This window comes from Phyllostomus discolor, chromosome 9 (genome assembly GCF_004126475.2).
Source record: "Phyllostomus discolor isolate MPI-MPIP mPhyDis1 chromosome 9, mPhyDis1.pri.v3, whole genome shotgun sequence".
Lineage (NCBI taxonomy): Eukaryota > Metazoa > Chordata > Mammalia > Chiroptera > Phyllostomidae > Phyllostomus > Phyllostomus discolor.
This window is the reverse complement of record NC_040911.2, coordinates 104,300,363-104,571,515: the sequence shown is the minus strand read 5'-3', so window position 1 is coordinate 104,571,515 and position 271,153 is coordinate 104,300,363. Positions and strand designations below refer to the sequence as shown.

General features: G+C 67.0%; 7 protein-coding genes across 11 annotated transcripts in view; 3 read left to right on the top strand and 4 right to left on the bottom strand.

Annotated features, from left to right (window-relative positions):
* MTG2 (mitochondrial ribosome associated GTPase 2) overlaps positions 1–6,294 on the bottom strand; it is a 6,745-nt gene extending 451 nt beyond the window's left edge. The window contains exons 1-6 of the mRNA XM_028524768.2: positions 5,961–6,294; positions 3,261–3,456; positions 2,306–2,453; positions 1,562–1,677; positions 850–1,068; positions 517–655 (exon numbers count right to left, since the gene is read on the bottom strand). Of these exons, the coding sequence (XP_028380569.1) occupies positions 517–655; positions 850–1,068; positions 1,562–1,677; positions 2,306–2,453; positions 3,261–3,452 (814 nt within the window). The 5' untranslated portion in view covers positions 3,453–3,456; positions 5,961–6,294. The remainder of the gene's footprint in view (positions 1–516; positions 656–849; positions 1,069–1,561; positions 1,678–2,305; positions 2,454–3,260; positions 3,457–5,960) is intronic.
* Positions 6,295–7,496: 1,202 nt separating this feature from the next.
* SS18L1 (SS18L1 subunit of BAF chromatin remodeling complex) lies at positions 7,497–22,181 on the bottom strand. The gene is made up of 11 exons (XM_028524111.2): positions 21,920–22,181; positions 15,605–15,681; positions 14,942–15,026; positions 14,597–14,741; positions 14,299–14,496; positions 13,390–13,554; positions 13,018–13,122; positions 12,130–12,222; positions 11,549–11,668; positions 10,650–10,777; positions 7,497–10,226 (listed from the first exon to the last, which is right to left on the bottom strand). Exons 1-11 carry the CDS (start codon positions 21,986–21,988, stop codon positions 10,200–10,202), a joined length of 1,212 nt encoding a protein of 403 aa, XP_028379912.1. The 5' UTR covers positions 21,989–22,181; the 3' UTR covers positions 7,497–10,199.
* Positions 22,182–22,355: 174 nt separating this feature from the next.
* PSMA7 (proteasome 20S subunit alpha 7) lies at positions 22,356–27,083 on the top strand. Its single transcript, XM_028524314.2, has 7 exons — positions 22,356–22,568; positions 24,541–24,667; positions 25,159–25,283; positions 25,680–25,802; positions 26,132–26,251; positions 26,671–26,733; positions 26,989–27,083. Exons 1-7 carry the CDS (start codon positions 22,473–22,475, stop codon positions 27,079–27,081), a joined length of 747 nt encoding a protein of 248 aa, XP_028380115.1. The 5' UTR covers positions 22,356–22,472; the 3' UTR covers positions 27,082–27,083.
* Positions 27,084–29,209: 2,126 nt separating this feature from the next.
* Positions 29,210–38,105, bottom strand: LSM14B (LSM family member 14B). 4 transcript variants are annotated; one of them, XM_036010001.1, is made up of 10 exons: positions 37,781–38,105; positions 35,911–36,074; positions 34,929–35,058; positions 34,072–34,188; positions 31,963–32,157; positions 31,784–31,861; positions 31,540–31,701; positions 31,132–31,306; positions 29,616–29,801; positions 29,210–29,457 (listed from the first exon to the last, which is right to left on the bottom strand). In XM_036010001.1, exons 1-9 carry the CDS (start codon positions 38,088–38,090, stop codon positions 29,630–29,632), a joined length of 1,503 nt encoding a protein of 500 aa, XP_035865894.1. In that variant the 5' UTR covers positions 38,091–38,105; the 3' UTR covers positions 29,210–29,457; positions 29,616–29,629. The 4 variants fall into 4 exon arrangements, with proteins under 4 accessions (XP_035865894.1, XP_028380216.1, XP_035865895.1 ...); XM_028524415.2 differs by having other exon boundaries at positions 31,132–31,282; positions 37,781–38,104; XM_036010002.1 differs by lacking the exon at positions 34,072–34,188 and having other exon boundaries at positions 37,781–38,104.
* A 12,914-nt stretch (positions 38,106–51,019) lies between these two features.
* On the top strand, positions 51,020–52,840 carry LOC118496765. Its single transcript, XM_036009469.1, has 3 exons — positions 51,020–51,041; positions 51,810–52,150; positions 52,301–52,840. The coding sequence occupies exons 1-3, from the start codon at positions 51,020–51,022 to the stop codon at positions 52,811–52,813; spliced, it is 876 nt and encodes a 291-aa protein (XP_035865362.1). The 3' UTR covers positions 52,814–52,840.
* An 885-nt stretch (positions 52,841–53,725) lies between these two features.
* On the top strand, positions 53,726–87,564 carry TAF4 (TATA-box binding protein associated factor 4). Of its 2 annotated transcripts, none has more exons than XM_036010000.1 (16): positions 53,726–54,021; positions 54,099–55,046; positions 65,734–65,900; positions 67,047–67,166; positions 67,482–67,601; positions 68,204–68,326; positions 68,746–68,835; positions 69,174–69,383; positions 71,459–71,606; positions 71,967–72,084; positions 73,063–73,232; positions 73,413–73,543; positions 74,222–74,347; positions 74,772–74,828; positions 75,425–75,544; positions 86,621–87,564. In XM_036010000.1, the coding sequence occupies exons 1-16, from the start codon at positions 53,799–53,801 to the stop codon at positions 86,786–86,788; spliced, it is 3,039 nt and encodes a 1,012-aa protein (XP_035865893.1). In that variant the 5' UTR covers positions 53,726–53,798; the 3' UTR covers positions 86,789–87,564. The 2 variants fall into 2 exon arrangements, with proteins under 2 accessions (XP_035865893.1, XP_028379987.1); XM_028524186.2 differs by having other exon boundaries at positions 69,174–69,419.
* Positions 87,565–96,246: 8,682 nt separating this feature from the next.
* Positions 96,247–247,726, bottom strand: CDH4 (cadherin 4). The gene is made up of 16 exons (XM_036009999.1): positions 247,568–247,726; positions 245,345–245,456; positions 137,370–137,587; positions 128,965–129,147; positions 123,563–123,718; positions 121,651–121,795; positions 114,073–114,245; positions 107,038–107,175; positions 102,918–103,103; positions 101,848–102,101; positions 101,204–101,346; positions 99,601–99,834; positions 98,818–99,051; positions 98,288–98,427; positions 97,080–97,244; positions 96,247–96,565 (listed from the first exon to the last, which is right to left on the bottom strand). Exons 1-16 carry the CDS (start codon positions 247,622–247,624, stop codon positions 96,362–96,364), a joined length of 2,742 nt encoding a protein of 913 aa, XP_035865892.1. The 5' UTR covers positions 247,625–247,726; the 3' UTR covers positions 96,247–96,361.
* Between the last annotated feature and the right edge of the window lie 23,427 nt (positions 247,727–271,153).

Genomic DNA, 271,153 nt, shown 5'->3' with positions numbered 1-271,153 from the left:
GACCCCTGGAGCCTCGGCTCTGAGTTTCACAGAGAGCGGAGGACTGCTTGGGTGACGGGCCCTTCTGACGAGGAGCGTTTACCGGCTGGAACGGCACGCTCCAGTCCTCCCGGCTTCAAACGTGGTCGTCGTAGGGGACCTGCCCCCCCCAGCCCATGGCCCTTCGACACCCCGGCTCCCAGCAGACACTGTGGAGCGCGGGGTGAACAGGGAGTGCCGAGGGGGCGCGCGGCCCCCCAGCAGGCCCGCCCTTTCCCAGACATGCACCCCCCGCCCCGCCAAAGAGGCTCCTCCTCGCAGGGCAGGGCAGGGGCGGGAGCCTGCAGGGGCCAAGCCGCCTCCTCGGGTTGGAGACTCGAGCACAGACGCGGGGCGGGGGGAGGGCAGCACGAACCTGGGGGTGGATGCAGACCCTCGGCCCCCTGCCGAGAAAGACCGGCCGGGTCCCCGGGTCCCAGGGTCCGGGCGGCCCACCTCGTCCAGCCCCCACCGCCCCGGAGAGTCCTGGAAGCCCACCTGCCACCTGCTGGTGGTCCTCGTAGTGCACAATGCCGACGTGGGGGTTCAGGGTCGTGAACGGGTAGGCGGCCACGGCGGGCTTCGCGTTCGAAATGGCCCGCAGGAGCGAGGACTTGCCCGCGTTGGGGAACCCGACCTGCCAGACAGGGGGACGCGCTGCCACCTCCTCCATCTGGGCCGGACCAGGCACCGCCCGGACACGGCTCCCGGCCGAGGGCACAGGCCGGCCGGGGAGAGGGGGCTGCTGCTCTCCTGCAGGCCGGTGGCCGTCCCACCCCCGGACACCAGTCTCCCGCGGCCCGCCCCCCACCCCACCCCCGGGACACCCACCATGCCGGCGTGGGCCACCGTCTTGAGCTCCAGCGAGAGGACCCGCTCCTGCCCGGGCTCCCCGGGGGTGCAGGTGAGGGGCGCGCGGTTGTCGTTGGCCAGGAAGAAGCGGTTGCCCTTGCCCCCGGCCCCGCCCAGGGCGGCGAGGTACTCGTCCCCCGGGTGGGACAGGTCGGCCACCACCTCGCTCCCCTCCTTCACCAGCGTGCCCACGGGGACCTGGGGAGAGAGGCGGTGACCGTCAGGCGGGACCAGGTGTGTTTGCTCAGGACGGGGAGGGGACGCGGTCGGGCGGGGGCGGGGCAGCCGCAGCCGGGGGTTCCGGGAAGAGGTCCCCGCCCCCGCCCCCGCCCAGGGTAGGAAGCACAGGTGGCTTCTCACACAGTGCCTCTGCCACTCGATGGGAGCCGAGGGGAGCCGGCGCATCGGGGACCCCTCCCTCGGAGGGCCCCTGGGGTGGGGACCGGGGCGACTCCTGGACCCAGGTGAGAGGGACAGGGGCCCCCCAGGGCCCCCTCTCTGTACATGCGGTGGCTCTGTGGCTCCCGGGACGGCCCCACGCACACCTGTGTGGAGTCCGCACGACGCCCGGGCTGGGGCTGGGCCGTGGGGGACGGAGCTGGGCTGGGACCGCGGCTCGGGGGCCACAGCCGGACCTGGGAGCCTGGGAGGGCCAGACCGGAGCCGGGCGGGCCCTGCGGCCGGGGCTCACCGGGACGTAGAGGACGGCGCCGCCTCGCCCGGAGCAGTTCTTGCTGCCGCCGTCTTCTCCGTCAGCGCCCTGGTACCGGGACAGGACCGAGGACAGGGACTTCACCTGCCGATCGACTGCAATCAGAGGGAGAGCCGCCCTGTTCCTCTGCGGCCCGCCCCCCCCCCCCCCCCCCCCGCGCACTCCGGGGCCACCCAGGACGCGTGCATGGAGGTGGGGGGGGGGGCGAGGCTGCAGCGGAAGTTCCCAGGGCGGCGGCGGCTACACGCTCGCCCTCCTTCAGAAAAGGCGATTTCTGAAAACTTCCAAACCAGCTGTGCCGTCGACTTAAAAATAGCCACACTCTATTACGTTGCGAGTGTTTACGATGTGAACACGGCTCCGTCTCCCTGGAGCGACGTTTACCGAGTTTACCGAGTCTCCAGCTCACTCGGCGCCGGTGCCCAGAGGGCGCTGAGCGAGGACACCACCCCAGCACCCACGCCTGCCCTGCGCCTTGCTGGAGCTCGGGGCTCCTGACAGGGGGGCTCCCCTGTGCGCCTGAGGTTAAATGAAACAACAAAATGACCACCCCACTATCAAACTTGGGCTCTGGTGCATTATTTAAATGCTGGCATCACATAATTTAACAAAAATGATGCCACCCACCAACTTTTGACTCAAGCTGCCGTCAGGATAAGGTCGACACTTCCTGCCCCTGGGCATACACCCCGGCCCGCGCCCCCCCCCCCCCCCGGCACCTGCCTCTCAGGACAACGTGGCCACCGCTGCCGCCGTCGCCGCCGTCGGGGCCCCCGAACTCCTTCCGGGGCTCGCTGTGGAAGCAGCTCACTCCGTTGCCTCCGCGGCCGCCCCGGACCAGCACCCGGCGGTGGTCCACGAAGTGTCTTTTCTGCGGAGAGCACAGCACAGGGCGCTTGTCACTCACGCCGCCCCGACGCCCCTGCCGCCCGCCTCTGCTGCCTGCAGCGGGGCTTCCCAACGGGAGGGGTCTCTGTGGGTCCCGGGGGGGGGGGGGCGCTCAGTCTCCCTCAGGAGCCGACACGAAGCAGGTTCCTCTTCAACAACCGTCCGCTCCCACAGCGACACGGAGGCCACCCAGGCACCCGTCCCGCCTGTGTGTGTGCACGGACTGACCCCCACCTGGGCACTCCCCCAGGCCCAGGGCACCGGCCCCTCTGCCCACTACTTCACCCCCAGATCTTTTTTTTTTTTAAGAAAACACACATATTTAAAGATTCTTTGGCGCCACCACATGGAAAAACCATGAATTACTATTTTAAAAACCCTAACTTTGCTGTCTGCCAACATCTCCAAAATCACCCTGATGAGCCCTGGCGGGGGCGGGGTTCGGCCAGGCCTGACGTCCCACACTGTGGGGGTGCGTGCAGCGCCCCGGATGCTGCTCTGAGCGCCCCTGCACAGGGGGCTGCTGCCCGGGGCCCACTTCGGGGCAGGCGAGTGGGGCCAGGAGGAAGCGCAGCTCTGCCCGCGTTCCAGGCACGCACCCCCACATCCTCGGGCTCCTCCCCACGCCGGGCAGCCTCTGCGGGAGCTCCTCTCTGAGGCCTGCCTGTGCCCTCGGTCGCGCCACCGTCAGGGCAAATGAAGATGCCACAGACAGAAGGGAGAATGGCACCCCTGGGGGGTGGGGGGTCCCCCGCTGCTGACAGGCCCCGCCCCGCCCGGACAGGCTCACCAGTCTTTTCTCCGAGAGCGGCTTCTTCCCGGGGGGTGCCTTGGCCGGGTCCGCGCAGCTGAGCGACAGCGGCTGGGGGGTGCTGGGCCCCGGGAGGGGCGGGCGGAGGACGGCCCCAGGGCACCGAGTCCAGCGCCCCAGGCCCTCCAACGCGCCCCGCCATCCTGCGGAGAGCAGCCTCGAGGGCATCATGGTCCTGAGGGGAAAAGTCAGACGGGTGGAGTAAGGGGTCTGAGCATCAAGCACGCCACAACCTCCGAGTGTGTCTCTGAGACAGAGAAGTGAGCGGAGGCCGTGACGCCGGCCCGTCGCTCGGCACACGGGAGCCCGAGTCGTGGGGGCCGCGGGCCCCTGCCAGCCTGTGTGCTTCTGAGGGGCAGGACGGCCGTGTGAGCGCACAGGGGTCCCCAGGGCCCTCCCGCGCCTGGAGACTCTCCCCGTGGGTGTCCGACACCCGCTGAGCAAGAACCTCAGAGGGAGCGCGAGCCTCGGATCCAAACCCCTGGAGAGTGTCCGTCTCCTCACACGAGCTGCTGTCACCTCGTGCGGTTTACACGTCAGCCCGGAGACGAATCGACCCCTCCGGACCACCCAGGAGGCGGAGGAGGAAATCCGAAGAGGAGCCAGAGGATGCCTGCAGCCGCGCAGCCCCGACAGTAGAAGGCGCTAGAGCGCACGGCATGCGGACGACCCGCACTTCGCCGTGTCCAGGTGCGCCCAGCAGACGCACCCCAGGACCACGCAGGATGACCCCTGGGGCACGAGAGTCACCGGCGGTCAGACCCCACAAGGGCCGCCACACGCGTCGGGCAGATGTCACACCCACTCGTGAGCAGAGAATCTAACTGGGGGTGGAGGGGACACGGTCACCCTGAGAGAGGCCCACAGCCCACGCCACGCTGACTGCCCAGCGTCCACCGCTGCTTCTGCGCCCGCTGTCTTGAAGCTTTTTTTTAGAAAAGGAGGGACAAGCTGCGGAAGGCCTGTTTCCTTGGAAATCCACAAAGCTTGACCAGGACACGTGAACCGAACCAGGTCGCGGGTCACAAGGGCAGCACACACCCCAGCTGTACTCTCCCAAACGGGCGGAACACAGTCGCACTGGCGGGCGGTAACACCAGTCACAAAGCAGTCCCTGCAGACGAGTCCGGTGACAGACATCCGGAACCTCTGCCTCGCTGCCGGCAGGGCCCAGGCCCGGCTGCCTCCCGGGGGTGAGGTCGTCGAGTCCTCCCCGCAGCTCGGTGAAGAAAGTGAGGGAGCTGAGGCAAGACAGCGCCAGGGACCTGCCCCTGGACCGTGGGACTGGACGGGCAGGGGCGGAGCACGAGAACAGGTCCTTGGAGGAAAGAGAAACCAGCCCACCAACTAGCAACACCGCCACGCAGCCCGCTGGAAGCCGCAGTGTCGGGCACCAGGCCCCCGGCCCTGAGGACACGGGACCTGGAGGAGGAGGGCACAGCAGGTGGGAACCTGGTCCACCGCAAGGCCAGCCAGAGGCCCCCCTCCCACCCTCTCCGTGTCCTGACATGCCTACGCCTGCGCCTGTGCAGCGCGGCGCCCCCTTGCCAGCTGAACACTCTCAGCTGGGCCTCACGCTGCGGCGTGGGCTTCGTGGTCCTTCTCATGCTGCACCTGTGCTGCCCAGTTAGGTGCCCACCAGCCCCCCGGGGCCACTCAGGTGAAGTCAGGGGTGCCGGGCTCATTCTCACCGGGGCCACATCAGCCTTGCAGTTGCCTTCATGGGGCCGCATGTAACTTCAACTCCTTAGCAGTGAAGGAGTAGTCACGTTTATACAGTCCTAAAATTACTCCGGCCCTGTGAAGGCAACTGTGAGGCTGATGTGGCCCCCGGTGACGACTTTGAGACCCGTGGCTTAAGTCAATTAAAAACTTAAAAAGCAAAATCTCACTCCCTCATTCCAAGCGCCCACAGGCGCGTGTGGCCGACGGGCACCCACCCGGGCAGCCCCGATGGGAAGGTGTCTGCTGCCAAAGGAAGCCCCGAGGGGCCGTGCCAGTCCACACCGCCTGCCCGCACCGCCACACAGTGTGGACCCAGAGCGGTGAACTTGAACTCCTCTGCGGCCAGCCGCTTCCCGGCTGGGGGAGCTGAGCCTGTGCAGAAGCCCAGGCCGGAGTCGGCCGCCCCTCGCAGGCAGGATGGGGCTTCAGAAAGGCTGCCGGCAGCGACTGGACACGGGCGTGGGCTGCACGTCGGGGTCACTGCTGTGTGCCCTGAAGCAGGACGCTCGGCTCCGCTGGACCACGGCAGCCACCACCTGCCAGGAGCCCCTGCTGAACCTCGTGGGGAAACTCGCAGGCTCACTCCTCAGGGCAACGGCAAGAGGGGCAGCAGCCCACGCGGGGCCCCTCGTCTGCTTCTTCTGACCCACTTTTGCTGCTGCCCCGAGGCCCTGCCCCGCGTGACTCCCCTTGCCTCCCCTGCCTGCGGGCGGAGGGGTACTTCTCTGCCCCTGCCCCGCGGTGCCCAGACTGAAGGGGGGCCCTGTCCGAGCTGCGGTCTTCTGTGACTGCCCCTCCCCTCAGGCTCCAGCATCTAGGGGTGCACACAACTCCACCATCACCCCAGCAGACTGAAACACCACCTCCGTTTCCCCACACTCTCCCTTTCAAAACCCTCCTTGAGTTATTCTGTGCGGCGGGGTCGTGACTGCTGACCTAGGCACGTTTTCATACCCATTTCAAAGCTGGGGAGGCTGAGACTCGGGTGAAGCAGCCGGCCCCAGGCCCTCTGGCCTCGCCGGCAGGGTGCTGGGCTGAATCTCACGGCAGGAATCTTCAAAATGAGCTTGTGCACGCACAGCCACCTCGGGAGGACAAGTTCAGAAAGATCAGACGGCTCTGGCTGGAACCTGCGTGGGAAAGAATCGCGTTGGGCTTCCCCTTCCTCCTCCCCAAGGCACAGGCGGATCCCCACCGGCTGACCAGTGTGAACGCGAGACCTCTGTCCGCTGCTACGTAGATTATGGAGTGAGACTGCGGGCCCCGCGTGGCCAGTGAGCTCCCCGGAGAACCGCCCACCCATGGAGAGCTGCATTGGCAATAAAACTTTATTTTTGTTTAATGAAATGTTTATCAAAACTCGGTGCACGCTTGCTGACGTTGCTGTGTGCCACTGACTATAAAGAAACACGCAGCCCTGGCCGGTGCGGCTCATTGGACTGAGCCCCCGACCTGCGAGGGGTCAACGGTTCGATTCCCGGTCAGGGCACGTGCCTGGGGAGCGGGCAGTCCCGCTGGGGGGGGGGGGGGGCAGACAGAGGCGACCCGTCGTTGTACCACTCACACACTGATGTTTTTCTCCCTCCAGTTCTCCCTTTCCCTCTCTCTAAAAAATAAATACAATCTTAAAAAAAAACCCCGGAAGAAAGGTTCAGGACCGTGGGCCAAAGGAAACGCGCGCGCTCGTTCAGCTTGGGTGCGCGCGCCAGGGGCGGAAGGAGCTGCGACCCGGCGCCTGGAACCCACGGACCGGTCGCTGGCGCGCACCGCCGGAAGCCCGGGCCGGCTCACGCCCGCGGCGACCGTCCCTCCACACGCAGGACGGAGATGGCGAGCCATCCGGTCGGCGCCGCTGGCCCCTCCTTTGGGTTCTTCCGTCCTCCCGGCGCGCCCCCTCACCCCCACTCGAGCCCCCAGAGGCCACGGACCCCTCGCTCGCACTCACCCACGCGGAAGGTCACATCACTTCCGGGGTTTCGGCTGTCGCCTCCGCGGTTACTTCCGGGTCTGGCCGGGGCTGCGCCTGCGCAGGGCGTCCCCGGCGCGCCGAGTCTGCGCCGAGCGGGGTCTCGGGATGCAAAGCTCGGGGGCCGTGCGGGCGCGAGGCCGGGGGCCGATTCCAGACGGCGGGGGACCGGGCCTGGCCGTCCAGCGCCGCTCCCCCAGCCCCAGTCCGCCTTCTCAGCGCCCTCCGCCTCGGCCAGCGGTCCGCGAGCCGCGTCCCCGTCCTGGATCAGGTGTGGTCTCGGGCTACCTCCCCGGCCCCTCCCCGTCGCGCAGCGCTGTGCACGCAGGCCCGGGGGCAGCTCCCCGCCGCCGCGGGCTGTCAGGTGCACCGGACGGCCTGCCCTCCAGCCGCCGGTGGCCCGCTGGACACTGCCCGGGTAGCAGGTTCCCCTGGAAGGCGACTCTCCGTGGAGACAGCCCCCTGGGCCCAGGTGCAAAGGGCGCACCTGCCCTTTTGACGTCGCGAAAACTCACTCTTTAGGATGACTTTTGAAGAACCAGTTTATTAATTACACCAAAAGCATAAACAATTTATACTCCAAATTCTGGCTGGGGGGGGGGGGAATGAAATAAAGATGATCTTCAAAAAAAATGTGCTGTGCTCACAAATAAAACGAATCCCGACCTGTTCAATAAATAGAGGTGAAGCAATGGCTGAGCAACTGAAAACGGCAACAGAAACGGCCTTCCACCCCGCACGATTCTGAGCGGGCGCCCAACACCGGCAGCTGCATCAGTGAGAGCCGGTGCAACCCGAGGCCGGCGCAGGCTCCCGCTGGAGGAGCGGCGGGGCTTTGCTGGAAGTCTGGGGCCAGCCCGTGGGTGCCGAGCTTCCGCATACCGATACGAAGCTGTCGGCACGGCTGAAAACGGGTCACTTTTAAAATCTGTGACCTGCTCGGTGTCGAGGACAACGGGGTCGAGGACTGCGTCAATTCCCGAGTCTTCCTCTGCATCTCCACGGGCCTTCTGCGGAAGTAGTCATGACGACGAGGCACCACCCCCCACCCTGCGTGGACAGTTCCTCTCAGCCTAAAGCTTTTGCAAACATTCGGGTCACGCAGGAGAAAACAATACAGCTAATGACACCGCTGCTGCCGTCACTTTCCCCACAAAAATATTACTTAAAAAATGGACTACACGTTAAATAAATATTCTGTTATTAATCCTTAAATATATTAACACCAAAAAAATCATGTATAAATTAAGGAAATAAATGTACAAACTATCTCACAAAGTGCTTTTTAAAATATATACACAACATTCAAGAAATTCTTAATGTAAGACATTTCAGATTGAAGTTTCTGGGTAACTTTTCAGTGCCCTTTTAAAAAAAGTATTCAGACAGCACTTAAACAAACAAACAAAACACACACACACACACACAGACAAGGCGTACGCCCAGGATGGCAAGGAATAAAAACAGACTAGTTTCACAGTTTTCTAAAATGTTGAACCTTTTCAGTGGGAAATTTTAGTCCTTGATTGAGTTTGCAACTTTGTTCTACGAAACCTGCCAGGAAAGAAACAGAACAAGGCGGCCACTGCCCACGCCTGTGGTTCAGCAGTTCGGGACTCCCGCCCGGAGATCTCACCGAGACGGTGGACTTCTGAGCCCTTGCCGGTGTGCAGGGTTTCCACACCCATATGCCCACAAAGTAAACACTTCTATCCCAGGAGACCCGGTGTACACGGAATTAGCTCTTTTTTGTGTATTTTTTGGTTGTTCTTGGAAATACATCAGCACTATCCAAGGATGTTTATAAAAGATTCCAGGAAAAGTGGGCATTATCATCCACGTAAAAATTGATAAAATGTCAGTATTACTTAGGGAAATGTAGGGTTTTTCCTGACCAGACTTTTTTTTCCCAGTGAGCTGTCTTCCATGTTTGCACAGAATTTAAATGAGATTTAACATCCTGGGAATGTAAAACTTATTCAAATTTCTCTCTATAAAACCTTTCCTTTTCACTAGGAAGAACACAGTAAACTCAGTGAAGCTCTTTCTAAAAAAGAGATGTGGCCCTGGCTGGGGTGGCTCAGTGGACTGTATGCCACCGGCCTGCAAACCCAAGGGTTGTCAGTTCGATTCCCAGTCAGGGCACACGCCTGGGCTGCAGACCAGGTCCCCAGTAGGGGGGCGTGTGAGAAACAACCACACGTTGATGTTTCTCTCTTTCTCCTTCCCTTCCTCTCTCTAAAAAATAAATAAATAAAACTTTTTTTAAAAAATAAGAGATGCAAATTCAGATATCCCTCAAAAAGCAAAACAAACGAACAAAAAAACCCCCACCTGCTTAGGGATCTAAACAAGCAGGTCCTGGAAGAAATAAAAGGAACAACTCCACTGTGTGGAAAATCCGGGTCACTATTTTAAGCTACAAGTTTAGAATGGGGCATGTCACATATTCAAACCCCCAAAATGACCATCAGATCAACAAGGACAGGAGCCCGGGCGACGCCAGACAGCTCCCCTCGCTGCCGGTGTCGCCCCGCAGCCCCCTGGTCAGGCTCGATCTCGGCCTATCCTTGATCCCTTGTTACCTTGGCAGCACGCACAGGTGACCCTCCAGGTAAATGGAATGGGCTGGAGACACAGGCGACGGGCGAGTGCCAGAAACCGCAGGGCGGTGTGCAGGCACGGCCTCCCCGGGGAAGCAGACGTGGCCTTCGACAGAAGCAGACCCACCCGGACGGAGCCCCCGCCCCACCTGAGGCCCAGGGGGAGGCAAGCCCGGGGCTGCGGCAGCAGGTCGAAGGACGCGCCTGCGACCCACGTCACAGCTGCGTGGGGAGATCTGGACCCAAGGTCTGTCTACGTGGAAACACTGACAATGGCATCTTGTAGGTAGGTGTCTGTCCCATCGCTGGGCGCAGAGCGCTCCGATGACGAGAGGACCCCTAAAGCTAGCTAGACACATGGGGGGGGACAGAAAGGGACAGCCCCCCGTCACTGGAGGGACACAGGACACTATACACAGCACCAGGCACGCCACACCACCGGAGCGCGGTCCCGCGCCTCGGCGCACGCTCGGCGTCATGCCCAGCATGAAATGTGCACGCTTCACATGCGACACGCGTGGGGCGAAGGGGCAACCGACAGGCCACGGGTCATCAGAGCTGCCACGGGCCCAGCCGTGCCGGGCGGACACGCCAGCGCAAGGCTCCACCAAGGACGCTTGCCCCTCACTGCTGGTAGTTTCCATACTGGCCCTGGAAGAGACCGGACAGGAGTTCTACGCCCCAGTCGAGGGTTCAAGGAGCCCGCCCCCGCCTCCGCCCTGCCCCCGCCTCCGCCCTGCCCCCGCCCCCGCCCTGCCCCCGCCCATGTGTGGGACCAGACAGGGAGGAGGCCTCTGGCCCACATCTGCAAACTGGGCTGCCTGTGTGCTGTCCCCGCGTGTCCCCGGCGTGCAGCAGAGGGCGCCAGGGCCGGAGAGAATGCTGGGGTCTGCGTGGGCCCAGGACACAAACAGCCAGCGCTCTGGCCAGAGTGCGCTCCACGTGCAGATCACCAGCACCCTCACAGGGCCGGAGAGCCGCGCTCCGCACGGGCCCTCCTCGGGAGCCCAGAGGAGCCGGGCTCCGTGCCGGCAGGCTCTCGGGCCTGCAGCGGGGAACCTCCGGCACGCTTGCCTGCTCGTAGCCGTACGGCCGCTGCTGCTGCGCGGACGGGCCGGTCTGCGACGCCCTGTAGCTCCCGTACTGCTGGCCTTGGCCTTGCTGGTAGCTGGAGTACTGCGAGGGGGCTCCCTGGGCCGGGCCTGGGGACAGAGCCGCCGCCGTGAGGCCTCCGTGGCAGAGTCGCACGGCGAGAGCACACACACCCACCAGAGCCGGCCGCCGCCCCGCACCCCCGCCGGGTGTTCTGAGTGCCTCCCGTCACTCCCGGCGGTCACGGCCACCGCGTGAGGGCACAGCGACCAGGGAACACACGTGTGCAAGACAGACAGCGATCCCGCCTCGGGGGGCTGAGCGGGAGGCCCTGGGGAGGACCCGGGGAGGCCGGGGAAGTTTGCAGAAGACACGACTCAGCCAGCCACGGCGGCAACAGGCTGAGCCGGAGCCCCGGCCCGTCTTCCCGGCTCGCTGCATCGGCCGCACCTGAGGGCCTAACCAGAATGCTCACGGGCGGGGCCGCCAGGACACCAGAGCGCCCCGGAGGAGGCGTCAGCGGCAGGGAAGGGGGAGACCCAGAGGCCTCGGCAGGCCCCCCAGGGGCGCTGCCACACGCGTGCGGTGCGCAGAGGGGACAGCTGGCTCTGGCTGGGTGAGCGCGGCGGGGTCCGCTTTAAGCCAAACTAAGGTGCTGCAGGTGTGCACGGAGGGGTTTTAGGGACACTCCCTGACCTCACTTTTCACGAACTCATCACCTACTCCTCGGGGCCACGCCTGTCGGATGAGGGCAACGACAGGACCCTACGGCCCTCGCAGCTGTTCCGCCGCACACGTGACACTGTCCCCGAGGAAGCGTGTCCTGGGCGTGTGCCTGAGGACAGCGCTGCGTGCCGTCCGCGTGGGCGGCGCCCCCTTACCGTAGCCTGGCTGCTGGCCCGGGTAGCTCTGCTGGTTGGGGTACTGCTGCTGGTAGCCCGCCTGCTGCTGGGCCGCCCCCTGCTGGTACCCCGCCTGCTGCTGGCTGTACTGCGAGTTCCCTGGTGGGGGGGGGGCGGGGAGAGGCTGGGCGTCAGTGACCGCACCACAAACCGGGCCCAGGCAGCAGACGAGGGACCGACCGCTGGCTGAAGTCTTCCATAAAACCACCCCTCCGCGAGCCGGGGTGCAGCTCAGGGGCCCCGCGCGGGCCGTCTCCGGGAGGAGCTATCCTCGCTGCTCCCGGCGCCCACCCACAGGCAGGGGCGCCGGCCCCCAGGGGCAGGGCCCTGAGAAGAGCCCAGGTTGCCGGCTCTGCAGCCGCGGGACTCGGGGGCGGGGTCTGGGCCCTTCGGTCTCAGGGACAGCACCGTGGGCAGCACTTCCAGCTTCAGGTTCAGCTTTAACTTCCGGGGGTTCGGAAACACGAAAACAGCACCAGGCGCCCCGCAGGGCCAGGGCCCTCTCTGGCCTCCCGAAGCTCTGCCCCACCCGGAGCCCGCCCCGCCCCGGCGCTCCGTACCGCCCTCGTAGTAGTGCTGCGTGGACTCCTCGAAGGACCGGTCGTAGCTCTGCTCTGAGTAGGACGCCTGCTGGTAGGCGTAGTCCCCGTGCCCTGCAAGCAGGCGGCGGCCGGCGGTCAGGGGCCCGACCGCCAGGCCGGCGGGGACGGCCGTGAGCCGGCCGGCAGCTCTGTGGGGTCGGGCGGGGGCCAGCGCTGGGCACGCGGCGGCCCCCAGAGGCCGCGCCCACGGCCGGTCCACTTCAGTGAGACGCAGACAGCCATGCTGCCCTCGGGCTTCCATGGGCACGACCGACTGCGCTCGGTGCCCGACCACGGGGCACGTGCCAGCAGCGGCGGCTGGCGGCGTTGCTGCACGGTTCCCACCGTGCCGCCCGCTCGGGGGGTGGCCCCCAGAGGCCCTGCGCTGGTCTCAGCCCACCCCAGTCACGCTGGGTCCCCCCCATCTGGGGGCCCCCCCCCCCCCCCAGCCATCCCCTCTGACGGCCGTAAAAGCCTCCTCCGAGAACCCTGGGCGACCAGAAGCGACTGCGAGGCTGTGACAGTGAAGGGGACGTCTTGGCAGGAGCCACGCCAGGCAGCGGGTGCCACGTGCGACCAGCCCCGAGCGGCCAACCGGGTCTGCCACTGTCCTCAGGGCATCCGCCTGACCGCTGTGTCCCTCCCTTCAAGAGTCCACAGCCGCCTGGTCAGAGGGCTGCGGCCGGCCCCCGCCCGGGGCTCGGCTACCTCTCGGGGAGAGCGAGGAGCAGCCCCAGGGGGCGAGTGGCTGCGGCCAGCACCAGCAGTGTCTCCGGGCGGGGACGGGACTCCGGCCCAGGCCCACTCAGGCCTGGGGACTCTGGTTGCCGCTGCGCGGGCGGGCGGGTGGGTGGCCCGGAGCCTCACCGTCGGCGTAGTACTGCTGGCCGAGCGGCTCCGAGGCGGCCTGGCTGTGGCCGTACTGCTCGCCCCCGTAGTACTCCTCCTGGCCCAGGTACTGCTGCGAGGAGCCTGCGGGGGGGCGGGCGGCGTGAGCTCGGGGCTCCTGTCCCCAACACCTCCCCAACGGGCCCACCGTGCCACCCCGGGGACACCAGGCAGGGCACTGTCCCCACACCCAGCCCTCGGCACCCTGAACTATCCGTCCACCGAGACACAGCGGCCCACCCCCTCCACAGCCGTGCGCCTGCCCCAGACCCCATGGCAGGCTCCAGCCCCCACGTCCTCCTCGCAGGTGACCACGGACGCGCACAGTGCCGCCCCCGCGCCCCGCGGTACCTTGCTGGGAGGGCCGGTAGGGCGCCAGGGGCCGCTGCCCCATCATGCCGCTGCCCTGCCCGCTCTGGCCCATCATGGCGATGGACGGCTGGCCCTGGTAGTGCTGGCTCCCGCCCTGCGCCGAGGGGTAGTGGGACGAGGCGGCCTGCTGGTGCATCATGGACACTGGGCGACAGGACAGACCGCGTCACCCCGAGAGGCTCCCGGGGCGCGTCCCCACAACCCTGCCCAGGCCCGGGACGGCCCCCTCTCGTCTCCAGCACACCCCCCTGCTAGGGGACCTCCGAGCCAACCCTCACCAGGGGCGGCATTCAGACAACGCCACCTCGACCCCCCGCCGCCTGGCCTGTCCACTCCTGTCCCCTCCCAGAACCCCTCAGTGTGGCGACGCCCAGCCCAGCGGTACGGGAGCCTCGCCGGGGAGCGGGCGAGGTGGAGGACACCCGGCGCGGTGACGCGCTTCATCCGACTCGGCACGTGCAGAGCGTGGCCCTTTCCAGCGCCTCGCCGCCCGTCACTCGTGGGCCGTCACCGCTGGGGCCCGGGACCCCCCTCCAGTGCTCAGCCCAGGCTGCTCGGCCGGCCCCCGCCTCCCCACTCCTGCGCTCCACCCTGCCGTCCCCCCACCTGCGTGACCCCAAGCCCGTCCTCCCAGCAGGCGCCGGATGCCCTCCTCAGAGCCTTCCCTGAGCCGCCCTGGGGAGTGGTCTCAGCCCCCCAGAGCTGGGCCCCACCTGAGCTATACCCCCAACCCCCAGCCCCAGGGAAGGTCCCGGAGGGCAGCCCTCTGCCCCCCACAGCCTCGGCCTGGCGTCTGGCAGGAGGACAGCCCGCACGTGGCCGGCACGCTTTGGGGGCCCCGGGGACATGCGGGTGCGAGTGGGGGCCCAGGGCCGGGCGGGGCGTCACCTGGGTTGGACTGAATGTTGATGTTGGCCCGCGACACGTAGCTGCCGATGGCGCCCTGGCCCTGCAGGGGCACGCTCTGCGAGCCGGGTCCCGAGTGGCTGTAGCCGGGCCCCGACCCGTGGCCGCTGCCCGACATGCTCATGGAGGTTGTGGGCAGCGTGCTCTGTGCCGTCTGCTGCATGGACACGTGGTTCGGACCTGCCAGGGGCGGGGTCGGGGGGCACGAGGAGGCATGAGGGCACCCGTGCGCAGCCCTGCAGGGCCCCCGGGAGCCCGAGCCGCACCCCGGGGGGCTCACCGTTGCCGATCTGGCCCTGCATGAGGGAGGCCGGGGGCAGGCCGGTGCCGATGGCGTCGCTGAGGCTGCCCTGCGAGTGCAGGCCCTGGCTGGAGCCGCTCTGGGACAGCGCGCCGGGGCCCAGGTTCATGTTCTGGGTGGGCGGCTGCGGCGACGGGAGCGAGCGGGAGAGTGGTTAGCTGGGGAACCTCCGCCAACCAGCAACCACCACTCCCGGACTCGTCCACCCGACCTCCCTGGAGACAGGGGACCCGCCCTGTGCCACGCCCTGTCGGACCCCCAGCCTGGGCTCCCTGGCCAGCAGCCTGGGGCAGGGCCCCGGCCCCCCCCGCCCCCAGCACTCACAGCAGGGAGCAGGGACTGCATGTTCTGGTTGGAGTCCGCGATGGTGGCCAGGTACACGAGGTTCCGGTGCAGGATCTGCTGGTACCTGTGGGACGGGGCGTGTGCTGGGCTGGGGAGCTGGCCCACCGGTCCCCTGGGTGAAAGCCAAGTTCACCCAGGACAGCCTTGTCCTGCAGCCAGCGCCGGGACGCCGGCTGCAGAGGACCCCGGGGCCAGGCCAGGCGGCAGAGCGCTCCTCCGTCCAGGATGGGCCCCTGGGGGGTGCGCTCCGGTCCCGCGACAAAGTGCTGCAAAGACTCCGAGACCGTGGCCCAAGGGCAGGTGTCACCCGGTCCCTTCAGACAGGGGGTGCAGACAAGCCCTCCTCCGGGCGACCCCCGCTAACCCGGCCCCACCCCCACCCTGAAGAGGTGCTGGGAGGGGACGAAGCGGCTCAGTTCGCCCAGAGGACACCTCAGGTGGCTGTGACGGCCACTCACACGGCCACCCTCCAGGGGGCTCTGATGCCCACTTCCTGCACCTGCTGTTTCCGGTCCTGGAGGACGGAGCTCGCTGTCCCCAGGGTGTCCAACCACACCCCACAGAGCTGCCCGCGGTGTCCAGCCTGGGCACCCCCAAACCAGAGCCCGGCCGGCGGCGGCCGGGCGGGGGGGGGGCACTCACTGGGCGCACTCGGCCGTCTTGCCCTTGCTCTGGTGCTCCAGGATGCACTGGATCAGGTGGTGGTTCTCGTCCAGCATCTGCGGGCGAAGCGGGCGTGAGCGCGGAGCGCGGGGCGCGGGTGCATCCACGGGCCTGCTGGGGCCGGGGCACGCGCCCCGTCGGCCGCTCGGGGGCGTGACAACCCCTGCCCTCGGTGTGTGGGCATCCGTGTCCCCGCTGTCGCTCTGCGCGGAGCCTCGGCCGGCAGCACAGGGCCCTCTCCACGCCTCATCCCCCAGGGCGGGGCCCAGGACCCCTCACCTGCAGACGGGACCCCACCGCCCCAGGCCCCCTCAACTAGGGCCCCGGACACGGTGCATCCGCCCCCCGAGGGTGGGCGAGGAACCCGCAGCGTGGACTCGGGACCCTGAGGCCCCGTCCGGAGGGTACAAGGTCCGAGAACGCCAGCACGTGCATGGGCCTCGGCTCGCGTCCCCACCGCGCATCGCATCTCAAAGACAAACCAGAGCCAGCTCTTCCGGACCCACACCCGGGGGAGGGGAGGGGCTGCACCCGGGACGGCCAGCTGGGGGCAGGGGTGGTGGGCCAGGGACACCCGGACTCGACAGGTGATGAAGCAGCACAGCATGCCGCATATCCACAGCCTGTCCCTGCGGCCGCCCACCCCCACCGGGGGCAGCAGCAGAACCAAGCCCCCGGCAAACGCTGTTCCTGACCAAAGGCCTCAGCCTGGGAACGGCCCCCGAAGGGGGGGGTCTGTGCTGTTTGTCTCCACCAGGCAGCGCCCCGTCACCCGGCCCCAAGGGCAGGCTCGGCTCCAGGGGGGCCATCTACCTGCCACCACCCTGGCACCCCCGGCACGCTGCCCCAGGGCCACCCCTCCCTGCTGCCAGTCGGGCAACACGGCCCCCTGACTGGGCTCCGATGGTGGCCTCTGCTCCCACGGAGACCTGGGCCCACACCTGCCCACCAAGGAGAGACGGGCGGGGGTGGGGGGCGCACGGGGGGCCTGGCCTCACCACACCGCAGGGCCTGGCCAGCCGCCCCCGAGCCCTGGCCTCCAAGTCCTCCCGCTCCCCTTGCTCTGGTTTGTATTTCCATCCCCACTCCCTCCTGCCCGCGCTGTCCCACGCTGTCCCCACCTCAGAAACGGTGCCCGAAGTCCAGCGATCCCCGCCTGGGCTAGGAAAAGGGGTGCCACCAGGGGGCGCTGTGAGCCCGGAGCTGCCTGCCTCGCTCACCTGGGGGCAGGTGAAGGGCGCTCACACGTGCCAGGGAACGGGCACTGCAGGCGCCCGCGCCTTGTGACTCTTTCCTCCAGACCGGTGGGCGGAGGAGAACCACTGTGACAGGAGCTCCCACTCCGGGAACGCTGCCCCTAAAGGCGTCACGGCGCCGGAGTCCCCTCCAAGGCCGCAGAGACGGCTCCGGACTCCGCACAGAGTGTTCGCTGGGGACGGGGGGAGGGGCCCAGAGGAGCAGCACCCCGGGGTGGGGGGCCACTGGGTGGCACCAGATCAGGATGTGAACCCTCTTTGTAAGCCTTCCGAGGTCTTTATCAACGTGGGAAACTGTTACAAAATTTATCAGTGTGAGGAACTGTTACGAAGTTTATCAGCATGAGAAAATGTTACAAAATCTGTCAGCATGAGAAAATGTTACAAAATGTTGTGACCAAAAAAAAAAAAAAAAAAAAAAAGAAAGAAAGAAGGAAAGGAGCAGGGCGCAGAGGACCCGCCCAGCTGAGTTCAGGAAAAGCGGCAGGACTGGGGGTCAAGGAGGCGAGTGGACCTGCCCCCGCAGTGAGGAAGGGAGGAATAAGGCAAACGCCCCCAGGGGTGGAGGGACCAGGGCTGAGCCGGCCGGCCGCACCACCAGCAGGGCGCTAGCAGCACTCAGACAAGGGACAGCAGGACTGGCAGACCCTAGGGTGTCGCTGGGCGAGACCCTGAGCCACACGGGGGAAGCCGCCGGCTGGAGGCGGCTGACACGCCTGGGCCCTCCCCACCCCCACCTGGCAGGAAACGGGGACTGTGGGCTGGGGAGTGGTGAAGGCGTCTCCAGGGAGGAGGAGAGTCTGGGGGAAAAGACAGGAGGACACGGAGGGCCAGGGAGCGGGGGTGGGGACGGCGGGAGGAGCCAGAGCCCAGAGCCCAGGGCCGAACCTGCGGCTCTGGGGTCTTGGGCTTCAAGCCTCCCCGTCTACGGGAAAGGACCGTGTGCCGGTCAAGCGCCCCACCAGCAGAGGGGGCCGACGAGGACAGCACACGGCCCCCGGGGCGAGAAACACGAAGCAGCAGCCGCTGGGCTTAGCGACGAGGGGGCAGGAGGGTGCTGCTGGGGGTGGGGGGGCAGGAGGGCGCGCCCGACCTTTCACACCCGCGGCACGGTCGGCGAGCCACATGCTTTTGGTGAAAGGAGAGAAGTGGCAGGAGGGGAGCCGGGCTGTCTCCGGGCCACCGGCAGCCCACGCTCCCCAGGGCTGCCCCACGGGCTGGGGTGAGGAGACGGCGCCCCCTCTCGCCCCTGGAGAGCACGCGATTCCGGCGACAACTGTCGGACGCGACCTGTTAGCCAAGTGGAGGGAGTCCCCGGGCCCCAGGCCCCGAGTCGACGCTCAAATGGGAGGCGGGGCAGCTGGGGTTTTTGCAGTGCCCGATGCTGCTTCCTTGCCCAGTCAGCCCTCGCTCCTGAGCTCGGCCTTCCAGCTCTCAGAGCCCAGGGCGCCCCCGCCCCCAGCCCAGACGCCCTCCTCTGCCCCTGCGCCCCCCACCCCGGCCCCGGGCATGGGCAGTGGGGCGGGGCTGGCCGGGCTCCTGGCGCCCCCGGACCCTGGCCGCGGCGCCTGCCCTCACTGGTGTCACTGTCCCGTTCCAGACCCAGGGGGCACACGCCCCGGATGCCCACCGGCCTGTCCGCTCCGTCCTGTTCCCGGGGAGCGTGTCTCTCCCCACAGGAGGTGCTGGTGCGGAAGGGCCAGACACCCTCCCACCCTCCCGCAGAGAAAACGGATCGAGAGCCCCAAAGCACACGGGAACCATGAGATTCACACTAAGCACCTGCCTGTGCTAAGCGGCAAGGAGGCGCCTACGTGCCAGCCCCGGGGGCCCCTCCAAGGAGCCCAGGCCCGGCCTCTCGGTGCGTGGGGACGGCCACAACCCCACCCCAGCGGCGCTGGGGGCACAGCCCCGGACGGCAGGGGCTCCCTGGCCCCAAACCACGGAGAGCTGCAGGGGCGGGTGCTGGCCCGCAGGCCAGCCAGCCAGGTCCGAGGGCCACAGGACTTTGCCAGGACACTGCCACCTCCACCCCAGGGGCCCCTGTGGCTGTCACCAAAGCACAGTCGCACCTGCACCTCACCCTGCACCACAACCCTGCTAGGTCACTGCCAGCTGAACCACCTCAGTCCCCAGATCAGCCAGCACCCCCGGCCCTCCACTCTGCGACTCACGCCTGCCCCTTGCAGACCACGGGCAGGACCACGCACAACTCCCTGGATCGTCCAGGCCCTTCCTTCCCCTGCTCCGCGGCGCTCCCGGTCTGGCCCCCCCACACACATGGTCTCTATGCTGGGCTGAAATGCATCCCTCAGAATACGCTCAAGCCAAACAAGCCCCAGCTCCTGGGACAGGGGCCCCACTTGGAGGCAGGTCTTCGCAGATGCAGTGACGTTGACGTGAGGCCAGGCCGGGGTCAGGCGGGCCCTAGTCCCCGTGACTGGTGTCCCCAGGAGAAGAGGGGGACGTAGGCCCAGAGGTGCAGATGGGGGCGGCGCGGCTGTAAGCCGAGGGGCGCCAGGCCGGCCAGGACCCCCCACCGCTCAGAGAAAGGGAGGGCCCAGGTCCTCCCTCAGAGCCCCCCCCCCCCCCGGAAAGGGGCCAGCCCCGATGACAACCTGATGTCGGACTTGCAGCCCCCAGAACTGAGAACATCGGCTTCTTCCGTTTTAAGCCGCCCGGTCTGGGGTAACTGTCACGGCAGCGAAGGGAACGAACACGCCACCTCCCCCACGCCTCCTCCGACACACGCCAGGACCACCGGTGCCCCAGGAGGCACGGGCGCTGGGGGGCCGGGCCGGGCACGGCAGCAGAGCCACCGACGGGCAGACGCGGGAGCCCACTCGATGTGTCAGGAGGCTGCACCCGGCACGTGGCCGCCGAGGGAACGGGCGGGAGGGGCCGTGGGAGCGGGGCAGGGGGGCAGGCTGAGGGGGAGTTGGCCTGGCAGGGTCCCCCCCCCCCATGCCCAGCAGGGGGAGCCGTGCGCTTCCTGCCCCCTCCCTGCCCGGCGGCTCCCGGGAGACCCCGGCGTCCCTCGGTGCACGCGCCGTGGACACGGCCCACGAGTGCGGGGGACGCGTGCCTCGCACGCCCCTCTCGGTCCCCCGGTCAACGAGCCCTGGGTGTGCGCGTTCACAGCCGAGACACCAGGGCGGGCGGGCACACGGACCCCCAGCGCGCCCAGGTCAGACCAGACGGCCGTCTGCACTGCAGACCCTCTTTCCGCGGGGAGCGGGCCGCCTTCCTGCCCCAGGGGCGGGGCGCTCCGTGGGGCTCCCCGTTTCCGACCCGATTTTCGGGGCAGTGCTTCCGCCCAGAAAACGTGGGGGGCTGTAACAAGGGGAGGGTGCAAAGCGCAAACAACCAGGTGAGTGTGCAAGGCAAGCGTGGCTCTCGGAAGAGCGACTCTGCCCGTCACACTGAAGCACCAAAAGCCAGGCCCTGGGGACAGGCGCCTGGCCTTCCGCCTCGCCAAGTGTCCCCACGCCGGGGGTCACTGGTGGGCAGGCCCTGCAGCCACCGTCGGGGTCCCACCCCTGGTCAGCAGGCACTTAGCTTCCCTCTGCCTCAGTTTCCTCACCTGCAAAACGAGGACGGCTGCAACTGCCAAGAGGAATTACAGGAGTTTAATGACGAACGTGAACCCACAGGCCCTTAGAACAGTGCCTGGCATGCAGTAAGCACCACATAAGCGCTTAATAAACAGATTTTAAAAATGCCCCGTTTTTAAGTCTGTATTTCTGCTGCTTCTCAAGCGGAGTTCACTGAGCAGAGTTTCCGAGGCTTCTCATTGGTCACACCAGCCGCGGCAAAGGTCGTCTCCACTTGCATGGACGGGGCCCACCGGGTCCCGGCATCATCAAGGAAAACTTCTCCCGGGGAAGTGAGAGGCCCGTGGGAACCACGGGATTCTGCTGTTAACCCCACGAACTCCGGGCTTAGAAACCACCAAAGCTACCAAAGACGCTGAGAAAACCCAATCGGAAAGACTAACATTGTTCCTTTTTCCTTCTGGACTTCTCTTCTAAAGAAAACTGCAGAAAATGTAAACTCCTCAACTTAAACACTCCAGGGTCTCGCTAAAGGCGCCCCCCCCCCCCCACTCCCTGTGAACGTGGTTCCCGGAAAACCCCGAGGCCGCGCGCAGAGACGCCGGGACAGGCTGTAAAGCAGGTCTGGAAAGTCTCTGTTAGGTGAGGAGCCTGGCCCGGGTGTCACGTTGGAAAACAATTTGACAGGCGCGGAAGGGCGGCGAGGCTGGGCCAGCAGGTAGACCCCGCGGCGTCGCGCGCTCCCCAAAGGGCGCCGGACACGCTGGAACGGCGTCGCACACTCGGGTCGCGCCCCTTTGTGCCTCGGAGTGCGAACACCTTACGGAGAGGGACCGTGGCCCGCTGCCCGGCCCGGTCCCCGTCGCCCCCAGCTCCCTGTCCACTCGCCAAGCTGTGCGCTGAGGCCGGGGCCACCCGCCGGGTTGCGCCAATGATTTGGCCAGCCAGGAGGGTCCCCCCTGAGCCTGGCGTGGCCAGGCTCTTTTCGGTTGAGCCAAGACCCCCACCCCGCAGTCACCACCCCAAGGGCACCATCTCGAGGGCGCCCGGTCACGCGTATTGCGCCCCTGTCCGTGGCGCAGGGTTCCCGATCGCGGCGGGTCCCAACTGCGCCCAGCTTGGCCCGCGGACACGACCCCTCGGACACCAACCCGAGGGCGCGCAGCCTCGCCGTCCTGCGCTGTGGCCCACGATCCCCGCGCACCCCGACCCCGAAGGCGGCAGATCCGCTGTGCGCAGCCTGGCTGCGGACACGACCCCTTGGACACCATCCCGAAGGCGCCCGGCGCCGGTGCCCCTGCCCGCTGCCCCCGCCGAACTTGGCGCAGGCTGGCGGCAATGCGCTCTCGGGGCCCCGCGGGGTCACGGTCGTCGGCTGCGCCCCGGCTTTGTTCGCGCCCCGCGCCCGCCGGCTGCCCGCGCCCCGGCCCCGCGCGCGCCCGCCCGCACCCCGTACCGCCCCCCGCCCGAGGGCCCCCGCCCACCTTCTGGATGGTTTGCTGCGTGACCTCCCCTTTGCCTCTCGGCCGGGCGGACGCGAAGGCCACAGACATGGTCCCGGCGCGGGCTCAGCCCGAGATCATCGGGGTTTCTTCTCCCGCTGCGCTCCGCCGCCTGAGGTGTTCATTCTCCGCAGTCGCTGGGGGGCGGGGGCGCGGGGGGTTCCGCCTTGGGCTCGTCCGCCCCGCCGCTGCCACCGCGCCGCCCTCCCGCCCGCCGCCGCGTCGCCACGCGCGCCGCCTGTTCCCGAGGCCCCGCCCTGCGCGTCGCCCCTCGGCGGCCGCTCTGCGCCCGGCGCGGGGCCCGACGCCGCCGCGGTGTCCCCCGCGGCTGGCGGTGGATGGTTCGCCCCGGCCCCGCCCCGGCGCGCGCGCGTCCGCCCGACGCCGCAGACGCTGCCCGAACGCTGCCCGACGCCGCCTGACGCCCGGCAGCGCAGTGGGCGGTGCCGGGGGCGGGCGCCGCCGCGTCGGGAGTCGTGGGCCGTGCGGCGGTGAGTGTGCGCTTTTACCCGGCCTGACCGCGCTGCTCGCCGGGATGAGTTACGACCGCGCCATCACCGTCTTCTCGCCCGACGGCCACCTCTTCCAAGTGGAGTACGCACAGGAGGCCGTGAAGAAGGGCTCGACCGCGGTGAGCGCGGAACCCCGGGCCGGGCGGGGGCGGCCGGATGCGGGCGGGCCTAGGGGCGCTGCTGGGGCGCGGGAGGCGAGGGAGGCCCCGCGACATGTAGGGCGCCCAGGAGCCTGTGAGGCCGGGCCGCGCTGTTGAGGCGCGGAGAGGCCCCGAATGGGGGGCAGCCGGAGCGCTCGTGGCCCCGGCGCGGCTCTAGACAGCAGGGGGGTCCGGAGGAACCGCGTCCCTCTCGGTCCCGGACGCCTGGAGCGCGGCGTCTGCATCGGCCGGGTGGGGCCGGGACGCGCTCCCCGCCCTGAGCTTCAGCCAGGTGCCGGTGCTGGCAGCCTCCCCTTTGTCGTCGGGTGCTCTTTATCCGACCGACCTTTCGGAATTAGCTCCGCGGCGTTAGATGGACGCAGAGGAGCCGTGGCGCTGGCGTTGATGAAGGAAGTGGACAGGGGCGCGTTGCACGCTGTGGGCGCCCGGGTCGGGGAGCCGGCGGGACGGGCCAGTCGGATGGACCTGCCCCTCCAACACTGGATTGTCGCCAAGGGCATTCGAGGTGGGGGTTTGCTGGTGACCGACGGGTGCTGTGCGGACCAGCGAATTGGGTGTGGATGGTGAGCTTCCAAGGGCCACTTTCCTTTTCCCTCTCACTGGCGCGGAGCGGGTAGGCGCGCCTGGGTGGGACGCCATCTTGGCGGCCGCCTGGGCCCGGGCAGCGGGAGCCGGGCCTGGTCGCGGTGTGGCTGCGCGGAGGCCCCGCGGCGAGCGGAGGCGCGCGCTCCGAGGATGTTAAGCAAGCGGGTGACTTGCGACTTAGTGAAGTGTGTCCGGCCTGGTCCACGTTAGGGGCTTTCCGCACGAGGGACAGCGGTTGTCCTGGGGGTGCAGGTGGGCTTCCACAGCCAAGGGGGGCGGGGTGGGTCTTGCTCTGGGCTGTGTGGTTCTGCTGACAACTCCCCCCCCCCCCCACTGCCCCGCGCAAGGAGCCCCGCGGGGCGGGCAGCGCGCTGACCGACCCACTGTCTCCCCGGGGCGTCTGAGCAGGTACCTCTCGTCCTGACTGCCCTTTGAAGCGTGAGACACCTGTGGGTTTGCCTGTGCGTCAGTTTTTCTTTTAATACCCGGCGCGTCCGAGGTTTGAGCCGGCAGACAGAGCGCACACAACTCGGAGAATTTTGGGGTTCTCCTTCCCTGAGCATCTTTGCACCTGAGTGTCCAGAACCCGTTTCACGGCCTCACTCAGCTTCAAGAGTACCAGGGTGGAGGCCGCGGGCTCCTCCCCCATGCCACCTCAGGCCCATGGGGTGGGTGGCTCTGCTGGACCTGCCCCCAACCCCGCGGGCTCCGGAGAACCACGAACACTGAGGGGGGGGACCGAAGGGGAGACAGCGCCTGGAAGTCGGACTCTGCACACCCAGCTCCCACCCCCATGGTCTGTGCCCAGGGGGCGTTTGTGCAGGTGGAGCCCCTTGTGCAGCCATGGACGGCGCTCCTGGTGTGTGTTGGGGGAACACGGGCGGCCCCCACCTCAAAGAATCGGTCAGCCCAGGACCCTCGGAGCCCTGCTTTTCCCAGGGGTTGCCCCCTGGGTCTGCGCCTGGCTGCCGGCGGTGCCGCCCTCCAGGGAGTAGGGGAGACAGGCGTCCTTCCCCAAGGGGGTGGTGTGGGTCGCAGCCGCAGAACCCCGGCTTTCCGGAGGCCCCGTGTGATCGCCAGGTCTCGGGCTGCAGGCCGCGAGTGGGGTCTGACTCAGTGGGTTGAAGGGACAGGTGCCCTCGGTGGTGTCGTCCCTGAGGCCGCACGTTGGCATCGTAAGGGCAGGGAACTAGGCGGCTGGCCGGTCGGGTCAGCACACCTGGGGGACTGGGCCACGGGCCGGTCAGGGCCGTGGTTGGCGGGTGTGGAGCCCACGGCCGGGGCCGGGACTCGCAGCTCCGCAGCCACGGCGAGCCCCTGAGTGCCGTGTGGGTGTTTCCCGCAGGTCGGCGTCCGAGGCAAAGACATCGTGGTCCTGGGCGTGGAGAAGAAGTCGGTGGCCAAACTGCAGGACGAGAGGACGGTGCGGAAGATCTGTGCCCTGGACGACAACGTCTGCATGGCCTTCGCGGGTGCGCCGGCGGCTGTGGGGCGTGTGGGCCGGTGCGCCCCAGTCCTCCGGGGCGGGGGCTCGGGCCTTTAAGTCAAGGGGTGCAGGAATCACGGCCCCGGGACGCAGGCGCTGCGGCTGCCTCCGTGGGTGTCAGCGCGTCCCCGGTCACTGTCACGGTCTGTAGAGAGAGCTCAGGCTCCCCACAGCTACCGCGCCTGTGAGGCGGGGGCCACGGGCGCGGGGTCTCGGCAGTCTCCTCTCTCAGGGTCCAGTCTGGGGACGTCCGAGGCTCCTGCACGGACCTGGGGTTGCCCTGCCCGGCTCCGCGTGGCCCGCATGCATGGGTCTCAGGAGGGTCACGGGGGCTAACCGGTCCTCCCGGTCCACTGGGGGTCGGTGCCTCGGGCGGCCCCAGTGCTGGGCCGCAGGGAACCGGTGCTCTCTGCTCGTGTGACCCGTGTCTACTCGTGAGCGTGACCAGCACGGCGATGCTGTCTGCTGTCCCCACAGGCCTCACTGCCGACGCCAGGATCGTCATCAACAGGGCCCGGGTGGAGTGCCAGAGCCACCGGCTGACGGTGGAGGACCCGGTCACCGTGGAGTACATCACCCGCTACATCGCCAGCCTGAAGCAGGTGCGCCCCCCGCGGCTCGGCTCTGGGCACGGGCGGTCCCTCCTGCGTCCTGGAGTGTGTCCCACCGTGTGCTGCGAGGGTGCCGGCATGCACCGGGGCGGGGAAGCTGAGGCCTGGGCAGCCCCACACCCAGCCCTGCTCTTCCTCCCTCGCCCGTCACCTGCCCATGTGGCTGGCATGGTGCTCGTCGACTGGCACCACGGGGCCGTCCCCAAGTGCCGTCAACGACAGTCGCCTCGGGAGGGGGAGGGGGAGGGCGGGCCGGCACGGGCGCAGCGGCGTGAGAGTGAGCGTGGGGAGGGGCGGGTGCTGGCGGCGGGCTCCGGGCCCGTCGTGCGGAGACGACTCGCGGGCCCTGACCCGTCCCCCCGTCCCCCCCCCCCCCCCCCCCGCCAGCGCTACACCCAGAGCAACGGGCGCAGGCCGTTCGGCATCTCGGCGCTCATCGTGGGCTTCGACTTCGACGGCACCCCCAGGCTGTACCAGACCGACCCGTCGGGCACCTACCACGCCTGGAAGGTGAGGCTCGGGCGTGTGCACTCGCACTGCCGGTCCCGGACACTGCCCCTCCCGGGGGAGTGGGGGGTGTGTGGGGGCCCGTCCGGGAGACACGGGCAGCGAGCTGGAGGGACGCAGCCTCGCGGCGAAAGGCCGCAGGTGTGTGGACCGGGAAGTGCCACCTGTCACCGGCGAGGGTCGGGGGCTCCAGGCATCCTCCGCCTGGAGGCGGGTCCGGGGCCCAGACTGCCTCCCGGCCCAGCGCAGGGTAGCGGGCCCACGTGGAGGCGCCTTGTCGGACTGGCTCTGGATTGTCCCGTCCGGTGCCACGGAACACGCGTGTCTTTCAGGCCAACGCGATCGGCCGGGGAGCCAAGTCCGTGCGCGAGTTCCTAGAGAAGAATTACACCGACGAGGCCATCGAGACCGACGGGCTGACCATCAAGCTGGTCATCAAGGCCCTCCTGGAAGTAAGTCTGCTTCTGAGGCCAGGGAGGCCAGCGAGACATGCACGCCGTGGCAGCGTCCCTCTGGCTGGGTGGCCGGGATGGAGGCCGCAGGAGCTCCCTCGCTTGCACCAGCCCCCGTGCACACCCGCACACAGCTGGTGCAGGCCAGGCTGGGCGAGCTGGCTGGTAGCTGGGGGCTCTGGACCTTGGAGGTGCTGGAGGGAGGAGCCAGAGGCAGAGGGGCTGGTGGGAGGGCTGGCAGGTGGGGCAAGGAGGGTCTGCTGTGCCTGAAGCTGTCAGCAGGAGGGGGACAGAGGCTGCGGGGGCTGGGACTTCGGTGTGTCGGGGCTGGGTGTGGGTGTGGGTGTACGGGCGCCTGTTTAGGGAGCTGTGGTCCTGGGGTGGGTGAGGCTGGCTGAAGCACTTTTCCCGCCCCCTAGGTGGTGCAGTCCGGGGGCAAGAACATCGAGCTGGCCGTCATGCGGCGTGACCAGCCACTCAAGGTAAAGGCCGGGTGTTGCTGTGTGTGCGGTGGCCCACTCCCAAGAGTGGGCCCTGGGGGAGCTCCCCACGACCCGGTGGGAAGTGAGTGCCGACCCGTGGTCCCGGGCCCTCGGACAAGCTGGTGGCAGGCGTGCAGGCTGCTCTTGCTGCTCCCTCGTCCCCCACCGGCACCTGGCCAGTCTCCTCAGGGGCGCAGCTGTGGGGGTCCCGGAGCCCCTCCCCCAGGGGCTCACCAGAAACACTCTCTTTGGCAGATTTTGAATCCTGAAGAAATTGAGAAGTATGTTGCTGAAATTGAGAAAGAGAAGGAAGAAAACGAGAAGAAGAAGCAGAAGAAAGCGTCGTGATGGACAGAGGGCTCTGGCTGGGAGTGATTTTTAAATTCCGATCATGGGTGACCCGGGGGTACGCGTCGGCGGCGTCTCCATGCCGCCCGAGCGTCTGCAATAAACTCGCGTTTTTTAGCCTCGTCTTCCTCGTAGATCGTGTGCCCTGGGGCGGGGGCGGGGGATTGTGACCGTGAGCGGTCGGTCAGCGTGCTCCTGAGTGGGGTCCGCCCGCCCCTGGGGGCCATGGAAGGGCTTTCGGGAGTTGTCCAGCAGCTCGGGGCCATGCACAGCTGCTGTTGGTGGGGGGCCTGGCACTTCTGGAGGGGGTGGGAGTGCGTTCCTCCTCAGGGCTCCCCAACAGGCTGACCCTGTTCCCCGGACCTTGTTCAGGCTAATCAGCATCAGGTCGTGGCCGGGAGCCCAAGAGCACTCGGCGTCAAGTGTCAACCCCGACTTTCCTGGTGGGGCAGCTCTGTTCTGATGCAGCCTCGGACCTCTGGTTCTGGTGGACCGTCTCGGGGTCACTGCTGTCTCCCTGTAGCGTGCGGGGCCTGCCAGGAGCCTGCCCCTCGGGGCCCCAGGCCAGCAGCAGCGGGTCCCCTGCAGCACCCAGCAGACCAGCCACTGTGCCTGCGCGGCAATGCGGCTCCACTCCACCTGAGGCCCTGCCAGTCCAGGTGACGGTGGGTGGCCCGCTGTCCGCTGGGCCTGCAGCCCAACTGCGTGCACCTTCTGAGGATACGACCGGCCCAGCGTGGAACAGGCGGTTATCAAAGCGCCTTCAGTGCGACTCGCCTGTTTAATCAGAGTCTCCAGCAAATGTCTGTTTCGGCCGTCGAGTCACCGCACGCAAACTTACAGGTGCTTTCCCGCACGTAACCTGCAGTTTGTGCCGGTCTCTGAGCGGAAACAAGGACACGTACCAAACAGGTGCGGCCAGCAGCAGAATCGGCCTGTGTGTGGTGCACACGGAAGCGGGGGTGTGCCTCAGGCACAGGGGGACCTGCATCTTGCGTGTGCACTCCGGGACATCTCTCTCAGTCAGGGACATCAGGGGCCCAAACAAGGGGAAGGTGGACAGGCACTGGCTGTGGTATGTGCAGGGACGGCTGCCGCCCCGGCTGGAGGGAGGACAGGCACAGCTGGCTGACCGGCCCGTCCCGTGGGGTTGCTTCCGACGGCACCCATCGCGGTGGAGGGGGCACTGGGAAGCAGCCGTTCTGCACGGCCCCGGGGGCAGGGGAGGCAGGAGGCCGCTCCTGAGCAGGCCTATCTGTGTCGAAGAGCAGGGCCACTCCTGGCGGGGGCGGGGGCTCGGCGACCAGCGGACCCCGAGGCTGACCAGCCCACCCATGGCGTGTCGGTATGACGGGGTTCAGGCAGAGCCAGACCGGACCACTTACTTCAGAGCGGAGAACAAGTCTTAAAGTCTGCGTGTTTATTTTAATTACAATTTACATTACTCCAACAGAGCAGCCCTGTTGCTACATCCTAAGTCTTAGCCGTAAGTCCTATAAAAATAAACCCAAGCTTTACAGTAACTTAATACAGAACCAAAATCTTCAGAGCTGCCCGAGGGTCGGTCCCCATGGTGCTCCGGCTGGCCGCGACGCCCTGCCCCGGGGGGGCGCATGCTCGTGCCAGGGTGCCCCGCTCACGCATGCGACGGTGCACAGCCCGCCTCCCTCCCGCCGCCCACGAAAGAAACAACTATGTACAGCTCAGGGGAACGTGCTCTCGGTCGGCTGGCCTCTCGGGAAACGCAGGCTCACGTCCGAGAGGGGGAGCCGCCGACGGTGGCTGGAACCGAGCCCGTCCGGCCAGGCCAGGGGCGGAAGGCGGGGACACCACCCACACCGGGATCCCCCGAGGGCCAGGCTCTGAGTGGGCACAGCCCTCGGGGGCACCAGCCTCCGCCGCACCCCTCCAGGCGCCAGGCAGTCTGCGTGCTCACACAACATGATCTGTGGGGACCCCCTTTCCCTGCCCGGGGCCCAACCCCCGGGCCGCCCCTGCCTGGCTCCTGAGGCCCCACCAGTGGCAGCGAGGGCGCCAGGCCGGCCAGCAGCACCGGGCCCAGCAGGGGGACAGGGCTGCTCCTGGCGGCCGTGCAGCCAAACGGGATCTGCCTCCACTTTTCAAGTCCAAGTGAGGACCGGGCTTTCGCTCTAGAAACCTTTTTTCAAAATACAACCGTAGACCGGACTGTGCAAAACTGAAGAGGAAGGGGTCCAGAGGCCTGAGAGGTCTCCCCGAAACACCCCGAAAACAAGCGGAACCTCGTCCAAGGTGTGTGACGACGGGAACAAAAACGGTGAAGGGTGACCCGATGCAGGTCTGCTCGTGACTGCGGCGTCCTCACTCTGCCGTGTCCGCTGCTGCTTCGGCCAGAGCCTGGGGGGCCGAGGGGAGGGGGTTAGGGAAGGGGTGGGGAGAGGGGAGACCACCACGTGATGCACTGAAGCAGCAGCCCCGGCCGGGCCAGGGCTGCCCAGACCCCCCCCAACCCAGCACGGAGTCCTTTCTGCATGCTCCGCCCTCGGAGGACTCACCTCCGCCTGCCTCCCTACACGCGGCCGGTCCCGGCCCTGTGGGAGGTCGGGTTGCGCCGCGCAGTGCCACTGCCCCTGCCCCCTCGCAGTCCACCTCGGAATCCGCGGCCTCGGAGAAACCTCCCCGACACCCCGAAGGTCTCCGTGTTGAGCTTCCTCTCCTCGGCCCACGTGGTCCTCCTGGAACTGAACCAGACCACGGTGTGGGACTGACGGCAGGGGTGCCCAGCCAGCTGTCACAAGGGCCCAGGCACAAGGGCAGATGGCCACTGTGCTCCGGGAACAGTCGAGGGCCAGTGAGGGGGCGGCCAGCCAGCCCCAGTCCCCGACGCTGCAGGTGCACCCCGGCCAGTGCGTCCTCGGACCAGCCCGCTGGGCACACAACCCACCCCTCGGTCACCCAAGGCGAGCCTGAGACGTGAGGGCTGCCAAGGAGCCGCCCGGGCTGGCCTGGCCCCTGAGGCCCCAGGGACCCGCAGCAGATCCCTTCCTAACGGGCTCTACCGGACGAAGAGGGGCTGGCTGCACGGGCAGGGTCCCCACCACTGCGCTGACGCTGTGGGGGCGGCGGGGACCAGCACGGCACAGCCGCAGCACCCTGTGCTCCCCAAGCACCTCCAGTGAGGACCCACACCCGTCCCCAGTCTCGTTTACAGCAACGAGGCTGCGTCCCCTCGCTCCCTGGCCGCCGACGCGCTCCCCCCCCACCCCAGCAGCGGACCCGCCAGCCCGGCCTGGAAGCACTTCAGAAGCCGAGCCTCTCCCAGGCCCCGCTGAGACGCAGCCGCTCACTGCAGAAGCTCCGCGCCAAGGTGGCAGCCGGCCGCAGCCCGGGCCCTGAGCCTCTGGGCTCCCCACGGCGCAGAGTGGGGACCGGTCACCACCACGGCCCGCCGGCCCCACCCCTGCACCGCCCGCCCAGATCAGGCTGGGAGGCCCAGCGTGCTGCCCGCGTCGCCCGCCTTCACCCCGGTTCTCCCCGATGCGCGTTATCTCGTGTGCGCATCGCCCTCGCCCGCGCTCCCCGCCAGGAAGCCTCCGCGCAGCAGGCGGGGATCCCAGCACGCACCCCGTGTACCCCAGTGCTCAGTGTGCCCGGCGCCCCGCCTGCCCAGCGGGTGGGTCGGAGCCCCTGCACGCCCGCTCCATACGCTCCATGCAGAGCGCAGCCGGCGCACGGGCAACGCCGGAGCTTCGCACACAGCACAGACCCAGGCCCCCGCGTCCCGCCGTCAGGGAAGAGCACCCACAACAGCACCCTCTGAACGCCCTGCAGGTCGCCTCAGGCGGCAAGGGCCGAACGCCTCCAGGGTCAGCCGGGTCCAGGAGGCAAGCCCCCGACCACTGGGGCAGGCGGGGGAGCCCAGCCCGAAGGGAGAGCCCGAGGAGGGCTGCCCAAGCTGCTGACGCCGTGTCCACGGGGGCCACGCAGGAGCGGGCCCTGAGAGGCGCGCCCTGACCCTGAGCTGAGTGGGGGCACGGAGGGCGAGCGCCAGGGCCTCCCGCGTCCACCCACCTGGTCTTGAGCTCGGACGAGATGTTGTCGAAGAAGGACTTGGACTTGTCGTAGTAGCAGGAGGGCCCCAGGTGGTCCTCCTCGGCAGGGACCTCGTCACTCGGGGCCACCACCGCAGGGTCCTTCTCCTCTCCCTTCTCGGCTCTGTCGTCTGCAGCCAGAGGGGCGCCCTGAGCTGCGGGAGCAGGCAGCCGAGGCCCCTCTGTCCCGGGCAGGCCCTCCCGGCCCCTCGGCGGTGGCCCCTCCGTGCTAAGCGGCACCTCGCCCTGCAGCCCCCCCCCCCCGCCCCCGCCCCAGGGGGCACGTCCCAGTCACCCGCAGAGGGCGCAGCCCCGCTCCACCGCCCCCCCCCGCACTCGCTCCAGGAGGCTCTCCGGGGCGCGGGCGGCTCTCCTGCACGACGCAGACCTTTGAAGTTCAGCTTCTTCCTGAACTCCTTGTCCAGCTCCTCCCGGTCGAACTGGGCGTTCGCGCTCTCGAAGTCAAAGTCGCCCTCGAACCTGATGCTGTTCTCCTTGGTGTCAGCCGGGCGGCTCTGCCCCCGGGAGCGGTTCCTGGTGCGCCGGTTCCCTGCGGGCAGAGGGCGGTCAGGGCGGTCAGGGCAGGGCCCCCGCGGGCAGCGCCGAGCGCGGGCGGGCGGAGGCGCAGGTACCTGATCGCCTCCTCTGCGGCCTCCTGTTCTCGTCGTTGACCTGCGCGGGCGCCTGCACCGCGGCGGGCGGGCTCACATCTACGGCACCAGAGGGGACAGTGAGGCGGGCGCCCGCGGGGGCACAGCCCCCCCTCCCCCAGGGGACGGGGGCACAGGGCCCCAGGCAGCAGCGTGCGCACCCCAGGGAGCACGCGTCTCGGTGCTGCCGGTGCCCTTGCTGCTGGGTGGGGCCGCGCGCCCGTTGAGCTGCACCCCCACGGCACCCTTGCCGCTGGGCAGGAGCTTCTTGGCGTTCAGGTTGTCGAGGGAGCCGGTCTGGACGGCCTGCTCCACCATGGGGCTCTTCCCGGCAGGGACGGATGGGAAGCCAGCTCCTGCGTCAGGGAGGGAAGGAGAGGCGTGGTGAGAGGAGGGGAGAGGAGGGGAGAGGAGAGGTGGGGAGGGGAGAGGAGAGGAGAGGTGGGGAGGGGAGGGGAGGGGAGGGGAGGAGAGGCGTGGTGAGAAGAGGGGAGAGGTGGGGAGGGGAGGGGAGGGGAGAGGAGGGGAGAGGAGGGGAGAGGAGAGGAGAGGAGGGGAGAGGAGACAGCGCCCCACCCCCGCCAACACTCAGATTCAGGTCGCAGGTCGGGCGGGTGCGGCAACTGCCCAGCGAGGGTCCACCCGACACAGGCAAGGCCCTTGGCGGGACCCTCCTCTGCAGGAGCCCCCACAGCCAGGCCGGCTCCACGGGGAGCCCTGACCCCGGCTCCATGCTGGGACACCAGAGGAGAGAACGCCACCTGGCCGCCAGCGAGCACTCCCGGGAGGTTTAGGGACGGCTTTCCAGAAACCACACAGGTGTGGACCCCGAGGGGGCTCAGGGGCCCCGAGATGCTGGTGTGTTCCCGGTCTGAGAACGCGTGTGGAGCTGGTCCACGCTGAGTAAGCACCGCCCGGTCTGGGGTGGCCCAGAGAGCGCAGTGGTCGGCCACCGGAGCTAAGACGCAGGACACTGTCATCTTTGTGCAAGGACCGACAGACAGAAGGGGTGGGAAGGAGGACCCAAGCGGTAGTGGCAGAGACAGCCTGCACTGCTCTCAAGAGGAGAGGCCCACCCCGAGGAGCAGGCCCCAGGCTGCCCTTGGCAGTGGGGCTGCACTGCCGGCCCAGGACAGGGGCGCGCAGAAACAGAGCCCAGGAGGGGCCCTTGGAGGGACGTGCCCTGCTCACTCGCTGTCACTCCCCTCCGGCCCCGGCCTGGGGAGCGGGTGGTGCTCGGAGCTGGGAGACAGAAGCCAGCCCAGCCCTGACCGACCTCCAGGCCCCACCCTCAAGGGGCAGCCGGGGCGAGCGAGGACTGCACAGTTCACCGTTTCTCCCCGCTTCTCCCCAAGGAACAGAAACCAGAGGAATCACTGTGACAAAAGTCCTCGTTACCAGATCAAAGCGCTGCCCGAGCCGACTGGCCCCTGCAGGGTCCCTACGCTGGGCACCGCCCCAAAGCGCCTCCTCCGGCCCCTCACAGCCCTCCCCGAGTGACCCAGGTCCGGACTGCTTCCTCACCCCTGGAGGACGCGGACAAGAACCTCGGGCCCGCCTGCTCTTTGTGACGGGGCGGAGCGGTGTGCAGGGTCCCAAGAACAGCAGCACGTGCGCAGTAACTCGAGACGGGGGGAAAGCACTACTCCTTGGTAACCGCACACCAGGTGCAAGCACAGACTGACAGACACTGTCCTGGACGTCTCCGCCACGGTCCCCCACAGTGTGGGCGGGGGCTGCCTCTGGCAACACGGGCCGACACCACAACCTGGGCCAGACAGGACGAACCACTGCCAGCCGAAGCCCAGAAACTCCCGCCCGGACCGCTGCCGGCAGCCAGCTGGCGTGGCACAGCGAGGCATGAACGAGCCGGTCGTCGGGCCCACGCCGTTCACCTGTCAACGGCTCAGACTGGTCACTGCACTTTAAAGCGGCCTCATGACGTGGAGCCCCCCGAACCCCAGAGCAGCGTGCGGGCCGCCCCACCACGCAGGCCCCGCAGGAGCGGCAGTCCCCGGGAGACGGACCCCCGCACAGCAGGTGGAGCCGAGAGTGGCAGGCACGGTGCAGGTCGAACCGGAGCCGGGTCCCCCGGCTCCCTGACCCTCCTTCCGCGAGTTAGTTACTGAGCCAGCGCCACGTGCTGGACCAGAGACACGGCTCAACCGGCCCACGGGCTCGGCGCTCTGCCGCAGCCAGGCCCCCTGGCCCACGCTTCACCCCTCGCCCCCGGATGGCAGGACAGCGCGCAGCTCTCCAGAACGCCGTACCCTTGGAGGCGAGCTGGTGTGGCTCTGAGGACGGGTCGGGCTCGGAGACGGGCTGCGGAGACGGAGAGGAGCTGGGGCTGGAGGCTGCGGCTGAGGCCGGGGGGCTCACCAGCTTCTCTGAAAGGGGAGAGGAGAGAAGAGCACAGAGGGGGGCACAGGTGAGCGGCGAGGAGCTCGCCCCGCGCCCGGCAGGCTCGGAGAGGCTGAGTGTCTGCCCGGGGCGCCCCGCTCGCACAGACCTCGTCTGGGACCCGGGGAGCCGGCCGAAGGGCGCTGCCACACCCGAGGCAGCAGTGACGGCAGCGGGGCTCCCTGGAGCTCAGGCCCCACAGAACCGCCGAGGGCCCGATCGCAGCTTGTCGCTGCAGAGCTCCGGCTGGGGCCGGGGGCCCTTGCTCTGCGCGTGTGGGCGGCCTCAGCCCAGGGCTGTTCCCCCGGAGGAAGGGGAGGCTCTGCGTGAGGTGCTTTCGGGGGACCGGGAGAAGGCGGTGGGGGTGCTGCCTCGCAGTCTCACGTCTACAGGCTCACAGACGGGCGGGCAAGCAGGCGCACCGCGGTTACACCTGCTGGTGATCACCGGGCCTTTGAGGCGGAGGTGCCTTGGCCTCCCCCCAGCAAGGCCGACACCCAGACGCACCTGGGCTTGGGTCGTCTGTTCCGAAACCCAAACCGCCGCCCCTCCCCTCCGTGCCCGGTCACCCAGCGCAGCAGCCCTGACGTTGCACTGAGTCACGCACTGAGTATGCCCTACGGGCTGAGCGGGACAGGAACACAGTGCCGCCCCCCCCCCCATGGAGCCAAGGCCCCGAGCCCCGAGCGCAGGGCGCAGCCCCACAGCAGGGAGAGCGGGTACTCACCTAGGCCCAAGGAGGCTGCGTACTGCTGGCTGAGCAGGGAGCTGGCGGCCAGCTGGCTGTAGGGCGGCATCCCGCGGAAGGGGCTGTAAGGCACGTGCGGCTGGAAGGAGGAGCCCGAGCCCAGGGAAGACTGAGCAAGGGCACACGCAGGTGAGGGAGGGGCCGGGAGCACCCTTCAGGCAAAGGCGGCCGCCCGCTCTGCCGGCCTGCTTCCCGGGGGCTCGGCTGGCTCCCGGGGGTCTCGGGGAGTTCACCGCCGTCTCCTCCACATCCCGTCCCCAGCCCCACCTGCCCAGGCGATTCTCACTGGGGTTCCTCCCCGACTCCCGCCTTTGGCCCCCCCACTGCCTGCCATCAGGTGGTCAGCGCTCTCTGCAAGGGAGCTGGGGTGCCGCGCTGGGCTGACCCTGCCCACAGCAAGGAGTGCAGCCGCGGGGACCACTCCCAGTCCCCCAGGCGCCCCTGGGGGCTCCTCCACGCCGCACCCCCCGAGCCTCCCGCAGAGAAGCTGACGTACATTTACCTTGTAAGTTAAGAGAACGTTAACCCAGGCTCCCCGCTCACCCTGGGCCAAGCACCCCTGTTCCCCAGGCCCAGGAGGCGGCCCCCAGCACTGCGAGTCACCCCCGGGGCGGGGGCAGGGGCGGGGGCAGGACAGCACGCCCGCAGGCCCGGCCCCCACCCGCGCCACGGGGGCTGTCGACTGACCCCGCCAGAAAGGACGCACGAACGCGACACCCCGAGAACAGCCTCCCGCCCCGCACCTGGCACTGACACGCACACGCACCGCCTGTCTCGCTCCCCTCACACCCGACTGCGGGCCTGGGACCCAAGGCTTCCCCAGCAACACTGGCGGCCTGGACGAAAAACTAAGTGACTTGTCACTAAGAGGCCACCCCTCCCTCGAGTATTCCGGCCAAACAGGGACAGCAAGCTCCCCTCGGAGCCGCGCCCCCTCCCCGGCGAGGGCCCACGCACTCACTTGGACGATGGCGGGGTCCTGAGGGAGCGTGTGCGGCGCCTTCGGGGGCTCGCACACCGTGATGTCTTTGATGTCGCTGCCCCGGAAGATGATGTACTCGTAGATCTCCTCCCGCGGGGGCGCAGGCCTGTCCGTGGGCCGGTCCTCGGTGCCGAAGGACCGCACTGGGGAGCGGAGACGGGCACCGTCAGCGGTGTCCCCAGCCTCGTGCACTCGGTCGGCGCCCTCCGGGCTGGGTGCCCACGGTGCTACCCTTCCACCCCCATTTCCGACGGACAGCACCCACGAGACCCCCGCTGGCAGAGCGCCGAGAAGCTCTGGGTCAGAGATGCCGACAGGGAGCGACCCCTGCGCCCGGCAGTCGCACGAAACCGCGTTGCCAGGCGGGAGCACGGAAAGCCCGGCGCCCGCCGCAGAGCAGGGTCTGCGCGGTGGGCTGAGAGCCCCCCCCAGCTGCTGTCCGAGCCCACGCCGCGCCCCGGGCAGGCCGTTTTCTCCGGAGAGAGCCGCAGGGATCCCGCACAGCCAGCCTGGGCGGAGCCACCGCACAGACAATGGGCGAGGGGGGCGGGAACTTGACACCCACCCCCAGCTTCTGTGTCTAGCAAGGGAACTCGCTGCGGCCGCAGGAGCCCAGCTGAGCCCCTCCTCGGGCCTGGGGGCAGCCCCCGCTGCAGACCCGGCTCCTCTGGGTCTCAGCCTCCCCACCTGGGACACCAAACGGAGTCGACCGCCCGGGGCACAGGCGCACGCGCGCAGCTCCGGACATAGAACTACCCCCCCCCCGCCCCCCGGAGCAGCGCAGCCCACCCCACGACGGGAGCGCCAGGCTCTGCAAGGACCCGGGCTCCGGGCCTGGGGCCCCGCGGACCGAGGTGCGGGCGAGCTCGGGCTTGACCCCTAGCTAACGGCTGACTGCCGGTTCTCCGGCCCCCAAGACCCCCCCCCGCCCCCGCAGACCGGGCTGCACGCAGCACCGCCCTGGGAGAAGCAGAGAAAGGGCACTCGCCATCTTTCCCGGAGAACGCAGACAAAGAAACTTTGAGGCGCCCTCCTGCCTCCGCGAGGCCGGGGAGAAGCCGCGGCGCAGCCGCCCAGGGCGGCTCGGGGTGGCCCCCGGGCGCACACACACAGTCCTGCCGCCGAAGGGCAGACCCCCGGGCGAACGCGGGGCAGGGTGGGCAGACGCTCCGAATGCCGGCGCTCGGCCGCAGCGCCGTCCCGGCGGCAGGTCCCGCCCAGACGAGTTATTAGTCCAGGCCCCGGGCCCCGCTGCTTAATGGGTTCCAGAAGGGCCCGCGGGAGCCCGCTCCCCGCACCCCCGGCCCCTCGCCCCGCCCCCGCGGGGACCGGGTCCCGGCGCCAGCGGCCCCCCGGGCAGGTGGGGAGCAAGCGGCGGCGACCCCCACCTGCAGCGGTGGGCCGCGCGCGGGAGGCGGCGGCGCGGCGCCCCGGGAGCTGGACCCGCCCCGCCTCCCCGCCTCCCCGCCCCGCCGCCGGCTGGGCGGGCCGGCCGCACACAATAACGCCGCGGCCGGGGAGACCATTGTCCCGACGCGCCCGGGGGAGCGGAGCGGAGGCCCGGAGGGAGGGGAGCCGGGACGCCCGGAGGTGCGGGCGGGCGGGCGGGCGGGGGGCGCCCGGGCCGCGGGGGGCGGGGGCGCCCGGAGGACAAGGGCCGGCGCGGGGCGGGCTGCAAGCGAGGGCCCGCGGGGCAGGGAGTGGCCGGCGGGGAGGGCCCGCGGGGCGGGGGGAGGGGCGGCCGGGGGCGGCGGGCCCGGGAGCGCGGCGCCCGGGCCGGGGGCCCCGGGTGGGGGCGGGGCGGGGCTGTTGGCGCGGGCGGGCGGTTGGGGCGGCGGCGGGCCGCTACCTTTGGCGAGCGCCACGGTGGAGTTGTCCGTGTCGATGGTGTAGAGGATGCCCTCGTAGCGGATCTGCGCCTTGGAGATGAGGCTGATCTTGCTGCCCAGGTACGGGGTGCCCGACGAGCCGCTCATGGCGACGGCCGCCCGGCCGCGCCCGGCCCGCTCGCCTTCGCGCGGTCGCCTGGCCGTCCGCTCCGCCCGCGCGCCTCCACGCCGCCGGCCGAGGGGCCCGCGCGGGGACCAGCGAGTGAGTGGCGGCGCGCGGCCGGGGTCTCTGAGGGGAGCGCGGGGGAGGAGGGGCCGCAGCAGCCACATCCGGGGCTTCGCGCCGCCACGCCCCGCCCCTCACGCTCGCCGCCCATTGGCGCACTGCGCTGGCCGCCCTTTAAATATGGCCGCGCCGCCCGCCTGGGGGCGGGCCCGCGCCCGCGCCTGCGTAGCGAGCCCCGCCCGCCCGCCTGGCTTTTCCCTACTCTCCGCCTCCTACTTAGGTCCGCTCCCGGCGGGCCCCGCGCTGGGTGGGAGCACGAGACCAGGCGGGCTGGCCTAGGGGAGGGGTGGGAATCGGGCGCCGCGGAACGCGCGTGCGCGGGGCGGGTGGGCGGGGTCGGAGGAGCAGAGTAAGTAGGCGGAGTTGGGGGCTGGGGGCGGGGCAGGGCGCGCGTGTGCTGGGCGGGGACGGAGCCCTAGGCCCCGCCCGCCGCGCGTGCCAGCTCCGCCCCGGCCCCGGCGCCTGGGCTTGCAGACTGCTGTGCTGGCCTCGGTTTTCTTTCCGCGGACGCGTGCTCGCAGCTTTTTGCCCTCCCTGGGCGGGAGAGTCGACCAGCTGAGATGCGTCCCGACTCCTCCCCCTTCCCCAGCACCTGCGGGCCGGCTTGGGGGGTTTCCCTGTCCAAGCAGTAAAGCGTGGGGATTCCCTGTCTTGGGGGGTAAAGCCGGGGTTGGGCGTCCTTGTCCTGTGGGGGGGGGGTTAAACCGGGGTGGGGGTTCTTCCTGTCCCGCAGGGCGACCGCGCAGGCCGCTGTTTGGGGGGCGAAGTCTGGAGGTAGGCGAGGTCTCTGCTCCCCGGGGCGAAGTCGGCGGTGCCCTCCAGGCGCGGGGCGCAGTAGTAGCTGTGGGTAACGGACACTTCCGGCACGCCGGTCACTAAATGAAACGAGCTGAGAGCTTCTTCCCTTTAACTCTACCCCTCCCCCAAACTTGCGCTGACGTTTCCTGTCCTTAAAATAAATCGCACCGCCACCAGGGCCTCAAAGCCCCGCCTAACGTGCCCTGCCAGTCGCTTTGCCCGGAGCTCCCGAGGCCTGGCCCAGCCCCCTGCCTGTGAAGTGGAGGAACGGGCCGCCCTCCGTGGGCTCAGACCCGTCTTCCCCGCCCAGGGCGCAGCTCCAGTAGTGACTGCGTGCGCCGTGCGCTTGCTTTTTGTCTGCCTCTCCACCGTACACGTCAGGTCAGGGGCCACTGGAATACTGGAATAAATACTGGAAAACAGCTTAGTGGGTGGTGACCAGTATTTTATGAAAATAAAACCGAAGGAAATAGAAAATAACAGGGAGGCTCCTGCGTCGAGTGTCGCTTTGTGAAGCAATTATTTCACTTATGTGTAGATTTCAAGTGGGTACTTGTTTCAGATGTGAGATGTGTTTCTTTCCGCGCGAGAAAGCGCTGGACGAAAAAGGGAAAGCCGCTTCAGAGAAGTCGCCCACCAGGCAACACAAGGGCGTTCTGACTCCCCTCTCCCAGCACAGTCCAGGGGAGCAGGCGTCTGCCCTTCGTGAACCCCTCGTCCCAGCAGCTCCAGGCAACATCCAGTGAAAGAACAGTAACGGGTTTGAGAAAAGGGTGGATTAGAAGAGCAAATGGAAAGGTCTTCAAAGCTATCTGCCAAAATGTACATGTACGTTCCACAGTTGCTTCTCGGCTCCCGCAAAGTTCTGCTGGTGAGAATGAGGGCAGCCAAGCCCCAGTAAGAGAGGGCAGTGACGGGGCCTCCCCCTCCCCCAGGGGTGCCCCTGTCTGCGGTAGGTGCTGCCCCAGGTCTCTGGAGCGCCTCGTGTCCTCCTCGCCCCCACTTTCAGGTCCAGATAATGACATGCCCAAGGTCACGGATTCAGGGTGTGTGTGTGTGTTGGGGGTGGGGCTGCATTCTTCACTGACAGAGCTGACTCTATCTCGGAAAAGGGAATTGGACCCAGAGCCCCAGGACCAGGGTGGGGTGCACTTCCTGGGCACCTGCGAGAGCTCCTCAGGGTCCTGGGTGTGAGTGTAGCCAGGTATCTCCCTGAGGAGGTTCACTGCAGTGCACATAAGTAGGCAGGGCAAAGGCTAAAAATACCCACCACGCACAGGTCCAGGGATGCCGGCGCTGCCGTTCATTCCGTGGTCTCCGGCGCAGAGTGGAAGTCCCTTTCGAAAGGTCGGAGAAGGGGCAGGTGTGCTGCAACCTGAACTTGACCCAGGAGCCAATCCATGTGGCCTGTTGGGGAGACACAGCTGCCTGGCACCTCCATCTTAAATAGCTGCTCACGGTGCCCACCCACTGGGTGACCCCTGAGCCGTAGACTCCTGCGCAGGGGGTCTAGGGGGACAAGCTGAGAATCTGGAAAACCTGGGATGGTCAGGCTCCCTGCCTCGGTTTCTGCGTTCACCGAGTGGAGATTGCGGCTCCTCTGCCCGTCTCGCGGGTGGGTGTGAGGGTCTCAGAAGACAGGGCCTGAGTGGGGCCAGGGCCCCCACAGCAGAGGCCTGGCGTGCAGAGGGCCCCAGAGGCAGCTGGCGAGGTCTCTGCGGCAGCCGCAAGCTGCTTTCTAAGCGCCTGCTGTGTGTGGAGGGGGGTGGGGAGAGGTGAAGCGGCCCCTGAGAAAAGCAGCAGCTGTGGCCGTGTAGACCGGGGACCCTGCCCTGGGTGCCATTGCCAGCCTAGCTGGGGTCACGCGGCCAGCGCCCTGCAGTCGGTGGGGGGCACACATCCCAGGGAACCCTTCTGTAACTCCAACATACAGCTTAAGAAGGAAGATCGCACAGCTGTTGATTTCACGGTGTCGATGCTCAGCAGGGACAAACAGAACAGGTGGCTTGGTTCAAAGAAATGCCGGGAACAGGCAGCAGAGGTCTGAAGTGTCGGGTGAGCCAGCGAGGCTGGACCTCCTGGCCTGTCCCCTCCTCCCCCCTGGACCTGGCACCGGGAGGGGCAGGCGCTCACCCTGCCTGGCCCAGCCAGCAGGCAGGGCGAGGAGGGGACGCAGTGGGCTGTGCCCGGCGGTCAGGGATGGCCCCGAAGGTGTCCCCAGGAGGTCACTGGGCAGGGAAAGGGGCTGGGAGGCCCAGGGAGGGTGGGCCAGGGCCCCTGACCCGAGCAGTGTCTCTGAGCGCAGCAGACAGCAGGGAGGGTGGAGCTGGTCTTGCATGGGCAGAGACTGTCCCTGGGTATGACCTGCTCTAGGATCCTGCCGAATCCAGCCCCTCCCGCACTGCGCCTGCAGCTTCCTGCACCTCGAACCCTCTCTCTCCCCCTTCCCCTTCTCTACTTTCCTCTCTCCACCCCCTCCTCTACTCCCCTCCCCACCCCGCCCCCAGCCGGGGCACGCCCTCCCCCAGCTGCTGCGGAGCAGGTGCCAGGCAGCAGGGATGTGGGAGGCCGAGACTCAGGGCGCCTCCCGCCCCCCTGCACCCCTCGTGGGGCTCCTCTGCTGGCCTCCACTGGTCTCGGGTTCTAGCCCAGAGCCACCTCCCGGACATTGCCTCCTGGCGGTTCCCCAGGGGAGAGGGGAAAGGATGACAAAAGCCACTGAGGCCATGGCCAGGGTGAGGAAATGGCATGTAGGGCCCATGGTGGCGTAGGGCTCAGGTGGTTCGAGGTGGCGCCTGTGCCTACGGAAGAGCCTGGGGCACTGGGCATGCGTACACCTCAGGGCAGCGAGCGGCGAGAGAGACACACACGCGTGGACGATGAAGGGGCCGGCTCCAGGCTGGCCCCGGTGTGCAGGCCATAGGAAGTCGGGCGGGCAGTCCCTGGGGCCCGATGGATGGGAGGGGACGGCACGGGGGCACCTTCAGGGCAGCCACGGGTGCTGTTGACTCAGGTGTACACGTTCCATTTGTGAAAATCCATCAGGCTGAACACTCGTGACCGGAGCTCCCTCCTGCACACGTGTTGCCCTGGAGCCGGTCCTCCGCCCTCTCACTAAGCGGCCGGGGTGGCTGGTGTGGGCTGAGGCCCCTCTGCCCGCCCAGCGTGCCTGGCCTGTCTCCAGCCCTGGGAGGTGGGACGCTGCCCTTCGGCGGCCAGGAAACCGGCCTGGGCAGGGTGCTCAGCCAGGGCCACGCAGCCAGCGCATGGCAGGACAGGGACTCCGGAGTAGCACCAGCCTGGGGGGCGGAGTAGCAGCAGCGAGGTCTGCCCCCGAGGCAGATGGTCCTGAGGCTGGAGCTGGACACTGGGAGGGGGTGAGGCGGAGCGGGGGGGTGGGGGGACAGTGAGGGCAGTGAGTCGAGAGACTCCCTCCTTGCTTTCGCCCTCTCTCCACCCCATGCGGAGGATACAGGACGAGAACTCCAAGGCTGGGCGCCTGCCTGATGATTCGTGAGTGCCAGCGTGGCCAAGCCCCAGCCCAGACCCAGAGCGGCGTCCTGGGCAGACGGTGGTGGTGGCGGCAGAGGCCAGGAGGGACAGTCCAGGCTCCCCAAAGCCTGTCCTCACCGGACGGTGCCCGTCCGTCTTGGTGGTGCATGCTGGCTGAGCCTCGCAGCTTCTCTGGGGTACAGCCCCTCTCCTCCTGTAGGAGCCCAGCTATGTGGTGACCCAACTGGTTATAAGCCTGGTGGCCTGGCCAGGCTGTGGGGACAGCTCCCTGTTGTCTCCCGAGGGAGAGAATTCTGCACTGCCTCCCCGGGGTGGGGGGGCAGAGGCCCCACCCGCAGACTCGGCTGGGGCAAAGGCGCTGTCTGAGGAGCCAGGCTCTGCGTGTGCACCTTGTAGTCCCCGCCCCCGGGGGGGTCCCACCAGGGCCCTGCCCTGCTGTTGGCGTAACTGTCAAGCTCAGCTGAGCACCCAGCTGCCTTCGAAGTTCAGCCGCCGCCGTGGCTCTAGCATCTGGACGGGAACTGGAGTTTTTCTGCTCTTCTGCCTGCGATGGGGGGTGTGGGCCCCTTTGAAGCCGCTAATGACACTGGGGCCCTCCTCTCAGTTTGCGATTGCTTGTTAATTGCCCTCCTTGTTAACAGCGCTCCAGGTCCATTGCAAACAGCTGAACCGGTTTGTATCGTGACCCTGGGCCACCGCTGGCTCCTGCTGGCCCCTCACCAGCGCCTTCTTCCCAGTCATCCCCGGGGGCTGGTCTGGCTTGTGTGCACCCCCCACACCAGGGACTGGCCCCTCGCTGACCCGGCACCAACCTCCCACCCCTCTGCCCCTAGCCTCAGCTCCTCGGTTCTCCAGGCAGCGGGTGCGAGGTGGAGTCAGGGATGTGAAAGGGTTCTGGAGAAGTCACACCTTCCAGAGGAGAAAAGGGGGAGCGGGACTGTGGGGGGACTGTGGCCGGAGTGCCACAGCACACTGCCCACGAGAGGGGGCCCCTGGTGCTGGAAACAGCTGCCCTTGTGCCCCCTCCCTGCTCAGCTGGGGCTGGGGTCGCTGCGAGGAGCTGGAGGGCCCAGCTCGCCCCGCCCCGCGCCCCTGGGTGGGCATGCTTCCAGGGAGCAGTGTGAGCCGCGCTCCCACGCCTGCCCGAGAGGCCCTCAGCACTGGTGGGATCCGTCCCTGGGTGGGGGGTGGGGCCCATCCTGTGAAGGGAGGCTGTTTCCCACCCCACGCAGACCTCCCAGAGCAGATGAGCCCCATCGGCCGCTGAGCAGGAGGGACCCTCCCTCAGCCCCGGGGTCGCCCTCTGACCCGGCCGTCCCGCTCCAAGGGACAGGCCCACCATGAGAAGTGAAAACAAACGTCCCCATGAAACCTGGCACACGAGTGTTCACAGCAACCCTGTTCCACAACGGAAAACGACTCAAGTGCCCTTCCACAGACGCACGGGCGAACCTCTGTGGCCCACGCACATGGCGGAACGTGGCTCCCACGCCCGCCACAACGTGGACGAGCCTCACTCAGAAGAAACTCGGTGCTGAACACGAGGAGCCCGTCCCGGGAGGCCACGCTCCTGTCCCGTGTGATCCCATTTCCGTGGAGTGTCCACAGCAGCGGGCGGGACCCCCGGAGACGGGGAATCAACGGGGGCCAGGGGCCTGGGACGGGAGGGTGGGGCGGGAAGGCGTCAAGCAGGGGCGTCAGACTCCTTTCCCCGGGGCCACAGCAGCCTCGGTGGCCTCCAGAGGGCCGGGTGGGACTTCAGGACTGTGCACGTGCAACTGCTCCTTAGCAGTGAGTGAGAGCTCAGCGCTGTCTCCAGGTAGAAGAGCAAGGTGCTTGGCGGATAGAACATGATGGAGGGCCGGGTTCAGTCCGCAGGCCTCGTGTTTGCCGCCCGTGAGTTAGCAGAACACATGCGTGCGTTGAAGAAGATTTGGAAATTGCGGGGAAAACACAGAAAGGGAAGCCCCTGTGAGCACCCATCCCAGCTCCTGGCTGCAGCCTTTCCCTGGAGGCCTGGGGGGGCCCACCTGGGCCAGTTTGGCTTCCGACCCATCAAGTCCTCTTGGTCCCGGTGGTCTGGGAGCTGGAGCCGGAAGCAGGCGTCCCCTCGGGGTCTCTGGGTCATCGGTTCCTGTTTCAGGCATGAGCCGTGGTTCTTTCTCTTGACTCAGGTTGGCCGTGGAGGTCCAGCAGGGCATCTGGCTCCTCGTGAGAAGACTGGACCCTTGTCCACTCTGGAGCCCGCTGATGTTTTTGCTCTATGTAAGCTTTAAAAACAGCTTGTGGGCCCTGGCTGGTGTGGCTCAGTGAATTGGGCGATGTCCTGCGAACCGGAAGGTCACAGGTTTGATTCCCAGTCAGGGCCCACGCCTGGGTTGCAGGCCAGGTCCCCAGGTAGGAGTGTGCAAGAGGCTAACAATCGATGTATCTCCCACACACTGGTGTTTTCTCCCCCTCTTTCTACTTCCCTTCCCCTCTCTCTAAAAGTAAATAAAGTGTTTGTTTTTTTTTTTTTTTAAAAACCAGCATGTGGGTCTCGGGGCAGGACGTTAATCTGTGAACTGTTTCTGAACAAGCCAGCCCACTTGGGTGGCATCTGGATGCCACAGTGACTTGGGCGTGAGCCCGGGGGCAGTTTCCCTGTGCAAGAGGACCCGCTTTTCTCCCCCAGAGAGGAGGCCCACTGGCCTGCTTGTGACTTCTGACCTCAGATGGCACGTGTCTGGGGTTCTGGGGGAGGGGGGTGCAGCTTGCCCCCCCTCCGCACTGCGTTGGAGCAGCCAGTCTTAACCTCGGTGGGCTCGGGAATCACTTGGAGAGACTTCTCAGAAAGCAGGCAGCCGCATCCGCCAGAACCCCGCAGTGGAACTCCTGGAGAGGCGGGGCACCCCTGAGGCACACCTGTGCAGGTGCGGCCCGTGGGCACGCACAGTGTCTCTGGTTTACTCTGTATGCCTCACGCAGGTGAAAGGGTGAACGTCCCACTGCGTCTTCTAACAACAGCAAACACCTGTGCACCTGCCCTCCTGCCCGAGAGGTGCCGCGCCCCCACACTCGGGCCCCTTCCTCGGGAGCGGTCTTCAGTGGAGAGCCCCGCTCAGCCCGTCCCCGCCCAGGCTGGCTGAGCCCCTGCCCCTGGTCTGGGGTGTCTCTGGCTTTGGTTCCCCAGGGGTGGGAGGAGCGTGGCCCAGCTTGGGGCAGGGGTCCAGCTTGGGGCAGGGGTCCTAACCCCAGGTCCAGCTGGTTCGGACACTTTCAAGCAGGGTCTGGACACCAGGGCGGTGCTACAGACTGCCCCCCGCCCCCCCCCCCCACTGAGGAAGATTATTGACTCTCACCATCACCTAACTGCATAGGGGACCCCGACTTCTGGGACCTTGCAGGTTAGCCGAGGTGGTAAAACCTGCAAGTATAGCCCTGGCTGGTGGGGCTCAGTGGATCAAGCGCCAGTCTGCAAACCAAAGGGTCACCAGTTCGATCCCCAGTCAGGGCACATACAAGAATCAACCAATGAATGTAAATCAGTGGAATGATAAATCGGTGTTTTCTTTCTGTGTCTCTTCCTGCTTCCTCTCTCTCCCTCTCTCTCTGTCTCTCATTTAACAAATAAAAAAAGAAAAAGGAAGGAACTCTGACAAAGGAAGGAACTCTGACACATGTTACACCATGGGTGCACCTTGGGGCTGTTATACTCAGTGACAGAAGCCGGTCGCAGAAGGACCGATACTGTGGGATTCCACTTGACGGAAGCACTTGGAGTTGTCAGGTTCACAGGGTCCCAAAGTGCGATGGTGGGGCGGGGGCTATGGTTGAACGGGGACAGCGTGTCAGTTGGAGAAGGAGGAACTGCCGGAAGTCTATCGCACGACAGCTCACACGGTCTCGGGCAGGAACGGCACACATGCAGGGGCCACGGCGGTAAACCGCACGCCACCCTGTTTTGCCCACAGCTGGAAGGAAGGCTGCCGCGGAGACAGACGGCTGTGCCGGGGAGACTGCCCCGGCCGGCCGCCGGAGAAGGCGGGGAGCTTGGGTCTGGTCCCCGTGCTCCAACGACTTCTCGGGGGCCACAGGCAGGTCACTGGCGGTCTCGGGGCCAGGGCTGCCCTGTGCTCCAGAGCAGGGGGTTGTCCCAGGCGTCCCGGCTCGCGGAGCCGCGTGGGCACGGGCTCTGGTCCTCAGGGGTGACGTCTGCACAGAAACGCACACATCGGTTGGTCAGCACGTCCTCGGGACCGAGCATGCCCTGTCTGAACGGACCCCTGTCTGTCTGTCCATCCCTCGGCTGTTGGACAGCCCGGTGTGTGTGTGGGGGGTCACGGGCAGGGCTGCTCCGGCCGTCCCAGCCCTTTCCCGGGGCACAGCAGCCCCGCTTTGTGGTGGTGGGTCCAGAGCCGTCTCACCCGCCTTTGCCCGGTGACCAGTCCCCCCGTCTGTCCACCCTGGAGGGGACCTGCCCACCCCAGTCTTCTGCCCCCTTCCCGACCTCGCCCAGGCCCTACTCGGCCGGCCGGCTGCCTCCCTGCTGTGTCCGTGGCGTCCTGTGGGGTGTTCTGAAGACGGTCCCGCTTACCGGTGTCCTCTCTCTCTGGGGTTCAGCGCTCTGGGGCCCCGTGAAAACCCTTCACCTACTCCGAGGTCCTAAACGCATTTCCTTCTAACAGTTCGATTATCTCGCTGTTCCTGTTCAGGTCTTGGGTTCGGTGGGGGGCAATGTTTCTGTTCGGTGTGAGCCAAGACCCACGTGCCGCCCAGATGAGGGCCAGAGGACCCTGCCCTGGGAACCAACACCCGTTCCCACTGCCGGGCACCCTCCGCTCTGTCATGAGTAGGCGGACTGGGTATATGTGACCTTCGGAGCCTATTCCACCCCTCGGCCTAGTGGCCTGTTCTTGCAGCCGGTCTCCGCTCTCCTCGGCGTTCGATGGCCCCGAGGGTGGGTCGGGTGGGTCCTCAGCCTGGGTCTTTCCCGAGAGGACCGTGGCCGTGCTGGACCCTCTGTGTTCCCGTACGCATTTCAGAATCAGCGGGTCGACACCTCACATCAGCATTAGAAGTGCAACTCCTTGCATGCACCGCTTCCATTGCAGCCTATGCCTTCTGGTGTTGTTTTTTCTTCCTTTTTTAAAAAAGATTTTACTCATTTATTTATTTTTAGAGAGAGGGGGAAGGGAGGGAGAAGGACAGAGAGAGAAACATTGTCCAGGTCTCGTACGCCCTCAACCAGGGACCTGGCTTGCGCCCCAGGCCTATGCCCTGACTGGGAATCGAACAGGCGACCTTCCGGTTCCCAGGCCGGCCCTCAAGCCACGGAGTCACACCAGCTGGGGCCAAGGTTGTGTTTTCAATAACAGGCGGTTGCAAACATTTCCGAATTTCCCTTTGTTTTTTTTTTTTTTTGACTCAATGGTTATTCAAGTATCTCCAAATAACGGGAGTTTTCGTAGCGATCTTGTTGATTTTAATGTAATTGCAGTGTAACAAAGGAGCACTTGGTGTGATTTCAGCCCTTTCCCGTGAGCCCAGCATTTGGCTTGTCCTGCCGCCTGTGCTGCGCGCGGCAGGAAAGAACGTCTTGGTGTCGCATGCGATAAACACCAGGTCAAACAGCTCATGGTGTTGTTGGCGTCATTTGTGTCCTGAGCGTTTGCCATTGCTGAGAGATAGGTGTCACAATCCCCAGCAATAATTGTTGAATTATGCCTTTCTCTGTTTCGTTCTGTCAACTTAAAAAAAAAATGACTGGTGGTACTTTCTTTTTTTAAAATTTTACTTATTGATTTTAGAGAGAGAAAAGGAGGGGGCGGGGGAGAAAGAGTTGTTCCACTCATGGACGCATTCATCAGGTGATGCTTTGATTCTTGCAGGTGCCCTGACCGGGGATCGAACCCACAACCTTGGTGTATCAGGGACAGTGTTCCAACCAACTGAGCTACCCAGCCAGGGCTAATTCTACCACTTTTTGCTTCATGTATTTGGAAGCTCTTACAACTTTTCTCTTCGTGCTGAGTTGCCATGGTTCATGGCAGTGCTCCTGCACTGAGATCCCTTGTACCTGGCTGACGGTCTGGGCGATGACGGTACTTCTCCTGAAAGCAGCACGTGGATTGGTTGCTCCCCTTACCGATGCATTCCCTGCATTCGTTGGTTGGTTCTCGCATGTGCACTGACCAGGAATCAAACTCACAACCTTGGTGCATCAGGACGACACTGTAACCGACTGAGCGGCCTGGCCAGGGCTTGCTCTTTTTTCTTTTTCTTTTCTTTCTTTTTTTTTGAGAATGGCTGACATTCCCCACTTGTTTGTATACTGAGTAACCTTGGGCGGTACCCTGGACACTGTGAGCGTTATTTTGTGTTGATGTCCCAGTCTCTTAGGCGAACTCAGGGAGTGTGGATTTTGCTGCTTTGTGCTCGCGTTAGCGTGGGGCTGTGAACCATGTCCCTCGGACATCAGGTGCTCAGACCGCACCTGAGGTCGTTTGTTCTCAGCCCAGCGGCCTGGAGCCCACCCACGCCTGTCCTGCAGTGTCGCCTGGAGAGGTGGGCCCTGTTTACAAGCAGAATTGGGGGTCCCCTGCTCCCACTGGTCCCCTCTGGGATGCCCCCCGATTTCCAGAGCGTGTCGTTGCCCCAACCGTGTCCGCTAGCTGCCTGGGCAAGCGGAGGGCGGGGGTCTGGTTGGTGCAGTATCGGTCCTGCCTGGCAGGGACTGTGGCCCGGCTGGCAGGCGGGAAGCCGTGGGAACAGGCAGCTGCCGCGTGTCCCCTCCGCCCGGGCGCTGACCCCGCCCGCCACCCGTCCGTCTGCATGCACCTTGGCAGTTGCAGGTGTGGTCCAGGGTTCAGCCTGTCCAGGGGAGGGCAGCTCCGCTGACCCACCAGAAATGGAAGTCTGGCTCGCCAGTTTCCGCGAGAAAACCCTGCTGGGACCCTCAGATCCCTCCTGCCCTGGCTTTGCAGGTTTTGTTGGGGAGAAACGACATTTTGACAATGTTGAGTCTTCCGATTCTTGAACTCTCCCTCCCTGTGTTTTCTTGCTCTGCCGTTTCTCACAGTCCCGTTTCACGAGTTTGCGTCTACACGCCCCGTGCTCTGTAGTACTAGCTTTGTACCGAGGTACTTAGGTTGTTTGAGGCTCTTGTAAATGGTGCCATGTTACAAGTCTTAGTTTTTACATCCGAGTGGCCATTAAATGGCCAGTGCCTAATATCACAGGTTTATTGAACAGAGATCCTGTCCAAGCGACGGATGCTGGCCACGCAGACTTTGCCAACGACTGGCCTCTGCATGCCCCAGGGCACCTCGAGGCAGCTGCAGGTTTGCAGGGGTCGGGCTCGGGCTGTGGAAGGTGAGCGCTGAGAAGCTGAATGAGGCATGACAGATGCCAGGCATTCACCACGGCGCCGAGCCCTCTCGAGAAACCACGGGGTGGGGACGAGCACCGTGCTCGGTCCACGCAGCCTGGCAGTGACACGCCTTTCCAGGTAAGGGGGACTCGGGGTGCCTGCCACCAGGCCTCGAGAGGACTCACTTGGTCGCGAGGCTGTTCCCGGCTCGCCCGTGGGTGGTTGAGGAGACATCACGAGAAAGCTGGCCTGTTGGGGCGATGCCAGGAGAGGGGCACTCCCACCGGACCTGGGGAGTGCGCACCTGCCCTCGGAGATAAGCTGGTGAGGCCTGTGGTGGGAATCAGCTGAGACAGCGTTGTGGGTGAGTTGCTCACACGAGGGCTGCAGCCAGCCCGCCCCCCGGCCCCCGCCCCCGCCCCGTGCAGATCTGGGACCCCCTGGAGCACGGCAGGCCTGCCTGGGACTGTGATTCAGGAGCGGTGCTGACAAGAGGCGATGTGGACGGAGGGGCCGGCCAGCTGCGGCCGCACGGCATCTCTCAGCTTCAGGGTCCCAGCCCTGGGTTTGTGCCCGCCGAGAAGAGAGACTCTGGGGCGTTGACTTGACCTTCCCATGCTTCAGTTCTTTCTTCTCCCACACAGGCTCGGCTCGGCTCGGAGGAGAGCTCAGTGGGACCAGGCTGGTTAGCACAGTGGCCCCTCCGAGCAGGTCGGAGCTTCCTGCCTCCAGCCTCCTCCGCCAGGCAGGACAGGGCGGGGCCACTCCAGCCCCATCAAGGCCCAGGCTCCGTCTCTTCTCCTGCCTCTCACGCCCACGTCCTGGGAGCAAATGAGCCATCTGGTGCATTAGGCTGAAAACTGTCACCCCCAACTCATGTCTGCCCAGAACCTCACATGCGACGGCATTTGCAAATAAGGTCTTCACACGTGTAATCAGCTAAGGAGCTGGAGAGAAGGTAATTTTGATCTTTTAAAAAGCCCTCACCTGGGGCTATGTGTATTGGTTTTGCAGAGAGAGGAAGCAGGGAAGAGAGAGAGAGAGGAGGGAGGTTGATGAGAGACACCCGTCTGGGGCCTCCTGCACCTGCACCCCACCAGGGATGGAACCTATGAACTGGTGTGTGGGATGACCCCGCAACTCACTGAGCCCCCTGACCGGGGCTGAAATGATGTTGGATGTACGGTGGGCCCCAAACCTAATGACCGGTGTCCTCATACAACGAGAGGACACAGAGAGGGAAGCCGTGGGACTGGAATAACTGTGTGTTAAGTCCCCAAGTCTGTGGCAATGTCCTGAGGGCCCTGGGAAATGAACGTGTGGGTGTTTGCAGGTAAGTTACGTGTCTGTGAACTTGGCCCTGGGGTGCGGGTCTGACCTTCACCAAGCACTGCTGGCTGAGGTGGGAAGTCCCCGGGGTGAGCAGGACGCTGAGAACTGGGCCCCCAGCTGTCCTCTAGCTGCATGCCTTTTTTGTTTTAGAGGTGGCTTTGTTACATAGCACATAAAGCGGACACCAGATGCACAGGTAACACAACGAACACCGCATACCTCTCGCACAGCCACAGCCAGGCTGAAAGGATGGATTCTTGGTGGTTATGTTTTTTCTTATATTTTCAGTTGAGCATGTCTAGCGCTTTCTCTACATTATTGGAAAGACAATAAACTTCATAAACGTCAAGGGCTCACACAGCTGCGGGCCTGGGAGGCCTTGCCCGCTGCAGTGCGGCAGGAGGGGCGGCTGGGCTCTTTGAGGGTTCTGCCGTTCTCCCAGCGAACCTTCTCCCACGTTTAAACCCGGTGTTTATGTTTACCCTCGTTTTCACTCCCCTGTTCCTCGTCACGGTCCTGGCGATTTTACTTTCAAGCTACAGAAGTCATAGCCGTTCACGGCAGCAAATGAAACTACACAGAGATATTCAAAGGAAATTCCCCGAGTCCCCAGGGTGACCCACTGACAGGCTGGCAGGTCGCCCCCACCCCCATCAGGGGGAGGGAGGAGCCCAGTGGCTTCCGCACCACGTCGTTGGCTCTCCGGAGAGCACCGGCCGGCAGCACTGCCTAAGCTGTCAGCAGCTACCACCTTTCCCTGGGGGTGCAGAAGATGCCCCCTCCCCCACAACTCTTAACCTCCCACACTTCCTGCTGAACCGGAGGGTGCCCCAGAGGACTCTGGGGGGTGATGTCAGCACCAATGCGGGAAGAGGCCTGGTGCAGAAGGGAGGGGCCCGGGCTGGCGCCCAAGGACGCACAGAGTCCAGCCTTAGGAGGCCCTGGGGACCTTGCTCTACTAAAGACCTCTGGGGCAGCGGGAATGGCCGTAGCAGTGGGCCCCGCCCCCGCGGTCGCACCCGGGGCCCGGGAGTCTGGGCTTCCCGCTCCTGGGGCCCTTGCAGCCGGCTGGTGGCGTTTCTGCCTGACTCCCGTCTGTTCCAAGGACGTGTAAGACCCTGGGTTTCCCACGACAGATGTTGCACGCGGGGCTGCAGGCTGAAGTCGTCCAGCTGACGCTTTGGTTTGGCTGGCTCTAAAATTTCCTAATTGACAACATTTAAGATCTTACACGCAATTCCACATTTCCGCTACTTTCAGAACCAGACCACACGCCCACGCGGTGTGGGACTTCCTTTCCTGACTTCTGGGCGCTCAAGTTCAGGTGCACAAGGCTGGTTACACGGCAGTCGGATTGGCCCTGACGCTCTCCCTTCTGCACCTTTCCTGGCGTTCAGCCCCCACGGCTCCGTGTCCAGAAGGGCGCGGCGAGGGCGGAGGGCGGGGACTCCGTGGACCCAGGCGTCAGCACGCGGCTTTCAAAGGCTGCGTGGGCTGCCCACACCCGGGTCATCTCAGGGCGGTGCAGGCCCCGCTCACGGCGCCAACAGCCTCCTCTCGGTGCCGAACTCGGCGTCCCCGCGCCGCGTCCCTGCACCAGGAATCCCCAGCCTGCGTCTCCCACTGCTGGGGAAGCACTTCTCTTGGGGTTCTCCCCCAAAGAGAAGAAAACCGCTGGAAATGTCCCGGAACACCATCTTTTGGTGGAACACCGATATCGCCCCTCCCCCAAAGAAAACAAACGCAGGCAATGTTATCCGAAACGTTTTATAAAGTGCTCGTAAACACGATCTCCGGTGACTTACAGGAAATAAAGGACGGAAAAGGGGCCGCAGCTGCACCGATCCCCGCGGTGCGGTCGGCTCCCTAAGGATCCATCACCCGCGTCTGGGGACCGAGCGGCCGGACGGTCGCCGCGGGCCGGCCTGACTCGGGGACACCGGTCTCCCGCCGTGCCCCGCAACGCGCTGCGCGGGGCCGGATCGCCGACACCCCGCGGGGACGGGTCAGGCCCGCGCTCGCCCCGCCCGGCGCGCCCGCTTCTGCCCTGCCGCCACCGCCCCGCTTGGATTAATGGCGCCCGCCGCCTCTCTTCCCGGGGCCGCATCCTTCCCGAAAGCACGGACCCCGCGGGCGGTGGCTGGAGGGACTTCGGGGCCACGGAGCCCGGCGTCCCCGCTCCCTCGCCCGCCCGGCCTCCCGTCCGCTCTCGTCTTCTCCTGCCGCAGCCATTTTGGAGCGAGCGCAGACAAAGGGCAAGCCCCGATGCCGGCCTCGGCAGACCCCGGCCGCGGTCCAGCACGATGTCCGCCCCGACCCACCCGGTGGTCCGCACCCCTACACCGCGCAGACCCCGGGCGCCCACCGCCCGCTGCCAGGCGACCGTGCCCGGCCGCCCGCCCGCGCCCCGGCCTCTGCCGCTCGCAGCCATTGGCCGCACCTTTTAAGTGCGCACATCGTCCAATCGCGAGCCGCCGGGCGGCCGGGCGGGGGGGCGTCGCGGCCAATGGGGAAGCGCCCAGCGGCGGGCGGGGGCGGGCGCGCCGCCGCGCCTGCGCAGTGAGCAGCCGCGGCCCTCCCGCCCCCCCGCGCCGGCCGCCCGCGCCCCCCGCCCGGCCGCCGCCCCCGCCCCGCCAGGCGCGCGCCGCCCCCCGCCCGCCCCCGCCGGCTGCCCGCCTGCCCGCCCGCCCGCCCGCGCGGAGCCGCCTCCCCGCCCAGCGCCGGCCGAGCGGCGGCGGCGGCGGGCCGAGGAGGAAAGATGGCGGCGGGCTCGGATCTGCTGGACGAGGTCTTCTTTAACAGCGAGGTGGACGAGAAAGTGGTGAGCGACCTGGTGGGCTCGCTCGAGTCGCAGCTGGCGGCCAGCGCGGCCCACCACCACCACCTCGCGCCCCGCGCGCCCGCCGCTGCTCTCGGGAACCACGCCGGAGCCGGGGCGGCCGAGGGCGCGCCCGCCGCGGCGCCGGAGCCGCCCCCCGCAGGTACAGCGCGGCGCGGCCTGGGGCGGGCGGAAGCCGCCGGGCCCGCGTCCTCACCGCGCCGCCGCTTGTCCCCGCAGGGCCCGCCGCCAAGCTGAGCGCGCTCGAGGCCGGCGCGCCGCCGGGGCCCGGGACCGGGGCCTGCGCGGGGCCGGGGGCCGCGCCCGCCGCCAAGCCAGCCGCCCGCAACGGCCCGCCCGGCGGCCCCGGCGCCGCGCAAACTTTGAATGGGAGCGCCGCGCTGGGGAACTCGCTCCGCGCCGCCGCCGCCGCACCTGCTGTCAGCCTCCTGCACAACGGGCCCCCGCCCGCGCCGCCGCCCAAGCCCGCCGCCGCCACTGTCATCCAGACGCCGCCCTTCCGCGGCGCCCCCGCCGCGCCCGCGCCCCGCGCCCCCTCGCCCCCCGCCGCTCCCACCGCGCCCCCCGCGTCCGCCGTTGCCCCGCCGCAGCCGCCCGCCGCCGCCAGCCTGGCCCGGCCGTCCGGCCACCCGGCGGGACCCCCGGCGGCCGCGCAGAACGGGGGCAGCGCCGCGCCCGCACCCGCCCCGGTCCCCGCTCCCGCCCCGGCCCAGTCCCCGGTCCCCGCCCCCGCGCCCGCTCCGGGCCCCGCGCCCTCCCCCGCGCCCGCTCCCGCCCCCGCGCCGGCCGCCAACAGTCAGCCCGGGCCTGCCGCCGCGCCCGCGCAGGTGGCCAAGGCCGACTCGCCCAAGACCGCTGTGCAGCCGGCGCCCCCGCCGCCGCAGACCCTGGCGGCCAGCTGCCCGGCCGGCACAGGAGCCGGCATGATCCTCGGGCCAACTATGCAAGGGGCGCTGCCCACCGCCACCGGCCTCCCGCCGCCTGCCCCCGGCACTCCCACCGGGCTGCCCAAGGGCTCGGCCAGCGCGGTCACCCAGAGCCTGCCGAGGACTCCCTCAGTCACCACCAGCGGTATTCGGGCGACGCTGACGCCCACGGTCCTGGCCCCTCGCCTGCCGCAGCCGCCTCAGAACCCGACGAACATCCAGAACTTCCAGCTGCCCCCAGGTGAGTGAGTGACCGCCGGGCGGGTCTCCGCTGCCCCAGCCGGGAGTCCAGGAAGTTTGTAGGACTGGAGGACCCGAGGTCATGGGCTTTGCAGGGGCCTGCAGCAGGTCAAGGCGCACCTGTGCCCAGGTTCAGGGGAGGCTCCCAGTGTGTGTGAGTACGTGTGAGTTTTTGCACACCCCACGTGACATGCAGTTGGGGTCTGTTACCTTGTGTAGTGGTTGGTTTCATCTCAGGTCTTCAGTTGCAAAGTTTCTGTGCCGGGCTCACAGTCCCTCTGCTGGCCCCGTGGGTCCCCTGCCCGTGTCCCCTCTGTGGAGAGCAGCGGCAGCGGCAGCGGCTCCCCGGGCACCTGACTGGGCTGTGCAGGGTTTGGAGACAGAGCCGGGGTCCTTGGCGCGCCCGCACTGGGCGAGCTCCGCTCCTGCTTGTGGGACGAGCATGTGGCTGCTGTTCTCGCTGGGCTTCTCTGCCGCGGTGCTGCCCGGGCCGGGACGCTGTCCCCTGCTGGCGGGTCAGACAGCGCGATGCCCCCTCCTTCAGGCCGGGTGGTTCTGTGCCGAGGGCCGCTCCCTTCCTGCCCCTCGGGGATGGCCGGGGTCCCGGGAGCCTGGGGGGACTTGTGGGCACGCACTCCTGGGCGGCAGGAGTGTTTCAGCTCTTGTTGTCACCGTGAGCGCGGTCGCTGAAAGGGCCGCATCGCCGCCCAGTGACAGTGGTGGTGGGCGTGTGTCCTCGGTTCAGGGGTCCCTCGGAGGTGTGGACGGACAGCCGGTATGTCCACTGCTGTCAGCTTCCCATCATCTCCCCGTCCACTCGGGCTCCTCGGGTTGGACGGTGCAGGGTCCCCGCAGCCGGGCGCGCACGCTGCTCTGTGTGGGGATCCTCGGTGGAGGGAGCCTCGCACTCCCGGCGCCCTGCGTTCTGCTCCGCCCGCCCCGCCTCGCCCGCGTGGACTGAGCGCCGAGCTGCCGGAGCGCTCCTCCCTCGCCGTGTAGTAACATGTGCTGGTGCAGCAGCTGCCGCGGTGGCAGGCGTAGTAGAGACGGCACCTCCGTGTCCCCGTGTCCCTCTGTGCTGGCGGGAGAGAGCCGTGGGTCACCCTGAGAACCAGGTCCAGCCAGTCAGGAAGGAGAGGCTTCTGGCCCAGCGGGGGGCTCTCGGGGTGGGGGGGTCGGGGTGGGGGTCTGCCGTGCAGGCAGGACCAGGGCCGGGGGAGGTGTTCGGGCTGCTGGCGGGGGTGGGGGCGGGGGGGGAGAGGCCGAGTGACCGAGTCACCCGAGCACGGTGTGTGTGCACGGCCGGGTTCGTCGGCGTGTGTTGTTGTGTGTGTTCTGACCTTTCGGTGGAGGGCAGGGCTGGTGGCGAGTGTGGCTCCCAGACGGGTGTGTGGTGGCGGCACATGACGGGAGGGAGCTGTCAGGACGCTCGTCACCTGTCAGGGAAGTGTCCCTGCGGTGGTCCTGCTGGGCTCAGCACCTGCCTCGCCTCCAGCAGAGGCAGTCCGTCCCCTCGCGGCCCTTTTGTCACTTAAAGCTGGCGTGCAGTGCTCTGTGGAGTGTGTGAAGTGGGGGCTGAGGGGGGTCCCAGAGGGGGGCAGCCCAGCCTCGTCCGTGCTGCTGGGGGGGAGCCGCGGTGGTTCGGGACGACCTGTCTCTGCCCCGAGCGACCCTGGACTGGCTCGCGCCTCTCCCAGGTCAGCGCCGGGGTGTCGGTGACAGACAGAGGGACAGCGCGGTGAGAACGCCGACTCGGGGCCTGAGGTCCTGTGGGTCTCCGCCTGTGCCCCGTGTGTGGGAGCAGGGAACCGGTCGGGGGACACGCGGGTGACGTGCGCCGAGAGCTGTGCCGGAGAGGGGCCCGCGCCTCCTGGAAGACGGAAGGTTCTCGTCCACCCGCCTCTGTGCCCCCCGCCGCCCCGCGAGCGAGGGGGAGCCCTGATCGCGGCGCCTCGGTTGCGGGGCCGTGGGGGTGCAGGAGGCGCGCTCGCCACCGCTCCCGCGTCTCAGCACAGCGTGCGCTTCTGAAGGTGCAGTTTCGTTCCGTGGGTCCAAGTGGCAGGTGGGGGTTTCCCAGTTACGTGACGGGCTGGTCAGAGGGCGCTAAACTCTCCCGTGGGGCGCTGCTCTGCGTCGGGGCCTCCCTTGCCGGGGAGGTGTGAAGCGGGGGGAGCGGGGAATACGGAGGCGGCTCGCTCGTGCTGCAGCCGTGGGACACACGTGGGGGGCTGGGGGCTCAGGGCTGTTGGCGCCACACACGGCGTCACGGGGGACGGCGGCCAGCGGGGCCGCTGGGGCCCGTGATGGGGGGCAGGCCTCCCCAGCCCCGCTTCCCGGGGTCCGTCCGTCCGTCCGGGGTGGGGGGCTCCATGTGAGCCCAGCACGGGCCACGCTGCTGACGCACACAAGGCCAGGTCTCTCCCCAGGGCTGGTGGCGCCTTTACTCCCTGTCTGTCTGTCCTGCTTCTGCAGAGCGTTTGTCCTCCTGGGGCTCGGAGGAGGCCTGGCCGGCACTCATCCCGGGACGGCGGGGTTCCCCGCCCTGGCCCAGGCGCCCTGGCCTCGGGACAGCCGCCCAGGACTGGCCAGGGTGCGTGCTCCGGGCTCCGGGCTCCGGGTGGCGCTTCCCCGCGGAGCGAGTCCAGTCAGGCGGCGGGAGAGGGAGAGCCCACTGGTCCCTGCGAGAGGGGCTGCCTGCGGCCGGCTGAGGCCAGAGGGTGGCCCCAGCCGGGTGGTGGAGTGGGTGGGGCCGGCACTGAAGTGACGGCAATGGGAGATTCTGGTGGCCGGTGGTGGCAGCAAGTGCTTTGGCCGGAGGGACACTCCTAGAAGCTGGGACTTTGTCCCTTGTGGGCACTCGCGCTGTCGGACCCGGGTCGGGTTGCGTGTTCCCGTGGGGCTGGCCACTGCTCCCGGAAGAGGGCTGGGCTCTGGGCGGCCCGGGGAGCTGCGTCGGGTCCCGGGAGCCTTGGGCGTCTGCGTGCGGGCGTCTGCATGCTGCTCCAGGCGCCCGGCGCCTCCGCTGGCCCCCAGACGTCGTGGGGCTGTGGAGCCAGCGGAGACCGCTCGTGGCCCCTGCCCGTCCCCACGGTGCCCGGGACGGGCTGCGTTCTCACGGCCCTGGAGCCCGCTGCAGTGGCCGACGCCGGCGCCGTGCGTGTGCGAGAAGCCTGGGGAGCTTGTCATAGGGTGCCACAGGTGTGGGGGCCCGTCCTGCAGGTGGGGGCAGGGCCGCTGCAGAGAGGGCGGGCCTGGGCGAGGGCCTCACTTCAGGGCAAAGGCCTTTACTGAACAATGTTCCTCTTTCGCTAAAGCTTTTACTTATTTACTTACTTTTAGACAGAAAGGGAGAGAAACGTCAACGAGCGGTTGCCTCTTGCAGGCCCCCTGTTAGGGACCTGGGCCTTGACCCAGGCCTGTGCCCTGCCTGGGAATCGAACCAGTGACCCTTTGGCTTGCAGGCTGGTGCTCAGTCCACGGAGCCACACCAGCCCGGGCCCAGATTTCCCTCTTGCTGCACTTAGATGACAGCGGTGTTTGGAAGGAAAAAAGACGACTGACTAGCTTCTTGGGAGCTGTCCTCGGCTGGTGCTGGACAGCGGCCGCGCTGCCGGGTGCGCAGGCGTGGGGGCGGGGGGGGGCTGCTGGTGGCTCTTCCTCGCCCTCCGTCCCGGCTGCGATCCTGGCTGGCCCCGTCGCCCTCGGGGTGGACAGAGCTCTTGGGGGGCCAGGGTGGGGGTACCGTCTCACATGTGTGGGTGTCTTTCGGAGCTGGAGTCCCTGCGTTTTAGCAACAAGCAGGAGAGGGCTCCCCGCCCCCCTGGGCAGACCGTGCTGGGGGCGTGGGGCAGAGTTACCAGAGTTTGAGAAGCAGGCGCTGCCCCCCGCCCCCAACTTCACAGGTGGCCCTGTGGGGGCAGGCCTTGTTTCTCTGGGCCCCACCAGACCGTGTCCTGGCCAGGTGGGTGGCCGGTGAGCCCGAGGGGCGGGGAGGCGGGCCGGCTCCCAGGTGGTTCTGTCACCCCCAGGGGGCCCAGCGCCTGGCTCTCGGGGGCTCCAGGGGCTGCCCACGGAGCCAGGCCAGACCCCCTCCCCCCCAGAGGTGACGCCACTCGGTCAGGGACTGGCAGCTGGCCCGAGCGGGTCTGCGGGGGCCGCAGACGTGCCTCCCTCGCCGCTTCAGCGACGCCCGTTTGCGCCCTTGCCGCCACGCGTGTGCAGACGGCCTGCTTGCGGAGGGCTGGTGTCGGGGGCCCCCCCATCAGCCTCGCGGCCGGTTCCGAAGGCCCGGACGGTGCAGGGGCGCGAGGGGGACCTGGAGCGGAGGCTGCTTCAGTCCGGGGGCGCGGGCACGGCTCTGGGACATGCTCTTCCTTTCCTCGGTGGCCACGCGAGCAGGGGTCTGTCCGGTTTCTCCGTGGTGCCCGTGGGGAGCAGTGACCGCTCGGGGCCCCGGCTCCGAGACGCCCGGGCTGGGGCCGTGGCCGTGGCCCAGCGGGGCCTCTGACCTGGAGGACGCTGGCAATGAGGGGCGTTCGCAGGGGGTCCCCGAGCGCCTGGGGGTGGCCGCGCTGGAGGTGGCCCGTGGGGCTGGCCTCGTGCGGAGCTCCGTGCGCTGCTGATGACGGTTGAGCGTCTTCGGGCTCCGGTGCAGGCGCCTCCCGGGGGCCGACCGCTCACACGCCTGACAGCCCAGCTGTAGAGCCGTGGCCCGAGGGCGCCGTTTTGGAGACCGATGACCCTGAATGCCCCTGCAGGAACCAAACCTGGTGCGCGTGTGGCTGCTGGGACTGGGTCTCCCCCCCATCCCCGGCCTCTTCCCGTGGGTGCTGGCGGAGACCGAGGCCCATTCGCTGCTGCCGGGGAGCGGCTTTGCTTACTTACTTGTTTGTTGAGAAAGGGGAAGGGAGGGAGAACGAGAGAAACGTCGCTTGGTCGTCTCTCATGCGCCCCCTGCTGGGGACCTGGCCGGAGCCCAGGCATGCCCCCTGATCGGGAATTGAACCTGCTACCTTTCGGTGTGGGGAATGACGCCCAGGCCACTGAGCTGCACCAGCCAGGGTGAGGACCAGGCCTTTTTTTTTAAAGAGAGAGCCCGCAGGACGAAGCGTCTGTGTGGGCGGCGAGAGGAGCTAGCGCGGGTGTGCTGGGGACCTGGTGTTGGAGCCCTGGGCGAGTCTGGTGGCCACTGCGCTCCTCCCGTCAGCAGGGGCTTGTCCTTTGTGGGCCGGGCCCACTTTGGAAGGTCCAAATGGCTCCTGCAGGCTTTGTGGCGGCCCCGTGGGCCAGCGGGGTGGGTGGTCAGGAGCACCCTGGACCGGGGGCATGGGACCCTTTCTCCTGCCCAGAGAGCTGCCGAGGCCGCCGGGCCTGGGGGCTGGCCTGTGAGTGTGGCCAGCCCACCTGTAGCACACAGTGGTGAGCCCCGGGTCAGGGCCAGCGTGTGTCATCTGACCCCAGCCAGGGGCTCCCGTGCTGCAGGCTGTCCTCCCTCGGGTCCCCCTGGGCCTCAGCTCCCCTCGCTCGGCGCCGTGTCCTCAGCACAGTGGGGCTGGTGCTCGTGGCCACTGCACCTCCTGGCGGGTCCCTGACGTGTGCCTGAGGGGCAGGAGAGTGCCGCACAGGGGCCGCGGGAGTCCAGTGTGGGGCCGGGGGCCCAGGGACCCAGGGACGGGGCAGGCAGCTGCGGGAGGAGAGGGGTCCTCGCTGCTGTGGGGGCTCCCGGCGTGTGGTCATGGCCCTCGGAGCAGGCCGCCCGGTGAGGGAGCGGGAGCGGGAGCGGGAGTGGGAGTGGGGCGGGAGGGCTGCGTCCCTGGCCAAGGGCCTTGTGGTCTTCCTGGCGCTGTCCCTCCGATGAGGGAGGGTGGGGCACTGGGTGGGGGAGAGGGAGAGCCCACCCTGGCAAGGAAGTGGGGGCTGTGGGCGAGGTGTGCGGGGGCCGTGTGCACTGGGGCCCGGCCGTGGCTCCTGTGTCGCCGGGAGACACCGGCCCCGGGAGCGGCGCGGAGTCCTGCAGAGGTCTGCCAGGGGGGCGGGCTCTGCGGCCGGAGAGCAGGCTGGTGGTTTGTTGCCATGCGCAGGGCTGGCACAGACGGCTGGGGGTCGGGGGTCAGGGGTCAGGCGCACCCCAGCGTGTGGGCAGTGTGGAGAGAGGGAGCTGCGGGTGCAGATGGCGGAGTGGGGACGGAGACAGAAGGGGGCGACGGCCTGTTCGGGTGGCCCAGCCGTGCGGCCTCGCGTCCCCTGCTGGCGTCCTGCTGGGCCCAGGTCGCCTGCCCGCATGGGAGCCGACGTCGGTGTCCCGGGCACCTCGGGTGTCCCGAGCCCCACCTGCTGGGGCCCATGTTCCACGTCCCGCCCCGTCCCGGTGTCCCTGTGACACACCCAGGCCCTGTGGCTTTGCCCTCGTGCTGGGACCTGGATGGACGCCCCAGTTCTCCGGGTGGAGCTCGGTGCCCTCTCTTACTTCCGTGGGGGCTTCCTTCCGTTCCGGGTGACTCCTGCTGTCTTCCCTTTCTGAGGCCCCTTCACCGGTGTCCGGATGCTCTGCGTCCACGCCTTGCCCCCGTTCTGGGCGCCCCACCGGCTCAGCTGCCCAGCCCCCCGAGTTGCCCCAGGGAGAGGAGCCCCATGGGTCAGTCCCCAGCGCCCAGGACGGACTCGGTGCGCTGCGTGGTGGGCTTGCAGAAGCCCACCTTGTGGGGCCTTTCCTGAAGCGTCTGGCAGTGCTGGCTTGTGTGGGCCCGGCGGGGACTCGGGGGGAGCGCCATGGTGGTGCCCAGGTCCCTGCGACTTGGGGGCCACGGGGGAGTTGGGTGCCGGGGTGCCCTCTGCTTCTTAGGGAAGGACCTTCCTGCCCTTGCTTTTCTGCCTAGAGCCTGGACACACAGCTGCCGTGGGTCGCCCTCAGGGCTCGCCCCCTCGGCCCACCCACAGGCCCCACCCACATGTCCGGCCCTGTCCCTGCCCGCCGTGGCCACCTGCGGCCCTGTCTGGGTGGCTGTGGGGGTGGGCCGAGCCCTGGCAGCAGGGTGGGGGTGGGCGGAGGAAGGTGGGCAGGGGCAGCTGGAGCATCCTGGTGGGGGTTCGAGGGGTGGGCCGTGAGGGCACATTGCCGGCCCCTCGACCGTGTCACTGCCCGTGACTGTCCCCCACGGGTGCCTGTGCGTCGAGTTCACTCGGGCCCCGGGCCTCGGGCCTCTCTGGCTAGGTCTTTGAGGAGCGGCCCGTGGGCCTTGCCCCCTGCTGACGGGTTGGGGGGGTCCTCCCTTCCAGGCTCAGGAGCGTGAGGTGGCGCCTGGGAGACGACTCGCTCCTGCTGCGAGGCGCTGGCTTCGGAGCCGCCGGTGCGGGTGCAGCCTGCTCACCGCAGCGACGCGGCCTCGTCAGGGAACTCGGACGGTCCCGAAGGCCGGGCCCCGGGGCCGGGGCGCAGGGCTGCCGGGGGCCTCCCGAGGAGACGCGGGCACCGTCTGCCCGGGGACCGCCGAGTCCCCGGACGTGAAAACGCGTCGCGTGTGAGGAGACCCCGAAGTCCCACCCTGAAGACAGAGCGGCTGCAGGAAGGCCGGCGGTGACCTTTGTCGCCGAGCGCGGGGTTGCCGGGGCAGCCGCACGAGCCCGGGAGGGGGCGGGGAGCCTGGACTTCGGAGTCGGCGTCGCCAAGGAAACCAAAGGGGCCGGGAGGTGAGGGTGCGGCTGACAGAGAGCTTGTGCCCTGGGCGTGGGAGGGAGGCCCCTCCAGGGGAGGGCGGCGCCGTGGGAGGACCGTGTGTGGTCTGGCGTGGCCGTCCTCCTGGGCCACGGGCTCTGCCCAGGCCCCTCCTCCTCCCGCCCCTCCGTGGACCCACCCCAGTGGCCTCAGCAGGAGTCCCCGCCGCGTCTCCCATGGCGCCCGAGTGGCTCTGCTCCGCTCCCTTCTCTGGGGGCTGGTGTGGCTCCCACGGGTGCCGCTCCTGTGGGTGCTGCTCCCGAGCGGGGCTGTGCCCGCTGCCCCCCCGGCTCTGCCGGCTCTCTGCAGCTTGCCGGTTGCAGCTCTGGGGATGCTCACTGGGCAGGTGGGGGAGCGCAGGGATCTGGTCCCTGCCACTGCGGCCGCCTGTGCGGACAGCGCGTGGGAGGGGCCGTGCTCCAGGGCGAGGGCCCTGGGCCAGTCCAGAACCGCCTGGTGCGTGTGGCGCGCCGCCTGGGCCGACCTGCCTGCTCGTTCCGGGCACAGTGAAAAGGTCGGTACGAGAGGCGCTGGAACAGCAGTGCCCGGCAGGAACGCTGGACCTCCCCTCGAGCTCTCGTGCGTCCGGTGGGGAGGGCTCATCCCGCCCTGCGGGTGGGGAGGTCGGGCCTGGGCACAGATGAGGACCTGGTCCCCCAGGCGACCTCGGGTTCCCCGCTGCTCGTGCCCCCGACCGCCCAGGCGGGGTGCCCGGGCCCCCAGCAGGTGGCTGTCAGGGCGCTGTGGGAGCCTTGAGCATGCTGGGCGCGGACACGGCCGGCGGCCAGGCCCCCCTTGGGCTGCGCAGCATGGCCTGAGGCCCCGCCGACCAGGTGGCTCCAGACCTGTTCCGGGCGGGATTCCGCTGGCCCCCGGAGACCGTGCGCCTGAGGGGGGCCGAGCGGGAGGACGTCCTTACGACAGAGGAGAGAATCCCAAGTCACGCACACACACACACATGTACACGCACACACATATGTGCGCATGCACACACGCACACCCGCACACGGGACGGCCTCGGCTGCCTCCCCTCGCGGTCGTCCGGTCGAGGGTGGGCGGGGCGGCATAGCCCGCAGCCCTCGTGACGGGGGCAGAGCCTGGGGAGGGCCCTTCTGCTCCGGCGTTTCCTCATTCCTCCCGGGTCGTGTCCGCCGGGTGCCTCTCCATCACTCCTCGTGGGGGTTGGCCGGCCCTGGTGACCTGTGTCCTGAGCGCAGGGCCCGGGTGCCCGAGGAACGGGGTCTGGGGGCCTCCGGCGGGGGACGCAGGGGCGTGGCGAGGGTGGCCCAGCTGGTGGTGGGTGTGACTGGGAGGCAGAGCCCGGGTCTGTGCCTCTGTCGGTCCCCGTTGGCTGCCTTTGGGAGTCACCCTGTGGGCCCGGCGTGGCCCCCTCGCGGGCAGGTGAACCTGAGGGTGTTTTCAGGGGGAGTTGGGTGTGCTCTTCTCCTTCCCCGACGGGGGCTGGGGGCGCGCGGCCCGTGGGGTGCAGCCCTCCTCGGCTCCCGTCGAGACGACGCGCCAGAGGGCTTGTGAGGCGTGGGAGGGCCCTGTGGGTGCCGGCCGCTGCCTCTGGGTGCCCGGGGAGAGAGCCCCTCCCCCAGCCGGCCTCAGTGGTCGGCTGTAAGCAGTCCCTCCACGAGGGGGTCGGGATGGCGGGCGTCCCCTGCCCTGGCGCAGCCTGTGCCTCGCAGGCTGCTCCTTCCTCCAGAGCTTCCCTCCGCGGCCCGAGCACAGGGGTCGCCTGCCGTGGCGGCATGTGTGGCCTGGGGTGCTGAGCCTTGTCCAGTTCTTGTCCGGCTCGTGGGGACTCTGGGTGTCCAGCGGTGGGCCTGGGTGGTGCATGGGCCGTCCTCGCCGCCCAGCAAGGCCCCTGGTCCTTGGAGCTCGGGCCCCTAACACTGGCCGTTGGGGCGGCTGTCTGTCTTACACCAGCGTGCTCCGTCTGGGAAGGGGCGTCCGTGGGCAGGAAGGGGTGGTGGGCGAGCCCAGGGAGGGCCTGCCGTGTGTCGACGTCGTCGCGATGGTGCTGGCGGAGCTGGGCCCAGCGGCTTCGGAGGCTCTCCCGGACCCCTGCGCCGGCCGCTGCTCCCGGCCGCTCCCGGCCGGCTCGGGAGGGGAGGGGCGTGGGGCCGACGGGGCCCTCGGGGAGGAGGGGGTCGGCCAGTGTGGTGGTGGGGGTGGGTGGGCGGGCAGCCGAGGCCCCACCGGACAGAGAGTGCGGGTCCCGCCAGGCTTCTGTCACCGCGTCTCGGAAAGTAAGCGCACAGGTGGACGCCGGTGTCACTGGCGCTGGCAGCGTCCAGGCCGCACTCGCTGGCTGGTCTTCGAAGCTCAAGTTGATGCCAAAACTGCCCTGCGGCCGTGCAGCTCAGACCCGGGCAGGGTGGGTGGTCCTCCTCGTCTGTCTGTGAGGGGGAGCCCTGCCCCGGCCGGCCAGGGGCCCTCCACCCCAGAGGGCGAGGTGCCTGGGCGCCGTGGGGCCCAGTTGCTGGGGGGAGGGTGGTTTGGGGCTTCGCAGGACGGCTGGCCGGGAAGCTCGGGGGGTGACTGTTACTCAGGTCCCAGCTGCCCCGGCCTCGGGAGGGGGGGCAGGGCTGGAGGGACCTGCCCTGGGCAGTTGGGGTCTGAGGCCCCAGGCAGAAACGCCCGGCAGCCTGTGTGGGGTAGAGCATGCCCACGGTGCTGCCCACCGTGGGGCCCTCCAGGGAGGGGTGCCCGCCCCAGGCCAGCGTGGGGCGGCTGTGGGAGCACGGTGTGGCCCCACAGGAGCCGGCCTGCCGCCGGAAGGGCACGGCTGCCCAAGGCCACGTCACAGACCCTGCCTGTGGCCCCGTCCCGCTCGTGGTCTCTGGCGGGCGCGTCCCATCCAGCGACTGTCTCACCACAGTCCCCGTTCCCCCTCGCACCGCCAGGCCTCCCCCCCAGGGAGCTGCTGCCGCCGCCTCCTGGCGCTGACGCCGGTGTCCTCTGTCCTCAGGCATGGTCCTCGTGCGCAGCGAGAACGGGCAGCTGTTGATGATCCCTCAGCAGGCCTTGGCCCAGATGCAGGCGCAGGCGCACGCCCAGGCCCAGCCTCAGACCACCGTGGCGCCCCGCCCTGCCACCCCCACAAGTGCCCCACCTGTCCAGATCTCCGCCGTCCAGGTGAGTGCGCGCCCCCGCCCCCCCCCCCCCCACGCCGTCTGGCGGGCATCCTGTGCCTGCCCTGGGGGACTGTCGCTGGCCTCGGGGCCGCCCTGCTTGTCCCTCCATCACTCCCCCTTCCCGGCCTCGGTCCCTTCTCTGTGGTGGGGACAGTGGCGCCGGGCTAGTGGTGCCGGGCTAGTGGCACCGGGCTGAGCTGGGGCTCAGGGCGCTGGGCCCCGTGGACGGAGCGGATCCTGGGACAGCGTCGGCTCCTCGCCGGCGGGGTGCGCCTGGGCCTGGCCGGGCTGGGGGAGCGGTACCCAGCGCTGCACGCTGCTGCGGGGGAGGACAGGCTCTGAGGTGGGAGAGTGGGGCCCGGTGGCCCCAGGCCCGGTCCTCGCTGTGGCGTGGTTCCCAGCACGGTCCTGTCTCCACCGTCTGCGGTGCCGTCCTGGCTGCTGCGGTCTTCCTGCTGTCCTCCGCTGGTGGGCCGGTGGGGGCTGGCGTGGGGGCTGGACGGCTCTAGAAAGCTCCCTCCTCCGGGGCCTCAGCTGTGCCGCCTGGGCAGCGCCCCTGTGTGGAGGTGGCAGGCCGTGTGCGCCGGGAGGCTCGGGAAGTGCTCCTGAACGGGGGGAGGGGGGCGGAGGCAGCTAGGACGTCCCTGGAGGTTCTGTCCAGCGTGAGGCAGGCGTCCGGGGGCCACGGCGTCCCTTCAGCTCTGCGCGTGCGGGTGAGCGTCTGACGGTCGCCTGCACGGTGACTTCGCTCGGGGCTCGGGCCGTCTTCCCGTCGGGGGTCGGGGGTGAGCGGTCCTCAGACGTGGGGGACACAGGCCATGCAGGGCCCTGCCACTGCTCCCGGTGCTCGGGCCTGAGGTCACGGGAACCCACACGGGGCCCAGGGTCAGGGGGCCCACATGGGGCCCGGGTCGCCGGGTCCTACGTGGCAGCGTCGGGCGGCCCCTCGGCTGTGCACAGAGGCTGCAGGCCTGCACGTTGCAGACCCGTCACCAGCGTGGAGAGTCAGGGCAGCTCCGGCAGAGCCGGGACGCACTGTGGACGCGCACCAGTTTGTGGTTCTGTGCTCAGGGGGACATGGGGAGCACCGGGTGGTGGGGAGTCGCTCCCAGTGGCTCCTTTTAGATGAGCCTTGCTTGCTTTCCAGGCACCCGGGACCCCGATCATCGCCCGGCAGGTGACCCCGACCACCATCATCAAGCAGGTGTCTCAGGCGCAGACGACGGTGCCGCCGGCCGCCGCGCTGCAGCGCTCGCCCGGGGTGCAGGTGAGGTGCGGCCTGGCCTCGGGCCGGGCTGCGAGCCGGGCGTGGGGCTGGGGTGGGATTCCGGGTTCTTCTCTGGCGACTGGTGCAGGCCACGTCAGGGCCCCCTCGGTGATGCCGCACAGAGCTGCCCAGCGTGACAGCTTCGCCATGAACGCGCCGGCGGTGGCCGCGCTGTCCTGGGCCGTGTCCCCAGTGCGTGTGTCCCCCCGCTCGCACGCTCGGCCGGCCGGGCCCCGCCGCACGGGCAGCTCTCCCCTCGGGCGCGCGGTGCCGCGGCCGGCAGCCCCTCTCACTGCTCGCTCTGGACTCTCGCAGCCTCAGCTCGTGCTGGGCGGCGCCGCCCAGACGGCCTCACTCGGGACGGCGACGGCTGTTCAGACGGGGACGCCGCAGCGGACCGTCCCGGGGGCCGCCACCGCCTCCACGGCTGCCACGGTGAGTGCCGCCCTCCGGCGGACGACGCGTGCTCGAGGAGGGCTGTGCGCAGCGGCAGGGGCCCGGGGGTGGGGCCGCGCGGGGACCGAGTGGAGCGGCCACCTGCAGGGCCGCCCACCCGCCTGCCTCCGCCAGGCCGCCCCAGGCTCCCACGCGCGCACACCCCCCGGCCCGGCCCGGCCGCACACGCTGCTCTGGCTGTCAGATCCCGTGCCCGGGCTCTCCCCCGGCCTCCCCGGCTGTGGTGTGGCCTTGCCCCTCTGTCCTGCGTTTGGGTGGGGGTGGCTTTTCCTCAAGGTGAGCCGCGTCGTGTGCCCCTCTGAGGGCGCCCCCTTTGCACGCTGTGGCTTCGACTCGGCTCCGGTCCTGGCAGGGACTTGGCCGAGGCCCGGGGTGTGGCCGGGGCCCCTCTCTACTGGGTGGTGGGGGTCCGTGGGCGCTCCCCGGGGTCCATGCCCGGCAGCAGGCTGGGAGCGTCGCCGCACTCTCGGCGGAGTTCGGAGAGGAGTGCATCCCTCTCCCGCCCGGGCCGCAAACCAGGGCGGCGGTGGCGGCGGCCTGCCCCCAAGACGCTCACTGGCGTCTTTCTCCCTGGAGTCCAGGAAACGATGGAAAACGTGAAGAAGTGTAAGAACTTCCTGTCCACGCTGATAAAGCTGGCCTCGTCCGGGAAGCAGTCCACGGAGACGGCGGCCAACGTGAAGGAGCTGGTGCAGCACCTGCTGGTGAGGGCGCTCCCCGGGCCCGGCCCGCGTGCGGCGCGGTGGTGTGACCTGGGCCCGGCAGGGCGTCCGCCGCAGCCCTGCCGCTTGGGGCTTCCCGCCGGAGCCTTGGGCCAAGCGGGGCGTTGTCCCCGAGGACAGGCGCCCCTGACCACCCGCACCTGTGCGGCAGCTCTGACTGCAACAGGGAGGCCCCTTTGGGCTGGTCCGGCTCCTGGCCGGATGCTGAGTGGCAGCGGGTGGGGGGGACCTGCAGGGGCCGGCCAGCCTCCGGCAGCTGCCCTGGTGGGTGCCCGGCGCGGCCCGGGCCTGGCAGAGTGCGCAGGGTGGGGGGCCGGGGCGGCAGGGCCACGAGGGGGCGGGAGCAGGGGGCGTGTGCCTCTGCTGATGTGGGGGTAGCCTCACATCCGTTTGTGTCTCAGGACGGGAAAATCGAAGCAGAAGACTTCACCAGTCGGCTCTACCGAGAACTCAATTCTTCACCTCAACCGTACCTTGTGCCTTTCCTGAAGGTAACAGCGAGGCCCGTGCCCATCACTGGGCTGGTGCCGGGGTGGGCTGGGCGCACGGTCGACGCCTGCCTGCTGCGAGCTCCCGGTGCTCCGCGGCTGCACGTCCGCCGTCCTCGCAGAAGCGTCTCTGGGAGTTGGGGCCTCAGCACCGCGGCCGGGCTGGGGCGGCGCGCTCCGGGACCAGGGCCGGGGGTGGGCTGGGCGGTCCGGCTGGGAGGGCCCCACCCTGGAGGGCCCCGGGGTTCCGCCACACCGGCCGTCTCCCTGAGCGCGGTGTCGGGGAGCCCGGGAGGGCCCGGTGCCGTGCTGCCCGCCGACCTGTGTCTGTGTCCGCCCAGAGGAGCTTGCCCGCCTTGAGACAGCTGACGCCGGACTCCGCGGCCTTCATCCAGCAGAGCCAGCAGCAGCAGCCGCCCGCCCCGCAGGCCACCACCGCGCTCACGGCCGTGGTGCTCAGCAGCTCCGTCCAGCGCACGGCCGGGAAGACGGCGGCCACCGTGACCAGCGCCCTCCAGCCCCCCGTCATCAGCCTCACGCAGCCCACACAGGTTGGCGCTGGCAAGCAGGGGCAGGCCACGCCGCTGGTATGCAGGCGACAGCCCCTCCCCCGCCCGTCTGCCCGCTGCGGCTCAGGGCAGCCTGCGGTGGGGGGGGTGGGGGGACGGCCCGGGGTGCGGGCTCGAGGGGTCAGCTCAGCTCAGCGGCCAGGCACAGTAGTTCCTCTCAGTGACTCGGGGCAAGCGGGTGGCCCGGCCCCCATCGGTGTCGGCCGGGGCGTCCCTGGGTGACGGGGACACGGCGTGTGCGTTGGACACGCAGGTGGCCTCGGGGCCTTCGCGTCGTGGCGTGGGCCGCCTCTCGGTGAGCTTGGCCTTGGTGGTTCGCGGCAGCTGAGGTGGCAGGCTGCCTGGTTGGTTTGTGGGCAGGTTAGGTCCGGCTTCTGAGGGCTGCAGCCGGAGAGCGGCTGTCTTGCTCCCACGGGCAGACCGGGGGCCTTTGAAAAGCCTCAGAGAGGTCCTGTTCCTCGAAGCCAGTTAGAGAAGGGCAGACGCGGGCTCCCGGACACCTCAAGGTGGGCTGTGCAGGACGGCCCCGCGCGGTGGCCCAGCGGGGACCGAGCCGCCTGGGGCTCCCAGCCGCCCGGGGCGAGCCTGCGTGGTGGGTGTCGTCATCCCCCCCCCCCCCCCCCCCCCGCGTCGCTGGTGAGGAGGTGGGGCGACTGGGGGCAGGGCGCTGGGAGCGGTCGGGGCTGGGGGCCAGCTCATGGCAGTCCCCCTGCCCTTTCCGCCCTGGGGACAGGTGTGCTCCGGCCTCGGCGTCCGTGTGCCATGGCTGCGGAGCTGCCCGTTCGGCAGCCCCGGGGGCTGGTTCACGCAGAAGCTGGTTCTCTCTCAGGGAGACTCGGGGGGAAGCTGCCTGTTCCCAGAGTCCAGGCTCTGGTGTGCGGTGCGAGTGGCGTCACCGGTGACCCCTGGCGTCAGAGGCTGCACCCTCTGTGTCCTGCCCCCGGGGGTGCGCGGCCCTGCACACGGGCCATCAGCAGCGGGCGGCCCGCCCCGAGTCTGCCCGCAGACTGGGAGCTCCTGCCTGGCCCGGGCTGACCTGGCCTGAAGCGCCGGAGGCTCCGCCATCTCCGCCCGCTCCGAGTGCGCAGTGGGGCCTTCCCGGGCGTCATTGCGGAAACAGTTTGTTTTTAGAGAGGGGGCGGAGGGGTGGAGAGGGAGAGAGAAGCAGTGATTGGTTGCCTCTGAAAGGTGCCCAGACTGGGGGCTGAACCCACACCCCAGGCACATACTCGACCAGGAATCGAACCTGCAACCTTTCGGTTTGCAGGCCGATGCCCAACCTGAGCCACACCAGCTGGGGCTGCAGGAACAGTTTAATCCTGGGCACCGCCCCACCCCCTCTGTGTGTACCTCACAGCCCACCCACCAGGTCACCTCTGCAAACCTCAGAGGCTGGGTTCTGGAGCTCCTGGCCCTGAGGCGTGGGGCCAGGCCCCGTGGACTGTGGCCGTGGGGCGCTGGCAGCAGGGTCTCTGGGCCTTGGCGGGGAGTGCTCGGTCCTGCTGGGACCGTCTGCAGGGGTGGGGCTGGCTGCACGGAGCCAGCGGCTGGCTGGACTGGGAGACCGGGAGATGAGGAGACCGGGAGACCGGGAGAGGGGAAGAAGCCCACAGCCCGTGCGTGCCTGGGGGCGGAGTCCAAGGCAGGCGGAGCCACGCGGGCCCTGCCGTCAGGGGAGCGGCGGGCGCAGGGCCGTGGGGCTCAGGCCACGTCTGGGGGGCGGTGGGAGAGGCCCTTCCTTGAGGGCCAGGTTCAAGGCAGGAGGAGGAGATGGGACCTTTCCTTGCGAGAACGCCATCTCCTCTCTCGGAGAACGTGAGGAGGAGAAGCAGAGACTTGCCTGTCGCCCAGGTGACGGGTCAGTCACCTCCCAGACACGCAGGGAGAAGCGGCCTCTCCCCGGCCGGGTCCTGTGCACTGTCCAGGGGGCAGATCTGCCCCGGGGCGCCGATGTGGTGCCAGCGTCTGACCTCGTCCCCACCGGGGCCATGGTGGGGGACGGCTGGGGACCGGGCACTGGCTGCTGTCACCACTCACGGGCTGTGGCTCTGCCTCAGGTGATCCAGCAGCCGCCCAAGCCCGGAGCGCTGATCCGGCCCCCGCAGGTGACGCTGACGCAGACGCCGATGGTGGCGCTCCGGCAGCCCCACAGCCGCATCGTGCTGACCACGCCCCAGCAGATCCAGCTGAACCCGCTGCAGCCAGGTGAGGCCGCGGTCCGGGCTGCCGGCCGAGGGCCCTGTCCCCCAGCCTTCTCTCTCTTCCGGGACACACGTAGCGAGACCGGCCCCTCCAGCCGCGGAGGCGCGCACGCCAGCGGCACTGACGGGTCCACGGTGCCGTCCGCCCTCCCCGTCGGGGCGAGGCGGGAGGCCGAGGGCTAATGAGACGCCACCCCTGCTGGTCCGCGTGGGGCAGAGCCGGGCGCCTGTGCACCACCAGAGCCTCATCGATGGGGGGTGGGGCAGCTCTGCCCAGTGCGCTGGGCCCGGGAGCCACGTTCCTGGGGCTCTGACACGCACCGACATCCAGGTCTCCCCCACCCCGCCCTCACCCGTCTTGCAGTCCCGGTGGTGAAGCCGGCCGTGTTGCCCGGAACCAAAGCGCTCTCTGCGGTCTCGGCCCAGGCGGCGGCTGCTGCGCAGAAAAACAAGCTCAAGGAGCCGGGGGGCGGCTCGTTTCGGTAAGGACTTGCCACGCGAAGCCACAGGAAGGCCCCGGGGTCGCTCGGTGTGACGCCTCATGCCCCCGACCTCAGCGCCCTCGGAAGCCCGGTGTCGTCGGGCTGAGGCCGCAGGAAGTGTTGGGTGTCCGGAGGTTTTGGGGGCCTCCCCGTCCCGCCAGGTGTCCACTCGCCTGGGCAGCCCTGCTTGGGGGCAGCGCTATGGTGGGCACAGGGGAGGGCACCCTGTGGATCAGAACTGCGGGTGGACGGCGGCTGTGGAAGCCTCTGCCTCTCCCTGTAGTGAAATGCGAATGCAGGGAGTCACGTGGCCTCGGGTGGCGGTGCGGGTTGGGGTGGGACACGTGGGCCAGCTGGGGTTGGCTGTGGCTCAGGCAGACAGGCCTGAGGTCGCCCCGCCCCCCGAAGGAGCCAGCAACAGTGACACCTGGTGGCAGCGGGCGGCCAGGTGCTCAGATCCCACCTCCCGGCTGGTTGCCTGGGCCAGGCGGCCCTGGGCCCCGGTCAGAAGGCGAGGGCTTGGCCCTTCTCCGCGGGTCCTCGGGGTGCTGTGCCGGGTCGGCCGTGCACCTGCGCCCCCGGGTTCCCGAGAGCTGGTGGTTGTGTCACGGGTGGATGGTGGATCCGTGACTCCACCGGGGGCTCCGCCTGGGGGCACTCCTCGAGCCGCGAGTGGAGTGTCGGGTTTCACTGTCTGAGCATTGGGGGAGCCCGGCGCCCACGTCTGTGCGTCTGTGTGCAGGGACTCAGGGTCCGCTGCGACTGGAGCGGGCGTTTCCTTGAAACACCAGGCTCGCTGTCGGAGGGGCCCAGTGTGCGAGGCAGCGGGTGGGACACGTGCCTGGGGGGCCGCGCTGTGCTTTCTGCAGGGGGTCCTGCCCCCTCCGCCCCCAGTCCCGGCCCCGGAGTCGAGACCCCCTGAGCGTGCCCCTGCTGCAGCCCCGGCTCGGTGGGGTCACCCCCTCTCCTGGTCCGAAGGGACGACGATGACATCAACGATGTGGCGTCCATGGCCGGGGTCAACCTGTCGGAAGAAAGCGCGAGAATCCTGGCCACGAACTCCGAGTTGGTGGGCACCCTCACGCGGTCCTGCAAAGACGAGACCTTCCTCCTCCCGGCGCCTCTGCAGAGACGGATCCTGGAGATCGGTGCGTCCCGCCTCTCCGCCGCCCCGCCGCCTGCGTGCACACGGGGTTCGGTGGGCGCCAGGGGCCCCGTCCGTGTCCCGTTGCCCACGGGGTCGGGGCGGACGGCGCTCGGCCCAGGGCTGCGTGGGCAGCAGCGTGGGGGAGGGGACTGAAGCGCCTGCCCCGTGGCTCGACCCCCAGGTAAGAAGCACGGCATCACGGAGCTGCACCCCGACGTGGTGAGCTACGTGTCGCACGCCACGCAGCAGAGGCTGCAGAACCTCGTGGAGAAGATATCGGAGACAGCCCAGCAGAAGAACTTCTCTTACAAGGTGACGCGCCACCTCCGGGACAGGACACCCGGCCGTCCCTGCACGGGCCGAGGCTCGCGGAGCTGGTCTGGGGGAGGCCCCGCCTCCGTGGCCGTGGGGGGGACTGCCGGGTGCTCTGCTCCAGGCTGGGGGGGAGGGGAGAGGGAGCGGGGCGGAGGTGGGGGTGGCCTCCAGCTTGGATGTGATGGGGTTTTGCACCTGGGGTTCCCGGCTGAAGCTCGGGTGACTCCGACGTTGCCCCTCGTGGGCTGTGGAGGGTCCCCCCGCCTGAGGCCCTCCTCAGCAGCGGTCCTCGCGAGTCCTGCTCGTCCCCGAGCCGTGAGCGCCGGCTGCTGGCGCTGTGGAGCAGGACAGGCGGCCTGGGGACCGCACCCGCAGGGCAGCACTCGGAGTGGGGGCGGGGCTGCTTCGCTTTAGACGCCTGTTACTGGGAAAGTGTCCGAACGTCAGTCACTTGGAAAACCTAGACTTCCAAGTGCGCCTGGCGGGACCTCCCGGGGGCTCGCCCAGCCCTTCCGTCCCCGTGCAGACGTACGGCGGCGCCGGGTGCCAGGCGGGGCGGATGTGGGGGGGCTGGGGCCTCGGGCACTGGGCCTGGGTTGGGGGACACAGACCACCCAGCTGGGGTCCCGAGCCCTGACTCCTGACCGACGACCCCCCCCCCCCCCCCCCCCGCAGGACGACGACCGGTACGAGCAGGCGAGCGACGTGCGGGCGCAGCTCAAGTTCTTCGAGCAGCTGGACCAGATCGAGAAGCAGAGGAAGGATGAGCAGGAGAGGGAGATCCTGATGCGGGCGGCCAAGGCGAGTGCCCGCGGGCGGCTCGGGGCTCCCTTGTGGCTGGAGCGGTGTTTGGGGTGCGGCTGGCCAGGAGCGGGGCCGTGGTGCGAGGCCCCGGGAGCCACGCATGGCATGGGGGGCAGGACCTGTCCCCGTGCCCCCTCTTCGCGTGCCTCCCAGTGAGGCCCCCGCGGCCGGCAGGCACAGGGGAGACCCTGCCTGGGTTTCTCTGTCCGCGTGGCATCGCGCTCTGAAGAGTTCTGTTGGGTCTTGTTCCCCGTGATGCGCGGTGTGAGTTTTCACCTTTGGCTTTAAGCATTTAAACAACTGAAGGTGTTTCCCGCCGTGACGGAGGTATTATCACATCGTGAACAAGATGGCGTGTTGGTCGGGGGGCGCACATCCAGTGTGTGACTCACCTGTCCCCCGTCCCCCTCTCTGAACACAGTCTCGGTCCCGACAAGAGGATCCGGAGCAGTTGAGGCTGAAGCAGAAGGCGAAAGAGGTGAGGAGGGGCTGCTGCGGTCGGGGACCTTCTCCGCCAGCGGGAAACGCACTCACACGCCCAAAACACCGGCAGGAGGGCGGGGTCGGCGCGGCGGCACTTCTGTGCGGCCGGCACTGCGGTGGCTCCCTGACGGGTTGGGCCCTGGCGGGTGGCTCTGGCGGCTGCAGGTTCATTCCCGTCACCGCACGTGCCTGGGTCGTGGGTTCAGTCCCCGGCTGGGGCGCGTTCGGGCGTCAGCCGGCCGACACTTCCCTCTCTCACACCGGTGTTTCTCTCTCCCCCCTCCTCTCTCTGAAATCGACACACGTATCCTCGGGCGAGGGTTAAAAACTAGACAAGTGTTTGTGCAGGTGTTTTCCGACTTTAAATTTAGTGCTGATTTCTCACGGTGTGTGGAGTCTTCCTGCTTTCCAAATCTGTTCACACGTCTGCGTCTTTCACGGCGAGCATCTCCTGCTGCGCTATCCTTCCAACTGCAGAGCGTGCGTCCTGTTCAAGGCCGCCGTGACTCAGGGAACCCGTGCCCGCCCCGCGGTGCCCCTGTGCCCCTGGCGTGGCAGTGAGAAGGCCGCTCTTGTCCCCTCGTCACGCAGATGCAGCAGCAGGAGCTGGCGCAGATGAGGCAGCGGGACGCCAACCTCACCGCGCTGGCCGCCATTGGGCCCCGCAAGAAGCGGAAAGTAGACTCTCCAGGTCCAGGCTCGGGGACAGAGGTACAGTGGCGTGTGGGGACGGGGGCTGGGGGGGACGAGGGCCCCCTGGCGGGCCCCTCTCGGGCAGTCGGACTCTCTCAGGAGCGCGGGCAGTCTCGTGTGTGCAGCCGCCCGCCCCTTTCCACGCAACCCACTTCGTTCAAGGGCATCACACGAGCCGAGTTCTTGCCGTGGGTTTCATCGCCGTCGCTGAGGACGGTGAGGTCTAGACGGACTCTGAAAAGGACAGGGGACATTGTAGTTCTCAGGGGAACGGCCCTCATGGGGTCGCGGTTCTTCCCGGGGGGACGGGGACCCGCGTGGGGTGGTCACCCCCGCACAGGGTGTCTGCCGAGGCCGGCTCCCTCCTTTGCTCCCCGGCGTGTTCCTGTCTGCTGCTGGAAACCCAGTCTTAGTGGACGTTACTTTCTGCCCTCGACCGCTGGTGGTTTGAGCCGAGTCTCGGGAAGAGAAGGCTGTGCCCGACACGGCCCCGCCTCTGTGCCTCTGTTGGTGTTCGCCGTTCCCTCCTCGAGGCCGAGGCCGTCGGCAGCACCGGCCCGGCCGCTCCAGGGCCGTCTGTGGGCGCTGGGGGCCTCACTTCTCATTGCTGACCACGGCTGGGTTTCTCCCTCGGTTCTCAACGGTGTTTCCCTGAGCATAAAACCCTGGAATGGCGGGCTGCTTGTTTCTTCCAGCTCTTTTTAGATTTAAGATCTAATTTCCTCTATAGTCTTGAATGAGCCAAGCAAGTCGAGATGCACACCGTTTAGTTTTCCAGAACAGCGGACGGTGCAGGATGAGCGAACCCAGGAGTCAGCCATCTTTCACGTTTTCCCTCTGCTCCTGGGACCCCCTCTGCTTTATGGTGGGGCTCCTTCCGTTTCCAAGTACGGCTCCTGTTCTCAGGCAGTTTTTCCCCTGTCCGTATCCCAGAGGAGAAGGAAAGCGAATGAGCTTTGAGGAACTGCACGCCCACATTCTGAGACCGGAGGAGCCACCGCAAACGTGCAGGCGCCTCTCTGCCGCTCACAGGGTCGCCCCCTTGTCGCCCGGGTCCCAGCGGGACAGACCGCAGGGTGAACTTCCAGCCCGTGCCTGTGGGTCTTAGTTCCGTTTGTGCGGATCATCACCTAGTTTTCAGGAGTTTGTGCTTGACCTGCAGGACAGCATTTCCCCTCGCGTCTGGGACATTTTGCCTTTATTTCTTCAAAATCCTGTTCTGTCCAGTCTTACTTTTCTCCTGGGACTTTCCGTTACACGCACATTTAGCCTTCTTTGCGGGCTGGGTGGGAAACTTCTACCGGTTCATCCTCGAGTTCCCTGACCACGTCTCCGGCCTGCTGTTAAGCCCCTTGAGTGAAGTGTTGATTTGCTAACGTGTCCTGTAGCTCTGGGATTTTTATTTAGGTCTCTTTATGGCTTCTGTGTCTTTGCTGAGATCCCCCGTCTGCTCGCTTGTTGAGACCACACTTTCCCATTTTTCTTTAAACCCATCGATGGAAGCCACTTCCTGTCTCTGTTGAGTCTGGCGTCTGGACACTCAGGTCCGTCTCTGTCGGTGGCCTTTGTCCCCGACCACGGGTCGCACTCTGCTGTGTCTCCGCGTGTCCAGGGTGGCGGTGTGAATGCTGGGTATCGTGCAGACATGCTGAGCGACTCGGTCCCGCCTTCCTCCGGCGAGCGCTTTAGCAGGCAGTTCCGCTTTGGTCCGCACTTCGGTGCGAGTGAGGGTCTGTGCGGAGCTCGTGGCGTTGCCGAAGCCCCCCTGACCTAGCGGACTCGCCTGCAGACCCTGCTCTCCCTGTCGGGCTGATGTCAGGTGTTGCTGCTGTGGGTCTCCCGGTAGGGGTGATCCTGACTCCTGGGTGCAGGGGTGTGACCGAGGCCCCCCTCAGGGAGGCTGGACCCCAGGGGTCGGGTGTGTCACTCAGCAGTAAGGTGCTCTCTCCTGTGGGCCTCCTTGAACTTCCAGTCCGGGCAGTGCCTGCGTATGTGAAACTGGTGACCAGCTGGCTCGTCCGACGTCTGTTTTTCTGAACCCGGCTCTACCAGACATTTTGGGACAGTCCATGGGGACCTCGCCCCCCCAAATTCTCACGCGTTGATAACCGTGCCCTTTCTGCCTGAAGGTCAGTCTTGACGGCCACGTGAGTCCGCGGCTCCCATCTCTTTCCTCCAGAGCCTTGCGTGGGTTGCTCCGGGCCCCGTTTCCTGGGATAAAGCGCTGCCGCCCATGTCTCAGGACACCTGCTTCTGTCTCGCACACCGTGCGTTCTCTGTGCCCCGAGGACTCTCTCCCTCCGAGCTGCCCCTCCGCTGGAGTTGCTTGTTCCCGGCCGGTCGCTCCGTGTGCACCGTGCGCCTCCGGCGTGCGTCGGACCCGACGAGTCGCACATTCTCCTCCGTGGTTCTTCCTGCTCCGTTTCCTCGTCAGAGAGTCCGTTACTCCCCGTTGTATCTGCTCTGCCTGGGCTCTCTCAGTCTCTCTCCTTCCAAAACAGTTTGCGCTTTCTGCTCTTTCCCGCCCCGCAGCTCCTCACAGAGGTGCTGTTTGTTGTGCTCCTTTGCTCTTTCGCTCTTCTCCGCTCAGTCTTTAATTCTTGGCCTTGTCGGCTATTTCTGAGTCTTGCCGGTTCCGATTTTTGACGGTCTTTTGTGCCTGTAGTTGTTCCCTTAAGGTCTTCAGCTTGTTGTGAATGAACACATCACGGTTTCCCACCGCTCTTGGTTTTTTCATTGTGTGTAGAGACGTCACTCTCCTTTCTCTGTCTGCGGCGTCTCACGTGGGGCTCAATTCTGATGCCTCTCGCTGCCCGTCTGTGAGTTCTGTGTATTCTCGAGCTTCCGCGGGGCCGTGCGGTGTGAGGGAGGTCTGCGGCTCGGCCGGGCTCCTCGCAGGTCGTTTCCACGGGACAACACCGCAGTGTGGGTGCATGTGCGCCGGGAGCCCACGCCTCGGCTCCCTGCCCCTGAGGCCCTGCGCCTTCCTCTGCCCCCGTGGCCCCTCCTGTGTGGCTGGGCTCTCTGACCGGGAGCCCTGGCAGGGCCTGCGAGGGCTCCCGGTGCTGGCTGCTGCTCGAGTGGGCAGAGCCTCCCAGGGCGGCTCCCGCTCTTCAGGGAAGGCCCACCGGCCCTGGGGGGGGCGGTGGCTGGTGGTGCCCAGCCTCCTCCCTGGGATGTGTCCCACACGGTTTTGGGCATGTGGCTGCTTGTGGTTCATCTTCCCTGGTTTTGTTCTCAAGATCATCTGCTGGTGTCGGCGTCACTCTCTGGCTGCTCTGAGTTTTCTGCGGGTCTTTGGCAAGGTCCTAAACAATGATGTCTATTACTGTCTCCCCAGAATATGTCAGTGGACTTCTTCCTAAATGGTTTTCTTTTAAAGCAGTTTCAAACCTACTACACTAGAGCTGCAGGAATAGCGCAGTAACCCCCTCGCTCACTCTCAATTCTGAAGGCTGGCACGTTTTCCTCTCCGCCCTCTTGCTCTCCGCCCACCCCCGGGTGCGTGTGCACGTGCATCTGTTACGTACATATTGTACGTTCACAGTGTGCGCATGCAAGAATCAACTTGTGTTGTTGTTTGTTCCTGGATGTACTGTTTCCATAGCGCCTACAGCCTGTTTCTGATAACTCGGCCGCCCCTCACCCCCAAACACCAGTACTGTCTCCCGCCTGCACCCTCGGTCCTGGCAGCGTCTCTCTCTCTCCCTCTCTCTCTCCCGGGTCCAGCGCACGAGCCCCGTTAGTCTCCTCCGCGTCTGCCTCCGCCGGACAGTACGGAGGCCAAGCCCAGGGCCCTGCTCCGGTCAGTAGCCAGGCAGTCCCCGTGCTGGCCTTCCACCCTGGTGATGTGACCACGGCCACCCGGCGCCTGGGCCCGCACTCCATGGTGATGGCCAGGTTGGGGGGTCTCCCTCCTGCCTCGTCCGGCGCCCCGTGGGCCGACCCGGGGGCTCCTGTTGCGTTTGGAGGGTGGTAATCAATACTCGTTATTTCCAGGTCGGTCAGGGGACGCCTGTGCACACCGTTTCTCTATCCCTTCCGCGTGCCGTTTCCACCAGCGCGCGGCTCCGGGCCGCACCCCCGCCCCGCCCCGCCCCGCCCCGCAGCGGCTGCGCGGGAGCCGCAGTCCTCTCCGGGCTGGACGGCCCCTCGGCGCTACGGAAGGCGGGGCGAGCGTCGGCGCCGTGCCTCCCTGCGCATGCGTGCCGCGGGCCGAGCATGCGTGCGTGCGTGCGTGCTGCGCGCATGCTCTTTTCGGTACCTGGAACCCGCCGTGGGGAAGTCCCGGCGCACAGAGCGCGCGGCCCCGGGGCCTCTGGCCAGCGTCCCGCTGTGGCCGGTGGGCCTCTCGGCCGGGAGAGACCGGGTTCCGCTGGTTCCGGTGCGTTTGGTGTTTTGCTCCGGGGAACCGGCTTCGCGACGACGTCGGCCGCCGCGGTCCCCGTGACGGGAAGCGAGGGCGGCGGGGCCCGGCGGCCGGTCACCCCTCACCGAGCTGGTGGGACACCCGCAGGAGCCGCCGGGGGCGGGCCAGGTGGCAGCTTCCCGCGGGGCCGGGCGCGGCGGGCCGACGTGGGCACCCGGTGCCCGCGTGCGGCCGGGTTAGCGCGGAGTCCGCCCCCACCGGGGCCGCTGTCGTCGTCTTCAGGGAGAGGCCGGAAGGGATGACTCCTCCTCCTCCTCCTCCTCTTCCTCCTCTTCCTCCGTGGGGCCGGGCGCGCGGCCCCTCCCCCTTCCGCAGAGCGCGCCCCCGGGGCCCTGCCGCCCGCCGGTGGACGCCGCGCGCCCCAGCAACTCGGAAGGGCTCCGAGGGCGCGGCGCGGCGTCGCTACGGGCCCGTTCGCTGGAGACGGCTTCGTTCGTGCCGCGGACGTCACCTGTTAGTAGTTTTTAAAGCGGTTTTGGGAAGTTCAGAGGTTTTCTTGTCCCCGAGGCCGCGGTTCGGAGCCCCTCTGGGCTCCCCCGGGCGCCCCTCCCCCAGCCCCCGCACCCGCTGGCCCCTCCCCGTCTCCACGGCTCGGCCTTTCCCGGGGGGTCCCGAGTGGGGGCGCACGGGCGTGGCCTCTCACTTCGCGCCTTTCACTCCTTGGTGCGCGTCTCGGGCCCCTCCGCGGCTTCTCAGACCCCACAGCGCGTTCCCCTGCAGCTCTGAACCGCGTCCCGCTGTCCGGAGGGCCCCGGCGACTTCCCACCCCCCCAGGCTCCGGGGGACGTCTGGGTGGCCGCCGGGCCTGTCAACCAGGAGCGGAGCTGCCGACTCCTCCGGTATAGGCCGAGGGGCGTGGTTGCCGGGTCCCGTGACCCTGTTTGGGTCACGGGAAGAAGCCACCCAGCTGCCTCCCACAGCGGCACCGAAGCCCCTCCTGCCCCCACGTGCTTCCCCAGCGTCTCCGCTGCTCCCCGGCGCTCTGACGGGTGCAGCGGGGTCGTGTTCAGTCTGCGCGTCCCTGGTGACGTGCGCCGGGCGCGTCTTCCCGTTGGCTCATTGGCCACCTGCGTGTGGTCCTCGGGGAGGGGGTCTGTCCGGCCGCGGCCGTGTGGAGTCGGGCGGTTTGCCCGCTGAGTCCTCGGGGTCCTCGTGTGCTGTGGCTCACGGCTTTCTCACGCGTGTCTCTGTAACTTGCTCTGGGCTTGTTTTCCCCGGTCTCCCCACCCGCCCCCTTTCCCGCAGGGGGGTCTAGTCCAGCCTGCGACCGCTGCTCTTCGTGTCTCTCCGGACCTTGGCGCCTGGGGAGTGAGGGATGCTTATTTGGTGCGGCCCCTCAGCGCGCAGTGACCTCGTATCTCCCCAAGGTCAGGTCTGGGTCAGGTGGCTGTGCTGGGCTGTCCCCAAGGCAGTCTGAGTCCTCCTCGCTCTCCTGTCGGGAGCCCCCTTGCTGGGGACCACTGGGCACGTGGTTCAAGTGCGCCCTGCGGGGACTCCGCGGTGAAGCCCCACTCTCCCCGCTGTCGTCGGTGCCCCACGGGAGGCACAGGGGCCGGGCTGCCACCCTGCGTCTCGTCCCGGTTCACTGCCTGCCGGAGCCTCTGGGTGCCGAACAGGGTGCTGTCCTCTGGTCGAGGTCTTGTTTCCTTCTGGGTCGAGGCCGTGGCTGGTTTTTGGGGTGCAGCGTTGTCGGGGCTGTGTGTGCACATGGCGCTGGCTCCCCGTCCACTGTGTCGTTTCCATGGAGCGCCCCATGTGCTGTCTGGGGTCCCCCGTCTTCTCGCCGGCCGCTGTCTCCTTTTCACGTGGTGCGTCCGGGGCTCCCTCAGCGTCACAGTGGAGGGACCCTCCTCTGGCTTTTTGCTGGGGTCCAGCCTCGGCGGGGTCTCGGGGTCCCCGGAGGATGCACGGCTCAGGCGAAGAGACTGGAGCGTGATGCCAGGAGGGGTGCTGGGGGACAGCCAGGCTCTCTGGGCCCGACTGACGCACCGAGAAAAGTCAATCTTTATTTTTATGGGGGAGGTTACACAACACTCAATGCACAGTGTGATTATCAAGACAGAAATGGTGACCATAGGAATAATTTCTAAAAACACAGAAGCTTCTACATGTCAATCATGGTAAACAAAGAAAAAACCGAAAAGTACAGGAGGTCCCACAGATCAACCATGTTAAACAAAGGTTGTTTTGACCAAAAGGGTCATCAATCAGATAGCCACCGAAGCTATACGGGCACAAACTTTCAGGTGCCAATTAGTCACCAGGTGTCTATTGAGATTCTAGGAGTTGGTCTAAGTTAAAAGGGTGCAAGGGGTGACTTACAGGTATATAGAAATTAGCTGTTGTCTGTTGAGGTTAAATTTATCTCGGTTAGGTAACTGACTTTTTGCCTAGGTTTTTTTTTTTTTTTTTTTTTTTTTTTTTTTTTTTAAAGATTTTATTTATTTATTTTTAGAGAGGGAAGGGAAGAAGATAGAGAGAGAGAGAAACATCAATGTGGGGTTGCTGGGGGTTATGGCCTGCAACCCAGGAATGTACCCTGGCTGGGAATTGAACCTGGGACACTTTGGTTCCCAGCCCGCGCTCAATCCACTGAGCTATGCCAGCCAGGGCTTGCCTAGGTTTTTTGATTCATGCATCTTGGGGGGGAATGTTTTGTGTTTGTCTCCATGTATTGAGGTTATTATTCTCAACTAGAACTCCTTGCTTCTATACACTCCTGTCCAGGGTTGGGAGGGGCAGTGGCTCTAATAAATCTTAAGCTTTTGAGTGGTGACTCCTTAAGAAACATTCCTGGCAACAGCTTCCTCCAGCGTTCTGGCAGCGGGTCCACCCATAGTTTAGTTTTGTCCTTAGCTTCCCAGGTGGGGGAGGCAGGCAGCGCTGGGGGTGCTGGGGGTGCTGGGGGTCTCTGTTCTGTGGGCAGCAGGTCATTCCGCGCAGAAGCAGAGGGGTCGTGCAGGTTTTTTGTTAAAACGCACAGGTATCCCAAAACCCCACACCTACTGCTAGCAGGGACGGGTGTGCAGGAGGAGACAGACAGGAGACCCGGCGTGGCCTCCTCGGCCCGCGGGGGTCTTCCCACACGCACGCGCCTCGGCGGCCCGAGGGCCCGGGGCCAGGGCACTGCGGCCTCCGGGGCTGGCGTCCTCCTCCGGCCGGGCACCCGGCTCTGGCTCTGATGGCGGGCCGTGCCGTGAGGGCGTCGAGACTGGGGTTTCCAGGTCACTTTTTCCAGGGCCCCCCGCAGTGGAACGGCGTTGTTTCTGCTCTGCTTCTGGAATGTTCCCTCGTCGTCGTGGTGCCGGCTCCGACTGGTCTGTTCTCTCCGTCGGGGCCCGCCAGCTCCGTCCTCCTCCTCCTCCCCCCTCCCTGGCGGTTCCACGCTTGTTCCCCCGCCCCCCTCCCCCGTACCTTGCAACAAATTACTCGTTTCTCAGCTACTTTGTCTTTCCTTTCTGTTTATTTCTCGCATTCAACTCTTTCTTCCATTTTTAAATTTCTTTCCTAGTGTTTGAGTTCCACGTGAAGGTGGGTTTTCTGCCCTCGAACGCTGGCGTGTGTTTCTTCGCTGTGGAGGGTGTCGCCGTGAGCACGTCGTTTTCCCAGACTGCCTGTCCCAGACCACACGAGGGGGTCTCCTCCTCTGACCTTCTGTTGTGGGTCGCCAGGCCTGGCTGGTCTCTCGTGTGGGGTCTTTCACACCATCGGCGGTGGGTTGGTGCCCCCTGCTGGCGGCAGCGCCGCGTCGGGGGAGCCTGGCGGGACTGCCGCTGGGCCAGGCTGCGGGAGGGCCCGTGGCCTCTGGCAGTGGCCTTCTCCTCGTGCAGGACCGTGACCTGTCCCGCTCACCCCCGGGCTCTGAGGCCCACCCCCTCATTCTCGCACCCTGGCACCCCGCGCCCCACCACCTCCCGTCTGCGCTGCGGGTGCCAGGCGGCTTGGGGTGCGCAGACGGGGCAGGGCAGACTTCCTGGCCGTGGTTGCGGACCGCCGCAGCCTGGGGCGCGGCAGACCGTGCTGGGGGCGGGGCTCCCGCCACCTGTCCCGCGGGCGTGGGCTCCGCCCGTCCTCTGATGGAGCGGCGTCCCTGTGGTGCACGCTTCTTTCTCGTTCTGCTGTGTTTTGGGGAGACGGTAGGGGGTGCTGGGTGTCTCAGGACAGCGATGGTCATTCTCTCAGGCCACGTCCCTGAGGGTCTGCCTGTGTCACAGCTGCTGTGCTTCGGCGTGTCCTCGGACCGCCTGTGCTGGCGTGAGGGTGTAGAGACGGGGGCAGGCCGGAACACAGCACCGTGGGGGCCGGCGGGCCAGCTGGAGCCTGTGCGGGCGACCCTGCCAGCCCGGACGTTGGAGCAGGCTAGAGGTGCCTGCCACCCGGAGCCCCTGGGGAGGGTCCTGGCCACTGCGGGTGTGGCGCTCCCTCTCAGCGTCACGGCAGGTCCTGGTGGCCCGGGATGGGGAAGGGCGGCCTCGGCCAGTTTGGCAAGATCCCCTCCCCCGGCTCCCATGCAGACCTGCTGTGGGCTGCCTCTGTGTGCCCCTGCGGGTCCCCGCACACCCCCACCCCTGCTTCAGGTTGCATGTTGGCTGCCTGTCGGGGGCCTTGGTCCTGGTGTGTCTGTCCTGAAGAGAAACCGCCGCCTTCCCCGTCCCTTCCTAAACCCCGCCGGGGGCAGGGCGTGCGTGGCAGCACAGGTCTCTGTGGAAGTTGGCAGGAACGTGGGGCCGCTGGCCGCCCCCGCCGTCTGACCTTCGGAGCCCGGGCCCCGGAGCTGGCCAGTGGGCGCCCTGTCCTGGCCCTGGGGGCACTTGTCCGTCCGAGTGTTTGGCAACAACTTTGATTTTTAAAAACTAGTTGCATTGAAACGTTTGTCTCTTTTTGGAAACTGTAATCGACGTGCAGGTACTACTACATCAGTGTTGTCCGTTCGCATCACACCGACCAGACGGCCTCGGGCCGTCTCACCGTGCAGGGGGGGCGGGGCTGCTGACGGCACTCCCCTCCGTGCTGGCGGCCACGCCCCGGGGCCCGCCCCCGACTGGGAGTCGGCCCGCACCCACCCTGACCGGTTGCACCCCCGCCCCCGGCCACCACAAGCTCGGTCTCCGTGTCTGTGACTCTGTTTGTTCGTTGGTTTTGTTTTTAGAAGGTGCTGTTTGTCTTGGTTTCCAACTTGTACTGCCCTTGAATGCGGGGCCTGCGGTGCGTGCCCCCTTGTCCGGCTCTCAGCAGCCGAGCGGAGTTTTGACGGTGGGGACGTCGACCGTGGCCCAGGTGGGCAGTGTCGGGGACAGGCGGCCCCCGTGGAGGCGGGGCCTTTGCCGCTCCGCGTGAACGCAGGGTGCCTCGGCCTCGTGTGCACTGCTGCTGCCGGGGGAGCCGGAGCCCCTGCCCGGCGCGGGCCCTGGCCCGCCCTGCCTTGAGCTGCCTGCCGGGCTGGCCCGCCCTGCTCTGAGCTGCCTGTCTGCGCCGCAGCCTCCCCAGGCCGGCCCGGTCGGCTGGTCTCTTCCCGGGGCTGCACCGATGGGGCGCCGTGGGCGCTCAGGACAACTGCCCAGGAAGCCCGGGTAGTTCTTTCAGACGAAGAAGAGCCCCGGGGCCCCGGGTGGCTGGGGGCCCTCGGGGGCCCGCAGAGAATGTGAGTACTGGTGGAAGTCACACCTGAGGTACACAGGTCTCCCACGCTCCCTGGGGACACGGCTCTGGTCCCTGGACCAGGCGCAGCCTTGCCTGCCACCTGCTGGCCACCCGCAGCACTGCAGCCTCGTCCCTCTGCTCCCACCTGGAGCCCTGAGAAAAGGCTGTAAAAACACGCCGGGGTTCTGCCTTTAAAATGCACACGGGCAACTCCAACCATCGGGGGGGGGGGGGGCACGCGGTTTTCACTCCACCTGGGGAAACGGGGGCCGTCCAGTCGGGAGCAGTGGCTCGTGCCGGGGTCCAGTGGAGGCGGCGTGTGCTGAGCCCGCAGGCTGCTGCCGCCGAGGGGCACACAGGTGCTTCCGGGGGGGCCCAGGCTCCCTCTGAGCCCCAGAGACTCGGGTCTCTCGGGGCCGAGGGGTGGGCCCTGAGCCCGCTCACAGACCAGCAGCAAGTCCCTTCTCGTCCACGGGAAACCGTGGTGGCTGCAGAGTGCTGTGCCCAGCCGGTGGACCAGTGGCCTCTCTGGTTCTGGGGTGTCGATCTTGTGGCTTTGGGAGTGTGCCCTTGTTATTGAAGGAGGGGACGGCACGGCTGGCCCCAGGCGTTGCCCTGGCCTGAGCCCCGGACGCCTGGGGGTTGTGGTCACCAGCGCCGAGCCTAGCCACAGCCCCCTTGTCCCCCCTCAGGCCGCCAGCCCCCTCGTCCCCCCTCAGGCCGCAGGGCCGGAGTCTGAGCTGTGGGGAGGGTGGGTCAGCGTTCGGGAGCCAGTGCCGGAGCGCACGGGTCTGGGGGTCTGCGAGGCGCCCTCCTCGCCACCCGTGGGGCCTCGTGGAGCACTTGGGTGTGGGGAGGGGCCACCCCCACCGCCAGGGTCCCTGGGGACCGTGGGGGAGACTCGCCGTCCCAGGCGTGCCCTCCGGGGCCCCTGCCGGGCCCTGCCCTGCCCTGCCCGTCCTTCCGCCCCCAGTCCCGCCCACCTCCGCGCGCTGCTGACCGGCCGTCTGCTTTCTCGTCACCAGGGCTCGGGCTCCGGCTCGGCGGTCCCCGGCAGCTCCGGCGTGGGCGCCCCCCGGCAGTTCACGCGGCAAAGGATCACGCGGGTCAACCTCAGGGACCTCATCTTCTGTCTCGAGAACGAGCGCGAGACCAGCCACTCGCTGCTGCTCTACAAGGCGCTCCTCAAGTAGCCCGGGACGGCGCGTCTCCGCGGGGACGCCGGACGGTCTCACACGTGCGCGGAGCACGCGGCGTGGGGCAGGCCCACGGGATGTTGTTTCAGAAACAGCCACCTCTTTGCGACGGAACCGTTTTATACCCCCGTTTCTATGTCACCTCTCACCCGAGGAGAACCTGCCTCCGTGGCAAGAGCAGAGGCCCGCGGGCGCTCTTAGGCACGGACGGCGGAACCCCGGCTCATCCTTGATTGAGTGGCCTTCTTGCCAAACAAGCCATATATGAGAACTGACCGATCGTTAGCAAGTAACTAGCTGCCCCCGCCGCTCCCAGCGGTTTCTGCATCGTTTGTGCGTTTGGTTTTAGTTGGGCCCCCTCCCCGCGTAGCTGTGTGTCTGCAAGCCGATGACCTCATTTCACTTATTTTACGTTGTACCAGTCAGTTGGCAAAGCAAACTGATTTTAGACTATTTATCTGCCCCCGCCCCGCCCCTTCGTCCGAGTGCTCGAGGGACACGACCGGCGCGGCTGCCGCGGGCCAGCCCCGACCCGCGCGGCGGCCCGTGCCCCGCCGCTCCCGGCCCCGAGCGTGCGGTCGGCACCTGTACAGATGCATTTTATTTGCTATAGTTTGTAAAGCTGTAAAGTTAAAGAGAGAAGAAAACCTTTTCAGCATAAATATATTTTACTTGCACTGTGTTTTTTAGCTGAGAGTGAAAACTTAGATGAAATAAAGTCAGCGTTGGGAAGAAGCATCGCGAGACTGTTTCTCGGTGTGAATCACGTGCTGGAGGCCGGTCGGTGTGTTTGTCAGTACTTGTGCCGAGTCCCGGCACGGGCCGGCGGCGGCCGCGCGGGCCGGCCGGCGGCGACTATTTTGCTAAGACTGTACGCGAGCCGCGGGCCCCTTTCCAGACGTCCAGAGCAGAGCCCCTTCTTTGTACCTATTTTTTTATCGCAAATATACTAATTGGTTCTTTATATTTTCAGAGGTTATTGTATCAAATTGTCTATCGATAGTACTTTTATGACTGTAAATACTCGGGCTCTCTCCGCGGGAGCCCCGCGGCGGACTCCGACCCCCGCGAGCCTGAGCTGAGTGATCAGTATTTTTTACCGACACCTGAGAACTGTTACGCCTTTTATTTTGTCTTTTAGGAAACCCCGTCTTTCCATTTTTTCATGTAAATTTTGCACAGTTACTTGTTCATATGTAAATATTTTACTTTCAGAAAATGAAGTTTTTAATTGCTATTGTTTTATATAGGGTTGAAAGAAAATTAACTCCTTTATTAAAAACAAATTTATCTGTATCTGCTTTGCCTGTTTCTCCAGTTCTCCAGTTCTAGGCCCCACTGCCGGGGCCGCCGCTCCGGCTCCGCCCAGGCGCGTGCTCGTTAGACTCGGCGTCCGGGGCCTGGTGGCTCCGACAGCGGTGCCCTCGCGCCCCAGGGGGGGCAGGACGTCCGCCCCCGAGGAGGGCCTGGCGGGTGGCCAGCCCGAGGGCCGCAGGCCCCCGGACACGGACGGACCTGTGCCGTGTGGACCCGGGGCTCCGTCCGAGCAGGTGAGCCGGGGCACGGACGGGCGAGGCCAGGAGAGGTGCCGCGTGGGGCCTGGGGGCCCCGGCCTGATGTGGTGCCACCACGACGTGCGAGGTGGGGTCTCCGGGCCTCCCACCGCCGTCCGTCCGTCCGTGAGGGTGCAGGCTGCCCGGTCGGACCGCAGCTCCCCAGCCTCCCGGCCGGGGCCCGGCTGCCTGGGAGCTGCGGGCGCTGGCAGAGCTGCAGCGGTGTCCGGTTTCCCGGGAACCGAGGTGGTGGGTCTCCAGCGAAGCGTGGGGTGTTGACACGTGTGGTACCTGCCGCCCGTGTTCCACGGCTGCGCCGTTCACGCTGCAGACGGCAGGCGTGGGCCATGTGGTCCCGGGGCCGGGTCCTGGGTCCCGGCTTGGCGGGGTCACGGGGGACAGGCGTCCGGGGCACCCCCACTCCTGGCTTTCGGGCGTCAGGGACGTTCCCTGGCTTGGGGAGCATCACCCCTACCTTCCACGTGGTGCGTGTACGCCTGTCAGTCTCACTGGTCAGCGAGGTGGGGCCAGCGGTGACCTCAGGTTACCTCGGTGACCCCTGTCCAGACCCTCTCTGTGGAAGGTCACATGGAGGTCCCGGGGTCAGGGCTCCAGCATGTCTCTCTCCAGGACGGGGGCCTGGTTAGCCCTGGGCCTGTGTTGGTGGTGGAAGGAGGGGGCTGGCCCGGGTTGTCAGAGGCCTGGCAGGAGCACAGGGGCAGGGTTCCCCAGGCCGCCAAGGGGCGGCCAGGTGGCAGCTCCCCTGGGTGGGGGGCACAGGAGGGCATGTGGTGGAGGAGAGCGGGTTTTGCGTGGGTGGGGACTGAGGAGGGCCCAGTACAGGAGCCTGGGCGGGGTGGGGCGTGGGGGCCGACACTCAGGACACATGGGAGGTGGGCGAGGCTTGAGCAGGTGGGAGTGGGCGGGGGTGGGGAGGTGGGGGTGGGGATGCGCGCCCCCTCTCAGGTCTGCCCAGCTCTTCCCGCTAAGGGAGGACTGTGTGGGGTGGGAGTCGGCACCCTGTCCTCCCGGGGACGAGCCCGGCTGCCGCGTCACGGTGCCGGCAGCCCTCACGCCCCAGGGCCCTGGTCCCGGACTCGGGGCTCCCTCACGAGAGGCCCAGGCGTTTTTTCTGGTGGGGGGGAGGGGCAGGGTGCTGGTAAAATCTCTTGGTTTTTCAATGTCGACAGTTGTGGTTGGTTGAGAAACGGCCCTCAAAAGACAGCAGGTCCCAACCCCTGGAGCCTGTGACACGACCTTGCTGAAAAAGGGTCCCCGGGTGGGATGGAGTTAGGGGTCTCGAGATGAGCCCATGGTCTCTTGCCTGAGGGGGCCCTAAATCTAGGGACGGGCGTCCCTGAGCGGGGGGGCGGGGAGGCAGAGGGGTTAGAGAGCCCCGTGAAGACAGAGGCAGAGGTCGGGGTGATGCAGTCACAAGCCCCGGCCTGGGGCCACCGGACGTCGCGCCCGCGGAGGGGCCCCTGGAGTCCCAGCAGGAGCCCGGCCCTGCCCGCTCCTGGGCCCGGCCCAGGGGCCCCGGTCCCGGAGCTCCGGCCTCCACGCCTGGGGGAGAGGAGGCCGGCATCGGCCGCCAGCACGCCCTCGTCTCGGCAAGGCAGGAGGCGCGCCAGCAGCAGCAGCGTCCAAGGTGAGCTGCAGCGGTCAGGTCCCGGTGGAGGCGGGCTGCCTGGGGCACCCGGGCCGTCCCTGGGAGAGCCCCCCCGACCCCCTGCCCCCCGGTGCTGGCAGCCCGTGGCTCGCTCTCTGGCATGGCCCGCGGCAGCCCAGGAGCAGGGTTCCGTGTGACCTCCAGTCACGGCCCCGGGGGCCGCCTCCTGGCAGGCCTGGCTGACCCTGTGTCCCACCCCGGCTTCTGACCACGGGCCTCAGTTTCCATGGCAACCCCTCCTGACTCTAGAAGGGCGGAAGAGGCAGGGTGGTGGGAAGCCGAGGTCACTCCCGGCTTCAGGTGCAGCGAGCTCATCTCCTGCCTGGCCCCTTGGTCCGTGTGCTTCTGGAAGTTTCTCTCCCTCTCCTCCCCGCGTCACGGGCCGAGTCCCTTTGTTAGGACGGAGCCCCTGCTCTTCTGGGACTGCTCCCTGGCCTCCGCTTCCGGGGGCCGTGGAAACGGAGAAGCCAGTGGTCAGGGGCCCGGCCAGGCCCCGCCGAGAGGCAGAGACAGACCGGGGGAGCCAGTCCGGCTGCAGCATGCGACTGTCTAGCAGTTCGGTTGCTCAAGGGGTCAGAGAACGGGGGTCTGAGGGCCACGGGGGTCCGGGTGGGAAAGCGGCTCTGGCAGAGGAGTCCAGGAACTCGTCCCCTGAGGGCTTCCCAGCCTGGCAAGGGGAGGCCCCCCCCGCCAGAGCCTGGAGCCTGGGGTGCAGGAGCGGCCGTGGGGCCGGCTGCCCGGGTGCCTCCCACGGCCCGCTCAGCATGGGTGGGCAGGGAGGGCCGGGCCTCGCCCCTCTGTCCCCACTCTCACCGTTGACCCAACTCCCAAGCCCACGGTTTATTCCTCCACAGGCAGAAGTCCCCACCCGCACTGTCGGAAGCCACGCAGCCGCAGGGCCAGCACCTCGGACAGCGCCCCTCGGCCTCCGGGAGCCGACACCGCACCACCAGTGAGTGTGCGGGCTGTGGGCTGAGTGCTGGGCCCGGCAGCGGGCGGGCGGTGGGGCCCTTGGGGGGCTGCTGGCAGAGCCCGTGGGCTGGGAGGGGCGGGCGGGGAAGGTGGCCTGAGGTCTGCTCTGGGTGTGGCCAGTCACCGGGCTCTCACACGGCTCCGTGGCCGCCAGGGCCCTGCGACCTGTCATCCTGGGGCACCGTCTGGTGAGGCCCAGTGCCAGCCAGACGATCTAATGCTTGTGAGGCTGCAGGTCCCGAAAGTGCCCCTCGTTCTGATGCGGCTCCTGAGGGCTGAGTCAGGGCCAGGGTCCTGCCGCCGGGCCCCAGGGGGCCGTGGGCTGGGCCGCTGGGGCAGCCAGGGCAGTGGGAGTGGGGTTCTCTCAGGTGGCCCAGGGTGGGCCTTTTTGGGGAGCCCTTGGACTTGGGTCCTGTCTACAGAGGGGCTGGCAGGATGGGACCCACGGACCAAAGGACCGACCAGGGACTCTCCCTCTCCCGTGAGGCTGCGTCAGACCTCGGACTGGAGGGTGCAGGGAGACCCCCGGGGGTGCCCTGCACAGCCCCGGGTGCCCTGGAGCCGGGCCGGCTGGGCGGCCCACCAAGGCAGGGGCCCGAGTCTCTGCCCGTGTGCTCTCGGGGCTGCCGTGAGAGCCCGTGAGCCAGGTGGCCCATGTATGCCGTGTCCCTGGGGACGGAGGCCTCGCGAGTCCGAGTGCGGTCAGAGCGTGTCTCGCCGCGGGATGCTGCGTCCAGGCCTCCAGTGCTGGCAGACGTGTGACCGTGGCGCCCGCCCCTTGCCCCGAGGTGTCCTCTCCCAGGAACGTTCCCACACCCAGCCCGGCCCCCATCACCGGCCCCCAGCCTGGCCTGGGCTGTCAGGGTGTGGGCCGCTCGGTCTGGGCAGCTCTGGGGCTCACGGGACTTGAGCAGGGTGCCGCTGGGCGTGGGGAGTGGGGGGGTGGGGGGCATGTGCGAGCAGCTTCCCAGGGCCCAGGGCGGGCGGGCAGGCAGGAAGTGGGGCGCCTGCTAGGAGCCGAGAGAGGCAGGGGCCCCGCTGTGCGCCCCCCGGTTAGAAGTCAGAAGAGAGAGGCTCACGTCTCTCCCAAGTGAGGCAGCTCCCAGGGGGACACGCCGGGACTGGGGGGCAGTGTCCACCCACCAGCAGCAGCCACGTGCGTCGCCGTGGGAGGGGACAGTTGCTGTGGCACCCTGACCCGAGCTGCGGGGGCTCCTCGCTTGGTCCTGAGTCTCACGCGGCCTCCCTTGTCACGGACCCCGGGGCAGCTCCGTGTCTGACCTGGCAGGCAGCCCTCGTGGTGGGGGGGGGGGGCGCTGCCCCTCAGCCTTTCTCCGCTCTGCTGCTCTGTGGGCCCAGCGTCCTGGGTCACCAGGGTCGGGGTGCTCTGCAGTGTGGCGCTGCCCGTGGGGCTCCCCCTGTGGCCCCTCCAGCTCCAGCTCAGGCTGGGGGTCAAGGGCAGGCTGGGTCATGTGACCAGGCATGGCCAATCAGCTTCCAAGGACAGCTGAGCCCAGGGTGTGGGTGGATGCGCCTGGATTTGGGTCTGCAGCCCAGGGTGAGGGGCCTGAGGGTTGTGGGTTTGAACCAGGCTCCTGTGGTCCCGTGGAGGCTTACCTGTCGGGTAGCACGGGGACACGCGAACGTTGCTGGCTTGCGTTGGACCGAGACGGTCGCTGTGCGGAGGCACGGGGCGCAGGGGCCTTCCCCTGCACGCTTTCCCTGGGCCTCGCAGGCGCGAAGGGGCTGCCTCGGCTCCCCTCTGCGCGCCCAGGGCCCAGGGTCAGGCGCCAGACGCTGGGGCCGCTCCGGACCCTGTGCCCGGTGGACGGGGCCACCGTGGATGCCCAAGCCCCGCCGCGCTCGCCCACCCGGCGGCCCCCCCCGCGGCCGGCTTCTGAGCTCGGGCACAAAACGAGGCAGGCGAGACCGGCGGCTTCAAAGGGACTTTATTTGCTGCTCAGCTGCGTGCCGGGCCGGGCCGCCCGCCCTCGGACCCGAGACCGACCGCCGGGCACTGAGAACACGTGGAGAACATCGACGCGCTTGCCTTTGTTTCATTTTTTCTTCTCTTTTTTTTTTTTGGTACAAAATGATACAAACGACGATACAAAATAGTTGTGCTGTGGACGTTTACAAAAGAAGTCGAACGCCTCTCTGACGACCCGGGGCGCGGGGCGGCGGCGGGAACACGCCGCCCCCGGAGCCTCTCCCGAGCAGCCACAGTCATGCGGGCTGCCACACACGTCGTCCGTCTCGGAAAGGAACATGCAAAGAAAAGAAAAACGAACAGACCCGCGTGGGGGAGGAGAGGCAGGAGACGCAGAGCGCGTCCCCGGGCCACCCACAGGCGCCCGGTCCGCGGCCCCGCCGGCCGCCCCCGCCTGCGTCCCCCGACGACACCTGCGATGCGGGGGCGTGTCCCGCTGTCGGCGTCGACGACAGTTGGGGCCGCCCCTCCCCCAGCCTCGGGCCTGGGAGGGGACAGAGCTGTCCTCTGCAGGGGCCGGGCGCTGGCCGGGCTCCCGCTAGGGACGCTGAGGCATCTCCGGGCCCGACGACTGGCCGTGACCCTGACACTGTGGACCGGACGTGCTGGAGGACACGAGGGGGGGACCTTCTGGGCAGACGGGGAGCCCCTGGCCGCGGGGGACACTGAGCGAGGCCGGGGCCTCCTGACACGCCGCCCCGCGGCGCAGGGCCATCCCGCTCCCGGAGTGAGCCGCACCGCGCCCTGGCGCTGCGCTGCTGCCCGGGCCGGGCCTGCACGGCTGGCGGGTGCCTGGCCAGGGACGCGTGTCTACAAGCTACACGGGGGACGTTTGACACCAATTGTACGCCTAGCTCATGCCACCGCGTTGGCCTTGGGACAGGGTTCCGGCAAGGGTCTGGGAGGGGTGGGCGCCGTCCTGCTCTGGCCCCGGGGCCTGCGGGCTGGGGGGCGCGGGCACAGCTGTCTGGGGGCAGGGGCGGCACGGAGGGTCCCCGTTGGTGTCCCCAGGGAGCTGCCGTGGCCTCGGCCCAAAGGAACCAGCCCCTGGCAGTGACGCGAGGCGGGGGAGGGGAGGAGCGGAGGTCGCTCGTGACACGGATGTCCCGGCCCTGCTCCCTGGGGACGCAGCAGAGGGGCAGCGAAGGGGTTGGAGGGCAAGGGCTCGGCAGGCGGGCCGCCGCGTCCTGCCTGGCTGGGGCGCAGCTGTCCCTGAGGTGAGCCCCCGGTGGCCCAGGAGGCCTTGGGGTTTGCGAGAGAAGGGCCCACAGCCACCGGCTCCTGAGCCGGGCTTGTGCCAGGAGCTGCGCCTGGAGGGCCAGTCGACCCCAAACAAACAGAAACTGGACGGCCCAGCTCCTTCCCCCTGCCCCGACCCCCAGCAAGCTCTGGCCTGGCCACGCCCTGGGGCCTGCGCTCCACTGGACCCTGCGATTTGCATAGCATGGCTGCGGGCTGCGGGGCCAGGCCCCTCCCCTGGGCAGGCCACCCCCGACGGGCACCAGGTGATGCAGTGACCTGCTCCCGCCTGCACAGCTGCACCTGGGGCAGAGTGGACAGAACCTGCTGCAGCCCGGCTCAGGGAGAGAGGGCGGAGCTGGCGACGGGTTTGGATCGTGGGGGACCCTGACGTCCAGCGAGACACCTGTGTGCCTCGCTCACCCACACGCTCGCTCAAGTTCACCTCAAGGCCAGAGCTGTTTGGGAAAGAGGCTGACCGTGGAACAGGGACAGGCCCGGGGGGAGGAGTGGCCCCAGGACCCCAGGGCGGAACAGGCCAGCTTCCTCGTCCTTCGTCACTGGGACTCCCCTCCTCCAGGGGGCTCGGATGCCGAGCCTGGCTCAGGCCAGTGGCACCTGCCCCCTTCCTCGGGGACCCCGAGAGGACCAGGTACAAGGTCCGCCCCTCGAGGGTGCCCTCCTCCTGCGTCCTGCTGGCCGGACGCTCCTGTACGGCCTGGGTGCTGCTGCCCACCCTGCGCAGGGTCCGATCTCGGCCGGGGGCCCCCAGGGGTCCCTGGGACACAGCCCGTCGCTGTCCGTCCTGTGGAACTGCCTGCCCCGGCCCTGGGGGGAGTCGGCCGGCACCCACAGGGCAGGTCTGGCTTCAGGCCCTGAGCCCCGAACCCTTCGCAGCCGCTCAGTGCTGACCTGGGTCCGGGGGGCTGCCGTCCCCAGCAGGGGCCACCCAGCCACGCAGGGGGTGCACAGACAGCCGGACAGGGCTCTCGGGCATGCTTCTAGCAGGCTGTCGAGTGCACACGGGTTCCGTGTGTTGGAGAGCCCCGGCCTGGTGGGGAGCAGCGGCGGGGGCAGGGGCTTCCGGGGCCTGGGAGTCTGCATGGCCCCGGGCGGCTGGGGCGTTGGGCGAGGTCTGGGGGCTGGACCGGCACGCGCCCGCTGGGTGTGTGACAGGTCCAGGCTGCAGGGGAGGCCAGTTCAGCTCAGACATGGGCTGGTTTGGGCTGTGGCCTCTGGGGACACCACGCAGTCCTGGACCGAGGGCAGTGGGGATGTGGGTGGTGCTCAGGCTGACAGCTGTCCCTGGGGAGGCCAGACAGCTGACTAGGCGGACCCAGGGGACAGCCAAGGACGGAGACGGCCCCTGGGCACCCCCCACGCCAGCTGTTTGAGCGTCTTGGAGGGGGGTGGCCAAAAACGCAGTGAAAGCCAGATGCACAGGGTGGGACCTCTGGTCATGGGCGTGGCCACCCCGGGGACATGCCACTGCCGGGCTCCCCGCCCAGCCTCGGGAGCCCCCAAGGGGCCCCGGAGACCCGGCTGTGTGCGGCAGATCTTGGGGACACGGAGGGGCTGTTGTGACTTCGACCCCAAACTATTTTTCCTTTGCAAATTTTGTCAACCGAGCCACCCACTTTTTCTCTTAATAAAAGGCCCAAATACAAAAACTAAAGAAAGAGACACCTTCTCCCGATTCCTAGGTCGGTGCCTGCGGAGCTGGGCCGGGGCCGGGGCCGGGGCCGGGGCGGGGCCGGGGCGGCGGAGCCCGGGGCGGGCGGGTCTGCCTGCGGTAGTCACTCCTGAGTTTGCGGGAACCGACACGTGCACCCAAAGGCACTTTCATGTTTGTTTCAACAGTGCTTCTGTTCTGAGGGGTTCAAGTTAAGACAGAGTGCCTCTCGCTGTCCTCCAGTGACGGGTCAGCTGCCAGGATGGGCGGCCGGGCGAGAAGGGTTCGTGCCAGACCGCTCCGTGCGGGGGGGCGGGGCGGGGGCCCCCCAGCAGCACACCGCTCAAGGACCCGCCTGCAAGGAGGCGGGGGCCCCCCCGGCGGCCTCGGCCGGGCCCGCCCCTCCGGCGTGGGTGCCTCCATCCGTCCGTCCGTCCGAGCGCTGGTCCCGCGTGGGTCCGGGGGGAGGGGCCGGTCAGTCCTCGCCGCCCCCGTACATGTCCGCCAGCTTCTTGAACCGGGGCCCCCAGTCGTTGAGGAAGGTGTAGTCTTGGTCGCCGGAGCCGGAGGAGCCCAGGGAGCTGACGGAGCCCGCAGTGGAGCCGCTGCCCTCATAGTCGAAGACCAGCAGGGAGTCGTACGGGGGCGCCGTGGGGTCGTTGTCCGCCGCCCGGAGTCCCTGGGGGCCGGGAGACTCGGTTAGGGCTGGGGGGGGTCTGCAGGGCGGGAGGGGGGAGCCCTGGGGGGCCGAGCTGCGGGGCCCTGCCCCCCGTAGGTGCTCCATCAGTGCTCCCGGCGGCGACCCGAGGGGCATCTCAGAGACGGGAGCAGGGGGCTGTGGGTGGTTGCGAGTTCAATGTCAGCTCGAGGCGGGGGGAGGGAGGAGGCTGGGGGGGGCCTGTGGCAGGAGTTCAGCCCCCTGGTGGGCCGCGTCTCCATGGTCACTGTCCCACGGAGCGTGCGCCTGAGGTGCCCCGAAGCCAGGGGGCTGCGGCTGCTCACCGTCCCCGAGACCGAACGCGGGCCCCCCGGCAGGCGCGGCGGCAGCCCCCGACCCCGGCGCCAGCCCTGCCCTGGAGTGCGGCCCCTCCGCCCCCCTAACCAGGGCCCAGCGTGGAGGGCGCCGCCGTGGCCTGAGCGTGTTCCTAGGGTTGCACGTGGAGGGGAGGCCCCGGGGAGCCCCCAGCACCCACCTCGCTAATGAAGTCGCCGATGTCCCCCGGGTGGGGCAGCGCGGGCCGGACCGGGTACTGGGGCTCAGCGCCCACGGGCCGCTCGTCCACCCGGCGCACACCGGCCACCTTGCTCAGCACGTGCTCCACGGCCTCCGGCTGCTGCAGCTGGCTCAGGTCGTAGTCCTGGGGGGGGGGGCGGGGGCAGGGGCGGGGTGAGGCTCGGGGGGGCCGCAGGCGGAGCACGGAACAGCCCAGCGTGCAGCCCCGTCCCCCGGTCTGCCTCCCCGCACGCCCACCTCCTGTCTGTCTGTCCTGGAGGCACGTGGGGGCGGCCTCTGCCCGCCTGGGGGTCCCCGGGGGACCCCACTGCCCACACTGCTCGGCCCCCAGCACGTCCACTGCCACCCGAGTCCTCGGGGGGCACTCAGCCTCGGGGGGTGAGGACTCGTCCCGAGTCCCGCAATGGCCACGCGGGGACCCCGCGTGCAACCTGGCAGCTCCCCCCAGTGCCCTGGTCCAGCACACCCGGTCCTCCAGCACACTCCCTCCAGCACACCCGGTCCTCCAGCACACTCCCTCCAGCACACCCGGTCCTCCAGCACACTCCCTCCAGCGCACCCGGTCCTCCAGCACACTCCCTCCAGCGCACTCCCTCCAGCACACTCCCTCCAGCGCACCCGGTCCTCCAGCACACTCCCTCCAGCGCACCCGGTCCTCCAGCACACTCCCTCCAGCACACTCCCTCCAGCGCACCCGGTCCTCCAGCACACTCCCTCCAGCGCACTCCCTCCAGCGCACCCGGTCCTCCAGCACACGCCCTCCAGCACACTCCCTCCAGCACACTCCCTCCAGCGCACCTGGTCCTCCAGCGCACCCGGTCCTCCAGCACACTCCCTCCAGCGCACCCGGTCCTCCAGCACACTCCCTCCAGCGCACCTGGTCCTCCAGCACACTCCCTCCAGCACACTCCCTCCAGCACACTCCCTCCAGCGCACCCGGTCCTCCAGCACACTCCCTCCAGCACACCCGGTCCTCCAGCACACTCCCTCCAGCACACCTGCTCCTCCAGCGCACCCGCTCCTCCAGCGCACCCGCTCCTCCAGCGCACTCCCTCCAGCGCACCCGGTCCTCCAGCACACTCCCTCCAGCACACTCCCTCCAGCACACTCCCTCCAGCACACTCCCTCCAGCGCACCCGCTCCTCCAGCACACTCCCTCCAGCGCACCTGGTCCTCCTCGCCACCGCCCTCCTCGTCGTACTTGAGGATGTTGTCCCGCACGTCGTCCTCGGGGTCGATGAGCAGCTGCTTCGTGTGCCGCTCCCGCTCCCGCCGCCTCATCCACGCGGCGAACAGCAGGACCACGGCTGGGGGGGGGGGCGGGGGGGCGTGAGCAGGCTGTGCGTGTGCCGTGCGTGTGCCGCGTGCCGGTGTGAGTGTGTCCCTCACACGCGTGCGCTCAGCGGCACCGGCGCGGCTGGGCCCTGCACCTGTGAGAGCGTGCACACGCGTGCCCACAGGCCTGCGCGTGTCCACGTGTGCATATGCATGTGTGCGTGCAGGCATGTGCACGCATGTGCATGCGGACAGTTCCTGGGGGTGGGCCTGGGTGCATGCATGTGGACGTGTATGCCCAGGTGCGGCCGTGCGGACCCTTCAGCGGGGCCTCTGCGAGGTGCCCCGAGGGGGTGGGACGGTGCCCCGCCCCCCGGCACCTGCCCAGTGCCCCCCCCCCCGCCCGCGCCCGGCCCACTCACTCAGCAGGAGCGCGATGCAGAGGAGGATGGCGGCGATGGCCCCCGTGCCCAGGCCGGCCGCCGCCACCGCGCCCGTGGCGGTGCAGTCGCCGTTGTCGTCGCAGGGGCACACCTTGACCTTGATGACGGACGTGTTGGACAGCGGGGGGTTCCCGGAGTCCGTGACGATGACGGGGACGTCGTACACCCCGGCCTCCAGGTACAGGATGCGCAGGCTGAGCTGGGCGTAGTCGCCTGGCGCGGGGCGACACGGGGGGCCGGGGGGGAGAAGGTCACGGGGGGAACGAAGAGTGGCCGCCGCCGCGGGGTGGGGGAAGAGCCCGCCCACAGGGACCAGACGCGGATGGGCCCCGGCGTCGGCTGAGAAGCTGGGGAAGCTGCTGGAAGCAGCCCCACGCGTGTGCCGGGGAGGTGGGGGGAGCAGGCTTGCTTCTGTCCGCCCAGCAGGGCTGGGAATCGGTGGGGCCATCCTAGGGGCTTCCTCACAGTGCCGGCGGGACTTCGGGATTTGGGGGGGCCCTTCTGCACGCGCCCGTCCCTGGGAACGCGCCCCGGGGACAGCGGTCCAGGTCAGCTGCAGGGGCGTTCACCTGGGCGCAGGGCCACAGTAAGGGGCTGCCATGCGGCGGGTCCCCAGCCTTGTGGGGGCGCTACGCAGCCCTCCCGGGGGTCCGCCTGCCGCCCCTGCGGCCTCCCTTCCCGGGCGCCAGGCCCCGGGGGGCCGCACCCCAGACTCGGTGGGATCGTCCTGGCGCCGGGGTGGGAAAAGGGCGGCAGCCTCACCGTTCAGGCGGGTGATGGTCCAGTTCCTCCGCACGGCGGCGGGCACGAAGGGCAGCTCGAAGACGTAGGGGCCGACGTTGGGGTCCACGTCGGCGTCGGCCGCGGTGATGTTGATGGCGTTGAGGTGCGGCCTCTCGCAGACCTGCCCCTCCCTGGGGATCAGCTCCGGGGCGTTGTCGTTGATGTCGATGAGATAGATCTGCAGGGTCCCGGTGCCGCTGGCCGGGGGCACCCCTGTGGGGCAGACGCGGTCACCACGGGGGGCCACCCGTGCTGCTCTGAGACCCCCACCCTCGGGGGGCCCAGGAGGCTCCGCTGGGCAGAGCCTCCGGCCGCCCTCCGAGTGTCCTGCGCCCCACCCCCCAGCAGAGCTCCCCTTGGCCAGACACCCTGGGCGCAGACTCTTAGCACCCAAGGGAGAACCCCGGGAGCCGTCCATCTGTGGGAAGGGGGGGTTTGGGGCTGGGGTGCTCTCCCCACTGGCTCCCGCCTCGGCAGGCCCCCGCATGCCTCTCAGGGCCCTGCGCCTTGGCCCAGGCTGGCGGACCAGGCCCCCCAGCTGTATCTGGGTATCCCTGCCCGACTGGAGGACCACCTTTCCCAGCAGCCCGTGTAGCGGGACACGGCTTCGTGACTGAGTCCTGGACTCTGTGGGCTGTGAGGGGAGGCCCTTAGAAGGGGTGCGTCCCTGCCCTCCCTGTTTGCCGGAACGTGGTCATGATGGCCGGAGCACCCACAGCCGTTCTGGACCACACTGCAGCTCACCAAGGGCGCAGGAGTGGCCAGAGTGAGCGTGGGGGCTCACACCGGACTGTGGGCTGCCTGCTTCCAGCCTTCTCTTACCGGGAGGAAATCAGCCTGCCGTAACTTGCCGTGAACCGTGCACTCTGGGTGTGCCGCCCGTGTTTTTTGTGTGCATTATACACGGGACCATCATGCCCGTTGGGATGCTTGTAGTGTGCAATCCTTACACCCACAGATAACGCGCACCCTCATTGATCTCCCGAGAACTTGGGCAAAAAGGGAGCTTGATATGTGGCCAAACGTGGCAATCGCGTGGAAGTTACTGTCGTTGCCGCGCAGCTGGCCCCGGTTCCGGAGGATGCACTCGGGCCCCTGGAGTGTCAGCTGTGCAGGGAGGGGCCTGCTCGCTGGGGGGCCGTGCCGGCACGGTGCAGAGGTCAGGGGTCGTTGTCATGGCGGTGACAGCGCAGCCCGAGGTGGGGTCCCCGGGGTCCCCAGGGTCCTGGGCCAGGGCTGCTGGGCCGGGGCAGGCGTGTGGCTCAGTGGCCTCAGCTCACAGGCGGGGAAGCTGAGAGGCAGGTCGGCCACCACAGGGCTGGGACGAGTCCCGGCTCCCCTGGAGCCCCCAAGGGAGTGGCTGTGCGAATGGCCGGCTGGGCCTGAGAGAGCCGGGTGGTTGGGCTGAGCGACGGTGCTGTGGATGCACCACGCGGGGAGGGCCCCGGAGCATGACGAGGCCCTGCCCGCACCCCTCCCACCCCCCCCCGCCACCCCTCTGGGTGCCGGTGGGCTTCGCTTGGTCCCCCTGCCAGAGCCCGCGCTGCCGGCGAGCGCCCGGGGTCGCCGGGGCCGGCCGTACCGTTGTCAGCCGCCAGGAAGGTGGCCTCGTAGACGTTGTTCTTGATGTACAGGGACTCGCGGTCCAGGACCGCCGCCGTGGTGACCTGCCCGTTGGTGGCATTCACGTGCAGCCAGCTCGCGGGGTCCGACAGCTTCGAGTACCTGCGGGTGGGGGCGGGGGGGATGAGGGAGCGCAGGCCCACACGCGAGGTCTGCCGGGGCTTCTGCTCCAGCCCCGCAGGGCCCTCCCCCGGTGGGAGGGTGTCACCCGGGACTCGTGGTCACCCAGGTGGACAGGCTGTGGGTCCTCACAGGGACCCCCCGGGGGCAGATGCTCTCCTGCCTGCTGTCCACAGGCGGGGAGACCGAGGCACGGAGCTGAGTGACCCCAAAGCTGTGCAGTGAGGCCGGGGTGGGACCCAGCCTTGTGTCAGCCCTGCAGCCTGTGGCATCGTCCCCTCGCCACTCCCCCCCCGCCGCCCCGCCCCCATGTCAGGCGGGCCGGGACCCCAGCTGTCCCCAGGACCGGGTCTCGTTGCTCCCTCCCGGAGAGACACCATAGGTGGGGGCCGCCCAGAGCCCCGACGGGGACTCTGTGGGTGTTGGGGCCCCTCTCCCTGGAGGGCGGGGCCTGGGGGTGAGCGCCCGCGCCCGCGCACCCACCTCACCGCCTGCTGCATGAAGCGGTCGGGGTCCACGGCCGAGAAGGTGGTGAGCGCCGTGCCGGGGGGCACGCCCTCCTCCAGGCGGATGAGCTTGTGGTTGGAGGGGAAGTAGGGGGCCTCGTTGACGTCCATGACCGAGATGGTCACCCCCGCCGTGGACTGGAAGGACATCTGGATGCCGCTGGCCAGGGGCGCCTGGTTGGCCACCATCACAGTGAGCATGAACGCTCTGTTCAGCTCGTAGTCCACCGCCTGGAACAGGGCGGGGGCGGGGCCGTGGCCGGTGAGCTGAGGGGTGGGCTGCCGCGCGGCCGGAGGCGGGGGCCGTGGGGCTGGAGCGGGGGCTGCCTGCAGGGCGGGGTGGTCAGCACCCGCCACCACTGTGTGTCGGCGTCCAGGGGGCTGGTCCCAAGGGAGGCTGCCCCCGGGCTCCCTCGTGTCTGCCTTCCCTCAGGGTGTGGCCAGCGGGAGGAGATAGTTTGGGCAGGGGACCCCCACGGGTGAATGCTGGCTGGGCCCACACCCCACTCACTGGGAACTCGGTACAAACGGGTGCGGAAGCCAGGTGTGCGAGGGCGCACTGGGCCTGCACAGTGACGGACTCATGGACGGAGAGCGGGTGACAGAGAGTCGGGGCGGGGGGAGGGGGAAGCGACAAGGACACTGGGCCCGTGGACCGGACCACAGGGTGCCGCGTGGGGGGGTGGATAATAAGCGGGTTGGTGGTGATGGAGAAAACACAATGAAAAAGGAAAAAGAGGGAGGGACCCCTCCAGGACGAGGCTGGCTCTGTCCCAGGAACCAGGGACGGTGTGACACCAGCTGGTCTGTGAATGGGCCTCACCTTCGGGGAGGGGGTCGGGGGTGACTTCCTGGGTGGGGCCGGCCTCGGGTCACGTGACCCGGTCCTGGGGAAGCCCGCCTCTGCCACCGCGGGCAGGGCCCCCTCCTTTGTCCTTGGGTGTCAGGGGCGGCGTGCCCTTCCCCCGGGGGCCGAGTCTGTGGAGTGTGTCCCGGGGCCGTGGCGGGGGAGGCCGGCCACCCGGCAGGAAGTGAGGGGGCACCCACCTTGACCACGGTGACCAGGCCCTCGTTGGTGACGGGGTCCGTGCGGACGACGAAGTGCCCCGAGGGGTCCCCGCTGATGATGCGGTACACGGCGTTCCAGTTCGGGGAGTGCGGCTGGTCCCGGTCCGTCACCGTGAGGTTGGCGACCACCGTCTCCACCCGGTTCTCGGGGACTTCCCCTGCGTACTGCGGCGAGTGTGCGGCGGGAGAGAGCGTCAGGGGCCCTTCAGACGTGGGAGGTGCCGGGAGCGGCGTGCCGCCAGCTGCTCCCGGACCTGGGACCCCCTCCCGTGTTCCTGGTGGTGGCACCTGGGGAGGGCCCGAGGCTCAGGCCTGCCCGTTGCGTCCAAACTGAGCCTGCTCCGTGCACACACGCACACACCAGCCTCTCTCCTAGGTCCCCCTCAGGCCTTCCCCTGTCAGCAGAGGGCCGACGCCAGCCCTGGGGCACCCGGGAACCCGGGGCGTCCTTGCGGGACGGGGCTGAAGAAGAGCAGGGGACGGGGCCGCCCCAGCAGAGCCGCCCCAACAGAGCCGCCCCAACAGAGCCGCCCCCAGCAGAGCCGTGCTGCAGGTCCCGGCTTTGGCCGGGCTCAGGGCCGGCGCTGCGGGCGACAGAACTGGGGACTCGGCCCTTTTGGCCCCGAGGGCCGTGAGCCAGTCCCGTCAGTAAGTGTGGCCCGCGTGGCAGGGCCGTGATGTGCAGGGAAAGGCGTGGGTGCATGCGTGTGCATGTGCAGTGTCGGTCCTGCGTGGGTGACCTCAGGAACCTGAGCAGCCGCCCCCCACGGCCCGGTGGGAGTTGAAGCTCAGGCTGGCTTCGGGGGCCGCTGGCCCGGCAGTTGGGGCCCGGCGGCTGGGGCCCGGCTCAGAAGGGCCCCGAGGCCGCCGTCGTGCTCGGCCGTCACCGCCTGGAAGTGGGTGGCAGCCTGTGGACAAGGGGCTGCACCCTCGCTCCGCAGAATGCAGAGTCTGTGGGCTGGGTGGGCAGTCCCCCCGCCGTGCACCGTGGTTTCCAGCCACGGAGCCGGGGGACGGGGGCTGTGCCAGTGCCTCGGGGTTTCTGGCGGCGCCCGCGGTAGCAGTGCGGCCCCAGGAGTGACCCCTGGGCGCGCTCCATGGGCCGGGCCCACACCTGGCCTCGCTGGTTCCCCAGGGTGCCCCTGCTCTTACCCCGTTCACTGCCGCGAGAGAGGTGAGGACCCTGGGGTGCCCCGAAGGGAGGGCCCAGAGGCCACGGCTGGGCTCAGCCCTCCTCCTCCCAGAATTCCTTGCAGCCGTCTGACTTCTGAGAGGTGCCCGGCCTCCCTGGCTCCCTGCCTCCAGCCCCTCGGGCTTCTGTCCTGGCGAGCCCTGGGCCTGTGGCCCCACGGCCCGGGCGGAGCTGTGTGTCCCGAGTCTGATTCCCTCGGGGCGCCGGGGGGTCGGGGGGAGTGTGTTTGAGGGGCTGCTTTGATTCGTGCAAGTGTGACAGCGGTTCCCGGAGAGAGGCCCCGGCCGGGAAACCCAGGGCAGGTTTCAGACGAGCCTCCCCCGGCCAAAACCAACTTTCAGTGTCACTGCTCAGGTTACACTGAACCAGGCCCAGGGACGGCCTCGCCCCTGCCCCACTGGACGCGGCGGCAGCGATTGGGGGAGGGGAGAACTAGAAGAGGGTCTGCACGGAGCACAGCGGCGGATGCGGGTGAGAAGGTGCCCGGATGCCGAGCGGGAGGTCCGACGCTGACCGCCTGCCACACACACGAGCCCCGGACCCTCCGGCACCCGTGCCTCCCGGATGCCTCGACCCCAAGAGGGCACTCGGTTTCTGTCCCCAATTCCTGGAGCCCTTGCTGGTCCCAGCGGTGGCTTGGTGTCGATATCTAACTGGTTCCCCCGGCCGGGGGAGCTCAGGGGTCCGCATCGGGGTGACCAGAGCCAGTACCGCCAGCCCGGGAAGCCCCTGCCCTGCCAGGGTGTGTTCCAGGCCTCGCCAGCCTCGGAGCGGGAGGGGAGGCGGGGCCCGGGAGGGGGGCCCACGGACCCTGGCCTGGTGATGCTGGGTGGGCGCAGAAGGGCCTGCTGGAGCCAGCTCCAACGCCAGGGGCCGCGTGCCGAGTCTCCGGGCCGTCCCTCCGGGACCCCAGGGTGGGGCAAACCAGAGGGCCTTGGGAGGGGTCCGTGGGCTGTGCGCTGGGACCATGGCCCTCCAGCACGCCCCCCCCCCCCCGCCATCTGAAAGAGAGCCGAGTGCAGAGTGGTGGGCAGCGAGCCCGAGGAGCAGGTGAGGTGGGACGAGGCTTAATCAGCACCTAATAGGAGCCGCCCCTGCAGCGCCCGCCTCAGCTCCCGCTCATTGTCCCTGATTAGGCCCCTTAGAGCCGTCCGCCCGCCGCATGAGGGGTGTGGTGTGGCCAGCCCTGGGCCCTGCCGGCCGCTGCGCCCACACGGTCTCCCAGGCCCCCCGCCTGTCACCCCTCTGGGGGGGGGACGTGCTGCAGGCCACTCCCCCCAAGAGTTCAAGATGCCCAGGGGCGGGCGCCCTGTGACCCAGAGCCTCTGTGACTGACGGGTCACGCTCCGAGGAGCGGCGTCTTCCTCGGGGGGCCGTCCGGATGGCGCCCCAGAGCAGCGATGCCCACGAGGACGGTGGCGGAGCGGTCACCACGCGGCTGTGCTGGTGGGAAGGGTCTGTGTCTGCAGGGGTGGGTGACGGGGGTGGTGCAGGCATGGGGGACACCCACCGGCAGCTCTCGGGTCTGGGCCTTACGCTGCCCGCCCCTCAGACCCCAGGCAGCAAACAGAACTCTGTTCAGTGTGAAGGGAGCCCGCAGCCCTGGGGTGGAGGGTGGGTGAGGGCTCTGGCCTGTGCAGGGCCCCCCGGCTCCCCATGCAGCCGGCAGTCCCTCGTCTGTGGGGCTGCCCGTGTGCCTGGCTGGCCACAACCTTCTTCGGCTCACCTCGGCGCAAGAACCCCCACCTGTGGACGGGGAAACTGAGGCGTGGGCCACGATCGAGAACAGGTGGGTCTGAGGGCTCCTGCCAGCCCCCGACTCCATGGGGTGCCCCCTGGGGTGCTCTGCACCAAACCCAGTGGGGACCCCAGGTGACCGGGATGGGGGGCTGAGCCCTGAGCTGCCGGGGTCACTGCAGAGCCTTAGGCCAGGGAGCCTCCGCTCCCATGAGGGACCATCGGCTGGGCCACCCCTGCCCTGGTTTCCACGGTGACCGCAGCGGCCCTGAGGCTGTTCCTGGGGGCCCCGGGGCTCTGGTGGTGGTGGTGGTGGGGTGTTGCACCCCCACACTGGAGCTCCGCAGGCGGGCCGCAGGGCTGCCTGTGTCCCTAGGAGCAGTGTGCTCCCAGGCTTGCACCTGGGCCCCTGCCCGGACCCCCGAGACCCTGACTCAGAAGATGGGCATGCAGTGCCCGAGCCCCATGGCCACTACAAGGTCACGGCAAGGTCGCTGTGGCCACACTCTGCAGACGGGGTGAATGGTGTCCCCCCGACCCGGGAGCTGGGGAGGGCTGAGCTGGCCCAGGCCCTGTGCCCGCACGGCCTGGCGGGTCCCAGAGAGCCCAGTGTTCCAGCTGCCGTCAGCAGGGAGGGCGGCCAGGTGCGGCTCGGGCCGGGAGGGGGTCTGGGGCCCCTAGGGAGTTGCTCCGTGCATGTCCGCCCCCGCCCTGGGACGCTGTCTCTGGGCCTGGGAGCTGCTCCCCCATGTCCAGCCCCCACCCCCCGGGCACTGGCCCTGGGCCTGCCCCACCGTTGCCGCTGGCCCCCTGGGAGCAGATGGACCTGCAGCCCCAGGCCCTCTGCATGGGCAGCCCGGCTGCACCCTCCACGTGGCGATCTGTGCTACGGCCACCAGGTGGCGCTGCGCCCCCACAGCCGAGGATGCAGGGACATGGGATTGGGGGACTCGGTGATTTGAGGAGGGGGTGCCGGGAAGCAAGAGGAGTGTGTGCTCAGAGGCCAGCTGCGGCTCGCCTCGGGTGGGGGCTCTGGCCCAGGAGGTGCCTCTAGGGCAGGCTGACCGGCCCGGCGGAAGGAGGAGGGGTCTCTCCCTCCGCCCCCACCTCCCTGCCCCCTCCGCCCTCCCGTGCGAGGCCAGGGCCTGAGGTGGGGGGGCCGGGACTCACCGTGCTCGTGGTGAACTCCGGTGGGTTGTCGTTGACGTCCGCCACGGCGATGATGGCCGTGGCCGTGTTGGAGAGCCCGTAGTTCAGGTTCCCCTCCATGTCCGTGGCCTGGATGATGACTGTGTACTGCTGGACTTTCTGGGGGGGGGGGGACAGGCCATCAGTGCGGGGTTCGTTCACAGGCGTTGACACTCCTCATCGAAGGAGCGCGGGTTCCCTGCGGCTGGGGTCCTGTCGCCTGCCCCCCAGGGGGGGCCGGCCACCTTTCCGCCTAGGGGGCTCTGGCTGCTGTGAGTGCAGGTTGGAGCCGGTGCCAGCAGAGAGGGGGCCGTGGGGCCGCCCTGGGTCTGGACAGCCAGGGGCAGGCGGCCTGCAGAGTAGGTGACAGCCCCACAGACGCGAGTCTGGGCGAGACACGTCCCTGTGGCATTGTCAGTGCCCAGCAGGGCGGCCGGCCGGACGTTCGAACAGGAGGCAGGCCCTTCGCCCCCTCTGTGCACGGGGCTGAGCCCACGCTGCTGGAACAAGGCCCCCACCACCAGGCTGGCCCTCCCCCGGAACCCCAGGGCAGACGCCCCCGAGTCGGCCGAGGTGGCCTTGTCCACACCCCTGCTCTGAGCCAGTGACCACAGGTGCTGCCAGTGTGCTGGGTGCAGACCAGCCTGGTGGTGGCGCTCTGCCGGGACCACTGCCACCCTCCCCCGTCACCGTCAGGGGTCCAGAGCAGGAAGGGACCTTATGACACGCCTTCCAAGTGATGCACGACCTTGAGTCCTCAAGGTTAGGGGGAAAGGCCAGCCTGCAGCCATGCGACTCAAGCTCCAGAAGCCGGCTCCAGAAAGAATTAATCATGAAGAGCAGATGCTCAGCAAACTGTCTCTGTTTCCATCCACGCATCCCTCCCTCCGTCCCTCCCTCTGTCCTCCCCTCGCTCGCTGGCCGGAGTCGCCTTCGTCTGCACCAGCGCGGGCTCAGAGCCCGCCAGGCCCGACTCCAGGCACTCCCCGGGGAGGGCCCCAGTGCCGGGCAGAAGGGGGCGCCCCTTCCTCCTGTGCAGCAGAGGGACGGAGCCCCAGCGAGGACGCTGCCGGGACAGGCCGGGACGGCATCTCAGCACCAGGCCCCCACACGCCCTCAGCGAGGGGCGCCGGTCCTGCCCCGGGAGCTGCCCCTCGTCTGGGCCTCGCCCACCGGAGGCGGGGCCTCGGCCGCTCCGGGCCCCTCCCCGGGGAGCAGGTGCAGAACGCAGTTGGTTTTCCCCTGGAGCCACAGGCAGCCTCGCACACACGCGTGCAGCTGTACCCGTGTCTGGATCCATGTGCATCCATTGTATGCAGGGGCGGGTACGTCTGTGTGTGCGGCCAGCTGCTGCCACTAGAGGGCGCGCTGGCCTCGCTGGTGGGCGCCGGGTGGGGTCCCGCCGGGCCTGGGTGGGTGCGGGGTGCACGGGCTGCAAGCCGGAGGCAGTGCCGGCAGTGGGCCCCCCCACCCCCCGCCCCGGCCTCAGTGTCTCAGCCCCGTCCCAGAGCGCCGGCGAGGCTCCGAGTGGCGTTCGGTTCAGAAAGGGTGCTTTTCGGACTCGGTGGCCGTCACCAGTCTCCTCCCCCGAGCCCCCGGCAGGAATGGTGGGGGGGGCTGTGGGTGGGCGGGCGGCAGGACCCGTGAGCGCCCCCTGGAGGGCGAGCGTCCCTGGAGCCTCTGGACACGGACCCCCGTCCGTGCTCGTCCCACCGTCACGCAGGGGGTGGGCCCCGAGTGGTCTGTGTGGAAGAGCCCGGCTCGGGGGCTGGCCTCCCGGCCCCACCCGTGCGCGGCAGCAGGTGCGGGGCCCGGGGAGCGAGCCCGCAGGCAGAGCGGGCAGCGGCGTCTGCGTCCGCAGCCCATCCTCCGCCGCCCCGCGCCCGCCGGCCGCCCCGCGCAGCCGCAGTGAACTCACTAAGACAGGGCTTGGCCGCTTTCAAGTTCCCGGGGAGGGAAGACACCGGAGGAGGCCGGCCCCGGGGCTGCGCTGCCTCCCCCCGCTCAGCATTTGAATTCTGCAGACACCCACCAATAATGCAGCCGCGCTTGGCCTGGAAAAGCACGGAGCCTCCCGGGTGCCCTGCACCTCCGCTCCCCACGCGGGGCTGCAGCCCACCCCGGCCGGCGGGCGGGGGTGAGGAGGCTGGGGGCTGTCCGCTCTCCAACCTGCAGCCCCTCCCCACAGCCCCTCCTACAGGCTGTGCTCCCCCCCCACCCCCCCCCCGGCCGGTGCTGCTCCCTTTGCTGCTGGCCATGTGGGAGCCTTGGTCCTTAGGCACAGGGGGACAGTCCCGGGGCCGGGCCTGCGTCTGCCTGTGCCCTGCTCTGTGCCTGGGGACACGGCTCCTGGAGTCTCAGGACATGTCCTTGCTCACTCGGGGCATCGAGACGCTGTGGCCCCCAGAGCAGAGGCTGGTGGAAATGACCCGTCCCCACGGCAGGGCGACTCAGCCACAGGGAGGAGTCAAGCCCCCCGGGGCAGCGCCAGCGCACCCCACCCTGGCCTCCACCCACCGGTGGGCGCTGGTCTGTGAGCGGCTCTGGCCAGGAATACGTCTCCTGCAGCCAAGTGCCTGGAGGGGCCTGGAAAGCAGTGACCGGGAGGAGTGGCCCGTGGTGGGCTCTGGGTCAGTGTGGCGGCCCCGGCCCCGAGGGCAGCGTCAGACTGGGAGCCAGGCGTGCAGACGGGCCTCTTACGGTGTGTTTTTCTCCCCTCAGCAGGACAACGTGGTTTCTCCTGTCTCCCCGGGACAGGAGGAGAGGAGGCTGGCGGGCAGCGGCACCGGAGCCCCGAAATGCAGGGGACCAGCGAGCTCCAAGACTCCCAAGGCCACCGTCCCCGTGTGGGTCCCGCAGTCCCCTCGACGGCAGGCTGGCGGCCACGGAAGGGCTGTGGCGTGTGTGACGCCTGCTGAGTGCCACCGGGCGGCCAGCAGGAAGCCCTCCTGGACGGGACCCACAGGCCGGCCTCCGCATCCTGTGGTGCTCGGAGGGAGGCCTCTCATGTGCTCTCCGTGTTTTTCTCCGTGTGGCTTCTGTGACGAGAGGGGCCGCTGCGGGCGTGGCTGTGGAGGAAGGCTGCGCCGGGACTCGGGCTGCCTGGCACGGTGCGGCGTGGCGCCCCTCGGTGGCCGGAAACTCGGAACCTCACGGAACCTGCCTGCACCCAGCACCCGGCTGTCTCCTCCCAGGACTCCGGAGGAAAACGTGGTTCAGAATTTCCCCCGTGGCCGTCACGACACTGTTCCCGAGGGGCTGAGTGGCCTTGTCACCAAACAAGCCTCCTGCGTCTGAGCCCCGGGGCCGAGGGGGCTGGCGTCGGCCGGCTCTGGACGTGGCTGTGTTTGTCGCTCCCTGAGACGCCTTCCTCCAATGTGATGCCAGCGCAGGGCGGGCGGGCTTGGGGACCGCCCTGAGGGCGGCGTTGGCTTTGCTCCCTGAAAGTCCAGGGGCCGTGAGGGGCTCCTAGGGCCCCCCCTCATGTGGGAGGACACTTCAGGTCCAGGACGGTGACGACCCACCCGCACGAGGTCCTCGGACCGGCTGGACTCCACCCGGGAGCGGGGACGCGGTGGGACTCAGTGGGGCCGGTGGAGCTGCGGGGCAGTCGGATGAGCCGCCCTCGGTGGGCCCGGAGGCGGAGCCGCGCCCCATCCCCTCGCGCCAGGCTGTTGGGCTCCTCATTAGGACGCCAGGCGAGGGGCGCGGGGCCCAGGGGAGGCGCCTGCACCCCAGCGCGCGGGAGACACTCGAGCCTCCCCTGACACTGTCACCGTGCGGAAGCGCCCCGTTCACCCAGCCCTGCCTAACGAGACGCGGCGGCAGTTACCCGTGTTGGTTTTGCCGTCCCGGAGACGGCTTTCCCTGCGGAGCGGGAAGCGGGCTCCGCGGGGCCTCCCCCCAGAGATGCCGCGGCCCCCCGCTGTGGGCTCCACGTTCCGGCTGAGGAGGGAGAGGGGGCGCTGCTCACGGGGCCCCCCTGAATTCCCTCCTGCGGATGTCCGGCCAAAGTCGGACAGGCTGGGGCCGGGTCCTGCGGAGACGCCCCCCACGTGAGCCTCCCCTGGGGTCCCTGGGGCCCTGCCGGGGCAGGGGTGGACACCCTGAGGGGCAGGAGGGAGAGACTCGGTGGGGAGGGGCCTGGGGCAGTTGGGGTGGAGGGTCACTGAGGGTCGAGGGGTCCTGCCCCGCCTGCGCCCCCCACCTCTGAGTGCTGGAGGGAGCCCCACCGTCCTGGGGTCCGGGCAAAGGGGCCGCCCCTGCCTCCTGCTCAGACGGTTCTGTGGGGCGCTTCCTCCCCCCGCACTTTCGGGGGAAGAAGGGGACTCCCTGCCGTGCCGGGGACAGCGTGTGCCTGTGTGGAGAGGGTGGCGGGGCTCCCTGAGGGGACCCGGTGGGATGCAGGATGGGGGCGTGTGGGGCGCACGCTGGCCCGGCAGCCAAGGACTGGGAGATGGGCATTCTTGGTGGCTTGGTGGCCCCCTGAGGTGAGGGCGCCCCGACAGCCGTCAGATGACGGCACCCACGCCGCCCCCCCCCCCCCACCCCCGGCGGCCGCCGCAGGCCCAGGTGCCGGCCGGAGCTGCGGAGGCGGGTGTCGGAGGCAGGTGTCGGCAGCCGCGGCCGGCGCTCGCCCCAGGTTCGCTCGGGGAGGCGCCCTGTGATGGCTGTGGGCGAACAGCCCGCTCCGGGCCCCGTCGTGTCGCGGTGACAGCCGGCCGCCGCGGTGCCAGTCACGCTGATGGGGCCTGACGGCTCCCCGGGCGGGGGGGCCCCTCCCTGTCATGTCCCTGCTGTCCCGGCTCCCTGATCCACGCACCCGGCGCTCGGAGAGCTTGTCGCCCGTCAGCTCCTGTCCAGTCCCGCCCCCGCCGGGTGTCACCGTGGGCGTGGGGGAGGGGGAGGGGCCTGCTTGTGGGTGGCTGGGCCGCCTGCTCGGTCCGTCCCAGGGCCAGACAGGGGCTCCCGGTGGATGGCTGGCGGCTGCAGGGTGGGGTTGCCAGACGGGGCCGGGGGCGCAGGGGCCGGCCAAGTGCGCACGGGACACACTCACACGGCAAGTGACTGACGCTCAGGTCCCGCCGGGCGCCCAGTGCGGACCCTGGCTCGGCCACTCCCCGGGGCGGGGGGGTCCTGAGGGGCGGTTGGGACGCTGGCTGGGTGGGCAGGCACGGGGGGGGGGGGGGGGACCGACACGTTTCAGTGGGACCCTCCTCCGTCTGGAGGGAACCGCTGTGGCCGGGCTCCTTCTCCAGGGCCATCCGGGCGATTAACACGCTCAGCGCGGTGCCTGGCCCGGTGACGGGGTGGGGGTGCCCTGCCCGCACCGGGTGCTGCCGGGGGTTTGCCAAAGGAGTGGACACCACAGGCTGGAAGGGCTTGTGGGCAGGGGTGGGGGCGGGGACGCCTCCCCCACCACCTAGCGACTCACTGGTCCTCCACTGGCACCCCCAACACCCCCGACAGCTGACCATTTGTCCTCAAATGAAAGTCAGGAACGGCCCCCTCTGTGCCCCAGCACAGCAAAGCTAGCACGGGGAAACTGAGGCACAGTGTCCAGAGCGGGCTCAGGCGGGTGGGCCAGCAGCCGCTCCCAGGTTCCCAGGTTTGGGGGACAGTCCGCGCCCCTCAGCACCCCACCCCACGCCCCCGCTGTCTGCCCGTCCCCTTTCCGTTCTGGACAGAGGCTCTGGGACCGCAGTCCGGTCTCGAAGGTCCTGCTGCCCCCCGAGCTCCCGTGGGGCGGGCACTCGGGCGGGCGTGTGCTCTCCCGTGCGGCAGGCGAGAGCTGGGCGGGGACCCGGGGGCTGGCACCTACTGCCGCCCGCCCCCTGCGCCTCGAGTGCACCGTCAGCACGGACTGCACCTGGCGCAGCGCCTCAGGGCCGGGCAGGGGTCTCCCTGTGTGTGCGAACCCAGGCCCTGCCCGGTGGGCGCCCAGGTCTGCAGCGGGGGGTGGGCAGGGCAGTGAGACGACCGGGGCAGACCAGGCAGCGAGGGTCCGAGGCGGGGCAGGGGGTCACCAGCTGAGGAGGCAAAGCCCCTCCACCTCGCCCTGCGCCCCTGCCCTCCCTCGTCTCCCACGCCCCCATGTACCCTTAGGTGGGGTGCCCGTGAGCCCGAGAGCCAGAGGGGCTCCCCAGCCGCTCCTGCTGAGGGGCCCGAGTGCCTGGACGCACACGCAGGCCCCGTCAGCCCACGCCGCTGCCCACGCGGGGGGGCATGCAGAGGGGGGGCACGCAGGTGAGGCGACGGCCCACACACGCGTGTTGAAGGGGCCGCAGGCGGCGGACCGGGACGGGCTCGCAAACGTCTGTGAGGACCTCGCGGGGCCCCCCCTGGCGGCCCAGTTTCAAACGCTTCCCCGGCCCGCGGCGGGGCCGGGCTTCCAGAAGCCCGTGGGGCAGCTCCTCGTCCGGCTGAGGCCCTGTGGTCAGCGGGAGGGCGGGGGCCTGGCCGCGCCTCCAGAGCTGGAGAGGAGGGGCCCCCGCTGAGCCTGGCTCTCCCCCCTCCGTGTGCCCCACCCCCCATCCTCTGTCTTTGTCGTCCTGGGCCGCCGCTCCCCCCTGCCGAGGCGTCCGGGGCGCTGAGATGTCCCCTGACGTGCCCACACCGTCAGCCGGTGCCGACCCCGCGTGGCTGCTGCGTCCCGGGCCTGTGTGGACCCCAGGCTGCCAGCCTCCTGCTGAGCCACCACCTTCCCCGTGGCCGCCTGAGCCCATCACCCGGGTGCAGCACCCGGTGCTTTCCCGACGGGGGGTGGGCAGCGCTGCCCACAGCCTGGCAGGGAGCCGAGTCTGAGGCCCAGGCCCAGGTTTTGGGGACCCCGCTGCCACCCCAGCCACACACGCCAGCAGGTCACCTCACGTGGGACCCGCTCGCTCAGGGCTGTGGCTGGGGGTGGACTAGGCACCTGCTTTGCTGAGACGCCCCCCGGGCTCGACAGGATGGGGACGTGCCAGGCCGGCCCTCCCCCAGAGCTCTGGTGTCCCTCGGGGCCGGGCCCCGCCTCACCTCCCGGTCCAGGCCGGCCGCCACCGTCACGATGTCCCCGGTCTCGCTGTTGATGGTGAACATGTTCTGGGAGGGGCTCTGCGGGCTCTGCGTCAGGATGCGGTACCGCACCATGCCGTTGGCCGTGGAGCCGTCATCCGCGTCGTTGGCCGTGACCGTCATCACGTAGGTGCCTGTGGCGAGAGGGCGGCTCCTGTGGGGCCCGCGTCGCCGGGCGGTCGCAGACCCCTCTGGGGCCCCGGGCCCGGCACACGCTTCCCCACCACCAGAGGGCGCCCCGGAGACCACCATACCCCCCTCCCCCGCCACCCAAGGGAACCCTGGAGGGTTCTCCCCGAGCTCGGGGCTCCTTGGAGGCCAGCTGCCCTGGCACCCTCCTTCCCCAGCTGGGCAGGGCCGGGCTGCCGAGAGGGGCACGCAGAGCGTGGGGTGGCGGGACCGGGCGGGAGCCCGCGCTCACTCTCCTGGCCCGGTGGGCCCCCAGCACCAGCCCGGGCGTTGGCCGAGGCTCAGCCGGCCCCACGCGGAGTGGAGTGGGGGGTGGCGGGAACTCAAGGGCACACAGTGGAAAGCGGGCCCAGGCCCGGGCTGGCCGTGTGGACGGTGTGTGTGCACCGACCCCCTGAGGGACACGCGGGGACCAGCAGACCTGGAAGAGCCCCCGGCGGGGACGCTGGGCACGCGGGGCGTGCAGGGTGGGGGGGGGGCGAGGGCGGGGTGCGCGTGGGGCGGGTGAGCACTGCACTTCAGAGCCAGGGGCTGGGTGCGCGGCCCCCGCCCGCCCTCAGTCGGTGCCTCGGTTTCCCCATCCGCGCACTGGGGCACCCCGGCACCCTGCCTGTCTGAGAGCTGCCCTGGCAGGCCCTTCGGTGTCCACTCTCCCCCGCCGGGGAGGCCCATGGGGCCTGGGACGGGCGCCCCGGGGCCTGGGAACCCCGTCTCCCAAGCTGATTGTCCTCAGCTGGAAGGTCCCGGTGCCGAACGCGGGGGCCGACATCCCACCCTGGGCACTGGTCAAACACTGACCGGGGTCTGAGGTCTCCGCTGGCTTTTTGGTCAGAAATAATGGAATCTGTCATGTTGGAGGTGAGCCAGGACACCTTCCCTCGCTGCGCTTCCCGCCACGGGTCCTGGGCTCCGCCCCCTGCAGCCCCGCCCCCACCGGAGAGCACGACCCCAGGAGTTCCTCATTGAGCCGGGGTGGTAACGACTTGGGATTGAGGCCACACAGAACGACTCCAGCTCGCTGTCTGCCTCCCTCTGCCTCCGCCGGCCCGTGGGGCGGGGGGTGGGGGGGAGCGCGGGGAGGGGAGGGAGGGGGGTGGTGGAGGGGGAGGGGTTCTAAGCACGCGGAAACCGCAGTTCAGCTGGGCCTCAGCTGGGTCACCAGCGGCTTGACAAGAAACCCCTGTGTCCCGCACGGCCCCCCGATTGGCAAACCAGGAAACTAGAGTTTCCGAGGGCAGCTCCCCCGAACCTCCAGAATGCCGGGCTCAAGTCAGATCTCCTGGCCCCCGGGAGAGAGCTCTGTGGACAGAGCGTGTGCAGGTGCCCGTGGCTCAGTCTCCGCCCGCCTCTCCCGCTGGCTCCGCGCCCAGGATGTGGGGTGCGAGGCTCCGCTCTCCGCCCTCCCGGGGGGTCTGCACCCCGCCCTGCCGCCTGCGGCCCCTGCTTGGGGCAGAGGGTGCAGACCGACCGGCTGGCAACAGACCTGCCCGTCATTTCTGGCTCATCACAAAATCGTGTTAGATCTGGGCATCCACCTTCTTGGCTAAGCTCAGAAATTTTATTTATTTTTAAAAAGATTGTATTTATGTATTTTTAGACAGAGAAGGAGGGAGGGAGGAAGAGGGAGAGAAACATCAGTATGTGGTTGCCTCTTGAGCGCCCCCTGCTGGGGACCTGGTCTGCAAGCCAGGCATGCGCAGATTGGGAATTGAACCGGCGACCCTTTGGTTCACAGGCGGGGGCTCAATCCACACCAACCAGGGCAGGAATTTGATTTTAAAACCAAATGACATACTCTTGATAATCCAGTGCAGTCGCACTGTATCAAGCACGTCCACACTGCAGCAAGCGCGCCCTCGCTGTATCAAGCGCGCCCTCGCTGTATCAAGCGCGCCCACGCTGTATCAAGCGCGGTCACACTGTATCAAGCGCGGTCACACTGTATCAAGCGCGCCCTCACTGTATCAAGCGCGCCCTCGCTGTATCAAGCGCGCCCTCGCTGTATCAAGCGCGCCCTCGCTGTATCAAGCGCGCCCACGCTGTATCAAGCGCGGTCACACTGTATCAAGCGCGGTCACACTGTATCAAGCGCGCCCTCACTGTATCAAGCGCGCCCTCACTGTATCAAGCGCGGTCACCCTGTATCAAGCGCGCCCTCACTGTATCAAGCGCGCCCTCGCTGTATCAAGCGCGCCCACACTGTATCAAGCGCGCCCTCACTGTATCAAGCGCGCCCTCACTTTATCAAGCGCGCCCACACTGTATCAAGCGCGCCCACCCTGTATCAAGCGCGCCCACCCTGTATCAAGCGCGCCCTCACTGTATCAAGCGCGCCCTCGCTGTATCAAGCGCGCCCTCACACTGTATCAAGTGCGCCCTCACTGTATCAAGCGCGCCCTCACTTTATCAAGCGCGCCCACACTGTATCAAGCACGTCCACACTGTATCAAGCGCGCCCTCACTGTATCAAGCTCGCCCTCACTGTATCAAGCGCGCTCTCACTGTATCAAGCACGTCCACACTGTATCAAGCGCGGTCACCCTGTATCAAGCGCGCCCACACTGCAGCAAGCGCGCCCACGCGGGGCACGGCCCCCATCGCCTGGGCTGTAGAAGCAGGAGGCTGCTGCCCTCCGAGGCCTCTCTGCGCAGGAGAGAGACAGCTTGAATTTTTCTTGGCCAATGAGACAGAACGGCGGGACTATCCTCTCACCTGCGGAGGGACACGGCCGCCGGACATCGCTTTATTAATCGGGCTGACAGGACGGGGAGGAAGGCCGGGTGGGCCCTCCAGGGAGGTCAGGTGCGCACACCGCCGGGCGCCTTAAAGGATTAATTTCACCAGCCTTAAATTGCAGTTTAATTTGAAAACTAATTCAGCCCCATAATTGGCTTTCTGCTCAAACCACTGAGGCTAAAGATTTAAATTCTTAATATTCAGATGACTTTCAAGTATCTGCGCCATCTGTGCGTCGGTCGGCGGCGCTCATCTCGGGGGTCCTCTGCCCGCGCGGAAATGAAACAGAGCCACGGGCCCGCTGCCGGAACGATCGGTCTGTTTAACCGCGGGCCCGCGTTCCGCAGGTGAAGATTTCTGCGACTTCGTGCCCCGCTCCCGGGTTGCTCTGCTGTTTAACGTTTCACGGGGGCGTTAGTTTCCAAACGTATCACACCGGCCCCCACACCGTCACACGGGGGAAGGGAGGCAGGAGTCCCTCTTCGAGGCTTCCTGAGAACGAGTACGCAGGTGTCTGTTCTCGGAACCGGCCTGGGCCGGGTGGGGGCGGGGAGGCAGCCGTTCGGATTCCCAGCTGGAGGAGGTTTGGGCCGTGGCTGGTGCAGGACGCAGGGCCCGTCCGTCCGGTTGGGAGGCCCAGCCCTGAGCCCTGGGACAGCGGGCTGCCGGGCAGTGTGGCAGGAGGGGTGTGACTCGCGGGGGGGGGGGGGGGGGGGCGGCAAAACCAACGCCCACCTCTCCGCAGGATGCTGCGGCCCGTCTCCCTCCGCGCAGGGGCGGACCCGCCCGGAGGCCCTGCCCAGCTGCCCGCTGAGCAGCGCCCGGTGTGCGGTGCACCGGGTACCGCTCAGGAGCGCGCACTTCGCGTTCCCAGGTGTCCCTGACGCTCCAGGGCTCCCGTGGCGCCGGGCGGAGGCCCGGCCTTCACTGAGTGTCTGCCCCGCCGAGTACGCAGCGGTGAAGAGCACCGATCCCTGCCTGGCCCGGGGGCACAAACGGGCGACACCGTGGCTGAGCGCCAACAACCGGGCGGAGCACTAACGGACAACTTCCAGGGCGCCGGCCCCGCTGGGGACGGTGGCAGGGAGCCGAGGGAGGAGGAGGGGCGGGTGGCGCAGAGACGCGGGGAGGACGGCGGGAGGCCGAGGGCAGGGCGCCGCGAAGGCCCCGAGGCCCGGAGACAGTCCATCCCCGGGACCTTGGCGTCGCCGCCCCTGCCCAGGCGTGCGCCAGGCCACTCCTCATTAGCACGCACTCCGCGGTCTCCTGGAGACGGGCCGGCCTTCCGCGTGAGCGGAGGAAGAGGAGGGGCCGACTCGGTCCCTGACGGGAAGGCGCCCCCGTGGGGGCAGAAAAGGCAACAGTGACGCGGACCCTAAACCACGCTTTTAATTTGCAGCCTGGTAGGGACAGTGTGTGCTGCTTGCGTCTTTGCGAGCAGCTGTCTGGGATGCGCTGTTGCCCTTGGCTCAGCCCAAGGTTACTTTGCCTTTTTTTTTTTTTTCCTTCCGAAGGAGAGGGAATGGGAGGGAGGGAGACGGAGATGTGGGAGAGACACATAGATCGGTTGCCTCTCGCGCGCGCCCTACTGGGGACCCAGCCCCGCAACCCGGGCACGTGCACTGATGGGGAATCGAACCGGCGACCTTTCGGTTCGCAGGCCAGCGCCCAGTCCACTGAGCCGCGCCAGCCAGGGTATATGTGTATGTGTACACACACGTGCGCATGCACACGCACACGCACACACACATTTGGCGTTTTAACATCCGAAGGTTCGAGGCCCGAGATGTGCGAGGTGGCTCGCCTGGGGCGGCAGCTCCGGCTCCGTTTCAAAGGGGCTGCGTCCCGCCCCGGCGGGTGTGGCTCAGTGGGCTGAGCGCGGGTCTGTGGACCGAAAGGTCGCGGGTTCAATCAATCCCCAGTCGGCGGGGCACGAGCCTGGGTTGCGGGCCAGGTCCCCAGCAGGGGGCGTGTGAGAGGCAGCCGATGTTTCTCTGCCTCCGTCTGCCTCCCTCCCCCTCTCTCTGAAAACAAATAAATAAAATTTCTTTAACAAAACAAAGCGGCTGTGTTTCTATACATACGGTTGCATCGGCACACGGACTCCCGGGTTCCTTGAGTGGGTGAGGGGCTCCTCCAGGGTGAGGCTCGCGGCTCTCCTTCCCGGAGAGAGGCGCGCTCTCGCGCACAGTGTGTGCTCTTTCCGGAGAGGCCCCCCGGCTGTGCGCCGCCCTCTCTGCTCCCTCTCCCTGCCCACCGCACCCTGGAGGGCCTACGGTGGACAGGGTCTTGGTGCCCCGGGTTTCAGGCCAGGGGCGCAGAGGCGGCCTTTCCGACCCGTCTCAGCTCTTCTCCAGGACAGAGCAGGGTGGAGGGAGCGCGGGGGACCCTTTAAAGATGGGCGGCACCCCGGGGGGCGGGCGGGCGGCCGTGCTGCGGAGGACAGGCGGCCGAAGGGGCGGAGGTTGGAGGGCAGAGGTGGCTCTGGGCCTCAGCGCCGGTCCCCCGGGGGCTCGGGGTCCACCCCCGCAACAGGCCAGTGCAGGACCGCCTCTGGGCGGCGGGCGCCCCGGACCGGAGGGGGAGGAGCCGGCCTGACCTGCAGCCCACACCGCAGCGCTGAGTCCCCGCCCCGAGAGGGCGTGGTCCCTCTGCGGTTCCTGCCGCTCCTCCCTCGGGAGGTCTGGGCCGGCCCGCCACGGTCATTTACGTGGAGAGGGAAGGGATGTGGACACTGTGTCCAGTCCCTGGGGTCTTCTGCCTCCAGACGGCCAGGTGTGCTCTGTCTGGTGTCCCTCCCCCACTGCCCAGACCAGAGTGGGCAAGGACCTTGAGCTGGGTCCCAGGCCCTGCCGTAGAAAGAGGGGGCGCCACACTCCCCTCATAGGGCGGTTCTGGGACCCGAGACAGGCTCTGGGGTCCCCCGTGGGCTCTGATTGTCAGTCCCACTGAGGCCCAGCACAGTCCCCGAAGGGCACGGGAGTGTGTGGGAGGGGAGGGCCCATCCGTGAGGGACACTGACCCCCACCCAGAGAGACCGCGGCCGCCCTGGGAAGGGTGCTGTGGGGTGGGCCGACGGGGCCCCCCCCGCCCAGGCCTCCGGTTTCTCTGGGTGTCCAGGGGCAGACAAGGCGGTTTGCTGCCTCTGTCCGTCCGGTACGTAAAGCCAGAGACACGGTGGGGCCAGCTTTCTCTGGCAACTTGTTCTAAAATAGCAGCCTAGAGGTTTGATTCCGGCAGGAAATCCGGGCGCCTTCACGGAGCATCCTGGGTCTTGAGGAGGGAGGCCCCTCCCAGCCCCCGTGAGCGAGAACCCCCCGCCCCCAGCCCAGGGGGCGGCCGCCAGCCTGTCTCATTTGTTTTCGGCCCCTGCCCACAGACCATCTGCCCGCCCGCCACCTGTCCTTGCCCCTGAGGGGCTGTGGGGACCGGCCGTCCGAGGCTCTGGCAGAAATAATGTCACGTCCCGGTCCCTTCGCAGGCGCGGGGCCGGCCCTCGGCTCGAGATGCTGAGACGATCGATCAAAGACGCAGTTTGTCTTGTTGGAGCAGCAGCCTCGGAGACAGAGCTGTGACAGCTGCTGCCCGCGCCGGAGAGACGATGCCCGTGTGTCCTTGCTGCCCCAGACGGGGACGCACTGACCGCCCGTGGGGCCCGCGGGAGCGCAGGCCGTGGGGGGGGGGGCGGCCTGAGCCCCTCTCGCAGCCGAGCCCCACCTCGGTGGGCCTGTCCCCGCAGGCCGGAGCCAGGAGGCCCCCTGCTCCCTGGACAGCAAAGCGCCACCCGCAGGGAACTCGGTTTCACTGCGGTTTTGCCCCACGTGGGGCGGGGGGTCCGCCTGTGTGTGCCGGACGCTCATGGTGCCGCGAACCCCCAAAGACAGCCGGCGTCCTGAGTGTCACTGGCTGCTTCTGGGGGCCCCTCGTCGCTGCCATGTGGCCTGGCTCCCACGTCCAGCCCAAGCTGGACGTTTGTCCCCAGGACAGCCCACCCCTCCCCCTCAGGGGACAGCAGCGTGGGGCTGTGCTTCTCAAACTTGGGCGCCCACGGAGGTCACCGGGGCGGCCGGTCTGACCGGGCAGGGCCCCACCTGCAGAGTGTCCACAGCTGCGGGTCTGGGCGGCGGGACTCCGTGGGGGCCTCCCGCCCGCAGGGGGCGCAGCCGGCCCAGGGGCCGAGGTTCCGGCATTGGCAGGGGATGCCGACCCCCACCCGCACTGCGGGGCCCTGGGCCGCTCACTTTCCCGCTTGGGCCTCGAGTCCCGTCTCTGCCGAAGGGGAGAGGGAAGGGCCTCCCCTTCCGCGGCCCCAGCCCTCCTCTGCGCCCCGATCCTCCGACACTTCCGCTTTCGGCCTCCGTGTCACCTCCGTGTCGGGGCGCGGGGGTCCCCGACCTACAGGGCTCCCATCTGAGCCGCACCGTCACCGAGACCGGCCATGCCCTAGGTCCAGCCCGTCTTCCCTCTGTGTCCCTGTTGGGGCCTCGGAGGGTCCTGCTCCCCAGTACAGCGCCTGCATGTGGGGGGGGGGCACCCCATGGACCCCCAACAGGTGGGCTCGTCGCCGTCGCCGGGTGGGTCTAGGCCCTCCCGGACCCCGGGGCCCGGGCTCACCTGGCTTGGAGCCCTCGTCCACGGAGCCGTTGTACACCTGGTTGAGGAACTCCGGGCGGTTGTCATTCATGTCGATGACGTAGATGTACAGGTCGATGGGGTTCTCCACCTTGTTGCCGTTCATGTCCACTGCATGCGCCCGCAGCTGCAAGCCACGCGGCCAGTCAGGGCCATGCCACCCCCTTCGGGGGCGCTCCTGGCCGGCCGCCTTGGGGGGCGGGGTGTGACAGCTCTGACCCCCAGGGGACGGGCTGGGTGGGCACTCGGGGGCTGGGGACGGTCACAACGCTTCTCCGGGCCTCGGCCCTGCCCTCTGCGGGAACCGGGGCGGGGGGGGTTGTGACCTGCAGGAACAGCGGGCCAACCGGAGGCCCTGGGGCTGGTGCCACGGGGACCCCCAGGCCTGCTCGGGACCAGTTCCTGCAGCCCTGATGACTGAGCGCCCGTCCACCTGCGGTGGCCGCAGAAAAGCCACCGGGGCCACTCCGGGCTTCAGTCCCGCTCCTGAGCGGTCAGGCCTGGGGCAGACCCAGACCCTGGGGTCTTGAACTTGGACGGGGCTCAGGTTGGCTCGGGGGTCTGCCATGAGTCCACCCTGTCGGTCTTCCACGCCCGGGCTTCTCTGTCCTTGGAGCACCACGAGGAAGCAGAACGGCAGCCCCCCGCTTTGTGGGGAAGGGGCCCCGGAAACTCACTGGGACCACCTCAGGGCACAAAGGGAAGGCGCCCCCTGAACTGGGGCTGGAGGGGTCCCGATGGGCTGCTTCCCCTTGATTTTGGGCTTCTGTATTAATCAATCAATACCCCCACCCCTGAATTACTGTTCACTGCATCAGTACCCCCCCGGGGCCCACCTGTGACCACCACTCCGTGAGACACAGGGGCCTGGCCTGGGCCCCTCCTCCAGAGGGAGGTGGGCACCAGAGAGGAGAAGCCACATGTGACCTGGGTGCAGGGCGGCCACTCTCTGAAGTTGGGAGGAGGCCAGGCAGGCTTCCTGGAGGAGGTGATGTTTGAGTCGAGCCCTGACGAAGGGGCAACCAGCCGGTGGCCTGGGCCCAAGGACCCTTTCCAGGGAGTCCGTGGGAAGCCAAGCGCCCCTTTGGTGTGAATGGCCGAGGAGGAAGTTAACCGGAAACTCCAAAACTGAGTTTTGGGCTCACGGTTTCCAGGAAGTAAAGTAACATGAAAGAGGCCTTTCCCCTGGGCCTGGGTTCTCTCGGGAGCTGTGCTGCAGTCAGCAGGCGCTGGGGCGGGGCGGGGCGGGGCAGGGTGGGGCGGGAGGCTCTCCCCAAACGGGCTGGAGCGGCAGGCAGACCCGCGGTGCTTCTGCACGGCCCGGGTGCCCGCCTGACTGGCTCCGGCACCGCCCAGACCTGCAGGCCAACGGCCCCGGCTTTGCCGTGATGGGAGAATCTTAGATGGGAACATGGGTGCTGGGACCCCCCCCTGAAGGCCGGGTGGGGTGGGGGTGGGGGGGAGAACAGGGCCAGAGAGCGGGGAGCCCAGGTCTCGCCGGCCCTGCCTCGGGCTGCAGCCCGTGCCCGCCCTCGTCCTGTGGGCGTGGAGCAGAGCCTGGGGGGCACTGGCCCGCATGGTGGGCACCACGGGAGTGTGAGGGCGAGAGGCCTTGGCTTTCACGGTGCCCCAGGTCCCTTCCCCTTAGCTGCCAGGGCCGCGTCTGCTGGGCCCCAAGGAAAGGGCGGGTGGTCCTCTAAGGAAGCCCTTCACCTCCACTTTCGCCCCAGGAGGGAGACACAGGTGCGAGCTCTCGGGTCCACCCCGACCCCGAGCCAGGGCCCTGGGTGCGGTGCCGGCACCGAGGGCGCCAAGCGGCCCCCTTGCCCGCAGCCCGGCACGGGCTCCGCCACGACCTCCCGTAGGGCGGAGGGGGGCAGGCGGAGGCACTCACGTGGTAGGAGGCCCGCTCCTCGCGGTCCATGGGCCGGGTGACGTACATGCGTCCGGACATGGAGTCGATGCTGAAGACCTCCATGGGCGGCTGGTCGGCGCCCACGCCCGTGACGCTGTAGCGGATGGGGATGTCGTTGTCCTTGTCCGACCGGATCTGGGGGGGGAGGGGGGAGGGGGAGCACGTCAGCCAGCGGCGGGGGGTCTGCACGTCCCGGCCCACGTACCTGCCCTTCCTTCCTGTGCCCTGGGGTCTCCGTGGGCGCTCCACCGCGCTGCCGTCACCAGGGGGCTTGCTCAGTGTTCCCCCCAGGACACCCACTCCACGCGAAAGGCCCTGCGGGGAGTGGGGGACACACGGGGGGGGGACACAGGACGGCCCAGGCCCCGACGCGAGGTCCCCAGCGCCCATCAAACCTGAGAACACGCGCTGGCAAGAGGACAGCAGCCTCTGCGTGGTGTTGAGGGGGAAAGTGGGGACCCAACGCATGTATTTACGCCCGATTCTCATCCGCACGGGAAGGCGCGGACGCACTGGGGCGAGCGGAGACGGAGAACGCAGCCCGCCGTCCTGCTCCCGGGCCCTGGGGGGTGGGGGTCAGCCCTGGAGAGCCTGCCCTCTCAGCCACCTCCCTGTCCTGGCTTAGCGCTCACGGGCTGTGCCGACTGCATGTCATGTGGCCGGGGCTCTGCCTGTGTCCGAGTGACCCCCAGCGTCCCGCCCGGGGTGGGGACGCCTGCTTCCCACCCCCTCCCTGGGCTTTATAGCACCCCGTCCTTGTGCTGGCGTTGGTGCCGCAGGCCCCTGGAGCTGGGCGCCTGCCCATCTCCACGCCGGACTCCGCCCCCCGCCTGCCGATTGGTCCCGGGGCGTGGGCGCCCCCAGGGCCTCTCCAAGGGGGTGTGGCCTGTTCCACGTCCCTCCGCAATGGGGTCCCCTCTCCGCTCTGTGAGTTTGTCTCCCTGGGGGTCACGCGCCACTCGCCACAGCCTTTAGGATTGCGTGGTAATTTGATTTCCGAGGGGAGCCAGCAGCCGCTGTCGTTCCCGCAAACCCTCTGAGCGGGGACGGAAGGACGCCCTCGGTGCGGGGGGGCGGGGGGGGGTGTAGGGTCGGTCGGTGTTTTAATGCCGAGTGAAGGGCACCCCGCCCCCGGGACCGCCCGCCCGGGCACCGCTACCGACACTCACTCCCCAGGTCCCCCGCCGGCCTGAGGCGGCTTTCGGTGATGGATGGGCACACAGCCACTCTGAACGGGAATGTCATTTTTTGCTGCCGTTTTGGGGGTTCTCGTCTCTTTAGGCCCAGAGAGGGCAGTTTGTCATTGAGCAGTGGTTACACAAAGTGTCCTCTAAAATAAACTCGCGTAGATAAGGGAGAGCTGATTTAAATAGCGGCACCAGGGATGCGTCGGTACATGCTGCACCCGACCAAAGGTGGGCAGCGGGAAGGGGGAGCGGGGATGGCCCCCAGGGCCAGCGCGACCCCCGAGGGCGGGCTGACAGTGAGCAGGGCCGTGGGGGGCACCAGCCTTGGGAGGGGGCAGCGGAAATGGGGCAGCCGCTCCGCGGTGCCGTGCGGGGTTGCTCTCCTGTTGCAGATCACGTCGTTAGGAGTGAATTCCGCACACACTCCCTGAAACGTTCCCTGACGTGGCGAGATCTCGGGAGCGCAGAGCTGGGGCGACAGGAAACCCCTCCACATCATCAGGATCGAGAGTCGGTCCCTTCACGCACCCACAGTCTCAACACGCTGTCCACACGGAGGCTCTGCCCGGCAGCAGGGCGCTGCGGCAGCCACAACGTGTCTTTGTGCGATCCCCAGCTCCGCCCTTCTGCACGGTTCCACCGCAAACACACACGGGCCAAGGAAACGATGCATCATTGCAAAGGGGCCCAAGGAAACATGGATCCCTGAGCTGCCCGCTCACGGTCGGGCTCTGGAAGCGCAGACCCCACTGTGGACGCTGCGTCTTGCACCCAGAGCTGGGCAGGTGAGAGCCCTGGCAGCTGTGGCCTGCCACCTGTCACCTGTGGCCCGCCACCTGTCACCTGGCCCGGGCCTGCTTTCTAACCCACTGCTGCCTGCAACCGACGTCAGACACAAGGTTGGGCTACAGGGTCTCTGAGTGACCAGACCACGGTGGGGGCTCCTCTCCTCGCACCCCCCTCCCCCCGCCTGCAGTGCACTTCCGGGTGGACCGGGGCCTGCTGGCCGGCCGGCCACCTGCACGCTGGACACGTGTCGGGGCCTGGATCACCGTGTCTGCGGCGGGCTCACCCGGGGCGGCGCCGGCCCGGCTCGGCCCACCCAGCACGGGTCTGGAGCGCCTGCATCGGGCCAGGCCCGCGAGCCCCACACTGGGTGGCGGTCCTTTTACGCAGCAGCGGACGGCATCAATGGCAGTGCGTCCTGCGGCTGCGCTGAGCCTCGCAAGACATCTCAGGGCTGACCAAGGGCCACGTGCAGACAAAAGTCTCCGTCGCCCTTTGACCCGAGACACCTCCCAGTCGGTGTGCCCCACGAGGTCCTGGGAGCCTGAAGAGTCGAAATTCCTCCGAGTGTCTGCCCTCCCGCGTCTGTTTCCTTCCCCCAGGGCTGCCTGGTCACCATGGTGTGGCCCACGGCTGCCGGGCCTCCCAGAGGCCAGCCTCACGGGGGGCAAGGGACCGTGGTCCCCCCCGCCCCCCGTGGCTGGGAGGACGGGCGCTGACGGGGAGGGGAGATTTTCCGGAGCCGGTGAGCTGGGCTCCAACAGCCTCCAGCTCACGCCTTCCATACCCGGGGTCCCCGGGGTCCCCTGGGTGGGCGGCCCAGAGCGAGGCCCGCCGCCCCGACTGTGTGAACCCGGCGCAGACGCCGCTGCCCAGGGCGAGCCCGGCCCTGCCTGCGGCTCCGGGACTCGGACACAGACCGTGGGCCTGGCCGCCCCGCTCCTCCCCCCGACTCTGTCTCCCTGACTCCGCTCCCCACGGCCGGCGGCGGGGCCTCTGCACAGGCTGCCCCTCAACCTGGCGGGTGGCACCGGCCCCCCCCCCCCCCCCCCCCAGGCACCTCCCAGGCCCCTCCCGGCGGGGCGGAGGGGGCGTTTCCAGGGCCCTGCAGGCTCCGGTGTCAGAAACACACGGGAGGGTTTCCAAGTCATCTCCTGCGGCGGTGTCTCAGCAACCCGGGGTCGGAGGGCTTCTCCGTAGGTAACAGAGACCTTCCGCTCCCAAAAGCATCACTCGGGTTCCGGGAGCCCACCTCCCCTCCACACCCCACGCTGGGGGCCCTGGGGGAGAAGGGCCTCCACCCTGTCGTCCTCGGGCCCAGTGCCCCCCGCCCACCTCGCCGGCCTCAAGGGGCGCCGGTGCAGAGAGACGCTGAGTGTACAGGTGCCCCCGGCGGGGGCACCCCAGCAGCTGCCTCGGTGGGAGAGGGACCCCCCTTCGCGTCTTCACCGCTCGCCCCAGAAATTAACCAGTCGCCAGGCAGGAGGGCGGGGGGGGGGTTTCCCGGCGGTCCCAGAGTCTGCCCCGGGGGGGGCGGTGGGCAGCATGGAGCCCCCACCTCAGTGCCCGGGCTCCGGGGCCGCGGGGGGGGGGCGCGAGTGCCCCTGGGGTCCCCTCACCCCTGTGGAAGCTCTCGAGGACAGCACGCAGGACGGGACGGTGACGACGCGCCCCCATGCCGCTGCAGAGTCCACGTGGGACAGACCCCTCCTCGGTGACCCATGGCCTTGCGGCCAGGGTGGGCTCTGGCCGAGGAGACGCGGGTGTCCGCTCAGGGGCCAGCCGAAGGCACACCCGCCTCTTTTTTCGTCAGCTGAGTTTTTGTCGCCGTTGACGGTGTAGGGGAGCAACCGGGACGCATTCTCGGCCCGGCACCCTCCTCGGGGGTCGGCGACCTCCTCGGGGGTCGGTGACCTTGCCGACTCACACGGTTTGACAGGCTCCTGGCCCCGCCTCATGGATGCACTGTTCCCGGCCCCTGGAGGGACTGTCCGCCCCGCCAGGAACTTCCTGCCCTCGGCCCCAGCGGGGAGCGTTCGAGTGCTGTGGGGGTGCCCTGGGACGTGGGGGGCTCTCGGGGCGGGCAGGGAGCAGCCAGGCCGGGGACCGCCGCAGACGAAGGGTGCAGCGTGCACACGACCACAGGGAACCCGGCGGGGGGTGGGGTGGGGGGGGGCCCGGAAGCTGCAGGAGGCGCCTGTGGCCGGTGTTTGGTGGGGGGAGGGGGGCAGAGTCGTCACATCGTGGGGCCGCGTGACAGGCTGGAGGACGAGGCTTTTCTCCCAGGGACGACGCAGACACAACGGAGGGGAACCAGCACAGACAGTGGGCTCCAACAGGTCGCCTGGCTTCCCGGGGCTGCGAGGGACGACCGTCCATCATCCACGGCTGGCTGGGCGCCTCCGACTCCAGGGGCAGGTCCCCAAGACGACCCCCTGGCTCCTGCCCAGCCCCGTCTCCCACGGGCAGACTCCTGATGGACATCCGTCCTCCGACAGGCGCCCCGGGCCAGCGGAGGGTGGCTCGTCGTGTCCCTGGCACACGTCTCACCTTGCGGGCTCCAGCCCAGGACACGGCGCATCACCCCAGGAGCTACACCGGCCCCGGCCCTTGTCCCACAGGCCCGGCCCGGCTGCGTCCAGGCGGAAGGTCAGTGACCATTTGTGGTCGGAGGGGAGGTGACGTGAGGAGGGGGGACCCTCTGTGTCCATCAGTCTGAGCCCGTCCGCGTCGTGCGGGGCGAGAACCTGCCTTGAACAGTCCTCCCGAGCCCCCTCCCCACATCTGCGCCCCCGAGAGCTCCCTGTGAGTCTGCTCCACGTGGCCGCTGCCACATTGAGTGGCCGTGTGGGGACTGCCCTCCAGCCTCATGGCCAGAGCTCCCCTCCTGGCCCGGCTCTCCGCAGGCCCCGACGGTGGCTGCCCCGACCTCTCGCCTGTGACAACCTCTGCTCCTGACAGGAACGGGTTTGTCCCCCAGCCGCCCTGCCCCCGTCCCCGTGTCTGGGGTCAGTTCCCACAGTTGCCCCGGACAACCTCTGGAGCTGACAAATTCTGAACTCTTAGGGGACTCAGCGACAAAAGACGCCCTCTTTTGAAAGCTGGATTCTATCCTCGCTCTGGATCTTGCCCACGTCAAGTCCGATGCACCTGCGTGAGCCGCCCGTGGGTTCCCAAAGCCCCGTGTCCGTCTGCGCGTGGAGAGGCTGGGGGGTGGGGGGGCAGTGCAGGGCCGGGTGCTGAGGGGGGAGCAGAGACCCGGCCGCCTGGCGGTGGGTGAGGGGGTCTCCTGCGGGGAGCAAGCCCGTCAGTACCGGCTGGCAAGGTCTGTGGAGCGGAGTGGGGGGGCTGGGGCGCCGAGACCCCCCCACGCACCCACGCACCCACGCACGAGGGGCCCGGGCTTACCCGCACCAGCTGCTGCGGGAAGGGCCCGCGCGAGTTCTCCGGCACGTTGATGGGCGGGATGACCCAGTCCCGCTTCTGTCTCCGTAGCCCGCCGGCGCGCGGGTGCGGCGGCCACGGGCGCAGCGTGTCGCCCGGGGGCTGTGCCGGGGCCAGGGCTGGAGGCTTCCGGCCTCTCGGCGGCGTCTGCGGGGAGGGGGAGAGGAGAGACGGGGAGTCGGTCAGGGTCTGCCCGGAGGAGGCGGTGTTGGCGCAGAGAAGCCGTCGGAGATCGGAGATCGGCAGAGGAAGAGCGGACGGTGTCGGGGCGAGGGGCCGGGGTCAGGGGGACACCAGGGGGGACCCCAGCTACACACAGGAAGAGGTCCCAGAGCCACGCGGGGGAAGAAACCACAAACGGGAAGAAAACGTAAACTGTTTCACCAACGGATGGGATCTGAGCTTTTAAACCCTCCCAGACGGGAAAAAGCCAGGCAGCAGGGGCGAATACATTTTAATTTGGAACCTAGTTTGTGAGAACATACCCTGAAAGCAAGCGAGGAGCACGGAACCCTTGGTTCGCGATGAGCCTGACCGAGGGCTCACAGCCTCACTGTGTAAAGAGTTCTCGCAAATCAACAAACACTTGGATCTCTTTTACAACCAGAAAAAAAGACGTGAATAGACACGCAACAGCAAAGTGGACAGAAAGGACTGATCAACTTCTAAGAACGCTCGTGTCTTCCAGGAGTCAGACAACGCAACCGGAAGGACGGGTCCTCCTCACCGACCGAACCGGCAGGATCAGCCACGCCAGACCCTCAGCCCCGAGCAGCGGGCCGTGGGCCAGTCCGCGGGGGACGACGGTGGGGGGCGCCTGGGGCTCCGCGGAGGCAGACCAGGGACAGACCCCCCACTGGGGCTTCCCCGCCGGCCCCGGCTCACCGTGCTAGGCTTGCGCACGCGCGTTGGCAGCACCGTTACGCACCGAAGGCTTTCCCAGGCCAGCGCGCCCCTTCCCCTGCGGCCCGTGGGGTGCACATTGTGCCAGCCCCTGCCCTGGTCGGTGACAGATGCCGCCTCGTGACTAGTCCTCCCTCCTGACGTCACCGTGCCCGGGTGAGCCCGGCAGGGCTGCGTATAGGACAGTCTTGGCCACGTGGTCTCCCCCCGATGCTTCCCACGCCCGCAGGGGTGGCCGGGGCCTTGTGGGCGCCGAGGGCCGCCCCCCGGTCTCCGCCCGAATCCGCCCAGCGCCAGTGCAGGGGGCGTCAGCATGTTCGCTTTATGGGGCGTCCCCAGCACGCCAGCTTCTGGGGAGCTCGCTGAGACACTCAGTCTCAGGTCCCACCCGCGATGCACTGCCTCTGTGGGGGGCGGGGTCTGTGTTTAGGGGGTCCTCCGGGTGACCGGTGTGCTCCCCAAACTCCCAGCCCCGCCCGAGGCTCCTCCACCCACAGGTAACGAGGTTCAGCTGTCCCCCGGTACCTGCCCCGGGGGACGGTCGCTGGTGCGTTTGTTCTTGAGCCCCAGCTGGACGGACCCTCCCCACAGACCATGGGCGGGACGAGGCGGGAGCTCCCGCTGCAGGCCCGGCCTCCGGGGGCCATGCTGCTGGCTGTCTGTGGGTCCCCATGTCCCCGCCGTGTGACGGAGCGGGAGCCCAGGCCGCCTGACCGTTGTGGACACCCGGGTGCCAGCAGCAGCTCCCGGGGTCTGTGAGGTGGAGGCTCAGAACCTTAAAGAGCTTTCCCAGAGCCAGTAAAGAAACAAAACCCCCTGCTTCATCTTCGCTTGCTGGGAGGAGCTTGCAGGGCACTGATTCCCCGGGTGTTGTTTAAATAAACCGCCTGCGTTTGCTGCTATTTTAAAGCTGCGAGACAAATGTTGTAACAAAATCTGGCGAAAGCCGTCGGCAGACGGGCGCTGGCATCAGTCGGGAAGACGCGCCCGGCTCTCTGGGGAGAAGGTCGAGGGTGACCGGGAGGGGGGGGCACGTGGGTGGGGAGCGTGTCCTGAACCCGCGGTGACCCGGCCACCCTGGGCGTGCGAGCGCTGGGGCAGACTCGCACTGTTGGTGAGCACGGCTCCCGGTTGCTCTCAGGAGCGTGTCCTGACAGGTGACACCGCTGAGGTCCCCGATCGCTCCTCTGCTGTGTGTCCGACCGGACGGCAGCTGCGTGGTGGGCAGCGGTGACCATGTGCCCTCTGCGTTACTGTTATTGAGGATTACATGTGTGCTTGTGACGTGTGTGTGTGCCCGTGTCCATGCACACACAGACACACACGTGTCCCCAGTTCAGGGCCACACAGGAGCTGGGACACAGGGGCGGCGTGTCTCCCAGCGCCCACGGTGCGGAGGCCGGACTCTCCCTGGCGAAGCCCTCACCCTGGTCTGCTTCTCAATCGGCCGCCGTTCACGAAGCGTCCCCCCCTCAGCCCCTCTCCCCGGGGAGCCGCGGCCAGTTCTGCCCAGAGAGGGACTCGGTCTGCTGGTCACTGAGGTGGGCAGTGACCGGGGTGGGAACGACTCGGGCGGGGAACTACATGGGGCCCGGCGTCGCTCTCCGGGCCGGTTTCCCAGCCCAGCCTCCGTGCGGACGGCCGCTCCGTGCAGATGGAGTGCCAGAGCCCGCCCACCCAGGGGCACGCGGCTGCTCTTCAGGGGCAGGGGCGGCAGCAGACGGCAGATGGGCTCAGGAGGACGGGAGGAAGCCGTGAGGACAGCGACAGTTCTCGCTGGAAGGCCGAGGCCCGGATACCTCGGGCCAGCAGTGTGACGCCGGACACCCCATTGTTGCCCTCATTGCCCGCCCCCAGCCCAGACCCGCCCCCAGCAACGAATGACCTGGGGGCAGCCTCCACCTGCTGGCCCTGCCCTTGCACAGGACCCTGTGTGCCTCACCGCTCCACCCCCACCCCCGCCCTGGGGGGGGGGGGCACTCTCTGTGCCGGACTGGCCAGGTGACGCCCCCGGGGCACATCATTGTCACCAAGGGTCCCGTCCCACCCTCACTCACATGTGAGAGACAAATAATGCAGAGCTGGCCTGGGGCAGGCTCAAAATTGTCGCCTTTTCTTTTTCTGAAGTAAGAGGTAAGAAGGTGGGAGGGGCAGACGGCCAGGCGGGAGCAGCAGGAAAGCTGGGGCTCCGGGGTTGACAGACAGGGCAGGGTGGGGTGGCCTCCCAAGCATGGGCCAGTGGACATGGGTGTCCTGCTGCCGTGTGTGGGGGCCGTGAGGGTCCCCTGTTCCCTGGAGGAGGTAGCCCGGCAGAAGCTGCTCCCTTCGAGAGCCAGCCCAGGAATGGAAGCCCCTTCCCCGCTCCCGCCCCCAACTGCCTCTCTAGAGGCACCCAGCAGCCTGTCCTGCCGGCCCTTCTCTCCTCCCCACCGACCTGCCCGGGGTTGGGGCTGTCCCGTCTCCACTCTCCCACCCCGACAACCCGTCAGGCACAGACGAGTGGACGCCGTCCGGTCCAGCCGCCCCTGAGGGGCCCTGAGGTTTGGGTCAGCGGGGGCCAGGCCCCGCCCTGCAAGCAGCTCCTGGTCAGGCCTGGGGACCGAGGCCGCTCCTCTCCAAGGGGGGCTTCCTCAGGATGAGACCCCTGGGAGACCGGGCGCTGCTCCCAGCTGGCTCAGGGTGGGTGAGGGCGGGTGGGCTCACTCCCCAGATGCCAGGGTCAATGGGGACTCCCCTGTGAGTCCTGCTCAGCCTGCTCCCTGCCCACCCGGCTCCCCGCCAGGGGCGGGGTCAACAGGATTCAATGAGGGGAACAGTGCGGCCCCCCTCCGTGTCCCCCCACCCCCACCCCCGCTGCTGACTGTCACCGCGGAAAACTCAATTAAAAAAAAATAAGGCACTACAGTCTGCATGGATGGCTCACTCCTGCATCTCCGCCTTCCGTTTCAGTCGGTGTTTGGGAAACGGCAGGTCGCGCTCACCTGCAAACACGAGCATTGAACACATTTAACTGGGAGCCCTAATTCGGCCTTCCGGCTGGTTTCCATGGTAGCCAAAGACGGACAGGACGCCACTGCATTTAACACACACGCACTGAACAACGGGAGGACACCTTCGCGCTTCCCGGACACCCGGACCGTTCTAAAGGACCGGTGCGTGACGTCCGAGCTGCGTGTCCTCCGCCCACGACACTGCCGCGGCCCGTGCGCCCGCCCCGCCCCGCCCCGCCCCAGCGCCCGCCGGCCCGCACTCCTGCGCTCTCCCTGGAGCGGGGCTGCCTCGGGCTTCCCACCGAGGTCGCGCAGAGAACCGGCTCCTGAGTGAGCGGGTGTGAGCGCGTCCTCGTGCACCCACTTGGGAGGGACATCCTGGGGCCCACGCTTCCGCACCTGCTGCCCCCCACGCCCACGGTGGCTCAGGACGGCGGGGGCTGACCCGCGCCCGCCTGCGGCTGGGGACCGGGGTGCCCAGAGGTCCAGGGACAGGCCGGAGCCTGCGCTCAGGACCCGGGTCCTCTCTGTTCCTTGGCCTGGGAAGGTGGGCGTGGCTGGACGTGTGGGCGTGGCCGGGAGGGTGGGCGTGGCTCGGGGGTGTGAGCGGCCCTGGGGAGCAGCGTGGACGGGGTTCTCCACCGCCAGGTTGCTCTCCAGCGCACCAAGACCCGCGGTGCCGGGTGACCCTACGCCTGGCTGCAGACCGGGGTGCCCCCTCGGCAGGGCCGGCATCCGGGGCCCGGCGGGGTGTGGAGCAGCACCCTGGCCCCCGCCCCTCCCGGGCACCCCGTCTTTCCCAGCCCGGACGGCCCCAGAGGACTGTCTCCTGGCCCCTCCCCCGCGTGCCCTGGCGGAGGGCTGGCTCCAGAGAATGGAGAAAATTGCGTGTAGTGACAACTCTCTGATACAGAATTACCCTTCGGTTTACAGAAACAAAAATGCAATCACGGTAAGAAATTAAATTAGTAAGTGAAGCCAAAATGTGTTGCTTTTTCCTGCCCGGAGTTGCTATCGGTGGGAGTGAACGGACCTGCCCACCTCGGGGTCCGTTGGTGAGACCAACGGTCCGTTTCTTCGGGGAGGGAGGGTCTGACTGAGGCCAGAACTCAGCCGGACCGAACGGGGTCCGAGGCAGCCCCTCCCCACTCCCGCCACCACCCTCAGAAGCTTCCGTGGCCGCGTCGCCCCTTACACTGCCCTGGGGACACGCAGCCAGCTTCCCGAGGGGGCCTGTCTTTCTTGTCCCCTTCGAGTCTCATTGACACAGTGCCCTTGGCCGTGCCCTCCGCGGGGACAGGCCTGGAAACGGTGGCCGATGACACATGACGATGACGCTTTCGTCCGTGACGCTTTGAGGCCTGGCCGTGGGCCCTGGTCCCGCTGCTGAGGCCGGGCCCCTCCGAGGCCGCGTGCAGCCTGGAACTCGGTCTGAGGGTGGCCGCCTGCACCCTGTGACCCTGCCTGACCCCGGGCACAGGGGGCAGAGAAGTCAGGTGAGGGGCGTAGGCCCTGGTGGGGGGGGGCTGCAGTTGGGAAAACACGGGGGGGGGGGGCAAAGATGTCCGCTCACCCACCCATTAGCCAGATCACACGCGCCTTCGCCCCTGCAAAGGGTTAAAGCTGCAGCTCTTGGGGAGCTCGCGTCCACCGAACCCCGGTCCCCGGGTGGGGGTGCCGGGGGGAGGGCTGTAGGCGCTGCGGAGGGCAGCCTTCTGCCGGCTGTTGGGGCGGGTCTTTGCCGTGGAGAAACACGGAAAAAACACACATGGGCACACGTGTGCGGCGCTGTCTGAACCGGTGTGAGCATGCCGGGTATGAGCGCTCGTCACAGCGGAGGGCGCTGGTGACCCCAGAAACCTGGTCACCGTGGCGGGCGCTCCTGCCCCCCCAGCACCCCGGGCCCACCTTGGGGAGAGGACAAAAGACCCAGCTCACTCCTTCCAGAGACTCGAGGTCCCTCCCGCAGGTGGCACCCAGCGTCCTTCGTGAAGGCGCTTCCCCCAGGTGACACCTGGCACTTAAGCCCCATGTGGCCCTTCACGGAAAGCCCTCGAGTCTGAGTTCGGGGTTCGGGGTTCAGGCCGGGCACCCCAGCCTGTGGGTGCTCACGGCACATGGGGCTGCTCGGGGGGCCCTGCACGCGGCAGCCTGACCTCAGGAGCCTCCTCTTGGGTGGACACACGCACAGGGATGCAGGGGGTAATGACTCTGGGGACAAGGCGCGGGGGGGGGGCCTGAGGATGGGAGGACACAGGCCCCAGGAGGGGGCTTCACGGGCCACGGGGCTTGTTCTTGCCGGTACCGGAGACCCACGCGGCTGTACGAAGGGGTCCTGGGGCCTCTGGGGGGGGTTCCGGGTCAGGACTCGCGTCCCCCCATCTGGGTGTCAGTCTGCACCCCCGGGGCTGCGTCTCCCCCCCGGGAAGGAAGGCACCGGTCACGCCCCTGGTGAGTGTGTCCCGGGCCGCAGGCCGTCCCGAAGGCCGGAGCGTGAGGTCACGTGAGGGCAGGGCCGGCTCCTCCGGGGGCCGTGACCCTGGGGAGCCTTCTCCAGGCCGGGGTTGTCCGTGTCCCTGGCCCGCAGGAGCGCCACCCGCCCTGTCTCTGCCGTCACCCACCGCTCTCCCCGTGCTCGCGTCACTGTCCACAGCGTCCCATTTCGTGAGGCCGCCAGTCACGCTGGCCGAGGGCCCCCCCCCGCCCTGTCACCGGCAACGAGAGCCGCAGGCCCCCATTCACACCCTCGGCCCCTCCGGAGGTGCTGTGCGCGGGGACCGCCACCTAGGAGCTCCGGGGGGCCCAGACTCAGCCCACCCGCCGGGGACGCGGGACCCCGACGGGGGAAGAACACAGTGGCTGGGGGCCCCCCTGTCTGGCGTGGGGGTCGCACAGCCGAGCGTCCCCCGGGAGATGCTGATCTGCTGTGAGCCCGGTGCTGGTTTCACAGACCCCAGTTCCTCTTTCTCCAGCCGCGCCCACCGGCCCCGTGGCGGCCGCCGCCGTGTGCGCGTGGGAGGCCCCCGGTCAGACCACGGCCGGGTGGGGGGGGCCTCTGTCTCCGGTATTTACCGCTCCGGCTCCCGGGGGCCAGCGGCGCTCCGGGGGAAATGTGGGACCTCATTTGCATTTTCTAACTGAATCGCTATCAGCTGCCCTGCAAGACCGCGCACACACAAAGTCTCCCCGAGTTCCCGCCCGCCCGTTGGCAGTTGCTAGGGGCAGCGAGGACAGGAAGGGGAGAGGCGCCAAGTTTTGGGGTTCATCTGACTGGAGAGCTGCGGGTTTGCCCCACCAGGCAGAGAGCGGCCGGGGAGCAGACAGGAGGGGGCCTCCGCCTGGGAGGATGAACCCCCGAGACCCAGGGAGTTAGGGGGCCCCACGCCGCTGCCGCCGCGGTCCTCCGGGGAGTTGCTTCTGGACGCCTTCCGTGAGAGCCTCCTCAGACAACCGCAAACCGCTCCTGTGAAGGAGGCTGTGTTTCCAGAACCTTCTGCCAACAGGAGCCTTGCTCACTGTGCGCCCAGCGGAACTCCCCACCCTGCCCAGTCCCAGCCAGGGAGCTCTGTGCGTTGCGTGAATTTAAAAAAAATGGGTTAAAGTTAGCGTTAGCACTGTCTGTGCGTGGGGGGGGGCCGTGTCGTGGTTCCGATGTCCGGGGGGCTCTGGGTGCCCCTGCAGTGGGCGGGAGGTTGCTGCCGGCGCTTCGTAGACGCCCGTCACGGGACCGAGGGCGGTCCCTCCCGTTCTAGCTGGCTGAGTGTTTTCGTCCCGAACGGGGCTACCTGTCACAGTCATGATGCACGACACGGAGGGTTTGGGGCTAACCACGGGCTGCTGGGGCGCGCAGTGACCAGAGAGAGACCTTTGAGGGCCAGGGGAGGTGGGTGCACCCCACTCCATCCCAGGGACAGGGCCCCGCGGGCAGGTCGGGGGAGCTGCCGTCACAGGGTGGGGTGGGGACCTCTGGTTTGCGTGTGTGGAGCCAACTGCTCCTCCCCGGTCCCTCCCTCCCTCCCTCCCTCCACCTCCTTCCCTTCCTTTTGTTCTCCCCCACCCATCTCCTTCCTCCGTCTGTCTTCCTCCGTCTCGCCGTCTCTGAGTCACTCTGACACCAGCCGCTCTGGCTGTCCGGCATGGTTGGCCACGTGGGCTCTGTCTTACCACCGCCCATGCCCCCAAGCCTCGGGAACCCCCAGCCTCAGGCAGGAGAGGCTGCAGCGTGGGCCGGGCCCAGCACCCTCTGGAAACGTGGGCCCCGTGGGAACCGTGACCTGGACTGTCAGGGTGGTGACAGCAGTGTGTGTGTGGGGGGGGATGGCCCTGCCTCAGGGAGGTGGGCGGTCAGAGGGGACCCCCCGTCAGTGCAGCCCGCTGAGCGGTCCGCCTGTCCTCAGGGCACGTACAGAGGTCCCGGGGCAGCGACCCCGGGGGGGAAGGATGTTCACCACGCCCGCCCCGTGCGGTCCCCCTTACCTGGTGTCCGGACGAGGTCTGGGCCACCAGCAGCCGCACCGCGGCGTCCCACCGCTCGGCCGTCCGGCGGTCCCACGCGGTCACGGTGAAGGCCACCCCCCGGGAGGGGATCCACAGCTCCCGGGCAGCGAAGACCGTGCCGTCCGCCCCGACTCTGAAGTCCATGCTGTTGGTCTCATACTGTGTCCCCTCCGTCCCCGGACAGCTGCGGAACCTGACTGCAAGAGGAGGGAGAGGAGGGTCAGGGCGGTGCGGGTCGGGGGGGGGGCGGCGGCCGCAGGGGTGCGCTCTGAGGCGGCAGGCTCGGGGCCCTAACAACAGCAGGAATCGGCGACATAAACCCCGTGCTGATTTCCGGCGCTGGGTGTCCCTCTTCTCCCGGGAGCACACAGAGGCCTTGGAAACAGGAAACCAAGCCCTGGCTGGCGTGGCTCAGTGGGCTGAGTACCTGCCTGAGAACCAAAGGGTTGCTGGTTCGATTCCCAGTCGGGACACATGCCTGGGGTGCGGGCCAGGTCCCCAGTAGGGGGCGCAAGAAGCAACCACACACTGATGTTTTTCTCCCTCTCTTTCTCCCTCCCCCCTCTCTAAAAAATAAAATAAGTAATAAAACCTTTTAAAAAAGAAAAAGAAGTGTTGCTTATTGAAAATGAAAGAGGAAACGGAAGACCAGGGACGCACTCGTGAGAAATCTGAGAGGCAGCCGCGTGGCCTCCCGGCCCGGGGTTCTCCGGAGTCGGGGGCTGGGCATTTTCCGTCTGGACAGCGGCTCCCTGGCCCTCGGGCGGCGGGGCTGCTCGAGGGCCCTGTCCCAGCCGGGACACGGCCGAGTGCGGGCCGAGACCAGCGGCTCTGAGCGGAGCTGGAACGGCTGTGTTCTCCGGCGGCTCGTTTTACTCCCCGACACAAGCCCGACACATGCCGGGCGGCGGGGCCGGAGCGGGGCCGGCAGAGGCCGTGGGGCAGCCGAGCGCCCCCTCGGTGGCCCGGACACGGGGTGCAGGCAGCGGGGGCGCCCACACCACCGGCAGGCACGGTGCTCGCTGCCAGACCTGAGTCAGGCACCGACGGCCAGCACCCCCCACCCCACGGCCGGCGGGCGTCCCTCCGCGGGGGGGACGTCCAGGGGCGGCCCCCGCTCGGCCCCCGGGGCACATCTCTACCCACGCGCCGCCATAAATGACACGGCACCAGCCCCCGGCGTCGGGCTCTGCCGACGGGAGCCACGGGCGAGGTTGCCGAGTGTTTACGAAAGCGTGGGCGCCTCGGCAAGCGTGGGGGGTGGCCCGGGTTCTGAAGCGATTCCACTGTCACAACACACGGGACTTAACTACTGTTTCTCCCCGAAGCGCAAAGCCAGCCCCTCGCCGCTACGCGTGATCCGGTGTTTCCCTCCGCGCCCACCGCGTTTCACTGTCGCCGGCGCCACGACGACATGTAACATGCGTGTTCCCGCGTCTGGGACGCCGCGCCTCGGCGCCCCACCTCCCCCCGTCGGGCTAACACGGAGGTGCTTCTCCCTGGGAAGCCAGCAGGTGATCCCGCCCCGTCTGGCCGGAGAGAACGCACGTGGGGGGACACCGGGGCCCCACGAGCGGGGTCCCCAGGTGCGTGGCACCGGCCAAGGTCACCCGCGGGCTGCGGCTCCGTGGAGCTCCGCCTCGGCGAGGGGATGACCCCGTTTTCAGGGGTGGGACATCCCGGGCTGCGTTTCGGGCGCCACTCGCCCCACGGTGAACAGACGAAGGTCAGCAGCGGCCCGGGGAGCCGGTCAGTTCTGACGCCCGATCGTCACTGGCTTGGACAAGAGCGGCAGTCCTGTGACTGCTGAGGGGTGAGCCGGAAAGGCGTGAGCCGGCCCCGTGTTCTGCCCAAGCGGATCCCCGACGACACTCGTGGGACCGGACCCCTGGGAGGGCCCGCGGTGCTCCAGGACGCGGCCGCGCCGTGTGTGGTGCTGACAAAGCAGGCGTGGGTGCGGGGGCGTCGGAGGCAAATGTCAAGCCCGCCGCCCTCCCGCTGGCCCGCCTCTCGTCACCCGTCTGAGCCAGAAGGAGACAGGCCCACGGAGCAAAGGCCCTGGCCCAAGGTCGCCCAAGGGTGTCCATGCCACAGACAGGTGTGGCCCCTGGTGCTTGGCTCTGGGACCCACACGGGAAGACGGGACAGACGGAGGCTGGGCTGGGAGGCGACGGGGAAAGGACCACACAGGCCTCTGTGGGCCACCAAGAGGGGCCCCCGACCAGGCTGGGAGTCCCCGGTGTGCGGGTGGGGAGCCCTGTAGGGTGTGTGGGGTCAGCCAGGAGGGAAGGGCCACCTGGGTCACGCAGGGGCGGTTCCGGAGGTCCAGCAGCCCCTGGGAGTGAGGGGTGTCCTGAGCAGACACCCCCTTTTGGGGGCCAGCCTTAAGGGAGTTCGGGGAACCGGTGGGGAGGGGTCCGCGCCAGTGCCTGAGTCTGAGGGCCACGCCCACCTGACCCCCAGCGTGCACTGCCCACAAGCAGGCCCTCGGCTGCGCGGCCGGCACCTGCCCCTCCCTTTCTCCAGGAATGCGCAAAACCTTCCTTGGGAAATCACCGTGTCTCCCGGCCAACCCGCCGGCTTGCGGCAGGGCCGGTGCAGCAAGGCTTGTCGCGGCTGGTGCCAAAACTCGCGCCCACGGAGAGAAGCCCGTGGCGCCCTCATTAGGAGGCTGTGGGTTAACCCTCTACCCTCGTCACTTCTAATTGCTCGCTCGGAGAGCAGCGCAGGTGACCGGGAGACGGGCAGCGAGTGACGCTCGGATCCGCTGCCGGGTCGGCGGCCGCCCGCCTGACATTTCCGGGAGCAGGCTGCTGCGTGGCCCCCAGCCCGGCGTGCCGGGGGGCTGTGCCGCGGTCGCGAGACATGGCTTCCGCTTGTTTTCCTTGTTAGGGGAGTCGGGGAAGGTCTGAGGAGCAGAGGTGAGCGCGTAGCGGGGGCTGTGCTGGGGCAGGAGCACGCCTGCCGACAGCCTGCTTGCCCCCCCGCCCCCCCCCATCCCTCCGTCCCTCTGCCCACCCCTCCACCCTCCCCACACGCCGCAGCTGCACAGTGAGTCCAGGCACCACCCTCCAGGTGCTGGAGGAGGCCGGGGCAGCCCCGAGACTGTCCTTTGTGCCCCCGAGACTGCCACCGCCCTGCTGGCCTCGCCGCGGCTGCAAACGCTCGGCCAGTCTGTGGGCGCTGGGGCCACGGGCTCTGGGCCCGCTCTCCCCGCCCAGGTCTCCGGCACCGACCGCTGGGGGCATCTGGCACCAGCAGGGGCTTCAGAAACGTCAGTTGGACAAACGCCCACATTCCGTTTCCTTTCGCTCTGAAGAGGGACGGCCGATGGGCTGTCCAGCCGTGAAGAGAGTGGAGCGAGCTCCGCCGTGTGTTGCTAAGCGGCGGAAGCCCGTCTGAGAGGGCCACACAGGGTATGGTCCCACCGATGTGACATGCGGGGAAAGGCGGCACTGTGGGGCCGGTGCTGGGCCCGTGCTGGGCCCGTGCGCTGGGGGTCGGGCTCACGAAACCCTCCCGCCCATCCCCAGAGGGAGCCGGCCGCCCTCCGGCCCCGCCACGCTGCCACGCCCTTGCACGGGCTTGAGCGTGGCCCTTAGTGGGGGCCGGGCACAGCCACCGAACGCACCGCGCAGCGACTGAGCGCTGAGTGTGACACGCGCCCGGGCCGGGCCACGGTGACTCCGGCGCCATCGGCAGGGTCCGCACGCCCTGTGCCCGGAACTAGGGCTCGTCAGTCCTCGCCTGGGCTGAGTCTCGCTGCGCCCCCTCGGCGTGGGCGGGGACGCGGCCACCCCAGCCTGCAGGAGAGCGCACCCAGAAACAAAGAGCAGGCGTGGGAGACCCCCAGCACGTCTCTGCCTTCGGGAAGCACCTGAGGAGCGGGGTCCCCGAGAGGCGGCCGACGAGATGGGACCCAAGGGTGGGCACACCCAGGCAGACTCACGGGGCAGTGTGCCCCCGACCCTGGGTGCCTGGTTCCCCGGCGGGTGCCGGCCGAGCTCCGGGCTGCGCTGGCCTCACTGTCCTCGGCACCCATCCCTTGTCCCTGGGGCCCCGCCGTGGCTGGTGCTGTAGGAACCCAGGGGCCCACAGCGCCCCCCACAGACCACTTCCCTGCCCTGAGCTTCTCCCTCCGGGGCGCTGGCTGCGGGGCTCACAATGTGGAATCCGAGACCTTTCCTCACTCCTCTCTCTCTCTAGGTCACACACACAAGCACTCGCAGCCCCGGCCCTCTGCCCTCGGCCTCAGGTGTACGAATCGGAAGTTGGATCTGGGGTCAGGAGCAGGCTGACGTGGACGGCTGTTGGCCGCGTGGCCAGGAGGCGGCCGGCGAGGGTGGGCCTCTCGCTCCTGGCGGAAGAACAGGGCCGAGACCCCGGGATGAGCGCCGCCCACAGCTCCTCCTGTCTGGGACTGGGAGGGACGCCGAGGCTCCCGGGCCCGGTCTGTGTCCGGAAGGGCCTTGGTTTCGGGAGACTCAGGAACCCAACTCCGAGGCCGCAGGTGCGCCCAGTCAGACCGCCTCTGACCTCCCAGGGGTGGTGGCATGGGCACAGTTTCCCTGAACCCACCCCCCAAACTCCAGAGGCTGTGGGGTTCCGATCGAGGGGCCTTCCCAGAGTGTCTGGACAGGATGCGGGGTCTGAACTCTGTGGGTACAGACTTGACGGCACCAAAGCCACCGCTCAGGCTGTGACCCGGGGCCACCAGGGCCCGTGGGGGAGGGCGCACTGCCACTCGGGGGGGGGGATGCACGCTGTGGGTGCGAGGCGTGGCCTGAGCCAGTGTGGCGTGGAACCCTGGCTGGTGCACAGAGCCCTGGCCGCCCCGCCTGCGCCGGCTGCCGGCTCGGGTGCCCCTGGCAGCTGGCAGCCCCCTCCCCGCCTGGCACATCCTCGGCCTCAGTTTGCTGGGACCGAATCCAAACACGACCTTGAACTTTACCAGCCGTTCCTTCGGCAAACACATTTGCGCTGGCCGCCAGCGATTTTTCTAAGGCAAAGAAAAAGGACACAGAAACGCAAACATCCCCCCGCTCTCTCAGCTGCGCCAGCCACCTGGCGTCCTCTGCCTGGTCTCCCCGGTCAGGGCGGTCCGGCCGGGCGCACTCACGGCACCCTTCGAGATATTGGGGGGCCCCCTGAAGTGAGCAGACCCTGGGGGGGGTGTCTGCAGTCCCGGGGTGGAAATCTGCAGTGTCCGAGGTCTCTCCTGAGGCCCACGGGGGCAGGGCTGCCCTTGAGCAGACAGTGGACACCCCCAGTTGCCCCACGGCCCCGGGGAGGGGACCGATGACAGGCAGGCACACGAGCATGAAAAATGCAGCCGCCGTATTGGGGACTCCAGGGCACGCGGTGCCAGGAGAGCCCCAGGAGGGGTCCTGACTGGTCCTGGGGCCCTGGGGGACAGGGGGGGGGGACAGGAGCCCTCGGCAAGGGGCACAGCGACCGGGTCCCACCTCGTCCCAGTCCTGTCTGGGGCTCCAGGGGGCCCCACGGGGGTGTCACGAGGGGGGCCCACATGACACCCTCGGGGCTCCTTAGCAGGATGCGCCCCCACATGCGTTTGGGCTCTGACCGCCTGGGACTTGGGGGCTCACTGACCAGGCCAGGACTGGGGGGCTCAGTGCTGAGCAGGGAGTTCCACCCCGACCCGGAAGCGGATCCGCATCCCTCCGCCCCAGGGTCTCTCCAAGGCCTCCCTGTCTCAGCCCAAGGCCATCTCCGTGGAAACCGGGGCCCGGCTGTGCGTGGGCTGCTCCTGTTCCCAGCCCGGGGTCTAAAGAGCAGGAAGGAAATGTTCTTCGTGGGTCGCAAGGTCACTGTCCAAGGGACCCAAGGGCTGGCGTGGGGGCGGGGCGGACACCTGGCGGCACTCCCGTGACGACCGTGCACGCTCACCTCCGTCCCCGACGGCGTTCAGCGCCCGCGGGAGCATTAGGGGGTCTCGGGGGCGGGTCCTGGGTGGGGGAGGGGACCCGGAAGAAATGCACGCTGGGAAATCGGGGTGCGCCGTGCGGTCCTGCGGCTGCTCCCCCGGAGTCCTCGGCAGGGGGCGTGTGGCCCTGCGGAGCGGACATCCCACTCCTTGTCCCCGCCCCCGCCCCTCCCGCGGGGGAGCTCGGGCCCGCCTGTGCCCCCGGCCCTCTGGCCAGCGCAGGCCGGGCGTCCAGCCCTGAGCGCCGGGGTGAGGAAGCCGGACCCCGCCGCGGGTGGGGAGCCACGCGCGTCAGCAACAGCGGCGGCCCCTGTGGCTGCTACCCCGTGCGGCCCCCGCCGTCCCTTTGCAGGCCTGCCGCGGGTGGAGGTGTCGTTGTGTGTTCAGGCTTGGCCGTCCTTCCTCCCGCAGATAAGACAGCACTCCGGCACTCCGAGGGACACGCGCGGGGAGACGAAGTGGGGAATGCAGGCCCCTGCCCCCGGCCTCGGGGCGCGCGGGTCTGTGAGCGCCGGCAGAGGCTCCTCATCTCCCCGCCCTTCTGGCCTGTGACGCCTGGTCTTCGTGTCCACGAGCAACCGTGGCTCGCGGGGCGGGGTGCTGCCGGACCGGGTCTGCGGACCCCTGCCCCTTGGAGCTATGCTCTGGTGGCCGCACCCCTGGCCACAGGGACGGCAGCCGGTTAACCCACCGGGTCCTTTTGGAGACCACAGGCCCGGCCTCCCTCGGCCCTCAGCCGGATCCCCAGACCTCAGCAACGTCCCCTTCTGGAGACGCCCCCACGGGGCGGTCACCGGGGGCCCTGGTGGGGATCGCTGTGCGTGATGAAGCGTTTATCCCGAGACAATTAGGCCTTGAACACGTTTGACGTGAAATCGTGATAAAGAATTGTTTTTTAATCTAGCTGCGGAAAAGCTCAGCCAGATGTATAAAAATTATATGACATTTTACTGCTCGGCGTAAATTAAAATGTGCGGAAAGGCCAGTGAACCGGGAAGGATTTTTTCAGACGGTTGGGGCAGTGAGGCCGGGAGGCTGGAGGCCGGGGAGGGGGGGGTCCTGGCAGCAGCCCGCCGGCCTGGGCCTCCGACCCGAGGGGGCTTCCCGCCCTCCAAGCCGACCCCACCCGCCAAGTCTCATGTGCTCCCAGTGGGTCTCGCTCCTGCCCAACGTTCTGTGGAAGACAGCAGAAGAAGGTTCCGGATTTTCCTGGACAGAAGAAGCACCTCCCAGGGAGAGGCAGCCCCAGTTCTAGACCCTTCCGGCTGCTGAAGAGAAAGCCGTGCACCTGAAGCTTCAACCCGTCTTGCCGAGTCCCACCGTGTGAGCAGCCCTACTGCGTGCGTCCCCTACAGCCGGGGCCGAGCCCGGCATGCTGCCTCGCCCAGAGCTGAGGCCCAGAAGCCGGCGGGACGAGCTGTGTGGCCTCGGGGAGCCGGCTAAGCCTCTCTGGACATCGTCTCAGCACAAGCGCCCTACCACCTCGAGACGGGGGGCCCTTCGCCCACGTTCCTCGGCCGGAGGGAGGGCCGGAGCTGAGGGTCGAGCGGAAGCCATGTCTCCCCGGGAGGGCGTTTGCGAGGAGGTGACGCAGGAAAGCAACCTGCCCAGGTAGAGCTCACCGTCTGCGCCTGGAGGCCCAGGGAGCCGGTGGGGGGCGGGGCGGGCGGGGGTGACTGCCAGGGCCGGCCCCGCCCGGGGTCCGCCCCCACCCCCAGCCTGCACTCTGTGGCCCAGACTCGGTCGGTCCATGGGCAGGAAGGGACCCGGACGCCGACTTCCGCACCGAAGCCTCGGTCTCCAGGCTCCACCAGCGGCCGCGGCGCACGGCCTCAGCGCCTCTCATCCTTCCAGCAACAGCGAGGTGTTAGCCCCCTCCCCAGCCCCCGCAAGCCCCTTTATCTCTCGGCCTCGGCGCAGACTGTGTCTTAACCTGGGAGGCGAGTTGGAGGGAACACCAGCTCGGGGATGAGGGGTCACCCTCCTTCAGGAGGCGAGAACAAAGGCCTCCCCCAGAGGTGCAGCCCCCACCCCGCCTTACAACAGGATCCAGGGCTCTTCGGGGAGGCGCCCATTGTGTCTCCTCTGGGGGAGCCGGTCTGGCCTCGCAGGTGAGCGGGTCCAAACGCAGCCCCGTGCGTCCCGCACGCACACAAGGCTTTTGTGATTCAAAGCAGCAATTACGCGGAGGAGCCAGATAAGGACGGGGGAAAGCCTCTCTCTGGGCTGGGAGGGGGAGGCCGACGGAGGTTAATGCTTCGGTGACATATTTCCAAATATTTTCAGTTATTTTATGTGGATGTTGAGTAGCATCTCTCGTGTGTTCCCGTGTTGTGGGCTCCTCTGCGGGGGGTGGGGGGGCAGCTGGTGCTGTTGGAGAAACAAAAAGCCCCCCGACCTCCGTGCTGATGGGACCTGGGAGGGGCTGCCCGAGCTGCAGGCTCCGAAACGCCTTTCTGTCCAGGCGACAGGTGCCGGGCGCGCTGCGCTCTGTGTTGGGGGTGGGAGGGGGGTGGGACAGAAATGGCCACAATGAAAAAGAAGCGTCAGAGGAGGGGACCAGGCGGGGCTGGCGGGCGGCTCTCCCCTCACCTGCCGACCACGGTTTGGGGGCGGTGACGCGGGACGTAGCGAAGTCAGAGAAGGACAGCTGCTGTCGGCGCTTGGGGGGTCCCGGGCAGCATGCACTCCCCCCATCTTTCCCAGGAGCCCAGAAGGCTGTGCACGCCCCTCCCCTCTGTGCAGGGCGCCCCCCCCCCCCACTCAGCATCCGGAATGCGCCCTGAGGCCCCCAGGATGCCCCTTAACTCCTGCCCACACCCATGCCCACACCTGGGGCACAGGCCGCTGGGTCAGGCTGCACGGAGTCCGTTTCTGAAGCATTTCTTCTCCAGTGGAGACTGGGCACGTGCCCCGGGGGAGGGAGGGGGGCGGAGGGCCGCCGGGTTCCTCTGAAAGGTCAGGGTGGGGGGCTGGGTGGGGCTGCCTCTGGGGACGCCACCTCTGCCCCCCGTGACCCTGGCTGATGGCCCCCGTCCATCCCCAGTCCCAGGGCCACCCTGGGGAGTCAGGGAGGCATCTGTTGATCGGTGCCTTCAGCTCATCGGCATCACACACGGTGCGACCCCCTGCCTGTCTGCAGTGCTGGGTAAACGGGGCGGGGGGGGGGGGGGGGAGGGAGGCCCGAGATTGAGGCTCTGGCCACACCGGCTGCAGCCGGGCCCCTGCCCAGCTCAGCAGCCTCTCCTGAGGTCCCAGAGGCAGGGGCCTGCGGAGCCACTTGGTGATGTCCCTGCCTGTCAACTTGTTTGCTTCAGTGACAAATTGCGAGCACATGCTGGACACTCTGCGGGGGGGCTGCCCTTCCGGAGGCTTCCACGGGGGCTGCAGGTCCTCCTCATCACTTCCTAGGACCAGATCCTGGAGAACCGTCAGCTCAGAGAGGCTCAGAGAGGCGCGGTGCCTTCCCCGAGGACACACAGCCCGCTGGCAGCAGGGAGACGCCGGCCGCTGTTTTCTCTGGAAAGTTCTCCGGCTTGGTTAGCATCCCGTGGGGGACGGCCGAGTGAAGGTCAGCTGACCGGGCAGCACTGGGGGCTGCGGGGGCCCGCCCGACGGGCCTCTGGACGCTGCCTGCAGGGCGGCCCGGGGACAGGTGCGCGGCGCCCGGCTCCGGCTCCGGCTCCGGCGTGGTCTCCGAGTCTGAGACTCGCTGCTGGCGGCGGGCGCCTCGCTGATCGTGCAGACGCTCCCGCCCGAGCCTGCTCATGAGAAAGCGCTCGCAGCCACGGACACGGCGGCGACCGCCGGTTTCCCGACACCGCGGGGAAAACCTGCAGAGGAGCGAGGCGCTGCAGGAGCCAGCGTGATTGGCCGGGGCTGGATGGGGAAAGGGGGGAGGGACCGGGCGAGGCCCCCCCGCCCGCCCCGGGCTCCCAGCGTGGGCATCCAGCCGCCCACCCCGGCGCAGGGGTGACGGGGGTGACAGTGGGGTTCTGGGGTTATCTGCGAACTGGCGCCCGTCTCCTGCACCTGCCCGGGCTCCGAGCCAGGCCCGGAGCCAAGGGCGATGCCGCCCAGGCCGCCCGTCCCGCGGAGCCCGCTCTCGGGGAGAAGTCGGGCCCCGGGCCAGGTCCCTGCCGCTGCCCAGTCCGTCCCGCTGGAAGTCCGGTGCTCCATGTTTTACTCCAGTCCCCGTCACTGGCGGGGACTTTTGCAAATCCCACCTCGAAGGTGGACGAGCAGGAGAGGCGTGCGGGCAGGGTGCCGTGCGAGTTCCTGGACGCTCGGTCCTGGTGTCTGCGCCCCGTCCCCCGGGACCAGCCGCCGCTCGGAGGCAGGGCCCTGGGGGAGGTCTCCCGGAGAGTGACGGCCCCAGGTGTGGAGAGTGCCCAGCGCTAGCCCAGGGCGACGTCGGGGTCCCGCCCCCCAGGGGGCTCAGGTACAGGTGGGCGGGGAGGGGAGAGGGACACGCAGGGGCCCGTGGACTCAACCTCCTCAAGAGGCCTCGCGCCCTCCTGATGGCGCAGGCCCCCTGAGGTCTTTGGTGGGGGTTCAGGTGTCAGGATTTCCCGGGCCGCCATGTCCCACACAGCGTGCTGCCGCTCTGTGCCGTGTCTTTGCAGCTGCCAACGTGAAACCCCAAACCCACTGGTTCCCAGAACGTTTAACTCCGGGTGTGGGCGGGGAGGAGAGACGGGATGGGCTGGCCCGCAGGACACGCCCTGAAGTGAGCCTGAGGCGTCTCCACGCCTCGCCGGGTTCTGCCGCCGACATCCAGGACCCGCCGGCGCCCTTCTCCCCTTGCTGGTCGCTGGACCGCCCCCGTCACTCCGACCCCGTCACCCCGAGCTCTCTGCTGCCCCTCCAGAGTGCAGAGGCCTCCCTGCTCCGGTGGGCGCCGGCGGCTTCCTCCACTTCCAACACCACTCCCAATGCCACGTCACCGGGCTGTCCCCTTCCCGTTGTCCGTGGTGGACGCCGTTCTCCTCCCCAAACACTGGGTGTCCTGCAGCGTCCCACCGCGTCCAGCCTCCGGCCTCACCGCCTCACCTTCTCCCGTCCTCCCGTCACCCATTCATCGTCCGTCCGCCCCCGCACTGTCCACCCCATGCTCACCCGGTCTCTCCCATGGGCCTCCTGCCTTGTCATCTCACTGCCAGCCCCGTTCCCGAGAAGCCAGACCCACTGCACCCCCAGCCAGGACACAGTGGGCCCTCTTCCGGAAGCTTCTCAAATCCCGTCACACTCAGGCCGGGGTGAGGCCAGGCCTCAAGGGCCAGCTTTCTGAGAGAGGCCTCTTCGGGGGCTGGTGCGCTGTCTGGGACCACCTGTCCTGAAGACCCCACTGGGAGGTGAGCGGATGAGACCACCCCACAGGGGACGAGGGGGTTTGGAAAAGCGAGAGAACAAACACACAGAGTCTACCGCCCCTCGCAGGGGTGGATGGGGAAGCTGCTCCTTGCAGGCTGGATCGAGGGCTGCTGATGGAAGGTTCCAGAACCCTCTCTGCCTAAGCCCTGCCTGCAGCGGGCGGGACACGAGGATTCCGCTGTCGGCTCGGGAGATCAGTGGCTGCACGTGCGCAGAGCCGGCCCGGCGCGCGGCCGCAAGCCCTGGGCGGCAGCCAGTCTGCCCACGAGCTGGGGCACCGGGCGGGGAGGACAGTCGCGGCTCCAGGGGCCGGAGGACGGGTGCAGGGCGACCCCACACCGCTGGCGGTGAGGGCGGGCCGCAGCCAGAAACAGGATCCGTTCCACAGGTCCCCGGGGTTCTCACGGGACAAAGCCCCGTAACGACCTCAGTGAAGGGGCCGGGCCTGGACACGGGAGGGGCCCAGGGGCCAAGGGAGGGCTGTGTCGCTGCCCAGAGTCTCACGGAGACTCTGAGTTCAGGGACCAGCCTGGGCAAGCTCCTGCCGGACTCAGGGAAACTGACTTCAGGTAAAAAGCATCGTCCTCTTTCACACACGGACGGGATAAAACTAACTGCAGCCCAGACGTGCTGAGGCTCAGCCTGAAGACGTTAGTTTGTATTGAGCCGAGCGCAGGGCTCAGGAGACTCGGGGAAGGAAGGGACGGCTCAAGGGTGGGGGGTTGGGGGGACCTCAGAGGAGCAGAGACACCAGCAAATTAGCCTCGCTCTCTGGAGATGCCACGACGTCCCGTCTCCCGGCCTTCGAGATCCATAATTTGTAATCGATTGCTTCTCCGAAGCACATGCAACATCCCCTGGCACAGGGTAACCTGGTGTTGCAACAATACAAATTCGATCGGCATGTAATTCATTCTTATGTCACTTTTCTTGTAACATCACAGAGGCTTTGTGCTCTAGGAGGACAGGGCTGATGCTTCCTGGGGCTGAGATGCCCGTCGAGACACGAGGGCAGTGGAAGGAAACAGGAAAAGGGGGGGGGATGCATCCACCCAAGGCAGTGAGGGGGGACGGCCCCCTAGTTACCGCAAAGGACTCCAGCTTCGGGGGGTGCGGATCACGAGGGGGCGGTGTCCACCTGCCTGCCATGTCCCCTCCCTGAGCCCGGGTCCCCGAGGAGATACCCTAGGGTGTGGGGTCAGACCGGGGTGGCCCACGGCCTCACCATGGTGGTGGGAGCTGGGCAGCTCCCAACAAGCACAGGCTCTTCCGGGGAGACCGGCGGTGGCAGGGGGGACAGCCGCGGTTCCCCCCGCATGCCCTGGGAGCCCGGCCCCACAGGGGCAGGGAGGCTGTGCGGCGTCCTGGAGCTGGGGGAGGGGGGCGGAGTGCAGAGGAGGGGGAGGGAATTAAGAGGGAGGACGGCGAGAGGAAGACAAGACAGCTTCGCCTTGGGCAGGTCTGCTCAGGAGACGGCACAGGGGAGGGGAGGCAGCGATCAGAAATCTTAATCAACGAAGACACAGGCTCCGTCTCGTGCATGCGTCCCCCGGGGCTGCCGGGGCCTCCGCCGGGAAACTTCAATCAGCCGAGGTGGGGGCCACCTCCTCCCACCGCCCGCTGCCGGCTTCCACGCCCCGTCAGAACACTGGGCACCCCAGACAGCCAGCCCCCCCCCCCGTTCCCCCTGGGCTCCCAGACCCCCGACCCCAGCCCCAGGGCTGCGCCCTGGCAGACGGGAGGTTCGGCTCTGCTCCCGGGGCCCCCAGTTCGTCTCTCCCCAGCGCACGCAGACCCCTGACGTGGGAGAAATCCATGGGGCTGACACAGGCATCTCCACACGCCTCCCGTGGCCGTCAGCTGAGCTCCCCACACCGCCGTCTGACCTCCTCCCGCACCTTACAGCCGCCGAGGGGCATTCTTGTCCGGCGTCAGAAATAAACGCATCTCCCCGGGCCCTGGAGTCCCACGGCTCACTGGGACAACTGTGGACCCGCGCTTCAACACTCAGGGGCGTGCTCCCTGCCCCCGAGGAACCCCTGGGTACCCCCCAGGCTGGCCCCTCGCTGCCATTCCCCAGGTGGGAAGCAGGGGTTCCGGCTGGGTGCTGAGTGGGGGCAGTGGCTGCCGGGGAGCTGCGCTGAGGAGCTCTGAGAGGCTCCGCCCAGCCACCGGGATCCACAGGTGGTGTCTGCCTGGGGTGCTGCAAGGGGAGAAGCCAGCACAGGCGCTGCCATCTTGCCTGCCTAGGCCCCTCCGGGAGCTGTCCGGGTGCTGACGAGGCAGCAGACCCCCGGCCCAGCCAAATGGGAACCCGGGGGGCGGAGAATGGGTCATAGCACGAAGGGACTCTCCTCTCCTGACCCCGACCTGCCAGCTACAAACACTCTCGGCTGGAGGGTCGGGGCCGAGAGGGTTAACGGCACCACCGGGGCACGGCCCGGGGGGGGACACAGACCCACGCTTTATGTTCTCTCACACACACACACACACACACACACACGTGCATGCACGCATGCACACACTCGCAGAGGCAGAACAAAACCCGCTCGGAGGAGCCCTGCTCCCAGGAGCTGCGCCCCAGTTCCTTCTGCAGCTTTGATCCCGAGCCCGCCCCCGGCTGCTCCGAGCGGGAGAGGAGCCCTCTGGAGCCTGCCCCCCGCCCCCCACGTCCCCTGCCCCTCCCTCCACCCACGGACCATCCATCCTGAAAGGAGCACCGTGTGTTACGGCCACAAGCCCTGACAGAGGAGGGCAGGGCCCCCACGGGCCCCAAGGCCCCCAAGGGTGGAGGCCCTGTCCGTGTCCCCAGCCCCATCCCACGTCACCACCACCCCGGACGGCTGTGTGCTGAGTTAAACCTGGTGGTTCCCGAGACCCAGAGATTGGGGGGGCAGCAGGCCTCACCCCCCCGCCCCATCGGGTCGGCCCCGCGCCCCAGGGTCCGAAGGTGCTTGTGCAGGGCCAGAGAATGGCCCCCAGGTGTGGCGGGGCGGGGGGGAGGGACAGCCACCGGCACAGCAGCTCAGCCTCACTGTTGTCCTGCGAAGGGGTGGGAACGGTGGGCGAGGCTGTGTTCCAATAAAACTTTATTTACAAGAACAGGCCGAGGGCCGCTGCGTGCTGACCTCTGCCGCACAGCGTCAGGTTCCTGTCTTCGTTCCTGGAGCTCAGCTCACAGCTCTGCACGCCGCGAGCGCAGCTGCCCGTCTCTCGGCCACCACGACGGCCCGCCCGACAGGTACTCGTGAGGAGTGCACAGCTGTGGGCGCGTCTGTGAGGACCCTGGGCCTGGTCCGGAGCCCTCGGGGAGGCCGCAGCCCACAGGACAGCCGCAGGATCGGGCTCCCGGAGCCAAGCTGTGAGCCCCTCCGTGGGAGAGCCCACTTCAGTCCTGGCACGTGGCTCTGAGACCCACAACTGTGGGGTCAGGACCTTCTCTTGACAGCTGTCACTGGTCTCCTTACCTCTATCATTTGCTGGAGCTCTGAACTTGTTTCTGCCTGGGGAAGCGTGTGAGCTTTGCCAGCTCGAGTGAGGGTGGCTCAGGCTCCCCAGTGAAAAGGTGAGCCTCAGCTGGGTGACAGCAGAGAGCCCCTCTTTGGCCTCGGACACGTGGGCCAGGCTGGCGAGGCGAGGCAGCGGGAAGCACCGTGGTGGCCGTGCCGGGCCAGCTGGAGCCCGTGAGCGGCTGGGAGGCGCTGGGCCGAGGTGCCAGCCGGTGCCAGGAGGATTCCCGGGGCTGTGCCGGCGCACCGGGACTAACTGGCTGGAACGTCCACCCACCCACACACACTGCTGGCTTCTGACCCACCCGCCGCAGGCCCGCTCGCTGCACCAAACGCCCCGCTTGGAGGAGGCGGCCAGTGCTGCCGCCCGCAGGTGGTGGCAGAGGGGACCCCCAGCATCCATTCCAGAGGGTGACTCAGACGGCTGTGCAGAGAGCCCCTCCCGCTGCGCTCCCCGAGTCCTCGGGCACCCCCGATTTACGGCGGCTGTGTCCTCCCTGGAACTCAAGTCCCACCGAGGCAGCCCAGCATCCCTGTTAGAGGGACGAGCATCCGTCACGGCACACGTGGGCCGCCACCCTCCCCGGGGGCAGCGAGCCAGGACCCCGAACAGATCGCCTGCCACCTGCGTTTACGTGCCTGTCCTTACGCTTGGCCCCTGAAGACCCCGGCTTCTGGAAATGAGCAACACAGATCAAGCCTGAAGGAGCCACACAGGCCTGCCGGGACCCTCGGGCCCTCGCTGCGGCCGGCCCAGCTCCGTGGGCACCCCTCACCCGCCTCCCCGGCCGCTCTGGCCCCCGCAGGCCCCCCTCCGGGATTTTAACCAGGAGGCCTGCACACACGTGTACACACGCCTGCTCCCCGCTGCCCGATCTATACAGATCGTGGGGCCGCGCTCATTAAAGTGGAATTACGGTCTCAGGACGCCTCCTCCAGAGCCCTCCGCACAGCGCCCCGAGTGACAGGCCCTACATATTCCTCCGTGTTCTGCCCACGGCGCCGAGCCGGCAGCCTCTTTTCTCATTAACTCGCGGAGCGTGTCGGCACCATGGTAACCGCCTCCCCGCTCGAGTCGGGAGCTGGACGCCGAGTGCTCAGAGCTGACCTGGAAGACTGAGATGCTCACGTCTGACCCGGAGGATGGCCCTGGCCTTCTGGGGGGAGGCCCGGCGCCCCCGACGACGCCGATGACCCTGAGAACAGCGGGATCGCCCCCCCCCCCCCCCCCATGAGTCTCTGGGACACCCAGCCTGTGCCGTCCCCAAGGCGCAAACAGGGCCGTGGGACTGCCCCCGACGCAGGAGCGGTCCGGGCGGTGGCACAGAGAACAGCATGGGGGCCGTGGATAGAGACGGGGGGGGGGGGGCAGGGCGGGGTCGGGGGGTGGCTCCGCCCCTCGGGAACACGCGGGAGTGTTCCGGGGTCCAAAGGCGGGTGTCCCCACGGGACTCTTGGGTCCCGCGTGAAGTCACTGTGCGTGCCCAGATGACCACAGGCAGGCCGGCAGGTGGCAGGCGGGTGCGCTGTGACGCCCCCTTCCCCGAGGGGATGCATTCTGCCCACGACACCCCCGCCCGCTGGAGAGGGGAAAAGATGCCATTTCCTCGTTAACCCGCAATCCCAGCTTGCCTCCGTGCGCTCTCATCCCGCTGGTAAAGCATGTGCCCGGAATGCAGTGGAAGCGAGTGAAAGGAGCCCCCCCCCGCCCCCCGGAATTCCAGCTTGACGCCGCAGCCGCCGCGGCCGCCCTCGCCGCCAATGTCTGCACGGACCCCCGCCGACGGCGGGCGCCGTTTCATCGTCCCGGCTGGAGGTTTGTTTTGAGTCACCTCGATGAGAATGCGCCGTTCGCTGAGCGACGGCGCGCGCCGCCGCTAACGGGTCTCGGAGGCCTAATTTCTGCAGCACGGCTCCGCGCGGTTGTGGTGCGGCTGGAATTAGTGGCGCTCCGCCGGAACGGAGCGGCCCGGGCCGGTCCCGATGCGGGTGGAGGCGGCAGCGCTTTACCAGGTCTTGGTGGAGGTGGGCGGAGCCTCCCGCCGGGAAGTTCACGGCCAGCCGGGCCGCAGAGCGCAGGGGTCCCTCCGCGCTGCCTACCCAGGCGCACCGCCTCGGAAGGGGGCAATCCCGTGACCACAGCGACTTCATTTGGGAGGCGCTTCGTAGACGAGAGTGGTTTTGCCCGAGAATTCTGTCTCCCGTCCTTCCCCGAGCTGTCGGAGCGCAGCTCTCACGCTCAGAAACTGAATTAATAGGCAAGCCTCCCGCTGCGGACCGGGCCGCGCAACGTCCCGGGCCTTGCGCTCCCAGGCAACCTCGGAAGCGAGTGTGCGTTCCGTGGCCAGTGCCGTCCCGGCCAAGTGACGCCGAGCGGAGGGCACCTTCCATGGAGGGTGACCGCCTGTGGCCCCCGGGCGGAGGGGTCCTGCCGCCAGGATTGGTGAGCGGTTGTGCGGAAGGAGGCTGCGCCCACCCAGGGCGCCCCTCTGCGGAACACACACCCTGACCCCTGTCTCCGACCACGGGACCCTCTAAGCCAGGCTGTGCCGCCGTCCTGGACGGTGTCAGGACGCCTCTGCCGCCCGGTCCTCTTGCCTCTGAGAGTCACTGGCTTGTGGCCGGGAGGGTGCCCGCTCGCCCGGGAACACCACACCCAGAAACTTGCCTAGGGAAGGTTAAAAATAAGATTGACGTTAATTCATCAAAGGGTGACCTTCCATGGGGAAAGACCCGGAAGTAAATGTCCCCTCCCATTAAAGGGAAAATCCATTTCCCTGGACCAGGCGCAAACAGGGGCAGAGACCACCCACGGCTGCATGAGGGCAGCGGGGCCCTGCATCTTCCCGGTGCCACCGTGGGGGACGGGCCGGTGCTGTGGCCACAGCCCCCGCCCCCGGGCACATCACTGCACCTCATCTGTGACATCGACTGAGCAAGGTGAGCCACCACCCACCCGTCTCAGGGGCACATGCCTGAGGGGTGGGCCCCCTTCGCCGAGATTGTGAGGGCACCCGTGGGTCCCCAGGCATGGCACTGGTGCACCGCGGCGCTCGGACAGGCGGGTTGTGGGGACACCCCCTGGGGAGCGCCGAGGCCATCTGCAGCCTCGCAGGAAAAGGTGTGGGCGTGCTCTCGGAAAGCCTCGGCGCGAGGTCTGCCCGGTTCTCGTCCTCCAGTGTGCCCCCGGATCCAGTGACGGTCCAGTCGCCCACCAATGCTGGTTCCCCGCCCAGGGACGTTTGTTTGTTGAGGAGCGGCGCTCCCGTCCCCCGGGCTGAGCATGGTGCCCGGGCCGGGCCTCGGGCCGTGCAGCCAGAAGCTGCTGATCTCCGACTGCTCTCTGTGGGTCGCTGCGGAACAGGTGCTTTAGGAGGCGGCTTGTGTGCTCCACCCCGAGAATTTAAGCTTCTGGCAACGTGCTTTCGTTCTTTAATAGACACCTGAGGCCACTAAAGTGCAACCACTCTGAATAAAATGTCCCCGGAACTGGACTCGAGAGGTAAAAGAGTAAAACTTTACCGCGTTTGAGAGCTGTCGGAGGAGGGACTGAATCCTAACATCCTACACAGACACCTTCTGTCTCTCCCCGCGGCCCCTGCCCGAGACTGACCAGCGGCCGCGACCCTCGGGGGAAAGGAGGCCTGACAGGGACAGGCCACCGACGGCCGGCCCTGCGGCCAAGTTCCGCCGTGTCAGCGGGCCTCTCTCGGAGTTTGCCGCCGGTTCCCCGGTGTGCGCTCGCTGGACGTGACTGCACACAGCTGTATTTTAGGGGTGGCTTCTAATGTGCTGGGCTCCTCGGCCTTTATAAAGCTGCATGCGCTCCACGCCACGCTGTCCCTGGGGCCGCCCGGCACGGCGGGTTCCTGGCCTGGCACCTGCTCTTGGGCCGCGTCACCCCAGCTTCGAAAGGGGCCTGCTACGTCCGGCCCCTCGGCACCCGCCGCGCCCTGGCTCCAGGGGCAGGGGCCAGCTCGCCCAGGGGCTGCCTGCTAATCGGCCACCCTCATCCGTCTGCGTATTCAGTGCCTCTTTTTAAGAAAAATCCTCAACCCGAGGATATTTCATGGATTCTCAGAGCAAGGGAGGGAGGGAGAGAGAGAGAAACATCGATTGGTTGCCTCCCATGTACACCACCACCAGGGATTGAACCTGCAACCCACGTAAGTGCCCCAACAGGGGATCGAACCCACGACCTTTCGGTGTTCGGGACGATGCTCCAACCACCTGAGCCACATGGCCAGGCCCTAACCCCTCTTCACACAAGTGTGACTTCACCCAGCAGGTGCACTTGCCCAATTCCAAGGCCCCAGCAGGACGCCCCTTCCCTGAACGTGACTGCAGGGGGCAGGACTTGCCGGCAGCCCCCTCCCGGGAGCAGAGACGGAGCCAGCTCTCCCCCCGAGCAGGTTGCCGGCGGAGGGGGTTTCAGCCCGCAGTCCGAGCCTCACGTGTTCAGCCGGCTTCCGCTTCTCCTCCAAACGATCCCCGACTGGTGCAGGGCGCCGTAGGCAGGAGGTCAGAGGGCCGCCAGGGGCCGGTGGGGTCCGGGGTCACCCTCACAGCAGGCGGTCCCACCACCGCCAGTGCAGAGGGACACCGTAAGGGCCCCACACAGGCGGTCTTGGTTCACGGACACGCGCCCTGCCCGGCTCTCCGTCAGAGGTCCCGGGGCACCCCTGTCCCCCGGGTCATCTCGGCGTGTGCAGCCAAGTCCCTGCAGGAGTCAAGTTCCCCCCTTTTCCAGGCGCGAGGGACGGAGCCAGGCTTCTTCTCAGCCTCGCCCGGGAAACGTGGCGTCAGGGGCTGGAGAGCTCCCTGCGGGGCTCGGACTTGAGTGGCCCCCCGGCCCCACCCCCAGCTGCCAGCAGCACCCACCTGGCAGGTGACAACCCAGACGTCTCCAGATACTGCCCATGTTGCCTGGGGGAGAGGGGCAGAATGGCCCCCGTGGAGGGCCACCCATCTAAAGAGACCCACACGGCCCTGCGGGTCACACACCCGCAGGCCCCTTTCCACCGAGGCCAGCGGGGGGGGCGGTGTTTGGAGGAAGAGGTGACCTTCCCAAGGTCCTGGGAGGGGGGCCCAGCAGGTGGCGTCTCCATATCTCCTTTAGCTCCGCTGAAAGGGATGCTGGGCAGGGCTGGGCTGGAGTCGGGGCTGCGGCCCGGCCGGGGTGGGTCGGGGGCTCCAGGGCAGGGAAGGGGCCGACCCTGTGAAGCGAACGCCACAGGGGTCAATGCGCCCTCTCGTGCTCACGGCTGTCGCCCGGCGCCCAGCAGAGCCGGTGCCCAGGCTGCCCCCTGGTGCTTTAACGGCAGCCCCGGCGCCGGGCGCCTGGCCGCACGCCCCTCCGGGTGGACCCCTCCGCACCGGGCCTCGGAGGAGCCATCTGTTTTTTTTCCTAATCACTGAAGCTGGAGGGAAACCACCGCTGGTCCGGGCAGAGCCGTGGGCGACGAGTGAAACCCAGGAACACGGCGGGGTCAGCAGGGCTGCGGCCGTCAGAGGACTTCCCAGCACCCCTGTCGCCCAAGCGCATGCTGCCGCCCGAATTTCCACAGAGAAGGAACCTCCACCTTCCAGGACCGGATCACGGGGCTGGAGACACCATTTGCGTGGTCCCCTCCAACCCTGCCCGGGGGCCGCGGCCACGGTCCAGCCTTCGTCACAGCGACAAGTGCACGCCCTCGGGTGACCCTCCGAGCAAGAGCCCCTCGTCCAAAGGGACAGGGGTGCCCTTGGAGGCATTCTGCTGGCGGAACAGACCTCGCGCCTCACCCGCGGTCCAGCCGGGTGCCAAGGGCGTCTCTGTCCCTGTGCTGACACCAGAGACGCCCCGGGGCTGTGCAGGGCAAGAACCCCTGTTCGCCGGCAGGGCCGCTCCCGCCTGACCGCGGAGACCGCCGGTATTCCACAGGTGCAGGGAGGGGGCGTCACTGGCTTCTCACGGCCAGGAAATACCAAGCGTCACACCCACAGGCATCTGTCAGGGACACGGGTGGCCTCTAATATGTGCCGGGGCAGGGACCCTTCCGCGCACGGGTCAGGGACACGCTGGGGCAGCCTCTGGGGGCAGCAAGCTCGTTGAGGCGGGAAAGGGGACAAGCACCTCCCTTTGGCCCTGCCCATGCAGGGGACCGCCTCGCACAGACGGACACTCAGGGCCCGGGAACGCGCGGGAGGCTCTGCATGGCGGCCACACGGTGTTTGGCACAACACCCACACCCTCTGCTATTCGTCAGCACGGGGTGGGGGTGGTCCTGCCGCCCCAAAGCTCCAAATCTCAGCCCCGAAACCCCCACATCTGGTCCATTTCTAAGCACTTCGCACCAAAAAGCTTCCTCAATGTCAACGGCCTTTCTCTGAGCTGGACCCACACCGAGATCCTGCCTGGAGCCCCAGGCCCGTCCTCTCCGTGGGAGGAGCCGTTTCCAACAAGTGGGCCTGCACCCATGGGTCCAGGCTGCACATCTCCTGGGGGACCCCCTTGGCTGGGACCTCTGACTCAGCTCAGCCGTCCGTGGGGCCACTGGAGACCCAGGGAAGGGCCCGCCCCCGTTTCTCTCGTCTAACCGCCGCTCACTGCCTCTGCTCGTGCTCCCGAGCCTCGACTTCCTCCTCTGTGCAGTGGGCAGAGTTGTAGCCGCCAGCCAGGGCCTCGGGCTCCTGGGAGGTCAGCTACGGTTGGGGTCAAGGGCGGGAGGAGCCATGCAGCCCCCGGAGGAGCAGCCGCTCCGTAGGAGCAAGTCTGTCATGGGCCACGTGAGGTGGGCGGGTGGGACCCAACCAGGGGGTGGCCCCCGGGACCCGGCAGGGCCGAATGCGCAGTGAAGGGGGTGACCGGCCCTTGCCCGCCACAAGGGGGCGGCACGCCTGCTCCGTGGTGCCCACCAGGGAGGCCACGGGAGCGTGGAGAAGGCGGGTTCGGAAGAGGCCCCGGATCTGTGAGGAGGCCCAGGGCCCGCCCCACAGCGGCAGGCCCCGACGCCCAGCCCACGGCAGCCTCACGTCCCCTCCCTCCCCGGCTCGTCCAGCGAGGGGCCGCGCGGCCAGCCGGAAGCCTGTGGGGCCGAGTCCGCGAGCCTGCTGTTGGCTCCTCACCGGCTTTCAGACACCCGTGTCCCCCGTGGACGGCACCCACCGAGGCACACGCACACGGCAGCCACAGGAACCAAGCAACCTGGGGAACCCTGTCCAGCCTCTCTAGAGCATCCCCGCCCCGGGTCCATGCCCAGATCCCCGGGGAAGCCGCCAGGGCCCCGTGGGGAACGCGAGTGGGAAACGAGGGGGGAAATGGCACTGTGGCGGCAGCACCGTGAGCCACAAAGGACCGTTTCCGTAGCAGAGTGCAAACAGAACTTACCTAACGCACAGAATAAATGCCTCCAAAGATCAATATTTCCAGCTGGATGTGCAAATTAAGTGATGATATTCAAGTGCGAGATTAAAACAATGATTTAAGATAGAAATTGAGTTACATTATCTCACGCCTGCCTACCAGTGAATATGCTACTAGAGCAAATTTGTTAGTGTTCAGTCGATCCGTCTCCCTAAACAGAAGGGGGGATTCCCGTCTGGAAAACTGCGGGAGAGTGGGGGGACGCCTCCTGGAAATGCCCTTCGGACGGAAGGACGGCACTGCCCGAGGCCTGGGTGGGGGTCCGGGAGGCCTGGGTGCTGCCTGTCCTCCCCCTTCCCGGAGACAGGGGGCTGACTTTCCGGAGCCGTCCTGGCTCCCTCCCCACAGGTCTGTGGGCCTTGGGAGATCCCCCTGTCCCCCCCAACAGCGCAGAGGGGTCCCCGGCCAGGCCCAGGCGTGGTCCGCCGAGCCCACGCACCCCACCACCCTCTCCCACGGCCACAGCCCCACCCTGGGTTCCCCCGGGGAGTGGAGGCGGCTCCCGCCCCGCAAGCCGCCTGCTTGATGACGCCGCAGGTTACTGGTGTCTCTAAGGGCAGACAGAGAAGGCGACCAGGGCGAGGGGGCGGCCGCCCTGCGTCCGGCTCGGAGCTGGTCCCCTCGGGCCCCTGGGTCCCCCGCACCTGGGGAGCAGAAAGGCCCCCAATCAGGTGGCCTGTGCTGTGGGGTCTTGGACCCTCCAGGTGACCATGCACCCGACTGATGGCGGAGGCAGTGACCCGGCTGCCCAGCCCAGGGCCGCCCGAGGACTGGGGGCCCCTGGCGCCCGCTCCTCCCTGAGGTGGCCTTGCTCACCCGCGGGCCCCAGACCAGCCCCCCACCCCTGCTCCGGTGGCCCCCAGCTGCGCAGCGGGACGTGTGGCTGTGGGTTCTTCCTGTCCTTGCATGTCGCTGGGGCCGCTTAGCCCCCCCTGGGGCTCCCCCGGCCCTCTGACCAGCCTCCCCTGAGCTGCTTCTCTGGGCGCCCCTGCCCCAGGCTCCCCGCCACGCCCCTACTCTGTAGCCGTCTGCCCCGGCCCCACACTCCCCAGGCACGGCCCCCGAATCCGGGGGCTTCGGGGGAAGCCACGTGGAAAGCACGAGATGGAGTGAGTCCCCCACAGCTCTGGGCCCGAGGGATGGCTGGTCTAGTCGGGCCCCTGGCTTCCGCCCCGTGGGGCCCTGAGCCGAGGGCCGGGCTCTGCCGGACTTCCAACCCATGGAACTGTGACCTCACGCCTGAGCCCGAGCTGGAGCCGTGTTTGTGGCCCCCAGTTGCCCAGCACCCAAAAACGAAGGCACCTCTCGTTCCCCCCGGACTGTGCCCCACATCTCAATGCTCGAGAGTGGGTGCTCTCAGGGGACCCCGTTTCCCCAAGCCTCCTCGACACCGCCACCAGCCCCTTGGAGCTCCACTGAGCAGAGTAGCCGGCGTGGCGCCCCGCCTGCCGCCGGCCGGTTTCCGGGGTGGGGGGGCCAGCGGACTGGTCTGGGTGTTCACTGGCCATCTTCCTTCGCTTCCCACTTATGCCTCCTGCCTTCTCTCCCGAGTCGCTTCTGTCCGGGGGTCTTTTCCTTACCAGCCTGTGCGTGCAGCCGCTCCTTCTGAAGACGGGGTGCACCTCACCCAAGGGTGCGGGGGGCGGAGGGCCGGGGACCCGCCTCATGACGTGGCCCGGAGTCCGAGTCTGCGGTTCCTCATCCGAGCCATGTGAGTGCCGGGCACCGGGGCCCCTTTGGGGGAGGCCCTTAACGGGTCAAGGTCAGGGAGGGCAGAGGGGCCGCAGGGTGTTTAGTCTGGGGGCTGTCCCGCCCGGACGGGGGTGGGGCACAGAGAGAAACCCCGCCCCACGCTCACGAATGGGCGTGGCCCCCCAGTGGGCCGTCTGTGGGCTGCGTCTTCGGCGCGTGGCCCAGGACGGTGCCCGGGGCACCCGCGGCCGAGGGAGGGCAGCCGGACGCCCGTCTGGGCTGGGCTCGCCCGCATGGGGTCTGCACCGCCTCCGGGCGGCTGCCACGGCCGGAGACCGCTGACCGGGCAGAAACCCCTCCGGCTCCCGCACCTGAGGACGCAGCAGATAAGAACAAACTTTAAAATCCTAGATAAGCCCCACTTTGCTAGTAAGCAGTTTTACCTAAATCCTGCTTTGGAAGCAGGTTTCTACTCCGGCTTCCAGTCTGTGCTCAGAGGGCTCCCCCACCCCGCACCCCACCCCACCCCCTGCCTGGCTCTGTTCCCACCCCGCATTCTCCCCCCCACCCCGGCTCAAGGCTCAGCTGGGTGGCTCCTCTCAGACCCCCTCTCAGTCCCCGCAAGCCGGGCTTGGTGGTGCCGCCTCCGCCAGCCCCCTCCCCCCCAGGAAGGGATGGGGGGGTCTTGCTTTCCAGTGGCTGAGGCTGAGCCCCTGCCCTCTGCGATCCCACCCCCTAGGACGGTCCCCAAGCCACAATCAGAAACAGGTACGGCATTTATTTACATCCAGAAAACGTTGTAACGACACCCACGGTTACGTGCCGGGCACTCCCGCATGGTAATTCTCATTCGCTCATTCCGCACAAGGATGCCGAGGCAGAGACTCTTGCCTGTTTACAGATGGGGAAACCGAGGCAGGCGAGGCCGGGGACCCACGCAGCAGGCTGGGCCCAGGGCCCTCCCCCCGGAGAGCAGTTGCCATGGGGGGGGCGCTCTGACGGTGCCCGTCTCGCCCACCCCTGCCTCCCCTGCCCCGTGTGTGTGTGTGTGTGGGGGGGGTGGGGGCTGGAGAGGAGCTGTGGGCGAGCGTGGGCAGGACCGGCGCTGCTGGCACCGAAGTCACGGGCCTGCTCCGCGCCCCCGAGGGGGGCAGGGCCGGGCGGGCAGTGTGGGGACAAAGGATGAAGGGGAGGGAGTGGGTGGGGGCTGGGTGGGGGGCAAAGGGGGAACTGGGACCGCTGTGGGGGGCACGAACGATACAGCATGTTTTAAAGAAGGGGCTTGTTTGGCTTGTCTCCCCCATTGGGGCGCCCAGGAAGCCGGCCCCCTCACCAGTTCCCAGACCGGCTCCGCGTGCGGCGGGGCCTGCCTCGTCCCCCCGGCGTCCGTCCATGGTCTGGAGCAGCAGAGCTGCCCGGCTCATGGCATTAAATGCTGGGGGTTGGGGGGACCTGCCCCCCAGCGAGGCCGGCTCGTCTCCTCGACCGCTCCTGCTGCCTTGCTGGGGGTTGTGTCCGCTTCCCAGGGACTGCCCGCAGGGGCCAGGGTCAGGGGCTGCTGTGCCGTCCCTGTGGGCTCCCACGGGCAGGCCACCGGCGCTCCCCCACCCACGGCCTTGCCCAGCCCCCTCCCCCCCCACCATGTTCGGCTTTCATCAACGCCGGAGGCCCGGGTACGGCCAGAAAAGGTCGTAAGGAGAGAGCCACTGGGAGCGGAAGGGCGCCCACAAGAGCCACGGGTCAAAGGTAACGCTCGTGAGTGCATTCTGCCGGCAAACGGCCCTGCCCCGGACGGGACCGGGCGCAGGAGGAGGAGGAGGAGCGCGGAAGGCGGGCTGGAATTCCCGGGGGTCGCCGCCACAGACGCGCTGTGGATGGTTCCGCGCCCCGTTTCCACTCACGCGCGCGGAAGTGTAAGACCCGGTATGCACCCCGGGATTGGGCAATAAATAGGATTTATTAAAGTGCTTGTGCGGCGCCTCCAGTGAGAGATTCATCTTTGATCCAGATTTTAATAAGGATTATATAATCATAATGAGACTGTAATAAAATAGCATTACCTGAATAATCCGTTTTATTACCAGCTTTATTACGAGTTCCCATTTATTACAATTCAGTGAATATTTAAGGCCCGTGTAAATGGTGCGACAGGAAGAGTTCCAGGAGCAACAAGGGTGATGGGCTGCTGTGCAAATTTGCCTTCCCGAGGCCCCGAGATCCCGGGTCTCCCCAGCTCACACCTGCAGGAGGGACCTCGGCAGGGGGCCAGAGTGGGGCTCCGTCCGGGGCTCCGGGAGGAAATGGGAACGTCCCGCCCGGGAAACGGCCGTTCCTTCCCAGGGCGTGAGGCCACAGCCTGTGGGGTCCAACCTCCTGAGGAAGGGGGTGCTGCCGTGAGCTGAAGCACAAACAGGCCACCGGGGACGTTTCAACTGGGGTCCTCGTCCGTGTCTTTCTGGCACGCCCAGCTCCCTGCTGGGGAGGGTTAGCGGACAAGGTCCTGGGCACAAAGGACCAGCTTCCCGGGGGCCGCGGCCTTTCCTGAGCCACCTGCAGACCCGACGGCCCCTCCGCCGCCGGGGCGACCGGCCCAGCCCACCCCCGCCCCCGGCCACTGGGTAGGGTCTGGTGACATTTTCGGTCGTCCCACCTGGGCAGGTGCTCCTGGCACCCAGTGGGTGGGGCCGGGGTGCTGGTAGACACCCCGGGGTGCACGGGACTCCCCACTGCAGAGAGCAGCCCAGCCCCGAGGCCGGGAGGGCCCAGGCTGAGGGGCCCCGTGGCCTTAGGTCTCCGAATGTCCCCTCAGGCAGGCGTCTTGTCATCTTCGGTTCTTAGAAAAACTCCAAGTCCTGAAACTTCCGGAAATGGACTCAGTGGCACCTGGTCGCTGGCCGTCAGGTTGTTCTGGGGCCCGTGAGCAGCGCTGAGGTCGGCGAGTCCGGAGCAAGCGCCGGGGCCGAGACACCTTTTCCTCCCCGACCTGGGACGAGGGCAGGCCCTGACTCGGGCGCCGAGGTGTGGCTGCGTTTCACACATCAGCACGGTGGTGGGGGGGGGAGCAGTGGTGGTGGGGGCCAGCGGTGGGGGGGGCTCAGTGGTAGGGGGGGTGCCATGGTAGGGGGCACAGTGGTGGGGGGGCGCAGTGGTGGTGGTGGGCAGCGGTGGTGGGGGCTCAGTGGTGGGGGGCGCAGTGTTGGTGGGGGACACAGTGGGGGGGGCGCAGGAGAACAGGGGACCAGTGAGTCTCTCACCCCCAGCACTTCCTGTTAAAACATGAATCCGGTTTTTTGTTTGTTTGTTTTTTCCACTTGAATAATCTGGCTCTGGGAGGGGCCTGGGCTGCTTTTGTTTTTCCTGTAAAACCACGTTTTCAGTCGGCATCCACACGCCAGCTGTGACTCAGCGGTGCTTCCCGCCCCGCCCGCAAAAGGGCCGGATTTAGTTAGTTCATCGGCGTTTTCCTTTGTTCCAGTCGCGTCCAGCGAGTGGGATTAAATGACGGAAGGGCCACGAAGGGAGCTTCGAGAGGAGGGCGGAGCCCCATGCGTGGGGGAGGTGGCACCAGGGGGACCACGGGCCGCAGTCCGTCCCAGGCACAGCCCTGTGGGGACGTGGGGGGGACAGCAGGCCCGTGACTGCAGAACCCCTGGATGGACTCGGCACTCACACAGGCGGTGCTGCCTTAGAGAAGCGGGGGGGCGGGGGGCAGGGGGCAGATCTGACGGGGCTCAAACGCTGGACGCGTCTCAGGTTCAGGTAACAGCTAATAAGCTTGGTAATCCATGCGGGTGAAAGCTGTTGTTCCAGACCTGAAGGTACGACCCACCTGACTCTGGGAGACCCTGAGCAGTCTGCCCGTGTGTCTCGGGACCCGGCAAGCCCTCCAGGTGGAACCCAGGTGGCTGTGACCCAGGGGGAGGCGCCCACGCCTGGGACACGGATAAAGACCAGCGCCCAGGGTGAGAATGCGGCGGCGGTTTCTTTGAATCCAGCTAACTTGTCCCCGAGAGCCAACGCCCGACCCACACCCTGTTCTCCTGATGAAAGGGGCCGTTTTAAAGTGAAATCTCAGAGGGTCTGCTAGGGTGCGAACCCGCCGCCTCCTCAGGTCGCCGGCACCTGAATGAAGCGCCCTCAAAGGTGGGGTCCCTGTCTCTCTCTGTCTGCTCACCGGGTCCGAGGGTGGCCTGTCGGCAGCCCGGCTGCCGGCTGCTCTGGCCCCTCGTTCTCGGAGCCGGCGGTCCCGGAATCCGGGCCAGAGCGGCCCCCTCCCTCCCGGAGGCCGACTTGGCGGGACGCACCAGAGCGCGTCCCACTCCACTGGGCAAACCCGGGGAAGGTGCTGGCCTGTCCGGGCACCCGCCCATCGGTCCACGCCTCCCTATTGTCCTCGGTGGTTCCCCCTCACCCCCCACCCCCGATTAAAAACCATTTTCAGGCGGCCACCGGAACACTCCCAGAGGCGCGGCCACCCCGGGCCTGGCTGGCCCCCCCTCTGCCGACATGTGACCATGCTCCTCCAGAACCCGCTGCTTCCTGGTGACGTCCCTCGCGCAGGCCAGCGGCTCCGTGGCTGCCCCTCAGCACCACCCTCCGAGGTCCAGCGGGAGGGGACATGGCCAGGGTCCAGCTTCCAACAGGGACAGGACTCAGTCCCCACTTGAGCATGAGGCCCCACCCGGTGGGACGGCGGGCGGCCACACCGAGGCCACCCCCACACCGGTTCCCGTCCTGGGGGTACGTGGGGTCTCCGACACGGCACCTGACTGCACGCTGATTGACCGATGGCTCGACCAATTGTTTTTAGCAACACAGGACGGAAGCTTTGCTCCCACGACCTGAAGGGGGCTCGGGAGAGGAGCCCCACACCGACGGGGGCGCCCCCAGGGCTGCAGCAGCAGGCACCCCGAAGCTCTCGTTCGCTCCTGACTGCGGGCTGTTCACGACCCAGTTGTTTCGGACAACAGGGGAGCCCTAGGGCCAGCACGGAGTGCCCAGCCCGGCCCGCACTGGCCGCCCCTGCACCAACGACGGCTCCCCTTCGAGGGGCGCGTTTGGGACAATTCCCGGGCGGACCCTGGTACGGGACCATTCACGGGAGTCCACACTCTTCTCACACTGGCTCAGTCGTCACCTTCTCTGTGTGCCAGGGCCCTGCCCGGGGTCCCACGGGACATCGCTGTCCCGTCCCCTGAGGCTCCCTCCTCACAGCTGCGGCAGTTCCTGAGACGCCCCCCCTTTGGGTGACCAGACAGGTCGAGCCCCCAGGCAGGTGTTGTGAGAAGGGACCACGCGCTCTTCCGGGCACGACGGCTGGTTTTCCCGAGAGCGGGGCCCGTTTCCGGGACACGGTGAGGCCCCGCGGGCTGCTCACAAACTTCCTCCCGAAAGCCCGGCCAGCTTCTCCCCGGCGCCGCCCCCGCCCCCTCCGCGGCCCCACCCGCTCACCGGCGGCTCTGCCCTTGGACTCCTGGCTTCCAGCGGAACTAAAAATAAACCAGGCCCACTCCCGGCACCGGCGTGGAAGGAGCTAATTCAGCGCGGCACTATCTGGAGGCCGCGATTATAATCAAGATGGTTCTGTCTCGTTCTGCAATCTGCTAATTAGACGCGGCACCGAGCCGCTCCGGCTGTGGGAGGCGTCACCTTCGGAGGAGAAGACGAGTGTGCGCGTCGGGGACCATCTGTGTGAGTGTGTGTGTGTGTGTGTGTGCGCGAGTGTGTGAGTGTGTGTGTGTGCGAGTGTGTGTGTTTGTAGTCCTTGCCTCTGACTTCAAGTGCATTTCACTGAAAAGCTCACAATATGCTGCAAACTCGCCTAGGAAAACAACAACAACACCCCCTCCCCCGAAACTCCCAAAACGGGGCGCACGTTGCTGAATCCGCTGCAAGGAACCTGGGTGAGTTATGGGCCACTCAGCCGAGTGGTCTGCACCCCTCTGGGGGCCGGGGGCGTTCACAGCCCTGGGTCAGAGTGCTCGGACCTGCAGGGGCTCGGCCCCTTCCCGGCCGACGGGGTCCCATCTGTTTGCTTCCACGCCGTGGCCCCATCCAGGGAGGCGGATCCGAGAGGAGTCTCCCCACGGCCGACGTCTCTGTTTCCTCCCGGGAGTGTCTCGGTGGCGGGTCCTCCGTAGGCACCTCCGGTCCACCCTGAGCGTGTCTGGGAGGGGTCTAAGGAAGTGGTCCAGGCTCCCCTCCCTGCACGCACCTGCCCAGTTTTCCTGGCGCCGTCTGTGGAAGGGACTGTCCCTTCCCCACTGTGTGAGCCCTGCAGGTCCGCCGGGCGCATCCTCCTCAGACTGCTCTACGGAGTCCGCGGGGGAGGGACGCTTCCAGATGCACTCGCTGCAGGAAGCAGCTGCCCTGGTGCCAAGCCCCTGGTTCCTTCTACATTCTAAAAAAATAGGCTTTATTTATTTATTTGTCTTTAGAGAGAGGGGAAGGGAGGGGGAAAGAGAGGGAGAGAAACATCAGTGTGTGCTTGCCTCTTGTGCGCCTCCTACTGGGGACCCAACCTGCAGCTCAGGCCTGTGTGCCCTGCCTGGGAATTGAACCGGCGACCCTCTGGTTCGCAGCCCGTGCTCAATCCACTGAGCCACAGCAGCCAGGTCAGCTCTGCTGGTTTCCGAAAGCTGCCACGTGGGTACGTTTCCCCTGACACTCAGAGAGTGACATGTTCTCACGCCCGGTGCGGGCACAGGCGGCGTCTCTCGACCACGCCCCCCGTGCCTGCACCTCAGCGCTGCCTTTCAGTGTGCAGAACAAACCCTTTAGGCCCTAACTTTCGACACTTTCTTTACACGGCAACACTTCTGCCCCGACTGCCACAGACCGCACACTCACACCCTGGGCCATGCCAGGCGCCCGCCACGGACGGCCGGGGGGGCGGGAACCGGGTCGGGGAAGTGCTCAGGTGCAGGCGGGGGCGAGGCATCGGACCCCCCAGCACCGAGCTTGCCCCGGCGAGTGCGGTGCCCAGGCTTCCGGAAGGAAGACCTCCTCCCTTACGTGGAGGGAGCCGCCCTCGTCCGGAGTCACCAGAGCCAGACGGTGACAGCGACACGTGCTCGGGTCGGCTGGCCCTGTGGGCTCCGCCGTCTCCAGGCACCCCGGAGACACGGCACACCAGGGGGGCTGGCTCCTCCCACGGACGGCCCACAACGGCCCCGAGTTCACAACCGAGCCTGCCGCGGGGGCTCCACCGCGCGTCCGGGGGGGGCTCCGCGGCGCTGAGAGGTCTCGTCCGTGACGCAGACGGAGACGGCGCGGCCACAGCAGGAGGTTCCTTAATGGGACACCTCAGAGCCAGGCGGTGCACAGACACAGAAACGGAAAGAAGGACATTTCCCGGGAAGGAACATCGCGAACAATCCTAATTGCCTTCCAGCGAGGGTCTGGCTGCCCCCCAGGTCACCGGGGCGCCGTGAGGGTAAAACCCATCTCTCCCCCACCCTCGCCTGGATGCGGGAAGCCTCCCTGGTGATCTGAAACTCGCTGCTGCCTCTCCTGCCCCAGGGGCCGATGACACTCACCGCCCGAAGCCGCCGCATCTCCGTGGCTTCCAGAAGCACCGACAGCGCACGGCGCCAGGACAAGACCTACTTCTCTGAGCACAGCCTTCTAAACACACAGCACACGGAGGGAGTTTGAGCACATTGCGTGTGCCTCCACAAAGCAGCTCGGGTCTTCCCGAGCACCAGAGGGGCCCGGCATTCCGTGGCGCTTCTGACGGCCGAATCCGTGAAACTATGAGCGGATGCGCCGCGAGGGGGGCGGGGGAAGAAGACGCACTGCTCACTCGTTCAGAGCTGGTGGCCGAAACCCGTGTCCCCGCGTGTCCGACCCGGAGAGAACAGGAGGCGTGAGCGTGCATGTGTGCGTGTGTGTGCGTATGTGTGCACGCCGGCCACTGGGCACGCGCCGCCTTACTGAGGGCTCTGACACGACTGCACCGAGGCGGCACACTCGCTCCTCCACGGCGGGTGTTACCTCGGGGGCAGGGAGCCGGGAGCGAGGAGCAGCCTGCTGCACGAGCCGGAGATTCAACTCTGTGCTCACGAGGGAAGAGATGGTGCCCGCCGGGTCACGCGGGGGCTCCTGAGACGGGGTATTTCCGGGAGGGCGACGAGAGGTTGGAGCCACACACGGGCCGAGATCCGAGAGGGAGACCCGCGGCCACCGTCGCTCCCTGGGCTGGGGGCCGCACCGCCCTGCCCCGTGGGGAGGGGACCGCCGAAGGAGCAGGCTGGTCTCATACTGGACCGCACACCAGTCTCGCCCCCTGCTGGATGCCTCTGGGTTCCCTGCTGGAAGGAACCCGCACTGTCCCCGGAACGGGGGTCCGCGAGGCGAGTCCGAGAGAAACGTCACACCGAGGGGGGCCCTGGGCACCGCCAACGAGGCCCCCCCAGGCAGTGGGGTCCCTCCCACGGGGAGGAGAGGACGGGACTTCCCACCCACTGGAGGTGCGTGTTTTGGGGGGCTGGCCGGGGTCCCTGGGAGGGTGAAAGATGTTGAGAATCGTGAGCCCCTAACGGACGCCCTCAAGGAGAGCCGACACGGCCCTGGGGGGGTGGCTCCCAGGTGGGAGCATCGTCCTGGGGACACCAAGAGGTCGAGGGGTCGACCCCCGGTCAGGGCGTGTTCGGGGTGGGGGGCAGCTAACTGATGGGCCTTTCTCTCTTGCCCTCACTCCCTCCCCTCCCCCTCTCATATCAATAAACAAATTTATTACAAATTTAAAAGAAGAGCCAACTCCAGCAGAAGCTGGAACATAGCACGCGCCCGGCAGGCGTGAGCCCGGTCGGCCCCAGCATGGGAGACACTGCGTGTGACCCCTCCGGCGGCCTCCGCCGGGCCCGTTCCCGTCGACGTGCAGCTCGGAGACTCCGCAGTGAGGACGAGGACCGGACCTCCCGCCGACCCGGACGCGGCCCCGCCCCTGTGGGTGGTGGGGGCTGGCTGGGCTCGGGCTCAGCAAGTTTGTCCAGGGACCCACGTGCAGCCGGCACTGCCGGCACCACCATCCGCGCGGAGGGTACATTGGGGAGAGCACCGCTGCCCGGAGGGGGGTTGGGGGGGGGAGAAGCAGGCCCAGACGGCGGCTCCGACACCAACGGAAATTCTCTGCCGCCAGGAACAAGCGACAGCCCGACTGGTCGGCCGCCTGGGCCACACCTGTGGGCGCGGGGGTCACCCGTAGCTCGCCGGCACCCTGGCGGGGGGGGGGCTGCAATCTCTCCTTGGCGAAAGGGGCTGGTCTGGCCCCGGGGTGGGGGGCGTGCGGGCGGGGACCGGGCCGGCCGAGAGCTGGCTCTCCTGGGAGACACGGTCTCCTTACGGCCCCTGCCTCGTCTTTTCCCTTCTCAGCCGTGTTTTTGGAGGAAAAAGAAAAAAGCGTAGGGAGGAGACACCACCTAACAGGACTGCGGCAAAGTCAACTATTTCGGTCAAGCCGCCCCAGCTGTGCTGACATATTGTCAAGCATCTGGAGAGAAGGTGAAGACACCCCTCTGAATCGCAGCATCTGGTGCTCGGGCCTCGAGGAACACGGGCTGGGCTTGGTTCCCGGCGAACGCCTGATGAAGCCTTCCCCCTCCGCCGGCTGCCACGGTGGGGGTGGTGGGGGTGGTGGGGGGTGGGGGTGGTCCCCAGAGGGGAAGGCAGTGGGAGCTCACATCTCCTCGGTGGGCGGGAGCCTGTTACACGTGGTCCACATGCTGAGCTCAACTGGACGCATTTTCAACCCGAGAAACCGTTCCGGGGGGAGTGGGCACCTGCCCCCAGCGAGGGGCTGTGTCCATGGGTGCACCCAGGCCCCCACAGGCACTGGGGAGCTGGCCTGGGAAAGGCATGGGGACGTCAAAGCCTGTCCCCTCCCCGAAGCGGGGGCCGTGTCGTACACCCCACGGGCGAGCGTGCCGGGCTGGGAGCCCTCCCCATGTCTCCCTGTCATCTCAGATGCTCCCCGGGCCCCACGCGGAGGGGGCCATGCAAGCACAAGGCTCCCCCGCAATGCAGGTCCAGCTCAGACTCGGCAGGGCCGACGAAAGCAGTAACCAGGACACACATGTGCACCCCAAAAGCCTGGCCACTGGGTGTCACGACCGAGAACCGGCCAGGAAATAAATCCTCTGAAGGACTCGGTTCCCTCCGGCGCTTCCGTCTCCCGCAACACCGATGACCGGTGCGGGGACACTCGGGCTGGCGCCACGTTCGACGAAATCCCGGGGCCGACCTCGGCGTCATGGGCGAGCCCCTTTGCTGGGGAAGTGCTTCATGTGTGTGCACGGGGGCGAACCTCGGGGGGGGGTCCGCACGAGCCCCCGGCGTGGCACCTGCACCTGCCCTCCGGTCGCAGGTTCCCGACCGCGACGCTGACCTGCCCTGCCCTCGGGCGACCACTCTCGCTGGCCTGGTGCCTAAGATGCCTCCGTCCACCTGTGCCCAGCGGACCCCTCCTGTGCCTTCGGGGGTCCTCACCGGCACCCCCCATGGTCGACCCAGGGCCCCCACACCCAGGCGGCAGGTCCCCGGCACCAGGGTGGCCCCCCACTCGTCGCTGACCGTGTCCATGGCCGCCTCCCCCTCCCACTGGAAACCCCAAGGGCACAGGGACTGTGGCCGCCCCCGCCCCCCGCCTCCGTCGCCGGCGCCGGCAACTCCCAGGACGGCCGCTGCCCGGAAGGAAGGGCGCTGGGCCAACATGCGTCTGAGGGACCGAGCGGCCCAGCGCCCCCTGCAGGCCGACGTGGGGGCTGCCAGAGCTCGCCAGAGAGCGGACTGGCCGCTACGACTGGTACATAAATGACCGCACGCTGTCACAGCTGCACGGAACGGCACACGTGGCTCAAACTGGTGAGGCGTGACTGAGCTGCGCGAGTCCCGTCGGTGACGTTTTACTGGTTGTGCTGCGAGCCCGCCGCCACCACAGGGGGGAGGGGTGGGGGACACTGGAGAAAGGCAGGTGGGGCCTCTCTGTGTCCTTCTGTCGCTCTGCGAGGGTCTCCGGTGGTCCTAAACTAGAGAAGGAAGCGAGTGTCCGCCACGGTGGGTTGGGCTGCGGGCTGGTTTCTGGAGGGCGCAGGGCGGTGAGGACGTCCACTCGGAGCAGGGACAGCGAGGGGGCACTGGACACCCAGGGGTCCGCTTCCGCCCCAGTGCATTCTGCTGCCCCACCGCCTCCCGGGTGTGAGCCCATGGGGAGCTGCCCTCGGGTCCCGTGGGAGGGCCCGACTCCCCCACAACAGTGGGGGCTGTAAACGGATAAAAGCGTGTCTGCAGCCCACACCCCCTTTGTCCCTGGGCCGGCCCCCCTGCCCCCCGCTCCGACTGCCTGGGAAGCTCACGTGGCCGGCACCGGGCTGGCACCGGCCACAGCATGCTGACCGGAGGCTGCAGCGGTCCGGCCGCCCTGGGGCCTCGTGGGAGCCGTGTGACCCAGGTGCAGTCCCACCAGCCCCTGTCCCGCGCCGGCGAGCGGGGGGCTGCGGCTGCCAGCACCCTGCTCCCAGATATCAAACGCTGACATTAAAATTACTTAATCTAATATCCTCCGTGTGTTCCTCCATTGGCTTTTTCCCTTCCTTTCAAATGTCTTATGGCTTATTATAAACTGGTATAATTACTTCCCAGGAAGCCTGATTTTCACTTCTTCATTTTCTCCTTCATAAAACCCTTTTCTCCGCAGTGAGCCTGGGAGGGGGCGCATCCCTCGCCGAACTTTTAAGGAGGCGCGAGATTAAATTAAATGCTGCTCCGCTTCCCCCGTGGTGTGTCATCAGAGGAGGGGTGCCTGCGGGGGCCGGGGCGGCGGAGGGGGGAGGCAGGCGAGACCCCGATGGGTGTCGCCCTGCCCCTGCCTCGGTCCCGCCCCTGGAACACCTGCGGGGAGCACCTGCTGGGGGGCGGGTGCACACGCGGGGGTCCCCGAGTCGCAGAGGACGCGTCCCAGGGACTCGCTGACCGGAAGAAGACGGACCTCACTCTTCCGGGGCCCCGCCTCACTGCCGTACAGAAGGGGGGAGGACTCTTCAGCCATCACAGGCGTCTAAAAACCACATACATAACGGGGTGCAGACGGCAAGCCCCCCCCCAGGAGAAGAGCCCTCAACAACCCTCCCCGCCTTCGGAATTCCTCGGCTCCCGCGATTTAGCAGCCGGCCCCACCCACCGTGACCCTCTGCAGGGTCTGAACCTTTGACCGAAATCCCCCGAGGGTCAGTGATCTTCCCACCAACCAGGGGGCACCCAGAAAGTTGCTTTGGAGTGGGGGCTCTTCTTCTCCCTCAGGCAGCGCACGGAGATCCTCAGGGAGGGGCTCGGCTGGGCGGCGTGGGGTGTGGTTTGCTGACTGGGGTTTAGTTCCAAAGACGCTGCCGGGAACCTGACGAGATCGTCTGCCCACCCGTGTCCGGGCCCGTGGGGAAGGTGACGAGCCGTGGTTGGAGCAAGGCCTGAGCACGGCATGTCCACAGCCACGGACGCTGGCTGCCACGGGGTGGGGCTGGCCTGCACGGTCGGCATGGAGACCAGCACGCTCGGTCCTCGGGCCGGGGCCAGAGCGGTTTTCTACGGACTTGAAACGAGTGAGTGTCGGGCTGACAGTCAGGTTTACGTTTTATAAACTGGAGTTAAGTGCCAGGCAATTACCCGGATAATTGATTCTCAGATGGTTGCCGCCCGGATCCTCCGAGAGCCCGTCCGCGGGGGTGACGCCGGGAGGGGCGTCTGGGTCCCCCGGGTGGGAGCCCAGCGGGCGGAGTGGCTCTGCACTCGAGGGCGGCGGCGGGGGCTGCGCTCGCGCTCGCGGTGGGGAGGTCGGCACCCAGATGCGGGGGGACCCCGGGGGGCAGGTCACTCGGAGGACTGACTGGGGTTAACCACTCACGGAGGTGGCCTGCGTGTGGGGGGTCGGGGGGCTCAGGCAGACCCCGGGGCTCCAGGGAGAGTTTTCATCAGAGCAGCGGCGCCGTCATCCCGGCAGACAGCACCACGGCCCGTCCTCCCGTCTGAGCCAGCGTCACCGCTCGGTCACGGCTGGGCCCAGCCCTGTTACAAACCGCCCGGTCCCCCCAGCCTCCCCCCAGAAAACCCCCACACGGGTGCCGCCGGTGCCACAGAATCGGTGAGTGCAAAACGCGCCCCGCCCCCGCCCGGGGCAGGGAGACGGAAATGAAGCGAGCTCTGAGTCCGTCACGGATGTGCCCGTACGAACTACGGCGGCGACCACGGAGTGGGTGGGACCCTCAGGACCGGGCAGAAAAGCACACGGGACCTGGAGACCAGCCCAGCACGGTGCGGGGGGCAAGGGGGGGGAGGCAGGTTCACAGGTGTGAGCGAGTCCGAACCAGAGCTGCCTCTCACGTCGTCTGTCACCGTCACCGCAGCGCCGACCTCTGCCCTGTGTCGAGTGTGAGCGAGCTGGGGGGGGGGACCGAAGCCGCTGGGGGCAGCGTCGCAGCTGCCGCCGCCGCCGGTCTGGTGAGGGGCTGGGGAGGCTGTTTGTGGATCAGGCTACCGAGCCTGGTGATTTTACACTTTCCTTTTCTTCTTCTTTTTTACTGTCGTGCAGTCACGGTGGCCTGCCTTTCCCCCGATTACTCTTCCCTGCCCTTGACTTTACCTCCTTAACGCTCACCCGCTTTTATTAAAATTGTCTACCACCAACACACAGGACTCTGAAAAATAACATGTGGAAAGCCATCAGCGTGGCTGCAATCTTTTCTCTCTCCCGGATTAGGCGACTGTGCAGAGCGGCTGTTGACGCGAGACGGGCCGCACACCCAATTAAAAAGCACGCCCGTGTCCTGTGCGATGAGCGTGCAGCGCCTGGGAAGGCGGGGGTGCAGGGTCCTCCTCAGCAGAGGGGGGTGGGGAGCCAGCGGGGAGCAGAGGCCCGCCACCCCCCTCCGAAGAGCGACCGGAGACCATGGAAACGAATGGCTTTAATTTCCCCTCTGCCCGGGTCGGCAGCGGCTGCCCGGCCGTCTGCACTGACCCCTGTTCTCCGTGGGAGACACGCGTGTGGCCTGCTAGTCCCTGAGGACAGCCTTGGCCGGGGTCTGCGCGGGCGGGGCCGGTGCCAGAGCCCCCCGGAAAAGCCGAGATTAGGGCCTGGATGTGCCCCCGGCCCAGGGCTCCGCGCCATGGCGGGCAGGTGCCAGCCCGGGCCCAGCTGCTCCCCGGGAGGCTGCGTGCGAAGTGACAGAGGCTAATGAGAGCCCAGGCGATGGAAAAACCGGAGGGAACGTGTCGCATATGCAAGAGCGAGCGGCCCCTCAACACGACCGACTGCGTCCTCCGGCCCCCACAGCTGTGTCCTGATGAAAATTTAAATATCTGGGCGCCTTCTCATTTGGTTCTTGCTCTCGCCGTCCTCGTTATTATTACGGCCGTTTCTCCACCGCGCCCCTCGAGGACCGCCCTAAAAAAAGACGGGACGGCCTTATTCTGAGCATCACAAAGAAGGCCTTGGGTGGGCAGGTATGTTTGTCACCCTGCACGGCGCGTCCACGCCGGAGGTTCGCCGTGACGACGAGGTGTCACGCAACTAGGGTTCCTGGGGCCCCGTCGGCTGCAGGGACTTCCCGCCCCGGACCGGCGAGAACGCGGCAGCCGGGGCCACTCCTGCTCCCGTCTCCGGGCAGGAGGGGCCGACGAGCCCCACTGCCTCGTCCTGGGAAGGTGCCCCCGCCCTCCCAGGGGACACAGTGTGTGTGTGTGTGTGTGTGTGTGTGTGTGTGTAACAAAACCACGGCACACATGGGAGCACACACACACAGGCCGGGGGAGCCCAGAGGAGCCTGCGGTGTGACCTGTGGGCAACTGTCCTCCGTCAGGCGTGAGCAGGGAACGTTGCCGAACCATCTGAGTTTCTGGTGGTTTTGTGTTTCCCGGGTGATGCCTCCCTCCTGCCCGTCAGGCGTTCGCACACACAGCTCTCCGGCCCGGGGGAGGCAGGTCTGCCTCACGAGAGCCCTGCGGTGTTCCGAGGTTTGTTAAATTTCTGCTTATTCCCTTTTTGGTTTTCTCTTTTGTGCATGGCTTTTGCTGTTTTTACTATTTGTTACACTCTATCCAAACGTCTTAAATCGAGGCGTACTTGGGAACAGGGAGCACGTGGAGCTGCATGTCTGTGACGGGCTGGGAGTCTTCTTTAAGGTGGGCCCGGGGCTCGTGGGTGCCGAGGAGGCCACCCAAGGTCCCCCTGGTGTCCGCCTCGAGGTCCGTTGGCCACACGGACACCAGTGACCGCGTGCTGGGGACGCCGCCGGGCTGGAAGTTTCCTGAGAGGGAGCAGGCGGCCGAGCCTTTGCCCAGACTCTGGTCAGGGCTGAGGGTGGGGCTGGTGCTCTGAGTCATTCAGGGGACAGCGTTGGGGACCGGACCGCTGCTGCAACCCGTGACCCAGGGGCCCACGTCGCCCAGGAGAACTGTCCTGCACGTCCCAGCCCTGTCACCCGGCAAGGCGTCTGTCCACTCCCCCGTCTGGAACTGAGAGCGCAGCGGAGCGGAGTGGAGCGCACCAGGAGCAGCGGACCGGACACTGAGAGGCCGGCCTCCGCGGAGACAAAGCGACGCTTCAGTGTGGGTCCCTCGGCCCACCCACCGGGACCTGCGGGCGGGAGCGGGAGCGGGGCTGGGCGGCGCTCCTCGTTCTGGCTCTCCGGACTTCCCGCCTTCCTCCTGTTGCACCAGGTCTGCCTCTTAGGGACCCCCCACATTCGGTCTTGCATGGGGTGCTTGGGTGCCCCCCCGGGAAGGGACCGGCTCCGGAGCAACCAGACGGAGCTCCACAGACACCAGGCCAGCCAGGCCCTTCCTCTGGAGCGGGGCCTCCCCCAGGCACAGGTGCCCGTGGGGGACGTGGGGGCCAGCGAGGCTGCAGCGGGGCCAGGCCGACCCCACAGCCGCTGTCCTGCCCGTGTCCAGGCGGAGTCTCCGGCTCCCCTGTGCAGCGGGTCGCATGGTGTCCGTGCGCGGTCCGTCGGGTGCGCCCACGGCTGGCCAGCAGGGGGCGGGCGGAGTGCAGTCTCTGCTGAGAGGGGTAAGAGTTCCTCCACAGCAGACACACACCCCACGTCGCACACACGGACACGCACAGACACGCACGGACACGCGCACACACAGCGCCCGGCCCATAACACAAATGCAACGAGTCGAGGCCCTCAGACACGCCCGGCGAACAACTCAGCCGGCAGCCCGTCCCGGACTCACACCAGCCCCGGCGCCGCCCTGCGCCCCGAGTGAGCACAGATGCCACGGACGGGGAAAGGCCACCCGTGCTCGCGCCTCCGGGCCGTGGGCGCGACAGCCGTGTGCTCGGGAGGAGGAAGGCACTCGGAGACACGAGGGATAATTAAAACAAGCCGGCGGAACCAGCCCCGGATTTAAATGTTTGGATGTTTTAATTGAAAGAACAATGGTGCCTTGACGTGTCGGTGCTGCCGGTGCCGACGGCCTGTCACTCACGGATCAGCCTCGGGAGCAGCCGCGGCGGGTCTGACACCCAGCCCCCGGTGACGAGACGGTCCCCGAAATAGCAGCCCCGTCTCTGTGCCGACTTCTCGTGGCTGGCGGCGCAGGGGGGCTGGGGGTTGTGCCGCGAGAGGGGAGGGTGCACACGGCACCATGGCAGACGGCGCCCTGCGGAGTGACAGTGCTCGCCCAGAGCCCTCCCCGCGGGTGCTCCACGAGCGGACCCCTCTCAGACAGGGGCGGTTTGGTCTCCAGGGGCTGCCTGGGGATGTCGGGACATGTGTCTGACCGTCAGAGCTGGGGGGTGGTGGTAAGGGGGGCTCTAGGCATCGGGTGGTGGGGGTCGGGGATGCGGTGAACACCCCACAGGGCCCGGGACGCCCCTGATGGAGAATCAGCGGGCCCCAATGTCAGCAGCACCCAAGGAGAGAAACCCTGTACCCCCCAGGCCCGTGACCCCAGGAATACAAAAACACTGTATTTCCACAAATATGCACTTGAAAAATCAGCCCTATGAAGGTTAAACATCTTCTTTGCTCCTTGTTTCATCCGAGGAGCTGCCCTGGCACACAGCCGGAGCCCCCTGAGGCCCTGGCCTCTCTGTGGGGTACCCGCCCGGCCCCTGCCCGGCACCCCGTACCTCGTGCCCGGAACACACCCCCCACCCTGAGTGGAGATCCCCCCCGGACCCCAGAGCGAGGCCCTGGAGCGCCCCCTCGGGCCCCGCTGAAGGGCGACTTTTACTGGGGACGGTGCTCCGTCCTGCAGTGAGCTTACCGGGGGTCACACGACCCGTCCCTTTCTTTTCCGTTCTGCCAGAGGCGTCTCCACGGCAGCGTGAGGAGCAGGAGGCGGCAGACAGGAGGCTCGTGGTCCTCACAACGACGCGGCTGGTCGGGGGCCACGCTCTGCAGGGGGGTGTCTGGAGGTCACCGCCCGGGGCAGTGGGGCCTGTCCCAGGCAGCGTGGCCTCCCTCCCCTGCTGGGCGCACCCTGGGTGCACCCCCAGGCTGAGCCCGCCTCCCTGGCCCGGGGGTCTTGCGGAAAGGGCACCGGCATGCACGCCTTTAGGTGTTTACCTCGAGTAAACCCTCGAGCACCCGCTCCGTTTGGCAAAGGCGGACGGAGCCCACCCCGCTGGCGGGCAGGGTGGGAGCCCAGCCGGGCTTGCTAGGGGCAGCGGTCATCCCGTGGGGGTGCGCTCGCTTCGCCGTGGCCACTGGGCAGGACGCGCCGACCGGCACACAGGGCACAGGGGCGGCGGCCAAGACCCTGCAGCACGTCCCACCCGACCGGGGCGTGAGCTCCTCGGGAGCCCGCTCCTGTTGGCCTGAAAGGACGCGCCGCGGAACACGGACGGTTCTGCCCGTCTCGCCTCTCCTCCGTGGGCCACGGAGCGGTGGCACGGCAGTGGAGGAGGGAGGGCACCCCGACCCCGAGAGCGTGAGGACTGTGCCTCCATCACCCACATTGAGCCTCTATGAAGGGCATGTGCCCGAGGCTCCGTCCGACCCGGACGGGAACTCCCCCGTCTCCGTCTCCGTCTCTGCTGTCGGCAGACCCGCTCACCTGGGCTCGTCCCCGGGACCTCGCCCCGCGGGGGGTGGCACTGAGCCGCCCAGCAAGGGTGCCTGGTGCTCCCCCTCTCCTCGCCCCGGGTCGGCAGAGCGCCCTGGCCCCCGGGGTCACCGGGACACCTGCCGGGAGCGGCAAATGCGGCACGTGCCCTGCGGAGCTTGACAGGGCGCTGGCCCCCCTGCCCCCCCAACCCCCACCGGTCAGGAGGAGATCCTCGTCACAGGAGATGACGCGAACTCCGAGACGGACACCAGGCGAACCGCCGACAGCCGGGGGACACTTCACAGAGGGCAGTGCGGGTCCGACCTTCCGCCAGCACTTTGTAGTGAAAACCCAAACCAAAGCTCATGCAGAATACGCTCACGTCATGTTTAACAGAACCTGAGCCGTCGTGGCTGCTAAACGCCCACTGTCGGCGTGGAGGCGTGGCCTGGGCGGCTCGCTGGCGAGAGCACCGGCAGCCGGTGCGGACGCCCCGGCCCAGAGCCAGCGCTGGCCGGAGAGGGTGGTGTCTGTAGAACACGGCCCACATTCTGCCAGTCTCCCCAAGGTGCTTCTTACTCCTTCACCCTTCCAGTAACTCTCTCTGGACCAACACACACAGACCTGATGCGGGCCCGTGGGCGTGACCTGGGCAAGCTCCGCCCCCCGCGTCTGTCATTTACTGAGGCCGATGGCTGCCCGCCCCTTTCCCACGCTGCCCTCTCGGACTCCTGTGTCTTCGCACTGTGTGCACGGCCACGTTGCGATCGGTCCCCCCGGCACGTGGGGCCTCCTGCGGGCCACGGGCAGCGCTGGGCCCCCATGTCAGCCAGGCCTGGGTGGCAGTGTGGCCACACGAGGCGGACGGGGCCACAGCCGCGCGCGGGCAGGCAGGTGGCTCTGGGAGGGAACCGGTACACTTGAGGGGTCTGCACCCGCACGCCCTGCTGTCCCCCCTGGGGCCTCAGAGCGAGGGTGGCAGGGTGAGCTCGGGTGCGGGGACCCGTCCTCCGGGCTGCGGTGAGCGGTCTCCGACAACTGTGACGCTGACCCCCCTTCTTTGTCCCCTGGGCCCGGGGCTGCTCTTCTCCCCAGAGGGCGGTGCCGGTCCCCTCCCCGTGGCCCCCGGCTGGCCAGTGACCGCTGTGGCCGGTGGAGCGCAGCGGGAGAGGTGTCCTGCCCTGAGGGTGGGCCGCAGGAGCCAGGTCCCCTGGGCACCCCCGGGCCTTCCTCTGGGACGCGCCCCGGAGGACCCTGTCCCTGAGCTCTGAGACGTCCCCACCGACCCCCCTGCTGACACCCTCGCCTGCCGCCAGCCACCCAGGAAGGCCGGCCGGGCCCCTCGTGGGTCATGCTGCCCCCGGGCCCGGCCCGCACCTGACAGCAGATGCCTGTGAACTCAGCCCCAGCGGGACCCTCCGGCAGAGCCCACCTCGGCCCCATTGGCCCAGGAGACCGCAACTCGCGGCTGCCTCCCGCCCCGGAGCTCGGGGGGGCCCAGGACGCGGTGAGAGACCCCACGCCCCACGCACACGTCAGCACCCCGTGAGGGTGGGTCTCGGGGGCCGCGTCCTCAGGTGACACGGCTTCCAGCCCCGAGACCGTTTTGACTGTTTTGACAAAAAGTCGAACCATGTTTCCGTTAGGAGACAAGTCTGTCGAGAGTGAAAACACCCCACACCCCCGCCGGAACGGCCGACGCAGCAGACGCGCGCCGGGGGCGGGGAGGCGAGAGGCGTGGGGACGCCTCCCCCGAGCGTCTGCGCCGCGTGAGCGGAGAGGGGGCGCCGAGTCCTTGGGGCTGGGGGGCGGTGGGTCTCTTCACCGACATCGCCGCTCGTGGGGGGCATCCGAGAGGAGCCAGGCTTCTCCCCCCAGGTTTCTGGGGGTGTCACCGGCTCAATCCGGGGACGGGGTGTGTTTCTGGCAGAGGACACATTTCGGGGTGCTGCTGGGGTCCTTCCGCGTCCTGCGCACACAGGACGCTGGGTGTGGCCGAAGGCCGTGTGTGGGGCACAGAACGTTCCTTTGCACACGTCACGTTTCCGGGGCAGCTCTCCCCTCCCTCACCCACGTGTGTGCAGCTCGGATACCCGAGTGCATTTTGCTTGAGCATGTGTGCGTGCACACACACACACACACACACGCACACGCACGGCGCCTCCTCGCAGGCCCGTGCCAACCAGCCACACCCACGCGCCCTTCCGCACGCTCACCGATCCCCGAGAGAGAGAGAGCCTGGAGGAGGACGCTCCAGACACGAAGCGTCTCCCTCACGGCGGGCCGTGTCCGGCCAGGCTCGGAGGCCCTCGGCGAGCCGGCCGAGCACGCGGTGAGGCCAGAACCCAGGGCGATGCTTCCCAGCGTCCTGGGGTGGGGGTGGGGGTGCACGCGCAGGCCGCTTGGGCTGCGGAGTCTTCGTGGGAGCTGTGTTCCCACCGGTGAGCTTGTTTATTTTTACCGGAGTGTAAAAGTTAGAAAACCGGTAAAACTTCTTGGGTGCCGTGCCCTCCATCCCCGGCATGACCGGGAGAGCTGACCCACAGACCTGGGCTGCTGGGGGGACACGTTGGGGGGGGACCGGACCCTGCACTCCTGGCCGTTTTCACGCTGCGATGGGAGGCGGGCCCAGAGCTGAGGACGTCCCTGTCGGCCCCTAAGGGACCAGACGTGCCGACTCCCGGGCCAGCGCACACGGCCCGTCCCTGTGGGGTGACCTGTGTGGCTTCCGTGTTGTAAGGGGTCATCCCCGAGGGCCGGCACGCCCTCCGTCAGAGCAGTCACAGCAGGACCCAGTGGCTGCGCTCCTTTAAAACGGAGCCCGAGGGGCCCCGATGCCACCACAGGAGCCACCAGGCCGTGGCACTTGGGAGCGAAAGAGAGTCCCCCTCACCTCCTTGTTCCCTGAACGCCCGGCAAATGCGTTTTCACACGCCGGCCCGGCCAGCGCCCTCCTGCCCGCCCGCCCCGGCCGGCAGCAAGGTTGGCGCGCGTGCCACAGGCTCCGACGACGACCGGGAACCGCAATCGGAGCTCCGGGCCGGGTGCTCTCGGTGCCAGGGGAAGAAGGTGGCGCGTTCCCCAGGCGCAGCGATTTCGCCGTGTCACAGGGAGACGGCAGGCAGGCTGCTATTTCATCGGCTAAACGCTATCATTTTAAGCGCCGTTCCCGAGAAAACAGGGATCTTGCTGGAGGAAAATGACACAGGCCAGCAGCGGGGGACCGTGCCTCTAGGTAAACAACTGGGTCCCGCCCCTCGGGCCTGACGCTCGCGGGAGGGGCCGCCCCTCTGGACGGAGAGCGGTTAAAGGGAACCAGAGAGAACGGAAGGGGGCCGGGACGGCCTGTTCAAGGGCCACAGGCATTCTGGGGGAGTGGTGTTCCCCCGCCACCCCCCACCCGCCCGCTGCGGGGTCCGCTGCTGGGTCCGCGGCCGCCCGCCCGCAGAAGGGCGCCCTCCTCCAGACAGTGGACGCCGGCGCAGCCCCGCGCTGTGCTGAGCGCCAAGAGGCAGCCGAGGACAAGCCAGGCCGGGCCGGCCCTCCGGGCTTCCTGCAGGGAGCCAGAGCGGGAGAGACAACCGCACCGCTGTGTGACAAGAATCGGGGCTTTGTCCCCCGTCCCTGGCACAGAGCTTCTCGCCCCGCCCCCTGCCGCCCCCCAGGATTTCCTGAGGGCTAGGGCGTCTTTGTCATGCTAAGGAGGACAGTAGCTGCTGGCCCCCAGGCTCAGGGTGGGGGCTGGTCCCGGGGAGATGACCACCGGGCTAGAGAGCTAGGAACTCCTCCGGCCCCGCCTGACCTTGGGGAGGGGCGGACAGTCCCACGGCTGGCCGGGGATGCAGCCAGGCAGGCCTCTTAACGACACCCCACTGGAAACCCGGCTGGTGGAGCAGTGAGGCCTCCGGCTGGTGACCACTCTGACGTGTTGGCCGGGGGACGTCGTGACCCCTCCCAGGTCTGCTGTCACCACACTGCCTCCCAGTGCTGCCCCCACAGCAGCGGGCCGGAGGGCTCCTGGGAACTCTGGGACTTGTAACCAGTTGGTCAGCAGTACAGGACCCCCTCCCCCAGGACTGGCGAGCGGCGTCGGAAGTGGGGGCGATCTTTTGGAGGACTCTGCCCGCCCCCTGGGGTCTGAGCTACCTGTGGGTCAGACGCTCAGCAGGTGTCGGGCCAGCTGAGCTGACGTGGCGTCTTGGTGACCTGTGGGAATGGCCACGGAGACTGTGACAGGGTCCCAGGGGGGCAGGTGAGCCCACGCTGAGGCTAAGAGGGCTGGCCCTCTTCTGAGGGGTCAAGAGCAGCCGGCCTGAGGACCCGAGGGCTGAGCAGGGCTGAGCAGGGCTGCCCGGGCCGAGAAAGGACACTCTGGACGGTGGGAACAGCACGTGCAAAGGCCCTGGGCTGGGGCCGAGAGGAGACGAGTGTGGCCACAGGGGTGAGGTGTGGCCCCCCCAGCCCTGGGAACCCCCATGCTAGCACATGGGCCCCGAAGGACTCACCTGTCCATCACGAACACCTACCCCCGGGGACATCTCTAACGCAGGGTTAGAGTCACACAGGGATGCCCCGTGGAGCCGCCACGCTCCCACGGCAGACAGAGGGCGCCAGTGGGCACAGCGCTCCCGCAGCGCCAGCGGCACTTGGCCACACGACAGCTCACGAGGGTCACTCAGGAAAGCAATGGAGCGACGGGGGTGTTGGCTGTGAGCCAGCCCCCACCGGGCCACGTCCAGGGGCCCAGTGTCGCCGGTGGGTCGGCTCCACCGGCTCCTGGCTGACGTGGCCCCTGGAGTTCAGCAGGGCTGGCTGTGCGGGCGTCTCTGGAGGGTGGCGTGTTCTCGAAGGTGCAGTCTCTACACGGGGCTCCCTGCCTGGGGCACTTGCAACCCACCGCCCGGGCGCCCCGTTTCATTGGAGCAGCTTCACGCGTTAGGGCCGCACAGCCTCTCAGGCCCGCAGCGCTGGCGCGGGGCCCCCCACCGGCCCGCCCCTCGGTCCGAAGGCAGACGGGCCCGCACGCACGCACGCCCCGCCACGTTCACTCTCGCCCCGTGAGTCCCCGGGCCCAGGCCCCTGGCTCCGCCTTCCGCAGGCGGGAGAACCCATCCCAGGGTCCCACGTCAGAATCACCGTGAGGGGTTTCCAGAGCAACTCTGACCAGTCCAGTCCAGTCCGAAGGCCAGCAGGGGCGTGACTCCTGCGGCCAGACCTCCAGGCTCACCGTCCGGGGCTCTGGCGGAAGGACCGCAGCTGGGACAGTGGGCGGAACAGGACGCCGAGAGGCGGGGCCACGCACGCAGGGCGGACGGGTGTCCAACAGCCACCGAGGGGCAAGGAGAGTCTTTCCAACAGACGGGCTGACAGCTGGACATTCCCACGGAGAACACACACTGCCCCTCACTCCCCCCACGTGTAAAGTTTACCCTAAAACAGGTCATAGCTCTCAGTGGAGAAGCTAAAACCCTGGAACCTACAGGAGAAAACTTAGGAGAAAAAAAATATATATTGTGACTTTGCAGCAGAAAAAGATTTTTAAGATAGAACATACAAAGCATGACCCGTAGCAGAAAAACAGACAAATGGGATTTTATCAAAATTAGAACTTCTGCCCTGACTGGTGGGGCTCAGGGGGTTGGACGTCGACCCGCAAACCGAAGGTCGCAGGTTCAAATGCCGGTCCAGGCACGGGCCTGGGTTGCCGGCTGGGCCCCTGGTGGGGGCGGGAGAGACGCAACCAACTGATGTTTCTCTCCCCCTCCCTCCCACACCTCTCTTCTCTGTCTAAAAAGAAATAAAACCTTAAAAAGAAAGCGGAACTCTCACCCTTTGAAAGAGACTTTCAAGGAGAGCCACTGAGTGGCACAGAACTTTTTAAATCTGTACAAACGAAAGTTCTGTCCTGGACATGTCAAGTTCATTTCCAACCCAGCAACAACAACACAAACGGCATCACCTGAGAATGGGTGAAGACCGAAGTAGACACTTAAACAGAAACGCACGTGGGCACCGAGAACACGATAAGGCCCTGCGTCATCCATCTCCGGGGACATGAGACCCCACTGGACACTCACCTGACCGGCCACGAGGTGAGGGGCAGCCGGACCACCTGCCGGGCAGGACGCACGCCTCTCACGCCAGGTGGGGAGGGGATACGGCTCAGCCACTTTGCAAAACCGCCGGCAATTTCTGAGAAAGTTCAACGTGTGCCCCTCCCCCAGACAGCCAGTCCGCTGCCAGGCACACTCCCCAGACCGGGGGTGGGCGGGGGGCGGGGGCGCACACAGGACTCATATGCAACTGTCTTCAGCATCTTCACTCACAGCAGCGAAAGCCTCCAGCCAAGCCAAGCCAAAACTTCCATCAGCGGGTGAATGATAAAATGTAACTCCATACAAGGGACGCCGCAGCAAAGTAACAACAGGCAGTGCCCATGGATGTGTATGCGGAGACGGTCAGAGGCGGACAGCCCCAGAATCACTAAGTTGCGGCGGGGCGGGGGCGGGGAGAAGCGGGCACAGAGGAGCGTTACATACTCCGTGACTCCGCTTCTGTAACAGTTTCAAAAACACCCGCTGACGCGCAGGGACAGCGAGCGGCTCAGCGGAGAGGAGGGGCGGCCGTAAAGGGGCGGGGGGAGCTTTCGGGGACTCGGGGACGCTCTAAATCACGGCCGCGGCGGTGGCTCGTGAGCGCGTGTATCTGTCAAAAGTCACAAAAACGCGTGCTCTAAAGGGGCCCCGTTTACCGCGTGTAAATCTTGCCTCGATAAACTGGATTTAAACAGGAAAGGGTCGTTGGGGCCGAGCAGGATTTTCTCCTGCGCGGGAGCCTCCGGAGCCGGGATTGGACAGACGGGGCTCCCTGCACAGCGTTTTGGGGTTTGAAGCAGCAGCGGGGGAGGAGTTGCGTTGGTGTGTTTGTCAGAAAACGGTGCCCTGGACCTGTGAAGCCAGAGCCCACCCGTCCCTTCCTGGCGCACTTGGGAGGGAGGCCCTAGCTGGCGGGTGTCCAGCGTCACCTGGGTCATGGGAGGCCCGTGCCACAGCCGGGCAGAAACAGTGGCGCCAGAGCTCGGTAACGCCGGAGGCGGCCCCTCGTCCCAAGGGGCCATTGTGGGCGCTTTGGAGCGCGGGCGACTCTGTCACCCGGGGAACTTGAGACCCGGCTCCTCGGGGAACTGTGTCAGGTGTCGCTGTTCTGTGGATGGCGCGGGGCCGCCGAGCAGCCGCTGCACAGGTGATGAGGTGCTGGATCCTGCCACGCTCAGCAGTTTCCCCGTCCCCTCCCGCGATCACACCTCAGGCTGCATCGGCCTCGCGGGTTCTGGTGCTGTGAACTGCCCGCAGGCTGGGGGCCACCTGGCACGCCGGCCGGTGGGCAGGCTCCGAAGTGGAGCGCAGACTCCCGTTTGGGGAAGGCCGAGGAGGCCCGGAGCGCCCCCCTCCCTGCCCGCGCGCACCCGCTCTGCACAGCCCTGAGGACGCGCCCTGGAAATCGTGCCCTCGTTGGGTCTGCTTGTGCGTCCACAGAGCGTTTAGGGGACCACGACGGCACCGAGGGCCCTGGAGAGCGCGCCCGCCCTCGCCTCACCTCGCCTCGCAAGGGTGGGCCGCTGTCCAGCGAGGCAGCGTGTCCTGGGAGGGGGTCCAGGGTCCCCGGCCCCGCGAGGGAGCAGCCGACGCAGACCTCTCTGCAGGTGGGCCCAGGAGTCGGCTTTGGAGGGCACCTCGGGGGGGGGGGGGAGACACGGCCCCGAGCCACACACCCAGCACTCAAGCTCGTTGGTGCCTGGGGGGCCCCCTCGGGGGTCACTGCCCTGCAGCAGAGGCGCAGGGAGAGGCTCCAGAGGGAAGGGACCCTTTGTGACAACCTCACCCATACCGCTCACACACCCATCCATCCACATCCATCCCCCACTATCCATCCCCCACCATCCACTGTCCACCCATCACTCATTCATTATCCGTCCATCACCCATCCACCCACATCCATCATGCCACCCATCCAACATCCATCCACCCACCCACTCATCATCCATCCATCTATTATCCATTCATCTGCCCATCCACTCACCTCACTTGCCTGCCTATCTATCTCTCTATGCATCCATCCCCCACCATCCACTGTCCACCCATCACTTATTATCCATCCATCACTCATCCACCCACACCCATCATGCCATCCATCCACCATCCATTTACCCACCTACTCACCATCCATCTATCCCCCTGTTCATCCATCCACCCACCCACTTGTCATCCATCCATCTACCCACAGACATCCATCACCCATCCATCCATCTACCATCCACTTACCCACCCACTCATCCATCCACCATCCCCCTGTTCACTCATCCACCTATCTACATATCCATCCATCCATCTTTCACCATCCACTGTCCACCCATCACTCATTCATTATCCATCCATCACCCATCTACCCACATCCATCATGCCATCCATCCAACATCCATCCACCCACCCACTTGTCATCCATCTATCCACCTACCATCCATCCATCTACTCATCCACTCACCTCACTTGCCTGCCTATCTATCTATCTATCCATCCATCCATCCGTCCGTCCGTCCGACACTGGACGCTGCTTTCCTGCCTGGTGCTGGAGATGCAGAGGCGGGAAGCCTCACTGGGCGCTGGGCCCTCGGTGTGTCCAGCACACGGCTGACCGGTAAATGGACACACACATTGTCGTAGACATGGGAGAGCCTGGGGGCCAGAGCGTGTCCACGTGGGCAGGGAAGGCTGAGACCTCAGCCTCTGCCCCCGGCCCGCCGTGGGACTCTGGGCAAGCCGAACGAGCCGCCGAGGCTCCACCTGTCGGGTTTGCCAGGTGCAGATCAGCTCAGCCTCCACCCGCAGGGCCGTCTGTGGAGATGGCGTGCGTCGGGGAACGGGGGACGGCGTCTGGGAGGAGCGGGCCGCTGCACAGCAGCCGCCATCATCATCCTCTTCCCGTCGTCAGCCCCGGGACCAGGGAGCAGCGCAAACACCGGCAGCGGCAGGCAACCCCTTAGGCCTCACGCGGCCTTGGCCTCGGCTCGGTCTGACACCAGCCTCTCCGCCCAGTGGGAGCCGGAGGTCCCCGTCACCCCGTATGGGCGACCGCCTGGCGTGGGTGGGGGGTGGGGGGTGGGGGGAGCACCTGCCCGGCGTGGAAACCGGTCTAGACCTGCGTTTCCAGGCAGGGGCTGCGGCCCCGTGGCTCCCGGGGCCGGTCCTGCTCCGGACACCGAAGTGGCCGCCCGGTCGGGCAGAGGAGAGCACATGGGGGGGGTCGGGGGGCTGGGCAGGGGTGAGGCGGTGAGGGGCAGGCAGGCGCAGGTCCAGAAGCAGCCCTGGCTGGGAGCAGTGCCGGGAAAGGCTCGGGGATGGGGACTCCCGGACACTGGGGCTCCGGTTTCTGCCTCGGCCCCTACGACCCGCAGGAGAACCGCCAGTGCCCTTGGCCCTGTTTGTGCCGGCGAGTGCTCCATCCCGGCCCCTGAGAAACAGGCCCCGCCCACCGTGGAGCTGGGCGGGCAGCGGCAGGGCTGGGCACGGCGGAGTCGGCCGCCACAGCGCAGAGCCAGCGTTCCCCACGCCACGCGGAGCGAGCCGCCTTCCTGGCCATGCTGGCAGCTCGCAGCCGGAAAGACAGACAGACAGACGAGGTGTTTTATCCCGGATTTCGAGGGTGCAGCAGGGAGCTCTGCGGTCGGCATGGAGCTTCGTCTGAACCTTGGTCTTCGTCTCCCCGCGTGGTTGGTACGGAGGCGGCACGGCACCTCACAGGGCGCAGTGGGTGGGACTCGCCGGGCCCAGGGGAGTGGGGGGGAGGGGGCCGGGGTGGCGATGGAGGGCGGGAGTGGCCGTGGCTTCTGGGAGGCGGGAGGGCAGGAGGAGGACAAGGACAGGCTTTACATATTTCCCTCGAGGACCCCCTTCCCCCCGCCCTGCAAAGTCAGTCCGGAAAGGGCGTTCCGTGGCTGCATCAACGACGTCGGTGGGAGTGGTGCCCGGCTTCCGTAGCAGCGCTCTTCCCACAAGGAACAACGGGTCCCCCGCTGCTCCCCCGTCCTTGACGTCCCCGGTCCCTCAGCACTGCCCGGGAGAAGGGACTCCAGTCCATGGGGAACTTGGCCTTGAGGAAACAGAGCGTTGCTTCCCCAGAGCCCCCGCCCACGGGGCCTCAGGTCCTCACGGCAAGGGACATTGGCATCACCGTGTCCCCTCCCTGACCCTCATCATCATCGCTTGATGATGACTCGGAGCCCTGGGCCGGGCCGGGTGCACGGGCGCCTTTCCCGCCACGGGGCATCTCGGCAGAGGCAAGGTGCGTGCCATGCGTCGGAGGCCTTGGCGCGGACCGCTGTGCCGTGGCAGCGGAGAGTGAAAGGCGGGGGGATCGGACAAATTGCCGCAGCTCCTCCGAGAGGCACGCGCTCTGGGGCGTCCACAGCTGTCGCCCTGGTGTCTGGAAGTCGGAGCAGAGGGGAGGAGGGCAGGGGTGGGGGGTGTGGGGCGTGTCTCCCGCAGCAGGGAGGGGAAAGCCGCCAGGGACCGCAGTGGTGGTGGTGGCATCGGGGCCAGGGCCCTGCACCCCTGGCTCCAACCCCCTCCCCCAGCCCCGGGGACGTGGCGCCGCCCCGGGTGACCAGCAGCGTGTGGAACGATGTGGTCCTCTCATTAGTGCCTAACTGAGGTTGTCAGTCCCCTAATTGCTTCAGTGAAATATAATTAATTAAGAATAACGCGTGGAGGTATTCACACGGGCTGGAGACCGCACACTGTGGTTTCTAGACGTTTCCTGTGTGCTCTGCCGTACGTTTTGTTGTTGGGTTTGATGCAGGGAAAACTGGCCCCGGGGTCCCTGTCCCACTGGCCCTCTGGGGTTGGGGGATAAACACCATGAAAGGCCCGCTGTCCCTGCAGAAAAGGGTCCCGGGAAACTTCAGGGCAGGAGGGCAAGCTGCCGGTGGGAGGTGTGGGCGTGGGAGCAGGTGAGGTAGGCACAGCCCACGGCAGCACGCGGCCACCGGGAGAATCGTCCCGCTAGTGACACACCGGAGGTCTGGACGGAGCAAGTGGTGTGGAGAGGGACCCCTTCCCTTCCTGAGCCTGGCTGCCGCGCTCCCCTGAGATGGCTGGACTGTAGCCCTTGCACCCCTCGGAGCTACGGGGTGCAGAGTGGTCGGAGGGTCCTGATTTCCACAGGGGGGGCACAGATAGGCCTCGGAATAAGACGACCACCCAGGAGAGTAAAGCAAATCAACGTCCAGAAAATACAAACGTTACACAGTGTGGAAAGCGGTGTGAGGCCCAGGTTCCCCTGTACATGTGGACACTCCCTCAGACTCATGAAGGGATATTTGCTCGTGTACATGAAGCCTACAGGTTGGCAGTCGAGGAGGATTACGGTGGCTGGCGGGGGGTATGGACCCAGCCTGTTCCTATTTCCCTGCTCTGTGTCTGGTGGTTTCTAGGTCACCTCGTGGCCCACGGTGGCTGCTGGGCCTCCAGCCATCAACTCTATGCTCCACACAGGAAAAAGGAGGGGGGGAGAAGATGGAGGGAGGGGGAGGCTCCCACAGAGTATTTCCACATAATTGCACTGGGGACACCTCAGTCATGTGGCTACACCTAGCTGCAAGGGAGCCTGGAAAACCAGCCTGTTAGCCGGGGAGATTATTAGCTCAAAGCGCAGTAGTGACTGCACGGACGAGGGGTCTCCTGCAGCCCGGTTCAGGGCATGACGGGTGAGCCGTGTGCGGGACTCACCCGCAGGACTGAGGGTGTGTGGACAGCGTTTCCACTCCCTCCCACGGAACTTGGGGAGTTGGCCTCCTGGGTCAGACTCTCCTCTGCCACGGCTCCGGGCTCACAGGTGAGCCACGGTGTGCGTGACATGTTTCTGACAGGAAAACGGTTACTTTCCTAATTTTTTTCCAAGAGCCAGGATGTCATCTGGCCAGAACCTTAATCAGAAAGGCAGTCTGGAGCCTGTCCAAACGCAGTGATTTTCTGGAACTGGCATCTGGACCCACCAGGACAGCATGTAACACGCTCCAGATAGCTCCTCTCGCGGCTGGAGTCTGAGGCCCCAGGCAAGGGCGTCCAGTGTGGACGTGGGAGGCAGGACGTGGGAGAGGCTTGGTGCCACACCTTGGGCTGCTGGGAGGGCACACTGCCCAGGCCACCAGAGGATGCAGGGCCAGTGGGGACGGCCACTGCGTCCCCCTCCTCCTCGCCTTGATTTCCTGTGCCTGGAGAAACCGCAGGCGGGTGGTGACAAGTGGCGGGTGCCTCTCTCCCCCGTTCAGTGGGTGAGACTCGGCTACGGAGCTCCCGGCCTGCGGCCCACGGAGGCCCACGGCCTGCTTCTCTCCAGGGGCAGGGCCTCCTCCCCCGCGGCCATCAGTGCGCCCACGCCCCCTCCCACCAGGTGAGGCCCCAGCAAGGGAAGGCAGGGCCCCGAAGAAGAGGGGATCCTGGCAGCCAGGACGCCTGCTGCCCTGGGGCTCCAGCCTGCTGGGCACACGGTGGGCTCGCCGTCCCCAGATCACGTGATCCGGCGCCCTAAAGCCACCCCCACCCCCGTTCATACCCTCTGGGTCTCCGGAGCTCCTTCCTTCACGCAACATCCATCCTGCTCGCTGCACCCCCGCAGGGGCCGCGCCTCTGATGACATCACCCCAGCCTCCCTGCTCTCTCTCCTTGCAGACGGCCCCTGAGGAGCCGCGCCACCCCCTCTCCGGGTAAAGCCGCAAGGATCTACAATGCGAGCCCACCATGACGCGAGCCTGGGCCTCTGCACCCAGGTATGGCCACACACCGCGTCCCGAGACCAGTGACCGAGGCTGCTCGGCCTGAGTGCCCGTCCAGAGCTGTCGCGAGGGCAGGAGCCTCTGTGCACAGGACAGGAGTGGACGCTGCAGGGGGCGGTGCCTTCACATTCACGCTCCGGCACTCTCAGTCCGGCCTGTGCCGCACACGGCGAGCGCAGCTGCCCGATCTCCTGCTCCTGGTTCACACCCGGCTTCCCATCGCACGGCGAGGCCCACGCGCGTGTCCACTCCGTGGACTGGGCGTGCTTCAACGGAAGGGGGACGGAACACAACCAGGTGTGTAAGGCAGAGCCTTAATACCGTGGCTGGACTTCTGCATGAGAGAGACTCCTGTCCACCCGTCCATCGTGTTCCTGCCCCCACCCCCTCGGCACGATTTCCACAGGTCGGCACAGGTGCCCGGCTGGGCACTGACAGTGCAGACGCCTATAAGATGGGGGGGGTCCTCTTTCGGGCAGAAACCACTTATCTATCTAACAAAAACTGTCGTGTAATTTCCAGGTGTGCCGATAAAACTTTATTTGCAAAAGCAAGCAGAGGGCCAGATTCAGCGGCCCTATTTCTCTTACTAATCCGAGCTGCCTGTTGGCTGAGTAATGAGGTTCAAGACCAGGGAACACAGAGCAGATGTGATGAAGATAATCGAGAACCTCTGAAGTTACTGCGACCCTGTGACGCACGGAGTATCCCACCTCGTTAGGGGTGGGGGCACCCCCATGCTCGCTGGGCCTCCAGACAGGGCGGCAGTAGCAGCGCTGGCAACATCTTTAAAAGCTGAGGGTTCAGAACGTTGGTAACATTGTCAGCAATGCCAGATACGTATCCATGACGCCGTAACACGAGCACAAAGGCGCTTGTGCTGTTGATAAACTAAGTAGACGTTTATTTTCGTCTCGTCCGCTAACTCGTCACCGATCTGTGTTGTGTGTCACCGAACGGCAGAGACGGAGCCGCTGCTGGGCGGAACTCACGGAGCAGCAAGCACCCGTATTCGGGGGCCAAGTGGTCGGACCTTTTTCTCGGGGCTTCAGGACACCCCGACCCAGGGGGGAGTCCCCAGCAGTTTTTATCTTCTTTTCACAGACCCTTACAATTCCAGGCCTGGGAGGGGCGAGGGCGCCCTCCCACCCCGGGGCTCCCCTAGGGCCCAGCCCGGCCCCCGCACACGTCCGTGGGCCCCTGGTCCTCTGCCTGGGCATCAGATGATTGCTAGCAGGACCCCATGGCCCCGAGGGGGATGGCAGACCACTCGGGCCCCCCACCAGCCTTCTTCTCCACTTAGGGAAGGTGGGTCCTGCCGCCTGCACTGGCCCACGCGAGGACACGCGAAGAGGCATCCTCAGCGTCACGGAGGGCTCGCTGTAGAGGGTGACCTCGGGCCCCGGGTCACGTAAAGGATGGTTAAAAGGATGTTCCTGTGGAGATTCAGTGGGCACCCACTCAGGACAGAAGGAGAAGTGAAGTAACTGGCGTTAATCCCAGGCTGCACCAAGCTGGGGGCAGAGTGCCGCTGCCCCCCACCCCCTTCCTGTGGGGGACACGGGCTCGCTGGCCCCAAGTCCATCCCTGCGGTCCCCACCCTTGAGGGCCTTTGTGTGGTCCGACCCATCATTACTATGGAGTCAGGCGACACCGGAAGCGGAGAGCTGATGCTTCCGGCATTTCTGCAGTGCCCTGGGGGCCAGGTGCTCGAGCCCCGCCCCCCCAACAAGCGCACAAGCGCGCGGGCCCCGGCCCCGGGCAAACTCGCGAGCCCTGCCCCCCGCCCCCCCCCCCCCCCCAATAAACACGCACTGCCGAGTTTCCGCTGAGCGCCGGGACCGGGGCCAAGGTTCTTCGAAAATGTCAGATTTAACAGCGCGGGGAAAGGTCTTTGAGCTGCGAGATGAGAGCCCAGGGGAGCTGCACTGACGACAGAGCACGGCGTCTCACCGCGTACTGGGGCCGTATTTCGCCGTTCCGGGACACTGCCTGGGGCCACGGCTAATCTCCGGAGTTTAATGAACTTTTGAAACTACTCCATGAATACTCGCGGCCCCTGCAGGCTCTGTCACGAGGTAAATCCAGCCCCACTTCGATGGACTGTATCATTTCTGTGATTAAAAAAAAGGTTAATTTTCCTATTCAGGGAACCCAGGTCTCCGGAAAACAAGCGTCTCAGCCTTGCGTGTCCCGTCCCAGTGTCTCCCCGGGGTGCTGCCTGCCGCGTGGGGTCCGGGTGTAAACCAGACTCGCAGGACTTGGGCGTCTGCCTCTGCGAAGGAGAGGTAAACGAGTCGCCGAGCGCGCACCAGGCAGCTTTCCGAGTGGCCGCGCCACCCCACACTCCTGCTACTTAAAACACCTCCCGGGGCAGGGAGGTCGGGATGTGCAACAACGTCACTTCTTGGCTGCCGCGGGTCCCAGAGCTGTTCGTAACCGTGGGAGACGGAAGCAGCGCTCCGCCCCAACGTGAAGACCCGAGAGCGGCGGGGGGCGGTGCCCACCCCGCGGCGCAGCGAAGGTTGTGTTTGTCGACGTTCTGTTCGTGTGATGGCACAGCTTCGGGGGCTGCTGCGAGGGGGGGGGGGAGCCAGCCGGGCGCGACGTGGCAGACGTGTGTGCACGCACGCGCCCCGCTGGCTGCTCACGCCTGCGTCAGCTGTGGGCACACGCCTGGAGGTCAGACCGCGTCCCCGGCACAGAGGGAGTCGGCGTGAGAAGCACCGCCGGGCCCGAAGACGGGAGAAGACGGGTGGGCGGCCATGGGCAGCGCTCGCGGCACTAAGAACGCGGAGACGGCCAACCGCGCCGGTCCGGTCAGAAGCCCGGCCTCACTGTGCGCCGGACCCCGGGGGGCCGTCCCCCGGGACCTCAGAGGGGGGAGCGCGTGCCGGCCAGGCCGTGTCGGCTGCGGCCAGCGGGCGTGGACCTGCCACCTCCGCTTTGCAGCCTGACTGGGCGTGACCCTGATGTGCGGGCCGTCCTGAGCATCTTTCTCGGCAGGAGAGACTCCCACCCGCGGGCCCACGGGCACGGGGACCACGGCTCAGAACTGCAAGGACACGGCGCAGGTGGCCCACACCCTGAGGCGGGGCAGAGACGCCGGGGGCGGGGCGCACGCGAGGGGCCGTCCGTCGGGGGTCAGAGGTGCGCTCTCTCCGGCCCTTCCCGGTGCAGCGCAGACCTGGGGACGCCCGCGGGGACGCCCGTGGGGACCGTCCATGAAAACCGAAGCTGCCCGCACCGAAGGGCACGCGCCCTTCCCGCCCGAGATGAAGCCGGCCCTTCTGGCTCTGCTCTCTGGCTCTGCTCGGACGGCGGCCACTAAGGGTTCTGGGAAACACGCCGTCTGGCTGGGGGCTCCCCTGTCACTTGCCTGTGTGAAGGCCAGACTGGGGAGAGGAAGAGGAGGGGCTGACCGCCCGAATTCCTGTGGGCGGTGGACGGACGGGCGGACAGCTGGCTGGCTCAGATGTGCCCAGCGGGACTCTCCCGGGTCAGGGCCCCGCCGACTCCCGATCCGCCCGGACCCCCCTCCGTACCATCTGCCACTTTCATTCCGAGCGTTGAGTCACCCCGTGTGGGGACGGGGATGGGGATGGGGCGCACGGCATGGGGGCGGGGCGGGGGCGCACACGTCCCCTCATCTTCTTCTCTCTTTTCTTCTGGAGCCAGCGCGTCTCTGGCTGAGGGGCTGGTTGTGTTTACCGGCAGCTGCCGGGCTGTGTGCGCCGGACCAATTGTGTCCCGCCGTCGGAAACGAGGCGGGAGTAACCGTCCCCAGCTCTCCGCCTGCCCTTCCTCCCCAGGAACCTGGTTTCCTCCCCGGAGTTCCAAAGCCCGGGCCCCTGGCAGGGCCCTGGCGACACCGTCTAGAACACAGGTAGGAACGTGTGAGGGGCGTCAACCCCACACGTCCTGGTGACTGAGGGGACAGCACACTGGAGGCCTCTTGGACAGACGAGCGAGGGGGAGCCCGGGCCCCCTGGGGTGGGGGGGCCCCGGCGTTGCTGCTGGCAGACGCTGGCCGGGCAGCGCCCCGATCCGCCTGCTTTCTCTGCACACGGCCGCCGCCGCACCCTGGGGCCCTTCCCGCCTTCCCCTCGCGGAGCGCCGCCCTGAGTTTCCATCTGCCGCGTTCAGATGGTGACGCTGCCGCCCGGTGCGGCGTGTCAGTTTCACATAATTGCTAGATTATGAAAGATGACGCCTGGCGTTTTCACGGCCTTCGCCCCCTCCGGCCCCCCTCAGGGTGTTGCTGCTGCTGCTTCCGGAGCAGGTCCGGCACGCATGGTTTGGGGGCAGCCAGCGCCAGATGCCACACTGCTCTGTGGGGCCCCAAACCCTTCCGTCGCCCGAGCGGCGGCGGGCCCCCCACACCCCCTTTCCTAGCTGTTCAAAACCTCCGAGTTGTAGTAGCCACGCGGGCGGCTCGCACTGAGCCACCTAACAGTTCAGATGGCGTTTAAAATGCATGTCTGGTCTGCGAATGACAGCTTTTTATTAGAACCGCCTCCCTCCGCCTCCCGAGACGCGGTCTCCCTGTCTTTGCCCCTCGCCGGCAGCATCTTGAAGGACTCGGGGAGGAGCCCGGGCGGCGTGGGGAGAGGCCCGGGGCGGGAGTTTCTGTGCAGTGGGCAGCACACCTGCCCGCAGGTGGGGGGGGCGGGGACTCGGCCACAGCTCCGTCCAGGAGTGGCCCAGCAAGGGCGACACGGAGACCGTGAGGTTAGGGCACGCGGGTGTCCCTTCGGCCACCGGGGTCGTAACGAAGGCGTCCGTGTGGCTGTAACGTGCAATCGTGCATGGTGAGACGGGCTTTCTCAGCAGCTCCACGTGGCATCGCTGTGAAGCCGAGCACTGAGGTCACTCACGGCAGTGAACACGCAGCCCAGGGCGCCTGGGAGCCCCCAGCAGCCCCCCTGCACTCCGCCCCCCCGCCCCCGGGGAGGTGGGGGGACCTGGGGCGGGCGACAGCCGTCACTGAGTGTGAACTGTGCACAGGTAACACCCCGAACACCGCCTCTCCCTGCGAGCTGCTGCTTTTGTCTAACATTCAAAGGGGCAGCTTCCCAGGACGACGTCAGATGAGCCCGTGTAACAGGAGGAAAGTCCGCCTTGGAGTCGCCCACACGGTTCTCATCCGCATTAACGCTCCGCTTCGCACAAAGGCCGGCTACCGCCCGAGTTTCTCCGGCGGCTTGTCCTCTCCCCAAGCGATGCTCCCGCCGTCCCGGGTGGTCCTCCGGCTGCACGTCCCGAGGTCGACGCTTCCCCTTGACACTGGCGGTGGACACGGACACGCGGGGTCTGGGCGCCGGGGCCCAGCGGTGGGAGCAGGGGCGGCCGCCCCCAGCCTGTCCTCCGCTCCTTTGGGGGCTCCGAATGGACCAGGGCGGTTAGACGAGGGGCTCTGCTCCCCGATGGTTCTTAGGGAGGGCCACCCGCCTGCACGTCTGGTGGCACAGAGAGGTGGTGGCACTGCAAGTGGGGCAGGGGCGGGATGTTTCAACCTGTCCCGGAGGCCCCGCCACACTTGCTGCCGGCGCCCTTGGGAAGGGGGGTCCCTGAATCTGCCCAGTGACCTCCGGGGTTTGCCACACCGGTCCAAGTGCTCGCAGAACTTCAGCAACGGCAGGAATGACGGTCCTTGCCCGCCTGCCCCGGGATTCATGGCGAGAAGCATAGGGTCACTGCCCGTGGCCGACTGCCCATCACGGCAAGTCCGCGCGGCGGGCTTGTCCACTGGCGATGAGGGAGCGGACGGTCCCAGACCCCTGGCTCTCGGCCCCGGTTGCAGGCTCCTGGAGGGAGCAACCCTGGCTGTGCCCGGGCAGGGGACGCGCTGCACTCTGTTCTCTCGGACCCTCCTCGTCCCCACCGCCCCGGCCAGGCATTCCCACAGCGGGGGGGCGGGGAGGGGAGCCAGACGAAGGGGACCGGGGGTGGAAAACTGGCTGGAGGTCCCACAGCGGGGGACTGGGGGGGCTGGGACGTGGACACACCTCACCCTGACCGGAAGTTCCGGCCGCAGAAGAACCCACGCCTGCAGTCCTTGCACTGCGGCAGGGTCCCGGGCGTGACGTGTCCCCCAGCAGCGTGGCAGGCCACCGGCAGGGTCGAGGGGCAGAGAGACTGCTCTGCAGGGTCTTTGCCGCTTCCCCGACAATCCGAAGTTGTTCAAACCGAGCATCTTGCCAGCGAGCGAACCCGTCTTCTCCCCTGTCCACCACCGTGCTGAGCGGCTCAGGGCTGGCCTCGCAAAGGGACGCGCACGCCATGTCCCTGGAACCTGCGTCCGTCACCTCGTTTGCAGAGAGCATGTCTGCGGGGGTAGCTGAGAACCTGGACAGAAAGAGACGCCCTGCGTTCTCCGGTGAGCCCTAAATCCGAGGGCAAGGGTCCTTAGAAGAGACACCCGGGGGGCGGGGGTGGGAACACCACACAGAAGAGAAGTCAGGGGGAGACGAGGGCAGGGCCTGGAGGGACGTGGCCACAGGCCGAGGGTGCCTGCGCCCCCGGGGGCCGAGCCAGGCAGGAAGGGGCCCCCACCAGGGCCCCTGCAGGGAGCCCGGCCCAGGGACACCTGGGCTCCAAATCCTGTTCCTGGCGGTTTGCCTGCCACGGCCGCCACAGGAACCCAGCACGCCGCGCCTGCCAGTGTCTGCAGAGAGAGCGCGGAGCCCCAGAGAAAACCTCAGAGCCGTTTTCCTGGGCCGTTTGTTCAGTTCGAGCACAATCAAGGTGGCGTTAGAGCGTCCTAAAACGACGGCGTAGCCACGTCCTTCCTCACACACGGAGGGATGTTTCAGCCTCCGCACGAGCCCCCAGAGGCCCAGTTTTCAGACACGCCGCAGGGGCTGCCCTTCCGGGGCCCGGACGCGTGTTCGGGGCACCCTAAGGACCGGACACGGGACTGGAGGACCGCACCGTTCACACGGCACCGAGGGCCACGGCCCGGCCAGAGCAGCCGGGGACGCCTCGGGTTCGGAGGGGGGTCTGACTCGGGGGTCACACGGGAGGCCAAGCTCACGGTCCCCACAGCAAACAGATGACACCCAGGGACCCCCTGACTTCGGGGAGCCGTCTCTCGGGTGGTCTCATTTCATAGCTGAGTCTCGGGGCAAAGCTGAGCCTCCTGCGTCCCAGGAGGAAGCGTCCAGGCCCCTCGAGGGGTCTGTGTGCGGTCAGTGTCACCAACAGGACAGCGCGCCAGAGAAGCTAAAGCTGTGAGTCTCCTCACCCTGGGCCCCCCAAACAGCCCCTACTCTCAACGACGCTGGGAGGTCCCCTTGATGACCGGGTCGTCCTCGTCCAGGGCACAGGGGCAGGGTCTTGGCGCTGGAGGGCGGCAGTGAGCTCAGGGTGCAAGTGAGAGGTGATGGTGGAAGGGTGGGGGCAGGAGAGGAGGCCAGACGGAGACCCTGGGCCACGAGGCCACTCAGCCGTCAGTGGACGCTCAGACACGGGGAGGCCCTCTGGTCGTGTGAAAGGCCAGGGGCCCCGGCAGAGGCGGGGGGGGGCCAGAGCACCTCACGGGGCACCCCCGGAGACAGCCACCTTCCCTGGCTCCCCGAGCCCCCCGGTTTCAGAGGGAGCCACGAAATCTCCAGTAGCTGCAGAGCACCGCTGGCAAAACACGCCACTCAGAGGCCCCCCCGAATCCCCAGTTACCCTGGCAACACAGGCGAGAGCGATGGCAGCCCGCACCTCCTTGTGCTGGTGGTGGGTGTGCACTCGGCTCCCGGCTGCCCTGCGGCCTCCAGCTTGGGAGGACAGAGGCGGCCCACAGGCACCAAGGCAGCCACCCACCATGCCCGCCCGTGCGTGTGGGAGCCACACAGAGCATCTGTGGGAGGGGCTGTCTGCTGGGGGCCTGCCCGTGAGGACAGGAGCGTGGGGGGTGCCTCCCGACCCTCTGGTCCTGGCCTTGGGGCCGGTGTCTGGGCGGCTGAGCGGTCTTGTCCCAGCCCCGAGCCTGTGTCCTTCCGCTGTGGACGGTAACGTTGGTGTCCTTGCCCAGGGTTGGCCTGAGGGTCTGGGCTGAGGCAGAGGGTCACCCAGACGGGGACTGGGAGAGAAGGTACTCAGGACAGATACACAGTGGGGAGAGTGGCCTGTTCCAAGGCCTGCTCGTCTAAGCCCCGCCCACGGTGCCCCGCCCCTGCCTCCCCCGCCTGAGCTGGTCCCTTCCCTCCAGCCTGGGGAAGCTGGCCTCCCCTTGGGCCCGGATCCAAGCCGGGCTCGCTCAGCGACGCTGACCAGCTGCACCGTCCCTCCTCTCCCGGGGCCTCTGCCAACGGCGTGCACGTTCCGCACCACGGAATTCCGGGTGCGTCGTCCTCGTGGCCACGTGCTCGAGGGTTCGTGGCCACACCCAACACCAATGGATGCAGACAACGGAACGTCCCCGCCCTCTGCACCACGTGCGGAACGCCACACAACCACCCCTGCCGCCTGGGCCACGGTCTCCACCACCGCCCGTCACCACCACCACGTCTGCCACGCGAGCGTCCCCACCGCCCCCACGACCAGGACGACCACAGCCAGTGACAGCGTCCCAACCCACACCACCTCCGTCATCTGCATCGTCACCACCGTCACCGTCACCACCAACGCTATGGCCACCACCGCTGCCCCACCCCTGGGGCGGCCGCCGGCGTCTCCACCGCTGCCACCCGACACCCCCGAGCACCCAGGGGACGCCCGGCAGCCCTCTGCACGTCCGCCGTACAGCAGCCCCGAGAGCTCGGCACTGTGACCCCATTTCGCAGCAGGGCAAACCGAGACGCAGCCAACACGGGCAGCTTGCCCGAGGCCCCGGGGCTAGGAAGTGGAGGAGCCAGGGCCCGGCCCAGGCTCTCCGCTCGGGCCCACACTCCTGACCGCACCCAGGAGCACCCCCACACCCCTCCCCGGACCCTGGGAGCTCCCTTGGCGTGCCGAGACACGCCATGCGGCCACGAGGGGCTGCCCTGGCCGGCCCCGAGTCTCACCTTCTGCCCTCGGCGGCCATCGCCCCCTCTGGGCAGGGACGTGCTTCTCCCAGCCCACGGCTGCGCTCGTGCCTCTGAAGCCCGGTTCTCCCCCTGCCCGGCCCCCCGCCTGGCCCCCCGCCCCGCCCCTCTGCTCCGTGCTCCACGCCTGACCAGGACGGTGTCTGACAAACACCCAAACATGCAGAGGAGTGGCCGACCTGCCCGAGCCCGCTGACCCTCCCCGTCAGGACGCTCCACGGCCCTGGCGGCTCCAGCCCCTCCCCAGCCCACGTGCTCGCTCCGGGCCCGGCCCCCCCCCCTCCCCCCCGCTGTGCGCAGGTGGCCGCCAGGTCCCGTCCCACAGACCCTCCCGCGAGGAGGACAGCCTGTCCCACGAGTTCGGCGGGAGCAGGTCCAGGGCTCGCACACGTGCACGCACGGTGGCTCCCCGGAGGCGCCCCGAGTCTGTGTCACTCTCGCTGAGTGTCTGGGTTGCCCTCATCTGTATTGGGTGCGCTGCAGTCGACCCCCGACCCGCCAGCACTGGAGGGGGGGGCGGGGAATCCTCGCTGGGACTCCACAGCTGACAGACGGGCCCGGCTGCCGCTCGCCGGGGCCCGAGGGCGCCTGCGGGTGCCGGGGGGAGTCTGCCGCAAGAGCGGACGGGGCAGCTTCCAGTCCTGCTCCGAGGGGCGGGCACAGCAAGGGGGCTCCCTGGCCGCACCTGTGCTCTCTCTCCACGCGGCCCAAACGGTCCCGGGGCGGCTCCGGCGACGGGCCTGACAGAGCCCGTGCTGCGGTGCCCTCGAGAGGCTCGGAGCGTCGCCGCTGGTTTGGGGACGACGGAGGGGCCTTTGACCAAGCCTCCAACGACTCCCAGAGGGCAGTTCAAGGCGGGGCCGGCTCCCGGGTTGAGTGCCGGACGTGCACGACCGGCCAGCCCTCTGCCGGCTGCTGATCCTGGGCCTCAGACCCCCCCGCCCAGGCCTGGCCCTGGCCGCGTGCACGGAGGCGGACGGCTGTCTCCGGGCTGCCGGCCGGGGCAGGGCACCCGGGGGCAGAGCCTGAGTGGGGGTGGGAGTGGGAATGACACAGCACGCGCCCCGCCGAGGGTGCCGCGCAGGTCAGCCGGGGCCGCCCAGCCCTGGCCGCCAGCAGGCGCACGGCCTCGTGGCGCCGTTAGAACACAAGCCAGAGATCGCGGCCTTGTGGGAAACTGGGCCGAGTGTTGACATCCGAGTGAAAACAAAACAAAACAGATGCGAGGCTTTTCGCAAGACAGACAGGGGCCCGGGGCCCGGCGGGGCCGAGGGCTGGGTCACGGTGGCCATCTGTGCTGCAGGCGTCGAGTCGCTCCCTGCACGGCGTGGCCTCCCCGTCGCCGTGGCCCGAGTGTGCTCCCCAGTGAGCGTGTTCTGCTGCCCACGCGTGGGCCACCCCCCCCCCTGCGCCAGAACCTGGGGGCCGAGCTTTCCTCCTCGTCACCAGAGGCCAAGCTGGCACCCGGCCGGCTCGTGGGTGAGGGTGTGACAGGCCCAGCCTGTGGGCCCCGCAGCAGTGGGGCCCCCTCGGGTGTCCAGGGACCCGTGGCCGTCCCCGAGGTGCGGGAGGGCCCGCCAGGCTGGGGGCCGCCCCTGCACAGCACCCCCCGTCAGAGAGGAGCCCGTGGCTCCGAGCCGAGCTTGGCCGCCGGGACGCCTCTGCAGGTGCGTTTATGGAAGCCACACGCGCCGGGGCCCCCGGAGCCCCCACGGAGCCCACAGCCCAGGGAGGGCGTGTCGGATGAGAAGGGCGGGCAGAGTGTGGCATGAGCTGCACGCCTCCCGGTTCCCTTGGACCCCGCACGGGGCGCCAAGGGCTGGGGACCGGGCCCTGAGGCAGCCGCCTCCGTGTCTGCGTGTGCCTGGGGCCACGCCGTCACCGTGTGACTTTGGGACAGGCGGCTGCGTCACGTGAGAGGGACAGGCCCCGGGGAGGACGGGGTGTTTGGTTCTCTAGGGACCATCGGGCAGAAGGGGAGACAGGGCCATGGATGCGAACCAGACACTGAATTCCGACGAAAGCACGGCTCCCAGCACCTGGGTTCACTTAGAGAGGGCGCCGTGTTCACACACACCAGCCAGCCGCCCGCCCGCCGCCGGCCCGGCGCCACCCCTGACTCAGCCTCACGAGGCCGGCGGCCGTGGGCTCGCCAACGGCACAGCACGTGTTTGGCGGGGCGGGCCCTGGAGGGGGGCTCGGGAGGGGGAGGATGCTCACATCAGTGCAGAAGATTCCAGACTCGAACTCCGCCTCTGAGATGGAGATGTGCCCTGTCTCCTCTGTGACCCCTGCCTCCTGCACCCCCTGTCTCCTCTGCGACCCCTGCCCCCCTCACTCCCGTCTCCACTGCGACCCCTGCCTCCTGTACCCCGTCTCCACTGCGACCCCTGCCTCCTGCACCCCCTGTCTCCTCTGTGACCCCTGCACTCCCCCCAGTCTCCACTGCGATTCCTGCCCCCTGCATCCCCTGTCTCCAGAGCGCCAAGCAGACCTGGGCCCACGGGAAACCAGCCACGGAACTGGAGGCAGGCCCGTTCTCTGCAGGGGGCGCAGGCATCTCTTGGGGTGGCTGCTGTTCAAGGGCAGAAGGAGCCGGGGCCAGGAAGCTTCAGGAAGACAAGGGAGGGGGAGTCCGGGGACAGGCAGACAGCCCACCTACACGACCCCCCACCCTGTCTTGTCTGATGGCTGGATGCGCGGGCCGTCCCAGCAAAAGGACCTCGGCCTGTGCGTCTGCCCCCAGGACCGCAGGGCCCCCCCGGCGGACCCCCCGAAGACGCTGTGAGGTGGTGAGCCCCCACCCTGGGTCGCCCACCGGCCTGTCCCGCACCGGGCAGGGCGGCCTCAAGGCCTCCACGGGCCCCGGCACCCGGCGGCCCTCTGATTCCACGCTCCAGCGCCCAGCCGCCCCCTCCGCTCCGGGGAGAACGGCTCCATTCATCAGCACCAAGGCCAATTAAAAAGCGGGCAGGATCCCAAGTGAGAAAAAAAACAACCCGAGTCTCACGTTCCCACCTGCCCCTCCCCCCAGGAAGCCCGCTCAGTGACCCCGGCCAGCACGGCCGCCTCCTGGGGAGGACAGGCCGGCCGGGCCCACACAGGAGGGGCCCATGGGGGGCGCCACTCTGTCCCCCCAGGGAGACGGCCGGCCGGTTCCCTGACCCCCACAACCTTCACCGGGCGCTGAGCCCCGAGGAGCCACCGCTCCAGCCAGCTTTATGGGGTCCTTCTGTGAGCTCCCCTCGAAGGGTGCAGCACCCAAGTGACGGGGGGCACAGCCCCTCACGGCGGCCTCCGGACGAACCGCCCTGTGGAAGCCCACCTCCGGGCCGTGCGCAGAGCCAGAGGGGAAGCCGGCACTTAGACACCCGCAGGGCGAGCAGGCTCAAGTCCCCCCGCCCCCCGGGGACTCAGGAGCGACTGCTGGTCTCCGTGCTCCGGGGTCCGGGTGGGAACGGTGACAGGTGGACAGGGGTGGGGCCAGCGGCCTGCCCGTCCAAGCTGGGACACGGCGGCAGCGCCGGTGCGAGGCCCCCAGGGGCCTGGTGTCAGAGGACTCCCCGTGCTCTCCACCGGCCCTTCCTGTCCCGCACACGGCACCCCTGCCCCCACCTGTGCTGGTGTCGGGTGGGCGCCCGGGGCCCTGGGTGCGCGCTGGTTCCATCGCCAGCGGTTCCGGGGCTGCTGCCCTTGAGCACGGCGGCCAGAGGCCGAGGTTTGACAAGGATGCTCTCTTTCTCCAGGACGGGAGCGGGCGGGCGGGCAGACGCTGCGCGGGGCGGGAGGCGGCGGCCGCGCGGTGGGTCGGGCTCGTCTGCCCTGGCCGCTGGAGCTGCAGGCACCACCCCCGCGAACTCGCACCCTCGGGCGACTCACAGACGCCCGGTGGTACCCTCCCCCGCCCGTCCCCGTCCTCCTTCCATCCTCCTCCTGACTCAGGAAACCTCAGCAGTGATTTGGGGGGTAGGGGAGACTCTCGAGGTGTTTTCCTTTGAAGCGGAACCAGGATCCTGCCGGGAGCCCCTGATTCCAGCGTTCGGAGGAGGTCACTGGTCGTCCCCTTGGAACCGTCCTCGCCCCCGCTCTCGGCCTTCGGAGACGCCGCTTCCTCTGGCGTCTCATTGGAGCTGATCACGGCTGATCACCCGGCAGAGAACTCCCTTCCAAGGCCCTTTCCCGCAGCCACTGTGTCGTCTCGTGGTGAGGGGGGTGGGGGGGCGCTGTCTTTGGGTTTTGCTTTCGCCCGTCACAGCCTGGCTCTCATGGAGACCCGCCGCAGACTCGAGGGCAGCGGGCCATGCAGGAGGGAGCCTCGGTCCGTCCTGCTTGTCTTGGCCAGTTTCTCTGCGGCCCCGAGGGGGTGGGGGTGGGGGAGGGGGACGAAGCACTGGGGACTGGGAGGGGGCTCCAAAGCCCTTGCCCCCAGGGCAGAGGCTGCTGGGGCCGGGTCTCAGCCACACGCTTCATTTGCCCCTTTGTGGGACGGAACAAAGGCCCCAGCCCGGCTGCGAGCCCCCGGAGCCCCCACAGGGTGGGGCGGGCGGAACAGACCAGCCTCTGTGGCAGGCCGCCCCCCCCCCCCCCCCCCGCCCTGTGTGCCGGGGGGCTGAGCGCCCTCAGGGCCGACGCGCCTCCAGGGACCCGGCACTCGGCCGATGTGATTTCACCGTGGGTTCTCCCAGGGAGGAAAGGGCAGAGCACACGCGTGCACACACGCACACGCACATGTGCACGCACACTGAGTCACACACGCGTGCACACACAGAACTCCGGGGGGCGGGCTGGATGGCAGTGCTGACGAGCCGGCTGGCCCGTTGAGGCCCGTGGAGGCCCGTGGAGGCCCGTGGCCGTGGCCGTGGACGCAAGGCGGTCGCCCCGGCGTCGGAGGGCCGCTCTGCGGCAGGAAGAACTCGCGGGGACGGGAGCTCGCGGACCCAGAAACTCCCCGCGGCACCGGTGACCTCGGCGGCCGCCGGGGCCGAGCGTGGGCCTCTGGCTGGGACCACGGCTGCTCGGCCGCACTCGCTCCACCCCCCGGCTTCCCCACCCGACCTTCGACCTTCCAGGCTCAGGGCTTCGGGGTAGGGTTGGAGCCCCCACCCCCCCGTTCCAGGCCGGGTGCCGCGGGTGGTAGCCCTCCCCTTCAGCTGGCCTGGGCCGAGATGCACGGAGCGAGCTTGGTGGGACCACTGCCCGGGCGGCTCAGCTCCGCGGACCTCTGGGCCCCACGTCCCGGCGGGAGACCGTGAGCGCGCCTCGCATCGCCCGTGTGCTGTGGGCGCGTCCTGCTGGACCACACTCGTGTGCAGACCCGGCGCCGCGTCACAGGGTGCAGATGTCGAAACGCAACAGAAGCCCCACACTTTTCCGTTTGAAGAATGCTGAGGAACCACCACCACGTGGCCGGGTGTCGTCGGGGGTCCCGGGGGAAAACAAAGACGGAACCACAGACCCTGCTCCGGGCACCGCGAGGTCGGGGTCGGAAGTGACCGGCGGGCTGGCGGCCGGTCTGGGGCCGTGTCTGCGTCCTGCGGCCCTCGAGCTGTTCTGAACCGCCTGCCCTGGCTGCCCACGCTTTGACCGGGAAGTCTCACGCTCACCCCGGGTGCTGGCTGCTGCCGTGCTGCCACGACCCCTAGCTGGTGGCGGCGACGGGTTGTGACCGTCCCGGAGGGGGGCTGCCTGGCAACCGCAGGGGCCCGTGATGGGCGGGTGAGAAGAGACACGGAGCGGTGACCACCCCCCCCACCCCAGCCCGGACCCCAGCCCTCACACAGGAGCCACCGCAGGGGGGAGGGGCGGCTCCCGGGGCTCTGAGAAGCGGAGGGGTTTCCCTGAAGTCCAGCGCAGGGGCGGCGGGCGGCACTGGACCTCGGTCAGCCGAGCTGACTCGGCGGTACTGGCGGCGCCTCGCTGCTGGGGGTGTGCCGGCTGCAGGCGTCAGGCCGTGTGCTGCACGAGGCAGCTGACACCTGACGTGGGGGGGTGGGATGGGGGGCAGGTCACCTTCAGGGTGGACCCTGACCCTGAGACACCCCGGGGAGCCCGGGGCGGCCTGAGACGCCCTTCCCGCTTCAGCACATGTGGTTCTGGGAAGAGCATCTCTCCCTCCCAAACAGCTGCCCCGCCCCCACACGGCCCCCCCCCGCCCCCCCCCCGCCCTGCTCCTCCCAACCTGCGTCCCATCTGCTGGCTTCTGGGCTCCCCAGCCGCCCGGTTTTTCTCGGCGTTGGCTTTTTTTTTTAAAGGGATATTTTCTAATAGACGAAAAAAAATTTCCTTTTCATGCTTCACTAATGCGAAAACAGCTGAAGCAATTTAGCTCGAACTCTCTCCATCGCGTGTTACCATCCTAATTAAAACACTCGTGCCGGCACAGGCTTCGGGGAGCGGCCCAGCGAGCTGCCAGTCACGTTCCGGCTGAGCGTCTCCGACCGGCCGGACAGACGAGCAGCCGCGTGGCTCTCCCTCTTTGTTGCCTCCTGAAGGAGACGCGGGCAGACAATTAGTGGGGAAGGGATTAAGGCGGGCGAGGGGGCCGAGTCTCCCCGCTTGGCTGAACTCGGCACCAACAGGACACAGAGCCTGGAGGGCTGCTGGCTGGACCGGGGGGGGGGGCGGGGAGTGCCCAGCGCCTCGTCTACTGGGGTCTGGGAGACTCGGCTCCCAGCTCAGGGAAGGGTGGGGTGGGGGGCGCCATAAGGAGACCAGTGGTGCCTCCCGGCTTTGGTGGGGGGTGGGGGCGGGGGAGGGGCAGACCCCGCACATGGACGGGGTCGCTCCCCACCGGGAGGCTGCGTCTCTGCTCGCCCCTGGGCCCACCCTCCATGCTCTCGGAATGTCGTTGCCATATTTTTTAAAAAAAATTTTCCATGTTCTTGCTTCTTTTTCTTAAGGTTTTATTTATTTATTTTTAGAGAGGGAAGGGAGGGAGGGAGATAGAGAGAGAGAGAGAAAAACATCTGTGTGTGGTTGCTGGGGGCTGTGGCCTGCAACCCAGGCATGTACCCTGACTGGGAATCGAACCTGCGATGCTTTGGTTCGCAGCCCGTGCTCAATCCACTGAGCTACGCCAGCCAGGGCTGCTGCCACATTTTATCATCCCAGCTGAACGGGAAAACAGAGATAAGTTTTTGAAGTAAAACACACACACACACACATACACACACACACACAGTAAGAATGTTCCGGAAACAGACTTTTGCCAAAATGCTCGATTTACTTGTGCCTCATGAAACATCGCGACGCCTCCCCGACAACACTGGTCGTTTGCGGAACAATCCCCCAGGGTCTCGCGCCACAGCCGCTGTGGGGACGGCGGGGAGGCCTTCCTGACCGCCAAGTGCTCTTCGGTTCTCGGGGCCTCTGCACGTGCGTGTGTGCTCACGTGTGTGCAGAGACAGATAGCCGGACAGACGCAGGGACACACGGGTGGGTGACGGAGGACAGACACGCAGGCGGGCGGAGGATCGAGGGGACAGATGCCCGGGCAGACAGAGGCACAGGCGGGCGACGGGCCAGAGGCCGCGCGTGGACGCACACACCGTGTCTCCCTGTGTCTCACCCGTGGGGTTCCTCCACGCCCTCGCCAGGCACGTGGGGAGGGGGGAACAGAGCCGCCCCCGGTGGGCCAGCGCGGGAGCCCAGGCCAGCCCCCGGTTTCCATCTCAGACACGTGGTCCCTAGTCAGGTTGCGGGGAACAGCCCCCTGCTCGCTGCCCATGGGCAGACTTCAGGACGACCGGCGCCCACCGGGGCGGGGGCAGGGGCAGGGGCGTCCCAGCCCAGCCCTGACCGAGTGCGGCTCACACGCGCCCTGGTGGACAGGACGGGACAGGTCCGGACAGCCGCAGGACTCCGTGCGTGGTTCCCAGAGCCCGAGACGCCTGCGGCCCGAGCCCCGACCTGCCGGGCTGGCGCACATGGACGCGACCAGCTTCCTGCTCTAAACCAAGGAAACCCGGCCGGTCCGCCGTGTCCGCACGAGGGGGGGGAGCTGCTGTTCGCACACACACTCAGGCCGGGTTTCCCGTGCCGCGGAAGCACCTGCCGTCCTGACTCAGCTCCGCGGCGGCCGTGCAGGTGCAGGGGGGTTAGAACTCCCGCCAGCTGCCCCCCTCCCTCCTGCCCCCCCACACCTGTCCTCGGGCTGGGGGTTCCGGGAGGGTCGTCTTCGTTCCAAACACCCCGACAGCTGACATCAGCGGTCCCTCCTGCGAGCTGCCGTGTGTATATTTAGTCCCCACGGGGAGAGTCATGGGAGCTGATATCCTGTTAAAATTTTTTCCTTTGGTAAAGGATGAAGAGAGGAAATGTGTTGATAGATTTTTTTTTTCCTTTAAGCAAAAGCCAAGGAAGACTGTTCAGAACGGGCTGGCGCGGAAGCTGGCCCAGCCTGAGCAGACCCGCGCTGAGGAAACCAGGTCAGCGTCCCCGGGGCCCCCCCCCCGCCGGCGAGCTGTGACCCCCGGCCGTTCTGTGGGCGAAGGGCGGTCTGTGAAGCAGCTCCTTATATTGGAGGTGGGCGTCGGGGCCGCGCGGGGATGAGGCCGGGGGGTTGGCCTTGTGGACGGCAGGTTCCGGTCACTGCAGCCTCTGAGCCGTGGGCTGTAGGGTCGGGACCCACACGTGCCCCGGAGAAGAGAGATGAGGCCGTGTGGCTGCTGACCTCAGAGGCCCACGAGCTGGTGAGGGCGACGGGTGTGAACCCACGGGGCTGGCCAGGAGTGTGGGTCACTGGATGCTCGGACCAACCGGCAGGGGACAAGGAGACTGGGCGAACGCCCGTGTCCGGGGACCTGTGGGGAGGCCGGGATGGGGGGCACTCCGGCAGCCACACTGACCTAGAGCCAGCAGGACCCACGAGCTGTCCTGACGCAGCTGGCTGTGGCCTGGCACCTGCATGACGCCCCGGCCCTGGTTCCAGTCTCCACGCCCCACACTCGGGGGAGGGGGGTCCCAGGCCGAGGTCAGACGCCTGCTCCTGTGGAGGACCCCCGAAGCCTTCCTGGTGCTCTGAGACGGGACCCCGAACCCCGGCCTCCACCCTCTCCAGACGCAAACCACTCCCCCCTCCGACTCCCTGGGGCCCGTGGTCCCTCCCCCTCTCAGGCCTCCGCCTCTGCTGCCCCCTCTGCCAGAAATGCACCCCAAGTGCCGGGTCGCCGCAGGGCAGCGGGGTAAGCCTCCCGGTTCCGCACATGGTACACGTGAAGCCGCCCTTCCCGGCTCAGGCACGGAGAGCACCCCTGCAGGGGCAGAGTTCAGGGGTGACGCCCTGACCTCCCAAACACGGCGCCCGGAAGTCAGGCCAGCACACCTCCTGGGCGTCTTTTCTGGATGACTGGTTTGCGGGGCGTTTGCGGGGGTCGGAGGGGAAGCCAATTCGACGGCATCGGGCCTTGGCGGGGCCTCTTCAAATACGTAAGGTTCGCCGATTCCCCGCGTCACTTTTTTCTCTTTTAAGGCTCAGTGTACAGCAGGGCAAATCTCATTTAAGACGCGACCTTTACGGGGGCCAGGAGAGCCCGCAGAATTCTGAGTGACATTTGCCGTGCGTGGATTCGCCCGCTGCCCCTGACCCGGCTCCCCATCCCCCTCTGTGGGTTGGGGGAAGATCACCTGGGCGGAGGCCGTGAGGAGCCTGTCGCCCTCGGGTCCTCTGTCCCCCCCACCCCCCCCGCAGGGCGGAGGGTCCGGTCGCACAGGCCGGTCTCTACCGTCAGCGCTCGCCCAGGAAGACAGCTCATGGGTCTTCAGACGCGACGCGCAGGCCTGGCCATCACCCAGGGCCCTGTCACGAGGCTCCCACTGTCCTCCGGCCTCACCGGCTGGGGCGGGGCCGGTGCGTCTTTAAAGAGTTTGATGAACAACCAGGCTTCCGCACGCGCCCGCCAGCCGCGGACGCCGGGGCCAGAAAGGGAGCCGCTGGCTCTCAGCGGGCTGCCTGCCTGCCTGCCTGCAGGGCTCTGGGGTGTGGGCGGGGCTCTGGGGTGTGGGCGGGGCTCTCCGGTGTGGGCGGGGCTCTTGGGGCTGCCTGCCTGCCTGCCTGCAGGGCTCTGGCGTGTGGGCGGGGCTCTCCGGTGTGGGCGGGGCTCTCCGGTGTGGGCGGGGCTCTCCGGTGTGGGCGGGGCTCTCAGGTGTGGGCGGGGCTCTCTGGTGTGGGCGGAGCTCTCAAAGCCCGGCACTCTGGGTTGTCCTCCGTCCCGGCCCAAACCTCTCCCTCTCCTTGGAGATGCCCTGCCCCGAAGCGGGCCATAAAAACGCAACAGACGGGTGGACGGACGTGCCGGCCCGCCTGCCAATCACTGCCGACTACTCAGCGTCCCGTGCGCAGCCCGCGGCGACTCACCCACAAAGGGGGTCGTCATCTGGGCAGAGGGAGCGTCCGTCTGCCGGGGAGGAACGTCCCTCGCCAGCCCACGCGTCTGCGTTTCGAGACGGCGGAGGCGCGCAGGCCCCACCGCGCTGCTGACCCCAGTTTCCCGTCGGGGAACACGCAGTGTGTGGACCTACGTGACCCCCTCCTGGCGGTTCGGGGACGCGCGTTGGCCGCGTCCCCACCCCCCAGTCCGGCCCTCGGGAGGCCATCCCCCTGCTCTCTGTCCTGGGGCCGCTCACGTCTCCCACTCGCACCGGGGACGCGGGAGCGCAGCGGATGCGGGGAGGGGGGCGGACGTTTACCGAGACGGCGCTGCGTGTGCGCTGCGGCCACCGCGGCACCTCCCCCGACGGGGTTCCTGGGGAAGCCGTGGGGCACGCGTGGCGGGGACGGTCACTTGCGGGGACGCATTTATCTGGAGCTGCTGGCGGGGACAGGCTGTGCGGCCTGTCCCGAGTCCCCTCACGTCGGAGGACCCAGGGTGCCGCCGCCGGGAAGACACAAGGGAGTATCCCAGGGCTCTCGCTCCGGGCCTCTCACCACCCGCTCCGGCCAAACGGCCACAGGACCACCAGGGGCCCGCGTGCGGGGCTAAGCACAGAGCCACGCTCGTCAGAGCGTGAGGCCGCTGTCATGCATTTTGGGGTGCACCCTGAACTCAGTCCAGCAGTCGCCTTAATGGGAAGGACTCAAACACACGCCATCAACCACAGAACCGTCCGCAGGACCCCGAGACGCCGCCCGTGGAGAGACCCCCAAGCAGCGCCTGGCACCGCCTCCCCACTTCCCCGGCAGGTGGGGGTGGGGGGGCGTGGCTTCCGTCCTCAGGGTACAGGGGAGTGTTGGCGGTTGGCCGGTCCAGGGTAGGGGACGTACCTGCGTGTTCACGTAAAACCGCCCCCTGGACATCCCCCCTGCCAGGTGCTGTGCCCTCCGGACCAGAGTGGCTGACCTTCCAGCCTGCACTTTGACCCTTCGACCCTGCCCACCACGCCGAGTTGGGGCGACTGTCACCCCGCAGCCACCGAGGGGCTCCTAGTCCTCCACTCCGCTGCAGGTATTAAATGACAGGATTATACTCACCTGGGTTTTTTAATTATGTCAAAGAGGCTTTCGGGGAATTACAATTTCTCAATTAACTCGTCTCCTTAAACTCGGTGACACTCTTTACATTCATGAACTGAACTCGGAAGCAATGAGGCGGCATTTAAAAGCCGCAGGTAATGCTTTAAACGCCCGGCAAACTCCGGGGGCTTTGCTCACGAGCCTTCAGAACCGGCAGATCCGCCCCGGCCCCGACTCCGCTGTGTGGCCCCACCCCCGGGGCCTGCCTCCCGCCCCATCAGACAGCGAGTCCCCCGGGGGCCACACGAGGAGCATGGCTCCGCCTGGGAGGGGAGGGGACGGGGCGTGAGGAGACGCCGGTGGGTCCCAGCCACAGGCCTGGGAAGGGCAGGCAGTGGCCAAACGCACGTGTCACCACCTGTTCTGGAATCTTCTCGGCAGGGTGTCCAACCTTTTGGCGTCTCTGGGCCACACGCCCAACACGCAAACACTAAGGGAAACACGACGAACCTGACAACGCTGTGAGTAAAGTTGGGATTCTGCGTGTGTTGGGCTGCACTCTGGGCCTCAGGCTGCACACCCCCGCCACGGAGTGCTGTGACCTCTCCCCCAGTGTGACGTGACCCGGTGACCCTCACGTGGCCCGCAGACCCCCCCACCCTGAGCGATCCTGGTGTTTGAGAACGGCCGCGTGCCCCCATCAAGTCCGCAACAAGCCCAACCGGGCCTCTCAGGCTGCGACACATTTTAGGCCCGTACAGGGGCACGGGGGACACCCCACCCCCTCCCCCACACTTAACACACGGGAGCGCGCACGCACCAGACTCGCCGGAGCCCCGGGAACCAGCGCACCCTGAGGTGGAGGCCTGCCTGCCTCCTGGCCCCTCCCTGCGGACCTGGCACTGCTGTCTGGAGACCGGTCCACGTGTCCTCTCTGCACACGCGTGTCCCCTCCCCACGTTCACGCTTCCGGTCCGCAGGCACACATCAGGCGACACGCGGCTTGGAGGGCGTTCGAAATGGTGCCCTTTGGCCGGCCCGCTCGGCGACCCCGTCTGCCGCTGTGTTACAGGCTTACACCCACGGGGACACGCGGGCACACGCAGCCTGCCACAGAACCGTGCTGCGTGGACACGCCACCGCTCACGCCCCGTTCTCCCGCCAGACCCTGCGGTGGCCGCGGCTGCTTTGTCTTCGCCGTTCCGGACGGCGTGGCGGGAGCGCTCCCCGGGGCTGAGTTCCAGGGCATCTCTGGGGGACGAACCCCAAACAGCAGACTCATTGCCGGAGTCGCCTGCCCCTAAACGAAGGGTGGGGTTTCCGGATGGCCCCCAGTCCTGCGACGACATTGCCCAGGCCCTGGGAACAGGGGGACGGTGGGAGCACCAGGGCCTCCTGCGGACAGACCCACGGGTGGGAGTGGGGGTGTCCTCCCAGGCACAAGGTGGCCTCTGTGCCGGCCCAGAGCACGCCGCCCTCGCCGACAGCGAGCAGAGGCCGTCCGCCAGGGAGCGCCGAGTCTGGGGCCGCGCGGCCTCCTTGGGAGAAGCACGTCTGGACCCCGTCGGGGGGCCGAGCCCCGCTGGGCGGCAGGGACGGAAGGAGCCCGCCTGGAGCCCAGCGGGGCCCTGGCCTGCCTGCTGGCGGAGAGCACGTGCCCACCACGGCGAGAAGGCCAGCCTCCCTCGTTCTCCCGCACCTGTTCGCGCCGCCCTCCCAGATGACGTCGCCCTCGGAGGCTCCGCGCAGAGCAGGCTGCCCGCTCGCCGCCCCCAACCCCGGGGCTTCCCCGCCCCGCGCCCTCCCGGGTCTCCCGTCCCTGAGCCACCGCACTGTGAGTGTGGAAGAGCGTGTGAGCAAAGGCTGCAGGTCGAGCGGGAAAGGCGAACCCAGCCGTGTGGCCTCCTCGGGGATGGCCAGTGGGGACTCCGGCCGGCCCACACTCTCTCGTCCCAGCTCCTCTGCCCGCCCCGCACCCTCCTGCCCGTCCGGGACAGAAGCCCCGGACCAGGAGCTGCCCGCCCAGCGAATGAGAAAACTGTAAGTGCCTCTGCGAGGCGGCCAAGCCAATTAGCCCCCTGCGATTCGGGGAAGCTAAGTGCTCCGGGGCAGAAACTGGCCCGTTTCAGAGCCACCGGAGGGAGAGAGGGAGGGAGGGTGGGTCACGTCTGGCTCGGTCACCGGGGCGGCGCAGGCGCGGACAGCAGCAGAAGGTGCGCCCTGGAGAGTGCGAGTCACGGCTCGACGACACCCAGATCCTGACGACTGCCAAGGTCGCAGCACAGGGTGTCGGAGGTCACAGCATGGGCGATCTGGGAGGACAGTGGCTTCTGCCCTGACCCTGACCCTGACCCTGTGCCTCTAGGCCGCTCAGGTCCATAGGGGTGCCTCTCGGGCACGACTGGGGCCTGGAGGCAGGCAGGTGACTTACACAGGCCGCCCCAGACAACAACCATGGCTGTCTCTGCCCGGGAGAGAAACGTCACCCTGCAGGGGCCGCGGGGCCCGGAGGGCGGCTGCCAGCCGGGAGGCAGAGAGGAGACAGTCTCCTCACTGAGGCAGCCCCTGCAGGGGCGTCCCTGCCATGCACCTGCCACGGTTGCCTCTTTCCAGGGGACTGCGTGTACCCAGCCCCAGACTCCCCCCCCCCCCCCCCCCCCCGCCAACGTCCTCATCCTGACCAGGCCCCTCAGGCCACTCTCGGCCGGGCTCCGTCCGCAGCCGTGCCCAGGGCCCGGAACCAACAGCCTGTGAATGAAGAGACAAGGCGACCCACAGATTCAGGCCCCTCCTCAATCTCCCCCTAAACAGTGTAGCCAAGGCCCCGTGTTTCCCTCGGACGGTGACGTGAAATCCAGGGACCGGTTTGGGGGACGGTTCTGGAGGTTTCATGATCCAGGATCACTTCCCTTCCGTTTTTCTCTGTTTCTTCTCATGTCTGCACGTGGCCGTCTCGTTCATGACAGCCCCCACCCCGACACAAACCTCCCAGAACAAACACCCCGAGGGGGAGCGCGGTGCCCACCCCAGGGGGCAGCTGGGAAGTGGAGAGGGTGCCTCTGAAAGGGGGGGGCCCTGCTGAGAGCCCCCCCCACAGCTTGCCAAGGCTTCACCTGATTTCCGCGTGTGGGGACCCCACTGGCTGAGGAGAACCCTGCACGGAGCCCGGAGGCTGCAGGGCCCGCCGCCGCGGGCTCTCAGGACCCCCTGGGCCTGAGTAGGACCAGCCCCAGGGCGTGCGACCCTCACGGGCCCCAGGCTCTGCCACCACCACCTGGAACCTCCTCTCCCTGGGGGGCAGGGAGGCCCGAGCATTGGCTGTGTACCCCGCAGACCCACAGGGCCCGGCCCAGCCCCGGGCGGTCAGGGAGGGAGCCTCGGGGTGGGCGCCCCACTGCTGGGGCCCAGGTCAGCGCCTGCGGCCTGCCGGCCTGCAGCCCCCAGGGCCCCGCCCCGGATCGGGCCCTGAGCCTCCGCGGATGTGTGGGGAGGGGCTCCTCCGGGGACCCAGAGTCTCCGGCAGCGACGTCCAGCCCCCAGAAGCCGCAGCGCCCGCCGCTCCTCTGCCTGCCATCGTCAAGTTCACCTTCGATGCGGGCCCCGGGGAGCTGCCCCAACAGGGTCGCATTAGCAATGGAAAACCGGACTCGGGACATGCGAGCACACGGCTCCAGCTGTCTGGGTCGCACCCGCCCCCTCCAGCCCCGGCTCGGCCCCGCTGGCACCCCCCCCCAAACAGCGCAGCCAGCGAGGCTCAGCAGAAAGCTCTCAGACCCGCCGGCACCTCCGACCTCTTCCAGGATCTGCAGGCGGAAGGAGGTTAACTGTCTACACGGAGTTCAAGCCCAACACGGCACAAAGGAGGGTGTCCCTGCCTCCCGGCCCCCACCCCCTCCCCACCAAGGACACAGACGCCACCCATTCGGGGCGCACAGAGCCACGGGCACCCACCCGGCCTTGTGGCCCGAGGCGGCCGCAGAGCCGGGCTCCTCCAAGCCTGGACCTGCCAGGTCCGCGAGGGGATTCCCAGGTGGCCTCCTCCCTCCCCGCTGGGGACGGGGCAGCCGGCCACCCACGATCGGGAAACGGCAAGGGCGGAGCATCCCTCTGAGCTTGCCGGACTTGGGGCTGCCACACAGGCCACCTGGGACGGCCTGCTGACCCACGTGCGCCCTGGGCCCTGCTGCCACGGGGGGAGCGGACGGAGGGGACGGGCAGCGAGGAGGCCCAGCCCCCAACCCAGGGCAACTGGCCGGGCTCGGCTGGACCCCTCCTGCTCCGTCTCCCAGAGTCCCGTGCGGCCCCGGGCGGGGGCAGGCGGGTGAGGACCCAGCCGGGGGAAGGGGCAGAGGAGCAGCCGGAGAGAGGAGGGGACGGGGCGCCTGGGGGAGGTTGCCCCCCTCCCGTCACCCTGCGGGACACGTCCTCCTGGGGGCCCGGGGCCCACCTCCTGCCTCTCCCAGCCTCTGCAGGCGCCCGCAGGCTGTGGCGCGGGCCCCTTCCCCTCGTGACCTCACCCTGTGCCTCCACACTCACCTCTCCCTCCTGCTCACCCTCGCCGCCTGCTCCCCTTCCAGGGGCCGGGACGGGGCCGGGACAGTGCCGGGCCAGCACCCGTCCCCCACCGAGCCACCCCTCCGAGCCCGTCCGCCGGGTAAGGCGGTGCATGCTGGGGGTCAGGACGTGGTCATCGCCGGAACGTGGCCCTCACACAGCCCCAGCACAGGTCTCCACGTTGAGTCTCAAACTCAGGCCTGTCTCACATGGAGGCCCAGTCTCAGGCTCGCTCTCAGGGGTACACAGGACACGGTGAGGGGACCCCTGCCTCAGGACGACGGGGGGGGGGGGCTGGCTAGTGAAGCAGACCCCGGCCCCGCCCCACCTCGAGCAGAGCCTCTGGGGGAGCAGGGGGGGGCCCCCGGTTGTTGGGAGAAGAGGCAAGTCCGGGACAACGGACCTCGGCGCCCAGGCCGGGGGAGGACGGCCATGTCCCTCCGTGTTCGGTTGGAACCCGAGGGGACGGCTCAGTGGGCCCCTCTCCGGCCGGGGCGGCGGCATAGACACCTGCTCACAGGGTCTGCGGGACGCGCGGGGAACCGGCAGGGAGCGGACACTCCTGCTCCCAGGGAGGAAGGAGGTGCGACCCACACGGACCGGGGCCAGGCGCAGACCGGGAGAACTCACGTCCAGCGGCGCCAGCGTCCACCGGGGACCTGCAGGGGACTGCACCACGCACCCCGGCCCTGGACCCAGTGCGGACGTGCGGGCGGTGCCAGACCGCCGCGTGCTAATGAAATCCCGAACATTCAGATTTTAATTGAACTAGATAAAGATTAAGGAGCTTAGCAGCAGCTGGCATCACGAGTTAGTTCTCAGCAGAGTTTTATGTTGCACTAAATCACCGCTTTTGTAATCGTCCTAAATTGTCCTTTATCTCGCGAACGCAGGGACGATTCCCAGGCAGCGCGGGGCTCCCGCGTCCCCTCCGCCTGACACAGTTTGATGTGTGAAGTCTTAATAGCAATTCGAATAATATTGTGATCTATACGTATGATGTATATTCAATAAATTCTGAGCACTAATTAGAAAGAGAAGTCGAGGCCTTTGCCGTGACCTATTTTTAGAGACGAGTCTCACCACCGGAGATGAGACAGACGGCGGGAAGGGCTGAGGGCAGGCAGCGCCCGAGCGCCCCAGGTGGGGGCCCAGGGGGCTGCATCGCCGTGGTGGGCCGGGCCGCCCCAAGGTCACACAGGCGTGGAGCACCAGCAGGCTGGTGTCCACTCAGACCTCCATCCAGCGCCCTCGAAGACATGCCCGGTCCGGCCTCCCCCCAGGTCCCTGGAGACAGAGTCGCTGGAAGCCCTGAAGGACGGACCCCTGAGACTGCCAGGCTCTGATGCTGCCCCCTCGCTCTCCAGGGACCGCAGCTCAGCTGCGGCTCCCCCGTCCGTGCCGTGGGCCCTCCAGTGAGACCATGACACAGCTGGTGTCCCAGACGGCCATCCGAGGCCACAGTGGGCCAGTGGCTCCTTGCCGCGGACACCTTGGAGGGAGATGTGGTTCAGGGTGGGGATGTCTGCCGCTTCCCAGTGGCTCGTGTGAGCAGGTGGCAGCGTCATGCCATCCGTCCACCATGGTGGGCAGGGGCCGGTCCCCTGTCAAGGGAAGGGTGGGGAAGGGGTCACTGCCTTGGGGTGCCTGCCGTCCTGGTGGTCTGGCCAGGGAACCAGTCCCTGGGTGTAACAGGGTGCAGCCAAGAGGGGGGCCCAAATTGGGATTTGGAATGGGGCCCAGACCTCAAGGTGTTCAGGAAATATTAGGATGTCCTCACTCTCCCGCCCCCCAAGTGTGGGTTGGGGAAGGGACACATGGAGCAGGGCCATTGAAAGCTGTTTTGCATAGCAACAGCCTTGCAGCTGACCTCTGGTGTGGTCATTTAACATATCTATAACCTTTAGCTGGTTGCATAACCTTTACCTGGTTGCATAACTGTTAGCTGGTTACATAAATATGTTAAATAGCTGCGGCCATGCTCTGAGCCAGGGGAATGGAAGTAACTTCCCCACCAAGACGTGACTGGGGGGCAGGTCCCCTGAGTCACAGCACCTGTGTGGGAGCTTGGAGAAGATTGGCTCCATGACATGGGGCCACGTCTGCCCAGACCCACGATGGCAGCCCAGTAAAGCTGGAAGGAGATGAGTGCTGGCAGGTGCAACCGAGTGTGGGAGGAGTCGGACATGGGGCTGCAGAGGAAGACTGGCGCGGGGATTAAACCCAGACATGGCAGCCACTGGAGGGAGAACCAGGTGGCTTTGCCAGAGTGGGGCCCCCCGCAGCTTTAGAAGGGGGAACCAGCACCCGGCTTTAGCAGAGATCCCGGCGACACAGCTGAGGGTGCTGGGAACCCAGGGAGACCTACCAGCCTAGCACGGAGTACTGGGAAGAACCAGGGGCTGCCTGAGCCACGGACTTCTATTTCTTTCCCTGAGATATGGTCCCTCAGACTGGGCAAAGGGGGAAGGAAGGACTGTGTGTGTCTGTGGGTGTTTTAAGGGACTTTGGGATTTTGATGAAGACATTAGGTCACTCCTTTAAGTCTGTGTAGCATTAAATAAACCTTTCCTTTTCACGAATCTCTGGCATTGAGAGACGTCTTTCCTATAGACGGCGGACATAACGGACCTGGGGGTTTCTTTCAGTGATAGTGTATCGTCCCAGCCCCCCCTTGGTGCTCTGTAACATTTTTGGTGACTCCGCCGGGACCATGATTGCCCGTGGCAGACCGACCCCCTCGGGTGCGAGAGAGTGAGACTTCGGGGTTTCCCGTCTCGAGAATCTCTCTGCGCTCCCCCTGAGCGCATCGGCCGCCTGTGACGCCTGGAAAGGCGGAAAGGAAAGGAAACGGGGAGGGAGCAGAGACGTGAAGCTGGTTTGGTTGAACACTGGTTTCTGAACACCGTTTTGGAATAATGGAGCTGTGGATAGTGGTTGGTTAGCATGCTGCTCCCGGGTTGGCCTGTCGGCTCGCTCACAGCTTCGGGGAGCCCAGGGGGCACCAAGGGAACCTGCACTCGGGTGTGGGGAGGAAGCAAACCCTAGGCTCTGTGAGCTGAGCCTGCCTGTATGGTGGGGACTGTACAGAAAGTCACGTGGGTGCGCCGCCATTTTGGGTAAAATGGAGGATGAGCCACGTGAGTGCCTCACCAGGGAGGACTCAGCGTGCATGGGCGCCACCATCTTGGATGACTCAGCATGCCTGGGTGCCGCCATCTTGGATGACTCAGCGTGCACGGGCGCCGCCATCTTGGGTGACCCAGCGTGCATGGGCGCTGCCATCTTGGAACTGGACCAGGTGGTGGCTAAGGCTTCTCTTCGGATCATGGGCTGTGTGCTGCTGCTGTGTGGGCACTGCAGCAGTCGGGTTCTCTGCGGAACTGGTTCTGATGGGGAGGGCTCTGGCTCTGAAGGTCATGAACTGGGGTCCATGGGTGAACATCTGACCTATAGGGTGTTTGCAAGGTCTGAGCTTCAGAAAGCTGCAGGAGGTCCCTGCAAATCTGGGGACTTTCAGCTGCCACATGCTGAGTTTAAGGATAGTCCTTCCCGGTGTGAGAAAGGAACCAGGATTAAAAGAGATTGATGGTTAAATCTGGATGTGTAAAGGATGTGAAAGTTTTAAACCTGGAGTAGAGGAAACCTGAACTACCTGTTTTCTGGTTTCGTGGGAAAAGAGCACATTTCTCACATTGGTTTTGTCTCTGATCAGAAACCCTCTGTATTGTAAGACCTAGGAAAGGTCACCTGTAACCGGTTGGGGAGCATGCCTTTGCCGCTCGGGACCCAGGAAGGGTCACTCGGGGCTGATGAGTGTTTCAGCCAGAGGCAAAGGGGGCATATCTATGCCACGAGACCGGATCTGGAAAGAGCAAGTCTCTGTATTTTGGTTCTGTTTCTGATCAGAAACCTGTATCTGAAGACCTGTTTAAGGTCACCGTAAGACCAAGGAAAGGTCGTCTGTAACTGGTTGGGGAGCATGCCTTTGCCGCTCGGGACCCAGGAAGGGTCACTCAGGGCTGATGAGTGCTGCAGCCAGAGGCAAAGGGGCATGTCTCTGCCACGAGACCAGGCCTGAAGGACCATGTCTCTGCAAGGCACCGATGGACGCACTGGTGCAAGAGAATGCCCCTACCTGCGTATTGTTCTGGAACTCCGTGTTCTGGATTTTGCTCTGTATCTGCTCTGAAAGGGAAATTAAGGATTCCAGGGAAGGTTGAAACTTCACACTCTGTAGGAAAGTTTTGAGAAGCCTGGTGGATATCAGAAGGGAAAGGATTTCCCTTCACACTTCGTATTTTTCTCCCCACCTGATCCCTCCAGAATTTGGCATTCTGAAGAAGTGAGTGATGACATAAGGTTTCTTTGCAGAAAACCAGTAAGACCAGTTGCTAATAGTGGTTTTGTTAACCAAGACTTTGACTGGAATGTCACGCCTGAAGGAGGCATGTGTGGGTTCTGGTCGTCACCAGAAAGCCCTGAGAAACTGGGATTGACTCGCGAAGCTAGCGAAAGCCCACAAGAAAAGCCCGCCTGGTACTTTGGTTGCTTGTGCGGTTCATGGCAGTCTTTCCAGGGAAGGAACGAAGGTTGCTTTCCTGAAAGTTGGCCAAAAAGGAACCTGTAGGCACAACGGAGGCCTCAAGGAGTTGAGTGAAACAACTGGCCCAGGCGAAGCCAGATGGCGGATGTGTGGCTGTGCTTCTGTGCCCCGAGGGGCGGACTGAGGAGTCAATCTAAAGGTTCCCCGTGTGAGTTCCAGCAAGGTGGGCTTAAAGACCACAAGTGACCCAGGCTGCTCTTGGTGTGTTTGTGCAAATCAACAGTCAAAATTAAAACGGGACTCAAAGTAGTCCCTTTAATAACAATGAGGGTGATCTTAAGGAGAAAAACTGTGGTTCAGGGAATATCCTGAATGTCATTGCAGGAAGGGCCTCGCAACTGAATGTCTTCCCAAAAGACAGTCTCAGAGGCACAGAGACTGGTTTGGGAGATTGTTGTGTGAACTAACCTGTGTGTCCTTCTGTGTTCCTAGGGCGTATGCCTATGACTTCATTCCCTGAGTGGTTGGGTATAATATAGGCCTCACTTAAGCAGCGCATCTTCGCCATCGCCCCTTGAAACTCAACAGTTTGGCTGAACTGAGTGGTTGGGTTGGTGAACGGTCCGGGTGGTCTGTGGGCTTTACTTGGGAAATGATTTTCCCATTTCTGTCTTGATGGCTCGGACGGAAAGGGCCCAGATATCTGAAAGGAGGGAAATCCTAATATAGTCCCCTCAGCCCGAGTCAAGCATAAGGGGCCACAGGAGTTTTGGATAGGTGTAGCGTGCCTTGTACACCTTCCTCCTGGCAAGCCATTCTTTACTTAAGTCCCTGCCTTTGTCGTTCAGTGGTTAGGACGTAATTGTCCTTCCAATTCTTTCCAAACCTGTCACCTCCAGAATGAGACCAGGATGCCAAGGGTCCAGTAACACCAGCCTTTGGACACCAAGCCTGAGACTTCCTGGTGACAGCCAGCTGACCAGGATCCTGTCAGGTCCTTCCCCTTACAGGAAGGACTTCTTCCTCTGGGGTGCACCCGCCCCTCCCCCTTTCAGCGCACCCCTGACCCAAGGGTAGGTAGGACGACATCCATTTCCAGCTGGAAGAAGTTACAAGAAGATGAGACCTTCGCCCATTGTCCTTTATACGATTGCAAAGTGGGTGTATATCTGAAAGGAGGGATTGTGACAGGGTGCAGCCCAGAGGGGGACCCCAAACAGGGATTCGGAACGGGGCGCAGAACTCAGGATGCCCAGGAAAATATTAGGGTGTCCTCACCCCCCACCACAGCTGTGGGGTGGGGGAGGGGACACGTGGAGCAGGGCCATTGGGAGCTGTTTGGCACAGCAACAGCTTGGCAGGTGACCTCTGGCACGGCCATTTAACAGATCTATAACCTTTGACTGGTTACAAAGATACGTGAAGTCGCTGTGGCGATGCTCTGAGCCGGGGGAATGGAAGTGACTTCCCCGCGAAGGTGTAACTGGGGGGCGGGTCCCCTGCGTTAGAGTGCCTGTGTGGGAGCTTTGAGAAGACCGGTTCCATGACATGGGGCCAAGCCTGCCCAGACTCAGGATGGCTGCCCAGGAAAGCTGGAAGGCTATGAGAGTGCTGGCAAGTGTAGCCCATTGTGGGAGGAGTCGGACATGGGGCTGCAGAGGAGGACTGGTGCCGGGATTTCAACCCAGACGCTGGTGCCATCGGAGAGAAGGACCACGTGGCTGGGGCAGTGGAGATAGAACCCCGAGGCTTTGCCAGAGTGGGGACCCCCGCAGCTTTAGAAGGGGGAACCACCACCCGGCTTTAGCAGAGAGCCTGGCGACACAGCTGAGGGTGCTGGGAACCCAGGGAGACCTACCAGCCGAGACGAATCACTGGGAAGAACCGGGGGCTGCCTGAGCCACGGACTTCTATTTCTTTCCCTGAGGTACGGCACCCCAGACTGGGCCAAGGCGGGAGGAAGGACTGTGTGTGTCTGTGGGTGTTTTAAGGACTTTGGGATTTTGAGGAAGACATTAGATCACTACTTTAAGTCTGTATAGCATTAAATAAACATTTCCTTTCCTTTTCATGAATCTCTGGCATTGAGAGATGTCTTTCCTATAGACGGCGGACATAACAAACCCTGGGGGTTCTTTTCGGTGATAGTGTATTGCCTCCGCCCTCTTGGCCCCTTGTTGTTCGGTAACACGGGGAGCAGGAGATGGCTGCCTCACCCCCTGCAGGGGAGCCACGGTGGGGGAAGGGCAGCTGAGAGGCCAGTACAGGGGGAGAGCTGGGCACCCCCCACTGCCTGTGGAGAGAAGCCGCAGGGGCTGGGCTCCAAGGCTCCAGGCTGCGGGGAGGAGGATGCAGGAGGCCTGGGCTCCCCCGAGGCACCTGCAGGGTCTGCGGCAGGCCCGGTCAGCCCCCTGTCCTCCCGGAACTCTCTGCACCCCCCGCCGCCACCACCACCAGGCCCAGTAACCGGAAGCTGCTCCCTGTCTGCTCCTTTCCAGGGGCTCCGGGCAGCTTGAGGCCGTGACGCCAGCCTGCCCACCCGCCCTGGCCCCACAGACCGGCCTGCGTGCCCACGGGTCACCCGGTCATCCCCAGAGCACGGCCGCAACCTCGCCCAGCAAAGGGCACAAGATTAGGTTGTCAGCCAGGAGTGACAAGCGTGATTTTTCAGCTAAAGTGGTTTACACGGATCCACTTCAAGGGCTGGACCGAACGCAAGGAAATCCCATTGTCACGGGTCCACCGGGGAGCGGGGCCCCATGCAAGGGGCGTTCCTGGGAGCCCGGGAGGGAAGCACTCCACTGAGGACTGTATTCTGCTTGGGAAAGACAGGACGCTGGAAACAAGCCAGGCCGGCAGCGTCCTGCACGAGGTGGGTCGGGATAAATGAATTACCTTCGAGTCTGATCACTGTCCGCCCAAATGTACTGGCTGTAACGTCCTTTGGTTCCTCGGAACTCAACTGCACGGAAGAAACCTGGCCCCCAAGCGAACTGTCTGTCACCCTGGCCGGAGGGGCAGGACACCCTCACTTCTAGAGGACGCAGGTAACCCCAGCCGCGTCACCTGCTTCTGCACCTGGGCCTCCCTGTCTCAGTGTGACTTGGCTTCCGGAGCCGCCTTCACAGCAGCCCAGGAACCGGGGGCCGGGTCACGGTCACGCTTCCCGTGTGGGACCGAGCCTGCCTCCCTGACAGGGGGCCCGCTGGGTGCAAGGACACGACACGACACACGGCCGGAGCCCAGGGCCAGTGTGCCGCCCGGTCAACACAGGGAGGCCGGGCAGGCAGGTTCTCACGCTGCCCTGTAATCCGGCCCGTGATGGTCCCCCTGCGTCAAGCTCGGACCCCCCCCCCCGCCAGTAACGGGGGGGGTGGTGGTGCTGGGCATCCCCTGGGGATGCCACGCCGCTGCGGAAACCAAACAAGTACCCAAGGCTGGGAGCACCGCCCTAGGTGCCCCTAACTTGCGTTCACGAAAAGCTACCGAGGGCTGAGGGGTGCGCGACCTCCCGCCGGCGCCCTCCAGGCCGCGGACACACGCCCTTCATTTCCGGATCCGAGGCGGCTGCGACCGTGTCCCCGCGGTGCAGGTGACAAGACGGAGGCTCAGGAGGGTGCAGGCGTCGGCGGCGGGCGGGAGGCCCAGCGCGCTCTCCTCCCCGCACGTGCGTCCCGCCCCGCCCCGCCCTGGCCCGCCCCGGCCCGCCCCGCCCCGCCGACCCTGCTCCAGCACAACCCCAGGCTCCGAGAGGGGCGGGGCCTCTGGACGTCCGCGTGTCTACAGCGATTCGCTCGGCTCCGCTGGCCCTAACTTTCCCGTCCTCCCAGCGGGTCGCCTGGGGCCTCCGCCGTGGACGCGCGTCCCCAACAAGCCGACCCCGGGAGCGCCCACGTGTCCCCGAGGGAGGGGCACGCGCGACCCTGAAATCGACTGTGAAACCAGCAACAGCGGTGAATGGCCGCGTCCTCCCGCCTTCCTTCCGCTTCCGGTGTGAGGGAGGCAGACGCACACGCACGTCGGCCTTCGGGAAGCCGCCGCCGGAAGTGCCCGCTCAGAGCTTCGCTCCTCCGGGAAAATCTCGGAACTGCGGCCGGCGCCCCAAGTCCTGGGACAGGGACACAGCAGCCTGGGGCGCAGCAGCAGCAGCAGCTCCGAGCGCTCGGTCCGGAAGGTTCCATGGAGTCACGTGACGGGAAGGCTGAGCACACTGGCCTCCTCGCGACCTGCCGTCAGAGCGTGCCCTGACCGCTGCCCCAAGCGCGGGTGCCCCCGGGGGCGCCCCCTCTGTCCCCGCCGGCGGGAGGCCGGGCTCTGACCGGTGCGAGCGCAGCGGTGGCCCGAGGCAGGGCAGCCGCCCCGAGCGTCCGACGGCTCCCGCCCTCCGCCCGGGGTCCGGAAGGGACGTGACGCTGCACCCCGTGCCGGAGCCGTGACTTCCCTTCCTGCCCCCGAGGGCCTCACCGGGGTGGGTGGGGCCGGGGGTCGGCCCTCCACCACCACTAGGACCCACTTTGCGCTTCCAGACGGCTTCCGGCCCCGCGTGGCCCGCTGACCCGGAAGTGAACCGGGAAGCAGGAAGTGAGTGTCCGGGTGCCCAGAATAAGGGCGCGAGGCGGCCACGGTGCCCGCCAGCGTGAGCCACCTCTCAGGCGCCTCCCGGCCAGGCGGGTGGCCCGGCGGCGGCGGCGGCGGCGGCGGCACAAGGGCGCGGGCGCTCCGGGAGCCGCGCCATTTTGTCTAATGAGGCGGAACGCCGGCATTTGGGTCTCGCGTCCGCGCCGCCATCCTTTCATTTCCTTATCACGGGTGAACAGAGCGAAGAGGCAGGAGTCGGTCCGCGCGTGACTCCAGCTTTGCGGTTGCGGATCATTAAATGGAGAACTGAAGACGCCATCCATCAGGGCCTAATCGAGTTTTGTTGCCTTTATCTTCCCTTATTACGGCCGGCGTCGCGGCGTCGTTATCGCCCGCCCCGCGGAAGACTGGCCGCGGCCGTGGCCGCGCCGCGGGGCCCGGCCGGCCGCCCTCTTCCCCCGTGCCCCCCATTCCTCAGCCTCCTCTCTGCGGCTGCTGGGGCTGGGGGCAGCCGCCTGCTGCGTGCCCCGGCCTCTGATCCTTACGCCTGACCCTGCACTCACGTGGCCGCAGCGCTTGCCCAGCGCCCGTGGGCGTGAGGCCCTGCTCTGCCACTTTGTAGGTCTTAGACCTGGAGGATGTCCTCTGAGCTGCGGGCCTCAGTTTCCCCACCTGTCAAATGGGGCCGATGACAATAAACTCCGTTACACTGTTAGGAGGGCTACGGAATTGGGTGTTCAGGGTGCTGGGACCCCGCCAAGGCCCGTTTTCCTCCACGCGACAGCGGGGGATCTGACACGGGGGCAGAAAGCAGGGGCTGTGCCAGGTCAAGTCCACCCAGCCTGACGCTGTCAGGGCAGTTTTATTGGCGCACCTGCATCAATTTATTGCGAATTGTCTGCGGCTGCTTTTGAGCTGCAGTGGCGGGCTTGGGAAGGTCCCAAAGCCTAAATCAGCCACTGGCTGGCCCTTGACGGGACAGGCTAGGTGACACTGATCTCGGGGGGCTGCCCTTGTCCTGGAAGCTACTTTAACCCTTGAGTTCAGGCCTTAGGAAGCCCCGCTGCCTTGCAAAGGACCTGTGTGTGGGGGCTTCCACCAGTTTGGGTGGGATTCGCTTACTTACTGTTCCGTTTGGTCATTTATAATGCACACTCACGTTTTAGGTCCAGACTTTCAGGAAAAAGATCTTTCGTTGTAATGGTTTAATTTAATTTTTATTTATATTTAGAAACAAAATCGGTTATTATATTCCAGAGTATTATTTTGCATATAGGTACTGCTTTATAGAGTTACATTTTTGACACATAAGCATAAATAAAAGAATTAAAAACATTCACATAGATACGGAATTAGTACTACTGATGTATAGTGTGCTTCATTTTTTCTTCAAAAATTTGGGCAAAAAATTGCGCATTACACGTGTCAAAACGCGGTCATGTAAACGCACGGTCACGGGTGAACAGGGAGCCATCAGCCGACACGTCCGTCCCGGGTGCATGGTGAGCACACACCAGCACCGATGACGCACTGAGGGAGGAACCGTAAGAGTGCGCCCAAACTGCTCGGAACCCCCCACAGAACGCCCCTGAGGGTTTCAGCGGTGACCGAGCTGAGAAGCTCAAGCTGTGATTGCGGAGTGAAGACAGATGGCGGATCTCCCCCAAATGAGCCTCCGCATTCACACGGGGCCAGTCCAATGACCCCCGAGAGAAACACTGACACGCACGAACCTGAAACCTGCAAATGAAAGAGGGGAGGGCAAAACAGGTTTTTTAAATGCTTAACCTCTCGATTAGTTAAGTAAATGTATTAAATAATGCCATCTTGCACTTGTCCCTGGACGACATTTTTAAAAGGCTGGCCATCCGAGAGGCCCCGGTCAGGGAGGTGTGGGCACACGAGCGCCCCGAAGTCCCGCCGTAAACAGAAGCTGGCACTGTCTCTGAGACACCCTCGTGGCACGTGGTTCCAGGACCACGTGACGAGCAGAGGCTCTGAACGAGAGCCTAAATTCTGCCTCTGATGAGTCACCACAATGAGAGACGCGCCAGGAGCGGTGTCCACACAGATCCACACCACGGCGTCATCTCCAGCAGCAGAGAACGGGGACACCCTCTGTCCCCATGTGTGCCACGTGCACACACCCACACATATGCTTGCACACACACACTGGCACGTGCCACACGTGTACACACTACATGGGCACACATGTGAGCACACACCACATGGGTGTGCGCACCACACACACAGCACTATCATCCTTGTACATGTGCACACCACACACTAATATGCTCACACGTGTGTACTGCATTTGCAAACCCACACACATAGCATACACAGATATATGAATACAGCTCATATGTGTGTGCTCATCACACACCTACATGCATGCCAGCACACACACATGTGCACACATCAGTCACATGCAGCGGTGCACATGCACACACAACCGACATGTGTGCCCACTCGACAGACCATGTGCACACCTGTGTACACACGCCACGCCACATGATTGAAGGCGGTTTGTTCAGGGGAGGGAGATGAAGCTAGAATGATGGGGGGGTTGGTATGCGTTTTTCTGCTTTTTGTTGTTGTTGTTAAGTTTCCAAAACATTTGTTGGCACTTAAAACATACCAACTGTTCAGTTACAATGAGAGGAACAGATAAAAAGTAGACTTTCTCTTTTTGTGGAAACCCATTCTCTAAAGCGTGCGCCCCAAAGCTAACGCCTGTCTTGTCCCCTCACTAATCACGCTCCTGACTGGCCTCTCCCCCCCCCATCTTCCTTCTCCTCTGGTGTCTCTCTCCGGAGCAGCCCCGACTTCCAAGGGAACACCCAAGTAGACCCTGAGCGCAGACACAACTCGAGAAGCGTGTGTGCCCAGCGTGCTTCATGCCGAGTTTGATGGCAGCAGCCGGGTGGGCTGACGGAGACAGGACTGGGTCCCCTGGGCAGAGGCCCGGTTCTGGGGTCTGTCCCCTGATGGGTTATAAGCAAGTGTCCCCTGGAGATTTATGGCACTCTCCTGGAGGGGTTGACCTCACACGAGCAGCGTGCCTGGCTTCTCCGCTCAGGAGTAACATGTGATCCTGCAGGACACTGGGACTCCTAGAATTTGGCTTCCAAAAGTCCTGGCATTTTGGCAGAGGGTGGGTGTGAGGGTGGAGCTGGGGGGCAGCAGGCCAGCGTGAAGACTGAGCCGTCAGCTGGGCGGGGACAACAGGCCAGCTTCCTACGCCTGGTTCCTTCCGCTGAGGACAGTGTTCCCAGCGTGCCTGTCATAGAAGGCTTCTGGGCTGCAGTGGGGACGGAGGGGCGGCCCTTAGGAAGGGCGGTCACAGCCACGTGGCTGCGATGGGGCATCTTTCAGAGGAGGAGAGGCAGGGCCACTGAGCAGAGCCACCCCATGGCCACGGCCCCCACGGGTCCATCCCACCCCCACCGCCTTCAGCTGCTCGCAAGGGGGAGTCTGCAAGTTCACCCCGAACCTCCCCAAAGCAGGGTCCCGGCCACTGGGATCTAAAGCCAGTCCCACTTCCAAGGTGAAGTTCGTCATCGGATTGGCCAGCCCAGCCTGGGACCGTGAGGGCACCTCCTTCCTGATTGCCACTGGGGACCGTGAGGGGGACCCAGCGAGGTGTCAGCTCTAAGGAGAGAGAACACGCTTTGTGGACCACCCCATCCCCCGCCCCGAACCCCTCCAAGCTGCCGGGATTCCTCCCACCTTCCCAGCACTTACTCCGCTCCCTCAGCTATTCCCCGGGGGGCTGGGCCCCAGGGTGGGGCCCCTTGGCAGCAGGACGGGTCCCCGGCCCCCAGCCAGGCAGGCTGCTGCCTGCAGTCACCCGAGCATGATGACAGCGTGTCCTTGGCCCACGGACACACCATTGCCACGGCCAGGACGAGCCGTTCTGTGCCGGGCTGCGGCACCGAAGATCAGCCATGGCTGCCTCCTCGGGGGAGCAGGCCTCCGGCGTGGCAAAGCACGGCTCCTGCGTGGATCGGCAAGGTCTCGGCCGAGCGGTGCGGCTCCTGCGCGGTTGGGCACCCGGGCACTCCCAGACCCGGGTCTCCCTGGGTCGGTGCGGTCTGACAGTGGCAAGGAGGCTGCATGCTCAGGACAAGGGAGCCAGAAGAACAGGGTCCCCTTGCGGCCACCAGGAGAGGTTTCCGTGCCCGAGGCCGGGCACCGCGAGCCTCCCGGGACAGGCCATCGCGCTGGGGCTGCAGACCACTCGCCTCACCTCCCGAGTAGCAAGGCGGCAGTTGCCTCTGCACGCCCCGGCTCGCCCCTCAGGGATGGGTGCGCAGACGAGGCCGCTGTCCGCGGTACAGGCGGGAACAGCCCCCGGCCCCACACTAATGGCCACGTCGCGCATTGAATCGCTTCCCGGAGAGAGGCCCGGGCCTCGCGCAGAGCCGTCCGCAGGGAGACACGGTGGAGAAGGACAGCGAGCTGCGTCCGGAGATAAGCAGATAAGCGCCCGCTGCCGCCGCCGCGGCTCCTTCACAAAGACACCGACCGCAGCGGTCCGAGTCCCATGGGGTCTCACCGCCGGCTTCCCCCGCCCTGGAGAGTGGCCGGGAACGTCCCCGATCCCCGATGCCCTCATCGAAGATGCCATTTCCCAACAACGAAAGCTTTAACCCGAGTGACATTTAAGTAAGAAGGAAATAATATTACTTGAAACCCGATAAGGGAGGAATGCAATAAGACACGTCCCAGATAATGGCAGGGAGGGGCGCCTTCCTGAGACAGCAGCCGCCGTCCGAGGCAGCCGCAGGCCACGTGGTTTTCGCCCAGGAGTGGAGGAGCCCCCCTGGGAGGGCGGGCAGGCGGGTGGCCACAGCCCTTATCGGGGGAGCGGCGCCTCCCCCCTCCCCTGGGCTGCGGGAAGTGATTAATTAAGGCCTCCTTGAGGCTGCGGCCTCCCAGAGCCCCGGGAGACTTTTCCATGGAGCGGTGCCCTTGCAGCATCCGCCTGGTAGCTGGAACCCCCGATCCAGGCTGCCAGCGGGACCCGGGCCGGGCGGGAAAGGGCTGTCTTCTGGGCACCCCCTTTGTGGAGGGAGGAGAAGCCACAATGACACGGTTCTGAGTGGAGGGAGGAAGCAGCTGAGTGTGAGCGTGGCCTGCTCCCAAGGCCTGCCCTCTTTGCGGCCACGCCCACCAGCCCCGCCCCCTGCAGCTGCCCCTGCAAATGCTCACTCGTGGGTCAGCCTCCGGGCCCCGCCGCCTCCCTACACCAAACCTGGGCACGGAGCAGAGAGGCCTCGGCGACCCTCGGGCTTTGCTTTTCAGGTGGAAACATGAAGCCAAGACCCTCGCGCTGTGACAGAGCCGGCTCGCTGCTGGCGCCCTCGCTCACGGCGCCAAGGGCAGGCGCAGCCTCCAGTCTGAGAATCAGGGGGGCACGGAAGACTTTCAGGGTTTCAGTCAGAGCCCTGACCCTCCAGGCTGGGGCCCACGCACTGGCAGAGGCTGGAGCCCAGGCCCGGGACTCTCTGGGCCAGCCCCACTGCGGGCTGTGTCCTGCTCACGGAGCGACTGCACAGCCAGGCCGCTGGCCCTTCCGTGGTGCGGACCCTGCCCGGCTGGAGGTGACGGGCGCCGGGTCAAAGGGCTCAGGGTCACACGGCGGAAGGTGCTGGACCCGAGGGGCACCGGGAAGCAGACCCAACGCGTGGGATCACTTTCCCAGCAGGGCGCCGCGGCTGTGACAGAAGTCTGTCACCGCCACTGTACTGATTTATTTAATCCTCCCCCGAGGATGTGCTCATTGATCTCGGAGAGAGGAAGGGAGGTGGGGGAGGGGGGGAGAGAGACAGGCATTGATGGGAGGGAGAAATGCCGCCCGGTGGCCTCCCGTGTGCATGCTAATGGGGGACCGAACCCGTGGCCAAGGTGGGTGCCCTGACTGGGGATCACACCTGTGACATTCTGGTGCAGGGGACGATGCTCCAACCAACGGAGCCACCGGGCCGGGCACTGTCATCGTATTTCAAAATCAGAGCTTTCTGGAGAACCCTCGGCTCCTAGGGTTTCAAGGGCAACCCCCACCCCCCTCCCCGCCCTCCCCGCAGAGGGCACACGAGACGCCCAGGTACAGTTCAGGTGTGTCCAGGTAGACACGTCTCCTGTAATAAGCGTGCGCCTGCAGTCTCCAGGACGAGGAAGCCAGGCTACTCGTGACACGTGTAAGCCGAAAAGATTCCCGAGAAACACCGCCACCGCCTTGAAGAAGCTGCCGCCTTCTCCCGAAGGAGCCGTCACTCAACGGGAGGGAAGAGACACGGCGGCTCCCGCCCCGCCCCTCCCCCACCACCTTCAAAGGGCCCCGGACTTCAAAGCGGATTTCAAAGGCCCCTGCTTTTTTGGCAGCGTGACATTTTATGTCTTCTACGCTATTTTTATTAGCCAGGATTGCAGAAAATTGACGTTTACCAACCATTAACCTTTCAAGCATGTAACTCTAGTCCCCCCCCCCGACCTGGAAATACACCTTCCGTTCCTCTGCGGCTCAGCCCTGGCGCTGCCTCGCTCCTTTAAGAAAAAAAAAAACCACCATCGCGAAGATGCTCTGTTCCCCGGAAAACACAAGTTCTATAATTTTACGGACTTTTGATCACAATTTTATAGCCTTCAGCCCTTTGCCGCTATTCTGTTTTTATCTTAAAATACGAGAACTACACCCGACGGGTTGTATAATCCCTTCTTTGTCTCCGGGGGGAGGCGGGAGGGGAGAGGACGACTTGGAAAAGCGTCTGCCCGCCGCGGGGAGAAGGCGGCCGCGCGGCCACCGCCGGGCCACGCCCCTCGCACCCCGCCGGAGCGCCGCGGCTCCAGCCTTCCTGCCATAGGGCGGGACCCAACCACGCCACCGCCTATTAATAAATCACGACGCCGAGAACGCGGGCCCACCGGCGGCCTCTCTCCCCAGGAGCCTGCAGGGCTTTAAACAGTCACTCCGTAATTTATTCGTCCAATTTTAAAGTGCACCTTTGGCCAAAAGGTCTCTGGCCGCCCATAAGGATGTAAAGGCCAAGAAGATAATCAAGTCCCCAAACAAAATCATAAAAACCCATCCAATCGAGCCGCCGTCTACTGGGAAACGGCCGTGTCAAAGGCCAGCTCGCTGCGTCGGGGGGGGGGGGGGTTGGGGGGGGGGGGGCAGACTCCGGGATGGGAGAGTCTGGGCCGGCCACGGAGAGGCGGGGCTGGGGCTGGGTGGGCAGGGAAAGCCCCCCCCCCATCCCCCCACCCTGGATGTCCCTGTCACCCGTCCGGACGATGGTGTTTTCTCTGGAGGTTGGCTTCCCGTGGGGGCCGGGCTCCGAAAGCCTCAGGGAAAAGGACAGGAAGGGCAGATGCCTGGCTGAGTTGGGCCTGCTGTATACACTCGGCCTGCTGTCTATGCAGCGAACCAGCCACAGTGGCCAGAGGCCAGGCCCGTCCCCGCCCCGCCCCTGCCTGGTACCAGCCCCTCAGGCCGGAGGTGCCACAGAAGACCCTGAAGCTAAGGACACATGCCCGGTGCCGCAGAAGCCGAGCAGCCCCTGGGTGCCCGGAGGTGCCTGGTCTCCATGGGGGAGCCGGGGCTCGGGGCACAGGCAGGGAGGCTGGAGGGCTGGCCTCAGGAGGCAGGCTGCCCTCAGGGGGCAGGCTGCCCACGTACCCCAGGCCCCTCCAGGACAGGCTGCAGGACCCCACTTTTTGCTCATCAGCGCCTCCTGCTGGGCGAGAGGAGGCCGAGCACGCACTGACCGCGTGGGGTGGCTGTGCCCCGCTGGCCTGGGGAGGCTGCTGGTGCAGAGCCCCGCGCAGTGGGCTGTATGGAGGGGCTTCCTGCGTGAGGCCTGGTGCTCCCCAAAGCAGCTGCGCGAAGCGGCTTCCCCTGTCGACGGAGTTCCCTCGGCGAAGGCCCTCCAGCGGGTGAGCCCAGGCCCCCCTCCGTGAACATCTGGCTGGAGGGCAGAGCAACAGAAAAGGGCGTCCCTCCAAGTCCCCCCTGTGCGAACCAGCCTCAACGTCGGGACGAGCAGGACACAGTACACCCGGCCGGTTCCAAGGACACGGCCCAGGCTGGTCCTGGGTGCGGCCCACCCGGAGGGAGACAGGACAGCCGTGACCCCACACAGCTCGGCCCCCCAGGTGCCCGGGCGCCCACCTGCTGTCCACCCAGCGGGCAGAGCAGCCTGTGACGGTCCCCGGGCGTCTGTGAGGCCGCCTGAACACGGCGGCAGAGGGGCGGCGGGGACGGGGACGCGCCCCTGGCAGCCGAGCGCCGCAGCTGCTTTCCGGAGTGAGCCGCGCGAACCTGGGCTTGCCGGGGAGCTGGGCAGCCAGGCAGCGAAAACGCGGCCGCTGGAAAATGAGAAACGAGGCGCTCGGAGGCAGAAAGATGCCTCTTTACATCTGCGCCGCCAGGCAGTGCCGGGGAGAGGACGGGCATGCTCTTCCGGGGAGGCCTCGCTGCCCGCCGCGGGGGGAGGGGGGTGGGGCGGCCGCTCCGCCCGCCGTTCCCCAAGGCAGACCTCCAGATTAACCGAACGGTTACAGCGTATCTGCACGGCGCCCCTGGAACCGTAATCCTCGTTAGGGCCGCATCGGCCAGGGAAGGCAACGAGAGGGGAGGTGTGAGCCACGCGTACCGGCATTCTGATGAGACCGGCCGTGACATCTCTGTAATGGAAAACGCTACATTGCAGCTTCTCGGGGCCTCCCTCGCCAGCCGGCCGCGCACCTGAGCGGCGCCGGAGGCCTCTGCTTCCCCGGCAGACACCCCACTGGACGCCCCCGTCTCCCACAAGGCCTCCCGGCCCTCTTCTGAAGGCTGAGGCTGGAACCCTGCAGCCCGAGACCCGCGGGCGGGCTCCCGCGAGCACCAGCGGCCCCGGGGGGAAGCGGGTTAAATAGGCCCAGGATCTCTGACTCAGGGCGGGTGAGAGGCCCGCAGCTGTGGTAACAAGTTCTCCTACAGGCCTGGAGGCCAGAGTCTAAACAGCAAGGCTCCCCCCAGCACCCCCAGGCTCCAGGGGGAGGCTCCTTCCTGCCTCTCCCAGCTCCTGGGGGCTCCAGGGGTCCTCGGCTTGCGGCTGCATCGCCCCAATCTCTGTGTCCGTCTTCACATGGCCTCTCCTCTGTGCTTGTGAACTCTCCTCTCTCTCATAGGGACGGGGGGGTCTCCCCGGATAATCCAAGATGACATCATCTTGAGACCCTCAGTTATGCCTGCAAAGGCCCCTTTCTCCGAACAAGGTCACGGTCACAGTGCCGGCGGTTTCAAGTCTTTTGGGGCTACCGTCCAACGCACTGCAGCTGGTCTGGGAGGGGACCCAGGGGGCTGCTGGGCTCGACAAGTGTCCCCCCAGTTCCTGGACCACCGTGGGCATCCTGCCCCACTGCTTTGCAAATAGGGAAACTGAGGCCCAGAGAAGGGAAGACCCCCCTTTCTCTGCCCCGCCCCCACGACTCCCGCCGCGCCAGCCGGCACCCCCACAGCCGACGCCTGCGCCTGCGCTCAGCAGACCTGTGCGCCAGGCCCCGCCCAGGGGCCTCTCCAGGCGGATCCGCCTCCACGGTGCCCAGACTTTCCCTTGGGCCGCGAACTCCACCGCACGCCCACGTCTGACATTTCTCCAAGTCGGAGGTGCAGTGGTGGGAAGGCCAGCGTCCTCTGTCTCGCTCAGAGACAAAGAGTGAGGTCCGTCCGGCAGCGACTCAGGGTCCGCCTGCCCACCCACGGCTGCCGCGGCACAAAGCTGCGCTCCTAGCGGACCACCCGCCGGGGCGAAGACGCGGGTCCTCCACAGGCCCCTCCTCCCGCTGGCGCGGTCCTCCCCGCGGATATTTACCTGTCCCCGAAGGCTTACCTTAATCCCTGCTAAATCCCCGCACACTGTGGCGGGAAAGCAGCAGAGCCCAGCAGAGGCGGAGGGAAAAGCAGCCAGATCACAGCTGCTGCCTCCGCAAAGCCCGGGGCCGCGCACCCTGCAGTCTCAGGATCCACAGAGACGGGGCAGCCGGAGTGGATCAGAGACCAGGGCCCGGCGGGCGGAGCTCCGGGAAGGAGGTGGGAGGACAGAGTGCAGGAGGGCGCGGCGGGGACCCGGGACTGGAGCCTGGGATTCACAGGGGCCTTTCCTGCCCCTGGGTCCCTCAGTCACCCCTGGGCCTCAGCTTCCCCCACGGGGAAGTGGGGTGCCAGCACGGACCGCTGAGGGGCCTCGGGGATTGAGCAGAGAACACAGCACAGGCACGCCCGCCTCCCCCCCCCCCCCCCCAATAGCACCTCCTTGAGGACCCGCATCACACGGGTGCACAGAGGCCCCAGGACGCCCACCACCTGGTTCCCCAAACCTCTGCGGGTGGGCTCCAGCTAGGGTGGGAGAGGATGGATCCTGGACTCTCCGGGTGGTGGGCCCAGCGTCCCCCCGGGGTCCTTCCACGGGAGCGGAAGGGAGAGCCAGTGAAGGCGACCCCAGTGTGGGACCCAGACAGGTAGCCGGGCTCGCTCTGCGGGCGGAGGGAGGGGCCGCCGGCCTAGGAGCGCAGGCGCCTCTGGCAGCAGCCACCGGCCAGGAACCCAGGAAGCGGCGGCTCCCCGGGGCCGCCGGGAGGGAGGGCCCTGACGACACCCCGATTTTCGCCCAGGGGGACGCAGCTGGGCTTCCCGCGTCCACAGCAGCAAGGAAATCATTGGTGTCGATCGAGCCTCCGCGCCTGTGGTCATTTGCGCTGCGCTCAGGAGCAAACACGACCCATAATCGAGCAACCTCCTCCCTGGGAGAGGCGGCGTGGGTATTCACGCCGACCCACAGGGGGCCAGGCGGGTGCCCCGCGCCCCCGGGGGGGGGTTGGAGTGCGCTCTGAGCATTCCACGAAGGTGCCCATTAGCATAGGGGAGGTCCTCAAAAATTCCAGCTTGACCCTGGGAGAGGCTGAAGGGGAACGACCTTTGGTGCCACTCGCCGGTCCAAGGTCAGTAAATTAGGGTTGTTCTGTTTTGTTCTTTTTTGTTGTTTAAAGGGGGCTGGGGGAGGGAGCCAGCCTGAGACAGTACCGGAGGCCACCAGAAGAGGGCAGCCTAGAGCCCAGGCCAAAAGTCACCAGAATTCCGAGTCTTTTGACAAAAGCAAACGATTTTAACACACCAGGGCCCCTCCCCCCACCTTGGAGGATTAGAAGAACGAGCAAGAGCCATGAGGTTTTACAAGAGCACACATAGGGGGAGAACTTTCTCACCCTCGACGGAAAGAAACTCACTCAGCTCGTGGCATTTTGTAGAGTGGAATTCACTGGAAGTAAAACCACCCCTTCGAGAAGTCAGGGGAGGTACATTCTCTGAAAAGCCAAATGCTTGCTTGCTCACTCGCTCTCCGGTTATGGTGAGTTCCGGGAATGATTTTAAAAAAAGAAAGAAAAAGAGAGAGAGAGACCTAGAACCCTAGGTCAGAGGTCCCTGCAAACAAACAAAGCCCAGAGACCCCAAACCCAGGCAGCAGGGACCACCTGCAGACAGAGGGCGGTCTCACGCACACGCCCCCCTCTCCCCCGAAGACGTGGGGCCCCCTCCCACGGTGGCCTCCTTCAGACCCGAGTCCTCAGCCTTTCTCACAGCCCCTCACCGTGTCCCCAGAGGTTCACGCCACGATGGGAGACCTTTATGACAAAGGTCCTGTGCCTACACCCGGATCATCCCCCACACACTCCGGGCTTCCAGAACCATCCGGACTGCTTGGCAGGACTTCTCTGCTGTTTGCCGGCGCCGGCAGAGTCTGAGAAGGCTGCTCTGGGACTGTCTGTCACACCCCCGGAACTGAAAAACCCCATGGCATGGAGCAGCCCGGCTTTTCTAACCCCGGGGCCAGGGCTGCAAACGCAAGGTGGCCCCCGAGTTTGGGGCCGAACTTCCCACCTTGGGGATCGTCAGCTTCTGGCCCCGCCAGTGGGAGCAGGCGACACTGCCTCCCTGGAAAGGCTGTTGTCAGGGTGACGGAGACGCCGTGGGCCAGCCAGTGCACAGTCCGGCCAGGACTCAACGTTACTGCGTTATGATCACTCACAGTCTCACACCCCCTCACCCGACGGCACCATTGAAACACCTAGTCCTGCAAGGCAAAAGTCGTGTTTTTCCTTAAAAAAAAAAGTATTAATTACGCTTGGACCCTTAAGAAACAGATCCCATTGGATGTTTAGTAAAGGCCCAGTCTGGGTTTTGGGAAGCAAGCGTATCACAGACCACCTCGCTTCCAGTCTCTTCGACTTCGCTAAGTTTATCGGGAAGGCGGGCTCCGGTCTAGGGGACCCTGGGCCTTGAGGATTCGGAAGTCTTGGCTCTAGTAAAACAGCTCCGAGTGGTGGAGCTTCATTCCCAGCTGCTGCTCTTCCAGAACCGGCCGGTCACTCCGAAGTTGCATACACCCTCGCAAGGGTGTTCAGCTCCTTAAGCTCCGAGATCCACTCTGTTTTTGGAAAACTTGATAAAAGGTTTTTTTTTTGCCCCTTGCACAGTAAGGACGAATCTAGCAGAACACACCCAACATTAATGATAACAAAAAGCAGGACAGCGCATATATGCCATTTGACTTCAGTGGCCGGTCCATAAGCGGGTAACTATCGAGACCGTTTCTCCACCGACACGATCCGGCTGCGGTTGCAGGCACGCGCCGCACGGTGGCGTGACTCTCGGTCATCCGACCCGGACTACACGCGAGAAAGGTACGTGGACACACACGGACTCAGGCACGCTGGTCAGGTGTCCAGGAAGTGACCAGGGGAGGGGGCTTCCAGGAAGCTGCTGGCGGGGACCGAGACGGTGCGAGCCCCCCGCGAGCCGCAGGAGGGCATGCAGCGGCAGATGCTGCAGCCTCCGAGGGTGGTTCTGGAGCGGAGGCGGGCTTTCTCTTAACGACCCTAGATTCTGCGCTTCCGCGCCCGAGCGCTGGAGGCGCGCTCCGAGCAGGAGAGCCGCGGCCACGCCCACTCACGGAGGGCGCCGCCCCCTTTCTGCTAGGGGATGCCAGACGGTCCCCACGCCTTCGGAGGCGTGTCGTGGGCGGGCGGAATATTAATTAGCACGCAAACCACCCAACACCGTGACGACTCAAGAAGCGTTGTTGTATTTAAGAACGTATTTAGAACGCAAGGCGACGCCGGTTCTTTTTTCTCGTCTCCCGGTGTGGGGCCTGCTGGGGGCGCCTCCACGCCGCGCGGTTGCTCTCCAGGCCCTGTGACCATCGCCGGCCGTTCCTCTGCCCCGCTGCCCACCCCGCCTGGCCACTCCCTCTGTCCTCGGGAGTGGACACGCCCCCTTAGCCCCTCCGTTGGCTTCCTGCGGCCTCTGCGAGCTGTGCCGCCTCTGTCCCCACGGGAATGCTCTCTCTCCTTCCTGTCCGTGGGTCCCATCAGGGGCTCGTCCTTCCTCGGGAGCTGCCTCCCGGCTCTGGCTGCGCCCGGCTGGCCCTGCCCCCTCCTTGGCTCCTCCCTCCTGCTGTTTGCGAGCCCGGGCTGGCCTGTGCGATTCCCTGTGGTGGCGGGTTTTCCCGGCACCCGCTTCTGTCTCCCATCCCCCCACCCTTTCAGGGTCACTGCCACATGAACCTGTGCCGTCCAGGAACGCCCTCTTCTTCTCCTGGGGTCGCCCCTCTGTCCGGCGACGTTTGGCTTCTGGTTTTCGCTGGTGACCCACGAGGGGCTGGGCCTGTCATTTGAGGACCTGCCTTCCAATGGGGGTGACAGCGGACCGAACGCCTGGCAGCACGCTCTCCCTGGGGAGGTCACGGGTGGGGCGGCAGCTTCTCTGGACGCGGGCCGGGGGTGGCTGGCTGTTCCGCTGAAAGGCCCTCCCCGTAACCAGCCGCACTGTCGGGGGCCGAATGCTGGCGTGAGGCTTGCCTTTATCCACTGGAGAGACAGTCCCTGCCGACTGTCTTCCTCCAAAGCAGCTTGGGCACGACTTCTTTGCATTATGTAAGCGAGGTGTGTGTGTGTGTGGGGGGGGGGTTATGGCAGGCCTTCACAGATGCATCACCGCTACCTTTTCTGCTTCATATTCGTTTAAATATTCCTGGTTTTCTTCCTCAGCGAGACCTCGCCACCTGCCACTGCTCAGCTGGCCAGTCTCCCACACCTTTAGGTCGGGGCTGGCAGCCTTCCCTCTGTCCCCGGCCTTTCTGCTGCGCCGCACGCAGGGCGTTGGCGGCCAGTCTGGTGGCCTGGTGGGTTTTGGAATTGTAACGCCAGAGGATGCGGCGACCGGCCGCCGGTGCCCGGGTTCCCCTGCGTGCAGGGACTGTGGTGTCTCCACCTTGTTTTTCCCGCCCCTCCAGGGAGAATGGGTCCAGAGCTCTGGAGTTGTCCCAGGATGGCACCTGGGACCCGTTCCTGGGCCACCCGCTTCACAGTCACAAGAGAGCTGCCTTGCTCAAGACATCACATCTGTATTCCAGGCAGGAGGAAGAGGTAAAGGGGAAAGGCATAGCCAGCTGAGTCTGTTCCTCTTTATTAGGAAAAAATAAAGCTCTCCCAGAAGCTGAGAGAATAACCTGATTAGACCTCACCGATCAGAGAGGGGCCACACGGGCGTGCCGCCTTGCTGTAGGAAAGCCTACTAAAGGTGGGGCATCTGAAGCAGGGCTCAGTGGGAGCCCAGTGGACGGCACAGGCAAGGCTTTGTCAGCAGGGAACAGGGAGAGGAGGGGCACGGGATGGGCAACGTGCAGTGTCTAGTAATTGTGGCCGCACGTGGCTGGCTCGTGGTGAGTGCCACTTATCTGAACGGTCACGGCCACTCCCATTCCTCTGCAGGTCAGTGGGGACCCAGGCACCCCACGGCGCTGGCATTTCCGTCCTGGCCACTGCCTCCTTTCGCAGTACCAGCTGCACACTGCCGCCCCTCATGTCGGGCCTGGTTCCGGGTCTCGGGGGTGTGAGGAGATGCTCTTTGCTCTTGCCTGCATGTCTGGGGATGCCTTCCGCCCCAGGGGAGCTGGTCACCTGTCCGCCCAGACGTGGGTCAGCTCGACCTGCCCGGGCACACGGGCTGTTCCCAGCACGCTCCCCCAGCATGCTTGTCCTGAAGGCCAGTGAAGGCTATTTCCAGCCACGCCTGTCACGCTGGGGCCCAGTCTTAGAGACCCACCCTGGACTCCCGCATCTGGTCTCTTGGCAACCCTCCCCCTCTCCGTGTGTCTTGTGATGCACATGAGCTGTTCATCCGACAAAGAACGGCCTGTCCCCTCTGCGTCAGGTCCTGCAGCCCCGGGAAACCTGATCAGTCGACACCGCACCCATTCCTCCTGCCTTCCCCCCCAAACTTCCCCCCAGTTTGACCGGGTGATGGACCAGAATGGGTCTAAGCCACACGGGGCAGTGGCTGCCGGAGTTACAATTCTCTGCTTCCCAGCCTCCTAGCTCGGAGTGGCACGTGACCTAGCTCTAGCCAATGAGAACCTGTGTGAAAGGGCTCGGAGAAAGTACATTCCTGATGCAGGGAAGAGACGCATGTGCTGCTACCTCTCCTTCCGTTTTCCTGCTCTGAACTCAAACGCAGTGTCTGGAGCCACAGCAGCCAGTTTGTCAGGATGAGGTGATAAAGTAACGAACTGAAGGAAGTAGAACGTTGACAGTGAGTATGGGGCATGGGGAGGCGCCCCAGGTCAGCTGCTCCAGCCCTCGACCACCTGCCTCCGCACTGTTACTCGAGACAAATTACCCCCATGCAGGATTCTGTCTGTCGGGTTTTACCCTGTTGGCCAAGAACCTCCCAAAATGATCTGAATGGTAAGGAGCCAGAACGGCAGGGCTGCTGCTGCCCGAGTGAACCTTAGGGCTTACGTAAGAGAGATGTTTAACCAGATCACATCAGTCGCCCGATGAGGAGGCAGAGTGTGGTGTGACGGTCACGAGATGGCCCTACACTGGCCGGGGGAGGGGACAGGAAGGAGGAAGTCCCATGACATGCGGTCACCAGGAACAGAGCCCATCTGCCTGCGGTGCCTGAACTCACGGAGCCCACTCTCCCCCGGCAAGGTCCAGGCCCCACGCCCTCCTGTGACCAGCAGGTAAGATTTCTGCTCACCTGTCACCCTCTTCTGCGTGAGCCTGGGGAGATAGGACACACGCACCCTGCATTCCCACGACACCGCCTGGCATGCCCCATCCTTGTGGGGGTGTCGCCCTCAAGCCGGTCTGGGTTTTCCCAGACCTCTGCCCTCTGGAGAGAGCGCGACGCAAGCCACCAGCTCCGCTGTGGCCTCTGCCGGGCTGGCGGTTAATTATTAACAGGGCGGGGAACCGGACACCGGCCCACAGCTGCCCACAGTGCCCCACACGCTGGCCTAGAGAACCTGCCATTTCCGCCTCAGGAAAACGGCTCAGCCATGCCGTTTCAGGCCCTGCCATGCCCAGTGAGGGCGGCCATGAGTGGCCCGCCACAAAGACAAAGCTACCCCATAAGCGTACAGGTGACTACATTCAAAGGCGCACCAGCAAAAGCAGGGACTCGGAGGGGACGTGGGGACGCCGGGAATCCGCGACACCAACACCTCGAGTCGCCATAGGGCGGCGGATCCGCTGTTCGAAAGGTTAGCGATAGGTACCATCGGATCTGCCGCCCTGTTGGGGGAAACTATTTTAAGCCCCATTAGCATGGAGTTTGGACGTTGCAAATGGTTTTCATTAAGACATAAAACAAAATGCCACGACATTTCTCCCCTCCACGCGTCATAAACGAGTTAATTACGGAGCAGCAAGCCGCCCTCTGGAACCTGGGCGTCCCCGGGGCCGCCGGGAGGCTGACCGGGCCAAGGGGGGCCCACGGGGCGGCCATTCTGCGGACGGAGGGCCAGTCCGCAAACTCGGCCACACGGAGGCTCAGCCCGGCCCACAGGAGTAACTCAGGGGCGAGCAGTTGTTGCCTCTCTCACTGGGTTCCCACCGCACTTCCGGAAATATCGCACCTTGTGATTATTTTTGTCACACGCACACACCTCTACTGTGATCGGGTTGTTTGCGAAGTTTTCTACTCGAACAGAGAAATTTTTATCTGCCTGGTTGGGGCGCGAGCAGGTCGTACGAACCTCCGTACCTGCGACGTTCCTTCTGAGATTACGACGCCTCTTTGTCCCCGGGGTTCTTCACCTTAAGGAGGGCCACGGGAAGAGGACAGGGCGGGGCTGCCGGGGAGGGGCTGGGGAGGCAGGGGGACTCCGGGCCCCAGGGGACGGCGCTGCAGATCCCCGGGTCCCGGGACCCGCTCTGCCGCTCTCTTCTCACCCGGGGCCGGCCTGGGCCTCGTCTCAGCTACAAGCAGGTGCAAATAGAAAATGAGTCTCATGTCCACAAATCCCGGCAGCCGGTCCAAGTTCACCTATAACGACGGGCTCTTCGACGCCCACTGGGTGAAAACCGCCTGGACACACGGGACAGGCCGGCAGGCGGCCAGCGACCCCAGCTTCCCCACCCTGCTGGTCCAGAGCGGCGGCCGCCAGGCCAGCGAGGAGACACTTGTTGTTCACAGTCTCCCTCCGTACTGTAAAAGGGCAAGACCCCGCCGCCCCCTTCCGCGGCAGGTGGCACTTGCCGTCGCTGAAACAGAGGCCGTCCTTCTGGAACTCCGCGGCAACACGGACGCGTGAGCCTCCTTTCCTGTCCAGTGCCGCACCTGGGGAGGCTCCAGGGCGTCGGCCTCAGGACACGCTAACGGCGGCGGCGGCACCTCCACTCGTAGCGACACACTGAGCGTGGGAGGAGCGCCGGGCCCTCCCCGCGGGCGCTCGGGGGAAGGCGCCGTGATCCGCGGGCGGTCCTGCAGGATGCTCGCCGCTCCGACTCCAAAGTCACACGACGTCGGGCGACGACACTGCGACCACACTCGCCTCCTCCCAAGCACGCCCACCGTCCAGAGGTGGGCCCTGCCCGCTGTGCTCTGTCTGTCTGTCCGTCTGTCCGTCAACGCAAGAGTCAAGAGCACCACCCCCGGCTCTAGCAGTCGACCCAGACGACAGCAAATGAGAAGAGTTGGATTCGGGGCAAAGTGGAAATCCTGACTCAGGCAGCGGGAACCAGGGAGCCGGGGGGCTCTGAGGACTGACCGGCTCAGGCAGGCGGACCTGCCAGTGCCCGGGGTGGGGCATGCGTGTGTGTGCATGTGTATATGCGTGTGTGTGTGCGTGTGTGTGTGTGCAAACCCTGCGCCCCTGCAGCACAGACGGGGAGACCGCAGCGGTCTGAGGACCAGTTCGTCCTGAGCGGCGACATTCAGCTGCGATGCTTCATCTCAAGTTGCTCCCTCCACCCCCTGGAAATCAGCTAAATTCCCCTTTCTGGGAAACTGAGGCAAGGAGGGGCGCCCCGGGGCAGGAGGAGCCGCGTCCTCCCCCCTCTCCCGCAAACATGGAGTCTAATCAGTGTGTCCTGAAGGGCGAACAGAACCACGCGCACAGGGACCGGCCGCCCTCCCGGGTCCTGGCGCTGCGGGCCCTCGCCCTCCCGGCGTGGACGGACGGAGGGGCTCCCTGGCGGCCCCCTCCTGGGTGTTTCCGTGTTGTCGGCGGGCCGGTCGGGGAGATGAGTGCCACGCACTCGAACGGAATGTCCGTGGGCTCATTTCCCCCCGTTGCCACAACACCGCCTGCTTTACCGTGCATCGCAGAGCGAGGGTGGTTTAAGCATCCGGAACGTCACACACAGAAACACTCGGTCAGGAAGTCTCCCTCCGCACACACACCGCTTGGGTGACGACTGCGTTCCGGTGAGCGGCCCAGAACACGATTCCCCTCGCGCGGGGCGACGCTGAGTCATGCACCTGCGACGCCTCGTCATGCACCTGCGACGCCTCGTCATGCACCTGTGACACCGTGACGCCGCGGCCCCGGGCCGCACCTCACCGACCTCGGGGCACAGAGCGGGGCTCGGGTGGGCCCCCCCTTGCCCTTCCCCGTCAAAACGTTCCCCGATCCAGGGCAAGGAGAGGGATTGCTCCCTGCCTGTGCCCACCCTACCTTTGAGGAGCTTCTCTCCTTCCAGAACATTCTGGGAGATTAGTGCCGTGTAGTCTTCCTCGGAGAATCCAGCCTTGCAGGTCTCCCCGGCCGTAAGGTCCCCGCCGTGGGCCTGAGATGGGGAAGCGAGAGGTCAGAAGAAATGTCAAGTTCACAAGAATCGGGTCCGACGGCCCACTGGGGACCGGCTGTGCACCGGTCTCGGCTCTGACGGGCCCGGATGCACCCCAGGGCCCACCAGACTCGGAGCTGGGTCGGCTGGGGGCCGGGCGAGGTGGGGGGAGGGGCGGCCAGCAGCTGTCTGGGTGGAACTGGCACGAGGAGGGGTGAGAGCATGAGCAGTGTCCAGGAGGCGGCAGACCGGCCGGCTGGAGAGCCAGGAGTTGGCCAGTGACAACAGAGGGGGGGGAGGCCAGGGAGCAGCCGAGGCCAGGGGGCGGCTGTATGCCGCCACTTCACCCTTCTGCAGCAATCCCCCTGCCCCAGGTGGGTGAGGTGGGCTGCCAGGTTTGTCCCCTCCCTGCGGCCCCCCAGGGAGGGGAGTGGCCGGGGAACGGGAGAGGCGGTTCTCTGGGCTCGGCTGGAGGGGCCTGCCCGGAGGCTGGGGGGTGTGTGCGTGTGTGGGGGGGGTTCTCCCTCCAGTGCTCTCGGCCCTGCCCCTGCTTCCTCGCTGCTGGTCCACCTTCGCAGCCACTCCTCTGCCAGGAGAGAGGGCCCCCCTAACTGACCGGAAAGGGTGGGTGTCCTGTCCTCCTCCTGCCCCCTTCCCAGCGCCCGGCTCTCCCGCCCAGTGGGAGGTGGTCTGGAGCCCCGCGCAGGCAGGCAGCACAGCTGCGGTAGGAAGGCCCCTCCCGGGCGGGGGAGCGGGAGTTATGGGTCTGCCGAGGGGCTGGGGGCGGAGGGAGAAACTGCCACAGGGGAGCCGCCGCGTCATCGCCAGCCCGGCCAGGGCCGGCGCCCCTCAGCCGCCCTGCAGGACACGCCTCCCACGCCGCAGCCCCCTCCTCCGGCCCCCGCACCCACCTCGGCCCAGAGGCTGCCCCAGCCCCAGCCCCCAGCACCCACCATTGCTGCGGACGCGGGCGCCCCCCACCCAGCAGCACCAGGGAAGGAGAGGCTGCAGGGTCGGGTGGCTCTTTGGAAAGGCTGGGCACAGCGGCTGGGTCCTGGGGCACGAAGCTCCGTGGAGGCGGGCGCCGAGGCGGCGCACTGGCCCAGGAAAGTTTGCAGTCGTCCCCGGCGAGCGCCGAGCGCACCCCGCGCCCGCAGCCTCGGAGCGGCCTGCCCACGGGCGCCGGTTCATCTCCGAGGTTGCACCGCGCGGCCCAGAAGGAGCAGCGAGGCCGAACGGCCACGAGAGGGGGTTCCTGCAACTCCCTCGGCCCCTCCGCCTCCCACGGGGGCGCCCTGGGCGCAGCCCGCACGCCGCCCCCCGGGCCCTGCCCCCAGCAGGCGCAGAGCAGACTGGGGATCCGGGCGCGGGCTGCGAGGGAAGGCGGCGAGCGCCAGGACCGCGCTCCGCGGACACCCTGGCTCTGCGGCCGCCCGGCGCCCGGCTGCGCAGCCCCACTCGGAGCAGCGAGGGCCCCGCCCGCGTACCCCGCCCGGCGGGGACTCCGCGGCGAGGGTGTCCCGCGATCTCCATCGCCGCCCACCCCCCCAGCGACGGTCCTCGCCGGCACCCAGAAAACCCAGGCGGGGTTGCGCCGCGAAGCCCCAGCCCCCGGCAGGGGTGGTCAGACAGGGTGTCCCCGTTGGCCAGATCCCCCGCCCGCCGTCACCAGGTCCCGGCGCCCGCAGCCCCGGTCCGGCTGTGTCCAACAACTCCGGAGGCACGCGGCTCCCGGGCGATGGAGGGCGCGCCGAGTCCGCCAGCCGGCGAGCCGGGCTCTGGGCAGCGCGGCCGCGGACCTGAAGCAGCCGAGGGATGCTCCGCGGGGCTTCTTCGGGCAGAGCTCCCTCCGTCTCTTCCCACCCGGCCAGCCGCCCACACTCCCGCCCGGCTCAGCACCGCCGCTCCGCGCCGTCCCGGCGGCTCCTCGCTTCTGCCGACCGCAGGCGGCTTCGCGAGGCGCGGGAGCCGGCTGGATGCAGCGGTGCGCGCGGCGAGGGCCGGGGCAGCCCGGGAGAGCTTCTCCGGTCGTGTGCGCGCCCCACCGGCTCCGGGGACGGCCCCGCGCTGCTCCGGCTTCCGAGCAGCCGGGGCGGGAGGCGGCAACTTACCCGAAGAGCTCCGGAGAGCGAAAGCAGCACCAGGAGAACGCCGGAGCCCGCGGTCATCTTCGCCGCCGCGCCGCGCCCCGGCGCCCGCCCTCCCGGAGCCGGAGCCCAGAGCCCGCTCCTCGTCGCCGCCGCGATCGCGCCGCTCCACGGGCCCCGAACCTCCAGCCCCGCGGCGGCGCGCTCCTCCGGGCCGGTGCGTCCGCCGGCCTCTCAGCCGCCCGCGCCTCTGTTCCGCGCGCTCCGAACCGCAGGTGAAGCCGCGCGGTCGCCCCGCGGAGGCTCCGCCCGCCGCCCGGCCCCTGCGCTCGTCCGCCTGACGCGGGCCTTAAAGGCGCCGCGCCCGCACCCCGCCTCTCCGCCCGCACCGCGCGGCCGCGCAAGGGCAGGGCATCTGGAGCCCGAGCCCGTGTTGGCCGAAGGGGCCTCAGAGGCTCCGTTTACTGGGAAAAGTGTGTGTGTTGGGGGGGGCCGAGGGGGGCCCAGGGGCTGAAGACTGACGAAGACGCGGGGTTTCTCGCCCCCACCCCCCCACCCCCTGGGCACCCCGTCTGGATGGGGAGCCCCTGCTGCCTCTGTCCAACTCCCCGCTGGGCGGGTCCGTGGCGGGAGCAGGCATTCCGCTGTGACCTTTATCTTTCAGGTGTCATCTCCCTGGGTCCACAGTCGCAGGCCACCCTCAGGGCCAGGCGCCCGCGTTTAGCCAAGAGAGGCCTCGGGCTGGGCAGACCCTCCGGCGCCCTGGAAGGCTCCGAGCCTGGGCCCTGGCCGGCCGGCCTCAAGGACCGGGGCAGGGAGTGACTGCTGTTGGTGCCGCAGAACGCACGGGTAGGCCGAGAGGCCGAGGGAGGAATGAGAAACCCTGGAAATGAGAGGGAAGGAAGGGACTCCTCTCGGGCAGGCGGGCAGGCCCGAGGGCTGAGGGGCTCCGCCCCGGAGACTTCTGAACTGGGGACCCTTCTTTGAGGGGTCACCAAGCGAAGGCCAGGCACAGCTCGGGAGGTGAGGGGGTGTTGCTGCCTGCTTCCCTTCGGCCTGGAGAGGTGCGGGAAAAGGGCTTTGTTTGCTCAGACATCTCCAACGTCTTTGTCTTGCTTTGGGGGAGCTCTGCGCCCGGAGTCCTTGTGCTCTGGCTGCATAGCCACGCCGCCAAGGAGGGGGAAGCAGATGGAGGGGGGCCGTGGAGCTCCAAGGTCACCGATGAGCTCCAAGGTCGGAGTCAACTTGGGCAAGAGAGCAGACGGAGCAGCCTCCGGTCCTCCCCCGAGAACCCGCACGGCAGGGCAGGGCGGCCTGCTGGTTAGCGCCGGGCGCCGGCCTTGCGGAAGTCAGACTCCAGGTCCCCCCCTCCAGAGGGGCCGGGCGAGAGCGCTGGGCCCAGAGGAGGGCGTGACCTTGGTTTCTCACCCCGAAACCTGTGCGGCCGGTAAACAGAACCCTGAGCCTGCCCCTCGTGACCCCGAATCCCCTCCGTTCCCCGCGAGGCGGTGGGAAAAGACACACGTTGCCCGTTTCCGGGGCTCAACGTGCCGGCATGTCCCGCTCGGACTCACGCAGAGGTCGCGGGTGCCCAGGGAGGATTCGTGGGCGGGTCCATCCGAAACCCCGCTTGGGGGTCGTCGGCTCTGAGCCACGTGCTCACTGCTCGCCCCCTCCTTCTCAGAGAGCCTGGCCACCCACCCGCGGAGAGAGCTCACCCAGGCTCCCACGGGTGCCCCGCTCGTCCGCCGCCCGGGCCTGCCTCTCTCTGGCGTCACGAATTCCGAGCAGCGTGGAGACCGTTTCTGCAGCAGGCCTGTCCCTGAGCGCAGCGCTGGCCCGGCTGCGCTCCCCCGCCCGACGGGTTGGGTGCCAATTTGAAAAACAAGAAGAAATCAGTGCTGGGCGGGCCCCAAGGCCCAGACACCAACGGGAGGAAACGCATCCGCCCTCTTCGTCTCCCGCCACAGCGCGTCGCGGCGTCGTGGCTGCACTGGCGGGCGCCGGGACTTCCGGGGGGTCTGCGCGCGGACCTCCTGACGGATCCGGCCTCGGGTCAGTCCGCGAGCAGGAGCCGGCGCCAACTCCGAGTCTCCGGACTCTGTAGGTGGGCGCGGTTGTCATCCCCAGCACGTGCCCCGGGGCGGAGGGAGGCCAGGCCGCGCTGCAGGCCCCAGGCCCTGGAGTGGGGCGTTTCCCGGGCGCCTTTGGGGGGCCGAGCCGGTTGACACCGCGCAGCTCGGGGGAGCTGGTGCCGGCGGACACCAGCCAGAGGCACTGCAGTGGCGGAGGGGAGCCCGGCAGAGAGCGTCCGTTTATCAGCCCTGCGTGGCGGCCCAGGCGGTGAGGATGTATTCCAGAGGAGGGGAGTGCGGTCTCCAGCACCGGGCGGTGGGTTGCGAAGGCTGCTCTGCAGCCCGGCCCCTCGGAGGGTGCCCCCCAGACCAGCAGCACGTGCACCCCTCCGGAGCTTGTTAAAAATGCAGAGCCAACCACAGGCCACACCCCAGTTTCCGGTATGGAAACCTGCGTGCCGACAGGCTCCCGGGCTCTCCACCTCTGCCCTGGGGCGTCGGGGGGCTTCAGACTCCGGGGGAGATTTCTTCGAGGTGCAGACGCCTGGCTGCACCCCAGGCTTGCTGACTCGGAGCTGCAGGGCACCAGCCTGGGGCCCGGCCTTTCAGCACGCTCCAGGGTGGGTGTTCACGCTCGCTCGTGTCGCGGAACCACTGGCCCACCCCACATTCACGGGGGGCTCCTGGGTCCCACTGGCTCTGCATATCCTGGGCGTCAGCACCGGGCGGGGGAGAGACGCGGAGCTGCCCCCCGCACCTGGAGGAGGGGCTGCCACCCACCCACCTGCTGATGCCGGGCCCCAGGGAAAAGCCCGCATTTGTTTCCAAGAGACGGAGAGGATGCCTGTGGGAGGTTGGCTGCGAGGGACCACTTGCCCTGGGCCCCCCGTGAACGGTTGGCCGAGGCTGGACCACGGACGTTCGAGATGCTGGTGGGACCACTCTTCCCCCACCCCCCACCATGGGTCGAGGTGAGTCTGGGGAGGGGGTTCGTCCGTGGAAGCGAAGCGGAGGTTTCCGCGGGGCTGCGTTTCCCTGCCTTTTCCTCCGATGTTAATTTGTTTCTCCCCATTTCACATTATTTTTGTAGACACTTCGCTGTTACATAAAAAGCTGTTTTGTAAAGAAAACAGGGAGATGTAGCCAAAGGTGTGTTTCTGGGAGAAAACAACCTTTGTGGGCACATGACGAGGCTGAAGGCGCCGAGCACACAGAACGGAGAAGCGCTGTCTTCCAGGAAGACGCTAGGGACGGACAGACAGACAGACAGACAGGGCAGGGCAGGCGGCAAACGGAGCTCCCTGCCTTCCAGTCCAGCGACGCTCACCGTGAAGGGGACCCGTGGCAGGGACCGGCCTCCCTCATGCCCAACCCGTCTGCCCCCATCCACGGAGGTGGGCAGAGGGATGCGCGGCGGGGCCGGAGGAGGCTGGTTCGGCTCGAGCGAGCCGACGACGGGGGCTTTGGAGGCGGCGGGGGGGGGGGGGGGGGGGGAAGGGGGACCGTAAAACAAGTGTCTGAGGAGAGGAAGCCAATTAAACCGTCAAGTGGATAATATTAGATTTAAAGGGAGGAAGAGAGCAGCGGGTGGAGGGGGGGCGATGCTGGAAATCTGAGCGTGTGTCGAGAGTGGCAGTGCAGCACGGGAGAGAGCGGGAGAGACCGGGAAGACGGGGAGGAAGTGGGAAGTGGACTTTGAGAGTCCAGACCCCGCTGGGATGCGGCGCCGGCCTCCCCTCTGCTGGGTCCAGGCCGGCCCTCCTGGCCAGCTCGGCCTGGGGGTCCCCTGGGCCCGGGTTGCTAGCGTCCTTGTAACTCCCACGGGACCTCTGGGAGCAGGCTCTCTGAGCTGCCTTGTGAGAAGTCTGACCACCCAGGGGTGCCGTGCTGGACAGGCCAGGCGCGGGGGCAGGGGCAGGGCAGCTGCCAGCTATCCTCCCCCCTGTGCCCACCTTGTGAGTGAGGCTCCCGGCCGGCCCGGCCACAGCAGCCCGTCCCCCAGCAGAGTAGCCGAGGGAACTCCACCGACGCCCACGGAACAGACCCCCCATCCCCACCCCGCTGGAACCCCTGACCCGTGGGACACGGTCCGAGGCGGGTGCGGGAAAACACCATGTTGTGGACGGTGACTTGTCCCATGATGCAGACGACCGCAACGCTGCCCGGCTGGAGAGGCGGGGGGACCGGACCCGCACCGTAGTCCCCACGGCCCACTCACTGGGCTGCACACGGTCGAGGTGCAGGAAGGAGGCCCAGGCTCACTCCCACCCAGCCCCGGTGCGGGGGGCTCTCAGCCCTTCCGGCTGCTGTCCAGTCCAGTGCTGTGTGGGGGAGGGGGTGTGCCTTTCCTCGCAGGGAACAGCCGGCCCGACACGGCTGACCTGGCCGCCACCTGCTGTAAATGCAGCCCTCGGACCCTGGGCGTCCCGCCGCCCTACAGAGGCGCGGCCCTCTCAGACAGCTGGAGGGGAGCAGCCGCTCTCAGGGGGCCTGGGGCGGCGTGCAGCCCCCGCCATGTCTTCCCCTCGCACACGGAGTGCGTCACGCACTCACACCCTTATTCGCAGGGGGAGCCAGACAGGAATCCTGCGTCTCGTCTCGTGCTCCCGCACCCCAGACGGAGGCGGGAGGGGGAGGGGGAGAGACAGAGCAGGAGTGAAGCCATGCCCTCCAAGGGGCTGAATACGTTTCCTGGCCTCCCTGGGGACCCTGCCCTGGGGCCTCCTAAATACTGAGCGGTGGGGGGAGGGGGGCAGGGGCCGTGTGTGTGTGTTAGGTCTGGAGCAGCCCCCCAGGCAAGGGGAACTGGGGGACACTTGTCACCTGTTACCACTCCAGACACAGTGCAGCACCCCAAGAGGAAAATATCTGCCTGCCTCTCATGCGCCCACTACTGGGGACCTGGCCCACAACCCAGGCCTGTGCCCTGACTGGGAATTGAACCGGTGACCCTTTGGTTCATATGTTGGCGCTCAACCCACTGAGCCACACCAGCCGGGGCTCCAAGAGGAAAATGTATGGGGGGAAGCACAGCAGGTGCCATCTCTAAGGTGGTGAATGGGGGGCCCGGCCAGCGATGCTGCACCTCCCCGGTTCCCCTGATGGGGGGGGGCGGACGTGGAGAGCTGGCCCCAGCCCCTGCAGAGGGCTTTGCTCCCCGACATCCAGCTGTGCATGCAGCAGCCATACAGCTGGGGTGAGCGGAGCTGCATGGAGAAGTGAACGGGGGCGACCCCTATCCAGGGTCACCAGCCTGTCCCCGAGTCCCAGGAGCAGGTGCGCCAGGCACCCCGTCTGGAACCAGCTTATAACGCGCCTCCCGCCCACCCTGTCCGCCTGCTCCCAGGAGCACCCTCACTGTTTTACAAACGCACGTCAATTCGTTATGTTTTTCCTGGGGTGAGAACAGCGAGCACGAGATCTGCCCTCGCAACCAGATGTAAAATGCGCAAGACGGTGCCATCAACTTTGGGGGCCGTCGCGTCCCCAGAGCTCTGGAGTTCGTTCGCACGGTCTGCCCGCCGCCGCCTGCCTCCCTCCCCCCAGCAGCCCTGCCGGCCCCCGGTGCGTCGCCGGGGTGAGATTCCTCGGGGACGCGGAGCCGTTCCCACCCGTCCCCACCCCGGTTCATTCCACTGACGCGGCGCCCTCCCAGTTCTCCTGCGTTGTGGCACCTGGCACAGGTAACCCTCCCTGGTGTGTGCATGGTGTTTGCTTGACCCGCACACCCAGCCGCAGACACTCGGGCCGCCTCTGCCCTGGCCGTGGGGACGGTGCTGCGGCGACACGTGTGTGCACGGGCAGACACGGGGCGTTCTCCACGACGGACGACACGCCAGGCCTGCACACATGTGAGACGACGGAGACCACGTCGGGCAGCCAACCACAGTCGGCGGAGACGAGAGGCGAAGGGCGGAGGGAGCGCTGGAGAGTGCATGGACACACGGACATCTACAGACACGCCCCTGAACAACCAGGGGGTCGTAGCAAAGTCAAAGGGGGCTTCAGGGGAAGCCTGGAGACGAGTGAAGACAAAACACAACAGGACACATGTGAGGAGCAGCCAAAGCCGTTCCAGGAGGGACGTGCATAGTGGTCCATGCCCACACTAAAAAAATAAACAAAAACAAAAAACCCTCAAATAACCACCCCTAGGAGCTATAAAAAAAAGGAGCAAACCAAGACCAACATTAACAGAGGGAAGGAAATAATAATAATTCGAGCAGAAATAAATAAAGGACTGAAAAAATAGAAAAAAAAACAAAACTAAGAGTTGTTTTTTTGAAAAATAAACAAAATTGTCCATGGTTTGGCTAAACTAAAAATAAAATAAGAAGGAAGGAGAGAGGACTCAATAAATTCAATCAGAAGTAAAAGAGCAGACGCTACAATGGATTCCACAGCAGTGAGAAGCGTCCCGAGAGGCCGCTGTGAGTGAGGGCCCACCCACGAACCGGACAGCCGAGAGGAAACGGGGGTCCCCAGGGACACAGGACTCACCGGGACCCATCGGGAGGGAACAGAACGTTGAGCGGAGCAATCCCCGAGGAGGCCGAACTGGTCGCCAGAACCCTCCCGGCCAAGCCAAACCCAGGACCAGCTGGTCCATCGGTGAGTCCCCCGACACCGAGAGGAGAAGGAATGCTAGTCCTTCGCAGACTTTTCCTCCAAAACACCGGAGGGAACAGACCACTCTCACACTCGGTCAGTAGGCGGGCGCTCTCCGATGCCGAAGCCAGGAAAAGCCACTCCGGACAGAACTCCCGTCTGGCACCATCGGGGGGCGCCCTCGGAGAACATGGGCGCAGAAACCTCCGGAAAGCGCCCGCACGTTACAGGGGTCACACTCCGTGGTCGGCGGGGTTAGCCCCTGGGAGGCAGGGGCTCCAACAGAAAACACCAGTGGACGTGACTCCCCACAGCAGCAGCGTGACGGGTAAAAACCGTCTGACTGTCCCGATGGGCGTGGGAGGAACGTGCCGATGAGACGCAAGACCCTTTCACGGTGGAAACGCCCGACAAACATGGGAAGGGAAGACGCCACGTCGACAGAGCGAAGGCCACCCGTGACGAGCCCACCGCGAGCAGCGTGCTCACAGCAGGAGGCTGGAGGCGAGGAGTGGGACCTGCTCCTTCACGTTCAGAACCAGGGAAGGCTGCCCCCTCTCACCGCCCCTGTCGAAGGCGGCACCGGGGGTCCTCGGCAGGGCGACGGGGTGGGAGAAGGAGTCAGAAGGCACCCACGCGGGAGGGGGGAAGCGGACGGTCTCTGTGTGCAGGTGACGCGGTCTCGTTTATGCGCAGAAGACCCTGCGACACCAGAATACGGCCCTGTCGGGCTTCAAGAAGGAGTTCAGTCACGTCGCAGGATAAAAAAAAAAACAACATGGAGAAATCGCTTGAGGTCACCTGGATACAGACCCCACCCGAGTCCCTGCCTCAGGCTCCACTTTCAGGGACTCCTGCTGCGCACACAGACCCCAACACAAGTCCGTGTGCATTGTCGGGGGGCAGAGGGGGGTCCTCTTCCTCCCGGGAGCAGGAGGGACTGGCCCTGTGCCTGGAAAGACCACCGCCGTAGACCCTGGGAAGAAGTGACTGAAAGCTCAGCGTGGGAGCGGAGGGCAGCAAGTGGTTTAACCGTGTTTCTGTAAAACAGGAAACCGAGGCCTGGTTTTCAAGCCACCCAACAGACACCGGGCTGTCTGCTTCCCAGTGTCCCCCGAGGGGAGGAGTGCCTGCAGTCTCGGGGAGGCACGGCCACCCCCCCAGTGGCCTCTCTCCTCGGAGTCAGGGACCCGGTGTTTTCTGAGTGCCGGCCGTGTCCCCGAGGTCTAGGGCAGGGGGCTCGGCCACCCGTGCTACAAAGCTGGGTGGCAGCCCTGCCACCTCTGGGGGCACGGGTGTGTAGCCTTCTACATAATCATGTGTGTTCATTTACATAGATTTGCCCGCTGTGTCCGGAATGCCACTGACTCCCGCTGCGTAAAGCAACACGAACAGTTCAACCGAAGTCACGTGTCTTCACGCGCATTATTCAGGGCCGTGGGGGGAGGGGAGTCCACGGCCGCCAGGGGGCCCAGGGCTCCTGGGCAGGGGTCAGGAGGGCGGGAGGGAAGACCGTCTGCAGGGGGGCCGTCTCTGCCGCGGGGAAAGCGGGTTGGGGGTGGGGGAGGGGACCACGGAGAATGCCGGGAGGACACGGTGGCAGAGAAAGACCACGGAGAAAAATGTCTGCCCCTTTCATCTGGAAATGACCCGTTTCCCGCCCCCGCGCGGACCCCCGTGCCCTCGGACAACCGCACAGATCGGCGGCACAGAGCACAGCTCTGAAGGGTCCCCAAACTGCCACTGACGTGGGGCCGGGCTCTCGGGGCTGGAAGGGGAGCGTGAGGATGGCGGGCAGCTTGGGGGGAGACTCAGTGTTGGTGTTCGGGTTCTGAGCTGTATTAGTGGCATTTTTTCTCTCAGTCAGAAGAGAGCGAATCCCCACTCGTACTGGCTTGCGTGTAAAAAGAGAGAACATACAGGGTCCAGCAGAAGTAACACCTGCTTGAGTGTGGTTGGTAGGGGTACTAATATGGGTGTGATAATTTATAGTTTCAATGTGAACATTTCACCTAAAGTGTCACATGGTGTGCTTGAGTGTGATAGTCGTGTTATAGAATTGCATGCTTAGGATTTTGTAATAAAAGAGTTTGTAATAAAAAAGGGGGTGTTACTTGCGCTGGACCATGTATTTTGGCTCAGGTAACCCAAGAGCTAAGATGTAGGTTGGCTTCAGGTATGGCTGCATCCAGATGCTCAAGAGATTTTTCTCGACCTCTGGTCTTTGACTCTCTCTGTGCCATCTCTTTCTAGCAGCAAGATGGCCAGTGGCACTTTGACATTCGTACCCTGACTTCTCGGTAACCCCAGCAGCAGGAGAACTGACCTACGGGATCGTCTCAGCAAGAGTTCAGGAACGAGCCTCACTGGCCCAGCCTGGTGTCCAGGTTGCTGTGGCCCTCTGAACTAGTGGCCGGTCCAGGATGATTCGGTGCTCTGGTCGGCCAGGTCTGGGCCACATGACCGCACGAGGCCAGGGTGCAGTCAATCAGCCCGCCCCTCACTGATGAGGGAGAAGCAGCCCCCGTGGAAACCCAGGCCCTGTTACAGGAGAGGGATGGGTGCTGGGCACCGCAGGCATCCATGGAGGGGGGACCCCGAGCCTCGCTCTCCGGCCCGGGGCCGTGGTCTCCCGCTCACAGCCCAGGGCCCTCCTTACCTCAGTGGGGTGTCATCTGGGTGCATGTGTACACCAGTCTTTCCAGATCGTTTGTTCTAGAAGCAGCTTTAAAGGAATAATAAAAGCTTTGCCCTCGGCCAGCAGCTTGCCCCCCTGGCTGGAGCCACGTGGATTATTCAGAGTGGCCGCGCCGAGGCATCTTCCCGGGACTCCAGACCACCCCGGGGGGGGGGGGTCCGAGTGGGAGGGGCGCGCCTCTGCCGCCTGCGCTCTCTCCCCGGGGAGCCCCACCTACCTCCGTGCGCTCACCTCGAGCGGGGTGCGCAGTGCCCTGTGCTCGGGTCACTGAGCAGGAGCCTGCGGGAGCCGGCGCCCGGGGTGGCGCGTCTAAATCAAAACCAAAGTGACGCGGAGACATTTCACCTTCACGGGGTGCAGCTCCGGCCGGCGGCAGAGCAGTAATGGGAACTACTTGGGGTTTCAGGGGCACGGCAGGGGCGGGGGCGGGGGCGGCCAGGTTGCCTTTGGGGCATAAATTCACACGCACGATCAAAAATACGGCCCGCATCGAATGGGCCTGGCCCGGGGCCAGGAGGCCAGCAGGCACCGACCCGTGTTTACCCAGCATGCTCCGGCAGACTCTCGATCTATTTACAGGTTCGCACGACCAACCGCCTCGAGTGTGTGAGTTACGGCGCTGCTGTAAGCGAAGTGAATGATATCAGGTGGGGGAGGGGAGGCGGTGACACATCCCTGGAGCCCGTTAGGCTCGGAGACCAGAGGTGGGTGGGCTTGCGGGAGAGGTCGGCCTTGGGCCGCCGTGGCGCGTGGCTGACGGACCGCTCCCCGGAGGTTCTCTGAACAGCAAGGAGGTCACCGCCTTGCTCGGGCGATGGGCCAATAAATAAACCCAGGAGGAGGGGGAAGAAGCAACGACCAGATCGAGTCCCTCCGTGAGAACGATGTGAGCATTCCCCGTGCCCAGGGTGGTCACCAAGGAGGACACTGGGCCGCCAGGAGGCCCCCTCTTGTTGGCTGCCGAGGAACTGGAGACCCAGGATGGGGGGCGAATCTCCGGATGCATCGGAGACGAGAAGGGGCAGGAGGCTGCCTCTGGCCCTCACACGGACGCCAGCCCGACACGACCCCTGAGCTGGCCGCAGGCAGTCACCGAGGGTGCTCCGGCGGCAGGCCACAGACACTGGTGGCTCTCACGGGGCCGGGGGTCCTCGTCGGTCTTGCGCATTCTTACAAGCCTGTTTCCCAGGCGGCACGCTCCGGAGCCTGTCCTTGGCTGGAGGAACGGGGGCCGGTCCCGTCTGCCGCTGGCAGCACGCGGGTGTTGCCCGCACCCTTTGTAGGTATTTGTGCACACTTGTCCCGCAGCCCAGGGAGGGCTGTGGTTACTGCTGTTACTGCCACTGGCGCGTGAGTGGCGCCCAGAGAGGCGGGGAGCCGCTCCCCTTGAGCTCCGGCAGGCGGGGCTCCTGCCGCCCGGCTCTCCTGGCTGGCCGCGCGCGGAAGGTGCGCACTACCGTTCCGGGGGAGCGGAAGTGGGGGCGTGTGTTTTCTCGAGATGCACACACACGGTTCTGTGCTCTCCACGGGCACTCCCCCACCACCCCCATTCCTTGAAATGCGAACCCTGAATAATTCACCCCAGACTCACTTCCGATCATGTCAAACCGCGGAGGCTGACGGGGGCGGGGGGGTGGGGGGAGGAAAGCAAGCAGCGATCCGCCGGCCCCGGGGGCTCCGTGTGCAAACACGAATTAGGGAGAGCAGCGCCCGGGCGGGGGGCGAGGCCGCCTCTGGGCCGGCTCTGCCGGCTCGTGGAAGCCTTCCCATTTACTTGTCAGAGGCCGGGGAACCCTGTAATCACTGAAATAAAGCCACGCATCCGTCATGTCGGGGAACGGGTTGGGTCGCGGTGTGCGGGCACGGCTCGCTGTCAAACCAGGGCGCCGGCGGCGCTGCCGCGCCTGGCAGGGCCTCTGCTCCGGCAGCTGGTGGGCGCTGGTCTCAGCCAGGCCCCCTCTCGGGCGGCTTTTGGTTGGGGGGGACGTGCCTTTGACGAGCGGGCAGAGACCCTGGGACAGGGTGGAGTGGGGCGGGACCTCCAGCTTCCTGTGTCTTTAGAACTCGGGGACCCAGTCCCTGGTGACACTGTTCAGAAGCCCCGTCAGAACAACTGGACCCGACTCGACCCGGGTTACCCCGAGTTAACCGAGGCTGACCCGGGTCCATCTCAGTTGACCTGAGTTGACTTAGTGTGACCAGGGTTAGCTGGGCTGTCCTGAGTTGACTTGAGCTAGACTAAGTTGACTTGGGGTTACCTGGGGTTGGCCTGGGTTGAGTTGGGTTGACCTGGGGTTGACCTGGGGTTGACGGCTCACGCCAGGCCCCGCCTCCCTTGAGAAGCCTCTTGGAGGGTCAGTCTTTGCCCGTGGAAGGGTTGCCCTAGGGTTCCACATCCCCCTCTGGACACAGCTGGGAAAGTTTGGGGGAGGGCATGGGAGATAGCAGGGGCTCCAGCAGGGCGATCGGGGTGAGCACGAACCTAAGGGTTGCGAGGACAAGACTGGGGGTCAAGGCCAGGACGAGGGGGGCCTGGGAGGGGCCCAGGGATTGGGGTGAGTATGAACCTAAGGGTCATGAAGACAAGACTGGGGGTCAGGGCCAGGACGAGGGGGGCCTGGGAGGGGCCCAGGGTGCAAGAGCGAGGCAGCCTTCTCTCTCGGGCTGTGCAAGTTCAGGGCCAGCCCCCGGGAGGGCGAGCCTCCTTAGGGGCCCAGCTTGCTCCCCCCTTGTCTGGGGGCTGCCACACCTGCCTCAGGACAGGGGGCTCACTGCCGCACGTGCAGCTCCCCTCCCCCCGCACCGTTGCCCCCCGACGAGGAGAGAAGGGGGTTCCAGGTGCAGAGCGGGCCCCAGGCTCCAGCCCCACTCACCAGACGCCCTGGGTTCCCCCACTCAGGTGCCCCTCCGTGTCCCCAGAGCCACAGCCACTCTCAGTGTTGCAGGGTCACCTTTCCGTCCGGACTCCGTGCATTCAGACCGGCTGCGGCCAATCCCGGTGCTGCAGCTGAGACCTGGAGGTGACAGTGTTGTCCGCGGGGGCGGAGGAGGTAGATGCCGTTCTGGAGGCTTCCAGAGAGAGTGATGCATGCGTCCCCTTCCTGCTCCTCGGCTGGCCGGCCGTGGGGCCTGGAGCAGGCGCGTCGGCCTCTCTGAGCTCAGCTTCCTGCTCTGTAGAGAGACAAAGATGATTCCCCTGCAGGTGGGTGGTGAGGAGCGGACACTCTGACACGGGCTGGGCAGTGACGAGTCTGCCCCAGGGGGCATTTGGCAGAGTCGGGTGGCATTGCTGCCGTCACACTGTCACCCCTGGGGCCGGGGCAGGGCGGGCAGAGAGGCTGCTCCTGGAATCTCACGGAGAGAGGCCGGGAACGCGGCACAGGGTGGCTCTGCTGCAAAGACTCCAAGGGCCCCACACGCCAGTGGGGCTGGGCTGGGATCTGGGTGCACAGCACCCATGCCGGGGTGTCGACCACAGTGGGAGGCAGCGACTAGAACCGGAACAACTTCATAACCTCCAGCCGAAGCCAAGGGCGGCGGGCCAGTGCCCGGCCCAGAGGGAAGCCGCTGTGACCCTTCGTGCCCACAGGCTCTGGCAGGGACAAGCAGGCCCTTGGAGGGAGTCGCCTTCCCTCCGTGTAACGCAGGCTGGCGGTGCCTGCCGCGTGCCTGGCGTGCAGGGGACAGCAGGTGGGGCCGGGCCCGGCTCACCTGCAGCTTCCGTGTCGGCGGAGGACACGCACACAGACACGGGACCGGCACCCCCGGTGGTTCCCGGGGGACGCGTGTGCGAGGGAGGAGACACACATGGCAGGCACAGGCAGCCAGTCCCGGCCTGTCTGGACACGCGGCACGCTGAGGAGGAAGCGAGGGGAGGCGGCGAGAGAGCAGGGGCCGGACACTGTGAGAAACCCCAGGGGCCTGAGCTCCAGCGGCCGGCGTGACGGTCACACCAAACGCTGAGGGGGGGACAGGGTTCCGGCACCTGCTCGCAGCTGACGGCCCCCGGCTCGCCCAGGGCGCCTCCTGCTTGGGCGCTGAAGCTGCTGGGGTGGGGGTGGGGGTGGGGGGCCCAAGCGGGCCGCTGTCCCCACGACAAGGGCCCTCCCCCACCCCCACCCCAGGGGCAGCCTTCCGTGTCTGGCCTTCTCCCCACGCACCCAGCAGGACGGCCTTCATGGACGCGTCCGGGCCTCCGGGCTCTGGATGCACCTGCTCTCCTGGGACCCCGCGTCTGGGGCTGTGTCCATGAGCTCAGGAGGGCCGGGCCCCTCCCTGTCTCCCAGCCACGTGAGGAGTGTATGCGCGTGTGTGCATGTTTACACATGTGTGTTTCTGTGCATGCGTGTGGCCGGGCTGGTACACCGATCCCGTTTTGCACCAGCTCTCACACACACACATTCGAATGCCTGTCTCATCGGCTGTTCCCTGGGTGCAGGGCGTGCGAACTCACCGATATCCACAGGTGTGCGTTATTGAACTCTCTTTCGGTCAGAGTTCGCTACTGCCTGCAGGTTCCCACATAGCTCTCAGACCCAGAGAGGGCCTGAGGGGCAAGATGCAAAGGTGACTTTAAAAAACTGTCCCCTCACCCCCCCCCCGCCCCGCCCCCGCCTGGAGGCCCAGTACTGGGCGCAGCTGTGGCTCTCGGCCACTAAGTGGTGCTGCCTGCAGCTCGGCCTCCCAGGGGCTGGGTTCTGAGGGGCAGCCCCACGGCAGGGGGGCAGAGGTCCTACCTGCAGGGACAGGCGGGCCAGCCAGCCAGTGGGGGCGGGGCGGCAGAGCACACGCCCAGAGGAAGCACAGGGGCCCCAGGGTGCCCAGGGCGGCTGGGCGCAGGGACCGGAGTGGAGGAAGGAAGGGACTGGCACTCCCGGTGAAGGTGAAGGGTGGGTCAGGTAGTGAGACCGCGGGGACGACAGAGGCTGGGGCCTCGTCTCGGGGGAGTGAACGGACACACGGAGCTCGTTATGTTTCTCAGAGCTCGAGGGGCATCATGGACCAGACCCCGTCTCCAGCCCCACCACAGGCGGCGGTGGGCGCACCCAGGTGAGGGCCAGCCCCGCCCCCTCCTCGGAGCCTCGTCTGAGTGTTAGTGTCCGTCCCTCGGCGGGGCCCCTGCCAGACCCCTGCAGGGGCCTGGGCAGGGTCTGAGTCTCCCCAGGGTCCCGTCTGGGGCCCCACCCGGGGCCCAGGGCCTCACCCGGCTTCCAGAGCGAGTGAGGAGCAAACCCCAGGCACCCCCGCCCCGCTGGCGGCACTCACAAGCGGAACCTCTCTAATGAGGGGGCTGCAGGGCGCGGTGGCACCTTCCCGAGCGGGACGCTGAGGACCTTCGCCTCCACGTCAGGACAGGGCTCCCCCTCCCCGGGCTGAGCCTGCCCTCACTCACTGTCCCCAGCCTCGTCCGCGGTCACAGTGGGTTCTGGGGGTGCAAAGGCGAGAGGTCATGGGCAAGGCCGACCCTGCAGACAGAGTGTCCGGAACGGTCCTCTGGGTCCTCTCTCTCTTTCGTCCACGCACACATGCACACACACGCACCTGTGCACAAACACATGTGAGCACACACGTGTGTGCAGATGTGCACACTCGTGCAGTAATGCATCCCCTCTCCCCCCCCATGCAGACACACACACAGGTAGACACGCCCTCATTCGTCAGTGGTTTTCATTTTAACAGCTTGAAGTCTCGCAGGAAAGAAAGGGAACGCCGACCCCCTACAGAGGTGGAGGTGTGGTGAGCTGGCCGTTTCCTCGCCATCGCACGGCGCGAGACTGGGTGTCAGGAGGGAGGGTGTGCCGGTAACCAAATGGGTGCTAGCTCTCCGGCTCCAGTGACCTCCCCGCAGCCTGTGGAGGGGGTGGGGCCCGGCCCTCCGGGAGGTACCTGCAACCTGTCCCGGGTCAGACCTCAGGTGAGTGGCTGCACAGACCTCGAGGCGGGCCAGCCACCCACGCCCCCCTGCACCCCTCCAGGCTCAGCCCCAGGCGGAGCGCATGACTGTGCCCCGCACATGGGGTGCTACCTTCACAGTTAGACAGGATCGCCCCCCAAGTCCAGGAGACGAAGGGGCCGGGGCAGGGCTGGCCGCTGTCCTGGCCGCCGCCCTGGGAGTGTGGAGGTGCCCCGAGATGCACCCACCCTGCTGGGCTCCTGGTGGGGCATCGGCGCGGGGCTGAGTCGGCAGCTCACACTGCCATCGATGACAACCAATCCCATGAGATCTGTGTCTTACTTCTGCCGGGGGAGACTCTAGCTGGGACTCGGGGCGGGGGCTTCTGGGTTCCTCCCCGCCCGTTTTCACTCCTGACTCTTCTGCATGCGGAAGCCCCAGCAGGGCCCCAGCGATGACAGGGGCCGCCCTGGCTCGGGGCCACCCCAGCTCAGTCCCTCCGGTGCTGAGTGGTCCATCCTGGCGAGCGGCAACCGTCCGCTGGAAGGTGAGGCTCAGGGTGGTTAGATGACTTGTCTCAGGACGCACAGCTCAAGCTGGCTGCACCCAGGGCCGAGACCCCAACCCCCTCTTCACCGTCTGCGTCAGTGTCCTGCCCACCTGCCTGCCAGTCCACGCTCTCAGCCAGCGCCGTCCGGGGGAGGTGTGGTGGGAGCCACACCTGCTGTTGAAACTTCTTCTAGCAGCCCTGGCTGGTGTGGCTCAGTGGGTTGGGGGCGGCCTGTGAAGCAAGGGGTCGCTGGTTCGATTCCCAGTCAGGGCACATGCCTGGGTTGTGGGCCAGGTCCCCAGCTGGGGGCGTGCGAGAGGCAACCAATCGATGGTTCTCTTACACATTGATGTTTCTCTCTTCCTTCCCCTCTCTCTAAAAATAAATAAATATTTAATAAAAACTTACTATCAGACACTTTGAAAAAAAAACAGGTCAACTTGACCTTCATAATACATTTTATTTAACCCAATAAACATCACCATTTCAATGCAGGATCCATATAAACACCGTCGAGTGGGAATTTTATGTGTTTTCCCATGGGGAGCCTTTGCCCATGGAATGTGTCCCACTCACAGCCCAGCCCGCGTTGGACCAGCCGGGTGTGAAGGGCTGACCAGCACCCAGACACCCCCCCCCTGCACAGGAGAAAGTTCCCCATCCGCCCCCACGGGGGACTTTCCAGACCCGGGGCCGTGGGGCCCAGCCTGGCTGCCCGTGAAAGTCCCCCGTGCAGATGCTCGAAAACTCCAGCTCTCCCGGGCTCACCTCCAGAAACATTCTTTAGCTCGTTCGTGTCCCTGGGATTGGGGGCTCGGCATTTTAAAACAAGCTTCCTGGGTCACCCTAACGTACAGCTACTGCTGCCCCCCACCCCCCGGTCCCCCCTCACCCCGTAACGCGGTCCCAGTCAGACTCCCTGCAGCTGTGGGTGGAAACCGTCCCGGACACGGCGGTGCGCCGAGGGCCGCACTCTGCGTGCGAACAGCGCTGGTCCAGGGGCGCGCGGCCGGGGAGGCGCCGGCTGGCTCTGCTTCTTCTTCCTCTTTCCTGGGAGTGACCACGGTTGACCCCTTCCTACCCATAGTTCACCGGGGGCGGTCTCCCTTCCCTGTGCGGGTGCAGAGCCTCCTCTGAAACCCCTGGGGCAGGCAGACCTGTGGCCGGGGTTCGTCCCGCGCCCTGTAGCTGCCTGAGAGCACCCTCGCTGAGCAAATATTTAAGATCTGTGCACACGGCGCGTGCCGGGGCTTTGAGAGATCACTCGCAATAGGACCCAGGTCCCTCATGAGCAATGAGTTAACTTCAGAGCCGGGGGGAGGGCCGGCACGCGGGTGCTGGCAGGGGAAAGACAGCAGCCTCCTGCCTGGTCCGAGGGAAGGGGTGCGGGCAGGTCCCGGAGGCCCCGGGGCTGGGAAGCCCCCTCGGACAGCCTCCTAAACACCACCTGTCACACACGTGCCTCTCAGCATGAGGATCAGAACACCCCGCTGGCGAGCGAATCTATACATCTCGAGTAAGAATGTCGTTCAGTCTGGACTGCGGTCCGACGCGTCAGGAGGTGTTTGTGGCTGCCAAGGTGAAGTTGAAGAATGGGAGTCGTGGGCGGCCTTTCTGGGGCCGGAATGCCAGCAGCTATGAGGCTCTTCCTTCCCCGGGTTCTCACGGGGACGGGGACAAACTCCCCCCGGAGGGTGGGCCGCTGACACCCAGGACAGTCGTCACTCGGCAAGGTGTCCTTCTGTCTGTCTGTCCGAGGGTTCGTTAACTCCCGAAGCTCAAGGGCATTTTGGGGGGGCTGTTTTTCACTGGCGGCTACCCGCAGCCCCGGCGTCCACTCCGCACGTGTGTACAGACGCCCCGTGAGGGGCCACCAGGGCCGGCGACCCGGCTCAGGGACAGCGAGTGATGCGAACTGACAGGTACAGCCGCCCGGGAGACAGACACGAGACGTGCGGGCTCACGGGGTTCCTGACGAGATGACAGGGTGACAGACGCGCCCGCCCGGCTCCTCTCCGGAGGGTCCCGTGCCTCGACCCGGGGGTCGGGAGGAGGCGGTCCACCGGGCAGGCCGGTCCAAGGCCGAGGGCCACGGGAAGGTCATCCACACCCTTCACCTTCATGCGTGTTCCCTCGGGTTCAGCCCAAGGGCCACCAGCCGGACGTGGACGCTTGCGTTTAGATGCGTTCACACAGGCCCGGGCCAGGCGGGCCAGCCGGGTGGAACCCCAGCCCCACAGGCCGCGGCTGTGGGTTCGATCCCCGGTCAGGGCGCACACACGGATCGGCCCGTGGATGCGTCCACAGGTGGGACCGAGAGCCGCCGGTGTTTCTCCCTCTCTGAGAGGACCAGTCACCCCGGTCGGGGAGGCTCGGGGGTTGGGGCATCATCCCAGGCTCTGGAAGGTCGCAGGGTCGATGCTGGATCGGGGCCCACACCTGGGGCGCAGGGTCAGGGTGCGCACGGGGGGCAGCCGATCGACGTCCCTCTGTCTCTCGCTTCCCCTCTCTCTCTCCAAAATCAATAAATGTATTCTCGGGTGAGGATTAAAAAGTCAATCAATACATGGATAAAAACGCACCGAACTCCCACAGTCGGTTCCCGAGCCGCCCCACCCACACCTCGAGGGCTCCAGAGCCGCCTGCCGCCGGGCGCTGCCGCCTGGGACGGACGGGGCAGGCACAGAGCACCCCCCCGCGTCACGGAGAGGTGGGTGGGCGTGCCCGGCCAGCGCCTTCTGTCACCCCCCAACCTCTGCCCCCGGTGCCCCCGCGGCTGTGACGAAAGGAGCGCTCACTGGTGCAGGAGAGAACTCTGTCATGCACAGGGGGCCCAGCTGAAGCTCCCAAGAGCGGCCGTCCTCGGACCTCAGACGACCGCTGGGCTGCCCCCACCCCCGTTTCCACGTGAGAGGTCGTTTTATTGACCTTGAACCCCTCCCTCTCAGCCCCGCCACCCGCCCTCCCCGACCACGCGCCCAGCAGAGTGACGAGGAGCTGGCCTCCGGTTTGTTCTCCTGGTCAGCGGTTTTCGATGTGAATTCGAAGCCCCTTTCGCTGAGACCCTGGGGTGGGGACGACGGGAGAAGCTGCCCCGAGCTGCAGGTGGAAGCTCCCTGCACGGGAGACCGAACTTCCGTGAGCTCCCGCGGAGATTGGTTAGGGACCAGCCACGCTGCAGGCCAGCTGAGACGCTGGGCGGGATTTGGCGCCCGCAGCCACGGTCCAGCTGGGGTCAGTGCCTGCCCGCCCTTGAGGGTCCTTCATGAGGACGGGCTCTGGGCTTGAATGTCAGTGGCAAACCCCCCATTTCCTCTGGGGCTCCAGGGGTGGGGGGTCTCCCCTCCCCATCCAGGCAGGCGAGGAGAGTGAGCAGAGGCAGGGGACGGCTGAGGGGCAGGAGGGGCCCCTGGGTGTGCCGGACTCTCCTCCTTGTTCCTGGGGCCTCGTGACCTCAGCCACGAGTCTGTCACCCGGCGTCTCTTTGCTGCCTCTCTGTCTCTCCTCTTCCCACGAGATGCCACTGTTGACGCAGCCGAGGCTGGCCAGCCGGGGGGTGGGGGGGGTCTGCACCTGGGACGTGCGGACTCAGCAGCTCAGGACGCCGTGAGCGTGGGCTGGCGTGGGCGAGAACCCTGGGCCGGGTCTCACGGGCCACCCGGGCGTCCAGAGGACCGCAGTCCTGTCCGGAGGGGCTCAGTGGGGACACAGGCTTGGCTTCTCCGGCTCCCAGGTGTCCCCTGCCTTCCCCCACCCGGGGTCCCTTCTGCCTTCGAGGCTGGCGGTGGGGGCTGAGCCCTCCCCTCGGGCCACTCGGCCCTGCGTCCGTGGCCTTTCTCTGATGTTAACCTCCACCTCGGCCACCGCCTCCCCTGCGCTGAAGGACCGCCGTGCCTGCCCGGGGCCGCCTGGACCACCCAGGAGAATGTCCCTGTCTGTGCTGAGGTCGGCTGGTTGGTGGTCTTCGCTCCATCTGTGACCTGGTCCCCCTGGGCTGGGTAACCTGACGTGTCCCAGGTGTTGGGGTGTAGCACGCGGACATCCTTTCGGGGAGATACTGCCCCCTGAGGCGAGGGCGGTGAGAAGCCAGCCCAGGTGTCAGCGCCGCACTGCACAGTGTTGCAGCCGTTGTTGTGAAACGGTCCCCCTGACGGGGGGGGGCGGGGGGGGCGGGGGCGGAGCCCTCTGGGAGCCCCTGCAGGTTCCCGCCCTTCCCGGGAAGGCCGACGGGCACACCTATGGAGCTGTGGTCACCGGCTGCCTCCCTGTCTCTCAGCAGCACCTGAGCGTGACGCGTCCCCCGGAACGCAGGCCCGGGCCCAGAGGGGCGCCACCTGAGGTCAGGGTGTGGCTCCCCACCTCCCGCCTTACCGGGCGTCCCCGGGTTCACGGCCAGGAGGAGGTGGGAGCTCCCTCCCTCCGGAGCGGCTTTGCAGACCTGTCCCCGTGGGATGTCGTCCCCCTTCGGTGGCCCTGTGCGCACGGTGCCGTTTCCTCACTCGTCCCTCAGCCGGGGACCTCCGGCGCCAGGGACCCCGTGGCCGGAGACAGGCAGCGCGCGGTTAACGACAGGCTCTGCAGGGCGGCAGTTAGGGAGGTTATTTAATGAGGCCGGAGTCAGAGCTCCCTAACACGGCATTACTTAACATAACATTACGGCGCCCTTTAATGAAGCCCGCTGGACGCCGGTGCCGGGGAACGGGGCACCGTGTGCTCGTCACGGCTAACGGCTGCTCCGCTGCTCGTCCTGGTCCCGCTCTCAGAGGCCCCCAGGCCCGGCTGTGGCTCCGCCTCCCACAGAGATGGGCTCCACACCCCTCGGCACCGAGCACCTGCCCAGGCCGGGGAGGGGGGTGGCGACGTGTCTCCTGCCGGCCGCTCCGTGCGGGTCGTCACCCAGGAACGGGGTGAGCATCTGGCTCGTTTTTGTCGGCTCCCACCCGGGAACGTAACTCTTAGAGACAGGTGGGGCTGGCCGCCCCCCGGGGGCTGGGGCCCGGCGTTGCTGGGTCTGAACCAGCCGGTGCGTGGCTCCCTCCACCCGCAGCCGGGGAGTGGGCGGGCCCGCGGGCACAGCTGGGAGACGGCCGGTGCTTTGAGGCAGGGGTGTCGCGCCTTCCGGCGTCTCTGGGCCACTCCGGGAGAAGAGTTGTCTCGGGCCACCCATGAAATACACGGCGACGCGTCATAAGAAAATAATCTCATGATGTTTTGAGTAAATGTGCGGTTCTGTGTCGGGCCAGGTTCACAGCCATCCTGGGCTGCATACGGCCCGCAGGCCGTGGGTTGGACACCCCCGCAGGGAAGCTCGGTGGGGTTTTCCCCAGGGGGCTACGTTTGCGGCCCTCGGGAGACAAGGGCTGGTGCCGCCTGCAGAAGTGGCCACCTGGGATTCGCCCCCAGGGTGGGGTCAGAGGGCAGCCTCAGGGATATCCTCCTGGGTGGCAGCACAGCCCGGACGGGGTGTGCGGGGCATCGGTGGGACTGTGAACATCAGCTCCATGGGGGAGGGGCGTGCTTGCCTTGCCCACGCTGGGTCTCCGTGCTCTTCCCCCAGTGCCTAGAACACAGCAAGTACTCGGCACAAAGTATTGAATTTCTGGCGAGGGCAGATGTCAAGAGGATGGACTTTAAGTGCGAGAGGAGGCTTTTCGGACCCTGTTCTTGGCAAGTGGCACAGGTCCTACTAAACCCAAGTTGGGCATAAAAGGAAATGCAGAGGCTCATAGACAACTGAGAGGTCCAGGGCCAAGGACTGCAGGCATGGCTGGATCCAGGCACTCAAGCAACTTTGCCAGGGTTCACTCTCTTTTTCTTTTTCTTTTTCTTTCTTTCCATTGGAGTGGCTTAGTTCTCAGGCACATTTTCCCCTCTGGTGTCAAGGACTTGAAGCTTACTGAGTTGGAAACCCACCAAAAAGGGATTTCTTTCCCAGTAATTCCCAGTGGAATTGCCTGTGACCGTGTCTCACTGGCCCACCTGAGGTCTGCGCAGTGAGCCAGTGCCTGGCCAGGGGGCGGGCTCTGCCCACCCAGTGTCCCCAGGCGTGGGCCCAGTGTCCCCTGAGCACAGGGGCTCAGGGTGCGGCCAGGAGCCTCCTGGAGGGAAACGGTGCCCTGGTGATAGCCCACCGGGAGCAGATGCAGGCCCCTCCCTCTGTGGGACGGTCACCTGCCCACCAGGGGAGCCATGGACGGTGGCCAAATAAAAGCCCAAAGGCCCGAGTTTGGTGAAATGCTTTGCGAACCCCTGGTAGTGTCGTGATTTTGGTTAAAGATCTTCCTTTCGACATAGAGCCGCGTGACACTGCCGGGCCCACCTCACTGGACTTCGGCGAGGACTCGGTGGGACCACACTGTCCCCGAGGGCGGGCTGCCCCTGCAGAGGTCCGCTTCGGCAAGACGTGCTGCCGCCTGCTCGGGTGGTGCCGCCGACACAGGGCGCTCCCTCCGTTGGCTCTGAATTTCAGAGAACGCCGGGAATGACTTCCTAGTGTAAGCACGCCCCATGCGGTATTTGGGGCTCACTAATACTTTAAAAAAGTGTCGCGTGGGACAGGCCTATACTAAAAGCCACTTGTCTGAATTCTAATTTCACCAGGTGTCTTTTTTCCCCCCCTAAATCGGCAGCCTTCCTGCGATCCCTCTACTGGCCCAGCAGCTTCCGCTCCACACTCTCTTCGCCTTCACCTTCCCCTCCTCCGAGGGCCGGGAAGGTGCCGACCGCGACATCTAGAAGCTGCCGGGGTCCAGCCAGCTCGGCCCCGGGACCCACAGAGCCGCGGACCCGCGGAGCCACCGCCGGGAGACGGAGCAGAGGGGCCCTCCCCACCCCGAGCACGGGCCGGAGGATGAGCCGTGTTCTGGACGGAGGGCCGAGAGGGTGTGGGCCACACGGACTCCGTCCTGGAGGGAACAACGGGAGGGGCAGGGCTTGTTTTCAAAGCCGCAGTTCCCAACGTGTTTTTGTGCAACGTGCAGAAAACTGTGTTAGACCCAGTGAGGGCCGCGTGACTTCGTGCACTTGGAATCAGGTGTGTGGAAGTCACCTCCTAAAGGTCCGAGATGCACACACATGTGCAAAGAGCCTCAGTCCCCTCGCATGTCTGTGAACAAGTACCATGCGTGGCCTGCATGCCCCGGGGTGGCCGGCCTTGGGGACGCAGCTGTCCGCGGCCCAGCAGGATGGACCCCGAAGTCACGGGTGAGGGAGCAGCAGTGGCCGAGTGTCTGAGAAGTGGACACAGGGCCCATCCTGCCTCGAAGCCACCGTCGTCATTTCCAATCCGGGCAAGACCAGCAGTGGACGGGACAGTCGCTGGGTGCGAGGTGGCTGGTGAAGACGGCGTCCACCCTGTGTCCAAGTCCGGTGTCACGAACCCTTATTAGTCACTCTGGGCAGCCTCATCAGGACACAGCAGGCAGGCCCCACCTCAACCAAACGCTCCACCCTGGGGTGACAGGTGATGGGAGACAGCGACTTCGAGGACCGCTGACAGAATGCACCGGAAAGACGGTTTTCCTGCCCAGAAACGAGTCTCCTGAATCGAACGGTGAGGAAGTGGTCGGGCAAAGGCACCCGAGGGACCGCCTGCAAACTCACTGCCCTCTGCGTCAAACAGTCAGAGCCAGGGAGGACCAGAACGGGGTGACATCGGCAGGGGGCCGGCACGGATTAATACGGGACCGAGGGGATTTTGCAGCTGACGGCAGCTCGTGGCCCTTAATCGATCCTGCGTTTCTTCCCGGATTGAAAAATAAAGCGGCGGTGAACGGCGGTGTCGGGA

Bases quoted from the DNA above. Each gene is read 5' to 3' on its own strand.
- SS18L1 (XM_028524111.2), bottom strand. From the start codon at position 21,988: ATGTCTGTGGCCTTCGCGTCCGCCCGGCCGAGAGGCAAAGGGGAGGTC. The intron at 13,555-14,298 runs GTGACGCCCCGC...CCTGTCGCCCAG, and splicing joins CAACATTCAGTCCAACCCAG to TGTCCATGATGCACCAGCAG. The intron at 13,123-13,389 runs GTACCGCGGGGC...GCCCCCCCGCAG, and splicing joins CTACCGGCCCTCCCAGCAAG to GCTCCTCGCAGCAGTACCTG.
- PSMA7 (XM_028524314.2), top strand. From the start codon at position 22,473: ATGAGTTACGACCGCGCCATCACCGTCTTCTCGCCCGACGGCCACCTC. The intron at 22,569-24,540 runs GTGAGCGCGGAA...TGTTTCCCGCAG, and splicing joins TGAAGAAGGGCTCGACCGCG to GTCGGCGTCCGAGGCAAAGA. The intron at 24,668-25,158 runs GTGCGCCGGCGG...CTGTCCCCACAG, and splicing joins CGTCTGCATGGCCTTCGCGG to GCCTCACTGCCGACGCCAGG.
- LSM14B (XM_036010001.1), bottom strand. From the start codon at position 38,090: ATGTGGCTGCTGCGGCCCCTCCTCCCCCGCGCTCCCCTCAGAGACCCC. The intron at 36,075-37,780 runs GTAGCGGCCCGC...TCCGCTCCCCAG, and splicing joins CACCGTGGCGCTCGCCAAAG to TGCGGTCCTTCGGCACCGAG. The intron at 29,802-31,131 runs GTGGGTGGACGC...GGTCTGGTTCAG, and splicing joins TCGTCCGAGCTCAAGACCAG to TTCCAGGAGGACCACGTGGG.
- LOC118496765 (XM_036009469.1), top strand. From the start codon at position 51,020: ATGAACGTGTGGGTGTTTGCAG. The intron at 51,042-51,809 runs GTAAGTTACGTG...CTGGGGGTGCAG, and splicing joins GAACGTGTGGGTGTTTGCAG to AAGATGCCCCCTCCCCCACA. The intron at 52,151-52,300 runs GTAAGACCCTGG...CGCTACTTTCAG, and splicing joins CCCGTCTGTTCCAAGGACGT to AACCAGACCACACGCCCACG.
- TAF4 (XM_028524186.2), top strand. From the start codon at position 53,799: ATGGCGGCGGGCTCGGATCTGCTGGACGAGGTCTTCTTTAACAGCGAG. The intron at 65,901-67,046 runs GTGAGTGCGCGC...CTTGCTTTCCAG, and splicing joins TCCAGATCTCCGCCGTCCAG to GCACCCGGGACCCCGATCAT. The intron at 73,544-74,221 runs GTGACGCGCCAC...CCCCCCCCGCAG, and splicing joins AGAAGAACTTCTCTTACAAG to GACGACGACCGGTACGAGCA.
- CDH4 (XM_036009999.1), bottom strand. From the start codon at position 247,624: ATGACCGCGGGCTCCGGCGTTCTCCTGGTGCTGCTTTCGCTCTCCGGA. The intron at 245,457-247,567 runs GTAAGTTGCCGC...TCCCCATCTCAG, and splicing joins CGCTCTCCGGAGCTCTTCGG to GCCCACGGCGGGGACCTTAC. The intron at 121,796-123,562 runs GTGAGTGCCTCC...CGTGGCTTGCAG, and splicing joins AGGAGCGGGCCTCCTACCAC to CTGCGGGCGCATGCAGTGGA.